This window comes from Puma concolor, chromosome D1 (assembly GCF_028749965.1).
Source record: "Puma concolor isolate L17-30 chromosome D1, mPumCon1.1.hap2, whole genome shotgun sequence".
Taxonomy (NCBI): domain Eukaryota; kingdom Metazoa; phylum Chordata; class Mammalia; order Carnivora; family Felidae; genus Puma; species Puma concolor.
Window position 1 is genome coordinate 12,681,695 of NC_141676.1, and position 284,130 is coordinate 12,965,824.

The window sequence follows — 284,130 nt, forward strand, 5'->3', positions numbered from 1 at the left end:
GAAATGCAAAAGGCGCACCCCCGGGGTGGGGGGAGGGGGGAGGTGATGCTTGGGAGGCTGCAGTCAATCCACTTGGGACTCAGCAACAGCCTCCAAGTCCTATGACAAAGAGATCCCAGTCCTACAGGGCATAGAGTCTGGAGGGAAAATAGTAGGAATCCTGTTATCAGAACCTGCTGCCGATGTACAGGGCAGGAATGGACGATGTCATCAAGGACGGTGATCCTGGGGCACAGGGTGTGGTGCTGAATCTGCTCCCACCTCTCCTGGAAAACATTTTGGATGATTTCTCTAGGGTACAACAACGACACCAAGCACCTCCAAGACGGCCCAGCCTCTGGAGGCTGGGAGCTGAGGGAGGAAACAGAGACCAAGGGTCGGAGATCCTAGATCTGTGCTTCTTTCCAGTCACAAACCATGTCGCTTTGCCGACCCGCTATTTCCCCCTCCACAAAAGGTAGACAATAACGTTTGCTAAGCAGGCCTCCAAGGGTTTGTATGAAGACAAAATAAGGTAGCGCACAGGCAAGCTATGGCTAAACCATACAAATGTCAGTTGCCATTATTATTATTATTATTATTATTATTATTTCTGTGTCGTCAGAAAAAATAATAATAACAGAGAAACTTACAGGGTCTCAGGTCTTATGAGAAAGAGGAAAAGAATCACTAACAACCTCTCTTCTGTTAATGAGGGGGGGTGGGAATTAATTGCCTCAAGCCCCTAAGAAGGTGACTTGTGTGAGTGGGTTTCTGTGAAAGTTTTCACACTCATTAAACTTGAGGAGAGGCCCTCAAGGGACAGACCTGAGGAGGGTCTGCCCTGCCCCCCCTCCCTGTGGGTCCCAAACCTCACACATCCACAGGGGTTGTGTCTCTGGGCACTGCTTCCTTGCCCCGCCTCGTCTCCCTGGCTTCCCTTCTTTCCCGTCCTCACATCCCCATTTAGAAATAGTAACAAGTCTTGAATTGTTCCTCTCTGCCATACGCGCTGAGAAGCGCTTCAAACTCATCTTCACAGCAGCCCCCAGGGTTGACACTATCATTTCCACTTTGCAGGAGGCAAAACCGAGTGAGGTTCAATAACTTGCCCAAGGTCACAAAAACAGTCACGGCTGGCCATGGGATTCAAATCCAGGGAAGGCCAATAGGATGTCCCATGCTTCCCACTGCCAGGCAGTGGTGCTGCCCCAAAACAAGCCACGAGCCCCAAACAAGCCAGGAGCCAGCAGTGGATGGAAGAAACCCCTTCTCAAAGGTGGTGAAACTTTCAACTCTCGATGGTGCAATTTGCAATGGTTGGGTCGGGGTGGGGAGAGAGAGGTATGGAATCTCTCTGTGGTCTAGGCCACTTGTGTTCGCCATTGTCCCTGGAGCTGGGTTCTCAAGGCCAGACATTCAAAGTCTGCACGTTCTCCTGGGCTCTGGGTCTCTGGACCAATAAGTTGTCTCCTGAGATCCCATCGGTGAGGCTGCCCCTGGGCATGGTGATGAAGTTCAATTTGTCCTTTCCATTCACTTACATAAAAACATCTTAAAAAAAAAAAAAAAAGCTACTTCAATATCCTATACAGAGGACAGTGAGTTTTCCTCCTGTGCCAGGGAGGGGCTCTCCCGTGGCCGGGGCGCTGTCTGACATCCCTTCATCCTGACAGAATGGCGAATGCCGACCTCTCAAGGGCTCTCTCCTTCAGCAAGTCCCCTGTCTCCAACAACACTCGCCCTTTCAGCCCTCCCAAGTCACCTGCAGACATTGGCACCAGATGTGAGGTCACTTCAGTATCAGCCTCGACGCAGAGGTCCCTGTGGGGGAGTTTCACAATTAGGGACCAGGAGCCTTCTCCCCTCTGCACCTCTCTACAGGCATCCACCTGGCACATGAGCTCAATCCCCTCCGGCTGCTGTTCAGCACGTCTCAAACCCAAAACCAGAATACAAGTCAACTGCTTGCTTAAAATGCAAATCCCACTCAGTAGCTGGTCTGGGGTGGAACCAGCTTCTGCATTTCTAGGGAGCACCCAGTGATGTTGAAGCTGCAGGTATGACCAGGTGCTAAAGACCGGTGACCAAAGCTGGTGAGCATGTATCTCATCTGACTGGGAGGGAAAAAGAAAAAGAAGCAGAAGAAAGCGAGGCAGGTTTCTTCTCCCCGCAAAAGAAAACAGTGAAAAGTCTAGCACGAAAGCCAAGTCACAGGTGCATGCGAATATCTTTTGTTGAGGGTCTCCAGGCTCTAAATTGCAAACTGCTTTCACTGGAAATTGCCTTAAGTTAGGCGCTGTTTTGTAGAAGAGTTTAATTTAAATGTCCCTCAGTGGGGAACTGCTTCAATGTTATGAAACGTAACATTGTGCAGCCTCTGGTCTGGAAAGGTGGGCAGTCCTTAATTTCTGTACTGGGAAGATCCCCAAAATAAGTTGTTAAATAAAAAAGAGAAACAAGGTACGGAACAATATGTATAGTTTGTTACCATTTGCATCTTTTAAAAAAGAGGAGAAAATATAGGTTCACATATTACTTACATAAGCGATGACTAACCGTGGAAAGATACACAAGACACTGAGCAGAGATCTGAGCGCGGGGGGAATCAGAAGGGGGCAGGCAGGACGAGGACTTATTTTCAGCGTAGTCCCTTCTGAATTTTGTACAACTGGAATACATTTCCCACTCGAAAAAAACAAAAGGTAAAATTGAAAGGTAACCCCGCTGTTCTTTCTATACCTCCATCCACCCAAAAATCCAACGAAATTGATTCACTCGACACTTTCAAGAACCCTCTTAGTGTGTCCCCCGTAGAATTGGTTCTTGGAACAGGGATCAGAGTAGCATTGCCTTGTGTTTCCAATGTGTCCATGTTCTAGGAGTGTAGAAACTACAAAAGGTGTATATTCAGAGTCTGGAGCCTCTGGGGGGGGGGGGGGGGGTCCCAGTTTCCCTTGGGGGATTCAAGAGACCCGGCCACCGAGGGCAAGAGTTCTCTGCAGATGGAAGAAATTCTGTACACCTAGGTCACCCTTGTACAACTGGATGGTTGAATCAGAATCTGTGGCCCAGAGCTGCAAATGGGAGAGCAATGACTTCCCCTAACAAGACTTCCCGTAAGGACCTCCTGCTGCGCTTGGAACATGTTCTGTTCTCCCGAGTTTTTTCTGGTTTAAACATCTGACTTGGGCTGGCTGAATTATTGGGTTTTACTATTCTTCTCTGGTTACCTTATTTGATCTATTAGTTTTCATTAAGTAATTTCTCTAGCGTATTTATTTCTCTAGTTATTTATTCTCTTTCCTCAGGCTATAATGCCTACCCAATGAATAGAGGATTCTGCCAAGCGTTGTCCACATGGTCATTCAAGTTCAAATACCCGTTCATCCTTGTGTGACCGCAAGCAGGTTACTCGGTTCTCAAATGAGGCCAGGGTGAGGGGAGTACCTGGCCTACGGAATAGCACAGAGCAGAGGTTCAACAAATATTTGTTTGTTTTATTTGAGAGAGAGAGAGAGAGAGAGAGAGAGAGAGAGCAAGCACACATGCACACACGTAAGCAGAGGAGGGACAGAGAGAGAAAGAGAATCTCAATTCTCAAGAGTCTGATGCAGAGCTCGATCCCACGACTCTGGGATCATGACCTGAACCAAAATCAAGAGTCAGATACTCAACTAATTGAGCCACCCAGGTGCCCCACAAGTGACTTTTTTTGATGTCCAAATATTTTGTACATGGAAAAGATTATCTAAAGCCATTTGTTAATTGATTATAATATTTTAAGTTGTAAATTTAGAACTTAATTTTTCTTAGGCCACTAAATGCAATTTTCAAATATAATCAATTGAATTTTGGATCTAGTAATGTTTGTTAAAATTTAAAACAATCACACTTAATCTTTGGTTAATGTTCCCTTAGCCTCAAAATTTAACAGATTAAATTCCTTCAATTAATTTAAGCACTATTTACAATCAAATTCTCTTAAACAATTCAAAGTCATATACACAAAAAAATCTATAGATGCAAATTCTCCTAAACATTTAAATACCATTTATAAATATGATTGGGGCGCCTGGGTGGCTCAGTGGGTTAAGTATCCAACTTCAGCCCAGATCATGATCTCATGGTTCGTGAGTTCAAGCCCCGTGTTGGGCTCTGGGCTGACAGCTCAGAGCCTGGAGCCTGCTTCAGGTTCTGTGTCTCCCTTTCTCTCTGCCCCTCCCCCTCTGTGTTCGCTCTCTCTCTCAAAAATAAACATTTTTTAGGGGCGCCTGGGTGGCACAGTCGGTTAAGCGTCCGGCTTCAGCCAGGTCACGATCTCGCGGTCTGTGAGTTCGAGCCCCGCGTCAGGCTCTGGGCTGATGGCTCAGAGCCTGGAGCCTGTTTCCGATTCTATGTCTCCCTCTCTCTCTACCCCTCCCCCATTCATGCTCTGTCTCTCTCTGTCCCAAAAATAAATAAACGTTGAAAAAAAAATTAAAAAAAAAATAAACTTTTTTTAAATGATAAAAAATAAGAAGAACAAATATAATTAATTAAATGCTCTTGAACTTTTTAAACCACAATCACAAATTTAATGTACCTCATTTCCCAAGCCCTTCAGAAGACTTCCTAAGTGTTTAAACAACTCCTCAAAATTACTAAATCAAAAACTATATATCTAATAAATCAAATGTTCCTCTGCATTTTAGCCAAATCAAAAATAAATTCAGCTAATTCAATTTAGCTAAGCATCCTCCTTATGTTACGTCAAATTAAGCAGCTACTCTTTTTTAAATTTTTTTATGTTTATTTATTTTTGATGGGGGGGGAGGGAGGGGCAGAGAGAGAGGGGGACAGAGGATCTGAAGTGGGCTCTGTGCTGATAGCAGAGAGCCTGACGTGGGGCTCAAACTCTCAAAACATGAGATCATGACCTGAGCCTAACTCAGACGCTTAACCGACTGAGCCACCCAGGCGCCCTGCAGATACTCTTAACCATCTCAACCACCTCAAATCGTATATTAATATGTATATATTCAAATGTGTATTCAAGTTCATATTAAATGATATACTTGTTACCAAAAATTTATCATCTTATAAAGACATCTTACCAAAATTATCAATATAGGCTGCAAAGCATATACCCATCTGAAAAGAATCACCCTAAGGCCTCCACAGCTGGAGTTAAAAATTTATGGTTGTCAGAGATTCAAGATGAGGGCTGTGAATTCAGACATTTGGGCCCAAACTCCAGGACGGGAAATCCACTCCCAAGGTCCAGCCCACCTTGCACATTAAGCGGCCGAACCACCTCCCGTAGTCAGGTTCTGCTGCCGTGACCCTAAGATACCACAGGCACCAGTTTTCAGCGGCTCTGGGTTTCACAGGACATCGTCGTCCGATTCCACCCCTACCCACTTCTTATCATAACCCTTCCCCAATTTTTACCACCTGATTTGGGCAACGGGAATTCTGAACCCACCCATCTGGGTAGTAACTGTCCTCTTGGCAGCCAGGTTTGCCTCCAAGAGACTCTGTATCTTCTTTACCGCTTCCTTACCCCCATTCGATAAGCGTTTACTGAGAGGTTACTACGTGCCAGTCGCTGGAGATACAGCAATGAACGAAAAATTGACAGAAATGCCTGGTTCTGCGGTTCTAGCATCCTAATATCAAGACAGAGATGGTAAGCAACAGCAAGAAGTCATGCGTATGTTGCATGTGTATGTTTCTCTATTAGAAGAGAAAAGGTCCGGGGCGTCTGGGTGGCTCAGTCCGTTAAGCGACCGACTTCAGCTCGGGTCATGGTCTCACGGTTTGAGAGTTTGAGCCCCGCATTAGGCTCTGTGCTGACAGCTCAGAGCCTGGAGCCTGCTTCAGATTCTGTCTGTCTGTCTGTCTCTCTCTCAAAAATAAACATTTAAAAAAAAAAAAAAAGATTCTTTAGAAGAGAAAAGGTCCTCTGAGGAGGAAAAGGAAACAGAGAAGAGGGATAGTGAGTGCTGATGTAGGGCAGGGTCTCATTGTCAATAAGATGCTTAGGGAGGGCTTTACAAGCAGGTGACATCTGAGCCTGAACTTAAAGGGAATGAGGGAAGGAGCTCTGTGGCTAACCGGAACAAGAGTGCTCCGAGGGGCAGGGACAGCGGTGCAGATGTCCTGAATCACACCTGTGTGTCCTAAGAGGGCCAAGGAGGCACGAGTCGCTGGAGCAGGCTAAGCAAGAGGGAAAAGAGTGGGCCAGAGGACAGAGAGGTGCAAGGAAGTGATGGAGTAGTGGCCAGGCTCCCAGAGCCATTGTGAGCAACCTGCATTTCTCTGGTGTGGTGACAGGCTTGCCCTGGCTTCTCCTCTTAATAGGAAAGCAGGACACCAGCTAAGAGCAGTTGCATTAATTCAAGCAAGCTTATGAGGGTGTCTTGCAAAGAAGGGGTGGGAAGCTGGTACTTATTTTGAAGGTAGAGCCGATGTGATTTGCTGAGGGGTTCAATGAGGGGTGAGAAAAAAAGTGGCCAAAAATGGTTTTGGCCAAAACAACTGAGAGGATCCTGCTGGCATTCCCTGAATGAGGAAGATTTTATCGAATTGAGAATTTCTATTTATTCATTGACACCAGCACTTGATAGATACCAGGGCACAAATTACTGAGATATGAAGTCACTCTCCAGCTGCTAGGGGTAAGAAAGTCCAACAGGAGGGGCGCCTGGGTGACTCAGTCGGTTAACCTGCCAACTTCGGCTTGGGTCATGATCTCACAGCTTGTGAGTTCGAGCCCCACGCCGGGCTCTGTGCTGACAGCTCGGAGCCTGGACCCTGTTTTGGATTCTATGTCTCCCTCTCTCTCTGCCCCTGCCCTGCTCGCACTCTGTCTCTCTCAAAAATAAGTAAACATTAAAAATTAAAAAATAAAGTAAAGTCCAACAGGAAAGACGGACGGGCGTTTTATTTTTAAAGTTAAAATACAGTGTCATGTCGGGGCGCCTGGGTGGCTTGGTCGGTTGGGCGCCCGACTTCGGCTCAGGTCACGATCTCACGGTCGGTGGGTTCGAGCCCCGCGTCGGGCTCTGTGCTGACAGCTCAGAGCCTGGAGCCTGTTTCAGATTCTGTGTCTCCCTCTCTCTGTGACCCTCCCCCATTCATGCTCTGTCTCTCTCTGTCTCAAAAATAAATAAACGTTAAAAAAAATTAAAAAAAAAAATACAGTGTCATGTCAAGTAAAGGAGCATCTGTGCAAGTCCAGGGAGAGAGGGAGGGGACGGACCTCTAAGCTGGGTCTGGACCAAAGGACATTCCAACAAGAATGTAGAATTTGAAAAAGCACAGACACTTGCAATCACGCGCTGTGTTTGTGGAAGTTGTCCAGAATTGCAAGTTGAGTGCACGGTAGCACAGAGGCGTTGCAGAGGACGTGTGGCAAGTTGAAGAATGTAGACATTATCCTGAGGGGTAGAGAGGACCTTCAGTACGTCGCATGAGGGTGACATGATGGGATTGATATGGAGTTTGGGGACCAGCCTGCCACTCAGAGATGCACGCAGTGGAAGATGTGAAAGGCTACCTCTTTGATGAGAATGTTAACATTCTTGTTTCTCTTCCCCTCATTCATTGTCCTGTGGGTAACACACCAGTGGGATGATATCGGGGCAGAATCACACCGCAGTGATAAGATTCATCCTGCTGGGCCTCACAGACCAGGCTGACCAAAAACAACTCCTCTTTGCCGTCTTCCTGATGATCTGCACCGTGACACTGGTGGGCAACCTAGGCATGATAGACCTGATCCGTGCCAGCTCCGCCCTCCACACCCCCATGTACTTTCTTCTGAGCGTGCTCTCCTTCCTGGACACCTGCAATTCCTCCATGTTCACCCCCGGGCTGCTGATCGGCATCCTCACCACGGACCGGTCCATCTCGTTTACAGGCTGTGTGGTCCAGATGGCCTCCATGATCCTCCACAGCACAGGGGAGCCTGCTCTTGGCCATAATGGCCTATGATCGATTTGTGGCCATCTGCCACCCTCTCCTCTACCACGCCATCATGTCTAAGTGCTTGTGCATCCAGCTGGTAATGGTCACCTATGCTGCGGGGGTGTTCGTTTCAGCTCCGCAGACAAGGAATGCCTTCATCTTGCCCTACTGTGGTCCCAACGTCATTGATCGTTTCTTCTGTGACATCCCCCCTGTGCTCCAACTGGCCTGCTCAGACACCACAGTGGCCAACGTCATCCTGCTTTGCCTCTCTGCCTTGGTCACTGTCCCCACGGTCTCAGCCGTCTTGATCTCTTATGCCTTCATCCTGGTCACAATCTGTAGGACGAGGTCCCTGGAGGCCCAGTGCAAAGCTTTCTCCACTTGTGCCTCCCACCTCACTGCCCTCTCCCTCTTCTACGGGACTGTGTTCTTTGTCTATGTCCAACCCAACCCTGGAAGTGCTGCAGCCTATAACAAGGGCCTCTCTGTGTTCTACACCATTGTGATCCCCATGCTGAACCCCCTGGTCTACAGCTTAAGGAATAAAGATGTCGAGGCTGCTGTACAAATTAGGGTCCTTAACTTCAGCAGAAAAGGAATTTGTTAGCAAGGTATCTGGTAGCTCATAAAACAGAAGAGAAGCCTGGGACAGGAACCAAGAGTGGCCAAGCACAGCTGAACACCTGCCACAGGAATGGTATGTGCAGGCTGCCACCATAGGGGACATCGTCCATTGCCACGGCTAGCGCTGCTGCCCCTGGGCATTCAGCACTGCTCAGCTGCCAGAAAAAGCCACCTACACTAGCCACTGTACCACCCTCTATAGTGTCCAGCCACATATCAGCTCTAACTGACCCTACACCCTTTCATCATTCCCTGAAGTTCAAGCCCTAGGCAGGAACATCTACCTGGTTGACAACATCACTATTATACTTCTGTCAATACACTACATTCAGCTCAGATCTGTTACATCCCCTGATATCCTACATCCACACTTGGTTTTTTTTTTAATCATTTTTAATGTTTATTTCTTTGTTTTGAGAGAAAGAGAGCAAGCAGAGGAGGGACAGGGAAAGAGGAAGAGAGAGAATCCCAAGCAGGCTCCAAGCTGTCATTGCGGAGCCTGATGCAGGGCTCGATTTCCTGGACCATGAGATATCAAGAGTTGGGTGCTTAACAAACTGAGCCACCCAGGTGCCCCCCTTGTACATCCACGCTTGTATCTTACAGCTCCTAGGATCTCCAATCAGTGGTCCCAGAAGTGAGAGTCAGATTCTTTTTTTTTTTTTTCATTTTTTTAAAATTTACATCCAAATTAGTTAGCATGTAGTGCCAACAGTGATTTCAGGAGTAGATTCCTTAGTGCCCCTTACCCATTTAGTCCATTCCCCCTCCCACAACCCCTCCAGTAACCCTCAGTGTGTCCTCCATCTTTATGAGTCTCTTCTGTTTTGTCCCCCCCCCTTGTTTTTATATTATTTTTGTTTCCCTTCCCTTATGTTCATCTGTTTTGTCTCTTAAAGTCTTCATATGAGTGAAGTCATATGATTTTTGTCTTTCTCTGACTGACTAATTTCACTTAGCATAATACCCTCCAGTTCCATCCATGTAGTTGCAAATGGCAAGATTTCATTCTGTTTGATTGACGAGTAATACTCCATGGTATGTATATACCACATCTTCTTTATCCATTCATCCATCGATGGACATTTGGGCTCTTTCCATACTTTGGCTATTGTGGATAGTGCTGCTATAAACACGGGGGTGCATGTGCCCCTTTGAAACAGCGCACCTGTATCCCTTGGATAAATGCCTAGTAGTGCAAATGCTGGGTCATAGGGTTCTATTTTTAGTTTTTTGAGGAACCTTCATATTGTTTTCCAGAGTGACTGCATCAGTTTGCATTCCCAGTGAGAGTCAGATTCTATCTTCCTCCTATCTTTGACAGTTCTCACATATAGAAAGAATCATTGAATGCCACAGCAACCTTCCCTAAAAGGTCATCTTAGGGGTTATTGCCCTTCTGAATCTGTGATATTGGAGAAATGGTCTGTGTGGGGTTGTGTATCAGAAGGAGATCATGATCATTTGACTTTGTGGGATAGAATGGAACCCCTGCTCCAGAAATCTCCACTATAATCAGCCAGGAATCAGAATGTAATCTACAGCAATAATGAGCCACTATTTCTATATAAATCAACAATTTAAACAAAATAAAAAGCTGACAGGCCATAGAACTTTCTTCAATCAAAGTCAAATTAACTTTATGTCATAGACAAAGCCTTCTTTATTGTAACAGAAATCAATCTTACTACTTTAAGAGGGGAAGAACAAGGTGAAATGTATTGTAACACCCAGATGTCAACTGAGGTTTAATATCTTTTTGGGAGTCAAATAAAATTAGCTTGAACCCCATCACATGTGTGATGAAATCCCTGTATTTCTGCCTATCCATCTGGCAAATCTGAGGTAGTGGGGGATGGGGAGTAAATGGTTTGTGTTTTTCCCAGTTACCTCTAGCTTGAAATTCCTAAATCCGCTGATGTACTCTGGCTTATGTGTCAGGAAGGGGGGAAAACCACGGAGCTAGAAACGTGGATGGTATAAATGGGGATGACAGGGAAACAGCACCTGACCATTGTAGGTGGGAGGGGGCAGGGGGAGACTTGAGCACACTGGGCTGAGCCAACACAAGGGGGTTGACATCCCAGAGGAAACCAAGAAGCAACCGCGTCTCTTCCAGACGAAACCTCCCTGTTCACGCGTAACTTCATCAATATCACAGTGAAACAACGTGTCCTTCGCAAAGTGAATAATGTATGGGTGAACCTACTGATCAATGCTCAATGATGGTTCTGGCTTTGTTTACACATTTGGGGTCATTTTTCTTAATATACTGTAGTAGGTCTCTCCAAAGAAATAGAACCAATAGGACATGATAAATAGATAGATAGATAGATAGATAGATAGATAGATAGATGATAGATACATAGATACATAGATACATAGGTACATACACACATACATAGGATACATACATACATACATACATACATACATAGAAGAGGAGATTTACTATAAGAATTGGCTCATGCGATGATGGAGGCTGAGAATCCCACCATCTGCCATCTGCAAGCAGAAAACCATGAAAGCTGGTAGTGTAATTCGGTCTAAATCAAAAGGTCTGAAAACTGGGGACTGATGGTGTCAGTCCTGGTGGGAGTCCAAAGGCCCCCAAAACCATTCCCACTGATGTCTGAGGACAGGAGAAGGTGGGTGTTTCAACTCAAGCAAAAAGGAAATTCACCCTTCTGCCTTTTTTGTTCCCTTCAAGCCCCTGATGGATTAGATGAGGCCCACCCCCGTTAGTGAGGGTGATCTTTAATCAGTCTACCGATTCAAATGTTAGTCTTATCTGGAGACCCCACTCAGACACACCCAGAAGTTGTGTTTTACCAGCTCTCTGTGTATCCCTTAGACCGGTCAAGGTGACACATAAATGAAGAATCACACGTACTAAGGAATACAGCAGGTGCCAGCCCGTCCCCACCACCAACACCCGACACTCTATCCCAGACTCAGGAGTTTAGGGACTGTGATCTTTTCATGTAAATAAGCCATTTGCCTGGCAGAAAACTTTCCTTTGAATAATAATTTCCCTTAGGGTCAAGGAGACACAGAAGATCCAGGAACAGAGACATGGGGATGTCAACCCCTTTTTCACTGCACAGTAAACTCACACTCTGCTCCTAATTTTATCGATTCCTGAGAACCCTCACTCTACGGTCCTGAGCCACCCAGTCACAGACCACAAAGTAAACAGGCTTGCCAGAAATTCCTACAAGGAAGGGGCCGGGGGGAAGATAAGGCAGAGAAGGGGGAGCACAGGAGCAGTGGGGGACACGGCAAAGTTTGCTCAGAGACCAGGCACCCAGCTCCCTCAGCCCCATGCACACCGCCCTGTTTGAACAGAGCTCACCCTCTCTTCCCCTCTTCCTTCACCTAAAACCATGTGGAACCCAATAGGAGTCATTGGAATGTTGTTCAGAAATGAAGTCAAGGTGTTACCTGTCTCAAGAACGTTTGAATTAAATTTTTATCAACACTGTGTCTTAGGACCACCCAGAGTCCACTCAGTACCTGTGATGTGGAACTTTTTATTGGGTGGTGGTGAAGCCAAAGGTCAGGTGGAGGGGCGGCTGCAGCCACAGGTGCGAAAGGAAGGCCGGTGTATGGTTCTGGCCAGGCAGCCAAGGCACTGGGCCGCAGCAGACCACTGCCGGCAAGTACTGGATGCTGAGTGAATGCGTACTGTTAGCAGGCACTGGCTCCATCACCCGAGGAAAGCGAGTTAGCCTTGCTGGTCCCCCGCCTGTCCCACAGGGAATGGAGACGTGATGGCCAAAGCCCGCCGTTTACAGATGGAAAAGGGGGTAAGTCACTGCGAATCTCTCCGATGTCCATCTTGTTCCCAAGCGTCTCAAACTCATTTAAACTAACCTTAGAGGCCCTTGGGGAAGGACACTGTAACCAGGTGGGGAAACAGTTCTGGTTTGGGGATATTTACTGGAACACTCATGCTCTCCATGGCTGACAGCTATCACTGGTCACGTGGAATGTCTCTCCAGGCATCACTTCCGGGGACGACTTGGTGCAGGATGGAAGAAGCCAGATACAAGTGAGAAAGGGGTGTTTCTTGGAAGAAAGAACCCAAGACGGTCCAAAGACGCTTCCAGCTGGGACTGGTCAGAGGTGACCAGTATCAAAGAAGGGACAGACATCCTCCGGGTGATTCATGGATCCTGCCACTGAGCAGTTGCCCTGACTTCTCCACAGGTCAGAATACGGAACACTGGCCACGCCCCCACTCCAGAGTGTCATAGACCGCGAGTTTCATGCCTACTCTCTCCAGGACCTCAGAGAAACTGGCCACCAGCCCCAAGAAGCTGAGCCAGATGGGAAGCAAGCCTGGCTCGTGGACAGTGTGCGGATAAGCTCCGTGAAGATAAATTTGCTCAAAGGAGGGGCTCCGGCTGGTCTCGGAATCCCACTCTTCTCGAAGATGCTCACAAAGCATGATGTCTGCCGTAATTCGAGAGACAGAGGTTCCAGGGCCGGTCCTCCAGATTTAAAACCACACAGAAAATTCCATGCCCACAAATCCATAAAGTGCTGCCCAATGAACCATGTGTCTGAGCATGACCTCAGGGTTTGAACACCGTGGCTTCCTGGGGGTATTATTACTATATCTGACAACACAGTTGTTGTTCTACTCACTGTTCTACTCTGTTCTACTCACTTGTGCATTTAAGTTCAAAGTTGCAATTTTTAATGTAAGTAACCTAATCACTCAGTTTACAAAGTACCAGTAAATAAGTGATGTGGGCGAGGCTGGCAGGCTCTCAAAAAGTGCCCCAGTGGGAAGAAGGACCAGAGAAAGGATCTCTGGGCAAGACGAGATCCTGCACAACTTCTTAGGGTTCCCATCCGACATTGTGCTCAGACCTTGTGCCCAAATGTGGGTGTCTGTCCTGGCACGAATGTCCCCACCGTGGACCTCCCCGGGGAAGCCGTCCCCCAGTGCCTTCTTCTGCCAGCCAGACTTTTCATGTGGTGTGGCCGTCACAGTTCATGGCTAAATCCAATTCACACGTTAGCTAAAGGGTCTCAATCTACCTGCGACCAGAGGCCCCAGCTCCTGATCACCCATCTGCCATGGGGCTGACAGCTGCTCACAGATGTGGAAAAGGCAAAAGGATCCATTTGAGGGACACAGTCGAGCTGTTTCCCCTTTTTTTCTCACTGCTCACGTTGTTTCCACACATTAAGGAGCCTGAAGACACCTTCATTCTAACGGGAAGCATGGTGGGAAGGATCTTGGCAGCATTTTTCCTACAAGCCACAATTTCTTAGCTTTTTTTCTTTTTAATTTTTTCTAAGGTTTATTCATTTTTCAGAGACAGAGAGACAAAGCATGAGTGGTGTAGGAGCAGAGAGAGAGAGGGAGACACAGAATCCGAAGCAGGTTCCAGGCTCTGAGCTGTCAGCACAGAGCCTGACGCGGGGCTCGAACCCACGAGCCGTGAGATCATGACCTGAGCTGAAGTCAGATGCTTAACCGACTGAGCCACCCAGGCGCCCCCACAATGTCTTAGCTTTAACTTCTTCAACCCGATATTTGCTTCATGGTAAACTCTGCGGCTTGTCCTTTATGTTTCTTCCTGGGGGCTCATCTTCTGTGCTCTATGAGCCTGAGATCGCAGAGTCCCAGGGTGACTAAAACCTTGGAAAGTAACTGTAGTGATATGGGGCGGGGGTTCCAGGACACATGTCACAAGCTTGTGTTGGCTTGTTCTCAGGGCAAGCCTGAGGAAAGTACCGAGGTGCAACTAAATGGCCACTCTGCCACTACGAAGACAGTATTAGAAATGGTAGTCACTTAGGGTGCCTGAGTGGCTCAGTTGGTTAAGCATCTGACTTCGGCTCAAGTCATGATCTCATGGTTTGTGAGTTCAAGCCCCGCATCAGGCTCTGTGCTGACAGCTCGGAGCCTGGAGCCTCCTTCAGATTCTGTGCCTCCCTCTCCCTCTCTCTGCCCCTCCCCAGCTCACATTCTGTCTCCTTCTCTCTCTCAGAAATAAATAAGACATTTTTTCAAAAAGTTTTGTTTTGTTTTGTTTTTAAAGAAATGGTGGTCACCTTAGGTGTGACCTTCTATGGGACTGCGAAGGGTGGAAGCAGGGGGGCTCTTTGCCCTTTGCTCTCTGACGAGGTAGGACTGGAACATTAGCCAGACTTTCACTTGAAATCCTACCTTAATGATAGGTAACATTTATCAAACACCTGCTGTGTGCCAGGAATTTTCTTTAATTTTTTTTTTTATATATTTACTTTTTGAGAGAGAGAGACAGAGAGAGAGAGAGAGAGAGCATGAGCCGGGGAAGGGCAGAGAGAGAGGGAGAGAGAGAATCCCAAGCAGGATCCCTGCTGTCAGCACAGAGCCCGATGTGGGGCTCAGACTCACGAACTGTGAGATCATGACCTGAGCCAAAATCAAGAGTCAGATGCTTAACCAACTGAGCCAACAGGAATTTTATTTTCATCTCATAAAATTCTCCCCATCTACCCCTGTGAGACGCAAATTACTATCGCTCCATTTTTAAGATAAAGAAACTGAGTCACAGAAGGGTGAAGTCCCTTGTCTGAAATTACATAAATCAAAACGGGCAGAACCAGGACTGAAACTTAGACTCTGGAGTGCCAGGAGGGCTTAACCACTATTCTGTACCGCCTCTACTTTTCAGAAAGTATTTCATGGACCCTATGATATTGAATTTCTAAGGATGGCCACCATTAATTCCTTATTTCCCTGAATGACATACTGCCCATCCCATCAAGGTTGGGATAAAAATACAGATGCCTAGTTAAAATCGAATTTCAGGGGCACCTGGATGGCTCAGTCAGTTAAGCATCTGACTTCGGCTCAGGTCATGATCTCACGGTTCATGGGTTCGAGCCCCACGTCAGGCTCTGTGCTGACAGCTCAGAGCCTGGAGCCTGCTTTGGATTCTGTGTCTCCCTCTCTCTCTCTGTCCCTTCCCTGCCTATGTTCTGTCTCTCTCTTTCTAAAACAAACATTAAAAAAAATTAATTATCTTTTAAATCAAACTTCAGACAGACAACTAATAATTTTTAGCATAAATACATCCCAATAGTGCATAAGACATATTTATACTAAAAAATACTCTATTTTGTTTATTTGAAATTCGGTAAGGTAGGTACCATGTATTTTCTCTGGCAACCTCATTTGTGACTTGCTCTGACCAATAACACACAGCAGAAGTGAAAATGTGCCGATTTTAGGGCCGACACTTAAAGATCTTAAAGCCTTAAAGTTGGGGGGTGCCTGGGTGGCTCAGTCGGTTGGGTGTCCGACTTCAGCGCAGGTCATGATCTCACGGTTCATGGGTTCGAGCCCCGCATTGGACTCTCTGCTGTCACTGTGGAGCCTGCTTCAGATCCTCCATCTCCCTCTCTTTCTGTCTCTTCCTGACTTGTGCTCTATCAAAAATGAATGAACATCAAAAAAAAAAAAAAAAAGAAGAAGAAGAAGAAGGCTGTTGGTGTCCACTTCTTCCATCTTGGAAGCCCACCCTAAGACCACCGTGCTGTGAGAAAGCCCAGCTAGCCATGTGGAAAGGCCCTATGGAAAAGCACAAAGCCCCAGGTGTTGAGAAAGGCCTTGACCTCCCAGGACGGCCCAACTGCACGCAACTGTGTGAGTGATGTCTGTCCACACCGTGTGGAGGACAACGATTTGCCCCAAGTCCTACTCTAACTCCTAACCCTAACTGTGAAAAATAACCAATGAATGTGGTTTTAAGATACTACATTTTAAGAAGTTTTCTTATATAGTAAAAATAACTGGAATGACCGCTAACGGATTGTCCTTGAATTGTTTGGAATTCGGTCCCCAAGCCTCGCGGGGTTCTCTGCAGCGGCTCCATCAGGCGTGGCCTCCATGCCGGTGCAGCCGTGTCCCAGCCCGCTTTCATTTCCCTGGGGGAGGCCGCACATCCTTGAGCTCCGAGCACGGCATTTGGAGACAGCCAGACCGGGCACCAGATTCCTGTTCTGCCACACAAAGCTGTATGACCTTGGTCTCTTTGTCTGAAAAATGTGTCTGTCAATAGTAATTACCTCATAACGTGGTTTGTGAGGATTAAAAGAGATTTAATGTCTATAAAGCACTTAGAACGATGTCAGGCCCTTAATTAGCGTTCAGCACGTCTTAGCCGCTGTCATTAGTCGTGCTTACACTGAATCATTTCTCCAACCTTGTTATTTTATTATTTTTATCTCCCTGATTATTTCTCTGCAGGGGAGGAAGTTTCGTGAAGCCACAAGTTCACATAACCATGAGGCTGGCGGGGTCCCCAGCAACAAACCAGCAACAAGCTCGTTCTATATGTCGTGAGCAGAGAAACGCAGCCAGGTGTCAGGCCTGCCCAAGCTCCCGGTCTGCCGTGCCCCTGCCTGACTCCCTTTCCTCCAGGCCCAGCAGTCACTGGGAAATCACAAGCCCCCCGATACAGCCCAGACCTATCAGGTAATGAAGCCGCCTCCTGGGCCCCCAAGTCACACTCCCAAATGTCCTTCTCTTTCCCCGTGAACCAGAAACGCTGTGCCAGAAAAAAAATGTAGATTCACAAGAACAGAAGTTAAGGGGTTCTAAAATCAGACAAGACCCATGTCTCAATCCGGTTTTACAACATACAATCTGGCATGATTTGTAAACAAGAAAGTTGGGTAAAGATTAAATACTCAAATGACAAAAAAAAAAAAAACTAGCACAAAGTGTGCTGTTGAGTAGATGCTTGTTTGAAACACTGTCCCCCTGGCCCCCAGCATTATCCATTCTGGGCATTGAACAAGGCACTGACTGCTGGTTATCAGTGATGTGGTCACGCAAAATGACAGCTTCATTTTGCTCTCCTGTGGCCCCAGCATCACTAGTCCCTACTTCCGTTCCTCTTCTCAACCACCAACCCACCTGTGCTGATGTTGCCAAGGCCAGGGCCATTTTCTTCCTTCTGCTTTCTCTTCCTCCCCATCGTGGGCATCCTAGTCACCTTCTGAAGGAGGCAGCCCCTGAAGCCCGAAGCAAACCTCTCTCCATCTGTACCTTTCCTCGTCCCATCTTCTTCCATGATGCTCACACATGCTCAGCCAGCCTCTCGTGATGGGCCGACCGTGCGGTCCTGTGGTGGGTCAGAGCCCAGGACAGGTTATCAGATCCTGAAGAGCAGAGTGGTGACTCCAAACCAAGGACGAGCCACGGGTCAAATGCCAGGAGAGGAAGATGAGATTTCCAAACCTGGCTCAAAACAAGGGAAGCAGCATCGTGAGTGAAATCAGGGTCAGGCATGAAGTTAGACCAACAGGTGGTGCCTTGGGAGCAAGACAAAGATTGGATTTCTTGCCCTTAAGCCCACTGGGAAGTCAAACCTAGCTCATGAGGAGCCAGACTCAGAGTAAAGGGGTGTTTCCAGATCCCTCCAGACTTCTGTTTATGCACAAAATGTGTTTGGAGGTAAGCTTCTTTTGAAGCTTTGAGAAGCTCCTCTCGGATCCTGGCCCCTGACATTGATCTGTCTTCCACATCTCTATTCCCAGATAAGAGACAATGGCCAAAGACAGCACTCCAGAGGCTCAGGGAACTATACTCTTTTCCAGCCCCTGTTTTCTTACCAGTTCCTGTTTTGGTCATGAGACTTCCACTTCCGGGAGCGGCATGCAAACACAAGTACATTCATCACTGGGACACTGTGGAATTATCGCTCACAGACTCTGCTCACCGCTGTTACCTGGCTGGCATCTCACCTCCCCAGAGGAACCGCAGGCTCACTAAAACGGGAGCCCAGCCTCATACTTGGTTTCATCCCCACAGAGCCTGGAACAGTGCTGGGTACTTAATCGGGGCATATTTATTCATATATATCTGATCTCTTCCTCTTTGGGTTTTAGGTCTTGGGGCAGGAGATGACAAAAAGAACACCAGCTGTCATTCCTCTCTAAGGCCCAGGCCTAACAAAATACTACTGCTACCTGAGGAAGGCATTTTCCCAACAATGATAATTAATAGCTAATATTTATTGAACATATATTATGTCCCAAGCATTCTGGGAAGCACATTGTACACACTATCTCATTTAACCCTCATAGGAATTCTGTGAGTAGGTTGTACCCACAGCATATATGAGGAAACTGAGAGCCCATGAACTCTAAGGTCAAATATAGTTCATAATTGGTAGACCCAAGCCCAGCTGATTCCAAAGCCTAGGCTCTACTCTAGCGCCTAAAACCCCTTGGATTTTTGCAGGAAATTATGCAGCAAGTTTATTTCCACTGCTTCCAAAAATTCCAAGGAGCTGCTCCCATATTTCCCACCAGAGCCCAGCTTTCTGCTAGTCCCATAGAGTCTTGACTCCTATCAGGAGTTCCCAGTTTCTACTGAGCACCTGAAAAGGAACCTGGAACAGGAAAAACAGAAGTGGGATAGAAAAGGCAGAAGGAATTAGAGCATGAAAGGACCTTTGGTACCCCTGCCTTGGCCCCAGCCCTCTTGCCACAAAAGAAAGCCCCAATGCCCTAAGCTGGTTACCTCTCTGTCAAGCCCTTCCCGGGCCCCATCTTAATGCTAGCGCAGAGTTTTCTCTGTGAGTCATAACAAAGAATAAAGGCACTGTTTCTTTCGTGGCCAGTCCAGACTGGTTTCAAGAGTGATTCATTGATCAAAAAATTGAAGCTTAGAGAAGGAGTGATTTTGCCTAAAGTTTAGCATCTCTCCTCCAAATCAGAGAAGGGTCTGTTGTCCCAGAACCTCAATTATTCCTGGGGCAAAAGGAGGTATTAAGAAAACGTGACCTATGTAAGGTGTCTTCCAGTCTTGACATTCACATGAAATTATCAGTGAACCTGTGTACCCATAAAAGATATACTGACAAGGTAACCTTCACAAGGCATTGTAACTCTACTTTTCTTCCTGATTATCAAGTAGTCAAAACAGGAAGCAAAAGGGCCAAAGAAAAGGAAGGGAAGGGAAGGGAAGGGAAGGGAAGGGAAGGGAAGGGAGAAGGGAGGGGAAGGGAGGGGAGAGGAGGGGAGGGGAGGGGAAGAGGGAAGAGGGAGGAGGAAAAGCAAGAAGCAAAATGTTCTCAAGTACAGTAACCCTGGGTAAAGAATAGATAGTCAACTGATAACTCTTCAAAAGACCACCAGAAAACCTTTGCTCAGCCGAAGCTTGTCTTTGCCCGGCCTACTATAGTAAGAGAACGCACAGAATCTTGATGTCTCAAAAGGAGGAAATCAATGGAAGATATTTACAGAGTTTGGGGGTCTGGACCCAAGTGGGTTAAGGTAGATTTAAAAAAAAAATTTTTGTTTTTAACGTTTATTCATTATTGAGAGATAGAGAGAAACTGAGCACGAGCAGGGGAGGGGCAGAGAGAGGGGGAGACACAGAATCCAAAGCAGGTTCCAGGTTCCGAGCCATCAGCACAGAGCCCGACACGGGGCTCGAACTCACAAACCATAAGATGATGACCTGAGCCCAAGTCAGACACCCAACTGACTGAGCCACCCAGGCGCCTCAAGGTAGATTTTTTTTTTAATATTTTTTGTTACTGTTTTTTTATTAAATTTTTTTTAATGTTTTATTTATTTTTGAGAGAGTGAGAGAGAGAGACAGAGAATAAACAGAGGAGGAGCAGAGAGGGGGACACAGAATCCGAAGCAGGCTCCAGGCTCTGAGTTGTCAGCACAGAGCCCAACACGGAGCTCGAAGACACAGACCATGAGATCATGACCTGAGCCAAAGTCAGACACTTAACCAACTGAGCCACCCAGGTGCCCCACTTATGTCATTGTTTTTAAACCAATCCCTACAACCCAACATGGGACTGGAACTCACAACCTCAAGATGCAGAGTTTGCATGCTCTTAACTGAGCCAGCCAGGCACCCCTAAAGTGGATCTTTCAAATCAGGGAGCACATCAGGACTGGATGAAGTTTGTGACATTATAGTTTAGGATCCGCAGGTACAGGGAAGGCAGGGCCTGAAAGCCAACCTTGAGAAGGAAGGTTTACCGAGGAGGACATTGTTTCCCCCGGGTGAGCAATCTACAGTCTGAATAGGACAGCTGTTTGCCCAGACGAGCAAACTATTTGTTTACATAAAATTGGCTTTTTCAGGGATTTCATGAAGCAAGCAGTGAAGTTACTTCTTCAGTTATGGTCCTATCTTCTGAGCTGAATTTCCTGGAACAATAGTTACGGCCTGTCGCCGTAGGAAGTCACTGCTCTCACTCCTGAGAGTTAAGCCATGTGCATACAGAGGATCTCCATTCTCAAATTCAACTTATTGTTGTATTTATTTATTTATTTATTTATTTATTTATAATGTTTATTTATTTTTGAGAGAGAGAAAAAGAGCATGCGCAGGGGAGGGGCAGCAAGAGAGGGGGAAAGAGAGAGAATCCTAAGCAGGCTCTACGCTCAGTGCATGGAGCACGAGGCACTGCTCAGTCTCACAACAGCAAGATCATGACCTGAGCCAAAATCAAGAGTCCGTCGTTTAACCAACTGAGCCACCCAGTTGCCTTTCAACTTCTTATTTTAAAACACCACATGGGGGGAGGGGGGCGGCGCCTGGGTGGTGCTCAGTCCGTTGGCTCAGGTCACAATCTCGCAGTTCGTGAGTTCAAGTCCCGCATAGGGCTCTGCACTGACAACTCAGAGACTAGAACCTGCTTCCGATTCTGTGTCCCCTTCTTTCTCTGCAGCCCCCCCCCCCACCAACTCATGCTCTGTCTCTCTCTCTGTCTCTCAAAAATAAATAAACATTAAAAAATGTTAAGAACAGTCACCACTGTGGGGCATGCTTCTATTCCCCTGGAGACAGAACATCACCTCACTTCCCCCACCAATGACATTATGACTGGATGACATAATTCTGAATGTTTCTCCCACCCCACCCCACCAAATGAGCAGGGACAGTCAATAGGGAGATCATTTCAGCTGGAAAAGAGCTCACTGCCATGTGCACATAGCCTATCTGTGCCCCAGATGGTTAATGAGTAATCAGCACTCATCCAAAAGGATCCAGTTCCCCCAGTGGGCCTGGGAACAGCAGTACATTATTAGGGCATTGTTAGGTAATTTTAGGATATATGCTTTGTTCAGAAAGACCAGGTCTCCAGCCCCAGAGTCACTGGCTGTGTATAACTTTTAGCAAGCATCTTCCCTCTGGGCCTCTTTTCCCACTCTCAGACACGTTGGGTGGGATGTTTCCCAGGAGTCCTTTCAACTCTGGCTTTCTGGTTCTTTGATCTGGCCCTGCTAATGTATTTCCACCCTTGATCAAAAAAGACGCAAAGATAGTAAAGGATATCCTTTATGGCTATGGCTGCTTCCATAGCCTTTATATAGTCTTCCCTGTGGGGACATTCCTCAAGAACATACCGTCTAAGCCCATGGACTTGCATTACTCAGAATAGAACTTATCAAGGGGCACGCCTAGGTGGCTCAGTCGGTTGAGCGTCCGACTTCGGCTCAGGTCATGATCTTGCAGTTTGTGAGTTTGAGCCCCGCGTGGGGCTCTGTGCTGAGAGCTCAGAGCCTGGAGCCTCCTTCGGATTCTGTGTCTCCTCCTTTCTGCCTTTCCCATGCTCATGCTCTGTCTCTCTCTGTCTCTCAATAATAAATAAACATTAGAAAAATTTTAATTAAAAAATAATTAAATTTAATTTAATTTAATTTAATTTAAAAAAGAGTAGAACTTAGCCCAGTGCCATGCAGAAGGAAGCACAAAGAGCTCACGGCACGCAATTGTCTTTCCCACTTACCGCCGAGTGGTAACAACGCACAGCCCTCTGGTTCTCCATCTTTCTACTTCCTGGAGGATCCTGCCAGCTGACGGAACTGGTGTAGGAACACCGATATTTCACTTCTGAGTGAGATTTTCGTGAAAACTTTGCTGGTCAGTGTACCTGAGGAGAGAGAAAGGGCCCTCCCAACCTACAGACAGGACTATCGGCTGTTTGTACTTGCTTACTAACGCGTGTTTGTTTGGCAGAACTTGTAAGTTTGGTAGAATTTAGCCCAGGACTTTCTTTCATTGCATCCTATCGCCTGTCAACCAGGTTTGCAAGAACAGAGTCACACAGAACTTGCCATTAATAGCTAGAACCTTCTCATATTATAAAAATAAAATAAATTGCTTATATTATATATATTATATAATATTATCTCACATTATAAAAATAAATTGCTTATATTATATATTATATGATATTATCCCGTATTATAAAAATAAATTGCTTATATATTATATTATATTATATTATATTATATTATATTATCTCATATTATAAAAATAAAATAAAATTACATCATGGGATGTAATGTACAGCATGGTGACTGTAGTTAATAATACTGTAGATTATTAAATGGTCTTAAAAGTTCTTATCACAAGAAAAAACATTGCAGCTATGAATGTGACGGTTGTCCACTTAGGCTCACCGGTGATCATTTCACAACAGAGACAAATGTCAAATCATTATGTTGGATATCTGAAATTATAAAATGTTATATAAATGTTATATATGTTATATATGTTATATATATGTATATATGTTATATATATGTTATATATGTTATATATATGTTATAATAAATGTTATATCTAAATTTTATTTTTTTTATTTATTTATTTATTTATTTACTTTGAGAGAGAGAGAGAGAAAGCACACATGAGCAGGGAAGGGGCAGAGATCGGGGGTGCACAGAGGATCTGAATCAGGCTCTGTGCCGACAGCAGGGAGCCAGATGCGGGGCTTGAATTCACAAACCCCACCCGAGTGCCCCTAACTTTTAAAAATTAATAAAAGTCGGGGCTTTTATTTACCCTGGGCGGCTCAGTCAGTTAAGCAGCTGGCTTCAGCCCAGGTCACGATCTTGAAGGTCATGGGATTGAGCTCCACACTGGGCTCTGTGCTGACAGCACAGAGCCAGCTTCAGATTCTGTCTGTCTGTCTGTCTCTCTCTCTCTCTCTCTCTCTCTCTCTGCCCCTCCCCTGCTCATACTCGCTCTCTATCGCTTGCTCCCTCAAAAAAATAAATATTTTTCAAAAATTAATAAAAGTCAACAATCGTTGCCTCTGGAGGAGGCAGCAAGGAACCCTACCTGACAGGCCCGGATGACCTGAGTTAGGGTAGATGAGATAGACCCGGGGCCATAGCCAAGAAAAGAAGTTTGCCCTTGAAGAAGACATCAGGCAGCGGAGGCCGCCATATTAACAATTAACACCCAAATCTCACAGGCTTAGAATAAGTTTATTTCTCACTCGTGTTCCCGTTTGTCATGAGTCCATGGTGAGTCTGCTCCTTCTCCCTCCCAGATTCGGGCTGAGGTAAGAGGAGCCTCTATGTCGTGCCCATGGCTGGTGTCCTCATAGAGGAAAGAGGGGGAAAGTGGGAGACTGCAGGGGGACTCCAGAGCCTTCCATGCTCAGAAGGGGGCACAACTCGCTTCCTCTCATGCTCCAGGGCCAAACCAAATCATGCAGCCGAGCTAAGTCTAAGGGACGGAGATAATGGAGCCCCAAGGAACAACCTTGACTCCTGGGCACCGTAACGACATCCACCACGGAGGTCCCGGCCGAGGCTGTGGCACATTCACAGGCAGAGGCCTGGCCCACCAAAGGGGGCACTTACCAGGGAGATGCGTCCCACGACCAGTGCAGGTTGGGTGCAGTGGGGAAGGCCAGGGGACAGAGCACTGTCTCACTTCCATGAGGAGACCCCTTCTTACCTCCAGGAAGTGTGGGCAATCCAGCCGCTCATCTGCTGAGACTGTCTGCCAGATCAGAGTCTAGGGACCAAATTTCTTCTACCCAAACAAATCATTTGCCTAACAAGGCCCTTTGCTCTGTGCGGTGATTTCCCCTGGGGCTGTGGAAACCCAGGGTGCCAGGCTCCCCAAGGTACCAGCAAGAGTCTTCCTTCCTGGCAGAGGAAAAGCAGGTTCTCTACACCCTGTGCTCACTGGACTTGGCCTCCGGACGCCATACCTGGGGGCGTCTGTCAGAGAGTCGCTTACAACAGGGAGAAGCTGGAGATACCTTACTGTCAACCAAGGGGACCAGTTAAGTAAACAGCGACACACATACACAACAAAACAAGACGCAGCCACCAAGTATGATGATGCAGGTCTTCCTTATTGCTCTATACGGGTATATATACACACACACCCCAGCAAGCGCATGTCCCAGGGCTATTCTGAAGGTCAAAGGAAGTAGCAGTCGGGGAAGCCACATCTAGACCTTCAAAGAGCACACATATGTTGGTTTCATTAGCACTTCTAGTCACTTCCTGTGAGCCTGTGCTCCGACCACCTGTGCAGACACTGCTGAGGGCAGTGATCAGGGCATCTTCTGCCCCGATTACCGTATTCTCTACGTCAGCGTTACCCTGGCCTCTTATGCCTACATCCCAGTCACCATCCGCAGGGTGTGTGGCTCCTCCTGAGTCAGGTGCTCTCCACCTGTGCCTCCCACCTCACCGTCACCTGCGTCGTCAATGGCGCGCAGCATCTCCGTACCGGATGCTCAGCTGAGCTGTTGTAGTTCCATGAAACAACAGGACAAGGTCGTGTCCGTCTTCTACTCTGTGGTCAACCCCGTGCTGGACCCTCTGATCTACAACCTGAGGACTAAGGAGGTGAAGGCCGCTTACAGAAGAGATGCTTTTGGCAAGCTGCCTTCCTAACTGACTGTGGAACATTCTAGCCCAGCCAAACCATGGTAGCCACCCCCTAAAGCACGGATAATATTAATACTTAGATAGAGTCAAATGTATGCCAGCACTATTTTTTTTATTTTATTAATTTTAAGTAATCTCTACACCCAACATGGAGCCCGAACCCGTGACCCCAAAATCAAGAGTTGCATGCTTTTCTGACTGAGCCAGCCAGGCGCCCCGAGTACTATTTTTAAAGCTTTACACTAACTACTCATTTCAGCTTCACAATAACCGTATGAAACGGATACTATTATTATCCCTGGAAATCCAAGACACAGAGAGTCTGAGTAACTGGCCCAAGGTCACACAGCTAATAAAAAGCAGAGCCAGAATTTGAATCCAGGTAGGCGATGGCTCCAGAGGCAATGTTCTCAGCCAATACGCTATATTGTCCCTTTCTGATGACTGCGTCTTCACAGACAGACAGTGGGCACGGTTTTTCCTGAATTCATACGTCACGGGGAAGGACCAGATTATAGAATTATACAGTGGTACAGAAGGGACTAGGGCCTTAGCACACCTGAGTTCATGCTACCTCAGAGTGACTCTGTCTCTTGACATCTCTGTGACGTCGAGTCAAGGTACATAACCCCCTGATCCTCAGTTTTCCCAAGCGAAAACAGGGTACAGCCACCCATCTCAAGTGGTCATTGTAAGGGTCCCGTGAGAGTACAGGAGGCTCACAAACAATTATTCAGACACCACTGTTTTCCTTTCTTGCTTGGAAAAACCTCTTCATAAGAACACATATTTTTTTTAATACAAAAAATTGTATTTACTTAGAAGCACTCAGAATATTAACAAAACAGCTGCAACTTTGTGGGGTTTTTTTGCAATTACAGAGTGGCATTCAGCTAACAGAACAATAATTATTTCATAGAAGCTGCATCAGAGACAACTGAAAAATGAACAAACTACCATCCCCATATGCAACTCATTTGTGCTGTGCACCAACAAGAACCTGCTTTAAATTTCCACGCCGGTTTACAACCCCCATAAGGTACCAGGCAAGGTTAGCGGCTATTGAAAATACCAGCAGGGGGCGCCTGGGTGGCTCAGTCTGTTAAGCCTCTGACTACTGATTTCAACTCAGGTCATGATCTCCCGGTTCCTGGGTTTGAGCCCTACTTTGGGCTCTGTGCTGACAGCGCAGAGCCTGCTTGGGATTCTCTCTCTCCCTCTCTGTCCCTCCCCTGCTTTCTCTGTCTCAAAATAAATAAATAAATATTAAAAAGAAAAGAGAAAAGAGAAGGAAAGAAAAGAAGAAAAGGGGAGGGGGGAAGGGGTAGGAGGAGGGAGGAGGGGGGAGGGGGGAGGGGGGAAGGGGGAGAGGGGAAGGGGGGAAGGGGGGAGAGGGGAAGGGGAGGGGGAAGGGGGAGAGGGGAAGGGGAGGGGGGAAGGGGGAGAGGGGGAAGGGGGAAGGGGGGAGAGGGGGAAGGGGGAAGGGGGGAGAGGGGAAGGGGAGTGGGGAGGGGGGAAGGGGGAGGGGGAGGGGGAAGAGGGGGGAGGGGGAAGGGGGAGGGAGAGGGGAGGGGGAAGAAGGGGAGGGGGAAGGGGGAGGAGAAGAGGGGGGAGGGGTAAGGGGAGAGGGGAAGAGGGAGAGAGTGGGGAGGGGGTAGGGGAGGAGGGGGAAGGGGAGGGGAGAGGGAGAGGAGGGGGGAAGGGGAGGGGGAAGGGGGAGGAGGGAGGAAGGGGAGGGGAGAGGGGGAGGAGGGGAGGGAGAGAGCGGGAGGAGGGGAGGGGAGGAGGGGAGGGTAGGGAGAGAGGAGGAGGGGAGGGGAGGGGAGGAGGGAAGGGGAGGGAGGGGAGGGGGAAGGGGGAGGGGAGGGGGGAAGGAGGGAGGGGGGAAGGGGGGAGGGGAGAAAAGGGCCAAGGGAGGCCTCTTGGGTGCATTGGGGTCCTTGAACTTCTTTTTTGTTTCCCTTTTAGGGGGGGATACTAGTTTTCATTTCTCTTTCATGATGGGCCTTGTCTACCTTTACCTTGTCTTCAAATGTTCCTTTTTCTTGGGCAGACATGGTCTTCCACTTCTCTGAGCACTTCTTTTTAAACTTTTTTTTTAAGTTTATCTACTTATTTATTTACTTGGAGAGAGACAGAGATCGTGTCAGTGGGGGAGAGGCAGAGAGAGAGAGAAAGAGAGAGAGAGAGAGAGAGAGAATCTCAAGCAGGCTCCATGCCACCAGCCCAGAGCCCAATGCGGAGCTCGAGCTCAAGAAGCTGCAAGGTTATGACCCGAGCCGAAAACAAGAGTCAGACTCTGAACAGAGTGAGCCCCCCAGGTGCCCCATCTCTAAGCACTTCTTAGAATACTCCGAGAGGGGTGCCTGGGGGGCTCAGTCGGTTAAACGTCCATCCGAATCTTGATCTCAGCTCAGGTCAGGGCCACACAGTTCATGAGTCTTTTTTTTTTTTTTTTTCAACGTTTATTTATTTTTGGGACAGAGAGAGACAGAGCATGAACGGGGGAGGGACAGAGAGAGAGGGAAACACAGAATCGGAAACAGGCTCCAGGCTCTGAGCCATCAGCCCAGAGCCTGATGCGGGGCTCGAACTCCCGGACCGTGAGATCATGACCTGGCTGAAGTCGGATGCTTAACCGACTGCGCCACCCAGGCGCCCCCATGAGTCTTGAGTCCTGCACTGGGCTCTGCTCTGAGTGTGGAGCCTGCTTGGGATTCTGTCTTTTCCCCCCTCTCTCTGCCCCTCCTCTGCTTGTGTGCTCTCTCTCTCTCTGTCTCTCTCAATAAATACATAAACTTGTTAAAAAAGGAATACACTGAGAAGCTGACGGAAGCATCTCATGCTTCCTCTTGGGAAGTTTGCACAAAGAATGCATATGATGACATTTTTGCCTCTTGACTTCTTAGTATCTCCTATGCCCATGTTTAATTATTTTCTTCAGCGAGGCACAGAGTAGCCCAGTGCTCGGCTGGCTCTCACTTGCCCCGGGGCCGTCTCTATGGAACTCAATGTACCGCCAAGACCAAATATTTTTATACGTTAGTATTTTTTTAAGAATGAGATGATATCATGTAGCTCTGATATTAAATAGCATTTAGTTGAATCACCAGAAAATTCTTTATTTTGTCCTTACCTCTTACGATTACATCAAGGTAGACGCCCCTGCTTGGTGTTAGTTTGACATAAAACCTTCCTTAATCCAGAGGCGCCTGGGTGGCTTAGTTGGTTAAATGACCAACTTCAGCTCAGGTCATGATCTCACGGTTCGTGAGTTCGAGCCCCATGCCGGGCTGTGTGCTGACAGCCCAGAGCCTGAAGCCTGCTTTGGATTCTGTGTCTCCCTCTCTCTCTGCCCTCCCCTGCTCTTGCTCTGTCTCTCTCTCTCTCTTTCTTTCAAAAATGAATACACATTAAAAAAGTTTCTTTTTAACCTTTCTTAATCTAGTCTCCCTTTTTAAAAGAGAGAGCAAGCCTTAGCACTTAAGAGTAACTAGCTAGCTGTTATGTTGGGGCGCCTGGGTGCCTCAGTCATTTAGGGTCCAACTCTTGATCTCGGCTCAAGTCACGATCTCACGGTTTGTGAGTTCAAGCCCCGCGTTGGGCTCTGCACTGACAGTGAGGAGCCTGCTTGGAATCCTCTCTCTGCCCCTCCCCCACTCACTCTCTCTGTCTCTCTCAAAAATGAATAAATAAAGTTTAAAAAAATTTTAAATAATGTTATGTTACTTTCATTTTTATTTACTATGCTAAATACTTATAAATATGTAAGTATCATAATACTTATGATAAAAAGTATATTTTGATAAAAAAATTGCTTAGAGAAGTCCCATCTTCAAAAATCATAATACAGGTGATACCCAAGGCAAAACATCACAAAGGATGCAAATGAATGACTTTAGAAGCACAGATCTGCATCATTTATATTTTTGGAAACATTTTCCCATTCATGCTTTTATTTGATCTTCATCGAATGCTGTTAGATAAGCCAGGTGTCATTACCCCCATTTGACACATAACCAAGATCATCATAATTAACCTGAGGGTTGAACTGGCCGGCGCTGAGTCCCCCTGGATGGCTGTAAAATAGCACAGAGCAGAGAACCCAGGCACCCTGAGGATTCATGATGGAATCCCCAGAACATACTTCTCAACTTCATTTCAGAAAACTTGGACGTTCTGGATCGTCATGGCCGCGGGCTGCCCTCTCCCTGCCTTCCCGGTTTAGTTTCTTCCGATAGGGTCTCCCTTGCCTCCAAGTGCCCCTCCTCTGCCTCACACCTCGGGAAAACACACACTGGGCTAAATCGCTCCTCTTCCAGGAAGCCCTTATGAATCTGCTGGGAACTGCCTTCCCCAGCTAGCAACAGAGAACGGACCTTAACGGCTTAAAGTCCTAAGGTTGCTTATGAGGAAGTCTGTCTGTAGGAGTCAGAGAAGTTTCCCAAAGAGCAGTTAGGCTGACGCTAGGGCTAGACTGATAACAAAGAGATTTTTCAGGCTGACAAAGGGATCGGGGAGAAGTCCATGCGTCCTGAATTGTAATGGAATCATATATTTTTTTAAAGGCTGCAAGTGATTCACACTGGTATGGAGGCTCCCTGGAGACAATGGAGATCCAGGCAAATTCCCTCTTTCTGTCCCAGCATCTTTTTTTTTTTTTTTAACGTTTATTTATTTTTGAGACAGAGAGAGACAGAGCATGAACGGGGGAGGGTCAGAGAGAGGGAGACACAGAATCTGAAACAGGCTCCAGGCTCCGAGCTGTCAGCACAGAGCCCGACGCAGGGCTTCAACTCACGGACCGCGAGATCGTGACCTGAGCAGAAGTCGAATGCTCAACCGACTGAGCCACCCAGGCGCCCCTGTCCCAGCATCTTTAGTACACAACTTCTGCTATGGATTAAATTGTGTCCCCCCCCCAAATTGACACGTTGAAGCCTTAACCCCTAACACCTCAGAACATGACTGTATTTAGAGACAGGGCCTTTAAAAGATGACTGAACTGGGGCGCCTGGGTGGCTCAGTCGGATAAGCATCCAACCCTTGATTTCAGCTCATGTCATGATCTTGCGGTTCAATGAGTTCAAGCCCCATGTTTCAGGCTCCGCGTTGTCAGTGCAGGGCCTGCTTGGGATTCTCTCTCTCCATCTCTCTCCCTGTCCCCCACCCTCACTCATGCTCTCTCTCAAAATAAATACAAACATTAAAAAATATATAAAGTGTTGCCTTCATATCACAGTTTTTCCTGCTAGGAAAGAAAACTGACTGTGTTCACCTTTCTGGTAAACACGAGAAGAGAAAACAGGGACCTACAAGTGACATGTTTCGAGTCAGAGAGCCAGTGCCTAGGACAATGCCTGGCTCGGTCAGTACTCTTTGAATGCATGAAGATAACGTTTATCTTTTGGATGTGAAAACTGTGCAGCCGGATGGAATATGAGCTCCCCGCCCCCACCAAAATCGTACATCCAGGCAGAAAGAATGAAACCTACCTTTTTCGTCCATGTAAGGTATTTGAGTAGCCCTTAAAGGCATTGGAGTATGCAACCCTTGGCCCGTGGGGGAAATTCTCAACTGCTTAGTGTTGCCTTACAAGCCTGTCCCAACCTAACTTTCGAGGGAACACTCACCCCACAGGTCCCACCAAACACCTGCCCAGCAGCCACAACTCATGACCTGGGCTGGCCAGAACCAGTCGTGCATGTTCACATTGCTCTTCCTTTGCTCATGGCTTCCCCCACGCCTGGAATATGCGATCTAACCTTCTATCAGCCTGCCTGACAAATCCCTCCGGCTGTCATTCTAGTCCCAGCCTAAACGTAATCTCTTCTGGGAAACTTCTCTGACTCCTACAGAGAGAATTTCTCATTCCTTCCTCTGCGCTGTGGTTTGCCTTTCTTAAAGAAAAAAACAGTGCTGAGTGGGAAAAAAAGAAACATTTACTTTCAAGCAGGAAGCCCCAGTCCAGCACAGTCTAGGAAAATGGGGAAGAAGAAAGAGTGGTTTTCTAAAGCCAGGAGACCATGGTAGAAAACACGTTTTCTCCCCCGTGAGACATGAGTGCCTGGAGTGCATTGTTTTTGGTTTGGTTTTTTTTTAATCTTATGTCCCCGTTGAACAGCCCCTGACCTGGTATTAGATATAGAGAGAATGTTAGATTCCTTTTTTTTTTAAAGTTTATTTCTTTATTTTGAGAGGGAGAGAGAGCAGGAGTGGGATAGGGGCAGAGAGAGAAGGAGAGAGAATTCTGAGCGGGCTCCGTGCTGTCAGTGCAGAGACAGTGTGGGGCTCGAACCCACAAACCGTGAGATCATGAACTGAGCAGAAATCAAGAGTCGGACGCTTAACCAACTGAACCACCAAGGAGCCCCTAGATTCTTTTTTTTTTTAAGTTTGTTTGTTTGTTTGTTTTCATAATCTCTATACGTATCATGGGATTCGAACTCACCATCCTAAGCCTTGCATGCTTTACCGACTGAGTCAGCCAGGTGCCCCTGCCTTTATTTATGAGAATGTTACATTTTTTGTTAATTGCCTGGCTTACACGGGTAATACAGCAAAGTGCCCAGCATGGCACCTGACACGTAATAGAAGCTCAGAGACTGAATAATGGGCAGGAACCTTTCTCCCTAGAACCAGAGGGGATGCGTCCAAAGTCACAGAGCTGCATTTTTCCCGTGAGGAGCTGATACCCCTCACTTCCAAAGCACCAAGCTGCACCTGTGGACCATGTTGCCACACAGACAGCCGTCTGGAAGCATCCAGGAGTCCTAGAAATGGGCCTTACCTACCACGCATGGGAGTGGGAGCAGAGGCAGTTCACGGTCTCATTTAACCGTAGATTTTTATTGTTGCCTTCCTGTTGTGGAGAAGGTCACAGGGTTGGAAAGCTGTCCTGAAAGTTGTCCTGAGAGCCTGGGGGCTCTGGAGCACAGGCTCCTTCCATAGCTCTGGATATGGGTAACCCTGTCATCACTCTGACCCCCAGCGCTGTTCCTTTGAAGCCTGTGCTCTCACTGAGCCCTCTTTAAAGCCATTTATAATCATTTTAAGTGTGCAGGCTTTGTGTCTCCAGCTAGACTGTGCACTCCCTAAGGGCAGGGAGTGGGGAGCTCGAGGAAATCTGGGTGGAAAGTTACAGAGTTAACCCCCAGCACGCTCCCCCTGCACACCTGGAGACCCAGTTTCCCTCAAGAAATCTGGGGGCAGCTCAGTTTGTATTCCCTCTGAGAAAACCCTATCAGCTTCCACCAGCTTCCTCCTCAGGGACGGCTGCCCAACAATTGTGGTAGAGTTGGTCTGACCAGGAACTTCTAACGAGCTCCAGGACGGCTACAGAGGGCCCTGGGGACGGGAAGAAGACAGGCAAGGCAGGGGACAAGTAGGCAAGTAACGCAGCCCCTGTGGATGGACCAGTCTGCTTTCTAGAGTTTTCTCCCAGAGGGCTTGTCTCCAGCTGGGAGCGATCTCCACCTGGGGCTCCGGGAGGGTGAGTCCCACCTCTGAAGGAGAACTCCTGTCTCCACCAGGATGAGTTCAGACAGGCTCAGGAGTTCAGTGAGGGAGGGGGGGAAGACCATGAGTCACTGATGAGCTAGAAAGAGCCAGGGAATGGAAGAGGGTGGAACAGGTTCCTCTGCTGTGTCAGCGTCCACACCCTCCTGCCTGACCCCTGTCCAAGGATGTTCAGAGTCCTTCCTAGGTGCAGGCCAGGATCTCTCAGCCTTGACGCTATTAACATTTGGGGCTGGATAATTCTTTGTGGGGGAGGGGGCGGCTTGTACCCGGTACCATAGAATGTTTGTCAGCATTCTTGACCTCCCCCTGAGATGCTAGAAGCACACCACCCCCTACGCCCCGGTGTGCCGACCAAATACATCTCCAGACACTGCCACGCATCCGCTGGGGGTCGAGGGGGTGGGGGGGGAGGGGTCAGCCCGGTGGAGACCCCGGCCTCATCAGGATTGCCAGCTCCCTTCCCTTCCTTACGAAGAATACGGGGACGGGGATCTCCACCTTCCTTCTGTCCTCTCCTGCACCTGCCTCTCCTAGCAGCTCGTGGAGATTATCCTTCAGGCCATAATCACATCAGGGCTTTACTGCTGCTTTTTTCAGAGCAGCGGGCAAGAAGCAGTAAGTACTGCTCACGGAGAAGGAATCAAGTTCCCGAAGTTAGTTCCTTTATAAAAAATGTAAAGTGTCAGAAGGAAAACCACATGCCCAAAATGGCGTCCCCTAGGCCAAGTCACCAAACCGGGGTTTACTACCTGACCTAACTGTAGTTTCAACCTCCCCCATAAATAGAAGTCTTAATGGGTCAGTCAGGAATTTTCTGGTCAGCACCAATGAGCTAATGGGTCACAAGGGCCCTCTCCATTCCCCAAGGGAAGATGAGGTCATCTGCATGATAAGAGCCCCTGCCTTTCCCTCTGAAGGAAGGTGACCTGGCCTGAAACAATCCTTTCTTTTCCTAATAACTTCCTTGTCCTACACTCCTTCCTATTAAAAAAACAAAAACAATTGGGGCGCCTGGGTGGCGCAGTCGGTTAAGCGTCCGACTTCAGCCAGGTCACGATCTCGCGGTCCGTGAGTTCGAGCCCCGCGTCAGGCTCTGGGCTGATGGCTCGGAGCCTGGAGCCTGTTTCCGATTCTGTGTCTCCCTCTCTCTCTGCCCCTCCCCCGTTCATGCTCTGTCTCTCTCTGTCCCAAAAATAAATAAAACGTTGAAAAAAAAAAAATTTAAAAAAAAAAAAAAAAAAAAAAAACAAAAACAAACTTCCATTTTGGGGCACCTGGGTGGTTCAGTCGGTTGAGTGTCTGACTCTTAATCTCCGGCTCAGGTCAGGATCTCAAGGTTTGTGGGTTTGAGCCCCGCACCGGGCTCTGTGTTAACAGTGTGGAGCCTGCTTGGGATTCTCTCTCTCTCCCTCCCTCTCTCTCTCTCTGCTCCTCCTCCACTTGTGCAAGCCTGCGAGTGCCCGAGCACACATTCTCTCTCTCTCTCAAAATAAATGAATAAACTTAAAAAAAATTTTTTTAACCCTTCTCATCTCCTCGGAGCTCCCCTCTGCTTCTGAGATGGGCTGCCCCCCCATTCACAAATCACTTAATAAAGCCAATTAGACATTCACATTTACTCAGTTGGAATTTTTTTTTAAGTTTATTATTTTTTTAAATGTAATCTCTGTACCCAATGTGGCACTCGAACTCACAACCCCTTGAGATCAAGATTCGCAAGTTCCTCCCACTGACCCACCCAGGCGCCCCCCCCGTCCCCCCCCCTCCCCCCCCAGTGAGGCCTGCTTTGAAATGAACAGGGGCGCCTAGGTGGGCTTAGTCAGTTAAGCGTCCAACTTCAGCTCAGGTCATGATCTCACCGTTCATGGGTTCTGGCCCCATGTTGGGCTCTGTGCTGATAGCTCAGAGCCTGGAACCTGCCTCGGATTCTGTGTCTCCCTCTGTCTCTGCCCCTCCCCTGCTCATGCCCTATCTTTCTGTGTCTCTCAAAAATAAATTAAAAATAAATACATACATACATACATACATACATAAACAAAATTAAAAAAAAAAAAAGAGTTGATCGCTCAACTGACTGAGCCACCCAAGAGCCCCGTTTTTTCTTCTAAACCCAAGTTATAGGGGCACCAGCATGGCTCGGTCGGTTAAGGGTCCAACTTGATTTCGGCTTAGGTCATGATCTCACGATTCATGGGATCAAGCCCCAGTCCAGCTCTTGGCTGATAGTGTGGAGCCTGCTTGGGATTCTCTCTGCCCCTCCCCGGCTTGCATTCTCTCTCTCTCAACAGAAGTAAATGAACGTTAAAGAATAAACAAACAAACACACACACACACACACACATACACACACACAGTCTATAGGTCCAGAAGCAAAGAGGATCCTAAGGAAATTCAGCCTTGTCTTGCCTGGCATCTGCCTCAGGGAGGGCTATTACTGTTTTCTCAGGCAATGCCGAATGGTTCCCCAGAGGCCAGAGATGGACACGCCCACTGTGAGGTGGGGAGATGCCCCTGCCACTGGGGGTAGGGAGACCTCTTCCACTGCCCATCAGGATTTAGGGTTCAATGTTCCCAGCTTCACCACCATCTTCCCACACGTCCCCAACACACTTGTTTAAATTCCGCTTTTTTCCCAGTCAGTGCCCTCACTTGAAGCCTTCACTCGCTTGGTAAACCAGCCAGTCACACGATGAGATCCTGCGTCTGATGTTTCAGCAGTTTTGGTCGTGCGGTTGCAACCGATAAGGGGCTGCCTCGGAGACCACATGGAAGCTTTTAGGTCATTTCTGTGGCTTGAGCTGGGAATTCAAACACTTGAGCTCATTCTTTCATTCTGCCACCTGGTCCGGAGGCCCTCGGAGCAGCCAACCAGTGTCACTCTATTTCTTGATTTTCCAAAATGCTCAAAAGTATCATATACAGAGTTACTTAGCTCCTTGCTTCTTACACATGGTTGATTGGGAGTAACCAACGCAGATCTTTTGTGCATCTCTGTAAACAGTTGCCACATGGACCACCAGGGCTCTGTTTCCTTCTAGTATCTTTAAGTCTGATCAGATTAGAGCCAATTCCAGAAACTCCGGAACCAATTCAGGAAATTCACCCTTAACGTTCTGTTCCTCTGGAACCACTATTCGTACCAAAATCGGTATTCTTCAAGGTTCTCCAGAGGAACAGAACCGATAAGATCCACACCCACCCTCTCTCTCAATCTGTGGTGTGTGTGTGTGTGTGTGTGTGTGTGTGTGTAGACACCACATCCTCCAAGAAGAAGATATCTGTAACTCAGGGAACAAAATAGCCCTGCTCCATCCAAAACAATGCCCCCTCCCTGGGCAGGTAAACAAAGCAGCTTCCAAGGTGTCTCTGGCCCTTTTCACAGGTTGGACCTCAGACATTGCACGCCACACCCTGCGTCAGGAAGAAAGTTATAAACCTTCAGGCTGTAAATTAGTCTAACCCCACCCTATGCGTAGATTTTCCCGAATCAGATGCTTCCACCCAGGCTTTATACACCGCGCTCTTTTCCCTGCAGCTCAATTTGCTCACCACTTGCCTCACTCAAGACTTCAGATCTGCAAGGCCCTGTGGCCCCCAACCTGTGGGCCATTATCTATTCACTAACCTTTCATCCGGATCTGCTTCCTGGAAGACAGATAAGGTGCTCAGTTACGTTGATCACCTCTCGCCGATCCATACATCCCCAAGCCTTGTGGAGAAATTCCTAGTCAAGGCACCAGGCCTAGAATTGCGACCCTGGATGGAGATTTATAGTCTCTCTTTATGGGTGGGGTCTTCCCCATTCTTTCTGCCCAGATGTGCATCTAGGAATCAACTCTTCTTGGCTCAAACAAAGACCCTGCAGCAGCTTGGATGGAAAAAGAGAAATGTTGAGACCACTGGGTGGCTCATCAGTTAAGCATCTGACTCTTGATATCGGCTCAGGTCATGATTTTGATGTTCATGAGATCGAGGCTTGGGTGGGCCCCAAGCATGGAGCCTACTTGGGATTCTCTCTCTCTCTCTCTCTCTCTGCCCCTCCCCAACTGTTCATGTGCTCTCTCTCTTTCTCTCTCTCAAAATCAATAAATAAACTTGGAAGGAAGGAAGGAAGGAAGGAAGGAAGGAAGGAAGGAAGGAAGGAAGGAAGGAAAGGGAAAAGGAAGAAATGCTGAGGCCAGGACCATCTAAGGGGAAGAAATTCCAAAATTTTCCAATTTTTTTTTCACTGGAAATGTTCCCAGATAATCATTCAGCAGCTTTAAAACAAAAAAGGAAACAAAAAGAAAACTTTATGTCCCTAGTGCATGAAACTTGGCATATAGTAAGATCTCTATACCTACATGTATGAATTTGTTATAGGTGGCAAACACAGCCCAGACCCTGGGTGGAAGGGGTGTCTGAGAGGTCTCCATGTTTGAAGTTCAGGAAGGGGTGACCCCTTATTTGCTGTTTTCCAATGTCCTAACCCTTTATCTATAAGAACCTGGGCAACAGCCAGATTCATGACTCCTAATGTCTGTTCCAACATTCTGCCTTGCCAAGCGTGTGGTCCAAACTCCCCTCCCAAGATGGCCGTTAAAGCCCCAGGCCTCAACTATGAAGATCCTTATCCAGTCCCCTTCCCCTTGGAACCATTGTTCAAGTTCCAGTCACTATTTTGGCTTTTAGAAGGCTCTTCAGTTCTGGCTCTTCGGGATTTCCTTTCCTTACATCTGAGCCCAGTCATAGCTTTTGAATGATTTTGTGATTCCCCCCCCTATATTTCTGTACATGAGATGGGAAGGCATCCCTGTTTCCACTACGAAAGTAACCACATGAGGTCCAAGATGGAGTTGCTCATGCCAAGCCCATGGCAGCAAACCAAAATTTGGTTAAGCTCTATGCTTGGCTCTGCCAGAAAAAGTAAACCAAGGTCATCCAATCAACACTTGTCTGCTCAACACAAATTACCTGACCCACCTCCCTGACTTCCTTTTTCTCCATTTACAGAAAGTAACCCTGCTTTGACCAGGTAGCAAGTGCTCAGTACAGCTTCCTTGTTCCTGCTCACTTTGGTCTATGAACATCCTCACCTTGTACAGCTCCTCGGTACTCCTTTCTATCTGCCAGAGGGGATGATGCCTGATTCATGCATCGCCAAATAAAAGCTTACTAGATCCCTAAATTATTTGTGAAACTTTTTCTTTGAACACCACTAAGTCACCCGCAGTGACTAAAAGTACTAGGCTGATGCACTCTGGTCTTCTGAATTCTCTGTTCCCTTCCCTGAGTCCCCGTGTCCTTCAGGGTTTAGTCTAAAGAGCACAGCCTGGCATGCAAGGCCCCTCATGATCTGGCCTTGGTTGATTCTGGCTTCTTGGCAAGCCCGTCCTCACACCCTTTACTCAACATCACTAAAACATTTGCTGTCAGCACGGTCTCCCACACGTCCCCCATTTACATATGTCACCTCCCTGCCCAGAACATTCTCCACCTCGCTCTCACTCACCCTTTGTAATTCACCCCAGATGTCATTCTCCACACAAGGCTTCCGGGAGGTCTACCCTACAAGCTTGAGTCAACCCCCACTTCTGCTCCCGTGCTCTCTCAGTCTGCCCAAACCTCTCCTCACTGCATATTGTATGTATTTACATTAAAGAATTTTTTTGGTTTGTTTTCTCAGGGAACACTCACCTCACCCACCAGGTTCAGGTTAGGTCTCCAGCTACCATTTTGTGCTACAAGACCCTGCCCTGGGGTGCCTGGGGGGCTCAGTCAGTTAAGCATCTGACTCTTGATTTGGGCTCAGCTCATGATCTCACGGTTCATGAGTTCCAGCATCGGGATCTGTGCTGACGGCCTGGAGCCCGCTAGGGATTCTCTGTCTCCCTCCCCTCCTGTCCCTCCCCGGCTCCAAAACAAATAAATAAACTTGAAAAAAGTTACAAGACCCTGCCCAGAAGCAAGTTCCTCGCTTGCCCAGACTCTTCCAAGGCTCTGGGAAGTTCATAGCTAGGTGTTCACGAGGTCAGATGCTTTTTGTAAAATTGTAAGAGGAAGTAATTTTAGCTACAATTGGTTAAAACTGGTGTATCTTTCCACCGCAGGTCCACCCCTCCCCTGCCCCATCACACATTCTCCCTTGCAGCTTTAGGGTTGCAGACAATAGGAGATCCAGCTAAGGGGTAGTTGAGGCGGGAATATACTTGGGCTTACTACATTTATCTATGACTTGTAAATAGTTTCATCTTACTTAAGTTCCGGTAGTCAGCCCAGTGGAAAATGACTTCCAGGAGTCACCATCACCCATCGTAACAACTCACCCAGCATCATGCACAAACGTACAGAGTCAGGATTCACATCAATGCATTCACGTAGCCTACAGCACCCAGATGCATGTGTGTTTGACAGGGACAGAGCCAGAAGATATCTATGGAACCCTCTCCCAGCCATCAGAGCTATTATGAATATCATGCGATTTTTTAAAAATTTCGTAATGTTTTGGTATCTGTCAGTTTTAGAACACATTTAATTCCTTGTGATTTATTTTCTCAGTCACTCCCAGTAATCATTTTTTTTGGATGTAAACTTATGTTCTTTTCCTTAATGAGCCTCCCCACAATGATATAATCTGCAAGCCCCACAAAACTTGGATTTGTCCCTAGACCTATCCTCTGCCACCACCGACACAGATTAGACTCTACATTCTCTCAGAAATTTGGAATTAGGATTTCTGTGTTACTGGAACTGTAATGTATAAACTCAGGAGTTACGGCATTACCAGGCTTCTCTCTATGGACGAAGTACTAGAGAAAGCCAGTAGGCAGGGTAGCCAGGGGCAGATCATTCTGTGTACTTTCTAGACTCTGGTTTCTGCCTTCTCCCTTCCTGTGGGGTCTGTTTCAGTTAATTATTGCTGAATAACAAATTACCCCAAAAGTTAGCAGCTTAAAACAACAAACGTTCGTTATCTCACTATTTCTGCAGGCCAGGAATTTGAGAGCAGCTGAGCCGAATGATTCTGCTCAGTGTCCTTCATGAGGTTGTAGAAAAGATGTCAGCCAGAACCCTGGTGCCCTGTTGGTGGGAATGTGAACTGGTTCAGCCACCGTGGAAAACAGTATAGAGGTGCCTCAAAAAAATCCAAATTAGAACGACCTTCTGAGCCAGCAATCCCACTTCTAGGCATTTGTCCAAAGGAAATGAAATCAGGATCTCAAAGAGGTATCTGTATTCCCGTGTTCACTGCAGCGTTATTCATAATAGCCAAAATGTGGAAACAATTTGAATATTGTAATCAGGTGAATGACTAAAGAAAATGTGATATAGATGATTGATAGATAGATGATAGACAGAGATAGGTATACACACACACACACACACACACACATACATAAAAATGGAATATTATTCAGCCTTTTCAAAAAAAGAAAATCCTGCCATTTGCCCCAACATGGATGAACCCGGAGGGCATTATGCTAAATAAATAAAATGAGGCAGACACAGAAAGACAAATACATGATTTCACTTACATGCGCAGTCTAAAAAAAAGCCAGACTCCTAGAAGCAGAGTAGAGTGGTGGTTACCAAGGGCTGGGCAGATGGGGAGATGGGAGATGTTGGTCAAGGAGCACCAACTTTCGGTTTTGCAAGATGACCAAGTTCTGGAGATCTAAGATACAGCGTGGTGACTGTAGTTAATACTGTCTTGTATCCTTGAAATTTGCTATGAGGGCAAATCCTAAGTGCTCTCACCATACCCACAAAAGAGATGATAACTATGTGAAGTGACAATTATGTTAATTAGCCTGATTGTGATGATGATCTCACAATGGATCTGTATGTCAAATCATCAAGGGGTACCCCTTAAATATACACAATCTTTACTTGTTGATTACACCTCAATCAAGGTGGGGAGAGTAGGGAGGGGAGGGGGTGGAAAGATGTCAGAGAGAGCCACAGTCATCTCAAGGTCGTCTGGGGCTGGCAGGTGTGCTTTCAAGGTGGTTCATTCACAGGGCTGTTAGCCAGAGGCCTGAGTTCCCGGCCATGTGAACCTTATCGTAGGTCTTCTGGAGTGTCCTCAAAACATGGCAGCTGGGTTCCCCCAGGGTGAGTGATCCAAGAGAGAGATAGCAAGGAGAAAGCCATGTGGTCTTTTATGATTGCTTTGGCTTGAATTGTGTCCTCCCCCAAATTTACATATTGAAGTCCTAACCCCCAGGACCTCAGAAAGTGCCCCTAACTGGAGGCAGGATCTTTATAGAGATAATCACATTAAAAATGAGGTCAAATTAATGGTATGGAGTCTTAATTTGTAAGTGAATGAATATTGAAATAATACATTCTGCTTGTTCTGTGGCAGGGCAGGAGGGGGAGACTCTGGGCACAGAGACAGATACGCATAAAGAAAATACTACATGACAATGAAGACAGACAGCCGTGAACCCAAAAGTTTACCAGCAAAGACACATGGAACAGCTTCTCCCTCCCAGCCCTCCGAAGGAAACAAGACCGCTGATACAGTAACAGACCTCTAACCTCCAGAACTGAGACAATACACTTCTGTCGCTTAAGCCCCCCAGCTTGTGGCAGTTTGTTACAGTAGCTCTGAGGAGTCACCCGTCATTTCTTGGCAGTCCATTTGTCAGGAGTGAGTCACCAGTCCAGCGCATGCTCCAGGGGAGGGGAATGAAGCCTCACCTCTTGAAAGGAATACTCTCAGAGAGTATGGAGATATTTTTAAATCACTGCCAAGGCCATGAGATACCTCTATAACCAACCGTATGGGAAATTTTTCTCTTTCGTCTAAATGGACTCAAGTTGGGTTCCTCCGTGCTGCATTCAAATGTCCTTGTTGAGAATTTATTGATGTGTCTCTCTGTTCTAATAAGGTCTGGAGGATAAATTGTGAAACTCTGCCTCCCAGAAACCTAGTCTAGGGCTGGAAATATGTGTTCTAAAAACTGATTAATCTGTTAATTATGTCAAAAATAACATCACTCTGGTGTAGCCCTTGGGACTTCAAATAGCATTTTCCCAATAGATGCTCACTCTCAGAAACCTGTGGTGCAGATCAAGTAAGAGGGTGACTGTGAAGTTTCCAAAAGCATCAAGTGTTATTATTTTTCATGTAGGTGATTCATTCAGTAGATAACTAACAGGTATTTGGCTTTTACACCCTTACATAAGTGTTAGAAATGGGGTGATGAAGAAGAAAGTCCTTACTCTCAAGGAATATACAGTCTTGCGTTAAAATCCTTGTCAGACTCAGGTCATGATCTCATGGTTCGTGGGTTCAAGCCCAGCGTCGGGTTCTGTTCTGACAGCTCAGAGTCTGGAGCCTGCTTCGGATTCTGTGTCTCCCTCTCTCTCTGCCCCTCCCCTGCTCTTCCTCTCTCTCTCTCTCTCTCTCTCTCTCTCTCTCTCCCAACCAAAAGTAAATAAACATTAAAAAAAATTTTTTTTAATCCTTGTCAGACTATGTATCCCAACCATCTCTGGATGGCTCTGTCTATAACCATCAGCCTCTCCAACTTGGGCCTTTCTTACTAAGCATCTCCCTTTTCCAGGCACTGGATGGTTAACTGAGACCAAGATGCCCTGTCTTTGGGAAGTGGCTGTTCTAGGAGGAAGCAGATGGTCAGAGAAACCCAGGTATCTGAAGTTTAATTTTAATGATCTGTGAATACGTTTTTCCCTTGCATGCTGCAGGGGATCTGGGCCAAAGACTGAGTGGGTGAAAAGGAATGGAGAAATGAAAAGCTAAAAATGACAAACAAGGGAAGCAATGATACATTCTCACTTGAGAAATAACTGAGAAGAGACTGCAGGGAGTTGGTGTGGGTGTATGCAAATATATGTAAATGTGACATCCACACCAGCTCAAATTCTTATAGTCCTTTTATTTTATATACTTGAGTGTTGGTCACTGGGACTATTCCCCTGGACCTCCTATGTGAAATGATTGACCGCTAATCTTGCTCACCTCACTATCTATTTGATCAGGGATGAAGCATTTTTCCACTCTGGCCCTTAGTAACTTCTTTTATGCAACAGAGTTGGATACATGGTCTTTACGGTTTCTTCCAGTTCTTACATATGTTGTTAGCACAGAGAACAATCGTTTCCTTTGCCCCTCAGTATTTCCAAGGAAGCTACCCCAAGATTTGAGCACTCCTAGAAAACCTAAATCGTGTTGAAGATATAAAAAGGGGTAGGGAGGGGAAAGGAGTTGGAAGAGGAAGAATTAACCATAGAGGAAAGGACAAGAGAATGTAGAAAAAAATAGAGATGTACCTGGCAAAAAAGTTGTAGACACCTCACAGCTGCATGGGACCCACAGAAATGCAGAGCCATAGGTCATCTGTTCCTTTCCAACAGGAGTACCTACCACAATGCTGGTATACATTAGATTCTCAAATTTTTAAAATCATTGAACTGAGCCAAACTGGAATTCTATTCCATTGAACACATTGTCTCTATAGCTAGAAAAGTCCCCAGTACCAGAGATGTCTGAGAAGAGGTATGATGTCCACCTGGTGAAGATATTGAAAAGGTGAATCATGCATCAGCCAGTGAATTTCAGAGTGACCCCTGAGTCTCTTCAAACTCAGTGACTCTACATTCCTGTATAGTTTGAGATTAGATTGAATTCCATGAAACTCTAGAATTTTTGGCTTAGGTACACCTGAGTCTGTGTCTGTAAATCCTGTTGTAGCCTACTCTGCCCCAACTCCATCCAGTTCCTCCCATGCCCAATCCCCAATTATCCTTCGGGGACTATTCAGGGGGGGAAATAACAACCTATCAGATTCTCTGGTCCTGCACCCTTCCTGAGATGCTATTAGTCAACTTTCAGTTCATTTTTTGTGCCTTTCATCCCCCCCCAAGTAATTTCCTTCTATTACTCAATCAATAAATATTTATTGAGCACCACTTTGTATCCTGCCATGGCGTCTGGAACTATATGGAACAGAGAACATGCAAACACCGTGGTCCCTGCCCTCTGATGCCTATCACTTGGCTGGAGAGACAAAACTGCCACATGTTTTGGCAATTTTCAAAATGAAGTTTATAACCAAGGATTAAGTGGCATACCCGAGGTGAAAATGCTGTAGGATTTCAAAAGAAAGGAATATTGCTTTCCGTTAGGTTGATCTGGAAGAAAGCAAGTTTACATTGGACATTCAAATATGGGAAAGATAAATCTTGACTGGGGAAGGAGGAAGGCTATCATGAGCTTAAAGAGCAAGAAGACAGGAGCCCGAGCAGGGTGTTACACACAACAGCCTGCCTGGATGGAGCACAGGGGCAGTCTATGCTGATGACGTGGGAGATAAAGCTGAGGGTTTAGCACAGAATACGAGGCAGCTATAACCATGTTTCTGAAAGCTGTCATCCTCCGTATCTCCAGTCTTTGAGGCTGAGATCCAGCCACATTAACACCGGGGGCTATTTATGACTGAAGGAGAAAGTGTTGAGTAGTCATCAGCCCTCAAAGACTCATTCCAGCTACTTCCCACACTCAGCACCATCCTAGGAATGAAGCATGTGCTGGCAGCAGTGAGCCTTATTTGCAGGAAGGTCAGCAGTTAGCCAGCTGGAAAAGAAGACAAGGTGGGATGTGGAGCCTTGAGTGAGAATGGTAGATGTAGGTGGAAGGTTGAGGTGACAGACTGCGAGAAAGGTGGAGAAGAGGAGGCGTACCTGAGATAGGACGGTTGAAAAGCAGAGACGCGTTCAGACACAGTTAATTGCAACTTGCTGGCTGCCTCAAGGAGTCATTTCAGCACCCTGGTGACTGGACAGCACTCCCCCCCCTCCCCCAGGCTCTTCCCATTGGCTACTCAGAAGTAGATGTGTTAACTTGTTTCAATTCTACCTCAGATTCACCTTTTTCTTTTTCATTCCAATCACCATTTACCAATCCTCTGAGAGCTGTTTAATGGATTTCTGAGACCTCCTTAGAGATGCCTGTATTTAGCGCACACACACACACACACACACACTCCTCCAAATCCATTCTACTAGGATGGAATCAAATAGTTTACTCCTTTTGTCTTTGTTTCCAGGAAGACAAAGTTATATTCAGCAATTAGTGAATCTAAATTGTCATCCATGGTCAATATAAACTACATTAAGTGGAAGTTACTATGTACCAGGGACTACATTAATCTATATCTTATATGTACTGTATCTCATTTGGTTCTCTCGGCATTCCTTGGGAGACAAGGATTTTCAACTCCACTTTTACAGAGGAGGAACCTGGGAATCACAGACACTTGGATGTAATTTATCCAAGACTACACCACTAATAAATATCAGAACCAGGATTTAAACCTGATTAAAGTGCTTCCCAAGCCCATGTTAGTGTGGACTATTGGATTTTAGGTAAAACACAAGTTAACAAATTTCTTAGTAGTTACATTTTTCTTCTAATATGCATTAAAAATACAATGGTCTCATTAAATCCATGGCTTTTAGGTATATTTTTTCTTAAGGTAGGGCTAGATTTTGTTCATTCTTAAGTGAGTTGTCTTTTTAAATATTAAGTAAATATTACAAGTAGCATGTAAAGTTAGTGAAAATCATGACGGACTTTTAGCAAATATGGTGCTAGGCTTGACTTTTTATGTTACTGAGTTACAGTTCTGAAAACTCACCCAATCCCTAATCTTAGAAATGTCACTGTAGCATACAATTTCTTCATAAAGTGCATAGTCAACAAAGGCACACCGAGTGCAAATGTTGGGACTCAGCTAAATTACTCACTAGGAAAGTGGATCCCTCCAAACACCAGCAGGACAGTGCAGGTGGTTTGAATTCATATCTCAGCAAAATTGCAAGTTTTATCTCTGATGAATCTTTAAGGCCCTGAAACTGCACATGTTAGTTTGCTAAGTTTCTAGAGTCCTCTGTATTTAGCTCCTATCACGTATCCATTTCTTTTTTTTTTTTAATTTTTTAACGTTTATTCATTTTTGAGAGAGACAGAGAGTGCGAGTGAGGAAGGGGCAGAGAGAGAAGGAGACACAGAATCCGAAGCAGCTTCAGGCTCTGAGCTGTCAGCACAGAGCCCAATGCGGGGCTCATACCCACAAACCGTGAGATTATGCCCTGAGCCAAAGTCAGATGCTTAGCCAACTGAGCCACCCAGGGGCCCCTCAGGTATCCATTTCTGCTTCCCTTAGGTATCTAAGACAAAGGAACCATCTATGGTTCCTGGCACATGTTGGTATTCAATTGATATTTATTAAATGAATTAATAAATAAGTGAATGCCTACATGCATGCATGAATGACTGAACAGTAGGCATTTGCATGTAAGTAGGTTTTGAACATGTAATAAAGACAGAAAGTGGAATAAGAGAAAGTTCCCATTTGTCGTTCTTAGAGAAAGCAGTTTAAATATAGATATCAAATCCATCCAGGTCACATTTTTTGGCTCGGCTAATAGCAGATTAAGGAGTCACTCCTGTCTCCCCTACCAATCTAAGCCCAGTGTTGCAGACCCAACATTCATACTTACTCCTTCTCCCCTCCCTTCTTCAAAACTATAGAGGCTTAATAAGCCAAATACTCTTTTTCTCAGTCACCTTTGTGATTAGAGGTAACCCTGTGATCCACTTCTGGCCAATGAGCTTCCAGGAGACATTAGCTAGCTGGCTTCTGGGCAAGATATTTATTTGTTCACTGATTTTTTAGAAATCAACCACCAAATTTATTATTAAGTAAGGAATAAATATCCTCATCACCTAAGGTATCTTGCTTGAGTCTTTTGTTATTTATAGCTGGACAAATTAATATATTCATCTAATAATGCTATTTAATTCAGCAGATTTTATTTTTAAGCCTCTATTAAAAACAAAGTCCTATTGTCTCCTCACCTTCTACTAAATTCACCATCCCCTCACATGTCCTTAGCCTTTCTGCTATCTTACACTGTTGGGAAATATCAGTCTTTCCTCTCCTGCACTTTACATTTTATGTGTCTATACAAAACCATCTGCTTGATTAATTCTATTCCAAAATATAAAAGGAAGGCAATTAGAGTTTATCCATGCTGTGCAAACATTGTCTCATGTGAATCTCTACAATCATGCTTTGATAAATTTTTTAATGTTTATTTTACTTTGAGAGAAAGAGGGAGCGAGAGAGTGTGCAGGCGTGAGTGGGAGAGGGGCAGAGAGAGTGAGAATCCCAAGCGGGATCCACACTGTCAGCACAGAGCTCAAACTCATGAGCTGTGAGATCATGACCTGAGCCAAAGTCAGAGTCAGATGCTTAACCAACCGAGCCACCAGGCACTGACAATCATGCTTTAGAATAAGCACTTTAGGGGCGCCTGGGTGGCTCGGTTGGTTAAGCATCTGACTTCGGCTCAGGTCATGATCTCTCGGTCCGTGAGTTCGGGCCCCACGTCGGGCTCTGAGCTGACAGCTCGGAGCCTGTAGCCTGTTTCAGATTCTGTGTCTGTTTCTCTGACCCTCCCCTGTTCATGCTCTGTCTCTCTCTGTTTCAAAAATAAATAAACATTAAAAAAAAAAAGAATAAGCATTTTAGGGGCACTTGGGTGGCTCAGTTGGTTAAGCATCTGGCTCTTGGTTTCCACTCAGGTCATGATCTCACAGTTTGTGGGTTCAAGCCCCTCATGGAGCTCTGCACTGACAGTGCAGAACCTGCTTGGGACTCTCTCCCTCTCCCTCTCTCTCTCTCTCCCCCACTTGCATTTTCTCCCTTTCTCAAAATAAATAAATAAACTAAAAAATATAGAGAGAATAAGCACTTGACTCCCATTTTGCAAAGGGAAAAGCTCAGGTTAGTTGACTTAACTAAGGCCATAACGATTGTTAAAGCCATATTGTCTTAATTTGTTTAATTGCAAAAGCTCTGCTCTTTCTACTTTGTTCTCTCCCACCTACTCACACCTCCATGTAAATTGGTTTCTATCAGCTTATGCTATTTGAACAATCTACTCAATCCACATAAGCACCTCGGTTTCTATATTTGTAGTTGTATCATTTATTTACAGCCAGCCCTTGGTTATCAGTATCCATGGGGAGAGAGCAGTTGCGCAGACATTCCAAACATAACTCATTTTTGTCTCAGAAACCTGCAAGATACTTTGTTTTCATAACAGGCTTTCCTTCTAGTTTTTGTTTATCTCAGGCTAACACTAAGATAAATTTGAACTTTCTAAATACTCACTTTCTAATACTCACCTGAGGGCAGGGTGAAAAAGCCCAGGCTGAGAAGGGTAACCACCTGGTGGGATTAGAAATGACACCTGGTTGGAAAGTAATGCCTAACTGGGTGATAGAAAGTCAGCCCTAAAACCATATCCTCTGGCTCTGTATTAGTCTATGAGGAATCCATCACAAAATGCCACAGACCGAGGGGTTTAAACAATTTATTTTTTCTTACAGTTGTGGAGCCTGGATGTCTAAGATCAAGGTGTCATTGGGGTTGGTTTCTGGCTTGACCTCTCTTCTTGGCTTGTAGACAGCCACCTTCTCGCTGTGTCCTTATATGGCTTCTTCCCTCTATGCACAAGAAGAGAGAGAGAGATCTCTGGTGTCTCTTTCTCTTTACAAGAACACCAGTCCTATCAGCCTTATGACTTCATTTAACCTTAATTACTTCTCCAAAGACACTGTCCTCCAACTACAGTCACATTGGGGGCAAGAGCTTCAATATATGATTTGGGGTGGGGGGGGCACACAATTCAGTCCATACAGATCCTGGACTTCGAAATTAACACAAGTCATGGGGGCCCGGGTGGTTCAGGTGGTTAAGCATCTGACTGTTGATTTTGGCTCAGTTCATGAGGTTGGGGCTCACGGACTCAAGTCCTGTGTTGGGCTCAGCGCTGACCGCTCAAAGCCTGCTTGGGATTCTTTCTCTCCTCTCTCTGTCCCTCCACCGTTCACTCCCTCTCTCTCTCTCTCTCTCTCAAAAAAAAAAAAAATTTAAAAAAACATTTAAAAAATCTTAAAAAAGAAGAAATTAGTGCAAGTCAGAAGAAAATGCAGATGATAGAAGCCATGAGGAAGAAGAAGAGGAAGAAACAAGTAACAGCTACGCATACTGAGCATCTTCTCTGTGGCCCAGGAGGTGTTTTCACAAAAAATATATTTTTAGCTCTCACAGCAAGCTTGGAAGTCAAGTGTTATTACCATTCCATCACCTTTTTTTATTATTATTGTGAAATACACATAACATAAAATTTACCATTTCAACCATTTTTAAGTGCCTCATTCAGTGGCATTGAGTGCATTCAAAATTTTGGGCAACCAGCACCACTGTCCGTTTCCAGAGCCGCTTCATCGTCCCCAATAGAAATTCCATATTCACGAAGAAGTAGCTCTCACTCCCTCCTCCCACAAGCCCATGGCAACCTCTGTTCTCTATATTTACCTCTCCTAGGTAACTCATAGAAGTGGGATCACACGGTCCTTGTCTTTTTGTTTTTGCCTGGCTTAGCACAAAGTTTTCGAGGTTCGTTCACGTCATATCGTGTATCGCAATTCCACTCATCATTCTGGCTGAATAATATTCCAGTGTGCGCATAGGCCACATTTTACTTATCCACTCATCTGTTGGTGGACGTCTGGGTCGTTTCCATCTTGTTGTTACTGTGAATAAGACTGCTAGGAATATTGGATACAAGCTTCTGTTTGAGTCCCTGCATTATGGGATGAATTATGTCCCCCCTCCAAACCCACATTACAATCCTAACCTCCAGTACTTCAGAGTGTGACTATATTTAGAGAAATGGTTGTTGAAGAGGTAATTAAGGGCACGTAGGTGGCTCAGTCATTTAAGTGTCCTCCTCTTAATTTTGGCTCAGGTCATGATCTCATAGTTCATGAGTTCAAGCCCTGCGTTGGGCTCTGTGCTGACAATGTAGAGCCTGCTTAGGATTCTCTCCCTCTCTCTCTGCCCCTTCCTCATTCATGTCCTCTCGAGAAGAAAAAGAAAGAAAGAAAGAAAGAAAGAAAGAAAGAAAGAAAGAAAGAAAGAAAGAAAGAAAGAGTCCTGATAAGAAGAGATTAAGAGACAGACACCCAGAACAAAGGCCATGAGAAGACACAGGGAGCAGCCAAGGAGAGAGGCTTTGGAAGAATCCAACCTGCCAACACTCCCAGCCTCCGGAACTGGGAGAAAACAAATTTCCGTTGGTTAAGCCACACAGTCTGTAGTCATTTGTGTGGCAGCCCAAGCAAACTCAGACACCTGCTTCCAAGTCATGACGGTGGACTTGGTATAACCAGGGCAATTCTATGTGTGACTGTTTGAGGAACCACCAGACTGTTTGTTACCTACAGTACTGTCACCTGTAACACTTGCCATTCCCACCAGCGATGCACCCAGGTTCCACGTTCCCACGTCCTCACCAACGCTTGTTATTTCCAGGGGTCTTTTTCTAGTAGTTGTCCTAATGCATGTGAAGGCGGTCCCTCTTCTTTCGGATGGATGGTCAGATAAGTTGTTTCTCCCTATTCAGACTCGGGCCCTTCAGATACAAATCCCTGCTGTCTCTGTCTTTGCGTCTCTGTTACTCTCTGTCTCTCTTTGAAAAAGGGGGAAGAGTCTCCTGCCTTCTGAGAGCTACATTTGGGCCCATCTTGGAGTTGGTTAGAAGCTATGGTAAGACCACGGAAGGACCCATCTTCTCCTGCAGAAATTTCATTTTGGGGTAAGTAACTTAGAAAGACCCTCACACACACACACAAAGAGACGTATCCAAAAATATTCAGGGCACGCTGTAATAATGAAACTCTGGAAATGACGTCTGTGCTCACCAATGCAGGGAACAGGTAAATTAACTGCTGTATAGTAATATGTTGAAACAGTAAACAGTAAACTTGCAGTCAAAATGAATGAACTATAACTATATACCATCCTGGAGAGTTCTCCAAAATATGATATGAAGGTAAAACAGCAAATTGCAGAAGAGTATATAGCATGACACCAGACAGCCTGGGACTGAATCAGAGTTCTGCCACTCGCTAGCTCTATGACCTTAGGGAATTTACTGCACTCTTGTGCCTCAGTTTCCTCATCTGTAAAATAAGAATAATGATAGCACCTAATATTGCTTTTGAGGGACAAAGGACTCAGTACATGTAAAACCCTTAAGACAGTGCTTGGCCCAAATTAATGCTTAACAAATAGCTACTATTATTATTTATAGATTCATATCTTTGGGAACATATAGGAATACATATTTGCTAAGGAAAATTATCCAAAACTTGAAAATAATGGGGGAAAGTGAATGGCACGTCCTTTCAATGTTCGAGTGGGGTGATGTTTAACAGGCCCACCCAAGGATTTATTCAGGAAAATGTACCTGCTTTGACCCATGCTTACTGCTGACTAAAAGTTCCAAACTTAGTGAAATGACATGTTAGCTTATAGATTGTTGTCCAGTAGAAATGCAAGCAATATCTGTTTTGCAGAAAAAAATAACCCCAAGGTCATAGTTTATTGCCCAATGAGACAAGAGTCACTGGAGAATCCAAGCTAGCAATCTTCTTTTAACTGCCTTTTCAACCAGTTTTCTTCTATTAATTGTGTTAAGCTTATTGACTATAAATTCCCACCCCCTCAAATGCTCTTTGTACTGACCTTAATATCTTACCGTTTTTCTCATTGATAAGTTGAAGAAAGTCTTTTTTTTTAATGTTTACTTATTTTCAAGAGAGATTGAGAGCATGAGCAGGGAAGCGCAGAGAGGGAGGGAGACAGAGGATCCGAAGCAGGCTCTGTGCTAACAGCACACAGCCCGATGTTGGGGTTCGAACTCACAAACCATGAGATCATGACCTGAGCCGAAGTTGGATGCTTAACCGACTGAGCCGTCCAGGCGTCCCAAGTTGAATAAAGTCTTTGATATGTGTGTCTATTTGTAAGAGTCACAGTTTTACTTTTTTTTTAATATATTTTATTTTTTATTTTGGGGGAGGGGCAGAGAAAGAAAGAGGGAGAGAGAATCTCAAGCAGGTTCCATGCTCAGAGCAGAGCCTGACGTTGGGCTCTATCCCATGACCCTGGGATCAAGACCTGAGCCCAAATCAAGAGTCAGATGTTCAGGGCGCCTGGGTGGCTCAGTCGGTTAAGCGTCTGACTTTGGCTCAGGTCATGATCTCGCGATTCATGAGTTCAACTAGCCAACAAAGTGTCCCAATTTTTTTTGAATTATGCTTTCATAGGCTATAAAGACCACAAGCCAAATTTATAATGGTTGTCTCTAGGGAGGGAGGGGCATGGGACTGGGGTAGAATACATGGGGATTTCAATGTCCTTTGATGTGTTATTTCTGAAATTTAAAAAAAAAAAAAAAAAGGGAAGGTGCCTGGGTGGCTTAGTCCATAAGCGTCTGACTTCAGCTCAGGTCATGATCTCATGGTTCATGAGTTCAAGCCCCACTTCGGGTGAGCATGAGCCCTCTTTCCTCTCTCTGTGTCTCCCTCTCTCTCTTTTTCTCCCTCTTTCTCTCTCTCTCTCTCTCTCTCTCTCTCTCTCCCTCTACCCGTTCTGGGATTCTCTCTCTCAATCTCTCTCTCTCTCTCTCTCTCTCTGCCCCTCGATTACTTGAGCCCTCTCTCTCAAAAAGCATACATAGGAAAAACATGTACATTTACTAAGTCAAAGTGGTGGACATATGGGTGTTTATTACACTGATCTCTGTTTCCAATTTGTTAAAAAAAAAAAAAATCCCAAAAAGTGAAGCAGTAAAGTACTGAAGTATAGTGTTGGGGAAAGATAGAAAGTTCTATGCACTCATTAATCCCAAATTATTGACCGGGCACAAATTAAGAGGACAAAGGTGTTGTGTTTTGTAGACTGGGACCCAGAAGACACCGGCTAAATTCTTGAGTCTAGAACTAATCAGCTGCATGACCCTGGGTTCCTTTCTTGGAATGTCATTTTTGTTTCCCTTAAGATAAATAAACACTGAAGGGGGGCCTGGCTGGCTCAATGCGTAGAGCGTGCAACTCTTGGTCTCTGGATTGTGAGTTCAAGCCCCATGCTGAGTGTAGACATCACTTAGAAATAAAATCTTAAAAAAAAAAAAAAGATAAACACTGAAAAATTGTGGGGTGTACCACTCCACATGTAAATTTTAAGGTGTAAATTCAGTATAAGGAATTGCAAGAAAATTTTGATTTTTCTGTGATGCTTCAATATCTTTGAAAATTATTATGAAGCAGTTCAAATAGATACAAAGAAAATAGTATGATAAATTAATGCTCATGTGCTGATGGCCCAGCTTCGACGATGATCAACCTACAGCCAATTCCTGCTTCATTTACCCCGAAAATGCTCCTCCCACCCAGACTTTTTTTTACCTTTTGTTTTTGACATGATTTCACATATTTTATGTTTATAATATATTTAATATGCTTCTAAAAGTTGCAAGAATAATACTGGAAGTCTATATATCCTTTACCCAGAGACGTCCCTTGTTCACATTTCTGTATATATATGTATATGTACACATAGAATATTCATATATATATGAAATTTTTTCCAAACCAATTATCCATAAACACTTCAGTGAGTACTTTCTAAGAATAAGTCGTTCTCAGGGTGTCTGGCTGGCTCAGTCGGGAGAGCATATAACTCTTAACCTTGGGGTCATGTGTTTGAGCCCCATGTTGGGTGTAGCGATTACTTAAAACCATAAAATAAATATAAATTAACTGATTAATTAAATAAAATCTAGGGTTCACCTGGGGGGCTCAGTACGTTGAGCATCAGACTCTTGATTTCGGCTCAGGTCACGATCTCATGGCCATGGGATCAAGCTCCAAGTTGGCTCCCTGTGCTGAGCGTGGAGCCGGCTTGGAATTCTTTCTATCCCCCTCTCTCTGCCCCTCCCCTGCTCACGCTCTCTCAGTATAAATAAATAAACATTAAAAAAATAAGTAAATAAGTAAAATCTTTAAAGAGAAAAAACTACGTCTTTCTCTCCCATCGTCAGTATGGTTATCGAAACTGGGACATTTTACAGTGATACGGTACGATTATCTAATACACAGTTCATATCAGATCTCACCAGTTGTCTCCAAAATGCCCTTATTTATATGTCCCCCCCCCCCCCCGTGCCCACCCAGGTTATGTTAAAGCAAATCCCAATTTCTTATCATTTCCCAGTGCTTTTTTTAAAATGTCCAAATGTGTCCTTTCTCTATTGTTGTGCTCTACTTTGCTGGTGCCCTGAGCACGCTCCCGGTCCTGACGCAGACCCTGCTGAGCCATCACACCTCAGCTGAGGGCCTCCGGGCTACATGCTCGGTAATTCCCTCCACCTAGAACAGTGGGGGATTCACACACCTGTAAGCACATCCCACCAGTAGCCTCAGCTGGGCCCAGCGGGAGGAAGTCTCTGGAGAGCCAGCCAGCTGACAGTGGGGAGGGAGGGAGCCGCCCCTCTCCACCCTCAAAGCCGTGGGGGTGGCAGGGCGGGGGCGGGAAGGGGAGGGAAGGAGGGACAAAGCGACAGCTGGGAGATGCTCACTGTGCTCTTGGTTCTTGGTTAACAATCCCCTGGGCTCCTCCTTATGCCCATCGGCATTTCCTATGCTGAGAAGTTAGCTTCCTTTCTGACAATAGAATTTTTTAAATCGCTCATATAAATAAATTACCTATTCTGTTAACAAGGCCCCCAGTGCCTCCGTAGATGATTCCCTGGCTGCCCAAACCAAGAGAGCATCGTAGACAGGGTCAAGCCTCAGACTTCCTGCCCTATATTTCCCCAACTCCCCTTCAGAACCCTGCTGCCGGGACACAGAAATAACAAGAAAAGGCACTTAGCCCCAGCCACAGACTCTATGGAGCTCAGTGCCACCAACTCATTTGACCAGGATTAGGGCCCAGCCAAGAAGAGCCTCTGGGTAAACTGGGTAAGCTGTCCCCCAGTGCTCTGCCCGCTCCCAAGGGGCAAGATGACTTTTTTTCATCCCGACTTCAGAATCCCGGGAGGAGGTAGGGAGTCTTTCTGCTGGTTAAGAATGAACCGTAAGTGCCAACTCCTCCAGGAGACCCTAGGCTCCCTCTGCCTCAAGACCGGAGCAAGTGACCACTGTCTCTAGGGGATCAGCTCTTCTTCCCCCAGGCCTGAACCTTGCAGGACCCCTGAAGAGGATATGGGGGTGGGTCTGTTTCCAGCACCTCCCCAGGGCTCTGAGCCTCAGCAGTCACCCGGGAGCAGGAGGGGTTGGATGCAGGAAACTGGTTTGTTAGGTTTATTAGGAACCAGTCCTAATAAACTGGGTGCCTCATCACCTGGTCTGGATGTGTGGCCGCCCCAGAAACAGCTCTAGGGAGGACAAGCTGAAAGACCCAGGCTGGAGCAAAAGTCAGTCCCACACCGTCCCCTCTGTGGCTGGGCTGAGACGATCTGGAGGTGTATCAGGTTGAGGAGCCTCGTCTGCTAAGGTTGGTATTTGTCTCTTAGAAACTCTACCTGGTTCCACCAGAGCTGATGCAGAAAGCTGAGGTTGCCTGTTAACTTCTCCTTGCTCTCCCTCCAAATCTGCACCCACCCCATCCCCACTCTGCCAGCCTCTGAGTATTCCTGAGATCCCGCTGCGCTCAGGGGCCCTAGCGATCTCTGCCAGCTCCCCATCCGTTGCGTGTTTATAACCTAACCTGCAGTGGAGCGGACCTTCATCTACACCAGGTGCCTGCCCTGTTGCCAGAAATGGGTCGAGTGGATCGGCTTACATGGTCTTCCCATCTCAGAAACGAAGGAAACCGAGCCTCAAAAAGGTTGAGTAACTCTACCAGGTTTCCTGACCCTGTCCAACGCATCTTTTGCCTGGTAAATATTTACCGATGAGTTTAATTCCCGCTTCCAGGCTCTTTTCTTGTGCTTCCCCGGCTCCTGCATGGAGCACCCCCTTCCTCACTCAAGGCCCAGCCCCGCACTCCTGTTTCTGAAGCCTTCCTGCACAACTCCAGTGGGTTTTACTGCAGAGCGGACACCACCCGACTTCACTCTTGTTTCATGGGAACGAGTTAGTCATTAGTCTCCCGCAGCAAGACTGTAGGATCGGCCATGGCCAAAGCCACGTCTGACACTATTTGAACGGGAGTTGTTCAAATGGCTTAATTGCGTAATTGCTTAAATCCGTTGGAACTGTAATTGTTCGAATACTTATGGATAACGGTGGTTGCTCAAATATTTGCTCTTCACCTGATAGAAAACTTAGAACAGCCTCTGCTTTCAGAAGTCATAATGTGATAGGAAAGCAAAACAGCCCAGAAGGAGGAAAGAAAGACAGCGACACTGATAAAGCCCTGTGAAATGATTCTAAATACATCTGTGTGCGTGAGAGCCGGCCGCCAATACCAACCGCACCCAACGAGAGAATTCAGTTGGGTAAGGGAAATCTGACAGGCAGGGCTGAGGGATGGCTTTGCAGGATTTACAGAGGACGCCTGGAGGTATGTTGCAAACTGGGAACCTCAGGGTACATCTGTGAGGCTGTTGGTGGAAGTCACCACAGTGGAGAATTGGCGGTGGGTGTGCCCCTGAAGGAATCGAATGGCCATCCAGAAGGCGGGATGGTGGGAAGGGAGGAGCAAAGGATTAGGGGGGAACGCAGCCTGGAGCAGGGGAATACTGTGGGAAGGGGGGACTTGGGGGAAAGGAGAGGAAAGCTTAATTACTGGAGAGCAGGATCCAGGAGCTCACCCTAAAAACAACACTGAGTGTCAGTGTGAGTGTGTGTGTGTGTGTGTGTGTGCGCGCGCATGCACGCACGGGCAGAGGATTGGCTGCCATCCTATCAGAGAACAATGAAAACATTAATATTCATGATAGATCAGAGACTTCCGGATATTTGGATTTGGACACAACTAAACCCCTAAGAAAGTGAGAAAAGGAGCATGAGACACACGGGGCACTCGGTGGAGAAAGTGGAGCACAGGGCAGGACGCTGACTCTGCCAGGTTAGACTCCAAGATGATAGGATTGTGCCCCACCCCTGGGACCCTGACTTCCAGGTGGCGTCTTCTCACCTTTATACTAAACAGGTTGGTCTCTAAAGGGCACAGAGTGTTCCAGTGAATTCTCCTACAGTCACATGATCACAAGACCAGCCCTGAGAGGAAGGAGAGGCGGCAGGGCAAGAGAGCAGCGTCCTGGAACTAACCAGTGTTTCTTTTTTTTTTTTTTTCTTTTTTTCCAATATTTATTTATTTTGGGGGGAGAGCACAAATGCGAGGGGGCAGACAGAGGGAGACAGAGGATCTGAAGCTGGCCCTGGGCTGACAGTCTGGCAGCAGTGAGCCCAATGTGGGGCTGGAACTCCCAAACCATGAGATCGTGACCTGAGCCAAAGCCGGTCACTCAACTGACTGAGCCACCCAGGCGGCCCTGGACCAGTGTTTCTAAGGGCACAGTCTTCAAACTAGGGTTGTGTACGCTTGAGGGTGAAGTAGAGACTATTCAGGGGGTTCGTGGGCAAAACAATTTTAATGGGAACTGATTTCCGGAACCTCAAGGTCCACATCTATTCTTTCATGAAATCAATGTCCTTGAAAATACATCTGCGAGGGAAGTGCTGTACTCCTCTCTGATCTCACCCTTCACAATTGCCCTTCTCTCATTTTTGAAAAGAAATGCGTGCTTCTAACTCATCCTGAATCTTAGTCTAAGGCACTCTGCCAGCATACAAAACCTCCAGGATCGCACACAAAGAGGTAATTTCATAAATAGGTGTTGAAAAATTAAATGACTTTAATGACTGCCTATAAAATCCTTTCTAAGTCAGATGGAAATCTTTCAACAAAATAGAGGGAGGATCTTTTCAAAATGACGGACAATGCAGCATGAAAAATAATTTTTGATGATACATCACTATGTGATTCTTGGCATTAACTAAGTTCAATGAATTGGATGGATTACCATAACAAAACTCATATTTTCCTACCTACTCATTTCTGTTGACAAAGTGTCTCATAACTTCCTACATCACGTACAAAATATTTGCCAGTGATTACCGCTGTGAGTGGCCAAGATATTCAAATAGATCCTCGTGACTTGGACAGACCCTCCCAGAATTGTCTGTTACAATCAGGTATAGAGTATCCTTTTTTTTCTGGAGAAATTCACATGGATTCTTTTAGTGTTGCCTGGGGCTACACTGGCATAAAGATCCACCCAGGCAGCAAGTTCAGGGAAGATGTGCTCTCTCACTGTCAGATTGTTGGGGCCAGGTGTGATCTTGACTCTGCCAACGAGGCATAGAGGTTCAGAGAGGAGAATTGCCCAAAGTAACAGAGCTGGAACTAGAAAGCGGGTCTCCTTCCCGTCAGCCCAGGGCTGTACTCTGTACCTGTTACAGCAGGTAAAAACAGAGGTGAGGCCGTTCCCTGTCTTCTTCAAGGAGACACCACGTTCCTTTCTTGTCGTGGGACCATTTGACATGAATGAAGGGGTTAGTGAGGTTTTCCTAGGACTAATTTTCAGAACGTATTCCAGATCCCCCAAAGAGGTGGTAGGCGAGGGGCGGAAAGAGAGGGAAGTATGGGGAAGAAGGAAAGGACTGTGAGCGTGTCCTGTTCTACGGATAAGCATCTTGAAGGACAGTCAAGCAAGCACTAAAAGACCATTTCCAAGCTGATGGTCTCCCAGGTGACGTTCAGTTCAATAGATTCTCAGAGGACACAGTGGTTACTACCCAGAGGGCATGCCCCGAAGGATGTTTCGATGCAAGACAGAATGAATACCCATACGTGCTACAACACGGATAAACCTTGAAAACATTCAGTGAAAGAAGCCAGACACGAAAGGCCACGTAGAGGAGGAATGCATTTATACGAAATGCCCAGAATAGGCAGATTTTTAGGGCCTGGGGGAAGGGTAGAACGGGGAGTGACTACTGGTGGCCATGGGGTTTTCTTTTTTGGGTGACGAAAGCGTTCTGCAATTAAATAGCGCGGATGGTTACGCAACCCTGTGCATATGCTCCTAACTGACCACTGATTTATACACTTTAAAATGGTGAGTTTTATAGTATGTAAATTTTATCTCGATTTTTTTAAACGCAAAATGAAACAGTTGTCAAATATAGCCATAAGCATATTTGTAGATACGGGCACTAGAAATTGCGGAAGAGGCCTCACAATTTATTGATCACCTCCTGTGTCCCAGACATTCAGATATTATACATTCATTTTTTCACTGAGGCCACAGGACAACCCTGAAAAGTACACATGTTTTCTTTGTTTCACAACGAGAAAACTAAAGCTCATCGATACAGCTTGTCCAAGGATACACAACTAGTTAGTGCCATCATCAGAATTAGGACTCGGGTCTGTCAGGCTTCACAGTACTTGTCCTTTCCACGAGGGCACGAGGCTTCCCATTAGTTTCTTGTGCAAGAAGCCTTACGCCTGCTCGGTGTTGTCCCTCATTGTCCTGTGCACAGTGGTGGACATGCTCAGGTGATACTGTTCGAGTGATTATCAACTGTCACCTCCACAGATGACACCTGGAGAACTAGCCCTTGCAAATGGCAACCGCACTCCAGTTACCGAGTTCATCTTGTTGGGATTCTCCAGTTATGCAGATCTCCAGGAGCTTCTGTTTGTAGCCTTCCTGCTCATTTATGCCATAACAGTGCTGGGCAACCTGGGAATGATGGCACTCATCTTCACAGACTCCCGTCTCCATAGCCCCATGTATTTCTTCCTCAGTGTCCTGTCGTTTCTAGATATTTGTTACTCATCTGTGGTCACACCCAAGCTCTTGGTCAACTTCCTGGCCTCCGATAAGACCATCTCTTTCGAGGGCTGTGTGGTCCAACTGACCTTCTTTGTGGTGCACGTGACAGCTGAGAGCTTCCTGCTGGCCTCCATGGCCTATGACCGCTTTGTGGCCATCTGCCAACCCCTCCATTATGGTTCTGTCATGACTAAGGAGACCTGCGTCCAGCTGGTAGCTGCTTCCTACGCATTTGGTGGTGCCAACTCTGCTATCCAGACTGGGAACGTCTTTGCTCTGCCTTTCTGTGGGCCCAACCAGGTAACACACTACTTCTGTGACATCCCACCCCTTCTCCGCCTGGCTTGTGGCAACACGGCCACAGCAGGGCTGGTCCTCTATATCTTCTCTGCTCTGGTTACCCTTCTGCCTGCTGCAGTCATCCTCACCTCCTACAGCTTGGTCCTGGTGGCCATTGGGAGGATGCGCTCAGCAGCTGGACGGGAGAAGGCCCTTTCCACCTGTGCCTCCCACTTCTTGGCCATTGCCATTTTCTATGGCACTGTGGTTTTCACCTACGTCCAGCCTCACGGATCCTCTAATGATACCAATGGCCAAATAGTGTCCGTGTTCTACACCATCATAATTCCGATGCTCAACCCCTTCATCTATAGCCTCCGCAACAAGGAGGTAAAGGACGCACTGGAGAGGAAACTCCAGGTCAGTATCTTTCCCTGCCGAGTCCTGCAAGGTTATTTGCCGGAATGAGGACGGAGCCAGATTCTCGCACAGAGAGTCGTGACACTGAGGCTTTTCTTTCCAGGAAACAACTTTATTTGTGCTCGCACAGGCTCAGAGGGTTTGTACCCAAAAAACTGAATGTCACGTGCTGTAGCCTTTGAAGCATTTTCTACTTCTTTGTCTCCCATATATGGGTAACGTATAGACATACAGTCTGATCAGGTAGTCTCATGTTACAGGGTCGTGAGAGGTGTCACGTGAGGACATACAGAGTTGGGAGGAAGGTCACATATGCACATCGCTAGGTTGCCTTATCTTGAGGTCCTTTCCTCCCCACATTCCTCAGGGAGGGAACTCTACCACAAGGAAGGTGGAGCATGTTCCGAATCACATTATGGATTGACCTAATGGAGAGCAGCCCTGGAAGAAGGAGGTGGAAGAAGGAGGGAAGAAATAGCAAATATCATTCTTTCTACAGAGAATCGCAGTTTTCGTTACTGTTTATTTATTTTTGACAGAAAGAGTGTGCATGAGCAGGGGAGGGTCAGAGAGAGAGACAGAGAAAATCCCAAGTAGGATCCATGCTGTCAGCACAGAGCCCAACGCAGGGCTTGAACTCACGAACCACAAGATCATGACCTGAGCCAAAACCAAGAGTCAGACACTTAACCGACTGAGCTACCCAGGCACCCCTCCAAAACGTTTTTAATGACCCTGTTTGCTTCTGATACTTTATGCTAAAAAAGAAATAATTAAATCCTTTCCGGGAAACTGAGTGTGAAAATCTCTCACTTCTGTCTTCTTTCATTAAGCCAATATTTACGAAATTCCTCCTATGCTCCACAGTCCATTAACATAACTAAGTTTTCAGTACATGCCTACAACAGAGGTCAGGGCTGGAACATCATGGCGAAGGGACCTGGTGAAAATGAGTCTAATTCATTCATCTGGAAAAATATTTATGAGGCAATTAGGTGTAACACACTGTGTAGGCCCGACCTGGATTAATAGAACAGTGAAAAATAAATCCCATCATGTCGGTGGGTTAATATCACAAAGGCTTTCCCCGGTGCTAAAGATGAGACAGATCAGGTGACTCTCCAGGGCCACTTTTATCCAGCCATCATATCTGAGCCCCTGTCATCTTACCACACTACCATCTCAACCTGTGCCCCCCAAGATCTTAACGGTAGAGGAAATAATCAAGAAAGTCTTGTGGAGTGTTTTTAATTACCTGGCCTGAAGCTGGCTCACGTCACTTCAGCCCACATGCCATTAGCCCGAAACCAGTCTTTGAGTTTAAAATAATTGCAAAGGAGACCAGGAAATGTAGTCTCTCTATTTACCCAGAGAGAGGAAAACTAAACGAGATTTAGTAAATACATAGTTTTGTCTCTGTCACTGGCCAATTGGGCAGTTGGGTAGAACCATCTTCTATAAGGGATTCTAAAGCATACTAGAATAAATCAGAAATAAGGTGCTGGTTAACTCATGTTTCTACGTAATTGAGGTGGACTGTTTCTTCGGATGAAAATTTTAGACTATCCCTTGCCTGATCTGAACTATCCCTGTTGAGTATTCTTTGAATCACACACCTGGGTTGCATGATGCTCCCACAAGCAGTAAAAGTGACTCTGAGATCAGCTAGTTGACCGTTGCCCGAAGCTGGAGGTCACAATTACCTTGACTTCTAAAACTAAATTATACAGAACATAGTGGTATTTCCTAAGAGTGATCTTATATAAGTTTAAAGGATGTAACGTATCACCCAAGAGTAGGTATGAAAGGGCGGGCCTACGCCAGCCGACTCCATCTTGTTCTGTGTCCTTCACCTTGACCACACCTCCTCCCCTTGAGTAACCCCCCCCTCACCTGCCTAACAGGACTCGACCCTTCCCCAGGACCCTTCCCCAGCCAATCGGCTGAGGCCATAGCCATTACCTCACCAACTGCCCCTAGGCCCCAATAAAACCTTTGTCCTTTTGAAACTCGCTCTCTCCCCCTGGTATCTCACTGCTGCGTCGGTGCAGGTAGGGGATTGAGCTCGAGCTAGCTCGAATAAAGGCTCTTTGCTTTTGCATCGGACTCGGCTCCCTAGTGGTCTTTGGGGATCACGAATTCTGGGCATAACAGGTACACGTATAAACATAAGAACTCCTGAAGAGAGAATAAGAAGCCAGAAAAAAGGAAAGCATTTTGAGACCATTAAAGTCAGGGACAGGGGCACCTGGGTGGCTCAGTCGGTTAGGCGTCCGACTTCGGCTCAGGTCACGATCTCTCGGTCCGTGAGTTCAAGCCCCGCATCAGGCTCTGGGCTGATGGCTCAGAGCCTGGAGCCTGCCTCCGATTCTGTGTCTCCCTCTTTCTCTGCCCCTGCCCCGTTCATGCTCTGTCTCTCTCTGTCTCAAAAATAAATAAACGTTAAAAAAGAAAATTAAAAAAAAAAAAAGTCAGGGACAAAATACAAAAGTTAAATGCGCCTGATGAGGGAGCCAAAGGTAAGTTGAAGGCAACAGGCCCCCAACCCCCAGGTGGGGTATGTGTGACATTCCTCAGGCACTGCTGGCTGCCCAAGAACAAAGGAAGGAGAAAAACAAAAGGTAACTGATAAAAATCACAGTCATGCAGGACAGGTCTCCATCAGTTTGTAACTTTTAATAATTTACAAGAAAAAAGGCAATCTCCAGAAACCTACAGACTCAGTTTCCTAGAGCCCTAACATCACCCTCCTCTCCATAATGATGTGGGGAACAGAGGCAAGAACGAAAGGTCAATAAAATTAATTTCTTTTATAACCTGCAGCCCATTGACCAATACTTGTGGCAAATACAGACTATAACATTCCTCCGGGAACTTCCTATTCATGTTAATGTTTTGCTAGAGGGAAAAACAACCTTAGCTTGACAATAGCTAAGCCTTCAGTGTCTTAAGAGTCCTCTTTAGCACATGAAAGTCCTCCTGAAGGCCTCCCTTTTGCCTTTACCTCCCCCAACTCCACAGTATATACCCAGTCACTCCTCCAAACCCCAGTGCAGCTCTTTCTGCCCAGGGCTCCTGTCCCCCATGCTTTAGTAAAATCACCTTTTTGCACCAAAGACGTCTCTAGAATTCCTTCTTGGCCATCAGCTCCGAACCCCCACTGCCACTCCAAAACCACATCACACCTCTGATATGGCTCTGCTGTACAATTTTTATTCACTATATAAACAAGTATAGAGAGGGGCGCCTGGGTGGCTCAGTTGGTTGAGCGACTGACTTCAGCTCAGGTCATGATCTCACGGTTTGTGAGTTTGAGCCCCGCGTCGGGCTCTGTGCTGACAGCTCAGAGCCTGGAGCCTGCTTCGGATTCTGTGTCTCCCTCTCTCTCTGCCCCTCCCCCACTAATGCCCTGTCTCTCTCTGTCTCAGAAATAAACATTAAAAAGATTTTTTTTAAATAAACAAGTATATAGACTTTAAACAAATATTTATAGACTTTCAATCTGAGAAGTGGCTAATTGTTTTCCTATTCCTCCCATTCACTGTTGTATCCTCAATGCCTGACACCTTGTAGGCACTCAATAGAGATCTGTTCAATAAATGAATGAATGGACATCTACAGGAAAGTTCTCCTTGGAGCAGTGGCACTGTCATCACCCGAGAGTTTTTGAGAAACGCAGAATCTGGCCCTGCCTCGGACCTACTGAGTCAGAATCTGCAGGTGCACAAGACCCCCACGTGCTTGGTGTGCACATTAAGGTTTGGGAAGCACTGATTCCCATACTTCGATCTAGCACTAAATTCTAAAGTGAACACAGTATGCAATTCTCCCAGAGCCCCACAGTTTAGTCTGGGAGAAGGTCCTTGGCAGAGGAAAGAGCGTGACAAAACCCAAAAAAGTGAGAAAACTACATCCCTGATCCTTTTTCAGCATTGTATGTGATCTACATTAAAATGAGCAGTAAGAAAAAAAATAATAAAATAAAATAAAATAAAATAAATAAAATAAAATAAGCAGTAAGAGGAGAATCAACATGAACAGGGGCATCATGTTGCCTGAGGGGGGTGGTACAATAAGAGGGCAACGCCACCTGAGTTTGTCTTAACGGTGTGGAGAGTTATTATGGGCTAACGCAGTATATGACTATGGCTTGCTTCCCTTCCATAATGCCTTGTTGAAGCTGGCAGGTGGCGACCCAACCCAGGATTACATTTCTGTGGACTCCTTGCATCTGGATGCAGTCCTGTGACTCGGTCGGTCTCACCAAAGAAATGTGATCAGAAGAGAGATTTCATTTCAAGGCATAGACTTTTAAGAAGTGGGTGGGTGTTAGGACCTCTTGGCTCTCTATTTTCTCTGCTGCCAACTGCAAGGGAGGGGGGCCGCATGACCCTAGGGAATAGTGGAGCCACAGGGAAGGAGCCTGGTCTCCTAAATTAGTGGAGAAAAGCTGCCCCCTAACTGGTTTAACACAGGAATAAGATATGTGCTCTATTTGGTTAAGCCACTGAAATTTACCTACAGCTATTGGAGTGACCTCCAACAGAACAATGAATGTTAGGTGTTTTTGTTTTGTTTCTTTTTTTAAACAAACTGATACAGCCCTCTCCTTGCCCCAGGCTGCTTCTCTGAACCCATCATCTCTGTATTGATTGCTGCATCTTTTGGAGATGCATCCCCCAGTGCCCTAGACCTAAAAGCAGTACTGGTCAAAATGCCATCTAAAAGGAAGCTAAGTAAATGCCATTTTACCATAGTAGGTCCTTCCCCCAAAGGGCAGCATCTTGGGTGGTGTATGTCATTCTCTTCTTTTTACTGCTGAAGAAAAGAAAAGAAGAAAAGCAACGCATCCAAGTTATCACAGCTAATAAGACATGCTGGATTTGGTTGGCCCATAAACATTTGAAAGCTTCACTGGCAATTAAGAAGATGAAAATTAAAATCCAAGATACACTTTTATAGCCTCCAAAACAGTAAAAATTAAAAATCAGACAATCTAAGTGTCAGTCATGGTTGTGTGTAAATTGTACCAACCACTTTGACAACAATTAGACATCAAATTTAAAAGTTGAACCCAGGGGCACCTGGGTGGCTCAGCCAGCCAAGCAAGCAACTTCAGCTCAGGTCATGATCTCATGGTATGTAAGTTCGAGCCCCACATGGGGGTCTCTGCTGTCAGCACAGAGCCCACTTCAAATCCTCTGAAATAAAATAAATAAAATTAATATAAAAAATAAATACACATTAAAAAAATATAACTAAATAAAAGTTGAACCCGTGGTTTTATGAGTAGGCATGTAATCTAGAGAAATACCTTCACTCTTGCATTATGAAATATGCTTATAGCAACATTGTTTGTCATACCAAAAAAGCAGAAGTAACACATATGTCTGTGACAGGAGAAAGGGCTGAATAAAATAGGGCACAATCGTTCGACAGAAATCAGTGAAGTACAGGTCCGTGCACCAACATGAATGTGTCTCTAAAACATAAGCTTGAGGGGAGCCTGGGTGGCTTAGTCGGTTGGGCGTCCGACTTCGGCTCAGGTCATGATCTCACGGTCTGTGAGTCCAAGCCCTGTGCTCAGACAGAGCGTCGGGCTCTGTGCTGACAGCTCAGAGCCTGGAGCCCCTCTCAGATTCTGTGTCTCCCTCTCTCTCTGCCCCTCCCCTGTTCATGCTCTGTCTCTCTCTGTCTCAAAAATAAATAAACGTCAAAAAAAAATTAAAAAAAAAAAAAACATAAGCTTGAGTGAAATCAAGACAGAAAGAAGTAACAGAAGGATGCACACAGTATTTTTCCATTTGTATAAAATTTTAAAACAGGCAAAACTAAACAATTATAATGTTTAGAAATGCATTCACAGATGGTAAAACTATTTAAAATAAAGCAAAGAGTGATTGACAGAAGATTTGAGACAGTGCTTCTCGTAGGGGGGTAAACAGGGGTGATATTAGGGAGAGACTCATGGGAGCCTTCCTGGATCACGCTACTCAGCGTGCGATCTGTGCACCCCCGATACCGGCCTTGTCTGGGAGCTGGTTACGAATGCAAACTCTCAGGCTCTTCCCCACATGTACAGAATCTGAATCTGCATTTCAACATGATCCCCAGATGATTCGTAAGCATCTTAAAGATACTTGTAACAGTCTATTTCTAAGGTAGATGGTACACACACGAGTGTTTATTTTAGCGATATTCTTCAAACGGTATAGGTTTTACAACACATTTGCATGCATGATGTATTTTACAATTTAGTAACATTTAAAAAATACACAGTTTGAATTCAATTTTAAATATTTTAAAATATATATAAGTACAAAGACGAATACATAAAATGACAAAGAGCTGAAACCAAAACCTGATATGTACACTCAAGATCCACCCCTATTTCCACTTTTCCATGCCTTTGGCTCAAGGTAGTAAATGAACTGACTCCAGTGAATTTTTCCATTTCTTTTTCTTTTTTTTTAATGTTTATTTATTTTTGAGAGAGACAGAGACAGAATGCGAGTGGGTTGGGACAGAGAGAGAGGGAGACACAGAATCCAAAGCAGGCTCCAGGCTCTGAGCTGTCAGCACAGAGCCCGACGCAGGGCTCGAACTCACAAGCTGTGAGATCATGACCTGAGCTGAAGTCGGACGCTCAACCGACTGAGCCACCCAGGCGCCCCAGCCATTTCTAATTCATATTGCAATTGGATGGGCCAAATCCACGATACAGATAGATAAACTATTGGAAGATTCATTCAGTCGCTTGACCTTTTTTTATTTAGATATGCTGGGTTGGGGAGTGAATAGGAAAGTTATTTCCCCATTCAGCCAATCTTTGCCTTTCCTGGAAAGGCTTTCCTGGAACGTGTTTTGGAAAGTGGAATGCCTGAAATTTGAACTTTATACTTAACATGTTTTATTTGTTTGGAAGGAAAGGAAGAGGGGAAGGGATACAACTCAGAGAGCAACAAAGAATTATAAAGTCTCAAGTATGATATAATTGCTTAATTTGATTTTATGTCTGAATGTTATGCACTGTATATATGAATATTTAAAGTATCGAAAATAGATTATATTTAAATGCTGACAATCAAATTCAATTTTCTGGTGTAACTCTGCAACTCAAAAGTCCTTGTTCAATCCAGTTGACCTAAAACGATATTCGGTAAGGAGAAAATTTAACTTTGATGTTGGATACAAAGATATGCTAGTAGTAATTATGCAAATGATAGAGCAGGACCTTGTGTAACTGTCGAATGTCTTTTCAATGCTCTTGAATAATTTGTAAAGAGAGGATTTAAACACTGCTGGTCTCCCCCTTGAAAAAGAAGCCTGTAACACACTAAATCGTTGCAAACAGCTGGCTGGGACTGTGAAGTTCCCTCTGTGAGGCTGGCTGGTGCCGATTCTCAGCCCGGTTATAATAGGTGCTTATGTAAGGCCCCGAACTCACCTGTACAAGAAGCGTGACTTTTTTATTTCCCCCCCCCCCCCCTTGGCAAGTTGTCTTTGGAGCTACTCATCTGCCCGATGGTGAACACATCCTGTCTGTCAAATCTGGGCAATGCTGATCAGTTTACGAGCACCCCTCTCCGCAACGTTCACCCATGTACACACTCCTTCCCTTTCTCAGGGGTTGGAGAGTGCCAGTGAGGACAGTTGGAATAGACTGGGATGTCTCCTGGTCCTCTGTCACGTCAGTCCGAGCTGGCATTTCCTAAGACATCCTATTCCCGTTTGGTGTCCAGCTGCCGGACCATGATGATCGTGGTCATGACTCCATGTCTGAAAAAGAAGGCCTCTCTGAACTCCGTTACTCCTTCCCTCTCAGGGGGCACCACCCACTCTGCCATGACTCTCTGCCTCTCAAGGAAAGTTGCCTCGGGCTCTCTCAGCCTGGTCCAGCCATAAGGCCGTTTCTTCTCAACGGCTCCTATACCTCGAAAGATACAGCTCTAGAGACTGGGCCACAGGATTCCTTCCTAGGCGCTCACCAGCTTGTAAACTCCCATCTGCTCTTTCTTCTCCTTACAAGCTCAGGGAACTTTTATCTACTCTTTGAGAAAAAGAAAAGCTCTGGAAAAACTGGCTCTGACTGATCATATATTCTTATATGCCTGTGGTTATGGCATCAGTTTATGCCCTGGGTTATTGATGGTTCTGGCTTTTGAAGTTCAAAAGCTTCTTATCACAAAAGTTTAATCTCTGCCTTGGGTTTCTAAAACATATTTTAAACCTCAAAGGCCAGGGATTGACTTCTTTTGGTATCTTCACTATGCTGTAACAACCCTTCCCTGAGGCATGGCTGCCAAGAAGTCTATTTGGAACAGGGGGAGGGACCACTGAGAAAAAAGAAAAAGTAAATTATCAGAAAAACAAAACAGTATATCAAAATAATATTCTAATATCTAATGAACATAATTGTAAAGGTCTCCACATTTTGCTGTTACCACTTCACCCTACCTGTTAGCCACGAACTTGGGCAATGGAGGTACAGCATTTTGTACACGTGTTTTAAATTGTGCTGTTTTCCTTAGTAAATTGAATACAGTTGACAGGCTTGCTTAAATTCAACAAGCGTCAAATTGACTGTTTTTGACCTACCAGATGGTATCTTCCTTTGTCTCAAATGCAAAATCACTAACATCAGCACTTGATTTTTCCATTTTCCATTCTCCTTTGATAAACAAGGGCAAATATGCAACGAGACGTTCAAGTGATTACACAAACATTGCCATATTTAGATGGCAACGCGGCTCAACTGAAACGGTTGGCTGGCAGACAGCAGTACCATGAGGTAACTTAAGGGTGGTTAGTTGCTGAAATAGACCAAGTAAAATTTGGTGGAGGAAGGGAGTCCAGGGGTGCGGGTCTATAATACATATGAAAGGGCCAGTTGGACACATTCATGATTGCCCTCCCTACTTTCATATCTCTAAGTAGGAGCAATTATAACAAGGTTATTTGTAACAGCTTTACTGAGATATAATTCACACACCCTGCAATTCACCGAAGTAGGAAAAAAAAACCAAAACCCACCACGCTTTCATTCCAGTGTGTTTCCCCTTCACCCTTACACCACTACCGAACTCACAATACTTCTGACACAAGATGTTTGGGGATCTTCCCACCAAGCAATTCTCAGTAACATCAGCTGGGGGTCCTACCATGGAGTTCATTTCTGACACTAACCAGGCCCCACAGGTAAAAACTCGGTCCCACAAGATTACCCCTGCCTCCCTTAAGCTTCAACAGGGGACTTTTTGCTGTTACTTTCTGCAGGGGACAAAAGATGCTACGCCTAGGAGAAACTTCCCTGAAGGTGCTGGTTTTACCTGACTTGGATTCTTCCTAGGCTTTGGACACAAGCCGCGTTTGCCCCTAGTTCAGGATTGCCTCACCTGCCAGGCCTCTGCTGCGTGCCGGGGTGGCCAGTAGGGCTCAGGAGAGGACAGGCGCCAGGGAGTCGCCAAAAAAGAAAAAAAGAGAGAATTTTACCGTGTATAGTTTTGTGTGTGGTTGGATACACCATAGGATGACGTGGGATATATTGTACAAATAGTCTACATACGTGTCTGAGATTATGCACGATTGGTGCTTTGGCTTTGTAAAGAATTTCCAGATCACCTGATAACAGTTGCAGGGGCAGGGGGATTGGTTCTCTCATCATTCCTGATGTTTGGGAATATTCTGTTTGCTTCTTAGATAGTTAAGAATGTATTCAGCTACCCTGTACTAACTTGAAACGTGTTTAAGGAAAACGATTTCGCCCTCTTGCCGTCCCCCCCACCCCAACTCAGTAATGTCAAGAAACTAAAATCCGATGCCACAGCTCCCGTAGGCTTTTTAGAGATCTTGGATTTTTATGTACAGTCTTAGTCATTTTTAATAAATGTGGTTCATTAAGGGAAAAAAAAAATTACCCCTGCCTCTAGTGTGAACAGGTGTATGGAGGAAGTAGTGAATAGGTTTGTTGATATAGAACAAGGTGTTCTCATATGAGCATTACAATGTCGAGATCACATATTAACCCGTGCCAGTGACGCCCTCAACACAGCTGGGTTTTCACCAGCAGTAAAAAAAAAAAAAAAAAAAAAAAAAAGAAGACTGCCTTCGCAGGTAGCAGCCTTACCTTTCAGCGATGCCTTGAGAGTTAAGGAAATGAAAAATCCTTTCTACCAAATTACAGGCTCGATGTCAAATTGAAGGCCTAGAAAATACTACATGTAGAATCCTGATATTGAGTCGGCCACAGGTACATACACCATGTCTTCACCGTCACCTGTTAGGTCAGTTACTCTTAATATAAAGTAGGTTGATATAAACACCAACACTGGGAAGGAGCCTTCCAGCACTGCGGAGCGGTAATCTTCCGGAGCGCCGTGCTGGCTTATGCTTTACTTAAAGCGGATGATGGCGAAACATTTAGCACTGACTACGCAGTAAGCTAAATGGCAAATACCAGGAAGGAAAACTGGAAAACTCTCCTCAGGATGCGCTGCAGCTCAGCTTTCAATGACACCTGGATCTGTACTTTGAGGAAATAACCGCAGCCAGTGGGCAGGCTGCCTTTCGGGAGTCCAGACTGGAATACCTTTGAAATGGATGAGGATACCAACTCCCGTCATTTGCAGAAGGGTCGCCAACAAGGAGACAAAGAATTGAAAACCTGTAGATCAGGGGCGCCTGGGTGGCGCAGTCGGTTAAGCGTCCGACTTCAGCCAGGTCACGATCTCGCGGTCCGTGAGTTCGAGCCCCGCATCAGGCTCTGGGCTGATGGCTCAGAGCCTGGAGCCTGTTTCCGATTCTGTGTCTCCCTCTCTCTCTGACCCTCCCCCGTTCATGCTCTGTCTCTCTCTGTCCCACAAATAAATAAAAACGTTGAAAAAATTTAAAAAAAAAAAAAAAAGAAAAAGAAAACCTGTAGATCAAAATCGAAAGCTTGCTCTGAAATTCACAGTCACCTCGTGCATGCCTAACTCCACGCTCGGTTTGCATCAGCCTTTTATCTGTGTGATACATTGAGATGGCAGCAGATATTCAAGAAGTGGGAGCTGGAATTCTTTATTGCTCTCAGTAACGTTTTGGAATACCAATAGTGGTTTTATTTGTTAAAACAAAGACAGGGTGGATGTACAGAATGAAATAAACATGCTGTCTATTCATAAAAAAAAAAAAAGAAAGAAAGAAAAGAAAGATTACCCCTGTCTCAGTTCAACATCAATCGCAAGTCGTAGGTCCCAGGTTACCCACAACCTCTGTTCTACTTGGCCACAAATGAGAGGTTCCCATGACCTGCCCACCCACTCTTGGATTCTATCATTTGCTAGAACAACCCATAGAACTCAGGGAAACACTTAAGTTTACCAGTTTATAATAAAATAAAGGATATGATGGGGTGCCTGGGTGGCTCTGTCGGTTAAGCGTCCAACTCTTGATATTGGCTCAGGTGGTAATCTTACGGTTGTGGGTTCGGAACATGCTTGGGATTCTCTCTCCCTCTCCCTCTGCCCCTACCACATTCACACACACACACGCACCCACACTCTCTCTCTCTCAAAATGAATAAATAAACTTTTAAAAAATGAAATAAAGGGGGCGCCTGGGTGGCGCAGTCGGTTAAGCGTCCGACTTCAGCCAGGTCACGATCTCGCGGTCCATGAGTTTGAGCCCCGCGTCGGGCTCTGGGCTGATGGCTCAGAGCCTGGAGCCTGTTTCCGATTCTGTGTCTCCCTCTCTCTGCCCCTCCCCCGTTCATGCTCTGTCTCTCTCTGTCCCAAAAATAAATAAACGTTGAAAAAAAAAATGAAATAAAGGATATGATAAAGGATACAGATGAACAGCCAAATTAAGAGCTATGTTGGGCGAGGTCCAGCAGTCCCCCAAGTTTGGGAGCTTCTGTCCCTGTAGAGTTGGGGTATGCCACCCTCCCCACATGTAGAGGCATGTACCAACCTAGAAGCTCTGGGAACTCCATACTATTAGGATATTTATGGACGCTTCATCATGATTTCATTTCTAGCCCTTCTTCCCATTCTGGAGAATGGGCAGTGGGGCTAAAAATTCCAAGCTTCTAATCATGGCTTGGTCTTTCAAGCCATGACCAGCCCCCCTGCCCCCCATCCAGGAACCCACCAAGTGTCACCTCATTAGAACAAAAGACATTGTTATCACCCAGGAAATTTTGTCAAGAATCAGGGTCAAAGAGAAAATCTTTTTTTTTTTTTTAATTAATTTATTTATTTGAGAGAGAGACAACATGAGTGGGGAAGGGACAGACAGACAGGGAGAATTCCAAGCAGGCTCCATACTGTCAACACAGAGCCCAACTCGGGGCTTGAACTCACACTGTGAGATCATGACCTGAGCCAAAAGCAAGAGCCAGACGCCCAACCGTCTGAGTCACCCAGGCATCCCTCAAAGACCAAATCTTGGAACAAAAGATGTTCCTAGTGCTCTGATAACTTAGAAAATTATAAGGGTATTAGGTTCCTGTGCCAGGGACCAGGGGCAGAGACTAATATACATATATAATTGTTTTTATTATTTCACATCACCGATTTAAAGCATACAGTTCAATGACTTTTAGTCTATTCATGGACTTGTGCAACCATCGCAATTAATTTGGGAACATCTTTATCACACCCAGAAGAAACCTTGGCCACCATCCTGCAATTCCTCTACTGTCTTTAGTCCTTGGAGATCACTAGTCTACTTTCTGTCTCAAGAGACTTGTCTGGACATTTCATGTAAATGGAATCCTAAAACTATGGTCTTATATGACTGGCTTCTTTCACTTAACATAATGTTTTCATGGTTCGTGAGTATTTCATTTTTTTTTATGGCTGAATAATATCCCATTGTATGGATACACCACATTTTATTTATCCATTTATTACTTGATAGATATTTGGATTGTTTCCACCTTTTAACTATTGTGAATAACGCTGCTAAGGACATGCATGAGAATGCAGCCATCTGCAGCCAGAAATAGACCCCTCACCAGAAACACGGACACTCTGATCTCAGACTTTCAGCCTCCAAAAGTGAGAAATTTCCATTGTTTAAACCACCCAGGCTATATTTTGTTATAGCAGCCTGAGCTAAGAAATTTATTTTTTCTTTTGTTGTTGATGCTTTTGGTGTCATATCTAAAACTCCATTTCCAAATCCAAGGTCATGAACATTTACCTCTATGTTTTCTTCAAAAGATTTTATGGTTTTATTTATTTATTTAATATTTATTTTTGAGAGAGAGATAGAGAACAGGATTCAGGGAGAGGCAGAGAGGGAGACACAGAATCTGAAGCAGGCTCAGGCTCTGAGCTGTCAGCACAGAGCCCGAAGCAGGGCTTGAACCGACAAACCGTAAGATCATGACCTGAGCCAAAGTCAGCCGCTTAACTGACTGCGCCATCCAGGCGCCCTAAGGATTTTATGGTTTTAGCTCTTATCCATTTTGAGTTCGTTCTTGTATATGGTGTGAGGAAAGTGTCCAACTTCATTCATTTGTGTGTGGATATCCAATTGTCTCAGCACCATTTGTTGTAGAAACTGTTTTCTATTAAATAATCTTAGCATCCTTGTCAAAAATCAATTGACCATAAACATATGGGTTTATTTTGAGACTCTCAGTTCTACTCCACTGATCTATATGCCTATTCTTATGCCGGTTCCCATGCTGTTTTGATTAGTGTAGCTTTGTAGGAAGTTTTGAAATTAAGAATCATGAGTCCTCTGGGGTGCCTGGGTGGCTTAGTTGATTGAGTGTCCAACTCTTAATTTTAGCTTGGGTCGTGATCTCAGTTTCTTGAGTTCAAGCCCCAAATGGGCTCTGCACGGACAGTGCAGAGCCTGCTTGAGATTCTCCCTCTTTCTCTACCTCTCTCTCTCTTACAAAATAAATAAATAAACTTAAAAAAAAAGAAAAGAATCATGAGTCCTCCAACTTTATTATTCTTTTTCAAGACTGTTTTAGCAATACTTTTTTTTTTTATTTTTTTTTTTAACGTTTATTTATTTTTGGGACAGAGAGAGACAGAGCATGAATGGGTGAGGAGCAGAGAGAGAGGGAGACACAGAATCGGAAACAGGCTCCAGGCTCTGAGCCATCAGCCCAGAGCCCGACGCGGGGCTCGAACTCACAGACCGTGAGATCGTGACCTGAGCTGAAGTCGGACGCTTAACCGACTGAGCCACCCAGGCGCCCCAGCAATACTTTTTTTAAGTTTATTCATTTATTTTGAGAGAGAGAGAGAGAGTGGGAGCATGAGAGGGGGAAGGGCAGAGAGAGAGGAAGGGAGAAAATCCCAAGCAGGCTCCAAGCTCCCTGTCACCATGAAGCCCAAGTCTTGGAGCTTGATCCCATGAACCCTGGGATCATGACCTGAACTGAAATCAAGAGTCAGACGCTTAACCAACTGAGCCACCCAGGCACCCCTGTTTTAGCTATTCTTGGTCGCTTAAATTTCCATATGAATATTAGGATCAGCTTCTCCACTTCCATCCAGAAGCTCGCTTGGACTTTGATAAAGACTGCATTGAATCTGTAGGTCAATTTGGAGAGTGTTATTAAAAAAAAAAAAAAAAAAGTTTTTTTAATGTTTATTTATTTTTGAGAGAAAAAGAGAGAGCATAAGTGGGGGAGGGGCAGAGAGAGAGGGAGGGAATCTCAAGCAGGTTATGCTCTGTCAGCACAAAGCCCAACATGGGGCTTGAACCCATAAACTATGAGGTTGTGACCTGAGCCAAAGTCAGATGCTCAACTGACTGAGCCAGCCAGGTGCCCACGTGTTGTCATTTTAAAAATATAAAGCTTCAGGAGCACCTGAGTGGCTCAGTTGGTTAGGGTCCAGCTTTGGCTCAGGTCATGATCTCACTGCTCGTGGGTTCGAGCCCGGCGTCAGGCTCTGTGCTGACAGCTCAGAGCCTGGAGCCTGCTTTGGATTCTGTGTCTCCCCCTCTCTTTTCCCCTCCCATGCTCGTGCTCTGTCTCTCTCTGTCTCTCAATAATGAATAAATGTTGAAAAAAAAATTTTTAATGTTTAAAAAAATATTAAACCTTCCTACTCATGAACATGGGATGTCTTCAGTTTATTTAGATCTTCTTTGATTTTTTCAATGATGTGTTATAGTTTTCCAATATTAATTTTGCACTCCTTTTGTTAAATCTATTCCTAAATACTTTGTTCTTTTTGATACTACCATGAATTGAAATGCTTTCTTAACTTAATTTTTGGAACGGTCATTGCAAGTGTATAGAAATACAAAAGATTTTTTAACAACTTTATTGAGACATAATTCACATACAATTCACTCATTTAAACTGTATAATAGTAGAAATACAATTGATTTCTGTATATTCTATATCTTGCAAACTTGCTGAACTCCTTTACTACATCTCACAGTTTTTAGTGGATTCATTAGGAATTCAGGGTCATATTGCCCTGAATAGAGAAGGGTTTACTTCCTTCTTTCCAATCTGGATTCCTTCCTTCCTGTCCCCTCCCCAGTTGCCCTGGATTGAAATTCCAGTAGAATAAAAGTTGTGAGAGTAGATATTCTTTTCTATTTTTCTTATTTTAGGACATTTAGTCTTTCACCATTGAAAGTATTATGCTAGCTGTGGGTTTTTCATAGCTCCTTTTATCAAGTTGAGGAAATTCCATTGTATTCCTATTTTGTTGAGTCTTTTTATCCTGAAAGGGTGTTGGATTTTCTCAAATGATTTTCTTCTGCATATATTTATGTCTATTAAATCAGTAACAATGTCTCCTCTCTCCTTTTTTTTTAATTTATTTATTTAGAGAGAAAGTATATATGCATGTGTGCAAGCGGAGGAAAGGCAGAGAGAGAGAGAGAATCCCAAGCAGGCTCCACTCTGTCAGTGCAGAGCCTGACGAAAGGCTTGATCTCACAAACCGGGAGATCATGACCTGAGCCAAATCAAGAGTCAGACGCTTAACCAACTCAACCACCCAGGTGGCCCTCCTCTCTCATTCTTGATTTTAGTAATTTGAAACATTTCTCTTTTTTTCTTGGACAGTCTAGCTAAAAAGTTTGGCAATTCTGTTGATCTTTTCAAGGAACCAACTTTTAGGTTATTGATTTTTCTCTATAGTTTTTCTATTTGCTGTTTCATTTCTACTCTAATCTTTATTATTTCATTTCTTTTGCTTGCTTTAGTTTTGGTGTGCTCCTCTTTTTTCTTCAATGTCTTAAGGTAGAAGTTTAAGTTATAATGATTTGAGAGCATTCTTCCTTTATAATATAGGTGTTTTAGCTATAAATTTCCCTCTCGGTACTGCTTTAACTGTATCCCATAAGTTTTATTATATTGTGTCTTCATTTTCATTCATCACAACATATTTTCCAGTTTCTCTCATTATTTCCTCTTTGGCCTGTTGGCTATTAAGGAATGTGTTGATTCCATATATGTGTGAACTTCCCAAATGTCTTTCAATTATTGATTTCTAATTTCATCTGACTGTAGTTGGAGATCGTTGAAATATTTTAGTCCTTTTAAATTTATTGAGGTTTGTTTTATGATCTAACACATTGCCTATCCTGGAGAACGCTCCATGTGCACTTGAGAAGAAGTTATATTCTGCTACTGTTGGGCAGGGTGTATCTATAGATATACATAGTTACTGTTAGATTAGTTGGTGCATAGAGTTCAAACCTTCTATTTCCTATTGATCTTCTACCTAGTCTAGCCACTATTGAAAGTGAAGTACTGAAGTCTGCAACAATAATTGTCAAGTTGTCTATCTCTCCCATTATTTATCAGTTTTGCTTTGTGTATTTCAGGGCTCTGTTGTTAGATAGATAGATAGATATAGATCTAGATATATAGATATAGATCTAGATATATAGATATAGATATAGATATAGATATAGATATAGATATAGATATAGATATAGATATAGATATAGATATAGATATAGATGTATGTATGTTTATTGCTATATCTTCCTGATAGGTTGGTCTTTTTATAATTACAAAATTTCCCTCTTTATCTCTAGTTACATTTTTTGTTTTAAAACCTATCTTGTCTCATATCATTATATTCACTCCAGACCTCTCTTAAGGCTCTGTTCATTTGTCTTCTCTTTTTCTTCTTTTCCTCTTCTTTGGATTTTATAACCTCTGTTGATCTGTCTTCAAGCTCACTAATTCTTTCTTCTACCGGTTCAAATCTACTGTCGAACGTCTCCAGTGGGTTTTTTTATTTCAGGTACTGTACTTTTTAACTCCAAAAATTCCATTAGATTCTTTTTATAATTACTATCTCTTTATTGATACTCTCTGCATAATAACAGATTGTAACCATCTCCTCTTATTTCTTTGAGCATGATTTCTTTTAGTTCTTTGAATATGGCTAATTTGAAATCTGTCAGTCAAGTGTGACATCTGTCCTCACAGGCAGTTTCCATTGCTTACTTTGTAGCCTATGTATGGGTCCCACTTTCCTGTTTCTCTGAATGTTACATAATTTTTGTTGAAATTAGATACTCCTGATAATATACTGTAGCAACCCTGGAGGCCAGCCCCTCCCTCTTCATCCAGAGTTTATTATTGTTTACCTGTTTGTTTATTTATGTGTTTACTTTTGAGCAGCAGGCCAAAGTTTATCAGAATATAAAATTAGGAAGGAAGAATAGTAGGAAAGCTCTCTTTACAGAGAGGCGACATTCGAAAGTGAATGCCCCTACCTGTTGGTTTATTGATGGGCTGAACGATTTTAGTGAAGTGTATTTCCTCCACAGTGTGAAGGCTCTGATGCTGCTCTTCAGAAGATGCTGTATTGGGCATGCACACAGTCACTGTACAATGACAGTGGGACTTAACAGGGCTCTCTTCCACTGTCTCTTTCCTTGTGGGCTCCACCATTGCCAATTTGTGCTATTGTTTGTGACAAATCCCTGGGACATAAATTGCTTCAGAGTCTAATCCAATTAAATTTGTACTCCCTTGCAGGGGAAGTTTTTGAGGTGAGTGTCTGAGGTTTGTTCTGTCCCCAGGGGGCTCTACCTAGATGTCCCTCTCCCTGGGTCTCTCTGGTAAACTAGCTGGTTCGTGCTTTCAGTTCTATCACTCATGAAGCTACCAGTCTTTCTTTTCTTTCTTTTTTTTTTTAATTTCTTTCTTTATTTAAGTAATCTCTACACCCAATGTGGGCTCGAACTCACAACCCTGAGGCCAAGGGTGACCAGCCAGGTATCCTGCTATCAGCCTTTTCTTAATTGCTGTCTCATAAAACCTCCATTGTTTTTTGAGAGCACCCTTAGACATGAACTTCTCCACATTCTGTTTCAAGCAGTCTGCCCTTAAAGGAGAACTTTAGAGTTCTCCATTTTACAGCCTGTCTCTTCCCCTGGGCAAAACCCCTGAGCTGTGTTTCTGAGCTTGGGGCAGGGATGATGATGTCTTTCTCCCTGAGCACACCCTTACCTTAAGAGGAAGGCACTAGGTGGGACAGTAGCCTCTAGTCTTCTCAGTTTTCCTCTCCCAGTATGTTATCTCTCTCCTCCAAACAATTTGGAATTGGCGCCCGTGTTCTTAGCACACAGTGTCTGAGCTACAGCCTCTATCTCAACCTCTCAGCTGCACTTGCCATAACTGAGCCTCTGCAAGAAACAGCTGGTGGTGAGAAATGCTGATGGTCTGGGTCTGCTCCTCTTGGAAATCTATCACTGTCCTGAACAGGGAGCTGGAGGAAGAGAGAGCACTCAGTTCTTTGCTGGAGTCCTGGGGCAGCATTTCCTTCAGGCTGAGCTGGGACAGGGAAGGGAAAGAGCAGGTCACGGTTCAAATGCCATAGACTTGCTGTTTTTGCCGAGTAGATTTTCTTAAATAATTGTTTCTTAATTTACCGTATGCCCTAAAAACCATCACAAGACCTTAAATGGCTTATGTTTTATGCTATTGACCAGTTATGCCTGTTTGCCTGGGAAGAAGATCCATGGAACTCCTGAGAAAAACTCTCTCCTTGACCAAATTTTAGACAGGCTCTTCTGAGCCCTCGCTTCAAAGGGGGCTTGTCCTTGGGCCCTGTCCTAGGCCTGCTGAATACAGCAAAGAATCCTTCTAATTCAATCCCCAGCCCTTGAGATCTGATCACTTTTTTTTTTTTTAATTTTTTTTTTCAACATTTATTTATTTTTTGGGACAGAGAGAGACAGAGCATGAACGGGTGAGGAGCAGAGAGAGAGGGAGACACAGAATCAGAAACAGGCTCCAGGCTCTGAGCCATCAGCCCAGAGCCCGACGCGGGGCTCGAACTCACGGACCGCGAGATCGTGACCTGGCTGAAGTCGGACACTTAACCGACTGCGCCACCCAGGCGCCCCAAGATCTGATCACTTTTGATATCTCATCAAAGTTCTTCATCTCCCATCTTGATACCTTCCCCTCGGCTTGTTAAGTATTTTCGTAAAGCCATTTACCAAGAACCCCCCAACTCCTGACTATTACCTAGGAATAGTCCATTGCTTGACCCTCTCACTCTGCTTCCTTGCTCTATAGCCCACTTTGTCCTTACTGTGTTTGGAATTAAACTCAGGCCCACACGGAAGTCTCTTTCCCCTATTGTAATAGTACTGGATAAAACTTCCCTTTACTGCTTTTAACTGACATCCATCCTTTTCTCTTTGACACTCCTCACACTGGCCTTCCACAAGTGAGTCCCCACATAACAGTTTTCTAACACACCGCGTCATATGTAGCATCTAAGTCCACAAGTCATGGAATAGAAAAGTTAAGCACTGTCAAAAGTGTTACTAAAGTATCACAGATATTACTAATATGTTACCTGAGTATCACATAAAGTATCACATTTAATTTCATTTCCTTCCAAATTCCATTCCTGATGCTCATCTCTCACAAAGGCCTGTGACTTTATTTTTGGCTTAGATCATTCCTTTTTTTTAAAGTTTTTGTTTTAATTCCAGTTAGTTAAGACACAGTTTTATATTAGTTCAGGTGTGCAATATAGTGATTTCACCCTTCCATACAACACCCGGTGCTCATCACAAATGTGCTTCTTAATCCTTATCACCTATTTCCCCCCTTCCCCTACCCAACTGCCCCCTCATGACCATTAGTTTGTTCTCTATAATTAAGAGTCTGTTTCTTGGTCTCTCTCTCTCTCTCTCTCTCTCTCTCTCTCTCTCCTATTTTCCTTTTGTTTGTTCATTTTGTTTCTTAAATTCCACCTATGAGTGAAATCAGATGGCATTTGTCTTCTTCTGACAGATTTATTTGGCTTAACATATTTTCTAGCTCCATCCATGTATTTGCAAAAGGCAAGACTTCATTCTTTTTTATGGCTGAATAATATTCTACTGTATATACCTGCTACATCTTCTTTATCCATTCATCAATCAATGGACACTTGGGCTACTTCCATATCTTGGCTATTGTAAATAATGTTGCTATAATCATAGGGTTGCCTGTGTCCCCTTGAATTAGTGTTCTTGTATTCTTTGGGTAAATACCCAGTAGTGCAATTGTTGGATCATCAAGTAGTTCTCTTTTTAACTTTCCAAGGAACCTCCATGTTGTTTTCCACAGTGGCTGCCCCAGTTTGATTCCCACCAACAGTGCACGAGTGTTTATTCTTTACATCCTCACCAACACTTATTCTTTCTTGTGTTGTTGATTTTAGCCATTCTGACAGGTGTAAGGTGATATCTCATTATAGTTTTGATTTTCATTTCCCTGATGATGAGTGATGATGAGCACTTTTCATGTGTCTGTTGGCCATCTGTATGTTTTCTTTGGAGAAATATCTGTTCATGTTTTTCACCCATTTTTGTTGGTTTGTTTGTTTATTTTGAGAGAGAAAGAGTGTGTGATCAGGGGAGAGGCAGAGAGAGAGGGAGAGAGAGGATCCCAAGAAGGCTCCATGCTGTCAGCACAGAGCCCGAAGTGGGGCTCGAACTCATGAACCATGAGGATCATGACTTGAGCCAAAATCAAAGAGTTGAACACTTAACTGACTTTACAAGTTCTTTATATATTCTGGATTCTAATCCTTTATCGGATATGTCATTTCCAAATATCCTTTCCCATTCCATAGGTTGTCTTTTAGTTTTGTTGATTGTTTCCTTCACTGTGCAGAAGCTTTTTATTTTGAAGTAGTGCCAGTAATCTATTTTTGCTTTTGTTTCCCTTGCCTCAGGACACCTATCTAGAAAAAGTGGCTACAGCTGATGTCAAAGAAGTTATTGCCTGTGTTCTCCTCTAGAATTCTTATGGTTTTAGTTCTCACATTTAGGTCTTTAATCCTTTCTGAATCTATTTTTGTGTCGAGTGTAAGAAAGTGGTCCAGTTTTCCCAGCATCATTTGTTGAAGAGACTTTTTCCCATTGGATAGTTTTTCCTGCTTTGTCAAAGATTAATCGATCATTTAATTGTGTGTTCCTTTATGAATTTTCTTTTCTGTTCTATTGATCTATGCATCCATTTGTGCTAGTTCCATACTATTTTGATTACTATAGCTTTGTAATATAACTTGAAGTCTGGAATTGTGATGCCTCCAGTTTTGCTTTTCCTTTTCAAGATTGCTTTGGCTATTCAGGGTCTTTTGTGGTTCCATACACATTTTAGGATTGTTTGTTCCAACTCTGTGAAAAATGCTGGTGGTATTTTGATAGGGATTGCATTAAACGTGTAGAGTGCTTTGGGTATCATAGACATTTTAACAATACTTCTTCCAATCCATGAGCATGGAATGTATTTCCATTTCTTGAATTTCTTTCATAAGTGTTTGCAGTTTTCAGAGTACAGGTTTTTCACCTCTTTGGTTAGGTGAATTCCTAGGTATCTTACTGTTTTGGGTGCAATTGTAAATAGGATTGTTTTCTTAATTTCTCTTTCTGCTGCTTTGTTATTGGTATGCAACAGATTTCTGTACATTGATTTTGTATACTGAGACTACAGAATTAATTTATCAGTTCTAGCAGTTTTTTGGTGGAGTCTTTAGAGTTTTCTTTTCTTTCTTTCTTTCTTTTTCTTTTCTTTTTTGTTTTTTAGTAGCACCCAAAAGTTTATTAGAGTATAAGATCAGAAAGGAAGAAGAGTAGGAAAGCTCTCTTTACAGAGAGGGAACATTCAAAAGGGAATGCTCTGACTATACACAAGGTCCTTGTTCTATAAAGTTCTCATTGCACCCTCCCCCCTTCCCCCTTGGTCCTTCTCAGGTTCTACCCTTATTGACCGGATACCTCTAGGTGCTGGGTTATCCATTACTGATTGACTTGTTTCCATTGTATAAGGGGTGGTCTATGGCCTAGGGTTTTCTATATATAGTATCATGTCATCTGCAAATAGTGAAAGTTTTATTTCTTGCTTACCAATTTGAATTCCTTTTATTTCTTTTTTTTTTAAGTTCATTTATTTTGAGAGAGAGAATGCACACATAATCAGGGGAGGGACAGAGAGAGAGGGAGAGAGAGAATCTCAAGCAAGCTCCATGCTGTCAGCACAGAGCTCGACATGGGGCTCGTTCCCACAAACCCCAAAATTATTACCTGAGCTGAAATCAAGAGTTGGACACTTAACTGAGCCATCCAGGAACCCCGCCCTTTTTATTTCTTTTTGTTGTCTGATTGCTGTGGCAAGGCCTGTGATTTTAAAGTTTACAAAATTTTGCATAACTATTGCTAGTATCTCTATAACTTCTGTACAGGTCTCTCACCACTGTTCTCAGCACATCATCAGCTACCAAAGGCATAGGCACACAGCTCAATTCATGTTAGTGGTTGGGTCAGTAGCACAGGAGTGTCAAGTGGATAAAAATATAGCAAGTGTCTGAGACTTACTAACACATGTGACAAATTCTACTTTAAGACCCCAGGCTATACATCCTATAGCTGATTCTAGTTCTGCATCTTCTGCTGCATGCTCATAATCCAAGGTAGTCAGAGGACACAAATGGAAGCATGACCCCATAGAACTCATCACGACTGCTTGCCATTCACAAGATGTAAGTAAGAAGCTTAAAAGAACAGCTGAGTGATATTCACTCTAAGAGGCTAAAGGAAATGGCCAAGTAGTAATACTTTCCTTTGCTCCCTAATTCATGAAAGGACTATTCCTTCTTCTCTGACTTTGGAATAGGACCAGGTTTGCCAGAATATGGTGGAATAAGGATGGAAGTTAAAGAGAAGAAGCCTAGTGCTGTTATTAGACTTTTTCTGGTAAGCATTGCAAATGCTTTGTATCACTGCCTTGGGAACCAAGAAGGATCAAAATCCAACATGATATGGAAGGGGATTTGCTTGATCAAACTATTCCAGTTTTGGAAATCTATACTACTGAGCTTCTTTCACATATATACGAAGACGGAGAAAATGATATTCAATGAAACACTATCTGAAAGAGCAAAAATTGGAAACAACCAAAATGTCCATCAATAGAAAAAAGAGTAAATAAGTTTAGTGGGGCCGTATGATAGACTGCTATGCATAAAGATTAATATGGGCAGATGTCCAAAGTATATTTTAAATTTTAGAATGGTACACACAGAACCATCACTATGGAAGGAAGGAAGGAAAGAAGGAAGGAAGGAAGGGACGAAAATGTCATTTTCATTTGCATTTGTTATCGGCAAGAGTCAAAGTTTTTGATATACTTATTAATCCTATAATCTTTTTGATTTACTCATTCAAGTCTTCTGACCATATATTGTATGAGTTTTTTATATGATAAACACATTACCCATGTGTCATATCTGCTGATTTTTGCCACTTGTCATGTCTCATATTATGCTAATTATCTGTGTACATAACTGTTAAATGTGCACTTTAACATATCTTTTCCCTTTTTATTAATCCTATCATTTAAAAGTTTGTAAGTTAAAAAAATTTAAGACAGGCCACAGATTGAAAAAAAAATATTTGTCAAACACTTAAGAAAGGATTGTTATCCAGAATATATGGACAACTCTTTTTTTTTAAGACCTTTTTTTTAAAAACATTTTTTTGCATTTTATTTTATTTTTTGAGAGACAGAGTGTGAGCAGGGGAGGGACAGAGGGAGACACAAAATCCGAAGCAGACACCAGGCTCTGAGCTGTCAGCACAGAGCCCAACGCAGGGCTCAAACCTATGAACCGTGAGATCATAACCTGAGCCAAAGTCACACGCTCAACCAACTGAGCCACCCAGGCGCCCCTTTAAGGTCTTATCTTTAAGTAATCTCTACACCCAACATGGGGTTTAAACTCATCACCCTGAGATCAAGAGTGCATGCTCTACCAACTGAGCCAGATAGACACCCCCAAAATATGTGGAGAACTCTTAAGACTCAATGATAAGAAAACAAATAACCCAATTTAAAAGTGGGCAAAAAATGTGAAAGACACCCCACTGAAGACAATACAGGTAGCAAATAAGCACAAGAAAAGATGCTCGGCATCATACATCATTAAGGAATTGCAACTTAAAAAAAAAAAAAAATCCCACTACACAGCTATTAGAACGACTCAAATCCAAAACACTAATGACACTGAACGCTGGTGAGGGTGTGCAGTAACAGGAACTCTCACACTTTGCTGATGGGAATGCAAAACGGTAGAGTCACTTTGGAAGGCAGTTTGGCCATTTTTTTACAAAACTAAACATACTCTCACCACATGATCCAATAAACACACCCCTTAGAATTTACCCAAAGGACTTGGAAGCTTCTGTCCACACAAAACATGCATGAATGTTTATAGCAGCTTTATCCAGAAGTGCTAAACCTTGGAAGCAACAAAGATGTCCTTCAGTAGGTGAATGGATAACCAAACTGTGGCATAGCCATACAACGAAGTATTATTTGGTAATAATTCAAACAAAAGAGCTATCAAGCCATGAAAAGCCATGAAGGAAACTTAAATGCATATTGACAAGTGAAAAATGTCGATTTCAAAAGGCTACCTCATGTATGATTCCCATTACATGACATTCTGGAAAAGGCAAAACTATGAAAACGGTAAAAAGGATCAGCTGTTGCCAGGGGTTTGGGAGAAGGAAAGGATAACTGGGAGAGCATAGGGAATTTTTAGAGGAAAGAAACCATTTTGTAGAACACCGTAGCTGTAGATACATATCATTTTTTAAAAATTTTTTTAACATTTATTTATTTTTGAGAGACAGAGAGACAGACCATAAGCACGGGAGGGGCAGAGAGAAGGAGACACAGAATCCGAAGCAGGCTCCAGGCTCTGAGCTGTCAGCACAGAGCCCAACGCAGGCCTGAACTCAGGTACTGTGAGATCATGACCTGAGCCGAAGTCAGACGCTTAACCAACCGAGCCACCCAGGTGCCTCAGTAGATACATATCATCATTACACATTAGTCAAAACACACAGAAAGAGGGGCACCTGGGTGACTCAGTCGGTTAAGCACCGACTCTGGCACAGGTCACGATCTCATGGTTCATGGGTTTGAGCCCCACATCAGGCTTGTGCTCTGTGTCTCTCTCTCTCTCTGAAAAACAGATAAAAACATTAAAAATAGATTTAAATAATTTTTTTTAAAAAGAGAAAGAAACTCACACAGAGAGTGATCCCTAAGGTAAACTACTGACTTCAGTTAAAAATAATGTATACATCAATACTGCCTCACTAACACAAAATGTTAATAATAGGGGAAACTGGGGCAGGGGTGGAGAGGGGATGACGTGAGGAGATAGAGGGGAACGCTCTATACTTTCCACACAATTTTTCTGTAACTGCTTCAGAAAATAAAGTCTTTTTTTTTTTTTTCAAAAAGTTTGCAAGCTCTTCCCCTTAAAAATTAATATTTATTTTTTCCTCCCTTTTTAAAAATATATGTTTTTAAATCTAAGTTAATGTAGAACGTGGTACAGGGGGAAAAAATCTAAAAAGATTTTTTTTTCTCCTAACTGTTAACTCCATCATCCCCACATCATCTTCTGACTTTTCTTCCCTCCCACATCATCTTCTGACTTTTCTTCCCTCATTGATTTGTGATGCTTTATCAAACTCTTAGGTACAATAGGACCTATTTCTGTGTTGATCCAGTTAACGTTTTGAACTACAATTGATCTACTCATCACCCAAGAAGTTCATCTTTATTCTTAGCCTTCTATGTCCCTGGCTTGTAAAGTGAGCCTTAAAAACAACTCTATTCCCTTTCAGATCGTACTGAATACTGAATACTTCAATTCCCAAATGACTCATCACATTATTGATGAGGAAATCGGGGCACACAGAGTACACAGACTAAATTGTGGTTATGCAACTGGTGAAAGGAAGAAATGGGACTAGTACCCAAGCGTTTTTCACCTATATCAGGACATAATCTAAATTCGATCTACCAAATTTCCAAACAGTTGGAGCTTAGGAAATTTTCGAGAGGTGTTCATTTATTAATTGGGGTGCCATGGGCAAAAAAGAGGACCTAATGTGCAAATGCCCCTCCGTCGTTCTAGGATAAGATAGGATTCTGGAGTTTTATTTGCATGAGACTCTTCCCAGCTCATTCTCTGGGGAACGCAGTGCAAGTTCCTGAATGGAAGGAACTGTAAGACACTGATAGGGTAAAGCCCGTTGGTCCAGACATGGATCCACAAGGACTTCTCCAACTTCAAGACAGGAACCTCAGGGCAACAAGACAGCAGTAGTCTTAGGAGAGGAGCCGGAGGGGAAGTAACAGCAGCCATAGCAGAAAGAACTAGAACAGAGGCAGGTCTCTGGAGAGTGGAGGAATACTAATGGGAAGCTAGGTTGGGGGTCATAGTCTGTCATGATGTTTACTCAAGCCTGAAGTCTGAGAGGAAGTTGTACAGGATTGAAAAGTTATGCTTCTAGTATTAACGAAGTAGACCCCTCTTCCTCGGGGGACAACGGGGTTGTTTCCAACTCTCTTGGCCTCTGAGCCCTACCTACCCACCCCGCAATGTAATATCTTGCTTGTGTGGAAGCCCTTGGAAGTATTTTTTGTTATGTAGTCCAACTTCCAAGTGTGGTAAGCCACTCCCATTGAGCTAACCGGTCTGGAAAATAGCTCGAAACAGTATACCCAGAGCCCTAAAAATGTTCTTGCCTTTTAACTCAGAAATTCCTCTTCGAAGGAAATAATCCAGATGACGACGGTTTAAGCGCAAAGGTATTTATTATGGCATATTTATAATATGACACATAAGTATTATACCTAAATATCCAACAACTGAGCAAAAGTTAAATAATGATATATCCATTTGATTAAATATCATGCAGCCATGAAAAAATATTATGGTCTTGAAGAATTAACTAGGAAATGTTACAGGACAACGTTAGACCAGAGAAGCAGCTGTTTATTTTTTTTAACGTTCATTTATTTTTGAGAGAGAGAGAGGGAGAGAGACAGAGTGTGAGCAGAGGAGGGGCAAAAAGAGAGGGAGACACAGAATCTGAAGCAGGCTCCAAGCTCTGAGCTGTTAGCACAGAGCTGGATGCAGGGCCCGAACCCATAAACCACGAGATCATGACCTGAGCCAAAGTCAGACGCTCAACTGACTGAGCCTCCCAGGCACCCCAATCTATTAAGTTTTGTGTTTTTTTTTTTAACAGAAAAACACTTGATGGGAGGGTGCCAAAATGTTAATAGTGCTTGCCTCGGGACAGCAGGGTTTAGGATTACAATGGACTTACCTTCTGCCTTTTTAAAAAAAATTTTCTGTACTTTCTGTTTTCAATCATTAAATTTTAAATTTCTTTTTACAGCCAGTAAAAGGAATCAGTTAAAAGGAAGTTACTCAGTGACTTGCCCTACACTTGTCATCAGTTTCGAACTGGTAGGATATACCTGGGCCAGTCAACACTAAGCTCACCTGTTTCCTGTACTCCACTCCCCAGGCCCTCTCACTCTGAACCACTGGCTATCCACGGGGATTATACGCCCCACATGTGGCAAACACGCAAAAGCACAGAACACCTTGCTTTGGGTGGGAATCTGCATCTCCAGAACAGGAAGCTTGCATTCTGGATTGGGAAAGACCAGTACAGAAAGAATTGATGAAAGATGGATAAAAGGAAATAGGGAAATGTGGCTCTCTAGGACACGATACCGTCTCTCTAAATTCAAAGCTATGCCTGAAAACGAAAGAGATCCAGTCCCAGTGTCAGATTCTAGAGCTTCTCCAAGAAGGGGCTTCATTCACTATGGCCTTGGAGAAAAAGTACAGTTGACCTTTGAACAACATGGGTTTGAACTATGCGGATCCACTTAGCTGAGAATTTTTTCAATAAATACAGTAGAGTACTATAAATGTATTTTCTCTTCCTTATGATTTTCTCAAGAACATTTTATTTTCTCCAGCTTACTTTATTGTAAGAATACAGGACATAATACGTAACGTACAAAATATGTGTTAATTGACTGTTTATGTTAGCAATATGGTTTTGAGTCCACAGTAGGCTATTAGCAGTTGAGTTTTGGGGAGTCAAAAGCTACATGTGGATTTTTGACTGCCCCAGGGTGGGGGAGGGGGATCGGCGCCCTTAACCCCAGCGCTGTTCAAGGGTCAAGTGCAGTTGTTTTCTTTGGATGAGGACCCAGACTGCAGAATTTGAATCCCTGTAGCCACAGTTCAGTGGTTGAGCAGAGAAGATGAAATAGACATTTCTCAATTTTAGCATACTTGGGGCGCCTGAGTGGCTCAGTCAGTTAAGCGTCCCACTTCGGCTCAGGTCATGATCTGACGGTTCGTAGGTTTGAGCCCTGCGTCGGGCTCTGTGCTGACAGCTCAGAGCCTGGATCCTGCTTCTGGTTCGGCGTCTCCCTCTATCTCTCTGCCCTTCCCCTCCTCATGCTCTCTCTCTCTCTCTCTCTCTCTGAAAAATAAATATTAAAAAATTTTAAAAAGAATTTTTAGCATACTTAAGAATCACTAGGGATATTGTTTGAATTGCTGGTTCCTAGGCTCTACCTCTGGAAATTCAGATTTAATATGTCTGGACTGGATCCAAGAACACTGTGTGTTTATCAAGCAGTCCTCACCACCACCACCAAAAGCTTCCGGTTGCACTGAGCACAGTTTTAAAAATCTAGAGACTCTGAAATTGTAGGCAAAATGCTGTGTGTACACACTCTTTTAGAAGAGATCCCTAACTATCATCAGATTCTCAAGGAGTTCCATAATCCAAGAAGGGTAAGAACCATCTTGATAAGCACAAAAACAAGTAAGGAGGCCTCATTCAAGCATCAAGTCAGAGGGGCAAAGACAAAGTTTAAAAACAAAAAACAGGGGTGCCTGGGTGGCTCAGTCAGTTTTCAGCTCAGGTCATGATTTCATGGTTTGTGTGTTCAAGCCCCACGTCTGGCTCTACGCTGGCAGTGCAGAGCCTGCCTGAAGTCTTCTGTCTGCTTCTCTACCCAACTCACGCTCTCTCTCTCTAAATAAACCGTAAAGAAAACACAAAAAACGAAAACAGCCCACAAAGCCAAACCCTCAGAAACCAGGCATAATTAGGATGGACTGGGGTGAAAGCCGAAGGCTGGAGAACGTTGAGGGATGTACCTAAGCCATGTTCACCTATAAGTCTGGAACATTAATAGCCTATTAGCCACCGGCAACTCAGCGCATGGGTGTGTAACTTAAAGGCACAGAGATCAGGGAGACATTAGCTCCAGAGGAGAATAATTAGCGGGAAATTTAGTGGATTTTCCTAGGAAGGCAGGCCCCAAGGTTGTGGAGATAAGGGAAGAAAAGTGAGTGCGTTGTTGGGTCTTCCAGTCTGGAGTTAAAACGGCGATACGAAGTTAGAGTAGTGGTCAAGCAGATGTGGTGGGGACACAGCTGAAGCAGTTGTAGTTGAGACAAAGGCCTCGATGACAGAAGTGGTCACCATGAGCCCAAACAGGTGGTGTCATTCCCTACCTGCCCACACTATCAGTCATGGCGTACAGGAGGACCAGGCCAGAACCTCTGAGAACAGGGTAGCACAGCGAGCTGGGTCCAGTAGGCGCTCAGAGAGACTTTGCTGTCAGAAGAGTCAGCGTATTTCCTGACTCTCTTTGTTGTCCTTCTGATGACTACAAAATACTCTCACAGAATGTTTTCACCTCCTGGACCAAATCTTCATTAGCTAAATTCCTCTCGAAACAAATTTCTCATTCACTTGTGATATCACAATAGTCCCGTAGCTAATTTCCCCACCTCTGATCTTCTGCACTACAGCTCAAGCAATAACCTTTCAAATATCCAATCGTTCCCCCAATGGTTAGAGAAAAAATTTAAAGCCTCAGAATCTTGTTTTTAAATGTTACCCAGAAGCCCAATTTTAACAAAGCAGCTAGAAGCAAAGCTGTTAAAATGTGTAGGTGAACTGGCGTATCTTCTGTTCAGCCCCACTCTCCCCATCCCTGTGGCTGCTCAGGAGGTACCGCCACAGAACCCTAGGTCCCCACGGTGGTTTCAAATCCATTTGCCTGCTTGTGACAGGAAAAGAACTTCATAACCCAACCACCACTGCGGCCATCACCACCCCCTTCCTAGTCCCATTACTTGCTCCTGTCTATGTGTCCCTGGGCCTAGGCTGCTCCGAACAATTAGCTCCCAAATTGGTTATCACCATTAAAAACAAAACAAAACAAAAAAACAGAAAACCAAAAAACTTTTTTATTATGGGGAGTTACAAATAAACATAAAAGTCAAATATTATAATAAGCCTCCATATGCCCATAACCCAGCTTCAGTGGCTATCAGCTCACAGCCCGTCTTATTTCATTTATACTTCCCCCTTCACGCTTGTCCCATACTACTTGTAACAAACTCCTCATAAGATTTCATCCACTAAAATTTCATCATATTGCTCAAATTGACAAGAAATTGACAATACCACTGTCACATCTGAAAAACAATAATCTTGGGGCACCTGGGTGGCTCAGTTGGCTAAGCATCCGACTTGGGCTTAGGTCATGATCTCACAGCTGGTGAGTTCAAGCCCCACATCAGGCTCTGTGCTGACAGCTCAGAGCCTGGAGCCTGCTTCAGATTCTGTGTCTCCCTTTCTTCTCTGCCCCTCCCCAGCTTGCATGCTCTCTCTCTCTCTCTCTCTCAGATATAAACATTAAAAATTTTTCTTAAATAAAATAAAATAAAAATAATTCCTTAGTAATATCAAGTATCCTGTGTTCAGATTTCTAAGTATCTCATAAAATATCATGTTTATATCAGGATCCAAATAAGATTTGTGTATTGAGATTAACTAATGCGTTTCTTTTCATCTGTAATATCCTTTCATCCTTTTTCTTCTTTATTAAAGAAACTGGGTCACCTACATTTCCTGCAATCCCCCCATTTTGCTAATTGCATCCCCATGGTATATTTTAACATTTCCTCCATCTTCTGTATTTCTTATAAAATAATAATTGGATCTAGAGATTTGATCACATTCAGTACTTTTTTGAGGGGGACAGAGAGAGAGAGAGAATGGGAGCAGGGAAGAGGGGCAAAAGGAGAAGAAGAGAAAATCTTAAGCAGGCTTCATGCCCAGCACGGAGCCCGATGCAGTGAGAACCCAGCATGGCTCTCACTACTGCGAGATCATGACCTGAGCTGGAATCAAGAGTGGGACACTTAACCAGCTGAGCCACCCAGGCACCCCAGGATTTTTTTTTTCCAAAACCACTTTGTAGATGGTGTCTGATTGGCTCTTTTCTTGATATTACCAGCTGTTGATGCCTAAGATCTAGTTATCAACGACTGCAAAGCGATGATATTTTACTTTGATCACTCTCATTTTTATTTTTTTTTTAATTTTTTTAACGTTTATTTATTTTTGAGACAGAGAGAGACAGAGCATGAATGGGGGAGGAGCAGAGAGAGAAGGAAACACAGAATCAGAAGCAGGCTCCAGGCTCTGGGCCATCAGCCCAGAGCCCGACGCGGGGCTCGAACCCACGGACCGTGAGATCGTGACCTGAGCTGAAGTCGGACACTCAACCGACTGAGCCACCCAGGCGCCCCGATCACTCTCATTTTTAAATGAAATGTTTCTATAAAGAGAAATTTCCCCTCACCTACTAGATACCCAGTGAACCATATTACTTTTATACCTCTGTACTTCTGCACATTATTCCATCTGACCTGCATGATTTTGCATCAATTGGTAGAATCCTAGTTATCCTTTGAAAACAACCTAAATTATCACCTCAGTGAAGCCTTGCCCACCCTCCCAGCAGTTTACCCCTCTTACAATGCTAGAAAGTCATCATTATAGTAATGCTTATCTCATTAATTCAAATTTAATGCCTCCATCCCTGGGACCAAAACTCTTCAAAGACAGAAATGGCCTTTGGTTATAAAGTGGTTATTGAACAAATATTTGCAGGATGAATGAAATAGGAATGGAGTCAAGATTTCAGTTTAGAAAAGTATTATTTAGGGGTGCCTGGGTGGCTCAGTCAGTTGAGCGTCTGACTTCGGCTCAGGTGATGATCTCACCGTCCGTGAGCTCGAGCCCCGCATCAGGCTCTGTGCTGACAGCTTGGAGCCTGGAGCCTCCTTCAGATTCTGTGTCTCCCTCTCTCTCTGCCCCTCCCCTGCTCATGCTCTGTCTCTCTCTGTCTCAAAAGTGAATAAAAACATTAAAAATTTTTTAAAAAGAAAAGTATTATTTAAGTGACATTATACAGAACTGCAAGTTGCAAAGCAACTAACTGGCAATGAGGTAACCATCACTGGAATGAGAGTTACCAGAATTTAAGACACTCTACAAGAAGATGAAGTCAGAGCTGAGTTACCAAATGTTCACAGTCAGACATTAACCAGACCAAGAGAGGAGAGCTTGAAGCCTGTCCTCCCAAAAGTACAGCGAAGACATACTAAGAATCAAGTTGGACCAAGGTCCTAGGAATTCTATCAGTAGCAAGTCAGAAGCAGGTTGCAGCCTTCAAGTGGCTGGCCAGGACTCAAAGTCAGCTGCATCCCACTTGTTTTTGCACTCAAATCATGCCTGGAGATGGCAGGCACAGCAACTCCTATTTTCAAATGAAACCTAAGTAAAAAAGCCACCCCTCCCTCCTGCCCCAGCTCCTTGTGTTCTGAGGGATGGAGAGGGTGTGATGCTTAGCATCTGTGCCCGGAGGCACAGAGCAGCAGGAAGCTTATTTCCAAATCCTCTGGGGAAGTGGGGTGAGGAGGTTGATAGGTTTAACCATCAACCATCTGTCAGAGAGAGGGATGACAGAAGGGAGGTCTGCTCAACCCAACCATAGGATCATGGGCACCTAGTCTCCTAAGGAATTGGGCTGTTGGGTTCCATGTTAGCACAGAAGCTGGAGTGTGCCAGGGTCTAAATAACAGAATGTCAGACTTACAGTAGTAAACTAGCCAATCATGAGGAAAACAAGAAGGACCTAGATGTAGTATAAAGATGTCCATGGCATATTTTTAGAGGAAAACACAAATTGCAGAGCAATATGTATAGCCTGCATAGAGTAATTCCATTAATCCCGGGAGTATATGTTGTATGAGTACACATAGAAAGACATTTGGAAGAATATGCAACAAAATGTCAGTAGTTATCCCTGCAGAGTGACAGAAAAGGGAGTGAAGAGTTTTAGTTAAACAACCTGCTGTTAGATTTTGAAAAAAAAAAAAAAAAAAAAAGCAATAAGCTTTTATCATTGAAACCAAGATTTTAAAAAAAATCAATGTATGTGGCAGGATGGGGTTAAGGTATATGCTGCTGAATGCACACACCCTTTTGCAGAGGGGGAGGTGCCTGGTGGTGATGGACTGTGCCAGCAGAGGGCACCCATTCATCATCTCTTCTATCACAGGTGGGTACTCACGTATTTGGCAACTATTTTTATGCTCTGTGCTTGGTGTTTTACTTGTGCTATCTCACAGGTGGAGAACTGCCCTAAAAGGACAAGTCTCCAGCCTGCACTGTTCCCACTTGACCCTTGAAAGTATGGGGTGATGTGGCAGGAAGTCTGTTGGAATCACAGTGAGTCACAGGTAAGGGAAAGAATAAAGGAGAGGCTTTGTGTTCCCAGGTCAGTCCTGCCAGTCCTCCAGGATCCCTATCCCAAGTGAGCTGGGTATCTCTGCTCTGCAGGGAAGATTTGCTACAAAGGCAACCTCCCTTGAAGTGGCTTCCTTCTAGGAGTCACAGGATGGAAGCCATCTTCCCTCTCTTCTCTACTGGCTATGCTCACTGCTCTTAAAGGGACAAAATTCTGAGGAGCAAGACATGGAAGCAGAGATTTGTGATTCTTGATAGGCTACCACAGGTAGTACAGGTCTTGAGTAGCAGCAACTAGACATGTAGTGGGAGAGAGATGAAGAGGAAAGCAAAGAAAGAGAGGGATCAAAGAGCAAGCAAGAGAGGAGCAGGGAGATGAGACACGATGGTCAGGCAAGGGTGAGAGTGGGAAGAATCTGAGTTATTGCCCATTTTCTCCAATCGATAAAGTGGTTCTTCAGGATACAGAACCTTAGTTTTACACCAGAGGGAAGAGTTAAAAGATTGAACCCATGGTTCTAAGACCCTAGACCTCAAACCTTCGACCAAGAGCTAAACAAACACTAGAGGAAGATCAGAAGAAAAGCAAACATATCATCCGAAGATGAAACAGATCAAAGCAAACCCAACTGTTTGCTACTAATTACTTCTCTTCACAATGGGGAGCCATGCAGGCTTCTTTTAAAAGAGAAAAGTGTTTCTAAGCCAAGCAGTTCTCTAGTTTCAAGACCCTAGTGATATCAAACATTCTAGGAAAGACTCTCCAGTCCTTCTTTTAGTGTTTTTCAGGATCTCCCTTCCCTTCTTAAACGTCATTGTGCCACTGGAGTTGGAATCTAAACCCTCTGCTCTTCTCACGTTAACGCTCCTTGGCCCATAGCTTAAATGCTCCCACAGCTTGAAATATGACCTACAGGTTAACCTATACGCTAATAGTTAATAATTTTGTATTGCATAGTTGAAAGTTGCTAAGAAGATAGATCTTAAAAGTCCTCATTACAAGGGTTAAAAATTGTTACCTATGCATGGTGATGGATATTAACTAGACTTATTGTGATGATCATTTCACAGTGTATACAAATATTGAATCATTATGTTGTACACCTGAAACTAATGTTATATGTCAACAATACCTCAATTTAAAAAAAATAGCCTGGAGCACCTGGGTGGTTCAGTTGGTTGAACGTCCAGTTTCAGCTCAGTTCATGATCTCGCAGTTCCTGACGCCCAGCCCCACATCGGGCTCTGTGCTGACAGCCCGGAGCCTGGAGCCTGCCGTCAGGTCAGACCCCACTTTGGATCCTCTGTCCCCTCTCTCTGCCCCTCCCTCACTCACGCTTTCCCTCTTAAAAATAAAAAAAACATTAAAAAATTTTTAAATAGACCAACAAACAAACAAACAAAAACCATGGGATTTAGATTCCAACAAATCTGGTCAAAGTCTGACTTATGCCACTGAGTGTAACTAAAGGCAATTACCTAACTGCTCTAAGATTTTATTCCTTCCTCTGTAAGCTGGGACAAACAAGAGCTGTAAGTATTAAACAAGAATAATGCATGTGGGGGCGCCTGGGTGACTCAGTTGGTTAAGTGTCTGACTCTTGATTTTGGCTCAGGTCATGATCTCGATGGTCATGAGATCAAGCTCCATGCCAGACATAGAGCCTCCTTAGGATTCTCTCTCTCTCTCTCTCTCTCTGTCCCTGTGTCCAGCTTGCTCTAAAATAAATTTAGAAATTAAAAAAAGAATAATGCGGGGTGCCTGGGTGGCTCGGTCAGTTAAGCGTCCAACTTCAGCTCAGGTCATGATCTCATGGTCTGTGAGTTTGAGCCCTGCCTCAGGCCCTGAGCTGTCAGCACACTGGAGCCTGCTTCGGATTCTGTGTCTCCCTCACTCTCTGCCCCTCCCCTGCTTGCACTCTGACTCTCAAAAATAAACATTAAAAAAAAAAAAAAGAATGCATAATAATATGATTATGTCATATTATATGAGTCACATATATTATGTCACTCTGCAGGGATAATAATATGATTAAAAAAAACCTTTCTTAGAACAAAGGTTGGTCCCCAAATATTTGCTATTACTATATATGCTCATGTCATTCCCCTCTGTATAGGGTTGATATGAAGATTACATGCCAATGTATTCAAAGTGCTTCATGTCCCAGAAACAGTAAGCACTAAACATTAACTATTATTACCATCATTACTCAACATACATGAAATTGATAAAATTTTGTCTCTGCACTATGGTCTAGTCTAAGCCTACCATCTCTTGCCTAGAATCTTGCAGCTCCTTCTAACAGGTCATCTGGTCTCTTCCCCTCCATTCTATCTCTACACCTAGTGACCTGGTCACTTCACTGCTTAAAACTCTTTGCCCTCAGGGTAGTTTACAAGTGCCTTGAGGACAAGGGTGTGTGGTCACTGCCACATCTCCATCAACGACCTAGGACCTAGTATACAGCAAATACATGTAGATTTTTTTTAAGTCTTTTATTCATTTTAATTTCATAAAATCTTTGCCTTGAAAAGTTAACAGTAAAAATATATCAAGACACCTAGATATAAGAGCACTCATTTCCATCTCGCTACTGCATTCATTCTTTTCTGCTGAATTCCTACACTGCTTGAATTTTAAGTTCTTATTTTAATTCCAGTTAGTTACCATAGTGTTATATTAGTTTCAGTTGTACAATATAGCGATTCAACACTTCCATATACATTCACCCTCTGCTCATCGCTGACAAGTGCCCTTCTTAATCCCTGTCACTTGTGTAAGCCATCATCCCATATGTGTAGCTTTTTTCTCATTCTTTCCACTGAATCCCTTCAAATATCTCACAGGTTCTGCATGAAGAGTATGTCTTTGATCTCTCAAGGCTACAGACATACAGAAAAACTGTGGTATCTCTGGTTCAGAGAAGTCTATGCGTCACAAGCACTACCAGCCTTAAGGGACACGTCCACCTGGGCCTGTGACGAAGTAGTATCTAAGCACTTAATGTTAATTCTGCAAGGCTCATTCCTAAAGGTCCTCACATCTAGAATGGGGCCTGGACCGAAGAGGCATGAGTACCCACCGAGTGACCATTCCTAGCTTTTCCTAAACCAGAGGCTGAACATGTGCACCGATTGCTTGTTATTTTGGATTTTGCCCTTGAAATCATCCCCGAAGTAGTTGGGTACAATAACTGAGCAGAGTACTCATATAACTGAACATAGATTATATATACACATATGTAAACGAGAGGTGCCTGGTGATTGATACAATAATACAGTAATATTCTATGTGCCCACACTGTTCTAAGTGCAATTACATTGTCTCATTTAACCTGCCTAATGACCCTACTGGTAGGTATTATTACTCCCATGTTACAGATGATGAAAGCCACCAAAAAGCTTAAGGAATTTGCCCAAGGTTGGGGCGCCTGGGTGGCTCAGTCGGTTGAGCGTCCGACTTTGGCTCAGGTCATGATCTCACAGTTCGTGGGTTCGAGCCCCACAACAGGCTGTGCTGACCGCTTGCTCAGAGCCTGGAGCCTGCTTCAGATTCTGTGTCTCCTTCTCTCTTGGCCCCTCCCCCGCTCATGCTTTGTCTCACTCTGTTTCTCAAAAATAAATAAATGTAAAAAAAAAAACCTTTTTTTTTTTTTTTTTTTTAAAGACATTTGCCCAAGGTCTCACAGCTAAGTAGCAGAATAAGGACTTGAACTCAGGCGGTCTGCTTCCAGAGCCCCAGTTTAGTGCTAAGTTCTTTTATGTGTATTATCATTCTGAATCATCTCAAAAACCTATGAGCTAGGTTTCAGAGGCATTAACACCAACAAAGAGAAAATAAATAACGGATTAAAGAAAGAGGCACTTGAGTAAGACATTAGCACATCTTGGTCTCATATAAAATCGATGCAACCCATTGCAGATGCACATGCTTTAAGTGGCTCGTAAAAGAGAAAGAAATGTATATTACAGGGCGCCTGGGTGGCTCAGTCAGTTAAGCACCTGACAGGCTCAGATCACCATCTCACAGTTCACAAGTTTGAGCCCCGCATTGAGTCCCTCTGCTGTCGGCATGGAGCCTGCTTTGGATCCTCTGTACCCTTCTATCTCTGCCCCTCCCCTGCTTGTGCTATTTCTCAAAAATAAAATGAACATTAAAAAAAAATGTATATTACAAATGTGTGTCACAGAGATGTATCAAAGATGTATCAACAATCAAAAATTTGAACCAACATCCCTGAGCCCTCAGCCCCTCTTAGAACCCAGGAAAGGACTGGAGACCCATAGATGAGCTGGAAGTGCCCAGTGCTCCCCCTTGATCTCTTCTATGCTACAATCAGTAGTGCTCCGCAAAAGGAACATCTCCCTCATGTCAAAGAGACAGCTCAGCCCCACTCTGAGTCAAGCCCTATTAGGATATGGTGAGGATTCAGGCAAATAAGACTTTGAACACAGGGGATCAGCGACTAAGTCAACAAAATATGAAAATAGTGTCTTGACCTTCTAAGTCAGCCCAACTCACGTACCAGCCAGCAATTTTCATTTAAATTTAACTTCCCTTTAATGGAAATTGGTTGAATCTGTTCTTTTCCCCTTCTTACATTTCACTCACTGCTCTTTCCCTGCACACATCTACTTTGTTGGCCACATAGTATGCCCCAGTGCTGTGAAATACAGGTAAGCTCTTCACCTCCTAGAAACGGTTTGGAACTTATAGGCGCTGTCTATTCTTTAGTTATTTAGCTAATATGCATAGCTTCACACAAGTCTTAAGTTAGTATCTTTCCTCTTGAATGTAAGAACATGAAACTAATGCTGTAATCACCCCCAACTGATGTGCTATTGTCATCTAGTATTTTGATTTGTCCATATCTTCCTCTCAGAAATTACATACTGCTCTAAGTTAATGTTTTCTTACTTTTACCAATATGTACAGATCTTTGTTCAGTGTTCTTTCTTGAATCTGACTTGCCATTTGAGATCATTTTCCTTCTGCCTCAAGAACATCCTGTAGATTTTTACCTCTCCTGAGTGGTAATCCCGGCCTTTGTCCAAAAACGGTCTTAGTTAGTCCTAATAAGGTGCACTAGAGGTGCCTGGGTGGCTCAGTTGGTTAAGCAGCTGACTTCAGCTCCGGTAATGATCTCATGGCTCATGGGCTGGAGCCCTGCATTGGGCTCCATGTTAACAGTGTGGATCCGGCTTGGGATTCTCTATCTCCTCTCTCAAAATTAATAAACTTAAAAAATTTTTAATGTGCACTAAGTGCCAATTTCCATATAACAGTTCTTTTCTTTTCACCAGGATGAATGGTAAGATTCCAGTGTTCTGGCTTTCACTGCTGATGCTGTGAAGTTAGCCATCCAGCTGTTTTGTGCATGTAGTTTGGGTTTTCTATCTAACTGTTCAAGATTTTCAGTTTCCTGCATTTCACTTTGTCTCTAGAAATGAGTTCCTTTTCAACTTGCTTGGAACTCATTGGGATTCCTAAATCCAAGGTCTGGTGACTTTCACCAAATCTGAAAATTTATCAGCCATCCTCTCTTTGGATAGTGTCTCTTGCTTCGTATTATTTCCTCCTGGAGCTTCAGATAACGTGCATCAAATCTCCTCTTGTCCGAATCTCACCATCTTCGCTATTTTCCATTCTTCCTTCTTCTCTTCTGTGGAATTCATTCTGAATAATTTGTTGAGAACTATATTCCATTTCAGTAGTACCCTTCAACTTTTCCAACCTATTTAATCTGACTTTTTATTGCAAATTTGTATTTTTCCTAATTGAAAATGTTTTTTTTCAAATCTGGATGTTTTATTGTCAAACTTATTTTAATGATCAAAACGTTATTTCATTACAATCTGTGGGCCAATGCCAACACCTTTAGTATTTAAGGATCCGCTTCCGTGTCTTTTTTGTCCCCCTCTTCACTCATGGTGCCTTATTTGTGTATCGTACTTTTTGAGCAGGACTGCTCATTTGCCTGAGGAGTTTCTCAATGGGGACTGAAGCATTTCAGGGACTTCATTTGCTTCTGGAAATCATCTGGAGGCATGAGCAACTAGATACCACTTTAATGGTACAATTTTGGGGGACCACACAGGTAGTGCAAAAATTTGGACTAAAAACCCACAGAGGGCCATCTTGTGGTTACAACTCCTCAGAGAAGATACTGGACTTATTTTTCCTTCCATCGAGCACCATGATGGGGACAAAGAAGCTCCTTGCTGCCCCTTCTATACAGTTTCTTGTTCACCTTGACACTGGGGGTACTCCAGCTTTACCTGGAGTCACCTGCAAAATTCCTTATTTCCTGTTTCCCATACCCTGTATAGTCACTAAAATAGATGCTTCAAGTCTGCTGAGTTTGGTAAAAACTCTGGGTAAAAGCTAGCTTTAGCATTTGCTTACTTCTTAGGATTCCAGTTTTCACTTCATTTTGAAGATCTGTAGATTCCTTACTTTTATGCTTGTTCATCAATGTGTTCATAAGTATTATTTATAAATACATTTACCCAGCATCTTATTTCTGCTGAAATGACATTTCAGATTATCTAATCCACCAGAATGCCAACAATAGAAGCCTTAACTAGTCCCAACTATACACACTATACTCCGCCCACTCTTGATTCTGACAAGAGCAGGTTGTAAAAAGACTCAGAGCCCAAAGTTTGCAAAAGACCAGTGCTAACCTTGCCTTAAACGCAGAGGAAAAAAGGCCTGAAGTGAAGACAAGAGCAGAGTAAGTGCCTAGCACAACTTCACCACATAACCCACATTTTCTTTTCCTCAGGCACAATCACCTTAGGCCATTCAGACTGTGCCCCCATTAGCACTAGAGATATCTGAGGAAACACAGCAAGATAGTATTCCCTTCTGCACCTACACTGGAAGTGGGAGAACCTGTCCTTTTCAACAATAGAAATGTATATGGAGAGAAATGTAGCACTTTTTCCTCAGCTAAAAATAAAACACCTTGCTTACAATAATGCTTATGGCTCTTACAATTATACAAACAAGCATAAGTCTCTTGATTCAATCCACTTGTGAAAGCTGGTCCTGGTTATTTCGTACCACCATAAAGAGGAGAAAAACAGTCAGGTTATGATAATGCAGACAGACCAAAATGATGATTTTCATGCTTTCCCTACCTCACTTCCTCCAGCTTTCTCTGCATCCATGTTTGCCCCTAAATTCTGGATCAGCTGAAGAAGTAATGCTTTAAGGGACACTGTCAGACAACCTGAAAGTCAGGAGGTCACAGGGTATGAGAAAAAGAAACTCCCTCCTACAATATCTTAACTTTTTTTGTGTTTTCTTGAGGTAGGCTGTCTCTCAGGAGTAATTTAAGCTTCTAAACACACCCACCTGGCTTTGGTCAATGGGGTCACTATCTCCCCAGTCAAGGTACCTTTGTAGCCAGAAGTGACACATTAAAGTCAGCAACTCCAGAAATTCTCTCTGCGTTACAGGGCCCCGTATCAAGGACTAGCTTCAGCCCTCAGCAGCCTGGACCTTACCTACAGGACTTGATTTGAAGAGAAGTTTCTTGGGTGCCTGGTTGGCTCAGTCTAAGTGTCCAACCTTGGCCTCAGGTCATGATCTCACGGTTTGTGAGTTCAAGACCTGCATCGGGCTCTGTGCTGACAGCTCAGAGCCTGAAGCCTGCTTCAGATTCTGTGTCTCCGTCTCTCTCTCTCAAAAATATTTAAAAAAAAATTTTTTTTTAAGTTTCTTCTGTCTATACACTGGCCTATCACTATTCTCTCAAATTCAACAGTAAGCAATTCATTCCTTCCTCTATGAATTCTCCCTTACTGTGATTATCATTACACCCACCACAAAACTAGTAATAGTGCCAATGGAGTTGAAGCCAGTCATCCGAGATTCAAGTTTGAGGCCAAAACCTTAAGCAAGTCACTAGATCACGGTCTCAAGTTACAATTAACTGACCAAAGGCATCAAAATATAACCTAGGTGACTTATCAAGATTTCAGATTCCTGAGTCACTTCTATCGAATCAGTTTTTGGAAATGGAACATAGGGATCTGCATTTTTAACAAGCTTCTCAGGTAATTCTGGTGCACTTTTTCAAGTCTATAAGGCCAGGTCTAGTTGGTCTATTAAGTCTATCCATGAAAATACCAGGATGAACCTTTATTATCCTATACTTCAGATAGAAACAGACAAAATTGAAACACTAGGATCTAGAAAGGCCAGTCGGTCCTCAGTTCTTCCTGGGGGAGAGGCTTCCAGTTTGTAACAAAGCACATTAGTTCAGCAAGGAAGAACAAGTGGCCAAGTGAAGTCATAGCTTTGAGCTGTCAGAAAGTATACTCCTTATGGCCATTTCACAAACACGTTCACAAAAACAGCCTCGCTAAGACAGAAGAGTGGGGGAGCATCCACTATTAGCACTTCCAGAAAACAACTCAGGCTCTAAAGGATCGAGGAGGACATGGGCAAATCTTGGCAAAATCCACAGGCTTCCTAAATTTGGTGTCAGAGACACCAAGAGGTTTCAAAAGCATTGCTTCATCAGTGCAGGGTGCTTAAGATACAGGGGCTTTACAGATCATTTTGTTGAACACCTTACTTTAGGTAGGGGCACAGGGGAGAAATGTTTTTAAAAGACCACAGATGAGGGCACCTAGCTGGCTCAGTTGGTAAGGCATGTGACTCTTGATCTCAGGGTCATGAGTTCAAGCCCCACAATTGGGGGTAGAGCTTACTCTAAAAAAACAAAACAAAACGACAGATCTTAGGACTCTCAAGGATTGTAAAGAGAAAGCGTCCATCTGTTTCATCCTTTAAACCTAACATCCACAACACCTAGCACATAGAAGATGTTCAGTAAATATTTACTTTATGAGACAAAACAAATGAACCAAGCCAGGGAGGGAAGTGTAAGATTTGTTTCTAGCTCAATGTCAGTGGATAATAAAGAATGTAATGGAAATAAAGGCTATTCACCAGTAGCCAGGTTTTTCTATAGAGACAGAAAAGCATCTCAAGTGAAACTACCAAACCACTTTGGAAAGCAAACTTAGATAGCTTTTTGGCTCCGTGATTCATCCTGCTGGTCTAAAACTACAACTGTCAGACACAAACTAAGCTTTAAAAGGGATCAGCTACAATGCTTAGATTTCCTGGTCTCACTGGCCCAACAAAGTTTTCATACCCAAGACCTAGTTCAACAAAATTGAGACATGACCATCATCAGAAGCTATAGATTTTTAATCTAAAGATTGGGCATACAGCAAAGCATTTTACATAAATTCTCACTTTTTTTTTTTTTTAAATTATGTAACAGGAAATAGGGGCCCCAGAAAAATAAGTCTCTTTCCATAGGTCTTAATCCTTGGCCTCTGCAGTAAAGACAATCCCTGTCAACCCAGCAAGTGTTTGTGATTCACCCACATATTACTTGGTAGGACACAAAAGCAGCTATAGGTCTGTCCCTTGTCTTCTTACTAAAGGATTACCGATAGCCTGAAAAGCAACATTCTGGCCCAGTATTCAGTACTTATACACATGAGCCTTTTAATTCTACATTTTCATATTTATGAAATGAGGGAATATTGGAGGAAGGCAATTGGAGTTGTTAGCTTCTAATCTTCTACCCATAAAGTTAAATGTTCAAGAGGGCCACGTATCGCAATGGGCTTTTGTTCAATGTTAGTTTTGCCAAATGTTGCAAAACAAATCCAGTGACTAAGAAAGTCATTAATTCCTATACTTCAGTTTCCTATCTCTAAGTTAGCAATAAGCTTCCCGCGCCCCACATTTAATTTTTAAGAATCTTGAGGGGAAAAATGTTTCATATGTAATTACCAACAATGTTGCTTGGTAAGACTTAGGACTGAGCTCAAAGTAATCCGCTCCTGGTAAAGCCCCTTCTGGCTGCTCTGGAGAGAAGAAGGACACTGATACACATAAGGAAATAACCGAGATGAAAAGGAAGGAAGAGATACAGCTTAAAGTGAAGAAATGACACAGACCCCCCACATACACACTTTAAAAACTTTATTTATATAAAAAACTCATTTGTTTTTAAAAGCATTAACAAGAGAGAAAGGAAAACAGAAAAGGTATGGAGCAGAAGACACGCCCCTTAGTACTGTTCGGTGGGGAGGTGGGATTTTTGGTTCTCTGGAATTGAATGTTTAGTGTTTTTATAAACAAAAAAGAAAAAAAATAGTTAAAGGTCCCCAAAAGCCCATGGCTGTTCTATTACCCACACCCCACCGAGAAAAAGAGCACCAGGAAAAGAGCAGAAGAGGACAAGAGAAACCAAGAGTGGGGCCAGGTCCAGATGGGGGCAATTTCCCCTGTGCAGTATGTTCTTAGGGTCACAGAGAGGAAAAGGCTCCTTTTTGCCAGAAAAGGAGTGGGAAGAAATGGGGGGGGGGGGGGGCGGTAAATAAGGGATTTTAATGCATAGGGGAAAGGAAAGGGGGGTGGTGGGTTGTGCACTTGTCTCCTACCCCATAGCCTCAATATATAAGGGAAGGGGGAGAGAGAAGGATAAAGATTTCCAGTTGCATTGAACAGAGCTTTTAGATTAAGGGGAGGAGTAAAAGGCAAATAAGGAAAAGGGTTAAAAAAAAAATCAACCAGCATAGCAGCTGATTCCTCTAGCCCAACCCACTAATAAACACTAAACAGAAAGGAGGAGATGCTGGGGGTGGGGTGGGGCAGGGAGGGCACAGATGCGACTTCCCTCAGGCCCCTTGGGAGATGACGATAAATTCTGGGCAACTAAGGAGTAAGAGTCGCACCACTCACTCCTCCCACATTTTGAGATTCATCAGAACAGGATGTTTGCAAAACCCCAACCATATACTATTGAGCAAAGCTGAATGGCTGAAATCAGAGGTTCTACCAATTCCCAATGGAGAATCTGAGGTTCTCTAGGTCATCCCTCCTTTCTGCTAGTTAGGGCCAATAGTGGGTAAGAAAGCAACAAAATATAATTTGCAAAATCATGAAAATGAGACTGCAGAGGCAAAGAAAGGCACATGGAAGGGAAGGAGGAGATGCACCCCAGGCCAAAGGCACAAAGAAGAGGCAAATCCAGGGGCGATCCCCCACCTTTTAAGGGTAAAGGGGGCAGGAGTATGTACATCAAGTCCTTTTGTCAGCCAACCAATCCAGGGAAAAGGCAGGGGAGGACAGAGCTAGAAGGGTAAGAAAAGGAGAAAGAAGGGCAGGGGGGAAGCCAGCTTCAAAGCTTCCTGCCAGTTTCAGACTAACTGATTCATGTACATTCCTACTAGCTCCTGCTAGAGGTTCTTCTCCTCCCCAGAAGACATCTTTTTGATCCTTCTCACCCAAAAAGTCTTCCTTGACACATTCTCCTCTTTCTACAGCCTCTTGCAAATGGCCAGGCCAAGTCAGCAGACATTTCACAGGATGGGAGAGGAAGATTAAGGACAGCCTTAGTAAAGGGCAGTGGCAGCAGCTGAGGGTTGGCATGAGGCTTGGAGAAGAGATGGAGTCTGTAGGTCCACAGTGGTCCCTGGCCTGGAGATGAGACCAAGGTTTCTTAATCTCAGTTCTAGGAGACCTTCACTTACTCAAGGGCCCTTGCCAGGTGGAATGTGCCAATGTTGCCAGCCTTCTTTGATTCAAAAATAGTCATCAGGAATACGGGAAGAGCTCACACTTCCGATTCTCCAAAAAAATAAAAGTCCCTTCCCCACCAAGAAAAAAAAAATCTTGATTAAGAATCATCAGTTTATCAGAGTGCTGGACACTGCATAGACAGCATGTAACTTCCAATTCTTCCCACGGCTTCCAGTGAGGATTCCCACTCTCTCCCTCCCTCCACACAAGGCCAAGAGTTCCAGGGAGAACTGGCAAAAAGAGCTAATTTGCAGCAGTTTCTCAAGATACGCATATAACTGAGTCAGGCTTCTTGGGAGCAACTGGAGGGGATCTGGAGGGGGGAGGAGGGACAATTAACCTTCACTGGAAGAAGGTAGGAGTTGGTAGAAAGAAGGTGGCCACTTAGGGCTATAAGGGCAGGAGGCAGCCTGGCAGTTGGCACAACAGTCCAGCGAAGAAAGGGAAAAATCGTCAGTCCATTTCACCACCAAAAAATAAAAGTACATATATTATAAGCCCAGATGTAGCGCAGACAGTGGTGCTAAATCTTCTGCTGTAGGGAAAAAAGAGAAAGAAACGTTAATAGGGTTGGGAATGAGGAGAACCAAAAGACAGTTGAGCAAATCCAGAGGGAGGAAAGCAGCACGGAATGGAGAATCAGATCACCGGAGGCACGTCCCAGCCTCTTAAGAGGCAATAATCACAGAAGCAGCACCCCCAAGCGCCAAGCGGCTGAGACTAGGGTCTCTGGCCCGATTGGATCAGCTTGATTGGCAAACTGCTGGCACATAGGGACCTCCTTCCTCAAGGACGATCTTGGGGGTGGCTGGAGGACATACCATGGAGGGGTTAGACACTTGGTCCCCCTCATCATCCAACTCTTCCTCCAGAGATTCCTGCCCCTCGTCCTGCTGTGAACACATGCAATTTGTTAGTATGAGAGTAAGGAAATAGAAACCTCGTGAGTATGTGCCAAACCTAAGGAAAATCCCGAAACTGGTCAACTCAAACAAAACAAGATAATAGTAAGAAAAGGGCAAGATATTCAAGAAAAGGCAGGGACAGGAAGAGAGTAATGTATGAGAATCTATTGGCATTAGTCACATCAGCAATACATTTATGGTCTTCCTTCTCCTAACCTGACCGTTGCAGAATTATGACCCAAGAAATCTCAACAGGAGTCAAAACTCCTACTTTTCCTGAAAATCCCTATCAGAAAAGGATACTGTCTTTCACTAGGTACTTTCTTCCTATTTCACAAAACATGAAGGTTTCAAAACAGAACTAGCCTTAGAAGGACAAGAGTATATAAAAGAGAATTTACCATCAGGGGTGTTCCCTTCAATGGCTCCATTTCACCTAGATCCCCGGATCGATCCAGTGTTCTGTTGTGGTCCCCTCTCTCATTCAGTGTGGAATAGTTGTTATCTAATGAAAAAAGTACAAGAAATATGATATTCCCTCTCGTGTACCATACATATTAAACAGATAAGTGTGAATTAGGCACCCCTGTTGGGAAGTAAACTTTGTCAAATGCTCCAGAAAGTCATTAAGTTCTAGTCCTTGACTTAAGGTCCCTGACTTAAAAATAATTTGAATCTAGTTGGGAAGACAATTAAATGAAACACACAGAGTATGACACATGATAATAAAGCAAAACAGAAGAGATCTGTCTATAAATGGTATTGGAATTAAGAAGAGAGCGTAGGGGTGCTGCAACAGTCAGGAAGCACCTAACAAAGGAGACAGGACTTGGTTAAGCCTCTGGGGATAAAGAAAATTTAGCAAAGCAAAGGGGAAGAAGGGCATTCCAGCAGGAAGTATGCTCTGAGAAAAATTTAAAAAGTAGAGTAAAGAGACAAAATAGCAAATTAGACCAGGTGGGCTGAAACAGAGTACATGGAAAGAAGATGGAAAGGGAGCCTGGGGTCAGCCTGTGAAATTCGGTAACAGTTTAAGGACCCAAACATAATTCTGTAGTACGTGGGGGTGGGCACAAGGGTGAATTAAGATTTGGGGGTTTTTTTTTTGAACCTTTGAATATGTGGGAATGTGGAAGAAAGTAGATATATCAAGTTTCACTAAATCTCCTCACATCCTTCCAAATAGAAATGTCCAGCCAATGAATGCTCTCCCAGGATGATGAAGGTGCTAGAAAAGAAACTGCAGAGCCAGACAGTTCTCATCCCAATGAAATATAACTCCGTGTCCTTAGGCAGGAATTAATCACCTACCTAATGATTTTGTGTTTGATCCCATACTGCTCATCTGAATTTCTTCCCGATCAGGTTTCTTATCTATACGGAGTCAGAAAGTTATCCAGGTCAAAAACCAACTCTTCAAAATCTATACTCATCATAAAAATTGCTCTCTGGTTGGTCCTCCCTCCCTCCCATCAAATTTTTACTGAGCACCCACTATGTGCCAGGCACTAGACAAAGCCCTCAGGGGACTTAAGAGATCCCTTTCCAATGGAACCCTAACGTTCACTCTTAACAACCATTCACTCTTAACAAGTACTTGTTAAATTATTTGGTCTCCAGACCCCTTTACACAGTCTTAAAAATTATGAAGATCCAAAAAGTATTCACTGGTGTCAGTTATATATATATTACTATTTTCCTGTATTGAGAAATTTTAAGTATTTCACTTTTAAAAGAAAAAATAGGGTGGCATCTGGGTGGCTCAGGTGGTTCAGCACCTGACTCTTGATTTCAGCTCAGGTCATGATCTCACTGTTCGAGCCCCATGTTGGGTTCTGCACTGACAGTGTAGAGCCTGCTTGGGGTTTTCTCTCTCCCTCTCTCTCTGACCCTACCCCACTTGGACTCAGTCTGCCTCTCTCAAAAATAAATAAATAAATAATTAAATAAATATATTTTTAAAAATTTTTTTTCAACGTTTATTTATTTTTGGGACAGAGAGAGACAGAGCATGAACAGGGGAGGGGCAGAGAGAGAGGGAGACACAGAATCGGAAACAGGCTCCAGGCTCTGAGCCATCAGCCCAGAGCCTGACACGGGGCTCAAACTCACGGACCGCGAAATCGTGACCTGGCTGAAGTCGGACGCTTAACCGACTGCACCACCCAGGCGCCCCAATAAATATTTTTTTAACAGTAAAAATAGGGGTGCCTGGGTGGCTCAGTCGGTTAACCTTCTAAGTCCTGATTTCAGCCCAGGTCATGATTCATGAGATCAAGCCCCACCTCAGGCTCTATGCTGAGAGTGCGGAGCCTGCTTGGGATTCTCCCTCTCCCTCTGCCCCTCCCCCGTGCTCTCTCTCTCTCAAAATAAACATTTAAGTTAAAAAAACTTATTCCATGTTAACATTTTAATGTTTTTTAAAAGCAGGTTTGTGGGTTTTTGTTTTTGGTTTTTTTTTTTTTCTACATTTTTGCATATGTCTTTAAAGTTTGGCTTAATAGAAGACAGCTGGATTTTCCTATCTACTTCTGTGTTCAATCTGTCATGATGTTATTTTAGTTGAAGTATATGAAGAAAATCCAGCCTCCCACAGACAAAAAGTTGGAAAAAGAATTTTCAACAATTTTTCAGATAATTATGTATATTCTTTGATAGTACACTAATACACAACAAGTAGAATTTCTCTAAAGAGCAAGTTGAGTTTCTCTAAAGTTAGCAGTAATGTAGAATCTGAATCCAAATGAATGACCTCTTCTTCACACTTTGTTAAATTAAAATGCATTGGTCTGTCTTGCACTTTGAATGGGTCAGTTACCCATTCATGATTCTGAAACACCACACACTAGTCATTTGGAAAATACTGGTTCATAGAGTAATGCAGATCTTCTACATGTTAACACATTTCATTATACAACATCAAAAAAAAAAAATCACATTCATTACTATCACCACTGGTTTGATTAAAATGTCTTTTGGGGTGCCCGTGTGACTCAGTTGATTAAGCATCCGACTCTTGATTTTTGCTCAGGTCATGATCTCAGTTTCATGAGTTCAAGCCCCATGTCGGGCTCTGTGTTGGCAGTGTAGAGCCTGATTGGGATTCTCTCTCTCCCTCTCTCTCTGCGTGTCCCCACCCCATAAATAAAATAAACCATAGATAGATAGATAGATAGATAGATAGATAGATAGATAGATAGATAGATAGTCTTTTAAGTATGGGTGTGTTATCAGGCTCATAATGGCAGGTACAAGTTTTTCACTTGAAAATTCAGGCAACAAGTACTGTTAGTACTATTTTTCCTGAAAGTGACAAGCTCATTGCATTCATTTTTAAGAAAATGTCTAGCAAATACTCAAGTCTAAAACCATAGCTTGCCATTTTTTCCCAAGTAAAAATGGCATTCCGTAAAAAGAGTGGCTGGTCCACTCAGAAACTCCAACTAGAGCACCTGTGCTTTCCCCCAGGTCCACTACCACACTCTGGATGCAGCACAGGGCTCGCCAAGTACTTCCTATTTCATCAGCAAGGGAGATTTCAAAAAGACATGTGCTCAAGGTCACAAACTATAAAATTAGTAATTCTTACAGCTCCATCAAGTACATTAACAAGTGAAACTGGCTCTTTTACATTGTGAGCGCATGGCCACGAAGCCTAGGACGGCTAGTGGTGTGGGGTTGGTGCCATAGCTGCTGCTGCAAACACTCCCACTGCTTCTGCATAGTCAGCACAGATGTCAACAGACATGGGGATCCTCACACCACATCTCAAGAACCCTGATGTTGGAACACCTGGGTGGCTCAGTCGGTTAAGCGTCCGACTTTGGCTCAGGTCATGATCTCAGAGTTTGTGAGTTCGAGCCCCGTGTCGGGCTCTGTGCTGACAGCTCAGAGCCTGGAGCCTGCTTCAGATTCTGTCTCCCTCTCTCTCTGCCCCTCTCCTGCTCACACTCTGTCTCTCTCAATCTCTCTCTCTCTCAAAATAAAAACCTTAAAAAAAGAGAGAGAGAGAGAGAGAACCCTAATGGAGGCAAAAGCCAAGTGTCAGCAAGATAATAAGGGTTACAGCACACTTTCATGAAAAAGAAAATGTTTCATAAAATACGCTAATTCATCTTTGGGGCGCAAAATTTATTTGCTCACACGGCAAAAGTGTTTAAAAGATAAAACCACAAATAGCAGCAGTGATCTCTGGGTAACAGAAAGAAGTGATTTTTGTTGTTATTTTTCTGGTTACCTGAATTTTCTAATTTTTCAACAGTCCACATATTACATGGTATTATGTGGAAATTTAAAAACCAAAAAATAATCATTATGCGATATATACATACATCAAAGCACTATGTTGTACACCTTAAATTTACACAATGATATATGTCAATTATCTCTCAAACAGAGAAAACAGTTGTAAGTCCGCAAGCAAAGACAGGATCGCTTCCAGGCTACTGCCTGTTTTCTCTTCTAATGCTCAGGCCTACCAGCCTCTTGGTACAACCCTGAGGTCAAGTATTATTACCGTCTACCAAAAGACTAGCTCATGCAGTAACAAATACGTATTCTATTCCACGGGAAGTAAGCCCACTGAAGAATAGCCGTGGTGGAGTAAAAGCAGAGGGGTACGCCCCCCAGACACTGTACCTGATTTTGGGTTCCGGTCAATGAGAGGGAGAGTGCTGTCATCATATGAATGACTGCTCTGGCTTCGAGAAGCATTGTTTAGATTTACCTGGAAGCAAACATAAAATGCAACAATGTCACAAAATACTGAACTCACCCATATTTTATTTCCCAACGGGCACAGATCTTTAAGTTCCTATTCCCAAATATAGCTCTTCCCAAAAGGTACCTCATATGGGTTAAATATCTACATAGTGAAACAAATGAGGGTTTTGTGGCTTCTATTTATGTTCCTGAACAGGAGATTACAGAGGTACCAAACACTCGCACTATCAGAAGGTGACCTAGTTTCCAGTAAATTCCTTCAAGGGGCTATGGCACATCTGGGGAAAAGTCAAACAGGCCATCTTCCCTCGTCCCCACCAATGTGGACAGCATGCTGTGGCACCGAGGAGAATCACAGCTATTCTGGCACCAAATGAAGCACAGCATCGTTCTTTTCCAGGAAGGAGTAAACTGAATGATCTCCTTACTCAGAAAGACTTGGGATAAAGCAGGACTTAAGGCAATAGTGAGGAGGAAGGAACCAAAGACAAAAGTGTTACATGAAACCAAGGGAAAAAAGGGTCAAGTCTCAGGCCCAAGAGTTACTCTACCTGAAAGTCTGATTTCTTCCATCCTTCTTTTTCCAGTGGCTTCCGCAGCTCCTTATATCCCCAGATTGTCTGTAATACAAGTGCTGCTGCTCGGACTTCTTTTTCTGAACGGTTCCTTTTGAGGAAAGTAATACGATATGGAATTTGGGTGTTAAGACCAAGGAGGAAGCTGAGAGCCTGTACTCTCCAATATAATGTAACATAAGAAGAAATGTCGAAATGGCCAAGATCAAGTATTCACCAAGTTCTGTACTGTGTCCCAAACAGTGACACAAAAAAATGTTTGATGCAACAGGTCTGTTGTCAATTTATAGCTCAACATTAAGACAAAACATTAAGACAGCATTATCTCTTCACACTTTATATGTAAATAAGAAAGCAAACATGGAACGCTCCTTCCTAGTAACTCCCCTCTCACACACAAACTCTTCCAGTTGTCATTTTCAGTGTTAAACTCACCCTGATTTGTTGATCAACACCAGCTTCTCAATACCCTGTGTCTCTCGAAGCTTTTTGGCAGCCTCCAAGTTCTCAGCAATAACCTCATTGATGGTGTTCAAAAGAGAGACCACAGTGTCCTCAGAGAAATTCTGGGAAGAGCTCTGCTGCCCTCCTGGCAGGTTCTTTACCAAGTTCGGAATAGCATGTTTACCTACAGCGTTAAGACAGAAGGACTGTGTGCAGGGAGAACAAAGCAAGTCCAGTATATGGAGCCTAACACTGTACTTACTTGCATCAATCATATTAAGTGCAATTCACTATCCACATGAATCAACTTCATTTTGCTATGGGGTTATCGTATCAGAAGAGCCATGAACATATGGTCCTTCTTACTCCTGTATTTATTCTCCCCGTTAGTCACATTGAAACTATGTGAATACTTTAGGGGCGCCTGGGTGGCGCAGTCGGTTAAGCGTCCGACTTCAGCCAGGTCACGATCTCGCGGTCCGTGAGTTCGAGCCCCGCGTCCGGCTCTGGGCTGATGGCTCAGAGCCTGGAGCCTGTTTCCGATTCTGTGTCTCCCTCTCTCTCTGCCCCTCCCCCATTCATGCTATGTCTCTCTCTGTCCCAAAAATAAATAAACATTGGAAAAAAAAAAAAAAAAAAACTATGTGAATACTTTATATCAAATATGTTACAACGCCCACTAACAAAGCAAGTGCTTAATGAAGAATAGCTGTTTTTATTCTAGTTTTGAAGAGTTACCAGTTCTTGTCTTTCTAGGAACCATTAAACTAGAACCCTCAGAACCACAAACTATGGAGGACTAGCCAGGATCCCTCCTCTCAGTCACTGCAATAATAACTCTTTAGCATCTGCCAGACTAAAGGCTTGGTACTGATACTGAGATTAACGGTGTGCATCCAACTCCTTACCAATCAGTTCTTTGTTGCGAGCATCTACCGCCAGATTTCTCAGTGCTCCGGACGCAGCTTTCACTACACGCTCGTGTTCACTGGTCAGGAGGTCAGCAATGGCAGAAAGAGCCTTCTCTTGACGCAGAGCAGAGCGGATGTATCGACCATACTGGAAGTAACACACAAGAAGAGGTGGAACAGATTACACACAGTGGCAAACTAGTTAGATAAGTTCTCCCATCTCTAAGTCTATTTTCTGAAAGGTACTCACCGTCCAGCGCCCAGCACACAAGTTCTGGATAGCTCCAGCTGAGGCTTCTAGGATGGCAGGAGTCTTGCTCTCCTTGAGGAGTGAGATGTATATCCGAACCACCTCTGGCTGAAATAAAAGCTCATAGCCTGCACAAGAAAGGGCAGGAAAGCAGGGGATGCTAGTCATTACCTAAACACCAGGCTCTGGCTGGTTGAAGTTCAGCCTCAGTACTCTGGATCGATGGATTTATGCTCCTATACCATTAGACCCCCTATACTCTCCCACTCACCCAAGAGCAAACTCAGAGGCTTGATTCCATGCCTTCTTAAGAATAATTCATCCATGGGAAGAGCAGAACCGACCTCAACTCATATGCAACTCCTTTCTCTGTTTTCTCTTTGTCTCCTCTCTTCCACAGTCTACTTTGGCCTTGGCACTCAGGGCATTCAGGTGCCCACTGACACCGCTCAGGGTTAAAGATTCCTCATCTCAAGTGAATTATTTCTAACTTAACTGAATCATTCTGTCTACCTTTACTATGACTAAGTACAAAGCCTATCCTAGATTTAACAACATCTAAAATTTTTACATCCATGAAGAACTGTGAATTTTAAACTCACTGTACTGGTAAACATAAACACCCAAACTGTGAGAAAGAGGCTTCTTAAAACAATTACAGTCCTAAGGACAGTAGTGGTTACTTAGAGCACCTCCGTTTCTGGCCTAGATGGGTTCAGGACCCTACCCATCCTCCAATAATCTGAAAAGTTGCCACAACAAGCCATCTTTCCTAAGTTACTGCTACAATACCAGTTTCCCAGTGCTCCACCATCATTCCATGCCCAGAGTAGTAGGAGGACAGAGAACAGTGATCATACTGCAGAGTCTACTGTTAGGCTACCAAACGCTTGTCTGTGAACTATATATATATATGAGACCGAGATCCCTGGAGACTAAAAAGAAAAAGATAACTTACCCCGGGCAGGACTAGTTCTTTTAGGGAAATCCACTGTATCGTTCGCTGGATCCTCTGTGGGTTTTTTCCCTTTGGAAATTAAAAAAAGGAGGGGAGGGGAAAAAGTTTAAGAAAGGAAAGAGTCCACATAGTGTACTTTTTATTCTTCAGTCAAAATCTTTGGATCAGAGATACATCAAGAGGGGGGAAAAAAACAAAAAACAAGGTCCCCCCCCACAAGCTGTCCCAGCAGGGGGCTGTGCAGAAACAAGGACAGAAAACAGGCAGCAGACAGGTAAGGTAAGGATAAGCACCGTTGTTGCTGTTGTCCTGAGTTCTGATACCTGGGTCTGCTATCCAGAAATAGCATGCCATGAGCCATTAGCTCCAAAGAGCTGAACTTGTTTCAATGGTCCTCCTCAACTGAATTTTCCTACATGCATCCACAGGGAAGGGTTAGGAAATACTAGGGAAGCTAAAACCAAAGCATGCAAATTAGAAGTCCATAAGCGCCTTAAAAGATTCCACTCACCTCTGGAGAACCACTCATCTTCCAGTGCGTCACCCAAGGTGGAAAGCAGAGAGAAATGAAGGAAGAAAAATGCAGGAGAGAGATGTCAACAGGATCGTGGGCAAATAAGCAGGGAAGCAAGGAGGAAAAGAAAAAACAGGAAACACAAAGGAGGAATGGGGGAGAAGGCCCCAGATTAGTTGAGTTCTCGTCCTTCACTGCCCCCAAACTGATACCAATGACCACCACCACCACCATGATCACCGCCATGAATGGAGAACACGACACTGGGGAAGCGGCTGCAGAGCGAGGAGATATCCTTGACTAGGCAGACTCGTGTACCGCTCAGCAAGTATTTTGTGCCTAAAGCTAAAAGAGTTCCTTCCCTTTCCCATTCTACATTAAAGAGCAAGGAACAAAGAACCAAAACTCACCTTTGCCCTTCTTGGCCCCAAAGCAACTGGCAGCATGTGGCCCAGTATTATTGGCAACGTTGGGAGGTGCCTCTTGGTAACGCTCTGCCTGTGGGATCTCCCGGTGAACTTGGTATGACAAATTCCGAAGAAGGCAAACGCAGTTCTCCACAAGCTTGGGGACACAAGATAAAGGGCTCGGTGAGCGAGGAGAATGCCTATAGTGATTTCCCAGCAAGTACAGGTTTCCATGATCCAAGTATTAAAATACTGATCCCCAAAAGCATAGCCCAATCCATCATCTCTCACAAAGCCTCTTAAGAGCACCAAGCCTCTCAAAATCCTTGCAGCCTCAGGCTACTGGAAGGTTTCTGCCACCATTTGGTGTGTGACACAAAACCGAGGGTCACCCTTTTTCCTACTTAGGAAAATATAGAACCTTGGAAATATAGCTAAACAGCTTTAAAACAGATTATACAGGTGAAGGAATTTCTAAAGAAAACCATGGTGAACATCTGCTTTAGGGAACAGGAGCTGGTACAGATACCTCAGGTCATCTGAAAGCCTGAGATGGTAGGTCTGCACTACTGGTGCCTCATGGTTGCTGTGAATGGAATTCACTCAGCTGTCAACTTACCTTGCTATCTGAATCCTTCTGCCCAATCTCAGCCTGCACAATGAAAATGAGGGCATCCACTAAACCATCACATTCCCGAAGTTTCCGGCGAGCCTCACTCCTCTCTGAGCTGACATTCCTGAGGGGAAAGGGAGAGGCTTCAAGATGACTCAAATCTAGAAATCCTCCCTTGATATCTTCAACATTTACAAGCCTCCTCTGTATCTTTTCTTTTCACTATAACGAATAGTGAGTACTTGTTATAAGCAAGGCACTGCGGTTAGAGAAAGTTAAGACAATCCCTACTTTCAGGACATTTATACTGTTAACAGTGCTTTAAGATAGAATAGATACTTCTTTCATGGAAGGACGAATAAAGAATGGGGCAGAGAACACAGGGGTATACTCCAAAGAGAGAAAGAAGATATCAAGAAAATTTTCATGAAATAAAGGCATTTCTGAGTTTAGCCTCAAAAGATAAATAAGGAGGGGCGCCTGGCTGGCTCAGCCGGTAGAGCGTGCGACTCTTGATCCTGGGGTTTTAAGTTCAAGCCCCACGACGGGTGTGGAGATTACTTAAAAAAAAAAAAAAAAAAAAAAAAATCTGTAGGAAAAAAAAGATAAAAGAGACAGGGGTGATGTGGACTGAAGGAAGAACAGTTCCTCCCCCTACCCTTCTCGTACATTTTGTACTCCTTTTGTTCACTCATTGCAGCCTTACTTGAAATACATATCATTGAGGACAGGGACACAGACACACACAAAAGCTCCAAGCTCAGGACTTGACAACTGCTTTACATGTGGTAGATATTGAACAAGCATTTACAAATTAAATGAACAAAGTCAAAGAGGCACAGAAGTGAGGATGTGCAGGGAACAACAAGTAAACCAGCGTAGCGAACGTATGTGGCATACAAAGGAGTAGTGACAAAGGTAGAAGACAGGCTGGAGTCAGAGTCACTCCTCCAGTCACAGGAATGGAGGCTGAGTGACAGGCTGAAGAATTTAAAAAGAAAAAAAAAAAAAATGTTAGTCCTCAAAACTTCAATCTTCATACTCTTGAAGCCCTTACGTTACCTAAGACAGCCAGCTGTGTTGGTAAGCACCGACTCCCACTCGATATGGCGCGGTTTGCAATCTTCATTTGGTTCCCGCTCCCAACCAGAGTGTGGGATGATCACCTCATCTGTCAAGGCATGCAGTGCATGGTCCACAATCTCCATTTTGATTGAGTCATGGGATGAGAGATTCCACAGGGTTCCTGGCAGAGACAACTCATCAGATAACCTCTCCAACACCCAACACAGGATGTTTGAAGAAAGCCAAAGAGAATCCCCTACTCCATCATTTCTCAGTCTTCCCCAATACTTTATAATCTGGTATAACTAGATACATTATACTGATATTTAAGCTTTTGTTTGTGACTCACGGTAAGAAATATACATTATGGCTCAACATACACATACATACATACATGTCATGAAATAAAATTTCATAAAGTAATACTTATAAGCAATGCTCTCTGGGCTATCTCTACCAGAGTTTCTCAACTTCAGCACCACTGACCTTTTAGGCCAGATAATTCTTTGTTGTGGGAAGCTGACCTGTCCACTGTTAGATGTTTAGCATCTCTGGCTTTTACTCATTAGATGCCAGTAGCACTCCCCACAAGCCAAGTTGTCTGTCTCCAGACACTGCAAATATCCCCTGATGGGCAAGATCAGTCCTGAGAACTAATAATCTACCCTATTTTTTGTTCTTTCTTTCTCTTGAAATACTGATTGGGATTCACAAAACTGTATTTAATATGCACTAATGGATCACGACCCACAACATGAAAAACAACTCTTCTAAAACAAGGGCCACAAGCTCGATTGTCCACACACGCCAGGCAGGTATGTCAGAAGCAGATACTTAAAAGAAATTACAAGAGAGTAGAAAAACGGCAGACACCCAGCTTCAGTGTTTGGGAGACAACTTCCTACGTGGCAGTAGTTGGCTAAAGGCAATAGAATACGTTCAGGATTATTGCAAACCGGAGCGCACACGTACCAATCAGCTCAGACCAACTGTCAGGGAGCAAAATAAACCTACTGTTACCAATCCATGCACGTTTTTACCAGAAGCCAAGAATCTGGAATTTTAAGTGAAATCTTCTGAATTTTAAACATCAGCAACCAATTCTTTAAACTTTTGAAAACCTTGTGTGATCCAAACAAATCTGTGAGATGGATTTGACCCAAAGACCACAAGTTCACGACCTTGACTCAAAAATAAAAGGACTGGAAATCCTTCTAGCTCTCAACATCTCCAGGGGTAAGAGTAACCCCAACCGAGCAGTCCTCTTGTGCCTGTAACTCACCAGTAATGACTTCAGTGAGGTCCATATCACGAGCCTTTCGGAGCAATCGCACAAGGGCAGGAACACCATCACAGTTTTTTATGGCGATCTTGTTATCCTGGTCACGCCCAAAAGAGATATTCTTGAGAGCTCCACAGGCTCCAAGATGCACTTCCTTTTTGGGGTGGTCTAACAGCCCCACCAGTACTGGGATTCCCTTGAGCTTCCGAACGTCAGTCTTCACCTTGTCATTGCGATAGCACAAGTGTTGCAGGTACGCAGCTGCATTAGACTTGACAGCATCCAGGCGGAACCCTAACATGGCTATCACCTCTGGCAGCTCTGGCTGTCTCCAGTTGGGAGGTGGTGGCCCTCCCTTGCGCAGGCTATCCAAGCTTGCTAAACTTCCCCGTTCATGCTGGGCCAGAGGAGCCCAATAGTACTGGTCCGATGGCACCTCCTCACCAATCATGTCTTCATAGCTCCTGCAGTGTTGGAAAAACCAAGAGGAAAGACGAATACATCAAGTTGTTGAGTCTGGTTTCCCGGTGAGCTCCCATTACCCCTCACCTCCAAGGCAAGAGTAACTTCAGCTCCAGTACGCTAGATCTTACCTCTCCTTTGCATACATGATGCGTTGATCAATTTTTCTTAAGGAGAGAAGGTAACAATTTTAAAGGCATCTGCATTTAGATTAAAACTACCTTTTTTTCCTATCAAGTTTACTAGCTTGGAAGAGAGTAACAAATATTCAGAGACGTTAATCACAAAAAAAGAACCAAATCCTGACTGCTTAGCACTTAAATGATACCTGACAGCTAACCTCTCTGGATAGAGACTGAAATAAACCCTCAGATGACAGGGTTAAACCAAAGAAGTCAGCAAACAATGTCTGAGAACAGTTCTTACAAGCCTTTAGCTAAACAGGAAATGAGGCATTTACACACAGGAAACAGCTGCTGGGATTAGACCCTTAAACACACTTCTTATTTAAGCCTCTCCTTATCTTATTTTGAAAATTATAAGAGAGGAGGTGATAAGAGTAAAAACAGTACATGCCTTCTTGGTACATCACATGAGGACTTCGCTTTGGTATGAGCCTGAACATTAATTTTCACAGTCCACCCCAACGTCATCTCTGCTATTCAACAAATATGTTTGAGATAGGATTTCTAGCCTCTAATTTCTAAATACCTCAGATTCTGTTAAAACAGAGGCTACAGAACACCACAGCATTTGGGATACCCAGTCACCAAGAAAAGTACAAAAACAAAGCAACTGAAGGTTTAGAGAAGTCTAACCAGAATTCTTCCTATTTCAGTACTACCAGCAACCACTAGAGGGTGAATCTGTCACACTATTATTTATTCATAACCACCAGGAAGGAAGAGACCCATTATCTGTGAGCTCATCTCACTCTTTGGCTCCCATAGGAAAGAGGAGAATCTATTGTGTGGAACTCTCCAAATGAGTCTGTTGTTTGTTCCACAAAACCCCTCCCACTGTCAGCCCAACCCTCAAGGTTAGCCAGGAGCCAAGGGCCTGCCTCAAAGCTGTCAACATCAACCACTCAACAGCAACTCAGATGGACGAAGCATTTAGTAAAAATCACTATTTTTTAATATCATTGAAACAAAATGAACAGGTTATAGAGCTGAGTTTTAAAAATAAGCTACTGAACAGTATTTTAAGTAAGATTCCAGTTTAGCCAAGAAAAAGAAAGTCAGGGTATGTTTACCTGCATAGGAAAAAAGAACTCGCACCAAAGGAAAGGAAACACCAAATGTTAACCATAGGTCTTTATCAATGGATGGTGTGCCTTTCTGGGTTTTCTAGTTTTTAGTGAGCATATTTTACTTTGATTATTATTTTAATATAACCAATCACAAAAACAATTGCTATAACCAAGATGTTGGTCACTCAGTTGTATTTCCTTCTTTTACAAGCAGTGGATCATGACATTCTTTCCCTTGTTTTACAAATAACAAAGCTGTACCCAGAAAGATTAAATGACTTGCTTGAGGCTATGTAGCTAGTGGCAAAGGCACAACTAGAAGTCTTCTGGTTCAGTGCTTTTTCCACTAATCATTCTGCCTTACTGTTTCCGTTTGACCTTGTATTACTCTCCTAGGCCTAGAGCAGGAAGCAGCAAATGTTCTTGCTAGTCAAGCAGGTTTCCAAGTCCAGTGCCACCCTGGAAGAGACCCAAGAACCAGGCCCCAGACGCTCTCTATGTCAATTGCCACAGCAAGGGACAGCAGAGAATGAGCTGGCCACCCACACCTGCCTAGGTCCAATCACTCTACTAATGAGGAAGTCAGAAAGGCAGATTTGTTAACAAGCAGAAGGGCCAACACCCTGGGCAGACTCTTTGGTGATAGCTGTTATCTACCAGTGCTCCAAGTTGCACCAGCTGAGGTCTGATGCCCACCCCACTGCCCCCTCCCCCCAATGAAAGGTGAGTCACATGGGAGTTGGACTAGCTGTCCATATGATACAATACCTAAAAGGTGAGTGACTCAGGCTTAGATAATGGGGCCTCTACCCCTGGGCCCAGCCCAGTTCATTATTAACCAAAGCTACCTAATATGAGGAAAATGAGCACAAAGGCATTTGCTTTAGAAGGTTATGATCCCATAGAGAAATTCAGCAACAGCTGCTAGGATAGCCTTACCATCAAGACATCTATACATCTTCCCCTTTACTTCTTATTTTTCCTTGCCTAGTAAACACTATGTCTCTGATTTAATCTAAAGCAGAGTTGGCAGCCTATGGGCCAAACTTGTTTTTGCACAGCCCGAGCTAAAAATGGGCTTCTATATTTTTAAAAGTTTGTAAAAAGAACTACAACACACAACAAAAATTATACATGGCCCGCAAAGCCTAAAATGGTTCTATCTAGTCCTTCACAGAAAAGGTTTGCCAAACCCCATTCCAAAGCATTCTCTCAAGGCAAACCATCTACCAGCCCAAACATCAATCATGCCCTTTTTCAGATCACCAAAGAATCCTCCGGGATGAGTAGTAAAGTCAGAAGAGGCAGCTGCTTAGTGACCTTTCAGAATGTCACTAATGTACCACCCTCAAAGGATGCCACCCCCATTTCATTTTATAATCAAATGTAAGAACCAAAACACAGTGTCAATTTGGGCTTTTGTGAGATCAAGGTTTGTTTTTAACTTGAGATTAAAATCACCATGGGGAGGGTTCTCCCTTCACTGTCTATTCTGGCCTAGAAAGCCTAAAACCCTCAACTCTGAATACCAAATCAGATGCTGAAGAAATTCACAAGAGCAAGGGAGTGTCCCACAGCCCCAGGCACCAAGCTCCTTTGTGATGCTGCCTATCTCTAACTGGGGGTTAGGCAGAAACAGCAGAAACTCTTGGCATAGAAGCAAAGGCCATTCTTCAGGATATAGACCAATAACCATCACAAGTCATTTTCTATAATTAGATATATGACTTCTATAATGAAAAAGAGACAAAAAAGCAAGTCAATATTTAGTAAAATCACAGAAGGGAAGACACAAGTGTCTCTTATTGAAAAACACTTGGGAGAAAGAAGAGGGGAGCCTGGGTGGCTCATCCATCTGACTCTTGATTTCAGTTCAGGTCATGAACCCAGGATCGTGGGATCAAGTCTGGCGATGGACTCTGCTGAGCGTGGAGCCTGCTTGAGATTCTCTCTCTCCCACTACCCCCTCCCCCACTTGCTCTCTAAAACAAATAAAATGAACAAAATACATTTAAAAAAAAAAAAAAAAGAGCTGTCCCTTTTCACTATTTTGAAAAGACCCTTACCTTCCCCTTTTCTTCCCTACCTGAGTCGTCGGCGAGGGTCAGAGGGCGTCCCCGTCCGACGGGCAGTGCCATAATCAGACATCATGCCATAATCCAGGTCATCATAGCCCATGCTACGTTGGTCGTCCTCTAGCCCATAAGGCTCTGGATGAAAACGATGCAGATCCACACTGCTCCCACCTACCCGAACCTGGGGCTGGGGCCCATAGACATCCTGTCTACTAGGTGCCCGATAACCTTCCATGCTGGGCCGATACCGCTCCTCAATGCGGGTCACCCGTGACAGACTGCCATAGTTGTCACTGCTACTTGGATAACCATCTTCATAGTGGCGGCTATATCCATCAGGAGGGTAGTGGAAGTTCCTGGGAAGAGTAGCAGTGCCTGCTTGCCCCACGTAGGGACCAGGTCCCCCATTGCCATTCTTGCGGAAGTCACGACCCAGAGTCTGGATATAGTTGTTAGAAACTGACGAGGCATCCACAGGCAGCCCATCTGGTCCCATAGGGACTGGCTGTACTGTCCGTGTTGTCACAGTCTTCACCACTTTCTTAACCTTCAAGTAAGGAAAGAGAAAAGAGTGAACAATAGAAGCTTAAATTCTAGACTGCTCTAAGAAATGAAATAAACCCCTACTGCCAGATCACTTTATCTAGAAATGCCTTACGCTTTACCATCTACCCTCCTCTCCATCTTAGAGGAAGTCCCCAGGCAGGACAGCTGCACTGACAGTAACTGTGCCTATAAAGGAAGCTACTATAGACCTTATAAGGTCTTTCTTTCTTCCCCATTCCATTAGATTTTCCCAGATCTCTTCTATATTCCCTGTCTGGCCAGAGACCACTTTCTTTATGCCTCCACTACATACATTCAACACCTTTCATCCACCTTAATTAAGTTTTTTTTTTTAATTTTTAAATTGTTAAATTTTTTTATATGTTTATTTTTTTTTTTAGAGAGAAAGAGAGCACAAGGAGGGGAGGTTCAGAGATAGAGGGAGACAGAATCGAAAGCAGGCTCCAGGCTCCGAGCTGTCAGCACAGAGCCCGACATCGGGCTTGAACTCATGAACTGTGAGATCATGACCTGAGCTAAAGTCAGGTGCCTAACTAACTGAGCCACCCCAGTGCCCCCACCCTAATTAAGTTCTTAATCCCTCCCAGTAAAGCCCACAAGAAGACCTCCTCCATCATCCCCGACCTCGTATAAGTCTTAGCTTACTGTGGTCTCTGTGCGCCGAGTAGTTCCATCATCAGAGGTCTCCACGGAGACAACAGACATGGCTCCCTCCGGGTCCTCCTCCGTGTAGGTCTCCACAATCTGCCCTGGCTCCTGCATCCTGGGAATGGTACTATACACAAGGTGACTGTGATCCTGTATGGAAAAGAGGAAAAGCAAGAAACAGCCATAAAGATCAACAGTCCAACCCAATGACAAGCAGTCTCCCTAGAGACAAAGACTTCTCATGCATCTTCCATGGGCCCCAGGATTTTCAGAGGGGTAGCCTTCCCCACGTTTTGAACTTCTACAAAAGAGCAGAAGCTATAATTTCCCAGTTCTAGTCATCTAACAAATATGAACTGAGGGGTATCTGGGTGGCTCAGTCGGTTGAGTGTCCGACTTTGGCTCAGGTCATGATCCTGTGGCTTGTGGTTCAAGCCCCGTGTCAGGCTCTGTGCTGACAGCTCAGGGTCTGGAGTCTGCTTCAGATTCTATGTCTCCCTCTCTCTCTGCCCCTCCCCTGCTGATGCTGTCTCTCCTCTCAAAAATAAACATTCAAATATTACACACACACACACACACACACACACACACACACATATATATATATATATATATAAACTGAGTTAACTATAGCCACATCAACACCCAAGTGACAGAGACAGCAGACAGCAGATTTAACTTCCCAGTTCTGGTTGTCAAAGTGAATATGATCTGTGTTGACCGCGGCTACATCTACATATGAGGGATCCTTCAAAAAAGAAGTTCAACCAATAAAGAACTTTTAAGATGAACCAGAAAAATCCCCAAAAGAGCCATCTTCTGACTGGCTCTGTACCCTTCAGAAACTGCCTAAGGCTCAAGACCAACCAGATTTCAGGTAGAAATAGAAGCACGCCCATTCCAGAAAAGGGATGCAGTAATTGAGGGATCAAATACCGGATCAACAGCCATTAAGATTCATTCCAAAATACAATCATCTATACATTGAAGCTCCACTGTTTTATTTTCTTAATTAATGGGGGGGGGGGGGTACTTACAATGTACTTTACAAGACACCCATAAGCTTTTATAGGCTGGGGAAGGAAGAAGATACAAATGAAACAGCTGAGACTGTGAACCAAAGAAGTTACCTGGGGTCCGTTGAGTTTCAGATCTGAAAATTTCTGTCGCTCAAGGTCAGCATCGCCCACAAACCGGCCGTTCTGAAACACAGCCCACAAGGAGATAATTCATTTTGTGGCCTTCCTTTGCTCTATCAAATACAAATTATTTTTTCCAAACAGGAAAAGGGCTTTCAAAATGATATTTGTGGCCTGGAGTCCTTCTGTCAAGTACTTATAAAAGAACAACATCACCCCTTAGTTTTAGCACTTTCCTCAAAACTGGAATTGGGCCTGGTACTAGCAGACTGGGTCTTTGGAGGATAAGAAGGTAAGCTCTATGAGGGCAGATGTTTGTTGTATTTTTATTTTTCATTTTTTGGTCAGTTTTGTTCAGTGATGTATTTCCAGTGCCCTGACCAATGCTTGGCACATAACAGGCACTCAAAAACTATTGGCTGAGTAAATAGCAGAGACTCAGGTAAGTCCTTAAAAATATAAGGCTAGGTTGGGGAGTTTCCAAAGGCCTTCTTTTTTTTAATTTTTTTTTTTTTAACGTTTATTTATTTTTGAGACAGAGCATGAATGGGGGAGAGTCAGAGAGAGAGGGAGACACAGAATCCGAAACAGGCTCCAGGCTCTGAGGGGTCAGCACAGAGCCCGACGCGGGGCTTGAACCCACGGACCGCGAGATCATGACCTGAGCTGAAGTCGGACGCTCAACCAACTGAGCCACCCAGGCGCCCCTCCAAAGGCCTTCTTTATTGCTCCGTCCATATTCATGCTCTACTACCACTGGAAACTTCCAGATCAGAGAGACGCAAGAGATAGGAGTCTCTCTTTCCAATAGGAAGAAAATGAGTACCCCAATTCCCCTCAAGCAGACAGTTGTCTCAACATCATCTTCACCAATGTTTAGAGCCACACAACACAAGTTGCTCTGTCTTAAGCAGCAGGAAATAATCTGACAACGTTATACTATGTAAAAATACATTTGACTGCTCCTCTTCCAATAGAAAACTGTGAGATCCAGCCACCTTGGGAGACTTCCCCCACCCTTCTCCCATTACCTAGGGAGTGTAATGCTGCAGGGAGAGGAAGTTAAACATTATTTTCAGGAAGAAGGAAGGGTGTGGCTTCACTGCTGAACAGAAGTTAAAAATAAAAAAGAGAAAGAGAAATCTTGTACTAAATCCTGGAATTCCCCACCACCTCCAAGCCTGAGCAGTCCTGCTCTCCCCATTCCATATATACCTCTCATTCCTGACCCTCAATTCTGGTTCCTATAAAAATCCTAGGAATCGGGGCGCCTGGGTGGCGCAGTCGGTTAAGCGTCCGACTTCAGCCAGGTCACGATCTCGCGGTCCGTGAGTTCGAGCCCCGCGTCAGGCTCTGGGCTGATGGCTCAGAGCCTGGAGCCTGTTTCCGATTCTGTGTCTCCCTCTCTCTCTGCCCCTCCCCCTCATGCTCTGTCTCTCTCTATCCCAAAAATAAATAAACGTTGAAAAAAAAAATTTAATAAAAATCCTAGGAATCTTGCAAACACACTGCCTCCAAGTTCCTGATCATCCCCTAAATGGACTTCTGTCCTCTCACTCAATATGCTCCTCAGCACGAGGGACCTTCTCTGTCTTAAAAAATAAATAATCAATGAAAAAGGCAACTGGAGCATAAGCTGGAGCATAAGCACTGTTGTTAGTTCCCACAGGAGATCTCTTAAGATGGAGTCTACTGGGCAATGCCTACTCTACACACACACACACACACACACACACACACACACACACACACGAACGCACGCATAACCTCAGACAGATTATATCACAGCAAAGTCAGACCAGAGAAACCATAGGAAACACAAGATACTTCTCATTTCTAACACCAACTCCCCCAAGTCACATCACAAAGTCAGCCAACCCAGAGACCACTGGCTCCTGTGGTTATCTGGGTTAAATAGCAGCACGATGCTCCTTCTCCAGCTCTAACCAACGATCCCTTCCCTCCAAGACATGATTTGCAAAGCCAACAAAACAAGCACGCAAGGACAATATGGAGCGGGAATACACAATTTATGGACACTGCCACACCTTCTGAGCAGACTGTTCCCTGAGGGAGACTGAACTGGAGCCGAGAATACAAGATGCCCAACTGCACCAACCACTAAGCAGACATTTACTTTCTTGAATTTTTGATACCAAGTTGGGGAAAAAAAATCAGAGAAAACAGAAGTAACTTGATTACAGCTCAAAACTATATGATCTAGAATCCCAACCCAGAAACCCCACTCCAGCAAAACAGAAGTCAGACGGATGCTTCTCGAGATAAGTCCACTCAACTCAGCAGAACAGCAATATCCCCTGTGTCTTATATCAGTATTTAACACCCCTGGATAGGTTCACCATGAAGCATGGGCACTGGACAGCCCAGCACCATGAGGAAAAGTAGTTTCCCAGGTAGGATCATAGCCTCTCTATGACCATGCCAAAGTCCTACCTGCAGGTCTGATGGAGAGTCCTACCTGCAGGTCTGATGGGTTACCTGATGCCGGCGGGTGAGGGTGCCGTTGGCCATGAGTGGGTTGGCATCTTGTGGTGAGACCCGGACGCGTTCCAGTTGCGCCGAGACGTGGCGCCGCTCCTCCTCCAGCGCCCGGGTCAGCTTCTCAAACTGGGCCTCTTGCTCCTTCACAGAGGCCAAGATGCTGGCGGTCGACTCCACCTCTGAGTCGTCCATGAAGGTAAAGGGCGGAGCCGCCGCAGAACAGGGTAAAAAGGAAGGTGTGGATCACAGAGGGAGGAGCAAGGAGGGAGAAGGCCCCCCTCACTTCACACTACCGGGAGAAGGTAAGAGAGAGGAGAGAAAAGGTCACAGGTCAGAGAAGACAGATGAATCATTAATCCCAGAGCCAAAGATGCCCTCTTGTGGTTTTACTGCGATGCAGAAAGCCAGCCACCATCAAGCCTGGGAGCCCATCACCAGTGTCCGCTCAAGCAGGATCCTTTGCCCGTTACCCTTTGGTAAACACCTCACCAGAAATAATTACTGAATGGAAAGGTGCAACTAGATCCAAGTCTATACTGTTGGTACAAGAGGGAGAATACGGCTAAGGGCTGCAGTCATGACAGGAGATTAAAACTAGATTATTTTTCCCTGGGAAAATTTGCTGGCATCAACTCAATGAAAATTGTAACTCCACATTACAGACCAGCACTCGCTGTCCTGCAAGAGCAAGCCACTGTTAGAGGTAAGGGAGCAGTACAGGTCCACAGATCTTCCTCAACCTCCCCAAATCTGAACACTGAAATTGCTGCAGTGGTGGCAAAATACACTAAATGACGATGCTAAATTAGAAGGCCAATTAAAAATGGAAATATTAGGGGCGCCTGGGTGGCGCAGTCGGTTAAGCGTCCGACTTCAGCCAGGTCACGATCTCGCGGTCCGTGAGTTCGAGCCCCGCGTCGGGCTCTGGGCTGATGGCTCAGAGCCTGGAGCCTGTTTCCGATTCTGTGTCTCCCTCTCTCTCTGCCCCTCCCCCGTTCATGCTCTGTCTCTCTCTGTCCCAAAAATAAATAAACGTTGAAAAAAAAATTAAAAAAAAATAAATAAATAATAAAAAAAAATAAAAATGGAAATATTAAAAACTTGCTATCAAATGCAGGAAACAAAATGAAGGCCCCCATATTTAATACATTCATGAAGGGGCCTTTCTATGTTTCAAAACTGTACTACGATACTGGAAGGCAAACCGTGTGCCTTGGCTAAAGGAGACAAGGGAGCAAAAAAACCCACAAAAATTCCATATGTAAAAATGCACCCGTGCAGCGACACTTGCCTCCCTTGGGGAGTTGGAAAATGAGCATGAGGCTCAAACTCTGAAACTGTCCCTTGAAGTAGTTCATATTCTAATTTCCAGACAGTCAATTGCTGGAACTTCCTACATCCCTGTTATTCTACAGAAAGCTCTAATAAACCAACTATATTTTTCATCTTTACTTACTCCAACTCAGGGTAACATCCAAGTATCTAGAGGGCTGGTGTGCTAGTTATACAATAAATGATAGTTATACAAAATGAAGAGTTCCCCCTATCCTGTTACATTAACTGCAAGTTGGCCAGTAAATGGAGGGGCACTGTAGTCATACTGTTGGACTGAACAAGGTTTCTCACTTACAAATTGGCTATAGATTTTATGGCCAGCTCACAATATATCATGTCAAGAGGCAGGTTTTAAAATAAACTCTCTTCCCCTCCTTCACCACCCTCTCATCAACCCCCTAAAGAAAAAAGACACTTAAAAATTTTATTCTTAAGAAACATAATTTCATACACACCTGTTAAGAGAAGGTCGTAACTGATTGGCTTAATACAGAGAACAGCCCAGTCTAGATTCAAAAAATCATGGGAGAAGCATCCCAGCCACCACAGCAAGGAGGAAGCAGGAAGGAGACAGCTGCAGAAATATTTGAAGGAAAAATGGGAATGAGAGGAAAATAATATATACACAAAATATTAAAAAATAAGAGGAACAGGGGCAGGTATTGGGAGAAGGACAATCTGGGAATAGAAGGGAGTGAGTGATGTATAAAATACGACTTGGAATTGCTTAATGTGACAAATGCCCTTTGGACTTTGCTCTGTCTTCAGGTATTTGGACGTTGGATGTAGTTTTCACTAAAACCTGGATTCTACTGTCATAGACTACTTCTGTACAAAACCAGGGGTAGATTATAATATGGATAAAGATTCATTTACCCCCTATTCCCAGCAACCAAATTGGGGGGAGGGGGGAATGTCATTGGAATGCCCTTCCCCTTCCTTCCCACCTCTAAGGCAGAAACCTCAAAGCCCAGTCCCAGCATGCCCACAAAGACATTGAGAAACCAATGCAACAGTCGTAGTGGGGAAGACATGTGGGGACTAGCCTAGGCTGAGCCTTTTGCTTCAGTTCTCTTTCCCACGCTCCCCAGAGCCCCACCAAACACAAATGCTTGGGCCCTTGGGCCCGTGTGCTTTAAAGTATACGCAGCATTCTGTAAGCAAGAGCACCCAGAGGAGTAGATAGACAGGTGCCCAATAAACTCCCTAATTAGTCCGCCACCACTAAGCTCCTTCCAGCAGATCCAGTACCTAAATCCAAGAATGTGGCAACCCTGTCTAAATTCCTTCTACCCTGGCTCTGTGCTCCCACAGTCACACTTATCAACTCCTGTTCTTCCTTCCGGTCCACTGCCAAGTTCTTCTATTCCCACCCTATATCCCAACAGGCCACTCAAGGGTCTTTAATGAAAAGTAACCTCATTTAAAAAAAAAAAAAAAAAAAAAAAGCTGCTCCCTTTTCCTCTCTATTGCTTCATTTTAACCATTGCCCTTATCCATCATGTACGATGACCTATGAACCTTCCATACCCAGAGGACTCTAAGTCCAAGAGAGATTCTTCCAGTTCTAGGCTTCAACAGGGCTCAGACTGCAGTTACCACTCTGGCAGCCTCTGCCCTGTAATCTCCTTTACTAATAAAAGCCCAAACCACCACTATTATGGGGCATACAGTGAAAACACTCCCTGCTGCAGAGAAACTGTTTGTCACCCACTTTTTTTTTTTTTAATTTAATTAATTTTTTTTTTTAATTTTTTTCCAACGTTTTTATTTATTTTTGGGACAGAGAGAGACAGAGCATGAACGGGCGAGGGGCAGAGAGAGAGGGAGATACAGAATCGGAAACAGGCTCCAGGCTCTGAGCCATCAGCCCAGAGCCCGACGCGGGGCTCGAACTCACCGACCGCGAGATCGTGACCTGGCTGAAGTCGGACGCTTAACCGACTGCGCCACCCAGGCGCCCCTGTCACCCACTTTTATGTCACCCATAAACGGCCACTTTTTACCCCTACAGCTTTAGTTTAAAAGATGGGGTTAAGGAAGGTTGTAGGAAAACTACCCAGGGCTCTAGGCCAGGAAGCACGATCCTTCCCCACGTTCATGGCTTTAAAGGCCAACCACCTGGCTCTAATTTGGAGAAGAGGACAGCACAGTTAAGCAGAAAGACAGGGTCAGATTCCTGGGCCTAATAGCATGGGGAGATTTTCTGCCTGAAAGAGAGCAGAAGCAGAGGCTGTGTGGGATAGGACTCAGAAGACTGGTCCCAGTCCTGGCTCTGCCACTAGCCAACAATGGCAGAAAGTCACTGCCGTGTTCTCATCTGTAAGATGCCAACATCACCAGCCCAGTTTAACTGAGGGTTGCTAAGAGAAACAGATGAGATAATGTACATCATACAAATGTGAGGTATTAAGTTGTTTCAGGAGTTAGTTTCTATCTCCCAATTATATTACTTAATGGTAATGCCTCAGCCCAAAACTATTCTGTGAACTAGTAGATGAGACTCACTGGATCAAGAGCATAACTGGGTTCTAAGGAGTGGATGAGCTGGTTCCCCTGCTCCAACTCTATTTACTAGGGAGGTCCCACCTAGACCAGTGTTTCTGGGACATAGGGCATAGAGTATTACAGATCTGCTATAATAAGTTCTTGACCCCTTATTTGACGCCTTGGTAGTTTATTACCAAGGAGAAAGGGAAGGTGAAAAGAACTAACAATTACTGAATGTTTTACATTTATTATCTTGGCAATACTTATAACCCTAAGGAAGTAAGTTCTACTGCAAATGAGAAAACAGGCTCTAGGTGAAGAAATTACCCAAGGTCTAGGTTATAGCAAGTTCCGAATATCAACTCAGATCTATTCCATTCTAAAGCCTGTGTTCTCTTTCTACTACATGCTGTCAAGCCCAAAAAATACAAGCCCAGTAGAAGATGGACAGTCCAGTCCTTCTTCCCCACAGTCCTTGAGCTTTCTGCCCAAACATCACAGGAAAAGGGGGAAGGGGAAGCTTCCATTTTTCCTTAAAGGCTATTTATATGTCTGCATATAAGATATAAGTGGAAGAACAGAACCAAATGGGAGGAAAAAGCAAGCAGAAGTAGGGGGAGAGAATGAAGCTGCTGGCAAGCTATAGAACACTGCTTCACAACTCAGACTTAAGCAAAGTCTTCTCCATGCCATACACACACAAAAATTATGGTTTAGACCAGAATCTGCAAACCATTAACCGACTTTGGCAATTAGAGTCAAGAAAGTCACGGGAGTCCAGGCCAACACCTTTCTTAATATTTTCAAGTGAGTTAACACTGGATCTCACTACAAAAAGAATCAAGGAATTCTCAAAGTGAGAAGGAGCAGGAGAAGGCCACACATAAAGTGAGCCCTGCTATTTCCTTAAGACTGTACTTTCCCTTAAGACTACAATTGGGGTTTTTTTGTTTGTTTGTTTTTTAATTTTTTTAACGTTTTATTTATTTTTGAGACAGAGAGAGACAGAGCATGAACGGGGGAGGGGCAGAGAGAGAGGGAGTCATAGCATCCGAAGCAGGCTCCAGGCTCCGAGACATCAGCCCAGAGCCTGACGCGGGGCTCGAACCCACGGACCGCGAGATTATGACCTGAGCTGAAATCAGATGCCCAACCGACTGAGCCACCCAGGCGCCCCATGACTACAATTGGTTTTACTTCTAACAAGCCACAGGTCCTACAGACTTGTGAGTCTACAGCAAAGCCTCAACAATGGTACAAATTCAGTCTCTTCTGTAAGAACCCAAAACCAGAAGTTAAATTGGATCAAATACCCAGCAGGACCAAACAGACAAGGCCAACCAGGTAGCTGGGCAAAAAATATCAGCAATAGCATGTTCCCCTGAAATGATCCATTCTACTGTAACCCAGCCAAAGAAATGTAATTTGGAATTATGATTTTTAGAAGTTAAAAATACAGACTTTAGAATCAGACTAGGTTCAAATCCCAACTCCACTGTTTCTTAGCTATAGGACTTTGGGCAAAGTACCACTTAATCTCTAACCCTCAGGTTCCTTTTCTGTAAAATGGGGAAATAAAATACACGTAAGGGTAGTTGTAAGAAGTACATAAGACAATCCACATAAAATGCTTAGAAAAATGACTTGACACACAGAAACCTATTAATATGGTTACTAATACAAACACTGCTACAAATAGCTACCACAAAGGACTAGAGTTTGGTGGTGTTAATAGGTCTTTTGAATAAACCACACGTTTCCACATGCTCCCCTCTCTGCTTTACAGCAGACCAGTAAACTAGAGGAACTCTTCACACTCTCAAAGGGAAAAACAAAATAAAACTCCAGATTAGGGTCAAAAGACCTGGGGTTCAAGTCCTATGTCTGCCAAAAACTAGCTGTGAGAACTAGCTCACAGGGGAAGTTATAACCCAAGCAATCTGCATTTTTATTACTTGTCAAGGCTTAACTTTAATGGGCTCATATATGTAAACCTATAGGCTGGGTGACTCTGACATCCATGCTATCCTGATAAACATATCCAATAAAGATATGACTAGAATTAGGCAAGCTAGCCCTTATGGAAAGAGGAAAAAGTATTTGTCCTAAGCCCCACAAAATAGTCTTTGGGGTTCTTAGGAAAGAAATTTTCTGTAGCCAATCCCAAAGCCAGTTCTCCTCCTTCCTTCCTTTTTATTCATCATGAAATTAAAACCAATGTCACAAAGTTATGCCTTCCTTCCAAAAGCAAGAATAAGCAAAACTCCTCTTCTAGGTCATCCTAGGAATTTCAAATGGCGGTTCTAAAAAGCACACTGAGGGGCGCCTGGGTGGCTCAGACGGTTGAATGTCTGACTTCAGCTGGGGTCATGATCTCATGGTTCATGGGTTCAAGCCCCATGTAGGGCTATGTGCTGACAGCTCAGAGCCTGAAGCCTGCTTTGGATTCTGTGTCTCCCTCTATCTCTGCCCCTCCCCCACTCATGCTCTATCTTTCTCTCTCTCACAAATAAATAAAAACATTAAAAAAAAATTTTTTTTAAGCACACTGAGCCTCATACTGAAGAATACCAATCAACAGAACATAGCACCTGTAACGCCACAGAGCTGTACTACATAACACTCAAGCCAACAAAAGTAGGTCTTCTAGACCCCTAAAAGGCATTTGTTTGCCTTAAATAGCACTTGCTCCAAAATTCAAAGCAATTACTCCTGTTCAAACATACACACAGAAGGTTGCCATTTTATTTTTAAAGTAAAGGAATATATTTTGTCGGTAGTTTTTCTCTGGCTTCTTCTCACAAAGAGCGCTTGTACCAGAGTCCAAGATCTAAGTACCCCACCCACCACCTGATGTTCCACCATCCCAAACTCAGTGAGAACAATTCCAGTATACCTCCTTTTGTTGGGAAGACTCACTCTCACCCTAAGCCAAGTCCCTGGACATGATTTGCATTAAGACTTAAAGAAGACCCCGCTCACTTCACGATCTCAACTGACCACTTCTCAGAGTTACAAATCCAATATTCTGGAAATGGCCTTGTCTCAGGTGTTAGCGGTTTCTGAGCCTCCCCGTGGATCTGCCTGATGTGGGGCCCAGCTTCTCCACTTAAGAGCACCCAAAAGGCAGACTGGGGACTTTCACTTTCCCAGGGAAAGCCTGGGTCTCACTGTGTCCACCATGAATCTCTCTGATATAAGGGAGTCTCTGACAAATCACTGTCCTCTTAGAAACGAGTGATACTTCTGATTGGAGTTCAGAAAAGAAGGAAAATAAATACACAATAATTCGAAGTTGTTTTTTCTTTAAATACTCTTTGTTAAAAGGAGGTTGAGCTGGCAATCTCTACAGGTCAACAGGACACGTTAAACTCACTTCAGTCTTATAATCCTGACCCAAAGTTACTCATCAGGTTTTAGCTTTTACTGTGACTTTAAAAGAAAAAAAAAAAAAAAATCACCTCCATCATCTTGACCCTCAATTCGGAAACCAGATGGAATATTCTCCTTGTTCTTTTCCCCTACCAAGTATTCTGGGAACCCCCCAAACCATAACATACTAAATGGATGAATGCTAGACTGGCTTTGAAAAAAAGGAAGGGTGTGGCTCTCAGTTAGTGAGGGGCCCAGGACTGAAAGGCTATGGAAAGAGACAAAACCTGCTTCTCTCTGGGGCACGTATGACACACACACAGGACTGGTCTAACAAGTCCTTCTGATCTCTCAGGCCAGGCCGCCTCCTTCTCCTCCCCCATTACCCACGTGCCTCTCCAAGGCCCTCCACTGGGCCAGCCAACGCTGAATTTTCTCTCAATCCTGAAGGTCTGAGACACGGGAGTTACTTACCTGGATCCCTGATGCAACCCTGCCAAAGGAGCCTCACCTAGCCTTATAAGGAGAAAGCAGAGCTTTAGGGAGAGGCCGATAAGGAAACAAAGATAAGAGGGAGGGGCAAAAAACCAGAAGGAGGTGTCAGACTGAAGGGGAGAGGCCAAATGCCTTTCTCCTTCCTACAGGAGAAGGGAGAAAAAAAGAGGGAGGTCAAGTACACACAATGGGAAACGAGAAAAAGTCTAATCAAAATGGAAAGGTATTGTGTAACTCCTGTGTCATAAAACAGAAATCCTAAAATTAACAAGGACACCTTATACCCTTCCCTAGCCTAGGCTAGGGGAGGAAAAAAAAAAAAAAAAAAAACATGGGGAAAAAGCTTAACCTTAGGGTTTTCTAGAGGTCACCCAACTGTCTGAGCTCACATTCCTTTTTTAAGGAGGCACCTTCTCACCAAACCCCCTCACTTTCTATCTATGGTATTCTCAGCATTTCTTTGCCTGTCCTCTGATGGGGCTTGGACAAGCTGAAAGCATGCAATTGAGTCACGTTTGCAGTCCCGCTTCCTCAAAGCACTGAAAAGAACTAAGACACCCCTTCCCCCAGGTTTAGAATATATCTCCCTTTTGAGACAAGCAACAGAGTCTATGAGGAAATGAGAGGAAGTGTGAAGGTCCTGTTTCATCTATAGGACAGACAGCTGAAGGAAAGGTTTTTCCCTACTTTAAAGAAAAAAATCTGACCTTACAGGGGAAGAAAAGTTATGAATTAATTACTGATGTCCCCCATAAGTTATCACAATAATCTTCTCAATGACCTCTGGGGTGACACTGGACCCTTTTTATAAATGAGTAAACTCTACATCAGAAGAACTCAGTATCTTGCCCAAGGTCATAGAGCCAGTGAGTGGTGGAAACTCATCTGTTCTGCTCCAAGTTCGTGTTCCTTCTTCCCAATGGAGTAAAAGAAGTCTGAACTTCCAATGGGTCTTGCGGTTAAAAGTCATTCTAATTCCAACAGAGAAGCTGACCAAAAGTAATGGCATGGGGAGGATGGCATGGAAGCAGATAGACTTTTGGGTCTTACTTTCACTTTAATGAGTAAGACTTACTTGATTCTGAGGAAGAATAGCTTACAGTCTACTTCAGATTTATATCCCATTTTATAAAGGAACGAGAACTCAGAAGGGAAAATGCTAGGGGCAAAAAGAAATACAACTTTTTACATAATCACCTACTTTTCCTCTGCAGAGCCTGCTCCAGAAATCTGGCTACATGCCACATTCTCAAATCATCCAGATCTCAAGAAAGAAAACCTAATCACAAATATCCCTACTCTCATTTTTAATGTGGCATCTCACGAAACCAAAAGCAGAGAACAGAGTGGGGTGGGAAACAGAAGGAACCAGAATCGGGGAAGATTGTGCTGGCCAGCATCAGAACAGAGGGGAAGGATTGTTCTAGCGGTATGTTAGCAATCTGCCTCTGGGGCAGCTGTCCTCCTGAGCAATCAAAGGCCGATTTGTATGTGTGCTCAGGGACTAGCCAGCTTGGCAAGAAGTTGAGGACTCAGCCACCCAATCCACAAAGTGAGAAGAGATGCCTGTTTCACAGCTGGAATGGAGGGCAGGGAAAACACAAAACAAGGGGGAAAGGAGGGAGGAGGAGAACAGAGAGTGCTACAGGTGCTATTTCAGTCTAGACAGAGGGGGGAACATATCCTAGGAAACTACCAACCATTCCTTAGTTATGTGCCAACAGTGAATTGCCAGTACCTCTCAATAGTGAAATCAAAGAATGGGTGGGTTTCTCTGGCTCTGTATGTAGTAGGGTGCCAACTGGAGAGATGAAACCTAAAGTGTTGGGCCCCAGCAACACCCACTTCTCTCTGTCCCTTTCAGACCAAAGTACCTGCAACATACAGAGTGAATAAACATCATATAAACAAACATCTCTTTCTAGAATTCCTTTCTTAATTAAATCCTAGAAATCTATAAATAACAGTAACACACATAAAACTCAGTGAGATTCCCCAATGCTAGGACGTGGAGGCCTTTTACAGAATTCGAGTGCTGAGAAGGCCACGGTCCGAATTCACACTCCCTCATCCCTCAGAGTAGCTTAGATGCCCTGAGACCCATTAGACACACAAAGGCTGCTCTCTTCTCAGTAGAGCCCTGGAGCAGAGCTGCTCTCCAGGGACAAAGAGATTTCACAGGAGAACCACAAAGGCATCGCCCCTCTCCGCTCCCCACTCCCAGCTTTCTCACTTCCTGTCACAGTAGCACCAGACCACAGTCTCCCAGAAACAAACAAATACAAAGTGCTGGATTCTGGGCTGCAGGCCAACCGCATTCCAGGGCATCCTGTCTACCAATCACCAGTCAGAGCTCCCACTTTGCCCTGCTCAGTTCCTTATCATGTTCGGGAAAACAACCCTCCTCCCTGCCTCAAGCCAACACTACATAGGACAAAGCTCAGGCCTTTGAGAATCCGCAGAAAGATACTGTGCATGGATCTAAGGGTTTGGAAGGGGTGAGGGGATTCTTAAGATTCCTACTTGGCAAGGCTTCTTCACTTTGGAGGCACTGCATTGGGGATGTTAGAGCTACTGCTGCTGTTATATTCAGTTCAGCTACATGTGATACATCCCAAAGAGAACTTCACTATGGCAATCGGATTGCTGCTCTGGATTCAGTCAATAGAACATTCCCACCTGGAGAACTACATTAAAACACATCTTCTGTCACCTTCTCTATCACCCATTTCCAGTTTTCAAAGTCTTTCGAGCCCTTTTCCCCACAAGCATAAAGTTGATTCCTAGAGGCCCCAAAGAGAACAAACAAAGGCAGCAGACTCCACCCTACAAAGGGGCAGGATAAGCACCAGCAGGTGCTGGGAGCAAAGTTCTCCACTTCCCCAGGGAATGAGATGTAGCCAAGTATTGCACAGTAGTTCTAGTGGCAAAGCGGTCAAGACTGCAACCTTTTCCTGTTCACTGCTCCCCCGGAGTGGGTCAGGGCCTGTAGATTTGGAACCTCTTCAGAAAAAGAAAAAAAAAAAAGCCTCCCTTTCTAATAAGGGTCCTCAGCTAATTCCAAGAATGGGATAAATGATACATTCTTCTATTATCTTGTACAAACCCCATGGAGGTTAGCCCAAAACCCCAGAAGCAAAGATGCAGATAGAAGTCAAGCTAATCTATTAGCCAGAGAGTCTTGAAATCCAAAGAAGTAACACCCTTTGCCCACAGGGCTCAATTCCCTTTGAATAAAGCAAAGCACAGGCTCAGCCCAGAGTCCTTCAACCAGGTGACATTCCAGTCAATGAACTAGTAATATGTTATCATTTCTCAGCTTTTCTCCTCCTTTGCTTTCTCCTACAAACTCCTTTATCCTTCTTCTTGGATCTGCTAGAAGTACTCTGGGCTGAACCCTGATTTCGATTAGTATATGATACAAAAGGAGCCTAAGTCTGAAACAACACAACTTAGAAGGAATTAGCCAATATCTGAATCTGACATAACCAGGTGGGGAGGAACATACACAAGAGTCAGCCATTCTAGAGCTGGGTAGCAAAGTGGGCACTTAACACTGTGTTTTACAACATTTATTTATTTTTGGGACAGAGAGAGACAGCATGAACAGGGGAGGGGCAGAGAGAGAGGGAGACACAGAATCGGAAACAGGCTCCAGGCTCTGAGCCATCAGCCCAGAGCCCGACGCGGGGCTCGAACTCACGGACCTCGAGATCGTGACCTGGCTGAAGTTGGACGCTTAACCGGCTGCGCCACCCAGGCGCCCCTTAACACTGTGTTTTAGAACAGAACTTCAACAGTAGAGCCTAGCCACTGCAAACTCTATTCTATCACTGAAGCATACACAAAAAAAGTTTAAGATCTCTCACCTAGCACTGAATCAGACGAACTCCCTTTTTCTCTCAAGAATAACTGAAAAAGTAGTAACAACTGTTAATGTATTCTTGTCCCATTCTCCCTCATCACAGCCCAGGCCAAATACATCACTCAGTTAAGCAATATCGTGTGAGGTAGCTATACAAAAAAAGAGATAAAAAATAATCTAGTGGGGGAGTTTTCTGGGATACCTATAAAAAAAACAAAAAAACAAAAAAAAAAAACAGAGTTGTCAAAGACTCATCCCAGACAGAGAACTGGATACACCCATTATCAGTACTCCTGCTAATGCTCCAAAAGGATGCTTGGCAGGTTGTCTGCCTCAAATTGAGCAGGTGAGACAGAAAAGCCGTGCTGACTCAGAAATACAGTCACCCCAGGGTGTGAGGGAGGGAAGGAGACCAATATAGCCAACCGATTACAATTCATCATGACTTCACCAAAGGTCCTGGTTCTAATTGTATCTCTGGCTGTTTGCAGACATATTTCAAAAACCCAACCAAAGGAATAATGAATGGGTAAGAAGAAAGTCAATGGAGGGGCCCAAGACTTAGCTGAATACTCAATGGTTGGAAAAGCATGAATCTGTTTTGCTATCTAACTTCCCACATACCCCTTTCCAAATCAGGCCCAAAGCTGAAAGAATTAGAGGGAGGGGAGGCAGAGAAAAGAATGTGACTGAGAAAGGTTTAGTTACATTCCAACTAGCCAACATCCCACATGGTATTAAGAGTGCCTGACAATCCAATCCCACTACATGGGAGTTGCTGGGGCTCTGCTAACATACATCCAATTCCTCCACCCCTCCCACCCCCAAACACTCTGAAAAGAAGCGTAATTGAGATAGCTTGATGAAGGCACCAGCTGTTTCCACCACTCTCCCTCCCCCCAACCCCAGAGACCACAGTTCAAACTCACATCAAACACTTAATACAATTGACTAGCCAGTAGGAAGGAGAAGCCTGGACTAAAATAGCAGGAAGAGTGCCAACTGGCCCCACTTAGAAGGAATGTTTTCTTGGCTCAATTTAAAAATAAGAAACCTTTGTCACCCACTCCCTTCTGCCCAATTATGTTCTCCTTTCTGCAACCTACTCCTCAGTGTCAAATGGATTTCAGTTTCTTCCCTACAACTCCTTGATCTATTTTCAAATGTCAGGGAATACAGGGGAGGTAGAAGGTTGAATACAAAGTAATGCCTGGGAGATTGGGAGGCTTCCTGGACTGCAACAGCCAAACCCAGCCCAGGGCTCTCACACAAGGGCAAGGAGACAAGAGCCCACACTGCACCCGTCTCCACATTTCAAATTCGGAAAGAAGGGAAGGAACATTAGGTTTCCACAGCTGAACAATGATTTCCCGAGGCATGGGTAGCTGGTCACGACTATTAACGTGATCAGCCCCTCCCCCACCCATATTTGAAGTTGGCCTGAGTTAGCCAAGGAGGAAGGGAAGGAAGCCAGCACTTCCTTTTCAGACAGGAAGTAACAATGGCCCTTCCTGTGGAGATTTAAACAAATTGTCCAGCTGAGTTTCAACGAGAACATCCTCTCCTGAATTTGTTCCACAATTTCAAAATGGAGAGGGGAAAATGGAGATATGGCCTAAAAGTTTCCCTTCCCTCACAACAGGCAAGTCCTCCATACCATGCTGAGTGCTGGCATAACCCCCAAATCAGGCGGTGACATCTGTAATTACAAAACAATACAGGATAGATACAGAGGTAGAAAACTTCAAATTAGCCACCTTCTCACCAAGTCCACTACCACAAACTATTCTTCTCTACTTCTCATTCTAATTAAATAACCACCCATCTGAGAAATCACATAGATATGTAGCTTAACTCAAAACGTTCAGGTTTTATGGTCCTCAAACCTGAGTGATCAGAATCACCTGGGAAGTTTTTTTAAAAAAAATACAATCTCGGCCGGGGGGGGGGGGGGGGGGGGGCGGTTGCTGGAGGTTAGTACCTGTGTGGCTTGGTCAGTTAAGTGTTGGGACTTCAGCTCAGGTCTCACAGTTCATGAGTTCAGGCCCCACGTAGGGCTCCCTGCTGTCAGCACGGAGCACACTTTGAATCCTCTGTTCCCCTCTCTCTGCCCCTCCCCTGCTCATACTATCTCTCTCGAAAAGAAATAAACATTTAAAAAAGTTATTTTAAATATAATTTCTGGGGCACGTAGCTGGCTCAGTGAGAGAAGCGTGCGACTTGAACTCAGGGTTAGGAGTTCGAGCCCCATGTTGGGTGTAGAGATTACTTAAATGAATAAACTTAAAAAAAAATTGGAGTGCTTGGGTGACTTAGTCGGTTAAGGGTCTGACTTCGATGCATCGGGCTCTGTGCTGACAGCTGGGAGCCTGTAGCTGCTTTGGATTCTGTGTCTCCCTCTCTGTCCCTCCCCTGCTCGTGCTCTGTCTCTCTCTCTCTCTCTCTAAAATAAACATTTTTAAAAATTAAAAGTTTTTAAATTCAAAATACAAAAAAAAAAATATTATCGCCCAAATCTATCTCCTCATCCCTTATACTTCAATTTCTAGAGAGAATGCCTAGGAATTTATGCTTTTAAAAAGCTCTCAAAGTGATTGATAGCTGCTGGGACCACTGTACTAGCCTATCACTGACAACCCTCTGGCCACCACACTTCTCCAGCAGAAAGGGCACTGGTTATTAAATATAGGATTTGGGCCTGCTCTGCTGTTCACCAGACAGCTCAGATCATTATTCCAAGCCACATTAGTGACTCTTTGAAAGCCTGGCTTTAAATATAAGAATGACTAGAATGACACCGTCCTAAATCCTATATTCTAGACTCAGAACCTAGAAAGAATTATCTCATTTTTTAGAATCCTGAGCTCCTACATTGGAGGATATCCCTGTTTACATTGCAGACTGGACAACCCTGATTATTTTTTTTTTTAATTTTTTTTTTTTCCAAACGTTTTTTATTTATTTTGGGGACAGAGAGAGACAGAGCATGAAGGGGGGAGGGGCAGAGAGAGAGGGAGACACAGAATCGGAAACAGGCTCCAGGCTCTGAGCCATCAGCCCAGAGCCCGACGCGGGGCTCGAACTCACGGACCGCGAGATCGTGACCTGGCTGAAGTCGGACGCTTAACCGACTGCGCCACCCAGGCGCCCCAACCCTGATTATTTTTAAAACAACTTAGTTTAGAGGCGCCTGGGTGGCTCAGTCAGTTGCGCTTCTGACTCTTGACTTCAGCTCAGGTCAGGATCTCACTGTTAGTGAGATGGAGTACACATTGGGCTCAGCACTGACAGCATGGAGCCTGCTTGGGATTCTCTCTCCGCCCCCTTCTCTCTCATTCAAAATAAGTAAATGAACTTTTAAAAACTGATTTGGTTTAATTTTCCTCCAAGAAACAAAGAACTGTGCCAACATTTTCAAAGATTGGTTCCATATATCCCAAAAGAAGTCTAAAGTCGCATATCTAGCATTCATGACCCCAGATAATTCTAGCCCAGTTGACAATATAACAGAAATAATCAGAAACTCTAGATTCAAATGTTATCTATGACATTTATTCAAGCAAGTGACTTTAACTTCTGGTTTGAGTAAGAGCAAATGAGTAGCAAAATGTTTTTAGAAGAACCATAAAGAGAAATATTTCCACAGGAAGCATGTGTCACTAAAGATTTAGGAAAAAAGAATGCCACTAAAAAGCATACTTTCAAGACAACTACAAACATCTTTGAATACTGAAGTAATACATATCAAGCAGTTATTTATTTTTTTTTTAATTTTTTTTTAACGTTTATTTATTTTTGAGACAGAGAGAGACAGAGCATGAACGGGGGAGGGGCAGAGAGAGAGGGAGACACAGAATCAGAAGCAGGCTCCAGGCTCCGAGCCATCAGCCCAGAGCTGGACGCGGGGCTCGAACTCACGGACCGTGAGATCGTGACCTGAGCCGAAGTCGGACGCTTAACCGACTGAGCCACCCAGGCGCCCCCAAGCAGTTATTTAAAGCGACTTCAAAATTTGGGGGATCTGTGATTGCCTAGAGTATTTCCTATGCAAGAGGATACAGTTACTTGACCAGAGAAGGGGATGGAAGGGAAATAAATGTTTCCTGATTGAGGTCATCTCCCAAGGATGATATTAAGTAACAGGATGACAACTAGGTATAATTAAAAAGAAGGACAGAGGGTAACCAGGTCAAGTTGCAGAGCTAAACTCCAAACTGAGAGAGAGGGAGACAGAGATTCTTTCACTGAAGGACAGACTAGCTAAACAAGATTATCGTGAGAGGGAAAGTAAGAATGGTGATTCAAGACACAAGTACTCTTGGTAATCAAATATCCTTCTACTTTCCCATGTGTGGTTGCCACAGAACATCGATCACTAAATAGTTGGTGCTTATTCCTCAATCCCACCAAAGTCAACCAGGCCAACCAGCTCAGTATATGCTTTAATAACCCTTAATGCTTAAACATACATATGGAAAAAGGGAAAACAGTTATCAGGGATGAATATCTCCTCCCATGAGCAAAACAGAAATATGAAAATGGTGACCTACAACATGGTCCCTGAAGCCATTAAATCCCAATGATTAGGGTTTTGGGGAAGCAGGGGCTTTTTGATCAAATGAACAAACAGAAAAGCAACAGATAAGTGGGGCAGGCATATTTGGTCATAAACCAAAGCACAAATGTACTCAAAAAGAAACTGTACCAGATGTAGGCTGTCACTTCTCCTGTTCATAGAAAATCGACTATGTAGATAAGAAGGTGGAGAAATACATCTCTAGGGAGGAAATTTTTATCTCACTTCCCAAACGCATACAAGCTTATTCTAAGTAGCTGCCCTACTATTATATTCTCCAAGACAAGGGTCATCAATCTATGCAAAATCTGCTACTCTGCAAATTATGTGCTGACTATACTCACATGGAACTTCTGCAATGGGACAAAGATAGAAGTTGGGTCAGGTATTGCCTCAACTCTTTACAAAGAACACACAAAAAATTGTTACCATTTGTTGTCCCTGTGGTCTGAAGAAGACTTTTTTTGTATTGTACAGTGCACGACAAGGTCCTAAATTAAATTGTCCCCTCTTCCCCACAACACATACCCATTGAACCTCTCTGAACAGATCTACTATTCCTCTCATCTTTCTTGCTCACTGGTAACAACCAACCTCAGGACCTTTACACATTCTACTCATATCTACATGACTTCACCCTAATATGTTTTAGGTCTCTCTCAAACATACCTTATTAAGTGAAGACTTCCTTGACCACTCTCAGTATACATTTAAAAACCTCACTTGGGGCGCCTGGGTGGCGCAGTCGGTTAAGCGTCCGACTTCAGCCAGGTCACGATCTCACGGTCCGTGAGTTCGAGCCCCGCGTCGGGCTCTGGGCTGATGGCTCAGAGCCTGGAGCCTGTTTCCGATTCTGTGTCTCCCTCTCTCTCTGCCCCTCCCCCGTTCATGCTCTGTCTCTCTCTGTCCCAAAAATAAATAAAAACCTCACTTTACCCTTGTACTTCTTATTCACCACTCTGTATTCTGCTTTATTTTTTCCTCAATAGTATCAACACACTCTAGCATACTATACATTTACTTGCTTATTTATTTTTTTTTTAATTTTTTTTTCAACGTTTATTTATTTTTGGGACAGAGAGAGACAGAGCATGAACGGGGGAGGGGCAGAGAGAGAGGGAGACACAGAATCGGAAACAGGCTCCAGGCTCTGAGCCATCAGCCCAGAGCCTGACGCAGGGCTCGAACTCACGGACCGCGAGATCGTGACCTGGCTGAAGTCGGAGGCTTAACGGACTGCGCCACCCAGGCGCCCCTACTTGCTTATTTATTATCCGACTCTTCCAACTAGAAAGTAAACTCTGTGAGGTCTGATGTACTGTTATATGCCAGTGCATGGCATACAGCAGGATCTCAAATTTCTTTTATTTAAAAAAAAATTTTTTTAATGTTTATTTTTGAGAGCACATGAGCAGAGGAGGGACAGAGAGACAGGGAGACAGAGAATCTGAAGCAGGCTCCATGCTGACAACAGAGCCCAATGTGGAGCTTGAACTCACAAACTGTGACATCATGACCTGAGTTGAAGTTGGATACTTAACCGACTGAGCCACCCAGGCTCCCCTCAAATTTCTTTTAAATGAATGAAGATGTTTCACTCTTCCAATGAAAACAAAAAGTTAAATTTTAGAAAAATAAACCAACTTTGTTCATTTTTCTTTCCATATTTTTTAAGAGTGTATAGGCACACAGAGGTTTATTCATATCTTGTTAGGAGATTTAAAAAGATACTCTTGTATTGTTACAACTAAATATTTGGAGTAAAGAAATCCTGCCCTTCCGCTGCCAAAAAAGTTATTAGCAATAAAGTTCTATACCAAGAGAGTGACATATACATGTGCAAAGCAATTCACTCATTTTTTTAAAAAATATTTTTTTTTTAGATTTTTTAAGGTAATCTTCACACCCAACATAAGGCTCAAACCTACAACCCTGAGATCGAGTCACGCAGCCCACCAACTGAGCCAGCCAGGCACCCCAACATTTTACTCTTTCAATTAATATGTTGGGCTATCTATTGTCTTCTGAGTCTTATGAATGGGTGCAAAATAGATATTTTTACATGCTCATGCAAGAGCTCATGTAAGGTAGTAAGATAGGATGGGACAAAGAAAGAATGCTGTCATGTTTTCTTAAAATGGAATTGCCTAAGAAGGCAATTTTTAAAAAAAATAGGAAAGAGTAAAAAGATTCATGCTTACTGTTGGGAGCTCTCTTTTTTTTTTTTTTTTTTTAGACTATTTTTTTTTCAACTTTTTTTTTTTTTTTTTTTTTTTTATTATTTATTTTTGGGACAGAGAGAAACAGAGCATGAACGGGGGAGGGGCAGAGAGAGAGGGAGACACAGCATCGGAAACAGGCTCCAGGCTCCGAGCCATCAGCCCAGAGCCTGACGCGGGGCTCGAACTCACGGACCGCGAGATCGTGACCTGGCTGAAGTCGGACGCTTAACCGACTGCGCCACCCAGGCGCCCCGGGAGCTCTCTTTTTCAAAGACCTGTGATGCTGCTTAATTCAGGAAACACACTTAATGACATCTTTGATTTCCATTTAATGTAACTATGTCCTAATTGTGATCTTAGGCCCATCAACTGGGGTCTCCTGTAGCCTAACCTGCAGATTTGGCTGACCTTCAGCAGGATAGACATTCAAATGGCCAACTCTGCCCTGGTATACAACGTAGTCAATGGAGAGCAGAACAGAGAGGTTACAGAACCTCCCTTACTCCAGCAAAGAAACCGTGGAAACAAATCAGATTGGCACCAATTTTTCCTTTAAAACAGACTACTCTATTTTAAAAGTGTGCTGAATATACACAAGCTACTTTGTTTCAATGAGATTCACTTCACTTGCAAAGAAATGGAAACTGTAGGTGCTTTGATAAAAGTATTGAAAAGTTGACCTAGTTTCTATAACAAGGTCTTATGTCCTCAACCATCAGAATATATTTTGGTTTCTTAAAACATAAGCTCCCTAAAACAAAAATCTTTTCACTCCGCAAAGCAATCTCTCAATGTGCTACTGCATTCCAATGCAGAACAACATGGGAAGCTACACACAAAACTATTAATTTACTCTTAGAAAAGTATGTATTTTTTTCGCTCTACTGCCAATAGAATGAAAGAGAGTAATCAATTGGTAAATGTGGATGGAATCTGAAAATCAAAAAGATAAAAACTAACCTGTTTAAGGGTTATTTATTTTTGAGAGAGACAGAGAGAGATAGAGCTCGAGCAGGGGAGGGGCAGAGAGAGAGGGAGACAGAATCTGAGGCAGGCTCCAGGCTGTGAGCTGTCAGCACAGAGCCCGACGTGGGGCTTGAACCTGTGCCCGTGAACTGCGAGACCATGACCTGAGCCAATGTCAGATGCTTAACTGACTGAGCCACCCAGGCGCCCCAAAACTAATCTGCATTATTATAAGAGATCTTCTTGAATCACAATTTACCCTAATCTAGATCTAACTGAAAGAAACCAGAAGCAGTATCCTAATACTTGTACCTTTAGCATGAGTGTAGTTTATTCTATGATAAGAATCAGAAACCTCTTCCATATTAAGTGTTAGTGAGGCAAAGCAATGACCAAGAAGACTACCAACCTCAGGAGAAAAGATAGGGAACACCAGAGGTCAGGAAAGCAAATAAAAAGGAGAAAGTGTAGAGCAATCAGTGGAGGGAAATGTGGGTTTAAAAAAATGCAAAGAGTTGGGTGGGGAGCTATGATGGGAAGCTATGAAGTGCCAACAGAAATTAGTTAAAATACTATTCAGAACATTAGTTTCATGGGTTAGTTACTATGAGGGGAAGGAAAACCTTCAGCCAGAAGAAACCTAGAAGTTTCCAGGCAAGCCTGCCTCTGACAAATATACATTTCCCACAGGCCACAGTTTGGCTTTTCCGCATACAAAAGCAGACCTCTTTCTTAAGCACACTTCTCACAGGATGCATTAATGAACTCACAATTTCTACACACCCCAGTTTTACAAATGTCCATAAACAGGGGTTGAAAATAGAGAATGAATTTTCCTGAACATAAAAGAGGGGAATTTATTTGAAGAAAAAAGATAGTAAAAGCCTGCCTTTATTTCTATGGAGTTTCCTATACAACCATTCATAGCTGAATATTGTCCTACAAAATCCTGGTTGGACAAAACTTCAAGGTAAACAATCTGGTCCAAAGTCAAAAATAATAAACCAACCAAAGCTTTTCCAGTCCAGTCTCTGCAAAATTAAAGAAAGTTTACCCTTGAATGCTAGAATTCTATCTCTTGTAGATAGAAAAGATGGGAGAAACCTTCTTTTCCCCTAATGTTTCCAAGTCTCTGAAGAAATTACCGTAAGATATTCAAGCTTTGCCACCTGTTTCTCTCCCCCCACTAATGCCTCACTTTACTTTATTAAAAGTTATCCATCCCTAAATTTTGGACAACCTTGCCCATATAACTCCCCAAACTTGTCTATTATTAAACACCATTTTTCCCGTTAAAAAAAGTTAGCTTGGGGTGCCTGGGTGGCTCAGTCAGTAGAGCATGCAAGATATCAGGGTTGTAAGTTCAAGCGCTACCTTGGGGGTAGAGATTACTTAAAATATCTTTTAAAAAAAGAGTTAGCTTACTCATCCAGGAAGCCCATTTATTCCATAATACAAACATCCATACCATAGAGTACCTTAAAGGGTATCTAGTCCCAACAGACAAATGATGTTTGAATTCATTTAAAGCATCCATTCTAATAGCAAAAACTTACAAGGCATTACCATGAGCTGAGCACCATTCGATGAATTTTAGATATATTAAATCACTTAGGCATCACAACAATTCTATGAGATGGATTATGTTATTGTTTTCATTTTAGTGACAGAGCCAAAGGCATAGAGTGACCAAACAATCTACCCACTATTGCAAGAGTTGAAATGGCAGAGCAGGAGTGAACTCGGGTAGTCCAGCTCAGGGATCCATGCTCTTAGCCACGATGCTACACTGCCTTGACTCTCCGTATCTGTGGAACTCTCAGACTGGAAATTCCCTGTTCAGTCAGCATATCGATCAAAAAATACAGAAAAATAAAACATTCGTGGCAAAAGGTTAACTGTGGGTGTCTAGGTGACTAAAGGGTATACTGGAGTTCTTGTGCCATTCTTGCAACTTTCCTCTAAGTTCAAAATTTTTTCAAAATTAAAAGTTGAGGGGTGCCTGGGTGGCTCAGTCGATTAAACTTCCGGCTCTTGGTTTCAGCTTGGGTCATAATCTCATGGTTCGTGAGTTCGAGCCCGGCATCAGGCTCTGTGCTGACAGTGCAGATGCTGCTTAGGATTCTCTCTCTTCCTCTCTCTGCCCCTCCCCCAATTGTTCTGTCTCTCTCTCAAAAATAAATAAACTTAAAAAAAATTAAAAGTTCAAGGTTGCTCTTATCATGTAATGGGACATAGTTTGCCAAAGTGATGACCAAATTACCTGCTGGCCAGCAAAGAAGGCTTTAAGAAAAAACTCTGGATCCTTATAATGTCCCCACTAAATGTCTGATCTAAATTGCCCACGCCACTCCAGTCAGACTGAAGGACTCACTGCAGAGGAAGTGGCCCTAAAAATGGAGAACACTGTCCCTGAACCATAACAGTAACTGTGGGCTCCATTCTCAGTGCTTAATATTTAATAACCAATGACACTCAATTCCAAATAGAATGGAGTGCGGACATTTACTCCCCAAAATATATTATATAATATAACCAAATACAAATCAATCCATTCCCTTATTTCCCCCTCGTTAGTTCTAACCAGAATTATCAGTTCTCTCCTTACTATGTCCCTGCCAGGCCGTATCGATGCTCTCTATTGGAAACCTTGCAGTCAGCTGCATTTTAGGCAGAGCAATTCCTATTTTAGCTTTTCATGGCATTTTAATCCTTGTGCAATGGAAGAGAACATGAAATCACATACTGATAACCTAGGAATCATTCCTTTAGGCAGTTTCCTGTTACTATTGTTCTACATTACCCATGAAAATTAATTTGGGTTCTCTTAAATTCATACTTCCCAATACACTTGAACAAAATCTGAAGTTTCATAGCAGAAGCACTGACAAAAAAATACAATGATATCCAAACATACTTCTTTGGAACACTGATGTTCAAAACTATCATCCCAAGCTTTTTAGGTTTTCATTAACTAGTATAAAAAACACTCAATTCTAACATGTCGGAAAGCAATACTTCCCTGCTGCTGCCCTAGTAAGTTCCAGGTAAGAAGTTCCTCTCCCCTAGATAGTGGCTATATTTAAGGTTTCAGTGGTTGAAGTTAATAGCCACCTAGATTATGAAATGTTATGATCCTTACTTTTTACACTACCCTTTACACTACTTTTTACACTACACTGTCTGGAACCTGACAGCTCATCCAGAAAAGAGGTGTTTTATTTTTTTGATTAAAATGTTAAATCTTTGATTATTTCCAGAAACTTCACTTAAAAATGGGAGGTAGGAAATGTGTAAAAGGTTGAAACTACTGACTACAGCAGAAGCTTCTAAATCACACTGTGATTTTGTTAATCGAAGTTGTTCTGCTCCCCACCTTGACTTCCTTTCAGTCTTCCCCACAAAATCCCTCAGTGATTCCCATCAAATGCCTTATTTAACCAAAGCTTCCTGACACTGCGATATATACTTGACACTAAGGCAGGTGCTAAGAGGACATAGAAGACAGTCTCACAGTCTAGAAGGAAAGACAAAAAGAAGTAGACAACTTTAACACAGTGTGATAAACATTATTTGAGCTACTGTTACAAGCCTCTCCCTGCAAGTTGCCAATATCATTCCAAACCACATGCCTGCAAATTCTCTAGAAGAAGAAATCTCACTGATAATCAAAGTTGGAGGCATTTCCGGTAAGTTTAAGAAGTCAGGATAGCAATAATAGGCATATGGGAAGATCCCAGTTTTAAAGACTGAGGTAATATCCATTCTAGCATATTCAGGTCCCTGTGGGGCTTATGGAAAATGGATTTTTTACATATATTATTCCAACATGCAGGGGGTTGGAATTCTAAGTGGGGGACTGGCACTCTGCAAAATTAAACACTCCTGCCTCTAGCAAGGGCTCATTTTAGTTCTGGCTCTTGTTTCTATTCTCTCTGGAGAATGGTAGTATATTAGTGGCTAAGTCCATGGACTTTGTAGTTAGAGGAGGGTTTAATCCTGGCCTTGGCCACTTACAGGCAGTGAGATTTTTCAGCAAACCTCACAGGCAGTGAGATTTTCAGCAAACCTCAGCTTCTCTGAGGCTCACAGTCCTTAAAAAACAACAACAAAAACAGTGGTGGGAAATTAAGTAAATAGTTTATGCAAAATGCTTAGCATGCAGTAAAAAAACAACAAGGGGGTGGGGAGAAAGGGCTGGAAGTAACAGGGGACCACTGGGTACTAAAATAGAAAGCAATAAATTATACAGAGCTAATCATTTTGTTATTCCAATTGAATAGTGATCTATGCTTAATTTATTTGCATCCGTCCTGTCTCACCCATCCCTAGAGAGCAACTACCTCATAAACCTAAGGCTGAATTGCAATTACTCCGGCTTTTTTTTTTTTTTTAAATCTACAATAGTCCCAATTTTTATACTGAGAGAACATATCCTAGCCCCTGCGACTCTCCATAATTTGGAACCCTAAGAAAGGCAGTAGAACTCTAACCACCCAAAAGAGACACCCACCTGGAACATACAGACCATACCTTAGTCATATAACAAAGAAACCAACAGTATAGAGGAGTCAAACAAAAAAAGAAAAATCTGCACAACTCATACTTACTCGTCATTTTTTATCCCAAAACCACAATGAGGAGCAAAACAAAAAATTAAAGATTTACTTATTTGCACCCCTTATATTTCCTGAAAGAACTAGTAGGGGTGAGGTAAGAGACAAATCTTCCATCTTATCAACCAAAAGGCTCTATAGTACACACCAGTCAAAACAAAGCCTCAGTCGTGGAAATAAATATTCCTGGACGCTAGTTACTAGGATGCTCACTGCAGCTACACAAAGCCCAGTATTTAAAGCTGGACCCAAATCACCACCACTCAGTCATCCAGAACCTATTTTCAAACTGCCTTTGTACTCCTTCTTCAGATTCCCTCATCCCTCCCCCTAAAGGTTGAGTGGGAAACCGACACTCTGGCAGCAACATGACCAACCCTCCAAAGATCCACCAAGAAACCTCCCCTAGGCTGGAGTCAAGGCAGAGAAAACGTTTAATATTTTCCAAATTTTCTTTCAAGCAAGAAGTATAGTCGAACAGACTGTACACATTATCTTTTTTCTTTGTTACTGCACTTGCTATAATTATGAGATCCAGACATCAAAATTTGACTGTAGCCCTCGCATAGATTAGATTAAAAGAAGAAACAAAGTTGTTTCTTCGGAAGCCACAACCTCACCAGGATGAAATCATCCTTCAAGAAATACTCTCATTCTGGAAAAGAAATTCAAGGAAGTGTTGTAGTCTAAAAAGAATGGGAGGGGGGCACGAAATCAGGGGACTATTAAAGATACATACCAATTTAAAGCTAAAGGGCAGCTTATCTATTAAGGCCTATCTTGTTACAATCAGGGCAGTATCTATTCCAGCTCTAATTTTCAGACCGATGCGCATTTTCAAAGAGAGAAAGAAGAGAATACTCAGTTTTCAGCTCCTGATGAGTTGGCTATATAATTATCTAGAAACGGTATTTTTGGAAGAATGTATTTGCAAAAAGAAAAGACGAATCTTACGATTAAGTATATGAAAGCAGTCACGGGCCTTCGGCTCTTACATATTTTTTATTTCATGGCAAATTAACCGAACCAAAAACTGACCTCCAAAAAACGACTTTCAGTTGGGTTAAAAAATAATTATTCCTGTTGTACTTTCTCAAATGCATTCTCAACACTAAAGTCTGCGTTAAACGTTTTCTCTTAACCTCACCTTATTTGATCCAAGGCCCTTTCAGAAGGCACAAATATTTCCAGGTGTGTTGCCACTTTATTCAGGTGAAGTTAAAAAGCATGATTAGAATTTCCTTATCCCTTTAAGCACATACACCAAACGTTATGGTACTTGCAAACTGAACATGTAACACCTCTACAAATCTTTGTCATCAAATGTAGTCTTAGGGAGAAAGAAATGGCAATTTGGTTAACATGGACCCATTTGTTTTCTTTTATAAAGCAAAGTAAGGAGGCTACGTCTCGCAGGAGAATGAGGCTCCCACCCACCGCACCTGGAAAAGTGAAAGAGGGATCCACCCAGGAACAGCAGGGCTGGAACTGAGCTGGGCCGTTCAAACTCTCTGGGGGAAAAAACACCACCATTTAAGCTGCAAAGCTCCCTACAGCTTTCCACTTCCACAAATCTAATGATAAAGGGGAGGAAAAGTTTTGAAACACATGAAGAACCATCTGTATAACTAGCTTCCAACCCGGACAAATTCCTTTCCCAACCCACACGCAACATGCCAAAAAACCGAACTTTTGGTTTGGGCTCTGAAAATAGAAGTTTGTTAGCTGAACACCAGAAGAAAACATAAAATTAAACAACATACAAAAATGTAAATTTACATGTAAATGTAAATTTGCTCTCACCCCTCTGGATCTAATCGTCTCCCTATGTTAGAGAGAGCTTACAAGTTTGTTTCTGGGTCTTGAATATTTTACTTTTTAATCTAATAAAATACCAAAATTCCCCCAAAGTAAGTAGAAAGAAAAAATAACAATTGCTTAAAAGTCACCCGTCAGCACAGCAGAAGCTCTCGTTTTTAACTTCCCTCTGGTTACCGTAAGACAAAAATTCGACTTGGCTTATCCTCCTTCACCCGTCTGTACACACATTTTTTAAAAAGGCACACACCTCAAATGTGGACTTCTAAAAACCAGTCCTTTAAGAAAGAAAACCAAGGCTTCGTCAATGTGCTGAGAAAGACAAATCCAGCAGGGTACTTGATTTTTCGCCACTTCTTCCTCCTTTCAGGATCAGGATCTTTCCTGCTCTTCTTTCTCCCTCTCTCTCTCTCTCTCCCTCTCTCTCTCTCTCTCTCTCTCTCTCCTTTTTTTTTTCTCTCAGATCCAACACCTAAAATGGAAGTTGCACCCAGCCAAAGGCTAGGGAGCCTGGGTGGTGACAAACTGATCTGGCAGCCCTACCCCCTCGCTTTCCTAAGTGATGTCAGCCCCTGAGAACTTCCAATAGGAGCCAGGCATAAATCAGGGAGCTGATTTTATCCAATAGGAAACTTTATTATAGGAAATTAAAAAAATAAAAAAGGAGAGAGAGAGGAGGAGAGAAAGAGACAGGGGGAAGTTTTATATATATATTTATATTTAAAGTGGAGACTACACAATCTCTGAGGAATTACTGCAGAGCTCCAGGGGGGGCCGAAGGAACAAGGGCTCCTTAGGATGGCACGCCTAAGCTCCAGTTCTCTTTGATGGTGGGGTTCTTGCTTCCTCTCCCTTCCTTTCCGGGTAGGGAAATAAGAGAAGAGCTGATTTGATTTGCCTGCTGCTATTTGGTTTGTTGCTTTCAACCCCAAAGCATTTTCCCAAAAGAAGACAGGAAGGGAAGGAGAGAAAAATCCTAGAAACAGGACCGCTATGTATTGATTGGATGGTAGGGAATATCTGAGGTAAACTCTCAATTTCGGTGTTTTGGTTTAACTGCATTATAGCTAAGGAGAAAAAAAATAGATGTTGGACTTGTTAACAGTTTTTCGTGTCTATACTTTCAACTGGTAGGAGGCTATATCCCACTGGGCTGTTAAAGAAAATCACTGTCTTCCCATTTGTCCCCAAATCAAAATAATGTGGGTTTGAGGGGGAGAATAAATGGAATTCAGTAAGAAATATATTTAGAGGAGATAACAGCATGTGTAAGAAAAAGTCTCACTTTAAGAAAATTCAGTTTCTTTGTGCACTTCAAGCTTACGATGATCTAGTTCATACATTCTCTTTTTACATTTAACCCACATAAAGGATTATACAGGTATTCTTTTTCTGAGCTGCAAATGATCCTTAATATGCTCTTACACTGTTAGGCCATGAAGGACAGACATTGGACTTTTTTTTTTTTACATGTTTGACAAAGACTAGCATTTTATGGTCATTCAGTGGTTACTAAAGAAAAATGATAATGATGAATTGAAAATTTCCTTTTTTACTCTTACTGAAAAATCTGCCTGTAGACTGCTGCCAAATGAATCTTCATAAAGTTTTCATAATCTAGAGTAATAGTTAAGAGCATAGGTGCTGCAGTCAGACTGCCTGGCTTCAGACCTTCCTTCCCTGCAAGCATACTTAAGTAAATGTATTCCTACGTGACCTTGAACAAATTATATAATCTCTCAGAGCCTCTGTTTCCTTAACTATAAAGAGGAGATAATAACTATATCTCTCACAGTACTGTTGTGAGAATCAAAACACATATAAAGTTCTTAAAACAACATACAGTATATAATATAAACTCACTAAGAATGAGTTATTATTACCAGTATCTACCCTCTCCCAAAACCTTCAGTGGCTCACCATTGCCCGATAATAGCAAACAATGACAGAGCATCTATCATGTGAAAGGCACTTTGCACTCATTATCTCTAACTTCTAAAACACCACCATGGAGATAGTATTACCACCATTTCACAAATGAGGAAATCAAGGTTCAGCAAGCTGAAGAAACTTGCCGGAGTTCGTCTGGCTACGAAGTGGTCCCCTCATTGATCTGACTCCAAAGCCCATGCTCTTTCCATCACCCTACACCGTGGTCAGGATAAAAGCCAAGTTCCTCATCTGCTTTCAAGGTGCCACGTTTACTCACTCAATACATTAAAGTCACCCTTAGTAACCATAATCTGACCTTTCCTTATCTATTTAAACTGGAATTCTACTCCTCAGCACGAATGTGCCCTTCTAATCAGGCAATCTAGTCATTATCCACCCCCTCATATCTGGTCTAAAGTGGCCAAAAAAGGATTTCTCTCAGAATGGCTAGAAGACCAAACAGGCATCACAGCACTTGTTTGATGGGCTTTCAACAAACTAACTAGATTGGGAAATTAATACATTAAACAGAGACATGCACGAACTTTAACCCTCATTATCTAGGAACCTTCTCTTACTATCTTATCACATCTTCTACTTCTCTTTCCATCTAGTATTCCTGGTCCTCCATAGCAAGTTCAAAAGCCAAAGATGACTGCCAAAGGAAAACAACCAGCACAAGAAATGTTCGTTGATTAATTCCTAGATCAGAGCCACATTTTAGAATATTCTATGTTTTTCTAGAGATGGATTGGTCTTGTTTCCTTCACATCATCACTAAAAACTTGCAAGTATTTTGCCTTCCTTTAGTGTGTGTGTTTTCCTGTCTCCTTCACCAGAAGATGAGCTCCATGAAGACATGAATGGCATCTTTCTAGCTCATGGTGTACCCCAGAGCTCAGCCTAATGTCTCGTATTTAGCAACAGATGAGTGAGTGAATGAAGTCTCTTGGCTTACTAGTTATGTAATCCTGGGCAAGTCATTTTATAGTAACGAATTTGTAGATAACATTTGAAATAGAGTTATATACAAACCAAAAAAGATAACTCAGGGGATGCCTGAGTCAGTAAAGCATGAGACAGGCTCAGTCAGTAAAGCATGGGACTCTTGATCTCAGGATCATGAGTTCAAGCCCACGTTGGGCAGAGAGCCCACCTAAAAAAAAAAAAAAAAAGATAATTTAGTGATGAAAAAGTTAAAATTTAAATTTATCTGAAATAGTTGTCTCCAAATAAAGCATCACAAGGATCAATACTCACTGAGGGATAAACTCTTTACAGTCAGGTGACCGAAAGCAAAAAGATGAGTTCCACTTGGATTATTCTTAGTCCCTACTGTGAGCCAGGTACCTTCTAGATGTCAAACATAATGAGTAGACCAGTTCCCTGCTCTCAGAAAGCTTACATGCTAGTGGAGGGAGAGAGAAGATTAATAAATGTCGGATGTAACACTACGCAGAGATTTAAAACAGACTGATAGGGGCACCTGGGTGACTCAGTTGGTTAAGTGTCTGACTTTAGCTCAGATCATGATCTTGCAGTCCAGGAGTTCAAGACCTGCATCGGGCTCTGTGATGACACCTCAGAGCCTGGAGCCTGCTTCAGATTCTGTGTCTCCCTCTGTCTCTGCCTCTCCCCTGCTCATGTTCTGTCTCTCTCTCTCTCAAAAACGAATAAACATTAAAATTAAAAAAAAAAAAAAAGACTGATAATAATGACTCGTGGCTTATTCTACCCTGGATGTCAGGGACAAACTCTTCAGAGAGTTTGACATTTAAGTTGAAATCTTTAAGTTGAAATCTGAAGAAGCAGCTAATCATAAGAACATAGGAGCATTGGTAACTACTAATGCCAAAGTCCTCAAGTGTGAGGCTGAAACATGCTGAATCCAGCAGTGTGTCGAAATGAGGAGGGAGTGATAAGAATATGAAAGATTCTACAGGTTAGAGAAAGGAGTTTGATTTCATTCTTTGTTTAAAATGTTTATTTATTTATTTTGAGAAAGAGAGAAAGTGCTCATGCACACAAGTCGGGGAGGGGCAGAGAAGGAAGGAGGGAGAGAATCCCTAGCAGGCCCCACACTGTCAGTGCAGAGCCCAATGCGGGACTCCACCCCATGATCCAGGAGATCAGGACCTGTGCCAAAATCAAGATTCAGAGGTCTAACTGACTGAGCCACCCAGGTGCCCCTTGATTTTATTCCTAGGTAGAGGAAAGCCTGTGAGGGTTTTCAACAGCAGAATGACATAATCTAACTCAGATTTTGAAAAGATCTGGCTGTTTATGTGTCAAATGGATTAGAGAGGGGGTACAGGTGAAAGCAAGGAAATTAGTTTCAAGGTCAAGTTGCAGTAATACAAAGCTGACTACGGTAGTAACAGTGAAAATGGGGAGAAGTTAATGGATTGAGCATATGTTTAGAGATACAAGGTTGTTTTTTATTGCGGAGCTTTTTCTTTCTTTTTTTTTTTCTTTCTTTCATTTGTTTTTACCGCATGGAATATTACATTCAGTGTGCTCGGTTTCACAGCTCTCAAAGTTTAACTCCCCCCACCCAAGCCACCAGCACTTACACACAAAGAAAAACAAGATACCATAAAACGTTGAAAGATTAGGGAAGAGCTAGGAAATAATACCGTGTTTAAAAAAGAAATATTAAAAACAAATAAGAAATATTAAAGTCATTATATAGGGCTGAGTTCTGTGCTGTGTTGACTCTACTTCTAAAATAGACTGAAACTATAAATGCCAAGGAGAAGAAATGAAAAAAAATTCAACTCCAAAAAAAACCAAAAAAAAAAAACCCCTGGCTATCCATACAAAAGAAGACAAAATATTTTTACTCCTTTCTACCCTCTGGTGGCTACATATTACCATCAAAAGTTTGTCATTTTTGAAGCCCTGAGTAGGATGGCCATTTATCATTCCTTTTAGAAATTCTACTATCACTAGATTTAACTACAATAGTGTTGGATTAAAAAAGCAGAAACCAAGAAGGGTGTCCTCTCCAGTTCTTGAAAATTAATCTAATCCTAGTAACAATAAATTCATGAGGAGGTATAATATTTATATTTTTCTTACAAGCCCACAGGATCACCTCTACTGGTACTCCAGCCACCTACTCAAGTCTTGATTCCACAGTAACAGATATCATAAACAAGCATTGTTCTGCCTTCTCTTTTTTCTTCGTTTTGCTTGCTTGTGTGTCCTCCTTCTGCTAAGTTTTATGTCCTTTCACGAACTGCTTCCTCTTCAAAATATAACTGCAACCTAAAATGTCTTCTGTTCCTTGATCTTTTTTCCGTCTTGAGAGCAGAGGTCTCAAACTAGGAAAATATTACCTGACTTGGAAATCCACCCCATCCCCCCATATTTGTCAACCTTCTCAAATCCTATACAAAAAAAAAAAAAAAAAAACCAACAAAATCCTTAAAAAAATTTTTTTTAACGTTTATTTATTTTTCAGAGACGAAGAAAGACAGAGTGAGCAGGGGAGGGGCAGAGGGAGAGAGGGAGATATAGAATCCCAAGCAGGCTCCAGGCTCCGAGCTGTCCGCACAGAGCCCCACGCAGGGCTCGAACTCACAGCCGTATTTGAGCGCACCGTACTTTACTCACCTCTCTACACTGATCCTTTGCAGGTTCCCCGTGTCTTAGGCATCTTCGTGTCCTGTCTCCAGGTGGCCTCCGTGAAGGCTGCTCCGTTTTAATTCGCCGCACTCTGTCACCAATGGCTTTGGATTCAGCTGTCTTCACCTAGAGCTGGACATCGCGGGGCGTGGAAGTGAAGCCAGGCCCCAGGTCCTAACACACACACATGGGGAGGAACCGCTGTCCAGATTTATAACGTGGGCTGGCAATTCTCTCTAAATGTTTAATCTTGAAATCATTTGTTACATCACCCCTGAAAACAGCTGCTGCCAGTCAAGAGGTGCGCTAACTAAATCATCTCTGGAAGGCCACTGCAGGCCCCTCACACCCGAAGTTCCGTAACCCCCTTGGTCCCACCAGTTTATAGTGGAGCGGGATCTGTGAAAACCGGATTCCAGACACTAGCCCAACAGCCTTGTTCCCGAACATCCCTGGCCTAAGGAGCTATCAAGGTTAGAAAGATCTGATCAAGGTGCGAGGAGAGCCATCCAGAGGCTTTTTCCTCCGAGACGCCTTCCTCAGCGGGGCCTGGGCCCCTTCAGCGTCTTCAAAGGGAAGACGGAGGTGTCCTTCAACCGCCTTGGAGGCTGCCCTACTGGGGAATCCTGACCCTGTCCTCCCTGTGATTTCGTCGAGTGCCGTGGGACAAGACGGCCTCCACAAGAAACCCTCCCGGGCGGGCCTTCCCACCTACCTCTTGCAGCCCGACCATCTTGGCTCAGCCCTCAAGTCCCTCGAGACGTAGCCTCCCGCCCAAAGCGCTCCTCCCCCTGTGATTGGCCGCCTGAGGAGCCTTCGGCCAATGGGGATGACGTATTCAGGCAGACGTCAGCCCGCGGGCTGGGGGAGGAGGAAGGACGTCGGGCCCCGCGACGCGCCGTGCGCGAGGGCCACAGCGCGAGGTGTGTGGCGCTGGCCGCGTGGCCTCAGGCCCTGGCTGTCACCACCTGCCGGTGCATGAGGGTGCCGGGCCCGCAGCGGTACGAGGGCACCAGGGAGTGGCTGCAAAGCTCGTGTGGCCGGAGGTGGTGGTGAGGGCGAGCCCTGAATTCTGGCCTCCGGGAGCCTCACGCTCCATTCCCAGAAACCTTTGCGCCTAGAGTTCTGTCTTCAAAGGAGTTGGGCCGGGGCGCCCAGAGCGTGAGGGGCGCCCAGCCTTGCAGGGCCTGCTGTGAAGCCCTGCTTTTCCCGCCAACCCCGATTCCTTGCTTCTGGACGCGGAGCGTAACCCTCAGGCCGTGGGCCCACCTGTGCCGCTCTGCTAACCCTCCCCCGCGCAAGGCTCGACTTTGGGAGGAAGCAAGGCAGGCTGGACAGAGGACCCGAGCACCAAGAGGACGCCAAGAGCAACTTCTGCAGAGCTATTCCAGGTCGGGTCTGGGGGCCAGGCGGGGGGCTTGGTGGATCGGGAAGCTTCCCCAGAGCCTATGTTTGGGACCTTGCAAGAGCTGCCATCCTCCGCCCCTTTCAGCTCTCCGGCTGAAATTGGCATGGAGCCTACCCTTTCTGAATTCACCTTTCCGTCCCCTTCTTTCCTGATAGTTTGACGGGAACCGTTCAGAGCCGTCGGTGCCACCTGACAGAAAACTGCATGCCAGGAAAGGAACGCCAGCTGTGCAGTGAGTGTGGGGGTTTCAGTGCAAAAAGCTGGAAATGGAGTGAGCCTGAAGTCAGAATAGCCAGCTTGTTTCGGGAAGGGAAGGATGCTTAATTACCCTTGCTCCGTTGTTAGCCAGGTGATTAACCAGACTGACAAACCGAACGTCCAAATCCTTTGCCAGTTTCCAGGCCGCGTGAGGCTCGCTTTGGTCAAGAACATCTGAAGCAAGGGTGGCAACGTCCTTATTTCTTTCTGTGAGAGACCTTCCCACGGAGTCCAGCACCTGCTTTTCTTTACTGTGCACCCTCTGCTGGTTAGTGTGATAGAGTGAGCTCAAAGAAAAGAAGGTTGTGTACAACCTCCTAGAGAATTTTATGTTCTATATTGTTTCTTTAAAAGTGTTAAATTGGGGCGCCTGGGTGGCGCAGTCGGTTAAGCGTCCGACTTCAACCAGGTCACGATCTCACCGTCCGTGAGTTCGAGCCCCGCGTCGGGCTCTGGGCTGATGGCTCAGAGCCTGGAGCCTGTTTCCGATTCTGTGTCTCCCTCTCTCTCTGCCCCTCGCCCGTTCATGCTCTGTCTCTCTCTGTCCCAAAAAGTAAATAAACGTTGAAAAAAAAAAATTAAAAAAAAAAAGTGTTAAATTGGGGATTATACCCATGGAACTCAGAAGTGTGGTGCTCGGGAAGAATAGGAGTTGTCAGCATTATTGGTGTTGAGTCTCAGTGGTAACATGAATGAAGAAGGTTTAAGCATAATGGTAATAGCTACCTTTTTTTTTTTTTTTTTTTAAGTTTATCTGTTTATTTTGAAAAAGAGAGAGAACAGGGGCAGGGCAGAGAGAATCCCGAGCAGGCTCTGCACTGTCAGCACAGAGCCCGACACGAAGCTCAGACTCACAAACCATGAGATCATGACCTGAGCCGAAATCAAGAGTCAGATGCTTAACCAACTGAGCCACCCAGGTGCCCCAACCACAGCTACCGTTTTGGAAGTGATAGTTATTATGTGCCAGGCACTCACAGTACTAAGCAATTTTACCTGCATTGACTCATTTAACCCGTAAAACAGCCCTACCAGGTAAGTACTGTTATCATTACCATTTCATAGATGAGAAAAGTGAGGTCAGAAAAGTTAGGTCAATTGCCTGAGATTATACAGCTAGGCTAATACATAACAGAACTAAGATTCAAATGTGCACATGCTTCTGAGCTCCTACATGTAACCACTATGAAATTCTTTGTTGAGATACCCTTGGCACAATTTCTGGGCTTATGGTAACTCGACTCACGGCTATTCTCTCTCACTTTCAAAATTTCCTTGTCATTTCAAAGACAAAAAGCAAATTAGGTGCAGCCATTCCTCTGAAATGTACTATCTCGTCCACAGGAATCCGATCTTTGAAAACGTAGGTTAAGAGACCAACATGTGCTCTCCTGCCAGTTCCAAAATCCTATATAGGAATCCCCGGTTTCTGCGGTTGGCTTTTGTGCAGCTTCATCACCAGCAACAGAGTGGTGTGTTCTGCGATGTCCTTCTGCAGGCAGAAGGTAAGAGACTGGTGGGGACCCACTTGAAAAGCCACTCAATATAGGATACTCACGATGGAATAAGATAAAATGAGTTCAGGGCCAGGGAGTAGAGCACAAAACCAAGAAAAGGTATTATCATCACCTTTGAGTATTGTACATTATTTGGTAAAGAACTGTTTGTTTCGAGGACAGTTGGCTGTTTTCAAGAATGAATAGGAGACTGTGCTCTTTTTCTTTTAAATCGTGAAACTAATTGTAAAGTTTAGTAAGCCTAGAAATTCTGTAAAAGATGGATAATATTGTAAGAGGATGATTGTGAAGATGGAGTTAACATACAGCGCTCAGAACGGTGTTCTTCATGAATTGAGCACAATGTAAGTGTTAAATAATACTATTACTTATTTTCCCATTTTCTCGTCAAGCTGCTGCTTTACTTTTCTCATCTTAAAATTGGTGGGTTTTGTTGTTTGTTGTTAGACCTAAAAATAGTTAATTTCCACTCCTTCCCTTTACACTTAAAATGGTCGCGCAGCATGAAGTAGAGCCTGGAATCATGTAAAAGGCCCAACACTAGGAATCAGAGTTTTAGTTTTTTTTTTTTTAAGTCTTAGTTTTGTTACTCAGTAACAAAGTGGCAAATGGGCAAGTAAGTCCCACTCCTCTCTCGCGAGCTCAGTTTCTTCATTTATAAAAAAGGATTATGAGGGATGCCTGGGTGGCTCAGTCGGTTGGGCGTCCAACTTCTGCTCAGGTCATGATCTCACGGTCTGTGAGTTCCAGCCCCGCATCGGGCTCTGTGCTGACAGCTCAGAGCCTGAAGCCTGCTTCAGATTCTGTGTCTCCCTCTCTCTCTGACCCTCCCCCGTTCATGCTCTGTCTCTCTCTGTCTCAAAAATAAACGTTAAAAAAAAAAAATTATGACAACCAACATTGTGTAGCACTCTACAGTTTGCAGAGTACATCCAGTATAGTGTCTCATTTGATTCTTAAGACAGCCTTATGAGGTAAAATATTATGTGGTTCCAATCTTAAAGATGAGCGAATCAAGGCCTAGAGAGTTAAGCGACTTGCCTGTTGGTTCTCTTAGTAAGCACAGAATTGGGATTCATTCCTTAATTCATACTAAAAAACACAATTGCCTGTTGTATACTAGAACAGTGTACTAGCATGGGCATATAGTATATATGAAGATAAAGTCCCTCTTTGTACAAAAATCATGTAAAGGGGAGACCTTCGGATAACCAGTGCATCCAAGTAACTGTGCAGTATAGGAGTAAGTAAAGGATGATGGAGGAGCACATGAGAGGGGTACCTTCCCAGACTTGAGGTTCGGGGACAGTGGTTAGGGAGATTTTCTTGGAGAAAATAACCCCTCAGCTGAGATCTGGAGGACAAACAAGTAGAAGGAAGTGAGGAAAGATTTCCCCAGGCATGGAGAACAGCATGTACATAGATGTGACCAGGGATTTGCAAGTGGTTCACTATGGCTAGAGTGCAGACTGCAAGCGTATTGATCAGAGATATGGCTAGAGAATTAGCAACGTAAGGTCTGAAGTGTTATGCAAAGGAAGCAAGTCTTGTCCTCAGAACATTGGAAAATGTATTCATCGGTTTTCAGAAGAAGGTCATGATCATGTAAAAGGCCCAAGCTTTAGAAATAACACTTGGGCTGCATGAGAAGAATTACTGGATTGTTGTTGAGCCCAGATAGAGGGCTATTTTGGAATCCAAGAGAAGGAATGGTGGCCTAAACTAAGGCATTGAGAATAGAAATGTATGGTTTATAATCAGAAAGAATTTACAAAACTTGCTGCAGTTAAGGGCATAGGCTCTGTAGACAAATTCCCTGGATTCAAATCCTCTCCCTGTGACTTGCTAACCATGTAATTGTGGTGGGCATATTACTTAGCTATGCCACAGTTTACTCATCTGTAAGAACAGCTGCTTCACAGGATTTCAGTGAAGATCGAATAAATGAATACTGGTAAAACCCTTACTTAGTACATTATATGGCATGCAAGAAGGACTCAAGAAATAGTTGCTTTTTAAACAAAATTAATGTTTGGGGGCGCCCGGCTGGCTCAGTCAGTAGGGCATGTGACTCTTGATCTCAGGGTTGTAAATTCAAGCCCCATGTTGGGAGATTACTAAAATATATGTATTTATCTATAGATCTATGTATATCTCTATACAGAGATATATTTAAAATAAATAAAAATAAATTTAATATGTTTGATTAGATACAATGAGTAAAGGAGAACAACGACTTCTAGTTTTCAGGCTTGGGAGCAAAGTGCATACTTATTTTGAAGTAAGAAATGGGAGGTTTGGGGGTTGAGGAATGGAGTTCACCTTCTAGAAAGGTTGATGCAGGTTATGGCATGTTCAGTGTCTTGGGAAAGGTATCTAGGCAGAGGTAGGACCTGGGAGTCAGCATCAAGCCTTTGGAAACTGAAGTCATGAGAGATACCAACTAAGATTGACAGGGAAGTGCCCATAAAGAAGGTGGCTCACGATAGACAACTGCCTGGTAGGCAGTGCCTAAGAGGTCGGGAGAGAAATGAACCCTGGTTATATGCATCCAAAGCTCATATTCTGTTAGACCACAAGCAGCTTCTGTAAAAAAATTTTAATTCTTGTGAGTCAAAAATTTGATGCCCTCCTTTGTGTGAAGCGGTGGGTATATCTTAGCGAACAAGATAGATATGGTCTCTGTCCTCAGAGTTTCACTTTAGTGAAGGAGATGGATGGTTCTAACACTGATACCTAAGTGCTCTGATAGCTAGAGTACCTCTCTGTGCCCGGGAGCAGCTAACCTAGACTGGAAGTGGGGTGGGGAAAGGCTTTCTGGAAGAAGTGATGTCTAAACTAGATTTTGAAGGATAAAAAGTGAGTTAACTAGGTAATGTCAGAAGGTTCCAGACAAACAGAAGGAACAGACTTGTCCTATTTGAACTTCCACGGAAGGAAGTTGAAAGGAGCAGCACGTTTGGGTAGTAAAGACTCTGCTTAGCCTGTGAACATGCCAGTTTGCAGGAAATAACAAAAGTGTTTGGATTTCCTTCCAGGTGAGGCAGTTCCAGCCCATTGCTGCATCCTGTCAGCCTGCAGCCCCTTCTTCACAGAGCGCCTGCAGCGGGAGAGGCCAGCTCAGGGTCGGAAGGTGGTCCTGGAGTTGGGGGGCTTGAAGATCAGGACACTCAGGAAGCTGGTGGACTTCTTGTATACCTCAGAGATGGAAGTATCTCGAGAAGAAGCCCAGGATGTGCTTTCTGCTGCCCGTCAGCTCCGTGTCTCTGAGCTAGAATCCCTTCAGCTAGAGGGTGGGAAGTTGGTGAAGGCCCCCCCGGGCCGAAGACTGAACCGGGAGTGCTTACAACCTCCAAGTCCTGCACCAATCTCTGCCAGGGTGGTGGCATCCACCCGCCGCCCTCGGACTCCACTGCCTGTGACCCAGACTCCTTGTCCTCTTGGACTAGTGAGACTGAAGTCCTTGGGAAAGGAGGAGGGGCCCCTGGAGAAAAGCAACCAACAGAACACAGAGAACTCATCTGGCAATCTTCTGCTCAAGAGGAAGGCCAGAGCTTGCCCAACTCCACAAGAAAAAAGCTCTTCACCATCAAGCCACAGTCAGGGACCTAAAGAGAACAAGAGCGACTCTGCCCTTGCTCCTACAGCAGTTTCCCCGCCTGGTATGTACCCCTCTGTGGATGAGCGACTATTGCCCAGAAAGATCAGACTGAGTCGCTCAAAACCATCTCCTGATGTCTGTACACCCAAGCCTTCCAGCACTGTGAGTGGACCCAGCTCAGTACCGACAGCCCCTGGCCGGCGTCTTTGGCGGCAGAAGAGTATAAATAAAGGACCAGAAGACAAGGAGAAGCCAGGGAGAGCTAGTCCTCTCCAAAGCATCCCAAGCCCATCTGGTCTTGGAAACACAGGTGGGAACAAGAAGCGGAGCCCTGAAGTCAGGGCACAAAACTCAGACTCTGCAGAGGAGGGGCAGGTTGGAAGGGTGAAACTTCGGAAGATTGTCAACGGGACGTGCTGGGAAGTGGTACAAGAGCCTCCCCTCAAAAACTCTCAAGAGAGCCCTCAGATCCCAGAACCTGAATGCTCGGAAGAGCCTGCAGGGACGCAGCCATCCTCCGTGAAGCAGCAGGAAATGTTATCTGCCAGAGTAGATCTGTGTCAGGACTCCCCCGTGTGCTCCAGGCTACAAGATCTCCTGCTCTCTGCTAGCCACTCCCCAGACCACCCAGTGGCAAAGTCTGAGTTTGGGTCCAGTCCAGAGCCGGTAGGGAAGGAGCCCGGGTTGGATATGGACTGCAGAGAGCACTACGCGTTTGACGCAGCCCTGCTGGGGCAGCCGTGCGAGGCTGAGGAGTACCGCATCACCAGTGCCGCTGCCACCAGTGAGCTGGAGGAGATCCTGGACTTCATGCTGTGTGGCTCAGACATTGAGCCCCGCACAGGGTCTCTGGAGAGTCCTGGAGCCGAGGGCTGCAGGACCCCTAATTATCACCTGGCAGATACAGGAAAGAACTGGATCGAAGGGGAGGAATGGTGTCTGCCAGACATGGAACTCTGGCCCAGGGAGCTCACAGGATTGGAAAAGGAACCTGTTGGGGAGAACAAAGAGCCAACAGAGCCCTTTAGCCCCCTTGTTGTGCCCTCTGAGAACAAAGAGCCAGATGAGTCCCTCAGCCCCCTTGTCATGCCCTCTGAGGTGAGTGAAGAGAGGGTACTTTCAGTAGGAAGCCCTTGGACTCCGGATCTGGAAATTACCAGTTCCCAGCCACTGGATGGTCAGAGAGAGAAGCTTCTCCACATTGACTCTCTCGACGTTCCTCAAAGGTCCTATGAGGATCTCTCACCCCCCTGTTCAAACTGGATGGAAGCTAGGCCGGAAGTGTCCCTAAGTATGGATGAGCTATTATACCCTGCTCCAGAGGCAGGCAAGGAGGAACTTGGCAACTCCGGATTGTTGGACCCACTTCCTGCCAGCTCGGAAGAGGAAGAGATTGATGTTGTGGACTGGACGTCAGAGGGGAGGCTGGTGCCCACGGGTATTCCTTCTGTGTGGCCCGACCCTTCCTCAGAGTCAGACACAGAGGTAGACATACTAACGTAGAACAGGTAGTGCAGGTTAGCGGCAGGGGGAGGGTGGGAAATGTTGACTAGCGAAAGGTGTATTGGTAGAGGCTAGCACGTGCCCTGTCCCCTTAGCAGGAGAGGTGGGTGTACTCCCAGCTCTTGGTCGGTCCCTTCCTCTCCTCCCCAGGCTTTGGGAGCCAAGCAGAAGTAGTACCATGGGTACAGAATTATGAATCTGAACCATCTTATTTCTTTGTAATCTATTTTCCAGTTAGTGATAAACAAGTCAAACTATAAACTGTGTGGTCCCCAAATCTACTAGGTCATAAATAACCAACGCCAGGTATCCTAAGTCATAAGACCTCTAGTCACTGCTAATTTAATAATAAATGAGAAAAAACACCCTCTGAAACAAAGCGTTTCAGAAGGTTCGAAACAGTGCTGGGGTGGGACAACTGGGTAAGTAAGAGTGACAGGACATTTTCCAGTACCTACTGTGGGTCTTATTCAATCCATTATTGAAGTTCCAGTCAAACCTCTGCAGGGGCCAAAAAGATAGAACTCCCATCATCACTTCGAAGAAGTGAGTTAAAAAGAAATACATGCTTTTAAAAAAAATAAATTTACTTTTTTCCCATAGTTTTTGCAAGTATTTCACATGCTGTGCCAGACAGCCTAGGAGCTCCAGGATAATTGGTGACCTTAGAATATGAAAAATAGAAAGGGAGCCAATCCCACAAAAGGCTGAGCTCTGTCCATCTAATACCATAACATCAAGTTATTACTCAAATACTTTGTTTCAATTTTTATTAGGCAAACCAAATCCAAGAACTTTTCAGTGCCTTACTAGAGGGCTGCCTCACAACTGAACCATCATTTCTGGAGGGGAAGAAACCAGGGCTTCAGGCACATGACTGAAATTTGGCCATGTCCCGTCATAAATGCTCCAAACGTCACCAGGGACCGAAGGCTGTGAACATGAGAAGGGAAAAAAAGGGTTAGAGAAGGGGCCCAGGCAATCCTAAAGCCTGAGAAAGATGTGTCCCCCACCCTGGAGCCCACAAACCCAGGAGAGTTCAAGGATTGCATCCTACCGCCACATTTCACTCAGCTCATCAGTCAGCTGTCAGTGCCTGACAACATGCAGGAGCATTAGGGATAAAAAACCAGTCAGATCCTTGGGCCAGAAGTGACAGTACAGTGGTTCTCCCACGGGATCAGGAGAAGGACAACCGCATCGTCCAAGGGCACAAATTGCATTTCTATAGGGTCATTTACATTACCATCAGCATCCTACGACTTAGCTCAAGGACAGTGAAACGTGCAGTTTAGCCAAAAGCACACTGATAAGAAACAATTTTATTGCCGACTTCTAGCTTTCCTACCACTAATAAGGGGACATCCTGAGAGCAAGAAGAGTTATGAGTGGTAGATCCCGTGTGATATGGGGTAGAGAGAGGGCTGCTTCGCAAATAGCCACAATCCACCCCTCCCGCCCCCTTCAAACCTCAGCGTGAGGACTTCTGCTCAAAACACCCTACGAGAGGTACTTCTTCAGCTCCTTCACCACCTCTTGAGGCTCAGGGAACTTGAGTTTGCGTGGGGGCCCCTTCTTAATCCCAGTCCAGAGCTCCACACCTGGGAAAAGACCGAGAGCGAAGTCACTTCGTCGTGCACCAGCCTCTCCCCCACATCCCGAGGGCCGGCGGTCTGAGACCGGCGCTTCCCGCCTGCCCCCGGTCCCGGGCGCCCACTCACTGCTGCCGTCCGGGCGCAGCAGTGTCACCTCGAAGCTGCCCCTCCGAGGCCTGGCAGGATTCACTTCCACCGGAAGCTCCGGGGTGTCCAGGCGCAGCGCCTGGCTCAGGGCCGCGGCGTTGCGCCCGTAGACGCGTCAGCTCGTGCTAGGGAGAGACGGGGAAGCTCAGAGGCCGGGGCCTTGGTGTGCCCTGGCCCGCCTCCCCTTGCCTCTCCAGGCCCCTCACCAATGCTCGATCACGACGGTCGCCTCCTCCACTCTCTTCCGGTCGCCCGCCGGCTTCTCCCGCTTCTCCGCCGCCGCGACCACCTCCGCTTCGGCCTTCCGCTTCCTGCCGCGGGAAGCCATGGAGCCGGGAGCCGGGCCGACCTGGGGGGAATAGGGTGGAGACTCGGGCACCAAGAGGGCGAGGACTCCGGCCGGAGCCGCTCTAGCCCCAAACCACAGTCCAGAAAACCCGCCGCAAGGACCAAGCCCCTCCCTCGCTGCGGAAAGCGTGGCCGGGGCGCACACGTGGCCTGGAGGCGGGTTCTCTGGGCGCAACCACTCAGCCCGCGGCCTGGGGGTGGGGGGGGTGGGGCCCTGGGCGCAACCACCCAGCTGGAGCCCGGAGGGGGGGGGCTCCCTGGGCACAACCATTCTGCTCACGGTCGGGGGTGGGGAAGGGGAAAAAGTTCCCTGGGCACAACCACTGCCCGCGGAGGGGGGTAAGGTACAGGCAGCCCCCGACGGAGCCACCGCACTTCGGGAGGATCGCCGACTAGGTAGCTCTGAAAACAAGCCGGGCTTCGCACAGGCCTTTCTGTAACCATCCGTCCGGCTAAAGAGCGTGCCCCACGCCCCACCACCCCCCACGCCCCACGCCCCACCTCCTCCTTGGGAACCCGCGCACCAATCCCAAACAAAACCCACAAACTAACTTGGCGAGGTCAGGACTCTAAGGTTACGGAAACTAGTCTTCCCCAACTCTCCCGGATCCTGGGAACCAATGCCAGGCAGGTGAGGTACACACTTCCTCTGCAGTTGCCAGGCCTTTCTAATAGGCTAGGAACACACAAAGGCGCAATCAAAAGGAAATCCCAGTCTTTATTATTGAAAACCATCAACTGGGTGTTGGGAGTAGGTAGGAGACTAAGTGAAACCTCATACCTGCCCAAGGGCGGCTTTCTCCTGAGCCCCACCATACAAAGGAACGTCTCAAACCTATTCCCTTTCCTCCCCAACTCCAAAAATTAGGGGGATTATTCAAAACTATCTCCAATGAGTAAGCTCAGTGGTTAAAGGTTTCTCCTGGGGACCAATGACAAAGTTAGCCTTATTAATGAAGGCCACAGACCAAGCCAGAAATGCCTAAAGAAGTAAGGGTCCTTGAGGGAAAAATCCTAGTGCAGACTCCATACCTAGGCATTTTCTGTTAGGCTTAATATAATCTAGGCAGACTGTGCAGGTCCACTAAGAGGAAGGATGAAAACACCGCACGGTGGAGACATGTGAGTGGTGGACAGCAGCTGATACTCGGACCCAAGCTTGGAAGGCAAGCATTTCCTCCTCCATCATCAGAGATCTCTCCCTCCTTCCAGTGAAAGTTGGCCACAGCAGTGGAGGCCTTCCCGGAGGGTGCCTGTCAATTCCCTGAAAGCCTCTTTAAAATCAGAAGCAGCACCCTGCCTGACTGAGGCAGAGCCAAAGGGGAAACATAAATAAGAGGCCCAGGCCTCAGGCAGGGCCTGTGGTTACAGAAGGGGCAGGGCCTCAAAGGTGGCAGGGCCTCAAAGGTGAGGAAGCACTGAGAAGGCAGGGATTCTATTTGTCCTTCTTGCTTTCCCCCTCTGGCACTTCCGTGGTGGTTGGGGCCACAGGCTGCTCCTCAGGGATATGATCTCCAGCCTTTGATAGCTTCTTGGCCCTTTGATACAGCTCATTCAGGTTGAATTCTCGGATCACATTCTCCTGCGCAAAAGAGGTGCACACATTAGGGTTCCAGTTGGAAAGGAGAGTTCTTACTAGGAAGTCAGAAATATTTAAACACAGTGTAGGAGAGAAGGAAGGAGAGGACAGAACCAACTCTAACCTAACTCTCCCTTTCTGGGTACTGGAAAAGTCAACCCTGTACAGTTAGTTAAGTACCTGTTATGTGGCCATCACTGTACCAAGAATTACAGCTACACTTGTACTCTACGAAACAACCCTGTGATCCACAGGCCTACAGACTGGGTACGAGGGCCTTTGAGACTGAATCGTAACTAATAACCGTTCCCCAGTACTAGCAATTCTGGCACATGGGAGAAGCACAACAAATTTGCTGAATAAATTCATGAATTAAATCTGGTAACGAGGGGCGCCTGGGTGGCGCAGTCGGTTAAGCGTCCGACTTCAACCAGGTCATGATCTCACGGTCCGTGAGTTCGAGCCCCGCGTCGGGCTCTGGGCTGATGGCTCAGAGCCTGGAGCCTGTTTCTGATTCTGTGTCTCCCTCTCTCTCTGCCCCTCGCCCGTTCATGCTCTGTCTCTCTCTGTCCCAAAAATAAATAAACGTTGAAAAAAAAAAATTTAAATTAAAAAATAAATAAATAAATAAATCTGGTAACGAGTGCCCTCTCTCAAAACTAGGGGGCATGTGGCAGAGCCAGGAATCAGAGTGGAGCTCCAAAGCCTACCACTGTTCCACACCCTTCTCCAAACCGTTCGCTCACTCTTTCAGATACCTCAGAGAAGGTCCAAGAGACAGCTCGTCCTTTTTTGTCAATCTGGGGCCGCCGCATGACCTCCTTGCCACCTTGGAATAGGATCAGAGTAGGGAGTTGCTTGGTAAGGGGCGACGTGCTCACTTTGTACCTACAGGGCCCAGAAAGTACTCTGTAAATGCATCTGTCTATGTCACTTAAAGTGATTTATTGCTCAGACCCTCTGTCCAGGCCTTTACATACCGTGTACTAACATCAGTGTAGCGTCCAACGTCCACCTTCCCAAAATTTAGCCCTGTACAGTTGTACCTGAGAAAAATACATTATTTAACATAGTGAAAGAAGGGAATGGATCAAGGGAAGAAGTCCACATATTTGGGGAGGGGGGAGAAACGCCATTAGCTGGGGCACCTGGGTGGCTCGCTCAGTGGGTTGAGTAACTGACTCTTGGTCTCTGCTCAGGTCATGATCTCTCAGTTCGTGAGTTCGAGCCCCGCATCGGGCTTTGTGCCACCGTGCGGAGCCTGCATGGGATTCCCTCTCTCTCCCCCCCATCTCTTGCTTGTCCCCTACTTGTGTGTGTGCATGCTTTCTCTCTCAAAATAAATGAGTTAACTTAAAAAAAAAAAAAAAAAAAAAAAAAAAAAAGGCTTTGGTTGCAATGTGCAAAAATCAAGGCCAAAAACAATGAGAGGGAGAGTGCGGCACCTCAGTTCCCTTCCTCCCCCACCCTCTGCAGTACTCACTTGAGGGAGAGGTCAGCATAGATAGGAGCAAACGACTGGCAGTCATTAGACCAATTGGCAAAGAACTCCACGATCCAGGTGACCCTCCTGTCCCGCTCCAGCTCTTCCTGCCACACACAGGGAAGAAACAGTGAGCTGGACCACACGGGCTCCCGGGTCTGATTCCTCCCCCTGGCTTTCCCTCTCCCCCCACCGCTCCCTAGCTCTGGTAATGAACCGCAGGGCCCTTCACTTCCATTCTGAAGCACCGTTACTCCTCCTAGCGAGGAAAAAGCACAGATACAAGGTCACCCACGAGGGACCCAAGAAACAGGAAAGAGCACTCACATCAATGGTTTTGTCATTGAAGTACTTGATGTACTCAGGGCCCATATACAGGGGGGGCTTGCACGTCATCAGGAACACTAACCAGAAAAAAGATGTCAGAGGAAACATATAAGACCTTCAGCAGGGGATTTACTTGCAAACCGACTCGAAGATTTCAGGCACCAAAGAATACACTTTGTGGACACACACAGACCACGGACACGTTTCTCTCTTCCTAAAGTTTCTGTAGATTCTTCTCACCTGAGCCACACACGTAGTTCATGAGGTACAACATACAGAAGAAGGGTATGGAGAAGCCTGTTTGGGGTCGGAACTCGGGTCCCACAACCAATCTCCTTACCTATGCAAAGTGTGATGTAAAGCAGGCCCATGCGAATATCCAGACGGAAGAAAAGAATTGCATTGGCCACTTTACTGAACATGAAGATGTTGCCTATATGTTGCTCCACAGTGACTGAAACACAAAGATGTCACAGGTCAGGCTGGGCTGCATACTCCTATATCCCGTTTGTCTCTCTTCCTGTGGTACTTTGGATCGGGAGAGGGGGGAGAGGATAAAAGTTCAAGATCAAATTCAGCCTTGGCGCGGAATGTGGGACTCCTTCACCAAATCATGCCCCTCGCATAATAAGAATGAAAGCACGGCCAGAGGGCATTAGTCCCAACCTCGAGAAGCTGAGGTGCAGGCTACACTTACTAGATCTGCGGTTTTTCATCATCACAATGGCACTGAGGAACATCAGGATCTCTACTTCTCTCTGGAAGAGAACCAAAGTGACAGGAAATGCCATAAACAGAGATGATGTGGGTGGGGAAGGGAGCCAAAAAGGGAAGAAAACCCAGCAGAGCTCCACTCTGGGAATGGTGTCAGCAAAGACAGAAAAGAACCGGAGGGGCGCCTGGGAGGCTCAGTTGGCTGAGCATCAGTTGGTTCAGATTCTTGATTTCAGCTCAGGTCACGATGTCACGGTTCGTGGGTTCAAGCCCCGCCTTAGGCGTCTCTGCTCCAAGCAGTGGTCCTGCTTGGGATTCTCTCTCTCAGCCTCTCCCCACCGCTCAAAATAAATAAATAAACATTAAGGAAAAGGGGAAAAAAAGGAAATAATTGCAGTCAGCTAAGATGTAGTGGGAAAACCACCAGTCAGGGTCCACCCCTGCCGCAAACTGGCTGGTGTCTTTCAGCAGATCACTTAACCTCTGAGCTTTGGTTTCCTTGATGGAACTGTATCTATTTGCTCCAATATCTAGTAATATCTATTACTGTGAGGATTAAATGAGATAATGGGTATGAAAGAGTTGCATAAAGCCCGGTACCATATAAAACTGTAAGACAGGGGCGCCTGGGTGGCTCAGTCAGTTAGGTATCCAACTTTGGCTCAGGTCATGATCTTACCATTCGTGAGTTTGAGCCCCACACTGGGCTCTGTGCTGACAACTCAGAGCCTGTTTGGGATTCTTTGTCTCTCTCTCTCCCTCTCTTTCAAAAATAAGTCAATAATAATAAAAAAAAAACAAAACTGGGGGTGCCTGGTGGCTCAGTCGGCTAAGCGTCTTCGCTTACCTCGGCTCACAGGTCATGATCTCGCGGTTCATGAGTCTGACCCCTGCATCGAGCTCTGGTCTGACAGCTCAGAGCCTGGAGCCTGCTTTGGATTCTGTGTCCCCCTCTCTCTCTTCCCCTTCCCTGTTTGTGCTGTCTCTCTCCATCTCAAAAATAAACATTAAAAACAATTTTTTTAATAAAAAAATTAAATAAAAATATAAAAACTGTTAAGAAAATATAACCAACTCAGCGTGACCCTGGCAGAATAAAACTTTTCCAGGGAAACCTTCTCTGTAATATTTCATTAATACAGTATTTGGCTATTTCATTTGGGCGGGGGGGGGAGGGTGGGGGGGTGGGGTGGGATTGCTTATGTTAAATCATTCCTCCCCATTCAACAATCATAGTGATAATCCAAGCACCTTTGACCGAATTTGAAAGCTGGCAGAGACCTCAGAGCTTCAGAAACCCTTTTTCAGGATCCTGGGCTCCCAGTTCTTTCTCACTTTCTCAACTGGAAGGTCTGTGAGACAGACAATCATCACAACAAAGAAACAAACAAGGTAATTTCAAAGAGTAAAGACCACAGTGAAGAATAACAAGGACCATGTGAGAGAAAGCATGGGAGGAGGGGCAACTAGAGGTTAGATGGTCTGAGAGGGCTTCCAGACCTTTCTGTTTACAACACAGGTGCCCAAATCACTATTTCAGACAGAGCTAATCAACTGTGATTTACAGCTGGGATTCAGGGACCTCTTAGGTCCTGGATTTTTAGCATCAATCTCCAACAAAAAGTAATTGACTTTAGAAAGAGACCTGTAAAGTGGGGGTCAGGGAATACAACAGACCCTACTAAATCATCCTCAGCAGAAAGGAGCAAGAGTTTTCACAAATGGAATTGGGTTAGAATTGGGACTTAGCAAATATGGAAAAATGAACTTAAAAAAAAAAGGACTGTGGTCTAGCAGGAGAACAAAGATAGGACTGTAAGGAATATTCTCTGAAAACAGAGTGGGTCAATGGCAAAGACTGGCCATGTATACTCCAAACCAGTTTCTCTTTCCTCCTGGGCGTACTTGGCAGTGAGATGCTCTTTGTCCACCTGCACCTAAGTAGAACTGTGCACCAGCACTCCTGAGTGGCGCGTGAGTAGAAGCGATGTGCCATGTCTGTGCCAGGCAGTAAGAAAGCATGTGGCCTTGCATTCAGCCTTCTGTCTTGTCTGCTGGCTGGATGATGCAAGGATGACCATAAGGCAACAGAGTGGACTGGGGTTCCAGACCAACAATGCAAAGCGGCTGCCCCTTTAGTTGTTCTGCCTGCTTGTTCCTAGTTTTAAACCTTTTATTATGGAAAGTTGCAAATACACACAAAAGTAGAGAGGACACTAAAAGGTAGCGGAATTTGCCACCCCAAAATATGCTACTTTTGATTATTCTGCATAATAATTTTGGACTTAAAAGCAATTAAGAATAGATGTAAGAAAAGCTCCTTGGGACGCCTGGGTGGCCTCAGTAGGTTAAGTGTCCGACTTCAGCTCAGGTCATCATCTCACAGTTCATGAGTTCGAGCCCCGCCATCAGGCTCTGTGCTGACAGCTTAGAGCCTGGAGCCTACTTCAGATTCTGGATCTCCCTCTCTCTCTCTGCCCCTCCCCCACTCGCACTCTGTCTCTCCCTCTCTCTCAAAATTAAACACTAAAAACATTTTTTAAAAAATGGGGGGCCTGGGTGGCTCAGTTGGTTAAGCATCCAACTTCAGCTCAGGTCATGATCTCATGGTTCATGAGTTCGAGCCCGCATCAGGCTCTGCGCTGACAGCTCAGAGCCTGGAGCCTGTTTCAGAGTCTGTGTCTCTCTCTCTCTCTGCTCACACTGTCTCTCTCAAAAATAAATAAACATTAAAAAAAGTTTTTAATTAAAAAAAAAAGAGATAGGAAAAAATTAAAAGAAAAGCTCCTTGCCCTCCCTCTCTGTGTCTAAAAGCAGGACATAAATTTTTAAAGGTGTTCCTCCAACCCTCTCTACCAGGAAGGCCAAAAGTTAATCAAGGGAGACAATTTTAGACCCTATCAGCCTGGAGACAGCACCAGAGGGACCTAACATAACTAATGGGACTTTATCTGCCATTAGTTTACCTTCCCACAGTTTGCTGCCCTTTGAAGCCTAAAAGTTCTTTCCTTTGTCCGGTCATTTCTCCAAAAATGTATTGCTCTTTGTTGAGCCAGAGTTTTTTTTTTTTGAAAAATTTTTAATGTTTTTATTTATTTTTGAAAGAGAGAGAGAGAGAGAGAGAGAGAGAGAGAAAGAGACAGAGCATGAGCGGGGAAGGAGCAGAGAGAGAGGGAGACACAGAATTCAAAACAGGCTCCAGGCTCTGAGCCAGCAGCACAGAGCCCAATGCGGGGCTTGAACCCACAAACTGTGAGATCATGACCTGAGCTGAAGCTAGACACTCAACCGAGCCACCCAGGCGCCCCTATAAGCCAGAGTTCCAATCCACTTCTGAGTTAATTCATTTTCCCTGGGTATCTTCATGTACACATGAGGTATACATATGAATAAACTTTATCTTTTAACTGCTTTTATTTTTTTTTAAGTAGGCTGCATGCCCAACACAGAACCCAAAATGAGGCTTGAACTCATGACCCTGAGATCAAGACCTGAGCTGAGATCAAGAGTCAGATGCTTGAGCCATCCAGGGGCCCCCCTCTTGTTTTCAATCTGTCTTTTATTACAGGGGTCTCAGCTAAGACCTCAAAAAGGTAAAGAAAACTAATTTTCCACCCCTACAATACTTTAATAAATCCCTACTACTCAGATTTAACAGTAATGTTTTGCCAAAACGGTTCCATTTCACCTATGCTACCCACTTGTTTTGGAGAAACTTAAAGCAAATTCTAACTATTATCATTTCATCTGTAAATACTTCAGTGTGTATCTCTTACAGATAAAGACTTCTGTTTTGTTTTTTTTAAGGAACCCTTCTTTTTTAAGTGGTTTTTTTTTTTTTTGTTTTGTTTTTTTTTAAAGTAATCTCTACACCCAACATGGGGCTTAAACTCACAACCCCAAAAGCAAGAGTTGCATGCTCTTCCAACTGAGCCTGCCAGGCTCCCCAGGACTTCTCCTGCTTTTCTTTTTTTTTTTTTTTAAACAAACCAAAATAGCATTGTCATATCTAACACAATTAATAATTCCTTACTGTCATTTACTACTTGGTCCTTATTCAAATGATCTCAGTTATCTCAAACTGTCTTGGTACAGTTGCTTGTTCAAATAAGGAACAAGCAAGGAAGGTCCACACAGTACATTTAGCTGATGTGTTTCTCTGGCCTTCCTTTATCTCTAAAGGCTATCTATTCTTTCTTTTTACCCTAGGCTATGTATCTGTTGAAAACACGCATCCAGGCGCCTGCGTGGCTCAGCCAATTGGCTGAGCATCCCACTTCGGCTCAGGTCATGATCTTGAGGTTTGCGAGTTTGAGCTGCTCACTGGGCTTGCCGCCATCACTGCAGACAAGCAAAAGCCTGCTTCGGATCCTCTGCCCCGCTCCCCCCACCCCTCCCCTGCGCACCTCCTCCACTCTTGAGAGCTCTCTCTAAAATAAACAAACATTAAAAAAAAAAAAAAAAAAAAGACAGTCATATGAACTGTCAACTTTCCCGCTTTCTGGATTTGGCTGTTTGCAAACTGATGCTATGTGTTCTTCTGATGATGATTTTCTATCCACTGTATTTTTTATAAAGTGGCAATGAAACCTAGAGGCTTGCATACAATGAAATCCACATCTTTTGCAAGAAATACGTCATTGGTGGAGTATCTAGCACCACCTTCTGCATCCCTTTAGAGATGGTTTTAGCATCCACAGATGATCGTTGCCTAGGTTTATTATCCCATTAGGGGTTGCTACCTGTTTTTTGGTTGGTTGACTGGTTTTTTTTAGTAAGCTCTATGCCCAACATACAGCTTGAACTCACAACCCTGAGATCAGGTGTCGTATGCTCCACAGACTGAGCCAGCCAGGCATCCTTGCTAAATGATTTTTAAATTCTATCAGTCCTTCTGTATTTATTAGCTCAAATTTGTCTATTAAGAAGTCAACATTCCCCTAGCAATTATTTGGGTACTCTGGAAGACAATATATACAGACAATGCAAAATGATTGATTCTTTCCTTTTATTTAATAAAACAGAAATAAACTTTTGTTAAGTCACTGAAAATCTGAGGTTTACTTTTTTAGGAAATATTTGATTTATTTTTGGGAGAACAAGGTGGGGAGGATCTGACGCCGGCTCTGCACTGACAGGCTGACAACAGCGAGCCGGATGTGGGGCTCAAACTCACAACCCATGAGATCACTACCTGAGCTGGAGTCCACACTCAACTGATGAGCCACTCAGGTGCCTCTTGTTATTTATTTTTATTTAGCTGTTATTGCTAACATTATTTACCTTAATACCCTAACTTCTCAGTCACCAAGATAAATCAGTAAAACATGGGTTTTCCAGGAAAACAAACACTGGCTATAAACTCTAAGTTAAAAAAAAAAAAAAAAATCTATTAGAGAAATAGTAAAATACAAAAACTCCAGTATTTTACATATTATTAAAGGAGAGTATACAAAGAAATTAGTTCTATAAAAGGTCCCTACACTTATTAAAATCTTTACTACTACCCACTTATGTCTTGTATCTTTGAGTCCCATTTTGGTTAAATCAGTATAGAATACAGTGGTCCTCCCTTATCTGTGGTTTTAGTTACCTGCAGTCAACCTCGGTCAGGAAACACATCATCCTCTTTCTGACTTATCAACAGAAGGTCAATAGTAGCCTAATGCTATGTTACAGTGACTATGACATTCACCTCACTTCATTTCACCTCCCTTTATCATCCGATATCATCATCAGAAGGATGAGTATAGTATGGTAAGATACTTTAGGGGAGGGAAAGAGAGAGAGAGACCACATTGACATAACTTTTATTACATTATATTGTTATACATGTCCTAGTTTATCATTATTGTGGTTAATCTCTTACTGTACCTAAATTGTAAATTAAACTTTACCAAAGGTATGTATGTATACGACAATCCATCATATATATAGGGCTCCATGCTATCCAGAATTTCAGGGAACCACTGGGGGTCTTGCAATGAATATTTACTCCCCACTCGCCTCAGATATACAGGGGAGGGGGACAGATGGACTACTGTATTAGATAAAAATAGGATCTTCTAAAGTAGCATGGGTACACTTGAGCTAATTAGGAACACTAAGGACAGAGGAAACATGAATGAGTAAACAAGGAATGGAGGACAAAAATAAGGAGTGGGTTCTGGTAAAGGTCAAGACTCCTTTGGGGGTCTGAGAAAAAGACAAAACCCGAGGTTGACCCTCCTCCCTCAGAACACAGGTGCTGTTGTACAGCAGAGAGAGCACAGAGCTTCAAGTCATTTTTCCGAGCGGTCTCTCCTCTCCTACTCAGGAAGTACAGCAAGAGGCTTGAGATAGATTTCTTTACAATTTTTTTTTTTTTTTTTTTTTTTTTTTTTTACAATCCCTTTTTAACAGACCTTAACAACTGTGTTCATTTTTACGTCCGGAGGACGCAGGGCAGTGCCTAGCAGATAGTGCCCACTCTGGAAATATTAATTGGACTAAGAAACGGCTGATAAGAGTGTGCAGGTGCTATGGCCAAAACAGTGGTTTCAAGTCGCAATCACTCACTAGCTGACTCACTAGTGATTAGTTTGGCAACTCGCCTAACCACGCCGAGATCAATTTCTTCATCAATAAAACGTGAATACTACTACCCGCCTTGTTTATTTCACTGGCTCGTCAAGAGACTTTACATAATGGGCAGCCCTGTAAAACACTGTAAATGTGTAGAGTTTGGGTACGGCTCTTGGCCAGCAGGAATGCTGAGACAGAACCAGGACTCAAGAACACTAAGAGCTAGCCTGCTGTGCAGGATATCCTGTTTTCCCGTCTTAATTAAACATGAAGTGGTTTAGGCTCGATGATGGTCCAGGCCCTACATTCTAACAATCCGTATGTCCGCTACAGGCTGGGAACCTCAGGTATCCTCAAAAAGGTGAACCTCGAGGCTCCCGCATGCAACCGCTGGGGACAGGGACAGTCAAGGTCGCGGGGTCCGCTCACCCAGTCAAAGTCACACGGGTTGCCGTCTTCGCGTTGCGTGGGGAGACTGCTGCAGAGAGGAGGTAGCTTCCTCACGAGTAGGAATGCAGCAGAAAGCAGGGCTGACAGGAGATAGTAAGGTCGGGCCAGCCATCGTGAAAGTCGTGGCACCGAATACACCAGAGCAATTAAAGGTGCGAGGACCGCCATCTTCCCAGCCCTTGCGGCGCCCGCCGCTCTTCGACGTCTGTAGGCCTGGCCCCGCCTCCCTCACCATTGAGACTGCCATTGGGCCTAGTCTCGGATGCACCGCCTCTGTGCCCGGAAGTAGATCTCTCATTGGACGTTGCTGTAGGTAAGCAATTAAAAGGGATTTAACACCTTATTGGTCGATCTAGCTGTCGCTTTTTCCACTTAAGTCATTTTATTGGATATGCGACTGTCCCGAACGGAGAACTACAGAGAAGAATTTAATTAGGTTAGATAGCACTTCCTGAACGTTCTCATAAAGCGACGGAAGTAGTTGCCGGAATAAGGTAGGCGGAACACCCAATGAAAAGCGGCTCCTGAGGAAGGGGGCGGGACACCGTGAAAGGATTGTCCAATGAAAACTACCGACGCCAGACACCGGGACAGGGCCGGGGTGGAGGAGACGATGGAGAATTTCTCGGCGCTGTTCGGAGCTCAGGCTGACCCACCACCGCCCCCAACCGCACTCGGCTTCGGACCAGGGAAGCCACCACCTCCGCCTCCCCCTCCTCCGGGCGGGGGCCCCGGCACGGCCCCGCAGCCCACCTCGGCCACGGCCCCGCCCGGAGCCGACAAGTCAGCGGCTGGTTGTGGTCCCTTCTACCTAATGCGGGAGCTGCCAGGTGAGTACTAGGCCCGGCCGAAAGCAGCCAATCAGATCATAGTGAGGAGATGATGGGCGTGGCTCTCAGCCGGCTGGCGGAGGTGTTAGGTAACCTAGGCAACGCGTGCCAGGACCTTGGAGCTCAAAGTGAGTCGGAAGGGGTCTGAGGAGTCCCACCCCTTTGGATGAGTGACGTGAGTTTTTGGCAGGGATTGGGAGGTGGCAGAGAATAAATTTCCGTGACCTTCTTTCACACCATATCTGGCTCTGTCCCTGATACTGGTTCATGGTTGCCTAAAGATTATCCAGAATTTGAGTTTGGAACTCGACAGTCCTCATTTAACATCCCTGCAGACCTAAGGTTTTCCAAATCTGCCACAAACTTGCTGTTGGTGTGAGGCATGTTGCTCTCCTACTCAGGGCCTCCACATTTCCTTATCTGTCCGAAGGAGCGATTAGAATTGAACCAAAAATTTGCTTTGCTGGAGCACCTATTATGTACCAAGCACTGTTCTAAATGCGTTAAGGTTCAGCTGTGAATAGGGTTGACAAGATCTTTGCCTTTTCTGGAGTTTACATTTCAGAGGAGGAGGCACAGAGTACCCTAGATAACATCAGATAATGGTTAGTGCTAACAGGAAAAAAACTGGTAAAGAATTGAGGAGGCCGAACTACTTTAGCTGGAGTGATCAAAGAAGCCCTCTCTGAGTAGATAATTTCTGAGCTTAAATGTAAAGAGTCAGCCATGTGTGAGGGGGAGAGCTAAATCAAGATTCAAGAAAGGAGGTCAGAAGCCCTGCTGTGAGGGAAAAGCTTGGAATATCTGAGAGTCAGAAGACCAGCTGGAGTCCAGTGAAGGTTCAAGGGAAAGAGTTACAGGAGATGAAGGTGAGAAGGGCAGGCAGAGGACTTTGATCTGAAGTTCAGGGGGAGCCATTTTATTTGTTTGTTTTTTAGTACTCTCTATACCCAACATGGGGCTCAAACTCATGACCTGAGATAAAGAGTCGCATGCTCTACTGACTGAACCAGCCAGGCGCCCCTCAGGGGGAGCCATTTTCACACAGGAAAGTGACATGATCTAATTGTTTTAATCACTCAAGCTGCTACATTAAGAATGGAAAGTGGAGGTGGGGGAAAGTGGGGAAGTCAGTCAGAAGTTACTGCTTAGTAGTCCAGGAAAGAGACGACGGTTTGGACTAGGCAGTAGCAGTGGAGGAGAGAAGTGAACAGATAGATACAGGATAAATGTTAGGGGTGGAGCTTATAGGAACGAAGGATCGAATATAAAAATAGAGAGGAGGGGCACCTGGGTGGCTCAGTAGGTTAAGCTTCTGTCTTTTGGTTTCGGCTCGGGTCCTGATGTCACGGTTTGTGGGTTCGAGCCCCTTCAGGCGCCACGCTGACAGTGCAGAGCCTGCTTGGGATTCTGTCTCCCTCTCTTTCTGCCCCTACTCTGCTCGTTCTTTCTCTCTCAACTAAAAACTAAAACTAATGATAATAATAAGAAAATGTAAAAAAAAAAAAATAAGTCTTTAATAAAAGTAGAGAAGAATTGAGAATACTTGTAAATCTCTGGCTTGAATAATTGGGTGGATGGTAGTGCTGAGACCAAGAAGGAACAAGTTTGAGAAGGTGGAAATCAAGAGTCATTTTGGACGTGTTCAATCTCCCAAGTGTCTTTTTTTTTTTTAATGTTTATTTTTTTTTCTTATTTTTTTTTTCAACGTTTATTTATTTGTGGGACAGAGAGAAACAGAGCATGAACGGGGGAGGGGCAGAGAGAGAGGGAGACACAGAATCGGAAACAGGCTCCAGGCTCCGAGCCATCAGCCCAGAGCCCGACGCGGGGCTCGAACTCACGGACCGCGAGATCGTGACCTGGCTGAAGTCGGACGCTTAACCGACTGCGCCACCCAGGCGCCCCTTTAATGTTTATTTTTGAGAGAGAGTATGTATGTGCATGAGTGGGGGAGGAACAGAGAGAGAGGGGGTCAGAGGATCCGAAGCGGGCTTGAAGTTGACAGCAGCCAGCGAATGTGGGGCCTGAATTCACTGTGAGATCATGACCTGAGCCAAAGCCGGATGCTCAACTGACTGAGGCACCCAGGTGCCCCTCCCAAGTTGCCTTTCAATTCCTCCCAAGTCCTACTGCTACATCAAGAGTTGAGAGAAATAATAATGCATATTGGTACAGTGCTTTGAAGTTCACAATGCAGTTAAATACGTATGTAATAGAGTTTAATACTTAGAATAGCCCTTTCAGGGCCCCCTGGGTGCCTCAGTCGGTTGAGCATCCAGCTCTTGGTTTTGGCTCAGGTCATGATCTCACAGTTCATGAGTTCTAGCCCTGCATCAGGCTGTCTGCTGTCAGCACAGAGCCTGCTTCGGATCCTCTGTCCCCTTCTCTGCACCTCCCCCGCTCGTGCTGTCAAAAATAAACATTTAAAAAAAAAAAAAAAAGCTCTTTGAGGTAGGCATTTTATAGCTGGAAAAAAAAAATTGAAGCATAGAGAGATTGACTTTCCTTTGGTTAGTGGTTGATGTCTACCAGAAGTTTCTCCAACTTTATCTATTCTGATGGTACCTGTTTGTATCAGTTGATAGAGATATTGAATAGGTTTTGGGCAAATGCTGGGTATGTAGGAAGTGGGGTATGTGGTGAGAAGGGGAGAGAACTAATATGTCTAGTCCTTGCTTTTTTTAAAAAATGTTTTTGATGTTTATTTATTTTTGAGAGAGAGAGAGAGAGAGAGAGAGAGAAAATGAATGGGGGAAGGGCAGAAAGAGAGGGAGACACAGAATCTGAAGCAGGGTCCAGGCTCTGAGCTGTCAGCACAGAGCCCGACATGGGGCTCAAACCCACAAAACATGAGATCATGACCTGAGCTGAAGTCTGGCGCTTAACTGACTGAGCCACCCAGGCACCCCTAGTCCTTGCTTTTAGAGAGCTTATTTTACTTAGGGATATAAAATATGTGGTTTAAAGATAGTGTCTATATTACTTGTCAAGGCTAATCTCATTACTTTGTGGTCCTGCCTCACATACAACTAACAACTACACAATGGGGGGCCCTGGTTGGCTCAGTAGGTAGAACATGCAACCCCTGATTTTGGGGTTGTGAGTTCAAACCCCACGTTGGGGGTAGAGTTTGCTTTAAAAAAAAAAAAAAACAAAAAACAGAAACTACATGATGGTTTTAAAAATGTTTACTATCCAAAATGACAGAAAGAGTTGTCACTTGAGCCAGACCTGGAAAATTCATATTGGTGAAGAAAACTAGAAAAGATGGTCTTATAATTACATCAGTATAAAAACAAATTTCCTAAAAGGAAACAAAATGAGCGTGTTTTTCAGGAGATGATGAGAGACTCATTTGGATGGATCAGAATTTGGCACAGGGGAGTAGTGGTTGATCACACCCCAAAGCTTACAGTAAGATATGTTTTATCGTGAGTGCCAAAGGAATTTGAGCTTTTTCCTTAGGGTAATAGTACATCATTGAGATTTTTGAGCTACATAGTACTGCTTCTAAAAATACCTGGAGAATATGGGTGCCATGTATTGAAACAGAGAAACCATGAGTGAGGTGGGGAGTATTGAGAGTTTAAAAAGATGAATCTGGGGGCGCCTTGCTGGCTCAGTCAGAAGAGCATCCAGGGGTGCCTGGGTGGCTCAGTTGGTTAAGCGTCAGACTTTGACCTAGGTCATGATGTCGCCATTCCCAAGTTCAAGCCCCACGTCAGGCTCTGTGCCGACGGCCCAGAGCCTGGATCCTCCTTCAAATTCTGTGTCTCCCTCTCTCTCTGCCCCTCCCCCACTCAACGCTCTGTCTCTCTCTCAAAAATAAATAAATGTTAAAAAAAAAAATTAAAAAAGAAGAGCATCCAATTCTTGATGTTGGGGTTGTGAGTTCGAGGCCCACGTGGGGCATAGAGATTACTTAAAATTTTTCAAATCTTAAAAAAAAAATTTTTAATTCAAAATTAAAAAATGAATCTGCATGAAATTGACTAAGAGGAAGTTGGAAATGCAAGATTAGTTTTTAGGAGGGGAGTCAGGGCTGGAGGGAGAGATTTATAAATCACCTTCGTGGAACTGACAGTCAAAACGGGAAGTTGGGTGGACGCGTAAAGTGTTACAGAAAAGCAGGAGTGCCTTCTCACCTCAACCTTGAGCATGACCACCTGGAGGAGGAGAGCCGACCGGGGCGGGTGGGGAAAGCAGGGCACTCTTATGGCAGGAGGCAGTGCCTAGTTTTGAGGAGCAGTACTGTGGCACTGAGTCCCCTGCTGTCACAGTAGACCACTGCTGAAATGTTTGGCATGGAAAAGAAAAAAGGGAAGAAGGTAGGGCCTAGGGGTATGGAGGGGAAAATACCTTGCTCACTTAATAGTTACTGAGCACTGAAGGTGTGTACTGTGTTGGGCACCAGCGACACAGGTATGAACAGGAAAGACCTGGTCTCGGCCCTCAAGGGACTCCCGGTTCAGAGCCGGAGTTTTTCCAAGTGAATGATTATGAACAAGCCACTCTTGTCATTTGTATTCTTCGTGTTCGTCATAACTGTAGATGAAACTGTAGGCAGGCTAGACAGCTCCACCCTTGCCTCTAGATCCTTACTACATTACGAATAAGTTTCTATTCTTTGAAAAAGGTCGGCCGTGCAATATTTGTACTGATAGTGCCTTGCATCTATAGAATATACTTTTCAATGTTTTCATTTAAACCTTGAAAAAAATTAAGTGTGCTTAAGAGAGCTGTTACCCCACTCCAGAGATAAGAGGAAACTGAGGCATAGAGTATGACTAGGATGAGAATCCTGTTTGCTTAGCTGCTAATCAAACGTTTCTTTTTTCTAGGCAAAGCATTATACTTTAATTAGGAAGAATAGAGACGGTGGTAACAAGTTAGGCAGCAGTAGCTTAAAAAAAAACCCGTTTAGGGGCGCCTGGGTGGCGCAATCGGTTAAGCGTCCGACTTCAGCCAGGTCACGATCTCACGGTCCGTGAGTTCGAGCCCCGCGTCGGGCTCTGGGCTGATGGCTCGGAGCCTGGAGCCTGTTTCCGATTCTGTGTCTCCCTCTCTCTCTGCCCCTCCCCCGTTCATGCTCTGTCTCTCTCTGTCCCAAAAATAAATAAAAAACGTTGAAAAAAAAATTAAAAAAAAAAAAAACCCCGTTTATTCCCTATGTAATTAGTGGTTCTTGCTATTAAAAAAAAAGAAAGAAAAAAAAAGGGGTCCTTGACCAGAGACATTCAAGCCATTGGGTCATATTTGGCCCTTACCTTGCTTCTAGTTAAGCTCTGAGGTAACATCCTGCTGGTGTCAGAGAGTATAATTTCTCGCTGTGAAAAGCACTCGGAACTGTGTTTAGCCTGGAGTAAGGATCATGTAAGTTACTACTGCGGTGAGTCCAAGGAGGGGAGTGTGTCTCCTTCATTGGGGAAGAGCAGTTTCCATGTGCCCTGTTTGGATTTTTGCCGACTTTTCTCCTTCCCATTCCAACCTACCCTACCATTCTACAGTAGTATATTTTTTAGTGTTTATTGTATGTTACTTCATTTTGCTGTTTTTTACTTTAAAAATAAATTTAAATCTTTGTAATGCTCACCTAAAAGATTCTTTACAGTCCTTCACTTTCCCTGTGGGGTTCTTAAAAAAAAATTCTTCAGGGCGCCTGGGTGGCCCAGTCGGTTAAGCGACCGACTCTTGATTTCGGCTCAGGTCATGATCTCACGGTTTCGTTTCGTGAGTTCGAGCCCCACATCGGGCTCTGCACGCTGACCGTGCACAGAACTTGCTTGAGATTCTCTCTCCCCCTCCCTCTCTGCCCCTCCCCTGCTCGCGTGCTCTCTCTCAAATAAATTAAAAAAAATTTCTCTTGGGACTGATTTTTTTGTTGTTCTTCTTCTCCCTGTGTCCTCTAGGTAGCACTGAGCTGACAGGCAGCACCAATCTGATCACACACTACAACCTGGAACATTCCTATAATAAATTCTGTGGGAAGAAGGTGAAGGAGAAGCTAAGTAACTTCCTGCCTGACCTGCCAGGGATGATTGATCTGCCCGGTTCCCATGATAACAGCAGCCTCCGCTCCCTCATTGAGAAGCCCCCTATTCTTGGTGGCTCTTTTAATCCTATCACAGGGACCATGCTGGCTGGCTTTCGCCTCCACACTGGCCCGGTGAGTCCCCTCCTGGGGAGGAAGAAGGCACACGGGGAGGCCTGAAAGGCATGGAGGTGGTTTTTCTGTCCAAGTCTGTTCCTTCATAACTTACTGAGCAGAACAGATGATGGGAGCAGGGGATCTCCTCCCTCCTCTCACCTGGACCTTCCTTTGGTTCCTTCAGTTGCCAGAGCAGTGTCGTCTGATGCATATTCAGCCTCCCAAGAAGAAGAATAAACACAAGCACAAACAGAGCCGTACCCAGGATCCTGTCCCCCCAGGTAAGAAGCAGTTCTGTTCAAAGCCAGAAAACCTGGATCTGGTTGGACCTTCCTCAGTTAAAAGGCCAGAGAGGTTCCTTACACAGCCCTGGATTCCCAAATTTTCCTGAAACTGATCTAAAGGTAGTGTTCCTTGCAAGTAGGTCTCCTGGGCAAGTAAAAACCTGGAACCGTGCTTTAGCAGTGCCTCCCTATGCTTTCTCGCCGCTACAAGAACAGCAGTTGCCCTTGACTAGGTTTTCCTGTGGTCTTTTGAGTTCCTAGCAGTAAGGAATTTTGAGCTCTGCAGGTGATAAGCACATACTGTCCTACAGAAACGCCATCTGATTCTGATCACAAGAAGAAGAAAAAGAAAAAAGAGGAGGATCCTGAACGGAAGAGGAAGAAGAAAGAGAAGAAGAAAAAGAAGGTAGGGTAGGGGCCTGTTGCTGCAGCCCCCCGGAATCTCCCCACTTCACCCCGCCCCCAGTAGTCCTTTGCCTCAGCTTGGACCCAGGATTGAAAACCCAGGGCACATCGGTTTTTTCCTGTACAGCCCTGATCAAGGCCAAGGCTACTTCCTAGTTGTTCTTACCCTTCCTTCCTTGTCTTCCCCAGAACCGACACAGTCCAGACCACCCAGGCGTGGGCAGCTCTCAGGCCAGCAGCAGCAGCAGCCTCCGCTAACAGGGCTCTACCAGAATGGCTTTTCCTGCCTGACAAAAGCTGCCTTCCAGGCTCGGACACTGCCTTGGGAGCATCCCCTGCAACCGGGACAGAAGCCAGCTCCTGCTGTGCTTGACTGAGATTAATGCATTATATGACAGAAGGGCCATGCTTTTGTTAAGGCTCAGCCCGGTTGGCTTTCTCACGGACCTCTCTTCCTCTCCCAGGAAGCTTTCTTTTCATCTCTTTTGTGCAATTGGTCTGATTTAGGACATTGTCTCATTTGTTAGGGTTTTTCTTTTTTTTGAAAAAAAATTTACATTTATCAAACTGGGTGAACTGTGGCTGCCTATTAAGAGGTAAGTGCCTTTCTGTGTGAGTCAGGGTTTAAGCCAAGGCATTCAAAGATCAGAGCGAATTTGGGTCTTATCATTATGTTATCTCATTAGCAGGCAGGGAAACCACCAGAGTAAGATCTGGGAGCATGGTCACAAGTGAGGCAGAGCTTGCTAATACCTGTCTACAGCAGACACATAACACTCTGCCCATAGTGTTGAGAACCAAGCACCTGGATGAGGCTCCATCTGAAGAGTCAATCCAGTTAAGTCTCAACTGTCTTCTGAGTCAATCTTGCATTGAAACAGAATTGCCAACTGAAAAAGCACCCACAGTCACCAGTGTAGTTCAACAAGGTTAATTCCTGGTCAAGCCTGTGATTTTTTTTTTTTTTTTTTTAAATAAACCTCTGGCAAGCAAAGGTAAATGTTTTTCTCGTCTTCATAGGAGTCTTTGAACTGCCTCATTCCTTAATTAAGACAATTAAATTATTTGGCTGATTCGAAAACATTTCTAAGCTAAGACAGCAACAAAAAGGCAGCCTAAACCAGCAAAATGCAATAGAAAACCCAAGCTAATGTAATCTGACTTTAAATAAACTTGACACAGAAGAGTTAAAATCTGTTGCCATGAGCCAAGGTTGTTACTTAGATCAGTAGGTGGAAAACCACTCGTTCAGCGAGTTTTAATCTAGGATATCAGAGCAAGAGCGTATATACTTAAGTCATGGACAGCGAAAATAATGGGTTCTGGTCAATTGCTGGAGATTTAGTATCTGAGGAGGCCTATTTAAAACTAGGGCACAGCCTTTTTGCTTCTGACAAACAGAAGAGACAAAGTGAGATACCAAATTAAAGTGCCAGCCATATCCATCCAGTCAGTCCGCCTCTAACAGGCTTTTTCATCCCTCGATCATCCACTGTCTCACCTTTGGCTACATCCAAAAAGGGCTTTACTTTCCAGAGACAAAATTCTGTATTAAAGAACTGTGGCAGTCAAGATTCTCTAAGCTTTGAAATGACCAGGAGTTTTGACGGTCACAAAAGACTTTTCAGGAATTTTTAAATTAAATCACCAAAATAAAAACAGGACCTGTCCTGTAACGTTTCAAGTAGTTATTTTCACTGTAATCCTGCCTAAAGGTGAGCCAGGACAAGAGAAGCTTACGAAGTTTTCTTTGTAACTTCCCACCAGAGACCATTCACCCTGCCTTAACCAGACAAAATAACACAAGTCAGGGGGAGCTGGTTAGATCAGGATTTCTTTTTATTCCTTGTTGGTTTAAAATGGCTAATCAGAATAAAAAATAAAAGGGCCTCTGTCTAGAGGCTGGGGTCTCCCCTATTTAGAGGTTAGAACCCAGGTACCCCCACTACCCAGCACCATACTGAGGTGGGCGGAGGGGTAACCCCCAAGGGACAATCGGAGGGGCCTAGGCCTGCCGCTCCTTCTCTCTATCCCATTTTTGGCATGTGATGAAAAATATTGCTTTTTGGATTCATCTCTCCCGGCCTTGGATTTAAAAATAATGTTAACTGTGTGAGTTGGGGGAAGGCTCTGAGGGGACTAAAGGAGCCCACCCTAATCCCTCTCCCCCAAGAAGCGGGGGGGATTATCCAATATTGTTTCTGGAGTTCAGCCAAGCTTGTTTCCTGATCTCCCCACCACCACCAAAGTCATGGGGCTGTGACCCCTTTCCTGGGGAAACTAAGTGCCAGTGAGCCTAGAAAACTAACTCTCCTCTCCAAGTCCTTCCCTCCTCTGACCAAGACCCCAGACTCGCCTCTCCCCCAGGTGGCTTTCCTGATCACTATGCACCAACAACAGGGGGTGCTGTTTCCTTAGTGGGTAACTGGGACAAGAGAGGGAACCACTGGAAAAGGAAGACTTCGATGGATGTCCCCACTTCTTTCCTGCTGGTCTGAGGAATGGGAAGAGTACGATACCCCTCCTACATATCCCTCCCTCATTTTCCCATCCCAGGATAGATATAGAATTTCTTTGATATTTATAATATATATATATGTATATATATATATATGTACACACACACCTGGTAACGCAGAGAGGAAAAAAATAGAATCCGTAACAATAATAAAAAAAATTATTTCTGGTTTAAAAATGATCTGGTTCCCTCCAGGGCGAGCAATTGCACAAATGTCCACTGAGTCTGGTCCAGGGGTTAAGGAAGGGAAGGTCTTAAAAGGTGAAGGGGATTGCTACCCCAGTCTCAGGGCCCCAACTCTCCAACTCCCCAACCCCACTGCATTTTATAAAACGCTCCTCATCCTCTTGGAATCGGTGGTTTAAAAAAATGTCCATGCAGGGGAGGGGAGCCCCTTGAGGAAAGGAAGGTGGCCACCTGGGGCCCTTTGGTGTAGGCGCAGAGGCGTGGGGCGGAAGGGAGGTGCTGAAGGCTCACACGGAAATCTCATAGGTGGTACCACCCACCCCTGACACCTTCTTGACTCCACCCCTTGTGGGGCTGCTGAGCGGAGGCTGGCCTGGGCCAGGGGAGGCAGAGCCTATACTCTTGGGCTGCCCATTGGATTTGCTGTAGGCGGTCTTGAGCTGTACTTCATCTCTAGGAAGGAAAAAAGATAGGTGTCATCAGAACTGGGACACGAAACACAGAAAAGGGAGACTTTTAAAAAATTACTAGAACAGGGGAGCCTGGGTTAAGGGCCCGACTCTTGATTTTTTTTAAGTTTATTTATTTATTTATTTTGATGGGGGCAGGGAGAGAGGGAGAGAGAGACTCCCAAGCAGGCTCCACACTGTCAGCACAGAGCCCGATGTGGGGCTCGAACCCAAGAACCGTGAGATCATGACCTGAGCTGTAACCAAGAGTTGGATGCTTAACCCACTGAGCCACCTAGGCACCCCCTGACTCTTAATTTTGGCTCAGGTCATGATCTCACGGTTCACAGGCTCTAGGTCCGTGCTTAGGATTTTCTCTCCCTCTTCTTCCCCACTCGAGCTCTCTCTCTCTCTCTCTCTCTCTCAAAATGAATAAGCTTAAAAAAAAAGTTATGAGAACTGATGTGCTTTTCTACATGCATACTTTCTTACCCAAACGTTCCCACCTATTTTATTGCCCTGCTTAACACAAACCTGATGCCCTATCTCCCCTATTTATTCCTTCTCTCCAACAGCAGCTACCTGAAATACTTGCTCTCAGGCAAATAAATACATTTGGGGAAGACAGGATGAAGATAAAAGTATTGCTCTTTAGGCTTTTAACAGGAATAGCCCATGCAGGCAGCTGGAGAGAGTGAGCAAAATGAGCGATCTACAAGCAGGCGCCTCTGAGTCCACCTGCACACAAGTGAAGTCATGACACCTTATGTAGGCCCCGAGGCGAACTTTAAAATCCACTGAGGGTCAGGAAGGACTCATACTTACTTGGGGGTCAGTAATGGCTGCAAGGCTACTTCCTCTGCCTCGGAGACACCAGGTGGGGCTTTTTGGCTGCTGTAAGACATAGATCGGCCCAGGTACGGGGCAGTTGGGCCTGGTTCAGGGGACCCTAGTCCCCGGCCCCTTAGCCCATCTGGCTTGCCAAAACGGGGGGCAGCTGGGCGTCCCAGTGGAGTCTTAACCAAGGGTGATCTCTTTGAATCATCTGAGGAGGAACTAGTACGAGGGGCATGGCCTGAGCCCGGCGTTGACTGAATGCCTGAGTCCCCCAAGCCTGGTTCTTCCTCACGGCCCGGGAGTGGGGGTGACTGGCGTAGCAGCTTCTCTCGTTCCTGGAGGGAGGCCACAATATGGCGCGACAGATTGTCGTACCGGACTGGCGAGGGCTCTCGGTGCGTTGGACCAGTTGGCACCAGACGTGGGTGCCTCTCGGCTTCCCGCTGCTGGGCCAGCCGGGCTGACAGGAAGGGAGAGGTGTAGCCTAAAGGTGGGTCTGGCTCAGGCCCTGCCTGCACGGACTCGAAATCAGGGCTGTCAGAAGGAGTGAGCAGGCTGTCATAGGACAGGCTTCCATTGCGTGTCTGGTTGGCCAGGCTCTTATAGGAGGTGGAGGTTGTGCCCTCTGAACGAATGGACTGCAACTGGCCCAGCTCAAAGCCAGTGCCCTGGGCCGACTTGAGGCTGGAGGAGCGTGAGCCACTGGACAGTGGATCGAAGTGAAAGCTTTTGCCGAAGGTGGGAGAACGGAAGCTCTCTGGCTCCAAGCTGGGCTCCGAGCGGTAGCTGGGATGGCGGCTGCTCTCCGCAATCGAGGTTGGCTCCTTCAAGCTGTCCCCACGGCTCAACTGAGGGAGAAAATAAAGCGTGCTCTTAGTGCTCCTCCTCTTGTGACAGATCCTAGGCCCAAGAGCCTAGGCCCAAGAGTCAGTCAGAAACAGTATTTGTCATGTGCCGCCAGTATGCTCAGAACTTTTACACGCATCATCTTGTTCAACGCCTAAAGCACACCTATGAGTTGGAACAAGTATCTCATTTTAAGATGCAAAAAAATGAGGGACACCTGGGTGGCTCAGGTGGTTAAACCTCCGACTCAATTTTGGCTCAGGTTGTGAGCCCAGGGTCATGGGATCGAGCCCGGGGTCGGGCTCGGCGCTGAGGGTGGAGCGTGCCTAAAATTCCCTCTCCCTGGCTCACGTGCACTCTCTAAAATAAATAATTTTATTTCATTTATAAGTTATCTAAAATAAAACAACAAATATATGAAATAAGATACAGAAAACGAGGCTCAGAGAGGTCAGGTAACTTGCCCACGATGGGTGCTGAACTCAGATGCGGTGCTATCATCAGTGCTTTTATCTAGTCTGCTACGTTGCCCCCTCTTTGAAGGACACGCTGTCAAGGAGACTCAAGCCCATTAATGCCACCAATTGGTAAAATGTCTTCGGTTTCGTCCTTCCCTTCTCCGATATTCTTTTTCCCAGAACAGCTGACCTACATCAGAGCCTTACTTTTCACAGAGTACTGAGTACCTTGGCGCTGGAGGAATGAGGCATGGCGGCTGACGTACTGCTGCTACTGTAGCCCGGCCGGTACTTGTACATGGTGGGTGTGGGAGGGCTGTCCTTGCCCAAGAGGCTGCTATCTGCGGGAAAAAAGGCCCGGGGACACCGCTTTACAAGCCGTTCTCTTAACGTGGCCAGTGCTCCTTGAAGGACGGAGGGAGAACAAGGTACGAACAGATACACGCGGCAACAGAAAAGTCCCAGGAACGTGACTTTGCTGCAGCCGAGACTAAAGACTCATACCGGCCCAGAACCCAGAGAGACAGAATGCACCAAAGAGGTCTAGGAGGTTCTTTGGTCTATCTGAAGACCGACAGTACCCCCGCCTCCCCCGCCCCCACCCAACGACAAAAGTTCAGTTCACTGCAAACAGCTAAGTGGCATCCCCTTTCTCCTGTCCTGGCTGTCCAAAGAAGCGGCCCGAGGCCCACCTGTTGGGTGTTCTCAGCCACCCAACCTTGGCTCCCCGCCCTTGGCTGCCCGTCTTCTCCACAGCATACAGTAACCTTCTCACGTCTGCCACTGCTCTTACCCTCATTAGTAGCCAGGCTGAGGTGTGTTCGTAGCCCCGTGTAACGGCTCAGGTCCGGCTTAGGAGGAGGTGGGGGTTCGGCATCTGCAGACTGGCTCTCCGTTATCTCCAAGCTTCCCTTAGACTGGATAAACGAGGGAAAATCAGATTTGGAGAACTGGGTGTAAGGGCAGCTCCAAGGATTAATTAAACCGGTACAAGAGGGGCGCCGGGGCGCCAATTATGTATTTCTAAACTGGGACTAGAAGACAAGGGACAAGAGCCATTTGGGGGATGACAACGGATAAAGAAAAGTCTTCAACAAGGTTTAATTCTGTCACTTATTTGTTCATTTCCACCAACTATTTGTTGAGCTCCCACCATCTGGAAGCTGCTACATTAAGTCCTATGAAGACATGGAAATGAATGGACTCAAATTCTACCGTCAGTGAACCCACAATCTAATGGAAAAAAGAAGATATGTACTTAACCAGTTCTTTAAAAGATTTTCTTTCATTTATTTATTTTAAGTAAACTCTGTACTCTCAGTGTGGGGCTCGAACTCATCACCCCAAGGTCAAGAGTTGCATGCTCTACCAGCTGAGCCAGCCTGGCACCCCTGTACTTAAGTAATTTTTAGCACAAGTCAGAGAGTGATAAATACCGTTAAGAGTAATGTCAACCAAAATCAAGTTTCCATCTCTTTGCCATGCAAGTCCCCAAGTTACCTACTTTACTTCCCTAAATTCCTCACCTTGCTTCTCCTCAGCTCTCCCTGGATACCATTGTCCATGATCTTCACAGTTATCTGCCCATCTGACACTTCTGGTCGAAGGAAAGGAGGTCTGATAACAATCGTCTTCTCTTTCTTTGGTCTTCCCAAGTACCTGAGTGTCAAGAGCGAGACGGCTTTCATTCACTCATTCTCAAATATCTATTGGTTGCCTACCTTGTATTAAGCATTTTTACAAACACAAGCACGGTCTCACCAAGGCAGCAAAAAGCTTAGCACTGAACTGATTTCTTAGATGCCATGAAGAACTGCACCACGACTAGGCCTCTGGGCAGATACCTAGATCAAGCCTCTCTGCAATAAATCTCACCGTGAACTCTCAAAGGAGAGTAACCATAATATCTGAGGAATGTCAACTGAATTCAGAAGGTCCACTAAAGGATGCCATTTCTCTCCCTTGTAGGCACTTCCCATTCTAAGAGAACCCTCCCTAACTGGCAGTCTCCCACCCAACCCCCCCCCCCCCCAGACTAGAACAAGCCCAAAGACAAAAGCTTTGACCAAGAATGAACACTAGACCAGAGGGGTGGGTGTACCTGGGTGCTGGGGAACTGCAGAGCACACGGCTGACGTTGTTACAGCAGCCATTGGTGAAGGGATTCACACCTCCTCGGAATTTACCCGTAACCTAGAAGGAGCAAAAAAGGGCCCTATCAGTCAGACGATGGGGCCTTGATCCCCAAAGGCCAAAACAAATCAATTATTGTGCACCCACCATTTGGGAGATAAAAAATGAGTAAAACACAGTCCTGCCGTCAAGAAGCTTCTACTTGTCATGGCTAAGAATGGGGACTCCAGAATCAGGGTCTTCAGTTCAAATCCTACATCTACTTCGTGGTAGCTACTTGACCGTAGGCCCAGTGTTCTCATGTGAAATGGGGATACGCAGATAATATACACGTAAGCAAGTAAGGTCACTGCTATTACGTGCACGGAAATAAGTGTTTTCCTTTAAGCAGCTCTAGAAGCTTTCTGAGCACTGGCCTAGGTCTATTACTGTTTCCATCAGCTCAGAATTCAAACTGTCCAGTATATGAGTGAGCATTCTGCAAATGGTTGTTAACTGAGAATGGCTCTGTGCTCATGCCTGCATAAGGAGCGTGGACACTGCATCACAGAAAGTACCCATCAAGCAGCCATCTACGGAAGCACTCCACTCCGCTCCTACTGGAGGGCTAAGACTCCCGCGTCCAGCTCTACAGAGGTTTCCCAGCCCTTCTACCCGTACCTGCTCATTGGTTGTGCGTCCCCTGGCCACCAGCACCACATGAAATCCCGTGAGGCCAGCTACAGGGATGAAGAATAAGCCAGCCACACACATCACTGCCATTCTAAAGCCAAAGAATCAAGGAGAACAGAGCGGCTCGATCCCACCATCCCCGGCCCCTGCAACAGCCATGTGACCTTTGACCCGCGCCACCACAGCACTCAGCTTTCCTCCTCCTCCCCCGTCCCCAGCCTGAAACCCATAGGCCTTGAAGGATACGTGACAGCCGTGCGGACCCCTGAGAGTTCCTCCATGTGGTAGAGGACGTAAAGGAGGCCAAAGCCAAACACACCCATAATGTGTGCTGTCAGGGAAAGGAGGAAGAGGAAGAAATAACGGTAGTTCCGGCGACCAATACAGTTGTTCACCCAGGGGCAGTGATGATCAAATTCCTAGGGGCAAAAAGAGAAAGACTGAGAAGCGTCCTTGGACCATAGCCCTAAATCGCTTCTGTCAACAGCAGGAACAAATGTCAGAACTGAAGTTTTACTTTCAGTAATACGTGATCAAGTTCACCGTTCAGCTGCAAAATTAACAACAGGCTCATGCAGTTTATCTTGCTCTATCAAGCTGTAAGGAAGACCTCCCAGAAGCTGATCAAAGTTTATCCAATGTGACCAAAGAACTCCAAAAGGGATGAATATCAGAGGCTTTGCAAAAACATCAAGATTCACGAGAAGAGAGGCCTGGAAGGAAAATCTGGCAGACCACTGCTTCCAGCTAAGTAAAAACTGATTGGAAAAAAAGGGTTTAAAAATAAAAGACGAGGGCTGCAGCAGTTCAAGCAGGAAGAGAAATATAGCTGTAAAGTCTGAATTCAACGGACTGCATGATGTAGTAGATGCAAGAAGTAACACAAAGCCAGGACCAATAACCAAAAAGATGAGTCAAGGGACAGAAGGCTAGGGCTATGAATCCTGGTGTCGGGAAAGCCCATTCCCATTTGGGGTCCCTCCTATAACAGACAAATAGTTATGCTTTCTACCTCTCGGGCGGACAGCGTTTTTTTTGTTTTGTTTTGTTTTGTTTTTAATGTTAATTCATCTTTTGAGAGAAAGAGAGAGAAAAACAGAACACAAGTTGGGGAGGGGCAGAGTGTGAGGGAGACACAGAACCCGAAGCAGGCTCTGGGCTCTGAGCTGTCGGCACAGAGCCTGACACAGGGCTGGAACTCACCAACCACAAGATCATGACCTGAGCTACAGTCGGACCCTTAACCGACTGAGCCACCCAGGCGCCCCTCGCGTGTACATCACTGGTAACACTTTTTGACAGAGCTTCCATACGGCCCAGACCGTTAGCCAGGGCTGTATTTCATCCATGGCCCAGAATCCAGAGGATTCAATTCTTCTTCCAAGGGCGGGAAGAAGAGAACTCAGAGTAGGCACCAGGCCGACCCCACTCAGGGTGCTTACCTCCACACAATTGTCACAGACACTGCAGTGGGAACAGCGGGGAGGACGGTAGAAACGGCAAGTGGCGCACCATTTCATGCGCACTTGGATGCCCTTAATCTCCACCGTTTTGTAAAGGGGAGCTCGGAAGTCATCTTCCTTGTCTTCATCCTCCTCAGCTGCAAGAGAGGAATAATCAATTAAAAAACAACGGTGCCAGGACTGGACTCGGCACGAGGGATGCAGTGATATGTAAGTATGGCCTCTGCCTTCAAGGAATTCGGTCTAATGGGTAAGAGAGAACAGGAACTAGTAACTAAAACCGTGAGATCAGCTCTGTACCCAACGCAACGGGAACACGGTGGGAAATGAGGTTCGGGAGAATATGACTCAGAGGTAGCTCTGACATGGGTATGCTGACACTTGGTTTACATACTACGAATTACATTTTTGAGGAAATAATTTACATATCAAAGCACATACACAAAGAGTCGGCATAATAGTTCAACATCTATACGTGAAAACTACAGCAATCCAAGAGAGGAACTAACAGCAAGCTTTCCACGCACAAACCCCTTCCCCAAAAGAGCTTCCCCTATTCTATTAATCTCCTGTATATTTCAGTATTGTTTGCTGGCTCAAGACACTCTCCTTACCTGAATGCCCTTTCAATTTTCAACTATCAGAAACTCATGATCCTACTTCAAAACTGAAAGTACATTATTTGCCTTCTCATCTGCTGTGTACAATTTTTATTTTTTATTATTAATCTAGAAAAAATACATGTGGGAAGGAAACATTAAATAAACGAAGGAGCAGGGATTAAAAATTAAGTTTCCAACTTTTACTGATCTGGGGAAGTGTTTACAATACAGATAGGTAAAAAAATGCAAGGTAAAGAACTGTACAAACAAAAAGATCGTTTTGAAAACAGACACAAAAACACATACACGTTTGCTACAGATAAGTGGTACATATAAATGTTATATACATAAATCCTCAAAACACTGAAGGGAAATATAAATAGTAGTTATCTTTGGGCTGTGTAATTACAGGTCATATATTTCTTTTTTATGCTTTCTGCATAATAAATACTCACTACTTATTAAGGTCTTTTAGAAAAAGTTTCCTCTTGGGGTGCCCGGGTGGCTCAGTCGGTTAAGTATCCGACTTTGGCTCAGGTCATGATCTCACAGTTCGTGAGTTCGAGCCCTGCATCAGGCTCTGTGCTGACAGCTCAGAGGTTGGAGCCTGCTTCGGAGCCAGTGTCTCCCTCTCTCTGCCCCTCCCCTGCTTGCTGCCCCCCTCTCTCTAAAAAATAAACAAACATTAAAAAAACAGATAAAAAATAAAACAAGCTTCCTTTTAAAGGAAAAAAATTAAAATGCTACTTATTTTGAAATTTCTGATCTTTCCATACCCATCATCTATCAGAAACAAGTGCTTTCTCTTCTTAAAACACCACACAGTTCTTTAGTTACTCTTAGACCTTAGCACACAGTACATTTATTCATATAAACGTCATCCCTATTTGTCCTTCCACACTGAGCTATTTGAAAGCAAGAACCTTTAAAAAAAAAAAAAGTCATCCCAAATGACCACGATAATGCCTTCCATATTAGATCAATAAATATTTAATATATGAACATTAAAGGCTCATTAAAACAGTCCTCTTTGGCTTTAGGGACTCCAAGTTCCTTCGGTTCAACTAATCTTTGAGACAGGAGTCACAAAGCACAGCGACACAGGCTTTGTGAGTGCAATGATCTCAGGAAAACCTCATCTCTCACTCTTAAAAGCTAACTTCACGTTTGACAGAAAAACTGGTTATCAGCAACAACCCTTATCGACTTCTAACTCTAATGACGGTTCCTGACTCTCACCTCCTCTCCCAGAACAGCCTGCTTCTTCTGTAAGCACAACCCTTCCAACGTGCGGAGGAAAGCACACCCTCACTCTGGAAGGCCTCTCTTCCACCATCTCCCTCGCCTCTCTGGTTCCACCTCCTCACGTGACCAGAGTGCTTCCATCTTCTCTAGCACACAAGAAAGAAAAAGGCCAAAAGCCTCTCCCTCTTTCGTAAGACATCCATCTTCTGCCTTCTCTAACTTCTTGAAAGAGTAATCCTAACATTCATGGACTCTGCTTCCTCACTGCCCATTCACTGCCTTCCAAACCATGGCAGTTTGGTTTATTATTTACCTGTATTTTTCCCACACACATACATACCTAAACACACTATGACAACTATTCTCGTCAAGATCACAAATTCCAACGGGCAGTTCTGAGTTTTTCATACTGAATCGAATTTCTGATACTGTGAACCATCATGAACTTCGTGAACCTTTCTTATTAGTTCCCACTCTGTGCAGTTTCTTCTCCCACTAACCTTCTTACTCAGTCCCTCTTCAGTGGCTCCTCCTCCTCCTCTGCTCATTAAAATGTCAATGCTGGTCAGATCTGACCTTGGTTCTTTCCTTACCTTGTACTTTCTCTAGACAACCTTACTCCCGTTGCTTCAAACACCACATGGCTGAAGCCTATGAGACCCAGGTCTCTGACCAAACTGCCAGCTGGCTGACTGTACCTGAATGACCCATAACTATCTCAAGTTCAACATGTCTAATGGGCTGTCTTCCTTCCAAACCTGTTCAACATTCCTGTAACTCATATCTTGTTTTATAAAAATCAGCATCCAACTATCTCCCAAGTTAGGAACCTTGGGACGACCCTAGACAATTCCTTCACTCTCCTACTCTCCCCCAATAAGCAAACGGTCATGAAGAACTCTGTTGAGTCTGCTGAAAAAAAGTCTATAAATCCAGCCTCAAATTCAAGTTCTCATCTAGTTTACATTATTGCAATTGCCTTCCAAAAGGTATCTGTACATTTTTATAAGATTTATTTTTGTAAAACAAAATCTGATCCCATGATTCCTCCAGTTAAAGACCTCTTGCTGTCCAAAGGAAGAAACAGCATCCATTAATTTAGCACACCAAAGTCTTTCACCATTTGGCTCTTGGTTTACCTCCTACACCGTCTGGCCCCACTGTGCACTCTGTCTGCTACCCCACTAAGCATGGCATTCGTGGCTCCTGCTGCTTCCTCAGCCGAGAACACACTTCCCTGCCATCCTCCGCTTGAAGTCTTTCCTGCCTCCTCCTCGCAGCATTTCCCCAATTTATTTGGGCAGCTCTAAATGCTCCCTTTTCTGTGCTCTCCCAGAACCCTGCCTATGCCCCCACCAGTTTACCCCATACTGTGATAACCGTCTGATCCACTGTAGATTATCATTGTGCCTACGGATAATGCCCAGCCCACGTGCTTGAAATGAATTTCTGATGAATGAGTAACTGAAAATCAAAGAGTTGACCCAAAGTGAATCACATGACTAGAAGTTAGGACATCTATTCCAGAAGACCCCAACCCGCTTTTCGCCTTAGACTACAGAAGTATCCCAAACCCCTAGGAGTCCTAAGGCCCGGGACCAAACGTGTATGTCAAAAATCACTAATTTTCAAAGGTAGTGAGGAGGTTCCAAGAGGAGAGAGAGATCTTACCTCGAGGGAAAATCCCTGGGTCCATGAAGGTGGCCATGCTGAAGTTGGCCAGCACAAAGAGAAAAACAATGGCATTGTAGATGGGCACTGCAGGTGACACGTAGAGGCTGAGTCCTGGACAGCTGTACGGATAATAAAGAAAATGAGGGGATGCTCCACCACTCTGGACACCAATCATGCAGCCCCACAGCTAGAAATCTTGCGTGTGCCACCTCTACGGTCTCAAATTATCTTTATCCTTCTCAACAAGTACGTCTAGTTTCCCACAGAAACACTCATTGTAGATCAAGGTACAAGACTCAGAATCTCTCCTACTGTAATCCCTTGTACTGAGGCCTGTGTTCTTCAGATTAATTCCTCCCCGGTGAATCTTTCCATGTTTCAGAACCTGTCCTCACCTCCTTTTAGCCAGGCACAAGAGCTGGGACCAAGTATGTAACTGACACCAGCCACATTCCCTTCTCGAGCAGCCTCAGGCTGCTGGATCTCAGCCATGCCCCACTGACCTGCACATTGGCACAAAGCATGGGATACCACCTGCCTCTCTGGCTCCCCTTCCCTCTTCCCAGCTGGCTTTGAACCACTCTCAACTGCCTAAAGTTTCTTCCCTGCATCAGATATTCCTGAGAGTTTTATTCAACTAAAAGCTAGTTCTCAAGGGAGGCAGGGGGACCACACACAGAAAAGACTAGCTACCAAGACACAGAACTAGACCTCTTGAGGCCTATAAATGAAGTAGAAGAGTGGCAGGGCCGGGGGGTGGGGGAGAGCAGGTATCAGACCAAATCAGCCCTGAATTCTATAGGAAAAAGAAACTAGCCAAACATATCCAATATTCCAAGGGTCCAAACCAAAAGATATGCTTTAGGTTAACTTTTCTTTGACAGAAGACAAGAAGAAAAGGGTGCCCTAGTCCAGGGTTACGCGCCGTTTCTGTGAGGACAGGAGTCTGAGTAGGAACGCCATAAGACCTCTTCCTTTCTCTGGGAGCTGGAAGTTTCAGAACATCTGATGCGCTGGTTGTTTTGTCAGTACTATCAAGTGCCCTCTCTCCTATCTCAGCTCAGGAAGAACTTCCCCTTACAAGACAGTGGCTAAGTACCCTAATCTGCTTTGTGGCTGAGAACTTAATCTCCAGAATGAGGACAGCATCTGTCCTTGTCCCCTTTATCTAGACCAGCCAGAAGGAAAAGGGAGAGTTCACTGAAAGAAAGGAAGAAGGGGCCAGGAGAACAAGACAGCAAATGAGTCGGGAGAATTAATCCACAGCAGCCCTGGATTCTGCTGACAGAGGAGCTCTATCTCCATCAAATCAAAATGCACAGCCCTGAACAAATCAGGACAATTTTCAGGAATTGAGCTCTCCAATCAGATATAAACTAATAAGAGCCAAAACTGATGGTCACAAAGCATCTCACAAGTCTTGACCACCTCCAACTATTTATTCAAATTCCATTTAGCCATTCATTAAAACCAAAAAATGTAAGTCAATGTTTATTGCGTGCTAGGCTTTTTACATAGTAAATATTAATTAACTCTTTGCTTCTCTTGGCGGGTCAGCACATAACTGGGAAACAAAATAACGAAGCAAGGCGCAGGCCCTGATTTCAAGGGAAAACAGACCCTCCGTCACAGCTCTCGTCTTACTCCAGCCACGTCTCCCACGGAAGCCTCGTCCTGTAGCAGTTCTCTGGCTCAGAAAAGATGTCCCCGTACTCTGGCAGGGTTTGGGGTGAATACAAGCAAGAAGAGGCCTTACACAGCCCCACCCAAAGCCTGACCTCCTAGGCTCCTTAGGAGGGAGGGAGAGAAACTGAAAACCAGTCATCCAGGTCAGAGCCCCTCCCTAGCACTTAGCTGTCGCTTCGATTTCCGCCAGGGGAAGAGGAGAAGGGGTGACTCACTGGACTCCTACAGCCTGGGAAGATAATTAGAAGGGGAAAAAGAAATGGAATCCTTAGAACACAGAGATGCCCATGATTTAAAAGTCTCATTCCTAGAATGGACAACTGTAGCCACTGTGGCCTCTTGAGCTTCCGACAAACTACAGGTTCCTCAATCCCTGAGGGAAACTAAGATGAAGGAGGAGGAGATGTCAGCCCCTCCAAGGCCCAGATGGCCGTCTTTCTGACCCCATTCCTTCTTCAGTTTCTCCATTTCCAAGTGAAGAAAATCACCCAGTTTTTCTTGGGTGTGCTGCCAACCACCACCCCTGGATAGTTGACGTCACCCCTGCGACCTTCTTTTTCCCCTCCAAAGACTTTAAGAGTAACCTCTACACCCAACGTGGGGCTCAAATGCACACCCCCAAGATCGAGAGTCGCCTGCTGTACCGACTGAGCACGCCAGGCGCCCCACTCCTGCAACTTCGTATCAACTCTTCCCGGCTGAAGTGTGTAACCCCAGAATCCAGTTCTGGTATCTGTTGCGAAAATAAAGCCCACCCCCACAAGAGCAGCATCTAGAAATGATGCAAGTAAGTCAACTTCACAGGCAACACCTGCCCCTAGATCGAAATCCAACCCACTGCTTCCAACCTTCACACTCTAGCTGAGGGAACACCCCACCAAGGAGAGGCGTGAAGGAACAGAGTCCGTTCCTGCCACATCCCATACTCTGCTTGGCTCGTGGAGAGGTTTGCAGTTGCTATAGTACTTTGCCAGATTCCTAGGTGACCACTCCAAATGGCCTGTCTGAATCTGTTGCCTTCGATGGAAGGAAGGGAGGAATGAGCTGAGGAGGAGCTGTTGGGGCTGGTCCTCAGCCTATGGCAATAATCACAGGGCTCCAAAGCCTAGGGAGTGGCCGTAGCCCAGAAGGCTGGCTGACTCACTGATGAGACTCCCAGACCTATACCAACCCAGGAAGAACAGGTTCTTCTGCCCACCCATTCAGTACTCCTGTTTTCAGGGAGAGTGGGTTTCATTACCTACACTCCCCGGGGCACCTGGCTGGCTCAGATGGAAAAGCATGCGACTCTTGATCTCAGGGTCGAGAGTTCGAGTCCCGCACTGAGCATGGAGATTACTTTAAAAAGTAAATAAAATTAAAAACAAAAAACCCCACACTTCTGAAAATCTGTTTCCAAGCCCTCTCTAACACTTCCCTGTTATAAAAAATGGTTAAGCTGCTGGTAAGAAAAAAGTAGGAGTCAAGGAGCTTTGGCTCCTAATCCCATCTCAATCAATGCTTTGCTATGTAGCCTTAGGTAATCTTCGAACTCCAATCGTGTTACTTCAGCTACATAATAGATATGAGAATGAAGGAGACATATCTGAAAAGATCCTGGAATTCTTTCTAAACCAGCTGTCTTAATATTGAGCATTCACTGGATAGAAGGCATCCCCCCACACCAAAAAAAAACCCCACATGATTAACAAACACCCTCATCATCAATTATCATTCCAGCCCCACCTTCATCCTTAATTCCACTTCCCCTCTGTGAGGTACTAGAAATTCAAGAACACTTAAAACAGAGGCGCTAAGCTCCTGAAGCATAGGTCTATGCATTCCACCGATGCCTGGCACATAGTCTATGGCTACTGCTCCTTGTTGATGAGGCAAGGCTGGAACGAATATTCCACTTCCCGCCTCTGGGGATCCTCAAGATTCCAGGAGAAAACAACTTCTCCCCTTCTAGGTAGGTAAGTTTCTCTTAAAACACTTGATTTGCGGTGTCTTTACACACACTTTCAAGCAGCCGAGAGCAAGATGTAGGACTTGGGCACTTATTCCTGGATGTGAAAACAACGTGGGAAGTAAAAGGAACATCCACTGCTCAATTAATGCCCTAAATCACGAGGCTACTCCCACTCAAATCAGGTGCTAGCACCTCTGCAGTCAAGAAAAAAAGGACCAGAGGGAGAGGCACTGAGGTTACCCAACGCCGTGGGTAAAAGAGTTGGGAGGGGCTAGAGGCAGGAGCTGAACAGCAGAAAGCACTCTCATGGATGGGACACACCGGAAAGACCATCATGGATTTCCGGACAACCCTGACTTTTTTTCCTTCCCGCAGAGGACCCCCTGCAGCAGAGATCTTACCCCTACGCCCTCCCTCCAACTTGAGAAGTAGACACACAAAGAGACACTAGCTGACTTAACTCACAGCTCAAGGAGATTTTAGGAGAGGCAATTCAGTGGTTTATTTCAAACCTTATTGCCAGGAGTCCTAAGAAAGACTCAGGGATCCCCGAAAGAGGCAAAGAGGAGACACCAAGCGGCTGGGCCTCTCCACACCAGCCTCACTTGAAGCAGAGCAGCCCCCCTCTCGTGTCTTATGCACTGGGCTTCCACGGAAGATCTCACTGGATAAAGGGTCATGGTGCTTAAATAAACTCCTCAAGGTCAACTTCTTCATTACACAAAGAATAGCTCCACAACAGTGAACAGACTTTACCAAAATTAGTCTCCTGACCCCCAAAACAGTGCTGATTTCTCTTACCTGGCACTGCCCCCCACCCTTGCCAATCACGAAAGGGGACTTAAACTAAGATAGATGAGGATCCAGACCCATTACCTTAAACACAGCATCTAGGACCTAACTGGGAGGAAGAGGGTTCCTTCATCAGACACTCTCCTTCCCAGACAGCGAAAGAGGAAAAGAATGAAAACAGAAAATAACTCTCCCGCTCAGTTTTGGTACAGGGCACACTGAGCGAATGGGAAGGAAGGGTTAGGGTTCTGAAGGGAAGGCCTCAACTGTTCTACTCAAGCTTTTCCAGGGCACAAGGTCACCCTTTGATGACCAAGCCCAGCCAATAATTTCTGCTCACAGCTTTCCCTACCTGACAGAGAAAGACGGAGGGTAAATTGTTCCTAATGAGTTCCTAAGGCTACATGCCTGCACTAATTATGTCGGCTGACTGAGAGGGACTCTCCCTCCCACTTCAGGTTCTCTAGGCCCCAAAGTCATCCCCTCTTGGGACTCAGACTGATGTAAGAACAGACAGTTACAGGCTAGTGAAGAGAACAGGAGGAGGACAGAGCAGTTACAGAATTAGGGTCCCAAATAGGAGCTGGTTCAAAGAGAGCCTTTCCCTGGGACGCCTGGTTGGCTCAGTTGGAGGAGCGCTTGACTCCTGATCTCGCGGTTGTGAGCTCAAGCCCCACGTTAGGTGTAGAGACTACTTAAAAATAAAAATTTTAAAAACAAAAACGAGACTTCCTCTGGTCTATCTGAAACCAGAAATTCTTTTTTAGGTTGTAAATAGTTTCAAACAGGGAGGTTCTCCAAAGAATTGAACCTTAAAAGAGATAGAATCCACGGGGGAACAATTTTTGAGAACAGCAGCAGCTCAGCCCAGACCTACACCTACAGAGGAACCGCTACGGTCAGATGGAAAGGAAAAGATGATAATTTCACAGGAACCAAGAGGTAGGTGACAAAGAGAAATAGGGTGTTTGTCTCCATGGGGAAGAAACGAGCCCAGAAACTGGTCCTGAGGAAACTGCCAAGGGAGACTCCAGCTAGGACAAGGATCTTCTTCGAACTCTGGATTGGAGGCAGTCATTCCAAAGTCCATACTGTCCAAAATTCTTTATCCTGGGGCTGAGACACCATGGAATTAGGAGGGCCCCTACTTCCAGGCACCAAGGAATGAGAAAGTAGGTTAAATAGCTTCAACTATCAGTTGAGAAAATGCCTACGTCAGGACAACTCTTTGTGGCAAAACTGGTAGAACCAGCCAAGCACTTTAATGGCTCCAGATTAACAAAATAAGAATGGGGCTTCTGCCTGCCCTATCTCAGGAATAGGTGGGTTAGAGGAAAGAAACTGCTCCGCGAGTCCCTTCAATTTCTTAGCTGCCCCAAGGCTGTGCCTTTTGAAGGAAAACAGACCCTCCCGAATTAAGCAGGCCTAAAAGTGTCAACCTGGTCTTATACTCTATCCCTCCTGACACAGCACCGCAACTGCCACAAGGATATACACATCCCTTGGTTAAAATGCTGATTCAAGGGGAGCCCGGCTGGCTCAGTCAGCAGAGCAGGAGACTCTTGATCTTAAGGTTCTGAGTTCCAGCCCCATGTTGGATGTAGAGATTATGTCAAAATTTTAAAATCTCAAAAAAAAAATGCTGATTCTACTTGCTGGCCGTAATAGCAGAAACCAAAACAAGTCATACTGAAGACTCACACCTCCTTCTCGATAATCAATGCACGAAGGACAGAACACTGGGGGTGCCTGGGTGGCTCAGTCGGTTCAGCATCTGACTCCTGGTCAGGAGATGCTGCTCAGGAGATCAAGCCCCGCTTCGGGCTCTGTGCTGACAGCATGGAGCCTGCTTGGGAATTTTTCTCCCTCTCTTTCTGCCCCTCCCTGGCTCACACACATTCTCTCTCTCAAAAGGAATAAACTTAAAAAAAAAAAAAAAAAGGACAGAATACTGAACATGTTGAATTTAAGCAAGAGAGACAAACTATGAGAGGTAAAGTCAGAGTAGAGTAGGGCTGCTTTAGATCCTTGAGGGACTCAACAGGCATGCTCAGGCTGGAGAGCTGAGGGCCAAAGAATCCTCCAGCCTCCAGAGGAACAGGTGAAAGTTGGAAGATGCTCATACCTCAGATAAGAGATTCATTTTTTTTCCCCGTTTAAGACTCAACAGAAAAACACCATTGCTTTACTGACTCTACTAGCCAAGCAACACAAATCTTTTAGAATTCCTTTTGGCATCTGAAGCTCAACTTGGGGCAGGAGGGGGGGGGGGTGGTCTTCCTCCCCTCCTCGAATTTAATAACAGTTCTAGGTTTCTCCGCATAATAGTAACTGCTCCCCTCTCCCCCCACCGCCAGCAATTCCTGCTTCATTTTTCCTTTAATGAGTCGAAACTGCTTTTATTCCCTATCCCGTCGAACCATCTCCTTCCTCTTGCCAGCAACCTCACACTGCTCTCAACAACACCTCACAATTAGGTCTGAGCCTCAATCTCGGCAAAGTGAACTCCCCAGAAAATCTAGCATGCTCTGATTGTTCCAAGAGCTACAGCTAGAACACTAACTCAGTGACTCAACAGTTTAAGGCTCGGAAGCCGGGTAGACATTAATTTATAAACAGGTAACAGCAAAGAGGCTGGCCAGGTGGGTAACAGCTAAAATACAGGATGAGGGAAGATCAATCAGTCTCCTCCAGTGACCGGCAGATGAACAAAGTCTGAATACCCTAAGCAGGAAACCTTTCGATGCCAACGGCTCTTCCTAATAGGACCAGGGAATGCAAGAATTACTGCCATCCCCTCAGCAGGGAGGGATGTGAAGGCAGCCCGCCAGGGCTCTTCCTAAATAAAGCCTGCCCTTTCCCAGTGGCCTTCGCTTCTCCAGGCGTCGGCTCTTAAGAGTACAGAGAAAACCATCTGAGTAACACAAAAAGCCCAGCTGTCTCATTGGTATATCTTCTAAATCAATCCTGCAATTCTCCAGTATGCTCAGCTCCAGAGAGCCCGGGGAAAAGCCATTACTCTGTGAAAAACCTCTCATCTAGTCTGGTTCTTTCTCTCACAGAACTGATTGCTTGAGCTGCTTCAAGCCTCTCTGGTGGTTTCCTCCTACTTCCTTCCTAGTTCACGATCATCTCGTGATGGAGCTGGATAGGAAAACACAAAGACATCTGTGATTCCAAAGGAAGGGAAGCAATGAAAGGTAGGGGATTCAGAAGAGTACAATTCATACATAGCAAGGCTGACAGGACAGGCTTTTTCGCACTCGTCTCCCCAGGCCTCTGAGGTTTGTTTTCACCTCTATTGCACACCAAGCCGCCCAGGCCTGGCAAGTAACTGGCAAAACTCCAGAGAAACCGCACCCCCCCCCCCACCTCCCACGGAATGCCCCCCCAGATACCACCACTGGGGGAGAACTCACGTAAAGGCAAAGAAGAGGGTCGTAGCTCCCACTAAGAAGATGGCGGCTGCGGAGACTGGAACATACTTGCTGGGCTTGAATCTCTTTCCAGACTCTGCGGGCATGTTGGAGCTCTGATGGGAGGTCTGCCCTGCCGCATAGCCCAGGCCCACACAGCGGCAGAACAGACAAGAAAATGGGATGAGGGAAGCAGCGGACAACGAGAGCACAGAAGGAAACCAGGGGAAACAGAAATTGTGAAAGTATCACCCTTCCCCCTCCCAAATAAAACCAAAGGTCAAAAGATCTCAAATGAAGGAAAGCACATGGGAGGGGGAAAGGTGATTCGAAATGATGAATAACCACCTCCCCAGAACAAGGCAGAAGGAGAGATTAAGAAACACAACTCGTACAGTCTACAAAGAGGGGACAAACAGCAGGCTGTACACATGCAAATGGTTGCAGGTGGAGAACATGGGCCACCAGACAGATCGAGGAACAGCTCATGGATGGAGGTAAGTCTTCCAAGGGCAAGAAGGGGAGACTGTCAGGAGGGCAGAACACCTGGGGCAAGGCAAAAGTCTTCTGAGGAGACACTATAGCATCTCCAGGACTACCACACTCCACAAGATGTGAGGTGCCCCTCAGAGAGATGCGCCCTGTGTTTCTATTTTAATCCAAAAGGGAACCTGAGGCCCCTTCCAGTTCTGAGGAGAAGCGGTTTTCACTACGGTCCTTGTCCCTTTTAGGCAGTTTCCTCAATGCCACCACTCCCACACCTTGACTTCAGGGTCTGTAGTCCAGCAATGGTGGTTTAATTTTATTTATTTTCTCTTGATGGCTAAAGCTGGGCAGCAGCTGTTACAAGGTTGAGTCGCAAATCCTTTTCTTCAAAGGGGGAGGGAAAACAGAGAGAGAGAGAGAGAGAGAGCGCGCATGCAAGCGAGCTTGTCGGTCTTCAATCTCTTCTTGTCATTCCCAAGCCCCCTAAGGGCTCCGTTTCCTATCAAGTTCATGCAAAACTAAGGAGAAACGTAAAATCCCTGAAGCCATGTTCTTCCCAACAAGCAAAATAAGATGAAGAAATCAATTCCACTCAACGATAGTTTTAAAAGGGTACTGTGGATGATGAAACCAAAGTTCCAAAGAAGTCCCTGTTTCCAGGTTAGTCAATGTCTCTGATCTTTCTTCTTCAGTCTTGGGCTTTCTAGATGCAGAATTCAACTGGGTTACAGTGATTCACCTGGGGGGAAAAAAAATACCTTTATCAGATAAATTCTTTCAGGGAATTTCTTGAAAACATCATGACTAAACCCCACAGGCTACTCTGTTTAAAAAGTGCCTTTTATGGCATACATTTCACTTATGTGCAGGTGGGAAAGGACTCTGAATTGAGAGAACAACGGATTCACAATCTTTACTTCTTCTCAGTGCTGTTCATATTGGAAAGAAGAACATGGCTTCACTGGCCTAAGGTCATCAAAGAACTAGCTCTTATAAGGGGTGCGTCTCACCTGACACCAACGGGCAGTAACAAATATCAAGAATATCAAAATCTAAAAACATACAAGGGCACCGCGGTGAAGGGCAGTCCTAGAAAAGAGACTTCTCTTTGGAAAAAGAGAGTATTTATTGCAACAATGAAAAAAGAAGAAAGTAACCTCAAAATTAGGACAGTATGTCTCATTTCCTTTCTGTGTAGGTCTCTGTCTCTTATCTCTCTATGCTTTTTAGTTATAACCCTGAAGAGGCAGATGCTGAGTTTTTGGTCTGCTGGAATAACCCATGAAAGGACCTGGGTGAGAAATGTCCTTGAACTGAGAGGTGAGCCACTCTCTAGGAGACTCCGAGTCAACCATAGGGGCTGGTCCTGTTCTTGCCAATTCAACACCTTATTCCTACACTGGCCTATCAGAAGTTCAACTGCGCCCCACATTCCCCATATGATTAAGAGTAACAATTATTTCTGTTGACGGTAGTACCCAAATAACACCAGCACTTTGGATTTTATAGGATGCTTTTCATCTAGTGATCTCAAAGCACTTAACTCACATTATCTGGTGACACAGTCCCTTACTCCACTCCATAAAATTGAAGGCTAGAGAATGCCTGAGGCCATTCCACTTAATCGCGTGAACAGTCAGGTTAAGAACCAGAGTTCACATGCCCCTTTGCCAAACCAAAGCCTTTCTACCACTTTCTCATCCACTACACTACTTGCCCAGTGATTACATTTTGGAATCTGAAGACCAAAAATTTTACTTAAGTTAGAATTTAAAAATAAAAGTTCAGGAGTGCCTGGATGGCTTAGTTGGTTAGGCATCTGACTTGTGATCTTAGCCCAGGTCTTTATCTCAAGGTAGTGAGTTCAAGCCCTGTGTGGAGCCTACTTTAAAATAACTAACTAACTAACTAAATAAATAGGTAAAAAATAAAAGTTTATTTGACCGAAGCAGTCTGCTATTTCCCTTAATACCAAAGGCAGAGATTCAAATGTCAGAAGATTCAGACAGCAAAATACAAATGTGCCCTGGAATTTACCGCTTCCTCTCTTACCTGTGGTATGGAAGGCAAAGGCACCTTCCTTCAAGATTCACTGTCTCTTTCCTTAAAAAAACAGAGTTTTACAGGGCCAAACAGCAATATTAGAATACAGTGAACACTTAGAGACTATAAGAAATTGTTTAAGGCCTAAAAAAGATAAATCCCCTCTAGCTCTTGATTTTATGATTATTTAACACTGAGTTTCTATAGGACTGAAAGCCCAACCGTCTCAATTTAGGCCTGAGTAACTTTGTAAACACTGAGAAGCAAATTCTTGGTTTGTGGGCAATACTATTAAACTTACCCCTCAAAAGCCCAAAGATGTACAGAAGGCAGAAAGCTGCATTGCTTAAATTTTACCCGAAGTAATAGCATTTAGACACCTTACGTTATTTCAGATTGTATTTTCTGACAAGAAAAAAGTCACATGGGCTCATATTGCCACAGCAATACAGGGTCACAGGGTCATAAAAGGCCATGCAATTTGGGGAGTACTGTGACGGGAAACAAAAGAGATCAGCATCTGAAATCTTTAGGGCACATATGTGAGAAGGGAGAAGACAAAAACTGAACAATTTACTCGGCATAATAAACACACACCAAGTCTTAACAGAAGAATGTGCTACGGGCAGTAGGGATGAGACTGCAAGGTGAGTGTGGTTCATCACAGCCAGCAGTCTGGATCCACACCAGCATGAGAAAGGTGTACAAGAATGTGTATGACACATGCAGACACAGAGTAATCTACCGAATGGAAATATGTATATGTAAAACAAACTATAGACGGCTCGCTATAAAGGCTTAACACAAGTGGGTACCTCCTTAAAGGGGGCGAATGGGTATGGGCAGTATTACCATAACACAAGTATTATTTGTCGAAATAAAGTAATGTTAACAGAGCAATATAATAAATCTGAACACAAAGCAACCAAGGTATCATGGAATAATCCACATGTCAAGATGTTGGCTGGAGTCAAGCATTAAGTTTAATACTGGTGTTACTACATAGGAGGTATGTGTGTATGGCAATACAATTCCTGTAAGCATCAGGCGGATTTTTAAAAATGTGTGATTATGAGCATTCTGAAGAGATTTGATGGAGTACAGAGGGATACTGGGACAAAAGGACAGGGATGCTAATATAAGATCAACCTAGACAAAATGGTACTAACCAGGAAGTGAAAAATCCAACGCAAATAAAAGGACCAGAATGTAACACATATCCGATCCTACACCTCCTTCCATAACTTTTAAATCACTTTCTTACTTCTCGTTAAAGTGTTTTCATTTGGCCAAGTGGGTAAAACACTTTCCACCCCTTTGTCCCACAAAGAGAGACCTATAGGTAAAATATTGGCCAACACATTCGAGCTCCACTAGCAAAAAGTACAAAGTACTAAAAGCACGGAGCACCCAGCTGGTGGGGGTAGGGGGAGAAAGCGGACGGATGCGAGAGAACAGGTAACAGGATGAGGCTTGAGCCAAAATAAGTATCAGCAGAGGAGGGCAAGAGACCTGAAATGCAGGGAGGCAAAAGGGGAACAGCACCCAGTCGCCACCCTGGAGCTGGAGACGGAGAATCACCATACGGGGCAGAGCTGGCTGAGACCGAGAAGACGGAATCCGCGGCCGCAGGGCCCACCGAGGCTGCGGGAGACGGCAGAGCCCGGGGGCGCAGGACCGGGGGCGGAAGGGGCGGCGGCCGGGCGCCAGGCGCGCAGGGACCAGGGTCCCGGGCCAGGACCGGGCGGCCGGGCACTAACCCGTCCAGAGCCCCGGCGGCCGCGTATCCCCGGCCTCTACTCGTCGTCCGTTTCCGGGGCCCACGGGTCCCGCCGCAGTTGGATGACCCGGCCCGGAGCAGGAATGGGGCCTCAAACCACCTCCCCCCTTTCTCGGTCCCCCTTCCCTAGAGGTCACTCTCCCCTCCCACCTCCCTGGCCCGGCACTTCCGGTTCCGCAGGGGCCGGTGTCCCCGGTACTCACCCCCGGCGCGGTTCCCGTCACCGCCGCCGTCGTTGTCGCCGCCGCCTCCCGGCAGTGCCGTCCGGCCTCTGAGAGGCCGCGCGCGGCCCCCGCACGCTCCACGCCCGCCCTGCTACGCGCGCTCCCGCTCGGCGACGCTCGTCTTCGAGCCGGCGCGCGGCCGTTGCCCTCAGTGCCGGGTCTCGAGCCCTCCCAGCGTTCCCATTGGCTCCCCGTCCCGGGTGCGCGCGACGTCTCGCGCGGGGCACGTTTCTCTCATTCATGCGGCTCGCGCCGCCGCGCCCGCCCCCGCTCACTCTCCCATTCACCCATAGCCCCCACCCCCACTCCGCTCCAGGGCGTGCGCGCGAACCCGGCGACCGCGGCGACCTCGCGGCCTGATTGGCTGCAGGAGCACGGCGCCGTACACACGCGAGAGAACGAGCGCGCGCGCGCAGGGCCGACGGGTTCCGCAGACGACTGGGAGAGGAGGATTGGCGTACTGCGGAGTCGGAAATGGGGAAATGTCCGGGAAAGTCTTTTTCCTGCTTCCCATAGGCTAGCCCCACAGTATCCAGGAAGAAATCCTTGGAAGTAAAAATAATTATATGTGTGTGCTGGAAATACTCAAAAGCAAGGACCTAGCCTCTCTCATTCTCTAGAACCCCTCCAAGGAAGTGTGGTACGACCCAGACAGGCTTCCTGTGTAACCAATCGCCAGTCGGTCCCGCGGTCCTCGCCTTTCAGCCCCTTCGTGCATTGGCTAACCCCTTGGAGACGAAATAGCTCCAACCCAGCCAACCACCTCCATTTTTTTTTTTTTTTTTTTTGGATGGCGAAAACTTTATTTAAAGCAATCTTAACGGAGGAGTCCTCGGTCGAGCGAGCTCCCTAGTGCCAGCAGAATCCCGGGATAATGGAATGGTCTGGATGGGGCTCGCGCACGGTGGGGGCTCCTGGACTAGAAGAGTCGTGTGGGGCGAAGCTCCTGCCCGAGGCCCCGGTGGAAGAGGAAGGAGAGGGGCGCCAGTCTTGCAGCGTCCGTGGTGCCGACGGTGGCAGGAGGCGCAGGGAGCGAGCGCCTTGTGAGGCGGTGGCAGCCCCCCTGAGTGCCAGAGGGCTCTGGGCTTCATTTCCTTAGTTTCTCACTGCGGCACAGGGGATGGGCGCCCGCTTCCCTAACTTTGCCCAGTCCGGGAATGCAGGCTGGAGGACGGATGTCAGCCCTGGCGAGCTGCTGGCCGGCCGCGAAGATCACAGTGCCACACTTTGCCCTAATTAGCCCTACACAGCTGTGAACCCAAGAGGAAAGCCAGGTGTTGTTCTCTCCTCATTTAGCTCAAGGCCATTTCTCTTTTGAAAGCAGCTCTGGCTATTACATAACCAAAGTGTTCCAGCAGCCACTTCTCTGAAATCAAGGTTCTTCACCTGTAAAGTGTGATTCTAAATCCTGCGGTGTGTCCTCGGGTTTGGTGTCAAATGTTTCTGGTTTAACTGTGGTCTGATACTTTAGTACTAGGCAGCAAGATAAAGGACAAAGGTTTTCTGGGATCTAGTCTAGCTCCTCTGACATGGCGTATATAATCAGGTTCTAGTTCATTCTTTAAAAAAAAAAAATTAACGTTCATTTATTTTTGAAGGGGAGAGAGACAGAGTACGAGCGGGGAAGGGGCAGAGAGAGAGGGAGACACAAAATCTGAAGCAGGCTCCAGGCTCTGAGCTGTCAGAACAGAGCCCCATGCAGGGCTGGAACTCATGAGCCCGGACATCATGACCTGAGCAGAGGTCAGATGCTTAGCGGACTGAGCCACCCAAGCGCCCCAATTCATCCCAATTCAGGATTTCAGTCCATTTACTGCAACACACCATAGAATTCTTTTACTGGCAGTGTGTACTAGAAAATGAAAGCCCCCCCCTTATTTGATAAAAAATGAAATCTTGATAACATTTTAGACCATATAAAAGGCAAAGCTAAGGTATTATTGGAGACACAGTATTTCTTTTATTTATAGAGGCTTTTCTATCTGTAAATCAGGTTAATTTGTTTCTTTAGGAAATCATATTTCACTTTTCTACTGCATATTTTTGATTTTAAGACTTCATTTCCCCAAATTCACAAATCGGGCGTCTTTCTTTTCCTACTTTCAACAGTCTAATAACCTGTCACTTGTCTTGTCTTTTAGCTAGAGACACTACCAAATGAAAATAAAAATTTCATCTTCCACCAACCAACCACACAGCTAAAACTCCCCTAGGACACTTGACTACTAGATGCCAGCCTCTTAGCCGGAGGAGCAATAATGGTGGCATAATCATTATCCCAAGATTTAGATGAGATTCCATTTTCTTGTCCCGTTTGTTTTAGGATCATGCAAGATATTTCCTGGAAAGGATGTTTAATAGAGCATAAGGTTTAAAGTACCAGCCACTTCTGAAAACTACTGCACAGTAAAATCTAGGCTAAAACAATGAGGTATCCACACCACCCAAACTTCAAATAAATTAATTTGCTATGTAGATCACATAACACCTTATAGTTTTTGTCTAATGTATAGTTTTCCAGTCCTTTACATCTTCTCATGCTGATAGACGGCAAACTACAAGGTCAATTTTACTTCAACTTATTGGTAAACAGGCAGGGGCGCTTGGGTGGCTCAGTTAGTTAAGTCTCAGACTCTTGGTTTGGGCTCAGGTTGTGATCTCACTTGGTTAGTGAGATGGAGCCCTACATCGGGCTCTTCGCTGAAAGTGCGGCGCCTGCTTGGGATTCTTTCTCTCCCTCTCTCTCTCTGCTCCTCCCACACTCTCTCTCAAAACAAATAAACTTAAAAAAAAAAAAAAAACAGACAAAAACAAACTTCTACCCTTGGATTTAGGTACAGAGACGAATGCCCTTTCAGTACCAAAACCACCAACGATCTTTTATTTTTGTAGTAATCTCTATACCCAACCTTAGGCTTGAACGCACGACCCTGAGATCAAGAATCACATGTTCTTCCGACTGAGCCAGCCAAGCACCCCACCCTCTTTATGTTCAAATCCTGCTGCCTTCCCACCTGTCCTTGTGAGAGGTGTCTGCTTATGTTAAAGCACTTTCTCCCCTTGTGCTCTGGATCTCACCCCCTTCACTCCTACATTTTCTTCTGAATTTCTCCTTTGACCTTGTATTTGAAACACAGAAAAAAACAGAATGGTGTCAAGAAGATTCCCATACCAATCATTAAATTCTCTCCCTCTAGTCTGTTGATATGCTGTGTCACCCTATCTTAAAAAAAAACTAACAAACCCTCCCTTAATCCTACATCCAGCCCCCTCTTAGCAAAGCTTCGTGAAAGAGTTGTCTATAGATGTTATCTTTACTTCTTCAGTTCATATTATTTTTTTCAATAATATATATATTTCAATAGGACTTTTATCTCCACCATTCCAAAACTACACTCATAAGGTCAATACTGACCTCCATGCTTTCAGATCCATAGCCAAGTCTCCTTTGCTAGCTCCCGTTATACTTTGCCTCTTATGTTTGGGTGCCCTGAAAGTCCATCTCTATCTTCTGATTTCCATTTATACAGTTCCTAAAGAATTTTATCCAATACTACTGCCTTAAAAGACTTCTACAAGCCAACAGCTCCCATAAACCTTCAGCCCTAACTTTCCCACACCTTCCAGATTCTTTCTTTTTTCTACCTGTCCACACAGCATCTCCATATGGATGACTAGTAGACAGCTGACACTTAATATTGCTAAAGTAGGACTCTTGATATTCTCTCCTCCTTCCATGAATTTCCCCAATCTCCTATCCAATCTAGCTACTCTAGTAAGAAATACAGAAATCAGCTTTGATTCCACCTTCTTTTCTCCACCACTTCCATCAGCCAAGTCGTACCTTACCTCCAAAATATCCCAAGGCAAGCTACTCACCAATTCCACCTCTGCTAGTCTAATCCCCTATCAATTCTCACACTGAAACTACCCAAGTCTAACTTGTATCCTTGATCCTAACTCTTTCCATTATCCACAGAGCAACGATCTTTTCAAAATCAGACCATTCCTCTGTGTAACCACCTGCTTTAGTCTAAGTGTTTATGTCCCCCCAGAATTCATATGTTGAAATAATAAGCCCCCAAAATGATGGTATTAGGAGATAGGGCCTTTGAGAAATGCTTAGATCATGCTTCGTGAATGGGATTAGTGCCTTTGTAAAAGAGGCTCCACAGCGTATCCCTGGCCCTCTACAATGTGAGGACATAGCTAGAATTAGGCAGTCTGCAACCCCAAAGTGAGCCATCATCACAATAGGACCTTGCTGGTGCCCTGACCTTGGACTTTCCTGCCTCCAGAACTGTGAGAAATCTCTGATGTTTATAGGCTATCTAGTCTGTGGCATGTTGTTACAGCAGCCTGAAGGAACTAAGACACCACCCCTCTCCCATCATTTGCCACTGCTCTTGGATTACAAAAGCCTTACGTTATCTGGTCTCTGCTGCCCCCTCCAGCCTCAATTTTTACCAAGCTTCCCTTGATACACCAGCCTCTCCCTTCATCAAACACATCAAATTTTTTCCTTTCTTAGCGTTTTGCAGGGTTTCCTCCCACAGGAAGATTTTGTCCCAGTCTCACCCAGCCATTTAGGTCTTAACGCCAAACGTGCTCAGGGGAGGCCTGTCCTGACCACCCAGTCTAAAGCACTGTCCTAGTCACTCTGTCTCAGATCACCCAATTTTCAGTCTCTGCATAGCACTTACTGTTTTTGTTTTTCATTCTATGTAAGCTCTGTAAGACTTTGTCTATGTTGTTCCCCATCTACAATAGCAAATAACAGATACTCAATAAAGATCTTGTGGAAAGAAGGAAAGAAGGGCATCACATATTTACTCAATCCAATCTAAACTAGGAACACAAATAATCCGCAAGAAATCAAAAGAGAATGGGCTTTCCCAGCTTCTTACCACCTGAAAAAGCTGAATTTACAGTTGGACTTAGGACCCAGTTCCCAACCAGACAGACAACTGCAGCCGAGACAGCAAATGAGCTACGTCTGGAAAACGATCAAGCTAGAAATCTCAATCCAACTTTATCACCAGCCGCTTCAGCTCGTCATAGTAAACCAGCATGGACAACAGATTTAGCATCTATTTACCTATGAGGGAAGGGAAGGGAAGGGAAGGAGAACCATTATAAAAATTCACTTGCTTGGTTCACAAGTGGGCTCTTGGCTTTCCTCTCCTCTAAGAGTTTAGCAGTAACTCGTTTCAGTGATGTTTCCATAGTGCTTAGGGGAAAAAAACAAAATTTTTAAAAATTATACCAACTTCCGTGATATGGCAAAAATATTTATTAAAATTTTCCAAGTTTAAACTTGAAAGAGGCCTCCTGATTCAATCTTTCATCCTGGATAAATGAGATAACAAGTACTATATACAGAATATAAAGCAGTAATAGTAAAAAAATTTCTCCTAAAAATTAGTCCACCAAGTGGACAGTGGCAGAAATGGGACTCTCCAGGGCCTCAGAGAATTCAAAGCGGCACCTTAGGTGATCCAAGAAACCAATTATATTCTCCTAGTTTTCCACTTGGTTCAAGATTGGAAGAGTTAGGTTACCACCGGCTGTTTCAAGAGGTAGAAATATGCTTTCTACTAGTTCACTATTTACTGGCCCGCATGGCCTCAACAGATTCTCATACCTCAGCCCGTCTGCCTTTGGTGATGACCAGAAGACCTCTACGTCCCAGGCAGCAAGGCTTCCTGCTAGTCTCTACTTAAGATCCATGAACCTGATATCCATGATGAGAAGAAAGTTCTTAGGCAGTGGGCGGGGGGCCGGAGAGAGAACAGTAAACACCTGATGCTCCAGGTCCACGCTGGTCACCACGATGAAGCCAGCGACACTTGTCTCAGAAAGGTTCTCCTCTGTGCCCTCAGCAGTGCTAACACTCAGGAGGTGGTGCACCATATCGCGGCCAGGCGTGACAGGTACTAGCTTGAGCTGATTGTCCTCCTGAGACATGCCCAAAGGCAAACAGGAGTCTGGAATGGTGGGTGCCCCAACTTTGTAGATTTTCACATCTGAAAATTTGACATTGAAGGCATGGGGATAGAAACAGCCCCGGAATCCATAGAAATACTCACGGATACGCTCATCCCTACATTCCCGCCGGAAGTCTTTGGAGCGTTCAACCACACCCCCGGATTTAGGGAGCAGCACAGTGCGTACAAAGTGAGGCAGGTCCCGTTTTAGTTCGTTGTACAGTCGTTCTTGATCCAGAACCACAACCACATCTACCTCAAAGGCTGAGGCAGCGTGCACCAGGGCCTGGTAACCAGAGCCCTTGACCCAGCCACAGGTATTAATGACACAGCCACTCACAGAGGCCCTTCGGTTCACTTCACATCTTTGATTGAACACATCCGCTAAACGAGAAGTAATCTGCAGAAGAAAGCACGAAGGTGAGGAAAAGAGACACAAAACTAGCAAACTCATAGCTATGTAGAATAAGTGGTTATTAGGTACAAGAGAAGATGACATTCTTAATGGCTGTGGTTTTAACCTCATTAACATGGATTTCGTTTTTATGTTGTTTCTTCTGTTTATTGTTTCATGTCCTAAGTAGAGATTGAGTTAATTACTTAACAACGGGTCCACAGACTTGTTTAACAATCTGAGGTTGACTTATATCTGAAACGGTCTTTCCCAAAATCATCTGGAAGTAATACCAGCTGAGAGGGAGCAAAGAAATGACCACAGACGGTTTTAATTAGCACACTTTTGCACAGCTTCCTATCCTGATAGCAGCCCTTCCCTCCATCCCCCCTTGGCGCCGGCTCTGACCTTATTATAAAGCTTGATGTTGGTGCCAGGAGTGGTGGAGCCAAAATGATACACCAGAGGGGCCTGGATAGAGAATCCCTCTTCAACATCTGCCGGCCGCTCAATGTAGAGGGCCCCCATGGTACCAGGGATGGAAACAGAGCCCTGACCCACATCCAGCTCCACGTAAGTAGGACGGCGGCCCAAACGCACTGCGTAGTTGAGCAGTAGACGGCACACTGTGGACTTGCCCACATCAGTGGGGCCCACTACCATCACCCGGGGGCCTCGCTCTTCTTCCTTCTCCGCCTGCCTCCTCATCTGCTCCAAGGCTGTGTGAGTGTTGAGATAAAGTAACATAGGAGTGTCCTTGGAGACATAAGCCACCTCGGTGCGGCCACTCAGCTGTAAAGAACAGCCATGCCAAGTGAAAACAGCCACCTTGGCACCAGCATCAAAAGTGAATTTCTTGTTTCGGGTCAGCTCTGTGCCGAAGATTTCTGCCATCCCAGCCAGCAGCTCCAACTGAACTGACTGAGATGCCTCCACCTCAAAGCGAAGTTCTGTTTCTCGCTCTAGTTCAAATTTAGTTGTTGGCTTCTTGTCATCATTGGCCTCCTCTCCCATCTTTTCTGTGTAGCTGCTGAGCCTAGAACACAAATTAATTATCAGATCTAAACAGAAGTTAGGACACTGTTCAAAATCCTCCAATGGATACTTCTCCTTACCTGCTTTATTTTTCTCCTTATCTGTGATCACCACCTGTCTCACTATACATTTATTGTCTGTCTACCCCCACTGGAACGTAAGGGTTGGGCAGTCTGGTTTGCTGCTGTATCTCTAGTATCTAGAATAGGACTGGACAACCGGTAGGCACCTCATAAGTACACCGAGTAAATAAATGACTCAGACATAAGAAAACTGTATCTACAGATTGACCTAAGACTTGATTATATCACCTCCATTGCTCCTTTCGTCACTCTCGGGATACTCGACTTAAGAGGGCAACTGATTCCCTCTTATTCAACAAGAAAGGGCGTCTGCAATCTGGATGCAAAGCAGAGAATATGGAGTTTGCACTTGGAAACAGCATTAAGGTCCCGCTCAGCAACTACTAGGTAGTGTCTTTAGACAAATCACCTAACCTTCTCCTCAGCTGTCACCTGGAGTCACTTACACTTCCTCTCACAAAGTGTTGTGCTGGGGACTGTTGGAGGGAAAAAATTACTCCGTAAACTAGAAAACGCCGAGAAGTAATGAAAAATGATTTCCGATCCCGAGCCGCAGCTCTAAGTCCAGCATCTGTCCCGGCACTCCCAGACGCCGAAGTCTGTCCAGGCTCTAAGGGGCGACGGTTGCATTCCTGAGCTTATCATCTCACCTGCACAAGCCACGAAACCAAACCGGTAAAACGACGAGCTCCCGGCCGGACCTAAACCCAACTACACGCCACGCTCGCCCAGTTCCACGCCGGAAACAAAAGCGGTTCCGCACTTGCGCAATGGAGGAGCCGCGGTCGCGCGATGTCCCTTGGGATATGTAGTTGTGCGGGAAAGGCCTCGAACTGTTGAGCTCGCGCAGCCGCTCGGCCTTCTGGGAGTTGTAGTTAAAGGATTGTTTTTAATCGGACGCCGAAGGTGGGAGGGGCGGTGGCCCATATTGTTTGCGAAGCCGGCGCGCCGGGGGGTAGGAGGCGTGGCGGTTACGCCCCGCGCGGGGCGGGGACCCGCCGAGGAGCCAATGGTTGCCGAGGCGCGGCTGCTGCGGATTGTCGCCCGAGTGTGCCCGCTCACCTGCAGCCAGGAAAGGAGAAGGGCGGCGGGAAGCGGGGGTAGGCTCACCATCTGGGTCCCACGACCGTCTGCTTGCCGGGACCACAAGCCAGGATGTGAGAAAATGCGCAAAACCCCACGTGGAACACGAGGAAATCTGAGAGTAAGGAAAGCGAAGAACAGCTTGTCCGAGGCCAGCCTGGGCTGTCATCCCCTACCTGACACAGTGCGTGGCACCTAGAGGGCATTAATATTTTTTGTTTGTTTGTTTTAATAAAAGAATAACAACCCAAGAATTTCTTCCAGTTACTCTTTAGGTCAGTCATTACCCAACAACGTCTCTCCTATCGAGTGGGGAGTTCTGTTGGGGACTCCTTTCCCTCCCTGAATCCCCGTCAGTTATACCAGGCCAACCATTTACCCCGCAGGCAACAGGTTGGGCCACGGTCTGTAATTCTCACGAGCTTGGGCTTTGGAATCTTGTGCTCTGCTATGCCACTTTCTCACTGCGTGACTTTGGGCAGATCAGGCTCAAACTCTGAGACCCAGTTTCCTGTCTAAAATAGGGATAATAACTGTACTCAACCTCTTAAAGTTGTTTTTAAAGATTGAATGGGATGATACATGTAAAGTACTAAGCACACTGTAACACAGCATTTGATTATAGCTTTTTAAGTTTTTATTATAGGTTGAGGAGGGGGAGCACGAATAATGCCACCCATTTGTACAGTAGTTTAAATATTTTTCAAAGCCCTTTTCACTATCTTCTTTCACAGCCACCCTGTAAAGTCAGTTTTATTATCTCCACTTTCAGACGAGAGAGGAGACTAAGGTAGGTGAAGGGACTTGCTCAAGCTAGGACTCAAACCCAGGATTTGGGAGTTTGCTATTATAATAGCCAACACATAGTGTTAGATGCTAGGTACTATTCAAGGGGCTTGACAGGCGTAAATTCATTTAATCCTCACAAGAATCCTGTGAATATACTGAAATTGTCATCCCCACTTTACAGATGAGTACTTTCTTCAGTCCGGTTACCACGGTTAATCCGGGTCCAGAAACCTGGGATGATTTTCTGGGTTGCCTTTTTCACAGTGGCCCTACCCTAGCAATCATTTGCGTGGGAGTGCCATCCTCACTGCTCACAGCTTTTTCTTTAATGGTTTGCTTTCATTCACTCATTCACCACGGCATGCATTCTCTGGTGACCTGTTAAATATCCCATGATCTTTCACCGTCCTTCAAAAATTCAGTTCCAGGATTCTATTTGCCAATTTTTTTCCCAGAATGAGCACAGCCTCTCCTGTTTCCCTGCAGTCTACCTCCCAGATCTGTTTCTTTGCCTCCACACTCTCTCCCTTGAGGCAATTTCTCCCAAATATCTGAAGGACATCTTTATTTGGATACTGTATAGCCATCTCAAGTTGAATTTCACGCAAAGAAACCCCTCTCCTCCTTTGGACTGTTTCACTTCTTAAACAAAGTGACGGCACAACATATAGAGCATCCATGCTTGCCTAAGCTCTCCTCGCTTTTTTTTTTTTTTTTAATTTTTTTTCAACGTTTTTTTATTTATTTTTGGGACAGAGAGAGACAGAGCATGAACGGGGGAGGGGCAGAGAGAGAGGGAGACACAGAATCGGAAACAGGCTCCAGGCTCTGAGCCATCAGCCCAGAGCCCGACGCGGGGCTCGAACCCACGGACCGCGAGATCGTGACCCGGCTGAAGTCGGACGCTTAACCGACTGCGCCACCCAGGCGCCCCTCTCCTCGCTTTTTAACTTCCACCAAGAGCCCTTGTCATCTGCACCCCCAACAATACGGTCCTCATGTGTCTTTTTTATTTTCCTCTCCAGCTGAATCTTTGATCATTTTCTTCCTGAGTTAAATTCATCGGTATCCCTTTTTGCTTCCAAGCTCTCCATCCTTGCCCTAAGAGCTACTCACCTACCCTTTCCCCACTTCCTTGCAAGAATGGTTCCTCAAATGCCTCCCTCCACTTACCTTTCCTTTCTCATCTGCTGCCCAGACAGAAACACTTCTTCCTTTACCCAGTTCTCTCTCTCACTTCCAAACCTCGGTGATATCACTCACGACACCTGCACTGTGTTTTCACAATTTACCTCAAACTCCAGAATCTTCCCTGATTAAATATTCAGAATTCCTTGTATTTTTTCATACCCAGCTAGCGAGGCCTCCCATTACCCACATCTCCCTACTCTTCCCTTCCTTGCATGTGAAAAGACAAACCACCCACAAGCTGTCCTTTCTACGTCCCTATCTTTGTCACACTTCATTTTCTTTCTCTTTCTTTGTTTCTTTCTTTCTTTCTTTCTTTTTTTGTCACACTTCATTTTCTAGATGGTAGCCTCTGTTGGAAGTTGGGGTTTTTCATCTTAGAGAATGTGTTCCGTGCCCACATACTTTAAAGATATGCACAGGACAGCACTACATGAAAAATAGAATCTGAGTCAAATGAAAAATACTTGGAAGCTGATAGAAAAAATAGCACTGAGAGATATAAGTTCTTCCTAAGATATCAAGGTGGTATGCGTCTCTTGAGATCTCAGAATTTAAGAGTAAATCCTCTCTGGGTTTAAGGATATTAAGTTGAGCACACTATTTTTGAAATAATAGTAGCTGCTGTTATTTATATTTATATTTATATTTATATTTATATTTATAGCCTGCCAGGCACTTTTTAGGTGTTTACAGGTTACTTCACCTTATTTCACCTCTCCATGGGGTAAATGTCACAAGCTTCATTTAGCAGAAGAGGAAAACTGAAGGACAAACAGGATCAGCAACTCGCCCAGTGGTTCCTCGTGAGCATATTGGCAGAGCTGGATTCAAACTCAGATCTCTCTGAGACCCAAGCCAGACACTCGGACCACGTCTGAAGATGCAACTCAGCCGCTGTTTTCTGATCGTCTTCTGGATGCGGGGCTCTGCGCTAGGCACTGCAGTCCTGGGATGCAGAGAGGAGTTTCCCAGAGGACGCTTCTCAGAAAGTTTACAGCCCGTTAGAGCACCTTCTGTAATGTGGGTGTTTCTGTCCAGAAAGCACAAGCAGCTTGGAGGTAGCTGAGCAGAGGTTCCTGCTTGTGAGATGTCCAATTTCATCTGTGACCCTTTCGGGGACATTAAGCTGAGGCTTGGAAGTGTCCGGTACAAGCTTGGGGGCACAGTTTGCCCTATGTGACAATGAATATGTCTCTCTTTTCCCTGCGTCAGGGCGGGCATCAGAGCTGAGATGGGAAATATATCATCTTGGATGTGTGTGCACACGCCTCTCTGCATCCGTCTCTCACTGTCACCGCCTGGCCACCTCCTTTCCTCCGGCCCTGCCACCCATACTCCATCCTGGCCAGCCCTGTCCTTCCTCCAGGTTCCTTCTGTCTGCTTGGCCACACCGCCTTCCTCCTCGGCAACCAGCCTTTCCTCCTGCGCCCCCCTGGCCACCCCGGCCCTCTGCTCCCTCCCCTAGCCCCATCCCTCGCCGCCTGCCCCCTCCCTTCCTCCCGACCCGCCTCCTGTGTCTCCCAGCCCTGCTCTGACGTGGGAGGTGAGGGGGTGGGGGGACGGATGACTCACAGTGTTATGATGCAGTTCCACAACACACAGCTACATTCACCCACAGACCGAGGTACAGACGAGAGACAACCTCTGGCCCCCCAGCAGCTGGCCAGCTTGGCAGCCCCAGTCTCGAGCCCCTAACTACTCTCCCCCGCCCCCATCCCCTTCCCAATTGAAGGAGCTGAAAGAGAAGAGAGAAGAGTGAGCAGAGAGATTGAGAGATTGAGAGAGAGAGAGATAGACGGAGATCTCTGGAGCAGACCTCAAGGTGAGGGGGCAGCCCTTCTCCAAATGAATTTTTTTCCCCTTTGCAAATTTCCTCCTCCTGCTGCGTGTTGCTTTCTCCCCATCGCAAAAGCATTATTCATCCACCCTTTGTCCTCCCTTCCCCCTCCCCGCTGCCTCTGCTCCTCTCTCCCTCTCCGAGCTCTGACGGTTCCGCACTTAGATTTCCCGGCAACTTCGGCTGCTGCATCAGGCCTCACTGTTTATTGTTTTGCTGCTGATGCAGACCCCCGAAGCCCGACCGGGGAGCTGGCTGCGCTGCTGATTATTTGGACCATACCATACCGAGAACGCCAGCCCGGGGGGGTGGGGGGGGGTGGGGGATGAAACCTCGGAGGAGATGAGAAAATCCATTGTGAGCAGGTGTTGCGTCCGCCCCCCCCCCCCCTTACTCCCCCAGGCACAGGATTCGCACCTGGTTCCCCGAGCCTCTGCCTGGGCGCCTCTGCTGTCAGCACTGGTTGCTCAGCACACCGCCCGCCCGCCCCTCCACCAGCCCTCCCTCTCCCCTACCTCCCACGGTCCAGCCCAGGCTCACTTGGGGGAATATCCTCTCCCTAACACTCAGCTTGCCTTTGTTTTTCCATCATTTGCCCAACTTGCTTCTCCCTGTGATCTGAGCCGGGAAAGAAATGAACCCATCTCCCCCTCCCAGCCCCCTTCCCCGCCCCCCCCCCCCCCCCCCCCCGCGAGTGATTCTCTGGCCTTCTGTGCAGCCTCTCTTTGGCCTGATGGGGAAGCAGGGGAGAGAGAGGGAGGGAGGCGTGACATAGGCTGGAGCAGGAGCTAGAGAGCAGGGACCCAGCCAGCCCCTTCACAGGTGCACTTAGGTGGAGAGCAGCAGAGGGGAACTCAGGCAAAGTTTGAAGGCAGACCTGGGAAGTGGACGCTGGTGAGGAGGGCCCAGACTCCTGCGGCCAGAGCCCAATGTCACCCTGAACTCAGCTCAAGGTGTCTTTCTGGGGCCCAGCCACAGGGAAAGGACCTCAAACTGAAGATGGGCTCTGTTGGGGGTTCTGTGGAGAGACTGCTGCCTGGCGGCCCCAGGAAACACTAAAATGGCTGGGGCACCAGTGGCCACCACAGAGGACATGATGAGAGCCTCTTTGCCCTGACTACTCGCAGCCACACTGTCCCTGCTCTGCTTAGTGGCCTTGCCTTGCCAGAGCACCGAGCTGGCACCTCTGAACTGGACTTGAGCTAAATCACCCACAACAGGCCTGAAAGCCCCATGAAGGAGACGCCTTATCAGAGGCAACAGAGGACACCTCCCTTCTTATCCTCTGCCTCTTGTACCCTCAGTCACTTTGGGACTGGAGTCTGGACAGATACCAATATCTTTCTCACCATTCCTAACCAGAAACCAGCAATTATTTTATCTGCTGTCACCCACAAGAGTCACTGCTGTTCGTCCCTGGCCCTGGGAAAAGGTGGAAACGTTCTCTGCCTTATACCCCAGAGCATAGGTTTTGAAAATAAGAATCTCCCACTTCTGCTCCCACTGCACATCACCTAGCCCAGGAGTGCCACCCTCCCCGAAGTGATCCCCACTTCCCATGGCTTCCGGCTGTCAGGTCTGTCTCTCCACGGGCTGAATGTCCACGTCTTTAACTGAGGCTAAGGCAACAGTTAGAGCAGTACAGACGGACCAAGGGGCTCAGAAGCTGAGAAAAGCTGGAATGAGAGGACCAAAGCGCGGGACCGGGCGAAGAGCCACATCTGAGGTTGTCAGTACCAACGGAGACAGCCATGAAGTTCTAGTTCCGGGAGTGCAGGACCCCAGGCCCAGGAAAGGGCCGAGCAGGGCGTGTGTACTTGCCCGCCTGCTGGCCTCTCTCCCACGCGACACCTACGAAGGACCAATTGCGTTGCAAATGGAGGCCACAGAAAAGAAAAACCGCCAGGCTTCCCCAACTTGCAAGAGGCTCTGAACCTGAGCCTTCCGGCACACGTAGGACGCAGACCCTCACCAAAGAGCCAAAACCCAGGCGAGAGCAACTCGCAGATGACGTTGCTCCCATGGCAGCATTTGCACCAGCAGGCTGCTCTCAGTGGAAAATGGTGGAGGCTGCTCCCGCCCCAGGAGGGAAAGACACCACCTCCCCGGCTGTGGCACCGGAGGCCTGGAACAGCTGCCAGAGCAGGCGGGAATCCAGGGACCGGGGAGAGAGTGCGACTGGATGCTGCAGGGGGGGGGGGGGGAGGGGGGGCGCGGGGGAACGATCGTGATGGGGGAAGTAGGGGCAGGGGAGGGCTGAGCCCATCTTCCCCGTTCCCTCGTTCCCTCGGGAGGGGCTCTCCTGATGCACTCTCCCCTCTTCCCAGGTGACTTCCATTTCTATCTGGTTCACGTCTGGGGGGGCCCTGGCCGGGCAGCCCCCCCACATTTCTCCTGCCCCGAAACACGGCTCTAGCCAACCTGCTTCGCTGCTTCACCTGCGACCGACTGTGTGGGGGCTGCACGGCGCCAGCCCCTCCAGCCCGCCAGGGCATCGTCCTCCAGCCCGTCATGCCCAGCTGCGACCCGGGCCCGGGCCCTGCCTGCCTCCCCGCCAAGACGTTCCGCAGCTACCTGCCTCGTTGCCACCGCACCTACAGCTGCGTCCACTGCCGTGCGCACCTGGCCAAACACGATGAGCTTATTTCCAAGGTACGCCAAGCAGGGGGGGCCCGCCGCTCGGCCCTGCCGGCTCCCACCAGGATTGTCCAAACTCACCTGGCGGAGAGGCAACAATGCCCACCCGCCCTCTTCCTTGCCCCTGGGGGACCCAGGCAGTGGGGCCCAGGGCATCCCGGCAGTCACCGTCTGTCCTATGTCTCCACAGTCTTTCCAAGGGAGCCATGGCCGAGCCTACCTGTTTAACTCCGTGTGAGTCTACCTCTCTCTTTGCGTGTATGTGTGTGTGCGCGTGTCTGAATGACTTTCCAGTGTGGGAAAGGGAGGTGAGCCATCCGCAGGTGGCCTGGCGCCTCCTGCTTTGGCAAAGGGGGCCAGAGACCCAGTGTGCAGTTCTCCCGTGGAGCATGTGGGCAGAACTGGAGAGGGAAGGCCCGGGCACTAGTCATGAACGGGTGGATTGCTGCCGGCAGGCCTTCCAGTTGGGCAGGGCTCAGCCCTCTCCAGATGGCAGTTCCTTTGGGCTGTTTGGGGGCTGAACTGATGGAACAACTCCACTGGTGCCGGGTCCTTCCTCTTTCCTGAGACAGGGTCAACGTGGGCTGTGGACCAGCCGAACAGCGCCTCCTGCTCACGGGGCTCCACTCGGTAGCTGATATTTTCTGCGAGAGCTGCAAAACCACACTGGGCTGGAAATACGTAAGTCCCAGGAGAGAGGGCCACCCTCTCAAGCGGACAACCAAGCCCCCCCCCCCCCCCCCCCCCCCGCCCCATGCCCACATGGCCAGGTTTTTGCATGACACCCAGAGGCAAGAGGGAGTTAGTTGCTGGGTTGGGGGGGGGGGGGCTCTTGGGAGGCAGGGGTAGTACAGCAGTAGTAGGTCCTGGAGGGGGTCTGCTTTGTCCTGCTTTCACTGCTTCCCCTCCACCAGGAGCAGGCTTTTGAGACGAGCCAGAAGTACAAGGAGGGGAAGTACATCATTGAAATGTCACACATGGTGAAGGACAACGGCTGGGACTGAGGGGCTCAGGCAGGCTGTGCCCTTCCTCCGCATGCCCACCCTCCCCGCACCCGTCCCCGGGCCCTGCAAAGCAGTCCATACCAGCATGAGTACTGCCCCACCCCTGGGGGGAACCCAGCTCCCGGCACCCCTCCCCCGCATCACCCCCAGGCCCCTTTGGAACAGGGGTCTGGGGTACCCCAGGGGTGTTCAAGGCTCAGGAGTGGGCAGCAGTCAGGGAGAGCCAGAACTGGGGAAAGGGGATGGTTGCGGGTTCTCCTAGCCCTAAGATCCTGAAAATGGAGGTGAGGGCAGGGCGGAGATCAGGCAGAGGACCAAGGGAGGACCCGTTTCTGCCCCAAACTCTTTTTGAGTGAACGGAGGACAAGTTTTGAGGCATGGGGCTGGTAGATCCCAGCCCACAGAATAGCAGGTGAGAAGGGGCTCGAGTTGGGAGTGAAATCTTGGCTTCAGACACTGCGACACACCGGAGTCTGAGGGTGAAGTTTCCCACCCCTGTTTGTAGGAGAAAGCATTCGGGGGTGGAAGGAAAGAAATCCCAGATCCCAGGCCCTGGGAAATGAAAGAATCACAGGGGTTTCCATTTTACTCCACTTGTTAGTTTATCTTGGCACTAAAGAGGCACTTTCGAGTACGTGACTTTCGCCAGGGGGTGGGGTGGGAGAAGCTGCTGCTGGAACAGCCCCCACCCCCCACTGGCTGTTTCCAGAGCGAGCAGTCCGTACGGGCATTCTGAGGCCCAGCCACTGCTCCCTGGGACCCAGTCCCTTGGAGGGGAGGTGGGACATCAGTGCCACGGGGCCAGGCTTCCTCGTGGCTGCCACCAGCGAACGAAACTTTTGTATGATACATAAAGTGTTTGGGTCTATTTTTAATAAAAAGGGGAAAAGCAACCGTGAGGCACTCTCTCCTCTTGACTTTGCTTCCCATGCACAGACCTTAACTTATACTATTCTGTCACACTCTCCCCAGTACCTGTCCCTTTAGGCCACTAGAGGGCAGCAATTGCTTTGTCTGTGTCAAGACCCCACTTGAGCCCTCGCCAGGGGGATGGGTCTTCAGGTGAGGTTTGCTTAGTGAAGCGAGGGCTTTTGTGAGCAGTGTTTCCAAAGGGGGCAACCAAAACAGCGCCTCTTCCAGAGCCCTTGACAATGAATCAGGTATTGCCTGGATCCAGGATTGGGCACCTGGAAGAGGCTCACCCCTGAACAAGGGTGTTCTTGGGTCCTATTGCCTTTCAACCTGGACTTGGAATGTTTGGGTCAGCTCATGGCCACACTCGAGGCTGAAAGGAAAATCGATCAAGCAAGGCAGCTTGATCCAAAGTGGAACTGAACAGCTCAAGATGGCAGCCATCAGTGCAACCATGTGACCCACGTGCATTTTCGGGGCAGTGATGTGAAATTCCCATTGTTGTTGGGTCACTGACAACCGCAGGGAGGACTGTACACATCATAAAAATCACCTTTTGTAAGCTAGCTTGTTATCCAGATTCGTTCATTGATATTGCAGATCTTTGCAAAGCACCTGTTACCTGCCAGGCATTGTGTCATGCACTGGAGATGCAGTGGACAGCAGGGCAGCTGTGGCCTGACGTGGGGGGGGGGGGGGGGGGCGGGCGGTGCTCTCGATCTAATGGGAGGACAAACAGTAACCAGATGATTCCAGAACAAGGGCTCTGAGCAGGGATAGGGAGTAGGCTCAGGGGCTCCTAGCAGAGGCTCAGCCTAGATATGAGGAGTCAAGGGAAGACTTCACAGAAGTGATGACTGAAGGCACGCGGAAGAGACATCGAGTGGACACAGGGGAAATGGGGAGGGGCATATTTCAGACACAGAGAACCGTGTGCCAAGGCTTGAGCTTAGTTAATTGGAGGAGGGAATAGAAGTTTCCCCAGAAAAACAGACCATTTGGGGAGCTAGATTTCATCCCAAGGGCATTGGGAAAACACTGAAAAATTCTTAAGAGTGGAGTGACATCATCAAACAGCTGTTTTGTGCCCAGAGAAGAGGCTCAAACAGAAACGTTAAGATGCTGAAGAAAGTTAGGGGACAGAAGCTAACTGTACTACCAAATACCATACGGTCAGTGTCAGAATGGAGAGGCTGTTTGGGCAGAAAGGGAGAACTGGCAGATACAGAAGTGCGTGAAGAAGACAGATACAAGCCCTGAAGGAATGACGGCCAGCACCTCCGAGGCCTCGGAGGCGTCTGTCCCGCCATTCACTTTCTGCGTGCCTGGTGATGCCTAGAGATCCAGAAACCCAGAAACCCTCAGTCCTACTTCTGGTGCCAAAGTTCAGGAAGGGTTCTCTTCTCAAGCCCCAAGCACTAACCCTGAAAATCAGGCACAAATGAGCTACCTTCTTAAAGCTCCCCCAAACTGCCCCCCCTTTGCTTACTTTCACAACTTCTTATTTCCTAGGCACTGTGGGAAACAGAGAAGTAAATGGTGTAGCCATTGTTCTCAAGTTCTTTGTCATCTCCCCAGAAGGAATCGTTCTGTGGCTTGGCTCCAGGGATCCTATTTAATCTCTAAGGTCAGGCCATGGGCAGTGCTACCCAAACCTTGGATGCCCAGACAGGCGTACCCTGGATAAGCATCATGACCAAACACTCTATTTCCCAGCAGGGTTGTGCGAGGAACTACAGGTGGAGATGAGGGATCCTTTTTATTCCCCAAGAGCCAGGGGAGGAGCTGCAGGTGCAGAATGCAAGGTGCACACAGGTTCTTGTCCCTGGCGAGCAGCCCTTCCAGGTCAGCCCTATCTCCTTTCCTGTGCATCCAGTTTTTCTCATGGAGGTCCACTTCGGTCCTATCGGTGACTCTCCCAACCTTCTCCACGCACCCTCCGACCCCAGGCTGAGTCTGGGAACTCTTCCTTCTGAAAGGTTTGAGGCTTTGGAAGATACCCCCCTACAACCAGCAGGTGGCATCAAAACCTTCCAACCCTCAGCTCAGGCAACCTCCCCGCGGACAGAACCTACTCCAATCTCTCCAGATAGGTCTACAAAAAAGACAGGTGAGCTGTCAGACTTAGGACAGGGTTATAGCTAGGCGCTGCAATGTAAGAGCTGTATAACCATGGCCCACACTGCTTAAACCTGCCTGGCCCTCAGTTTTTTCATCTGTAAAATGGGGATGTTACTTGCCAGGAAGTTATTAGTATGACGTGCCTAGCGCGTGGAAGTGCTTCCAGACGTGGGAGCGGTTAGTGCCGCCAACAGGCTTCCCAAATCTCACCAGGAGGATAGCTGATTGGTGCCCAGATGGGAGAGGGTCTTGATACAGGAGACAGCCGGCGCTGGGTAGCACTACACGGCCAATGCCCTTTTAACATTGCACTGCTAGTGGTAGGTGCAGACAGTAGCACAATGTGAAAAGAGCTCCGGCCCGCAGTAGAGGCATGCCGGCCCTGCCTCCTCGCCCCTTCTCCCAGGCCCCGGCCCACTCAGCTCTCTTGGCCTCCCTCTGCCCCTTCGCATCTTCAAGACAGCTTCCCTCCCTTCTCAATACTAACCCTTTATTTTCTTTCCCTTCCTCCTCTGGCCTCCTTCCTCATACCCTTCCCAGAAGAGACTGCCTTTTATCTTAGTGTTTTGGGGCGCAGGAGGGGAGGCGGGGTCCATGGAAGCAGCTAAAGGGACACCTTGAGCTTGGCACTCAATTGGAAGTGACCGGCAGCAACCCCAAGTGTTTGGGGGTACACTCACATGAAACTGTTTCCCTGGATTTGATCTCTGCCAGCTTCTCTTCCGAGGGAGCTTGCTGACCAGGACCGCACCACACTCTAGTCCTCCCTGCTCAAAAGCTCTCTCCTCTTCGTTCAGATAAAGGGGAGTTCTAGGCCTCCAGGGGTCCACCTCAGATGCACCTCCAGGACCAGAGGGAGGAGGAGTATAGTCACAGCTCCCAGGCAGCACAGTGAAGCTTCCAGGTCTAGAGGAGGAAGCCCCAGCCCTGCATCTCCCCTCTGCGGTCTTCAAATCCACCTTACGGAGTTCACATTGAACAACATCGTGAGGATGATCCCCTCTCTTGTACTGAGCGTCAAGGATGGGCTTTCAATGGCAATGAGAGCAGAATCGGAGTTGTTCCCAGACTCCCCTTAGAGTCCAAGCTCACTCACAACTTGCCCATCCTGGCCCAGGGAAGGGGGCTTAAACACTGGATAAACAATCCTGAGACTGATCAAAAGCCAAAGCCAGAAGACTGCCTCCAAGGGGCACCTGGAGAGCCCCGCAGGACCCGCTCCTGGCTAAAGCAGTGGTCCCAGAAGCCGAACTCCAGTTCTGACCCGGTAAGCGTTGTGTGGCCCAAAGGGGCAGAGGCTGGAGGGTGATTCCTCAGGCACACTGATCAGTGAAGGCCTTCGCGGGATGGAGCTGCCTCTGGGCGATACCCTCGTCCCCACTCCACCGCGGGCAGGAGGCACGGAGGCAGGGTTCCGGTTAGGAGCCCTTCCTCCGGGCTTCCCCTTCCAGCTTCCTCCCACCCCTCCAGGATCCGCAGACAAGGGGCCCTGTCCTGCAGTTTGCACAGTTGCAATGACGGAAACCAAGAGCCCGCTAGGGTCAGTCATCAGGCCTCTGTGTGGGGCAAACCAGTCCGGGCTGGGAAGTGGATCATGCCAACAGGGAGCAAAGGAGTGAAGGTGGGACTGCCCAGCCAGTCTCGGGGGGTGGGGGTGGGGGGCAGTGAAAGATTCTATTCACCGACGAGCGCCCAGATCTCTCCTTGGGGAGGGCAGGGAAGGGAGGCTAGGGCCAAGATCCCCTCAGCTCTCACACCCAACTCCTTCCAGAGCGGGCCTTGCGATTCACCAGCCAGCAGGGCCCCTCCCCCACCTTGGGCCCAGGAGCCATCCCCCAGCTCCTTCCAGAGGCGGGTGTAGAGACCGAGGAGGAAATGGGGGAGGGGAGGCCCCGGCTCAAGTTCTCTCCACTCCCCCTCCTCATTGGCCACCATCTTCCGGCCCCTGCCCCCCAGAGCAGCAGGGGATGGGGCCCAGCCTGTGGAAGGGAGAGAAAGGGCAGGTGGAGGGTTAGCCGGAGCAGCAGGGGCAGGGGCAGGCCCCAACTGTCTCCTCCCACCCCCTCCCCGCAGCCATGGCGACAGGCGGAGGAGACCAAGAGGGTCCTGAAAGCCGTGTTCTGTGAATGGGATGAGAAGGGCAGGGCAGGGGGTGGGGAGGTGGGGGGAAGAAGGGGGTGCGGGGCTCTCTGCCTCAACACCCAACTGTGCTGTACCACCCCCCGCCCCCCCACCACCACACACACCTCCAGGACCACACACGCGCGCACACAAACTCCCAGCCATACTTGCCACACAGCTCAGCCCTTACTCCACACTTACCCAAACAGCAAGCGCTGGATTGTGAGCACACAGCTCCCCCACATCCCCGCACCCCTGAACACCGCACACTCGCAGCTCAGGAGCGGGCCTCCCACCCACCCCCAGCCCCCTGGCTCACCCCACAACTTCTCGGGATGCAGAACTCCCTGCCCGGCTCCAGCCCCTTCAGCCACGGCGTCTCCCCCCGCCCCGCCCCCCCCCCCCCCCCCCCGCCAGGCCCCCTGTGCCCTGCACCGCCTCCCCCCCCCAACACACACCCTCCCACACACGCCCGGGCACGGACAGATGGCCCAGCCCCAGCCCTGCCCAGCCGAGCCCCCCGCCCCTTCGCCACCACACCCCCCGCTGGAAAATGACAGGGAAGCCACCCCGGCGAGACGTGCCCAGTGCTTCCCAGTTGCAGTTGTTTCGAAAGGAGAGACCGAAGAGATGCCCACGAGTGGGGGAGCACGAAGAGGGGAGCGGGAAGACGAGAGAAAGAGCCCAGACCACCCCCTCCCCGCCCGAGAGAGAATAAAACCGAGAATCGGTGGCGTTACCCTTCTGGGAGCTCCCGATACCTACACATTTCTCTTCGTTACGTTCCTCTGCCTGCCACCTCCTTCTTCCCGGGCTCTTTCTCTGCCCTGCCCTCCCTCTCGGCTTCCCTCCCTGGCCTCGCTCCCTCTCTCGCACGCCCTCCCGCGCCCCGCCGGCCCCTCTCCCGGCCGGGGCCCCCAGCCCCTCGGCCCCCCGCGCCCGCCGCGCCGCCCGGACCGAGTCCCGAGGCCGGCCGGCCGCGGCGCCCGCGTCTCTGCCCGGCTCGCTCTTCCCCCCTCGCCCCCTTTCTCCTTCCACACTCCCTGCCGTCCATCTTGAATACTTGGGATTCTTGAATGGAGTGAGCAGGATCCGCTCCCCCAGGCTCCCATTGGCTGTGGGTTAACCCTTTTGAAACGAGATCCTCCCTCCCATTGGCTGCCGGGCTCCCCTCTTCTCCCCCAACCCCCATCCCCTCCGCCTCCCGGCAGCCGGCGAGGTCAGGGCGCTCCCGGGCGCCCCCTCCCCTGGCCTCTCGCCCCCTGCCCCCACCCCGGGACGCCCCTCTTCCTGCCCTTTCCCTCACACCGCCCCCCGCGCCCCCCCCCCCCCCCGGCGCAGGGCGGCAGGTGAAGGCAGGTCCCGTTCCCGCCAAATGGGGCCCCAAGGTTGGGCCGGCAGAAACCTTGTTCCCAGATGCCCCTTGTGCTGGACTTGGAGACCTTGTTAGACGCCGGGGTGCAATTTCCTGCCCCCTGCAGCCCCTCCTGGAGCAGAAGTACCTCTCCAACGGGGAATCCGCGCAGCTTTTCGGCCTCACCCCGGAGATCGGGGAGCTCGGGAGCGCTCCTGAACCAGGCAGCCCCCTGGGCTGGGCAGGAAGAGGGCAGCTCCGGAAAGAAGATCTGAGGCTCTTCAGAGAAGCTAATTCCCTGAGTGCCGCGGGGCAGGTCTGACCCTACCAGGAATGTGCAGCATCTGGAGCTCTGCTCAGTCACAAACATCGCCTGGGACCAGCTCGGCCTGGCCCACGTGCTGGGCCCACTGGGGGCTCTGAGTTGGGGGAGCCCAGAGAGGCATGGGGGAAGGAGACAGCAGGGAGTAAGGGATGAGTCAGGCCTGGCCTAACATGCGTGGGGAACCTTTGTTCTAGGCCCAGATCCGCCCATAACATGCTTGGCGAGGTCATGCCTGCTTGGCTGGGCCTCAGTTTCCCCATTTGCAATAGATCGGTCTCGCAGAACACTGTCCTATAGAAGTTTCAGCGGGAACATGGAAATGGTCTGTATCTGTGTCATCTGATGGGGTGTCCACTAGCCACATGTGGCTACTGAGCACTTGAAATGTGGCCAGTGTGACTGAGAAACTGGCTTTTTAACTTGATTTAATTGTAATTTTTTTCCTTTTTTTAAGGTTTTGTTTTGTTTTGTTTTTGTTTTTGTTTTTTGAGAGAGAGAACACGCTTGCGTGAGCGAGCAGAGGGGCAGGGAGAAAGAGAGAATCCTAAGCAGGCTCCCCACTGTCAGCGGGGAGCCTGAAGAAGGGCTTGAGCTCACTGTGAGATAATGAAGCCAAAATGAGCCAAAATGAAGAGTCAGACGCTTAACTGACTGAGGCACCCAGGTGCCCCAAATTGTAATTTTTAAAAAGATTTTTAAAAAATTTTTGAGTCATCTCCACACCCAATGTGGAGCTCGAACTTGCAACCCTGAAACCAAGAACAGCATGCTCTATCGACAAAGTGAGCTGGGCGCCCCTGTAATTACTGTTAAATAGTCACATGTCGCCAGTTGGCTATCATTTTGGACAGTGCAGGTCTAGAATCCTTGTGGTCCTGCTGGTGAATAACATCCTATGATTCTTGTTGGGGGAGGCGGGAGTGGGGAAGTCCTTTCACTTCATCTTCAGGTACAAAATGCTCTAGATCCAAATCACAAATCGCCAAGGGCATCAATACCCGGGAAGTGAGGCTCAAATCCCCGCCACCTCTATCAGGAATCGTTTTCTTATGCTCATCTCTGTTCTGAGAAGGGATCTGAGGTACACAAACCCGCAATCCCGTGGCGGATTTGGGCTAGCAGGGAATTTGCGGGTTTGCCCAACCTTCTTGGTTTTTCAAGGATGGAAACCACGATGTTGATGAGGGTGAGGGTGGTGGATGTCACTTGCCCAAGGGGGAGCAGCAGGTTACTTTGCTTATAAGTTAACACACACCCATACGTTTAGCACATGTCTTTGGGCCTCTGCACCCCCCCCACCCCCCACCACCACATATGACTCATGAAGTCCATTCGATAACTGTACTTCTCTGACCCAGGACAAATGTATGGCTGATGTCAAGGGATAGCCATCTCCATGGGAGGGCCAGATAGGCTCCTGGGTATGCCACCTGTTCCCTGAATTCGTGTGCTTGAGAGACTCCGTTGTGGCATCTTCGACCACGAGGAGAGAAAGCTGTGGGGCAGAAGAGTGACTCTGGGCTGACCGGGAAGCAGAATTGGCGAGGGACCGAGTCTTCTGGAGGAGGAGGGGTGCAGGGTGTCAGGATTCTGGTAGCTACAGGCTGGGATGGGTGCATGCAAGGCCCTAACACCAGCAGGGACAGAGCTCTACAGGAAGCTGGCAGAGTGGAGACTTCTGTGCCAGCCTGAGCTGGTTCAGTATTTATCCACTTCCCACTTCCAGAGGGCCTCTGCCTGGCTAATGTGCCACCAGGGCAGGGGGGGGGGGGGGGGAGAGGAAGACACAGCACCTCCTGGGGAATGGCTTTTGTCTTCAATACTCCCTTACTTTGAGGTGGAAATTGCTAAATGCCTTCTCTGGGTAACAGACAGATAAGGAGTTCAGCGGAAGAAGGGCCACTTCCGATAGAGAATGAAATCTAAGAAGGCATCCTGGAGGAAGTGGCATCTAAGACTCCAAGGCTAAAAAAGATTTAGAGATGAGGAGATGGGAGAAAGGAGGACAAGGGAACGTGAAGGAGAGGAAACAACACACACTGAATGGTGGGATGTGTTCGGGGTGGGTGGGAAATTCAGTGAGAACCTAGGATGTACGAAGGGGAATAATAACAAGGATGAAAAGCTGGGCTGGGACAGATCATGGAGGTCTTGAACACGTCCATCTTTCCTCTTGTTTTTCTTGAAGTTGCTCTTCTCCTTTTCCCACCAAGAGACACGTCCCACCTACTCCTCCCTCTACCTCAGTGCCTCCACCCCCAGCTCTCTGCTGCTTTCACTTTAGCCCGCAGGCCCCCTGTCCACAAGTGTCCTTCCTGGGGCACAGTGGACACCAGGTCCCCAACAGGGGACTCTCCGGGGTCCCTCTCAGCTCAGTCTCCAGTCTCTGGATTCCCCACGCCCAGGAATGAACTGCATGGAGAAAGCTTCCTGTTTCGCTTGTCACCGTCTAAATCCCTGCTTGGCCCATTCGTCCTCAGGAAAGAGTTGGAAGGAGGCCAGGAACAGCCAGACGAGGTCCAACCTGTTGTAAGAGTGTAAACCCCACCCCACCTCCGCGTCCTTCCCTTCTCCTCTGGAAGTTCCAGAATGCACCTGGGCTTTGTCATAGTCTTGCTTTCCCATTGTCCTCCTAGCAAATCCAGGACCATTTTGGAGGTGCCCCCTCCGCCTTCCTCCCCAATCCCCAGAGTCCTACCCAGCTGTCTATTTGGGTGCACCCCGTGGAATTCTGTAATTGTGAGGCGGGGATACCATCTGCCCCAATCCTCCCCCTCTCAGAAGTACTGAATCTGGAATGTTTGGGAAGAGTTGCCTCCCTTCAACATCAGGGGGTCTAACTTGGTTGCTGATCAGTGGCTCCCATGTCACTGAGATGATACAGGCCTTTACATGTGAGCCTCTGCAATTTCCTCTCCTTCCAGGATAAAGCGCCTCTGCCTTTTTACCGCCCTGCTTCTCTCCACCATTTCTGTGTCTCAGCGCTTCCTGTGTGGAAGGCTGGGAAACATCCCTGGCCCCGAGGTGCTCACAGTTGAGGAGTACAAGGCAGACACACAAAGAGGGAGTCAGACTGCAAAGGTACCCAAATAAATGTAAGAACCTTCTTTCTGGGGCGCCTGGGTGGCTCAGTCGGTGAAGCGTCCGACTCCAGCTCAGGTCGTGATCCCACAGTGTGAGTTTGAGCCCCACCTCTCTGCTGTCAGCATAGAGCCCACTTCAGATCCTCTGTCTCCCTCTCTCTCTCTGCCCCTCCCCTGCTCGTGCTCTCCCCCCACCAAAATAAACATTTTTTTTAAAGTCTAAAAAAAAAAAAAGAACCTTCTTTCTGAAGCAAACCCATTTCTCTGAGGTCTTAGTACTATTCTTGCTTTATCATCTGCCCCATGTATTAAGCCCCCCAATCCCTTTCCATGAGCCTAGAGCAAGGTCAGCGAACTACAGCCCACAGGCCAAATCCTATCCTCTGCCTGTTTGTGAATAAAGCTCTTTGGGACACAGCGGTGCCCATTCCCTTAAGGATGGTCTCCAGTTGCTCTCACACGACAGCGGCAGAGTACTTGTGACAGAGACCACACAGCTGGCAAAGCCTAGCACAACTGGCTCCTTATAACAGGAGTTGGCTGACACCTAGTTGGTAGGTAGTTTGGGACCCTGTTGGCTCTGCAAGATGTAAGGGAACTCAAGAAAGATGACCGAGTTGGGAGTGGAGGGGCCTAGCCCAGACTTTCCTCCTCAGCCTACACATATGCTCAAGACTTCCAGAACCTACGGGGAAACCTCTCACTGTGCCAGTCGGGTTTCTACCTCTCTGCTTCATGTCCCACCCATTCCTAAGCCCACACAGCCGGGTCTTGCCCCTATCTTCAACTGAAATGTTCCCACTAGGACCACCAATGACCTCCTCATTACCGATTCCATTTTTTTCCTCAGTCCTCCTCATACACAACGTCTCTTAAGCATTTGCCTCTATTGACTATGTCAGAAATTCCCATGGCTCCTGGGAAGACTGGTCTCTCTTGGATCGCCTCCTATTTGTACAGCTACTTTCTCTGGTCCCTTCTCATGTGTCCTCTTCCGGCCCCCTGCTACCTACAGACACGCGGTCTGCAAGGATTTGTCTGGTCCTCCTCTCCCTCCATACTCTGTCACCGGGACAAAATCATACACGTGCCTGATTTCACCTGTCACTTTTGTATTGATGGCTTCCCAATATACAACCTCTGAACTAAAGGCCCAGATTTTTTTTTTTTTTTTTTTTTTTTTTTTTTTTTTTTTTTTAAAGTAGGCTTCATGCCCAGCGTGGAGCCCAACTCGGGGCTTGAATTCACGACCCTGATGAGACCGAGATTTCTAACAGAAGTCAACCTCTGTGGCTCCTCAGATACGTGTCTTACTGGCCAAACTGAGTTTGTCCAGCATCAAACGCTGTCTTCCTCTACCTCTCTCCTCGCCTAATCGCCTTTGCTCTTCTTCCAGCTGCCCCTTATTTGCTGCTGTTCCCAATAGATCCGCCCTCGACCCTTCTCTTTTGGGAGCAGTTGTATCCATTCTTACAGTTCTGACAGTTGCCGATCCCCGAATCACTGCCCAAGCTATGTCTCCAGATGTGTTTCCAGCTGCCTCCTTACATTCCCAAATATTTGTATGAGGTAGACATCTGATGCTTTTGCCTGCCCAGATTTCATCCCCCTTCTGGTAACTACACCTTCGCTTTCCTTCGTGGAGACACCTATTCTCCACACTGAGTCCCCATGATTCACCCGAGGCGGACCTCACCTACCCCTCCAGGGGCAATCACACAACCCAGTTGTATCAGCTGTCTGTTGCCGTGTAACCATTTAGCCCACAGCTTAATAGCTGAGGACAACACACATTTATTTTCTTGCGGTTTCTGTGGGGCGGGAATCTGGGCAGGGCTTAGTTGGGTCCTCTGATCATGATGTCTCAGGTAGCTGCCCTAAGAGTGTCTGTCACTCAGGGCAGGGGTTCAACTGAAGGCTCAGTGGGCAAAAGGAATTGCCTGCAAGCTCACTTTCTTGGTGGTTGGCAGGATTTCGTTCCTTGAGGCCCTCATTTCTTTGGTGGCTGTTGGCTGGTCCTTGGTTCCTTGCAATGTGGCTGTGTCCAGCATGGCGGCTTGCTTGTGTCATCAAAGCCAGCAAGCGAGAGAGTCTTTTGGCAAGTGGCAAAGCGCAATCTTTTGTCACCTAATCACAGAAATGACAACTCCTCAGGGCGCCTGGCTGGCTCAGTCAGAAGAACGTGCAACTCTTGATCTTAGGGTGGTGAGTTCGAACTCCACGCTGGGTGTAGAGATTACTTAAAATAAATAAATAAAATGAACTTTAACATTCTTTTAATGTTTATTTTTGAGAGAGAGAGAGAGACAGAGAGAGACAGAGCGTGGGAGGGGGAAGGGCAGAGAGAGAGGGAGACACAGAATCCGAAGCAGGCTCCAGGCTCTGAGCCGTCAGCACAGAGCCCGACACGGGGCTCGAACTCATGAACCGTGAGATCGTGACCTGAGCTGAAGTCGGAAGCTTAACTAACTGAGCCACCCGGGCACCCCAAATAAATAAAATAAACTTAAAAAAAAAGTGACAACTCCAACGTTGCCATATACTATTAGTTAGAAGTAAGCTACCCAAAAGAAGGGGATTACAAATACTAGGAAGTACCGTCACTAAAGGGCCAACTTGCAGACTGTCAACCACAGAGGATTTAGCCAATTAAATCACCGTAATTGATTCAAGGATGGGTATCCACTCAGAGTCCATCAGCATTAAGACCCGAGAGGTTGGCTGGAACCTTGGGGACAGTGGCATTGCTGGGGTTGTTATGCTGGCGAAAGGCAAGCTTGAAATTGCTGATGGCCGCCTTCTATTCACATAGGGTTTAGGACCCTGTGACCCACAAGCCAAAGGTTCCCAATTGATCAGAAGTCTCAGGGATGCCTTGGATTCAGTTTGCCCAAACCCACGTTGATTACCATACCTTCGTCTTTCCCACAGACCCACTTCTCTCCCTAGGTTCTTCTTCACCATTAAAACTATAACACAGTCGCTCAGGCTGAAAACCTTGGAGTCACCTCCAGCCTTCCTTATCTGCTGTGGAGATTGGAATGACCCGTGCAACATGGCTTAATTCTATAGAACTGTAAGAGAGACCTGCTGTATTTGCAGAGATGGGGGAGGCTCTGAGGTGACCCCCTGACACACCATTTTTGTATAGGCAAACAAGTCACTCTGGGTTTTTCGCCAAGCCACTGGAACCTTACAGAATTTCTGGATGTGAAGTGCATGGTGTAGAGAATGAGAATAGGGCGTCTGACTCTCCTAGCAAAATGCACCATAGGCTATGGGGAAATTCTGGCAAACTGCCTGGTAGCTTGTGGTTTGGAAGGCACCCTGGGCTGGATTGGTGAGAATATTCCTTCTGTCTCTAAGGCAGATTAAAAGAAATTGTGCCAATGGGATGTCAACTATACTCCCAAAATTAAAAAAAAAAAAAAAAAAGAGGAGCGTCTGGGTGGGTCTGTCGGTTGAGCATCCGACTCAGCATTTCGGCTCAGGTCATGATCTCACAGTTGTGAGTTCGAGCCCCACATCAGGCTTTGTGCTGACAGCTCGGAGCCTGTTTGGGATTCTCTCTTTCTGCCCCTCCCCTGCTCTCTCTCTCTCTCAAAATAAATAAGTTAATTAAAAATATATTGAAAAAATAAAAATAAACAAATACAAAATTAAAAAAAATTTTTTAGTGTTTATTCATTTTTGAGAGACAGAGAGAGACAGAACATGAGTGGGGAAGGAGCAGAGAGAGAGGGAGACACAGAATCCAAAGCAGGATCCAGGCTCTGAGCTGTCAACACTGAGCCCCATGCGGGGCTCAAACTCACGAACCTTGAAATCATGACCTGAGCCGAAGTTGGCGCTTAACCAACTGAGCCACTCAGGCGCTCCAACAAATACAAAATTAAAAAAAAAGAAATTGTGTGATTTGAAAATCAGTCTCAATGTCCTTTATATCTTCTTCCTGAGGGTTCCAGTCATAAAGCTAATCCGTACCTCTCTTTCCCTATGCTGCTTTCATCCAATTGACCTAAATCCTGGGCTCAGAAGTTCCTATTTTCACCATTCCCCTGCCAGCTGAATATCAGCCTCTGAAAACTTTCCTCTTTTTTTTTTTTTTTTTGTTTAATGTTTATTTATTTATTTATTTTGAGAGAGACAGATAACAAGCAGGGGAGAGGCAGAGAGAGAGGGAGACAGAGAATCTCATGCAGGCTGTGCATTGCCAGTGCGGAGCCCCACGCGGGGCTCGAACTCACGAACCTAGAGATCATGACCTGAGCTGAAATCGAGTCAGATTCTCAACCTACTGAGCCACCCAGGTGCCCCTGAAAACTTTCCTCTTAACCTCTGCTCCATCAGAGTGCAAGTCCACAACACAAACCTCCTATCGTTCACCTGCCCCAAATTGTGATGGCTCCCTAATTGCTTCCTGACCTTTAATAGGTCATGGACTCTTTTTCTGAGAAGGTGATGGAAACTGTGGGTAACTCATTCTAGAAAAATCTGTATTTTGTGTTTGGGTGTACATCACAAGGCAAAATGAACCCTCTGGATTCCATTTGCATACTGCCTCCCTGACAACATACCCTCCCATCTTCCTCCAAGTTAGACCTTCGTAAAAAGGATGTAGTCCAGATTTTTTTTTAAGCAAGGTATACTTTGTTTTTCTTTTCTTTTTATTTTTGAGAGAGAGAGAGAGAGAGAGTATAAAGGGGGAGGAACAGAGAGAGAGACACACAGAATCTGAAGCAGGCTCCAGATTCTCAGCTATCAGCACAGAACCCGACCTGGGGCTTGAACTCATGAACTGTGAGATCAAGACCTGAGCCAAAGTCGGACACGCAACCAACTGAGCTACCCAGGGGACCCCTCTAGCCCAAACGTTTTAGCACAGTATTCAGGACCTTCCAAATTCATCTCCACCTGCCTTTTTAGCTGCACCTCTGCCTTGTGTGATTATTGTTATTTTATGTCTGGTTCCCCATCAGACCAAAATCCTCCCTGACAGCAAAGACTGTGTGCCCTCTCATTTTTCCTTGTTACATCTCCCCAGATGGAATGAAAGTTTCTCTGGAGCACTAATCAGAACACCTAGCTTAGTCTAGATAAAGTGTTGGCTCACTGTTAGACTTTTAAAAAAATTTATTTCATTGTGTTGAGAGCACTTAACATGAGATCTATCCTCTTAACAAATTTATAAGTGGACAATACAGTATTGTTGACAATAGACGCAACGTCTTCAGCAGATCTCTCAAACTTACTCAGCTTGTTTAACTGACATCTTACGCCATTTGATCAGTAATTCCTCACACCCTCCCCCCACCTTCGGCTCCTGGCAACCACCATTCCACTCTTGGATTCTAAGAGCTTGACTATTTTGGATACCTCATAGAAGTGGAATCATGCAGTACTTGTCTTTCTGTGTCTGGTTTATTTCACTCAGCATAATGTCCTCAAGGTCCATCCATGTCGTTGCATCTTGAAGAATTCCCTCCTTGGGGCGCCTGGGTGGCGCAGTCGTTAAGCGTCCGACTTCAACCAGGTCACGATCTCGCGGTCCGGGAGTTCGAGCCCCGCGTCGGGCTCTGGGCTGATGGCTCGGAGCCTGGAGCCTGTTTCCGATTCTGTGTCTCCCTCTCTCTCTGCCCCTCCCCCATTCATGCTCTGTCTCTCTCTGTCCCAAAAATAAATAAACGTTGAAAAAAAAAAATTAAAAAAAAATAAAAGAAGAATTCCCTCCTTTTCTTAAGGTTGAATAGTATTCCAGTGTGTGTGTGTGTGTGTCCGTCTGTGTATGTATATATATATATATATATATATGTATATATATACTTTTTTAAAAGTTTATTTATTTGGAGACAGAGGGAGCATGAGCAGGGGCGGGGGGGGGGGGGCAGAGAAATAGAATCCCAAGCAGGGTCTGCACTGTCAGTACAGAGTCCAGTGCGGGGTTCGATCTCATGAACCGCAAAATCATGACCTGAGCCGAAACCAAGAATCTGATGCTTAACTGACTGAGCCACACAGGTGCCCCACATTTTCTTTATCTATTCATCTGTCGAACATGTGGTTTGTTCTTTCACCTTGGCTATCATGAATAGTGCTACAACAGACTGCTGGGTTTCTAGTAATTTCTAACAGCAAAGGGGTTTTAGGGTGATGGGCCTAGATGATATGATACAATGTCATAGTTCCCAATCTATATTCTAGTAGAGTTCTGAGTTCAAAACTTTTCAGTTTTAGCGGACCCCATGGAAATGGGTATTTCTTAGACCTTGTGACATGATTTTGGTTTGGGAAAATATAGGTCCCCACAGGTGAACTTAGCACATTTACCATTACTGTTGCCAGGAATCCTTTTTTGGTAGCTGGGGCCCTTTGGGGTCCCACAGAAACTTAAAGAACTGGCCCAGTTGGTGGACTCTTAGATGAGTTTATTGATTCATATTGTAGACCTGACCCAATTCCAACCCCCAACACAGGCCAGGGCAGGAATGTCCCCTAGGTCCCTGCAAAATAGGCCTTGTGGAGAAATCTGGGACAAAAGAAAATTGCCCCTCCTTGGTCACATTTCAAGATCCCTCCCACATTTTGTCCTTACCCCCACACCTCTCACATACACTGGGATATTTCATACCACGTGGTAGAACATGGGAGGAAGACAGTATCAGTCCATAAAAGTGCGTGTTCTGAGGGGACAGAGACTCTGTTTGTCTTGTCTGACGTCGTATTTCCAGTGTCCAAACAGTGCCTAGCATGTAGTAGGCACTCAGTTAATACTTACTGAATGAATGAAGGGGACGTTGAAAGTCAGTGGATCTTTAGCTTCCAATCTGTAAATACCTTGTAATTTCATCCAACCATAAACACTGAAGGATCTGGGTCACACTAAGCATGGCAGCACCAATAGGATGACTTCAGATTTCTCCTACATGCAACATATGGAACACTGATAAACCAGGTGCACTCACTGTGTGCAAGGGTTTCATGTGACAACATCAACATGCTGTGGTTTGGATTACAGGCTCAGATTTGATTCTGCCTCAAGCTCTGGCCATCGTGTTTTATCCCAGCCAGCAGAAGGGGGGAAGAGGGACTGAAGAAGGGTGTGTCCCTGTTTTAAGGACCTCTCCCAAAAGTTATCCTTGACACCTTTGCTTACATCCCATTGGCCAGAACTTAGTCACATGTCCACAACTACCTTCAGGGGAGGTCTTCATTTCAGTTGGCCAAGTTGCCAGCTGAAAATCAGGGGTGCTGTTACAAAGGAAGAAGTGGGGAACATATACGGGGAGACACTGTTGATATGGTTGGGGAGGTGGTTTGACATGGGAAGTCTGGCCTTGCAAAACCAGAGAAGCCTGTCTGAACTCAAGCTCCCAACTCACTGTTCTTACCTACAGAGTGATGGTCACCAGGCCAATGCCATCTGGGGTGCAAGAGTGTGCTCTGTGGGTAAAAAACATGGCTGCTGAAGTCAGGTGGCCATGAGATCAAATACATCGCTGGATCTCTTCCTTTCTTTCATGTATGAAGCAAGGACAACAATACCCATCGATAGGTTATGATGAGTATTTTACTACTGGGAAATCCCTGGGACAAGGTTGTCACCCAAGAATGGTGCTTTTTCTTATTATTCTTGTGGTAAAACACATATAACATAAAATTTACCCTTTTAACCCATGTTTAGTATACAGGAGTGTTAATATATGCACACTCTTGGGGTGTCTGCCTGGCTCAGTGGATAGAGCATGGGACTCCTGATGTCGGGGTCGTGAGTTCAAGCCCTACCTTGGGCATGGAGCCTACTTTAAAAAAAAAAAGAAGAAAACAATACAGTAAAACCTTGGTTTGCAAGCATAATTCGTTCTGGAAACATGCTTATAATTCAAAGCACTCGTATATCAAAGCGAATTTCAAGAACCATTGGCGCACATTGGGATCATGTGACATTGGCGACCCGCACTACTCGGATTGGAAGACAACGCTTGTTTATCAAGTTAAAATTTATTGGAAATGCTTGCTCGTCTTGCAGAACACTTGTAGAATGAGTTACTGGCAATCCAAGGTTTTACTGTGTGTGTATATATATATATATATACACACACACACATATATATATGCCCACTCTCGAGCAACAGATCTCTAAAATCTTTTTGTCTTGCAAAACTGAAACTCTACACCCACTGAGCAAGAACTCCCTTCCCCGTCCTCCTACCACTCCCTGGTTGCCACCTTTCTACTTCCTAAGAGCATGACTACTTTACATAACTCGGACGGAGACTCATGCAGTATTTGTCTTTTCGTGACCTGTTTCTTTCAGCTGGCCTGCTGGCCTGAAGTTCACAGTCATGCTGTGGCATACGGCAGGATTTCCTGCCTTTTTGAGGCTGAATAATGTTCTGTTGTATGTATACACCACATGTTCTTTACCCACACATTCTTCGTCTAACGGACATTGAGGTTGCTTCCATCTCTTGGCTGCTGTAAAGCTATAAGCATGGCAGTTCCTATCAGAAACTGGTTTGGTTAGTATCAGAAACCAGTTCGTATTGGAAAGTAGTTCTCTCCTTTTTTAAAAAAATGTTTTTAATGTTTATTTATTAAAAAAAAATTTTTTTTAACGTTTATTTATTTTTGAGACAGAGAGAGACAGAGCATGAGCAGGGGAGGGTCAGAGAGAGAGGGAGACACAGAATCTGAAACGGGCTCCAGGCTCTGAGCTGTCAGCACAGAGCCCGACGCGGGGCTTGAACTCACGGACCGTGAGATCATGACCTGAGCTGAAGTCGGCCGCTTAACCGACTGAGACACCCAGGCGCCCCAAATGTTTATTTATTTTTGAGAATGGGGGGGGTGTGGGAAGGGGGAGAGAGAGAGGGAGACACAGAACGTGAAGCAGGCTCCAGGCTCCGCGCTGTCAGCACAGAGCCCGGTGTGGAGCTCGAACTCAAGAACGGCGAGATCATGACCTCAGCCAAAGTCAGAAGTCAGATGCTTAAGCGACGGAGCCACCCAGGCGCCCCTATTGTCTCCTTTCTTTTAATACCCTTGCCTGGGAACTTCATGGTTTGCTTTTTCTGCATATAACTAATTGTTAGGTTAAACACTTCAGGTGCTTGGACATGGGAACTCTTTAGATACTACATATCAATTAGGGGGAAAAGGGAAAACACCCCCTCTCCCTCAGGATGATAACAGAGTATAGATTCTCTTTAGGTGGCCCATTTGAATAGAAAAAGAAAGACAATCTATCTGCGGGGTTGTCACACTGTTTAATCCTACAGCTACAGTTCCAGACTCCAGATGTTGCCTTCCACGAAGGGTGCAGAACCATCCCCCAGTTCCGACTGAAGCTGTCCATCCGTGGAGTCCTAAATTCTGACCCCAGGAATCGGAGATGGGGGGCAGCAGTGAGGAAGAAAGACCACCCACACAAATGTGTAATTCCTTGGTAGAGAGAACACTTGTAAGGCAAGCCCCTGGCCGATAATAACCGCAAGAAGCTGTGCTTTGGTATTCCTTCCTCTAGTGGTTTCCTGAGGAGACACATTAAGTAAGAATAACATGAATGTCATCATTATAAAGTAAAATCTTTACCCAAATATGGACATTGCACGCTCTGTGGGGTTTTTTTTTTTTTTAAACCATTTTTTAATTAAGCTCTACGCCCACCCGATACAGGGTTTGAACTCAGGACCCCCGAGATCGAAAATCTCTTGCTCTACCAACCGAGCCAGCCAGGCACCTCTGGACATTGTACACTTTGAATCAAAAGCTTTTGCTGCACATTTATAGGCATAGGTGGTGCCACAGAAGCACAGTGCGAATCAGGTTCCCAAAGGAGCTTCCTAGTAGTTGGAGTGAAAAGGCAAATACTCATGAACATGTTACAAGTTATGTAAGGCAATATATGCTCAGCCTGGTGCTTGGAGGAGGGCGTGGTGCTATTGGCTGGGAAAACCAGAGAACACAGCTGGCTGGGGGATGGGGATTTGCACCGGACTCAGAATGGCAGCATTTAAATAAGTAGATAGGATTTAGAAAGTATTTTGTTGTTATTCTCGTGTTTTAGCTGGTATATACCGAGGGTCGGCTCTATAGATGCCAGGCCCCATACTTGAAGCTGAAGATAATGACAAAAAACCACGGTCCCGGCCTTCAAGGAGATTTTCAGAATTATTTCAGCATGGGAGCAGATTTTTCCAGTGAGGCCCACACTGCCCTGGCCCCAGACATACCTCCAGGACACTCAGTCCCCACGAAGCGGAGCTAGATGACCAGGGATTGGGGATCCAGGGCTGACAGTCTGGCTCTGATGCTGTGTCCCGAAGCCAGCCACGTCCGGCACACTGGGACCACACCGGTGGGCCCCACGGTGGAGTCATTGCAGTCTGGCTGGCTCAGCGCCATGCATTTTCTGCTCAGCCCCCGACCCTTGGCCCTTGAGGCTGTTATTTGGTCTCCCTCTGTGGGACTCCTTCAGACTTTGACTCTTTAGTTGATTTAGGAGAGAAGACGAGGAAGAAGTGCTAGTGTGGCTCCCAAGAGAAAATGCTCAGCAATGAGCTGGCAATGTGGGGAGTCACCTGCATGGAGGTGGCGGGGGGTGGGCGGTGGGAGAAGCACGGGGATTCTGGGATATGCAAGTAGCCGACTCTGGTTTGAATACCTTCTCTAGCCCTCCCCACTGGGTGACCCTGAGCAGGGGTCTGTCTTTTCTTTCTTTGCTTCTTTCTTTCTTTGTTTCTTTCTTTCTTCTTCCTTCCTTCCTTAAGTTTATTTATTTATTTAGAGAGAGAACGTGAGCAGGAGATTGGCAGAGAGAGAGAGAGAGGGAGAGAGAGAATCCCCAGCAGGCTCTCCGCTGTCAGTGCAGAGCCAGACGCAGGGCTGGAACCCACAAACTGTGAGATCATGACCTGAGCCAAAATCGAGTCGCATGCTTAACCGATTGAGCCCCCCAGGCGCCCCTGAGCAAATTACGTCTTACAGGCTCCTCTTCTTCGTCTGCAAACCTGGCAAAACAATCCCAAGGTGCAGGATTATTGCAAAGTTGCAGTGAAATACTGAAGTCCGGTGTGGAGTGCACGGTACAAGCCGTTGGCCAAGGGGTAATAGATGCAAGGGGGGTGGAGGAGTGTTCTGTGAGCTCTCCTCGGTGCAGAGAGGAGTCAAAAGCTAGCAGCTGAGCCAGGGCATGCCCATAGTTACAATTTTGGACAGCACTGCATTCTCGGCTACAGCGCTTTTTGCTTGCGGGAGCCATTCTGCGGTCACTCAAGGAGAAATGGAGTGCAGTGGGGGAGGGGCCCAGGAGAGGGCTGCACGGCCAGCCTGTCGCTCCCAGATGATGGATGAGCCTGTTCCAGGCCTTGTAATTAGTGCTGACTGGCTCTGAGACTCCTATCGTGGGGGAATGTTCCCTGCTTCCCCCATGTCCGGGAGGCCCTCCTCAGGGTCTGGGGCTGGACTGGGTGTAAAGTTTGCCCCAACACTCCAGCACACCCTTCCCGAGACCGGTGTGCATGTGTTTCTGTACACGTGTGTGAATGTGAGTGTGCCTATCTGTGACTCTGGTGACTGCGATTGTGTGTACATGTGTGTACGCACATGTATGAGTGTACTTACACGTCTATGAGTGTGCGTGTGCACTAAGTTGTTAGTCGAGCCCAAGATTAAATACGCGATGAACTTTTGGCTTTCGGCCGGGAGGAGGTGAAGGTGCAACTGTCTTTGGTCGCCGTTCATCCAACACCAGCCACCTCCACCAGGCCACCTAAGTTCGACTCCAATAAGATCAAAGTCATATACTTGAGGTGCACGGGTGGGGAAGTCAGTGCCGCCTCTCTGTAGCCCTGGAGATCAGCCCCCCGGGTCTGTCTCCAAAGCAGGTTGGTGATGATATCGCCAAGGCAACCGGTGATGGGAAGGATCTGAGGATTTCGGTGAAACTGACCATTCAGAGAAGATAGGCTCGGACTGAAGTGTTTCCCTCAAGGAACGGCCACCAGACGGAAGCAGAAAAACATTAAGCACCGTGGAAATATCACTTTTGATGAGATTGTCAACATTGCCCCACAGATGCAGCACTGATCTTTAGCCTGAGAACTCTCTGGACCCATTAAAAAGATCTTGGGGACTGCCCAATCTGTGGGCTGCGATGTTGACGGCCACCACCCTCGTGACATCATACGTGACATCAATAGTGATGCAGTGGAATGCCCAGCTAGTTAAGAACTACAAAGGAAAATATTTCAATAAAGGATCATTTGAAAACCAAAAAAAAAAAAAAAAAAAAAGCAATGAGAGGAATAAATGCGTCTTTAGTCTCGGTCACTTGAAGCAGACTTCCTATTTCAAGAAGTCACTTGACTGGCCCCTTTTAGTTATCCAAACGTCTGGCAACCCCAGTCCTGAGGGAGGAAATAACAGAAACATCCATCGCTCTGTGCAGGCTTCCCCTCCCTGAGTAGCCACATCAGGCCAGGCAGGAGGAAGTGTTCCACTTGTATAAGGGTTTTTCTGGAATAAGGGGAATTCATATTTCCCCAACACTTCTTCCTAAGAGTCAAAATTGAGAAACGCTTTTGGGATGGATGAGTGTAATTTCAACCAAGGCTTAGGACAAGGAATATCAGTAAGTTCTGAAAAATGAAATTACCTTGGGGGCACCTAGCTGGCTCATCAGTAGGGTATGAGGCTCTGCATCTCAGAGTCGAGAGTTCATTCCCCACGCCGGGAACGCCTACTTGAAAAAATAAAATAAAATAAAATAAAGTCTTCAATAAAAGATAAATAAGTAGGGCACCTGGGTGGCTCAGCCGGTTGAGTGTCTGACTCTTGATTTCGGCTTGGGATCTCAGGGTTGTGGTATTGAGCCCCATGTCAGGCTCTGTGCTGAGCGTGGAGCCTGCTTGGGATTCTCTCTCTCTCCCTCTGTCCCTCTCCCCCACTCACACTCTCTCTCTCAAAAAATGTGAACAAACAAGCAAACAAAATTAAATTATCTTGAGAGAAAGGGAATCTGCGTTCCTAAGCACTGGGGTCTACTCTCCACCCTGTCATTCATCAACTACGACACCTTAAAGGAATAGATTAACTGCTTTTGTTTTTTTAAGTTTATTACTTTACTTTTATGTAATCTGTACACCCAACGTGTGGCTCGAACTCACCACCCTGAGATCAAGAGTCACATGCTCCACCGACTGAGCCAGCCAGTGACACCTGATGAATTGCTTTCGAAGGCTTCATTTTTCATCTACATCATTTACATTTATATATTATGTAAATTTGAGTTATGCACATTTGAAAAACTGCAAATCCCCCTAAATTAAAAAAAAAAAAAATCGCTGGGGCGCCTGGGTGGCTCAGTTGGTTAAAGCGGCCGACCTCGGCTCAGGTCATGATCCTGCGGTCCGTGAGTTCGAGCCCCACGTCGGACTCTGTGCTGACGGCTCAGAACCTGGAGCCTGTTTCAGATTCTGTGTCTCCCTCTCTCTGACCCTCCCCCGTTCATGCTCTGTCTCTCTCTGTCTCAAAAATAAATAAATGTTAAAAAAAAAATTTTTTTTTGAAAGAAAAAAAAATCGCCAAGTTTACATGATTTCAAAATCGGTGAGTTGAGCGGGCCTGTGGACTGCGTTTACAACCACTGTCACGTGACCGCATCCATTGAGCTGCAAAAGTAAATAACTGCTATTCATGTTCATATCGTGTGAATTGAGCCATTGTTTATGCGCATCATACCTTCTGAGAGTGGACGCTAATGACTGATGGGCTGTTACTTTAATATTCAGCCTTAACATTTAAAATATTTTCTGTATCCTAGGGCGATATTTTCTGAGTTCATTAAGTGGTGGCATGAATGCCAAAAAACACGGTCCAGAATCAATAACTTTTGTAATGGAAGTTAGATATGATAAAACACTCTGAAAAAGCCCAAGGAACTGCCGTGACACGCCAAGTAGTTAATTTAGGAGCGCCTATTCCCTGAAACGTTAGAGATTCTAGTGTTTAGCAAAAAAAAAAAAAAAAAAAATAGCACGAAGGCAAAGATGTTCTGCAGTGGTTGAGGCTTCCTCCCCACCCCCCCACCCTGCCCTTTTACAGTGATTCTTCTGGAAAATACAGTGTCAAAATACTTAAGTGTTGAATGATCCAACATCTTTGGTAGCATCCCCTTTTCATAAGGTGTGATGTCTCCTTAAACGAAATTTTATACTCCATGAAAATTTCTTAGTGTGGCGCCTGACGGCTTGGTAAGTGCTGGGAGCACGTTAGGTTGTTGCTGCTGTTGGGGTTATCAGCCTGGTCCTAAGGGTTAGCCTGGTCAGAACCAGGCTGGTTCTGACACAGCATGTGCCTCAGGAGGTCTTCTGGAATCATCAAGGTATTGATTTGGGGGTGATAATGGCTGAACGAGGGTAAACCATGACTTTATTTTTTATTTTTTATTTTTTATTATTAAAAATTTGTTAATGTATATTTATTTTTGAGGCAGAGAGAGAGAGACAGAGCCAGCATGAACAGGGGAGGGGCAGAGAGAGAGGGAGACACAGAATCCGAAGCAGGCTCCAGGCTCTGAGCTGTCAGCACAGAGCCCGACGCAGGGCTTGAACTCAGAGACAGCGAGATCATGACCTGAGCTGAAGCCAGACGCTTAACCGCTTAACCGACAGAGCCACCCAGGCGTTCCAACTGGAAACTTTAGAATGGAAGTTGAAATCCCCACCTTGGCTATTAAAGTATCTGGAACCTCATGGGAAAATCACGAATGTCCAAAAGGCTATGCAAGACAAAGTTTCAACAGTGACACCGCGTGGCAGCAAGGACCAACTGCAACGGAGTCCTAATCCCACTTCTAATCACAAGGGGTCCTTTCTCAGAATTCCTTCAAATCAAATCCTCCAGGTGTGGAGGACTGTGTACTTGGGGAAGGAAGCGGGTCATTGGAACTTGGTGGGCTGACCCACAGGACTTTGTCCTAGAATACGACCACAGTGCGTGGCGGGAGGGTGGGGGTCCTAGATGTGTGTATGTCTGTGTGTGACCCTCTGTCTTTCTCAAGTGACACGTATGAGGAGTGAGAGCTTGTTAGATATGACACAGAGATAGCAGCAGCAGCAAGAGAAAAACTATACGTAAGCAACTTGAAACTTCACATAATAAATCATGTCTGATACTATGATATAGACCAAAAGTCCTTGATTCTTTAAGGAAAATCTCAGAGCAGCCAGTTGCTTGGGAAAGTTGCTAATAGTTTTTCTACAGATATGTAAGATCACTATAGTGGCCACAACTATTCGTGCTTCCTTACACCCCGGCTCTTTGCAGAGTGAATTTGAGGGTCACTTTTAAGACCATGGAGACCTGGGGCACCTGGGTGGCTCCGTGTCGGTTAAGCCTCTGACTCTTGGTTTTGGCTTAGGTCATAATCTCACAGTTTGTGGGTTCGAGCCTCGCATCGGGCTCTGTGCTGACAGTGCAGAGCCTGCTTGGGATTCTCTCTCTCTCTCTCTCTCTCTCTCTGCCCCTCCCCCACTTACTCTGTCTTTGTCCCTCTCAAAATAAACAAATAAACTAATTTTTTAAATATTTATTTATTTTTGGGAGAGAGAGGCAGAGTGTGAGTGGGCAAGGGGCAGAGAGAGAGGGAGACACAGGATCCGAAGCAGGCTCCAGGCTCTGAGCTGTCAGCACAGAGCCCGACGCAGGGCTTGAACTCACAGACAGCGAGATCATGACCAAAGCTAAAGTCGGACGTTTAACTGACTGAGCCACCCAGGCGCCCCTAAATAAATAAACTTGGAAAAAAAAAAAGAAGTGGAGACTTGTTCCCTACACTTTCATTCTGAGGTGGTCTAGAACGAGCATTCAGTGCCTGTTGTATTACTTCCCAGTTTCAGACTCAAGAGACCTTGCACACCTCTGCTTCCACTCTTAGGCTCCTTCGACCTCCACGAGGGAGCCCAGACTAACCTCCTAGCAGATGAGAGACGATGTGGAGCAGAGCAGGTCAGCTGACCCATCTCAGCCAAGATCCAAGATGTGCAAAACAGACCCTATGAGCTCAGCAAAGCCAAGCTTCATCAGACCTTCGAGCGAACCCCTCAGCTGACTGCAGTCAACATACAACCAGGGCCAGCCAGAAACTGTCAGGCCCACATTGACTCAACGACGCATAAATGTTTATTGTTTTAAACAAACAAACCTAAAAAAGTGACACATGTTCTCTTAGAAGAAAATCCCTAGATCAGAAAATATTTCAGTTCTCTCCAATTCCAGATTTTCTATTCTTTCCTGCTACCAGGATGTGGTGATTCATTCAATCATTCATTCAATAGTTTATAGTGTGTGTGTGTGTGTGTGTGTGTGTGTGTGTGTCTTTTAGTGTAAGGCACTTTAATAGGTTTGGTGGGGGTATATGGTTGCGGAGCATAAGAAAACACAGATATAAGGTCGCCTGGCTGGCTCTGCTGGTGGAACTTGTACTCTTGATCTCGGGGCTGTGGGTTCAAGCCCCACATTGGGTACAGAGATTACGTAAAAAGAAAAAAAAATCTTTAAGTTTTTATTTATTTTAGAGAGAGAGAGAGAGCATGCACATGCACACGAGCTGGGGAGGAGCAGAGGGAGAGAGAATGAGAGAGAGGAGAAAGAGAGAGACAATCCTAAGCAGGCTCCATGCTCAGCACTGAGCCCAACATGGGGCTTGATCCCACAACCCTGGGATCATGACCTGAGCCAAAATCAGGAGTCAGATGCTCAACCGACTCAGCCACCCAGCCTCCTCTAAAAAAAAAAATCTTTAAAAAAAGGAAAAGAGGGGCACCTGGGTGGCTCAGTCGGTTAAACGTCTGACTTCGGCTCAGGTCATGAGCTCACGGTTTGTGAGTCCGAGCCCTGCATCGGGCTCTGTGCTGACAGCTCAGAGCCTGGAGCCTGCTTGGGATTCTGTGTTTCCCTCTCTTTCTACCACTCCCCTGCTCGTGCTCTGTCTCTCTCCTCTCTCTCAAAAATAAACATTAAAAAAATTAAATAAAAGAAGTACAAAAAGAAAAGAAAAGAAAAAGAAAAAGGTCTGATTTATAGTTTAGTTTGGAAGGAAAGGGAGCCTGGTCTGATAAACTACCTACTAAATTTGAATTCCAACACCAGTGGGATCAATTTACAGCTGTGTGACCTTTGGATAGTTACTTAACCTTTCTGAGTTTCAGCTTCCTTATCTCACAAACAGGAGTAAAACCTGGCTTTCAGCACGGTGGACAGGGTCCAAAAAATTTACAAAGTGCTGTGCCCATGGGTCAGAATCATTTTCCACCTCCTGACTTTGCTTGTTCGTATCTCAGGTGGGTACTGAGCACGTACCCCAAGGAGAGACCTTCAGGTCAGGGTCTCCCCAAGGAGCGATGAACCTTCCAGAATGAGCAGGTAGGGGCCTTTGCTTTCAACAACCGCTCCCATAGGAATCAGCCCAGACAGGAAACGTGGCATCTTCCCAGCGGCCTGCAATTGACTTTTGCCCCCTGTGAAAGGGAACGATGTGCAAAGATCACCCTGCAAATCAGGCCTGTTGGGAAGTGGTGAGCTCTCCGTGTCCACAGAGCTACAGGTCATCTGGGTGGCCCTTGTCTGGTTCTCAGCCTCGGCTGGGAGACTGAGCTGCAAGGAAGGCCTTTGACCTGGGACCTGCCCTCCTGAGACTTCGCCCCAGGAACAGTCCACGGTACACGGGGGAGCAAGTGTGAGAGCAGAAAACAAGGTGATAGGTGAATACAGGGGAGGGGACAAGCCAGGAGTACCTCTCATGTCTTCTTCCCGCCTCTCTGAGAATTCCGACGTCCGCCAGAACGTGCGTGGACGAGAGGACGCTGACCAGTTGAGGCATTAGGGAGCCGACGTGCTTGGTGATCAGAATCCATCCGGTGCCAGTCCGGCCAACGTTTACCGAAGCTGCATCACCGCACGCCGGAGAGAGAGGAGCCGGACTGAAGGCTGAGGGCGGGGAGCCTGGCTGCAGTACCCAGCTTGGCCAGTGATTGCACGGCCCCCCTCCCCACGCCTCAGTTTCTCCTCATGACCAGGGTGTTCACTGAGAGGGGGGATGGGGAAGCCAGATGCTACAGGCAGCAGAAGTCCCTGGAGCAGGAGGCAGCGGTGATGTGGTGGCTTTGATGGCCTTAGGAAATCACTCACTCTACAGAAGCAGCTCAGGCAGGACTAGCTTGACTGAGGTTAAGACCCTGTCAGAAAATCAGGGCACCTGGGTGGCTAGGTCTGTTGAGCGTCTGACTCTTGATTTCAGCTCAGGTCATGATCCAGTGTCGTGGGATTGAGCCCAGCGTCGGGCTCCGCACTGAGTGTAGAGCCCGCTTAACATTCCCTCTGTCTCCCTCTCTACCCCTCTTCCCTGCTCGTGCTCTAAGGAAAAACAAAAAAGACCGTTGGGGCGCCTGGGTGGCTCAGTCGGTTAAGCGTCCGATTTCAGCCCAGGTCATGATCTCACCGTTTGTGGGTTCCAGCCCTGCGTCGGTCTCTGTGCTGACAGCTCAGAGCCTGGAGCCTGTTTGGGATTCTGTGTTTCCCTCTCTCACTACCCCTCCCCCACTCATGATCTCTCTCTCTCTCTCTCTCTCTCTCTCAAAAATAAATAAACATTAAGAAAATTAAAAAAAAAAAAAAAAGACCCTATCAGAAAATCAAATCTTCCTGTAGGGCACATGCCTGATGAAGCTCTTGTGGAACAGGGATACATCCAGAAACCAGTCCTCCTGTTTGGGTTGACAACACTGTAACTAGGAGGGGGGAAGAAAGGGGTACAGACACATTTGGCAGGTAAATAGGGACAGGGGACTGAAATAAAAACGGGATGAGAAGGGGAGAGAGGGAAAAAGGGAGCTAGAAGGGCTAAAAATTGGAAGGAAGGGGTGCCTGGCTGGCTCAGTCGGTTAAGCGTACAACTTTCGGCTCAAGTCATGATCTCATGGTCCGTGAGTTCGAGCCCCACATCGGGCTCCGTGCTGACAGCTCAGAGCCTGGAGCCTGCTTCAGATTCTGTGTCTCCCTCTCTCTCTGCCCCTCCCCCACCCACATTTTGTCTCTGTCTCTCAAAAACAAATAAACATTAAAAAAAAAAAGGAAAAAAATTTTAAAAAAATAAATAAAATTTAGAGGGAACATTAGCGAGTCAAAGAGCAGAAGGCAGACATGAGAAAAACACATTGAGACATCTTCAGGGATGCAAAGAACATTCAGTATTAAAATCTATCTTTTTAAAAAAATGTTTATTTATTTTTGAGAGGGAGAGAGAGAGCGCACGCATGAGCAGGGAGGGGCAGAGAGAGAGGGAGACACAGAATCTGAAGCAGGCTCCAGGCTCTGAGCTGTCAGCACAGAGTCTGACGTGGGGCTTGAACTCATGGACAGTGAGATCAGGATCTGCGCCAAAGTTGGAGGCTTAACCCACTGAGCCACCCAGTTGCCCCTAAAATCTATCTTCTTACAGGCATCTGGCTGGCTCTGTCAGGAGAGCATGAAATTCTTGATTTGGGGGTTGTGAGTTTGAGTCCCTTGCTGGGTATAGAGATTACTAAAATAAACAAAACTTTAAAAAACTACTAAATACGAAATTGTATCTTCCTATTTGTCTGTCTCGTCAAGCTGTAGGTTTTGAAGGCAGGCACTAAATTTAAGTTATCTGTACACTTTCGGTGCTTAGCATAGTGCCCGACACGTCCTAGGTATTCAATGAACAGATAATTAGATATTTAAGAAAAGTCAGGATTTTAAGACAGAAGGGCACAGAGCTATAAGAGAGTAGCTCTGAATTTTCAGAGTTAGAAACGTGCTTTCAAATCCATTTCCTAACTGTGTGACTTCAAGCGAGACTTCATCTTTCTGAAGTTTTCCATATGAAGTTGTGGCAAGCGTTAAAGGTCTGCAAAGCTCAGAGCAGATTGCCCGTGTAAGCTCCCAACATTAGTGACTGTTAGTGTCGCAGTTGTTTGCAGACAAGGGACACGGGAACTGTGGTAAATGCAGGTCACCAAGAGCCCCCGACTCATGGCCTTGTCTGGAACTTTGTAGTGCCTTTCCATTCTCACGCTAGATGCAGGCAAGTGACTTGCTCTGGCTGATGGTAAACTTGATGCAAAGGTGTGGAAAAGACTGCTCATTTCTGACTCTTTCTTGGAACCCTGCCTGCAGGAAGGATGTGGGAGACCTGCAGAGGAGAGCCAAGGTATCCCAGTGGAATCCATTATAGATCGGTCATCCCCCAACTATTAGAGATGCATGAACAAGTCCCGGGAAGATCAGCCAGGTCGGTAAGACCACTCCTCCACTCCCAAGACTTAGGTGAAATAATAAGTGGTTGCTATTTTAAGCCACTAAGTTTGGGATGATTTGTTACCCAGCAATACTAGCTGATACAGGGGCCATGGGAGCCCTTGTCCTCAAAAATTGAAAGGCAAATAAGAGAGGAAGTCATGGTCTGCCAGGTTTTATTTGTAGAGTCTGGTGAACTTGAGCCAGAGAAAGCTGCAAACAAGTGTTTTGGGGAGCCATAGGGAAGGGACATTAGATGTAGGTCCCTCAGCAGACCCCGAGGGCACCCTTCACATGGAGGCAGGGAACACACGAGGCGGGAAGTGGCTGGAGGTCAGTCCAGGCAGGCAACAGCAAGGCTGCCACCAGAAGGGCGAGGCTTGAGGGGGAGGGCTTGCCTTAGCCTGGTGGCCTGCGGGTCTCAGATCCTGGGGTCATACACCCGCCCCATGAAGACAGGGAATTTGTGTTGCTGGTCCCAGATCAGGAAGAGGAAGGGCTGCTGCACTTCAAAGACTAGCAAATTGCGGGCCACGGAAACAGCCGAGGCCGCAGCCGCCTCCACCCCGGACTCCGTCAGCTCCAGCACGGCCTGGTGCTGCATCGCAGAAACCTGAAGATCCGTGTCGTCTGTCAGCCCGCACAGGTTGAGGTCGTAAATAAAGTCAAAGAATTCTAGAGCAGACCAGAGAAAAACAAGGAGTCAAAGACCAGCAGGAGGGACGCCTGGCTGGCTCAGTCGGTAGAGCGTGCAATTCTGGATCTTGGGCTTGTGAGTTCGAGCCTCACATTGGGTGTAGAGATTATTGAAAGAAAGAAAGAAAGAAAGAAAGAAAGAAAGAAAGAAAGAAAGAAAGAAAGAAAGAAAGAAAGAAAGAAAGAAAGAAAGAAAGAAAGGAAGGAAGGAAGGAAGGAAGGAAGGAAGGAAGGAAGGAAGGAAGAAGGAAGGAAGGAAGGAAGGAAGGAAGGAAGGAAGGAAGGAAGGAAGGAAGAAAAGAGAAAGAAAGAAGGAAAGAGGAAAGAATAAGGAAAGAAGGAAAGAAATGGAACAAGCAAGAGAAAGAGAGGAAGGAAGGAAGGAAGGAAGGAAGGAAGGAAGGAAGGAAGGAAGACCAGAATGAAAGCCTCAGCTGCTGAAGACATTTGTCCTATATTGTCTGGGTTAGAACCAAGCCCCAATACTCTCTTCGTCCACTTCCCTTGCTTGTCAAATTATATATTGTGCCTTCTGGTCCACTTTCTTACATCCTGTATCAGTGGGCTGATCTTCACTCCAACCACCACCCTCTCCGAAGAGGTGAGAGGCCTTGCCACACCCCCCCACCAAAGAACATTGAGAAATGATATTCTTGCTTCCTTGGACCTTAGAAGTGAGGTCATACACCAGAAAGAGGTCATATGTTACCAAATGAGGTCATATACTAGGAAACAAGTTCACCTATTAGAGGGTTCTATAACAGAAAATGAAATGATATATCTGGACATGAGGTCAAAGATCCGGAAGTGAGGCCAAAAGTCAGGTAAGAGATCTCTGTTGCCTCCCCTAAACTCAGAAGCCTCCAGACTCTATTATGCAGATAGCTTCTTGCATAGTCCATGGGGTGGCTGCGTGTTATGAAAGGTCCCTGGGGAAGGAGCATCCATAACCCATCCTGGGCACCTGTCCCGGTGTCTATGACACGATGAACCAGAGTAGGAATAGTCGAGATGGAGACCTGGGTTGATGTTCTTGTTCATTTCTAATGAGCTCAAGGGACCTTGGGTGAGTCATGTAAACACCGAGTCTCAATTTCCTCAATGATCCAATGGGATGATAGCATCTTCCCCTCTAACTCACAGGACTGAGGAATAACCTGAGATGACGGAGGTATAAAATATCCTAGAGAGTGCTAAACCACATCCTAAGGATACCCTCCTCTCCACCCCAATGGCCTCGGAGTAATCCTGAGCTGCCAGAGCTTACTTAGGTTCTCCACGACCGTCAGTAGGTCTTGCTTGCTCGTCACTTTGATGCGGGGTAGCGTCAGGAGAGTGGGCTGGAATTTGGTCATCTCCAGCTTCTTCATGACAGCCTTGAAGACAGTGGGGCTGAGAGCTCGTTCCAGGTCTTCAAGATGGTGTTTCGTGTTCTGGGGCACCAGGATCACCAAGCTGAGGTTGTGGGAGAGCTGCAGCTGCCCCACCTGGAGGGTAAGAGATGCGCCTTCTCAGCCTTCCGACCCTGGCTCTCCTGGCTCCCACCCCCTGCGTCCCGAGGCTTATCGTTGGTCTGCCGCCATAGTCTGTGCTACCGCAGCAAGCCGCAGCTGGACCGAGGCTCCCAAGCTTGGCGACAAAACGGGGAGGCTGGCTGGGTGAACGGTGCCGGTCTAGCTCTGTGAGTTGCATCTCTGGCGAGATGCAGAGAGAATGAGTATGGCTTTCTGATCACACAGGCGGAGGACTATACCCCGACTCTGCTGCTGACTAGCTACACAATATAGGCAAGTAAGTTGATCTGAGCCCTGTTCCCTTCCCCTCCACTGTGCTGTGCATAAAGTATATAACAGAGTCATCACATCAGTCCTTTTATTTATGTGTTTAATTTTTTTTTAATTTTTTTGAGAGAGAGAGAGAGAGAGAGAGAGAGAGAGCGAGTGCATGAGCTGGGGAGGGGCAGAGTGAGCGAGGAATCCAAAGTAGCTGTCAGCTACTTCTGAATGATCAGCAAGGAGCCTGAGATGGGGCTCAAACCCACAAACCATGAGATCATGACCTGAGCCGAAGTCAGATGCTTACCCAGGTGCCCCAAATGCTTATTTATTTTTGAGAGAGAGAGAAAGTGGGGGAGGGGCAGAGAGAGAGGGGAACAGAGGATCCGAAGCAGGCTCCGTGCTGACAGCAGAGTCCAACGTGGGGCTCGAACTCACGATCTGTGAGATCATGACCTGAGGCAAAGTCAGAGGCTTAACCAACTGTGCCACCCAGGTGCTCCAGATCAGTCCTTTGAAGGACGTTTTTAAAATTTTTAAGATATCTTTACACCCACCACGGGGCTTGAACCCACAACTGTAAGATCAAGAGTCACATGCTCCAAAGACTGAGCCAGTCAGGCACCCCAGTCCTTTTAAAGACTTTTGGTGGCTCTTTATTGTCTATGAGATTAAGCATAAATCTCTTCGTGCGGCATTTGAGATTGTGTACAAGCTGATCCTAGCCTACCTGTCAAGCTTGCCATTAAAAGGACTTCCAACTGGTGGTCAGACAGAAGTGTGACACAAGTACAGGACCCATAGGTCCAATATAGAGGGGCTCTCAACCCGGGGTGAATTTGCTCCCAGTGGACACTTGACAATGTCTAGACACATTTTGGTTGTGACAATTGGAAGGGAGGGGACCCACAGTGCTGCTGGCATTTAGCGGTAGAAGACAGGGATGATGCTAAAATCTACACAGTGCCCAGGATAGCCCCTCATAACAAAGCATTATCTAATCCAAAATGTCAATAGTGCCAAGGTTGAGAAACCATAGTCTAATAGGATGTAAGAGACTATAATTACAAGGGCACCATGGTTGAGGTTGGGATAGGAATGAGAAGAATCTAGAATGCATAATTCAACTGGGCAATAAAGAAATTAATGGAAACCCATCGATTGATGGAATGCAAAATAATGGCCCGGAAGAAACTGGCGATAAGCTGATATCAACTGAAGAACACGGACAAGGGCTCCCTGTTGGCATAGGCACTGAATAGGGCAGACTCATCTGGAAATGTATACCCTTCAGGTCCTGGGTACAGACCTTGAATCTCTTACCATAAGATTACCATGCTGTGGTCTTAAATTTTCAAGCCAGTAACCCTTCTATTCCTGAATTGGTAAATCTAACCTCCTTAGTTGGGTAAATGTTCTTGAGCCCAGTAAGCCTTAGAATTAAGTACGAGTTTAACAAAGTAAACCAACTCCATAGTATTAACATCAGAGTATATTCAGGGTGGTTGGTGTGTTCATTATTCAAAATGGTGTTTATAATTTTTAAGAAAACAGACATCGGGGCGCCTGGGTGGCTCAGTCAGTTGAGCATCCAACTTCAACTCAGGTCAAGATCTCACGGTTCGTGGGTTCGAGCCCCACACTGGGCTCTATGCCAACAGTGTGAAGCCTGCTTCAGATTCTTTCTCCCTCCCACCCTCTCTCTGCCCCTCCCCTGCTCATGCTCTTCCCCATTCTCTCTCTCAAAAATAAATAAATGTTAAAAATATAATAAATAAATAAACTCATAAGAGAATCAGACATCTTAGTTTTATGCTTTTAAGCAAAAAAAAAAAAAAAAGGTGTAGGATAATTAAATTTGAGAATGATATTGAGATGTTGGTGGAAAGTTGATTTACTCTTCAAATTCAATTTTTACTTTACAGTAAGATTTAGGTGCTTGGAAAGATCCAGCCCACATGGGGGTTGTAATTCAGCCCTGATGGGTATCTGGCAGGCTTAAAAAGAAAATCAAGTATATTAAACTTATAAAGTATTTTTATAAAGCAAAATATATGGACAAGCTCAAATTGCTTGTGGAAATATGAACCATATTTGTAAATGGAATAAATGGTTTAAAGGAGTTTAATCTGGCGGCTCCTGGGTGACTCAGTCAAGTGTCTGACTTGGTTTAGGCTCAGGTCATGGTCTTGTGGTTCATGAGTTTGAGCCCCACGTTGGGCTCCACGCTGACAGTGCAGAACCTGCTTGGGATTCTCTCTATCTCTCTGCCCCTCCCCTGTGCATGCTTGCTCTCTCTCTCTCTCTCTCTCTCTCTCTCAAAAACAAAAACAAAAACACAAAACCAGAAACTTCTGGGATCCATATTCAATCTTCCCACCCTTCCCATCCGTTGATGTTTTACCATTCAATTTCTGCTAAGGAACATATGCCATTTAACACATGCACACACGTGCACTTACCACGCACATGCACACACAGCTATACCTACCCATACCCATGTACATCTACATACGCATGCTATACACACGACTTAACTAAGCCACCAGGGTCTCCTGGTGGGTTGACGAGAAAAAGAAACAGATGAACAGACTCACTTTTTGACCTTCGATGCAGGGGAGATGAAGAAACTTTTAGAATCCTGCTTTCCAGCCTAAAATAAACCATGCCTGCCTCGGCCAAGCTAGAGAGGGGAAAAGCAGAAAAGATAGGGTGGAAATACAGATGGAAGGAGGAGAAATGAGGACTTCATAAGGGTATGCCCCACACTGATGGGGGCCGTGGCATAAAAGACACCAGGACCTGCCAGAGGCTCTGAAACGAGAGTGGGAAGGGCCCAGAACATACCTTGGCTTTCAAAGTTGGGTCAGTGAAATGGGCCACCGGGTATTTCTTGCTGTTCATCATGGATGCTTTTATCACAGAGGATTTGAGGTAAAAGGGCTCCATCCTGGTTCTTTTTGGATCAAAGGTTGTCTTCCACTTGGCTAGAGGGAAGGGGAAGGAGAATTACTCTAAGCAGGTGGGCAAGGGATGACGAGGAGCTCAAAGCCCTGTTGGCAAGGGGTGGGCCGGGCACAAGGGGGTCCAGCTGTGGAACTTGGGGTTGCGTGGGCTTTCAAGGCAGGAAGAGGGAAAGGACTCAGGGCAGAAAGACCGCGTGGCTCAAGGCTCCCTTACCACTCAGGTAGACGGCGTTGAGGAAGACCAGGCAGGTGTCAGAGGGCAGGCTGTCCAGCAGCTGCGTGATCTTGTGGTTGGTCTTCTCCGCCACCCAGGTGTTGATGAGCTCCGTATTGACATCACTGTCGTTTCCCAGGACTGTGGGTCTGCTGCCATAGAGGTTCTGAGAGGCATTCACAAAGGTGTCTCTTACGGCCAGGTCTGGGGGGCGGGAGGCAGGTGGAGAGAGGGAGGCATGAGTCCCCTGAACATCCTCTGCCTTCTAGGAGAAGGCTGTGAGAGGGAACGCGTTTCCTATCGCTCTCAGCTCGCCGCAGCGAACGCGGCAGGCTGGAGCAGGGGGCCAGCCCGCTCCTCTTACAGACACGACAGTGGAGGCCCCGAGAAAGCCAGCCCTGAACTGAAGGCAGGACCCATCCGAGGCCCTTGCTGTCTCTCCTTGCCGTGTGGTTGTAGCTCGGCAAAATAACTCTTCTGAGATACTAACTTCCATTTGCCAGTGTTTTCCCTATTCTCTCCCCTGAATTCAGCAGGGAATGGACTCTGCTTCTCGGTGTCAGTGGAAATCCGGTGAGATTTCCTGGCTTTTCTTCTCTAAAGTTCAAGTCCACTAAAGAAAATAGTGTTTGGGGGAGCCTGGGTGGCTCAGGCGGTTGAATGTCCGACTCTCGATTTCGGCTCAGGTCATGATCTCACGATTCGTGAGTTTGAGCCCTGCCTCGGGCTCTGCGGTGACACTGCAGAGTCTGCTTGGGATCCTCTCTCTCTGTTCCTCCCCTGCTTGTGCTCTCTCTTTCTCTCTCAAAATAAATAAATAAATAAATAAATAAATAAATAAATAAATAAATAAATAAATAAATACTTTAAAAAAAAGGGGGGGAAATAGTGTTTGAAGAGTAATTTTTCTTGGACTAAATAGATAACATCAAATGCAGTTGTGTTTTCTACCAATCTAGCAAGACAGAGGATTGAGTGGATTTGTAGCAAATAAGTGAATGCAGTGTTTCTTGAACACCTCTGAGACGATTTTGCCCATCTCTAAAAAGAGGGTATTTTTTTTTTTTTTAAGATAATGGGCTGATGGCTGAGTTTCCTTTGTTTCTTCTTCTTCTTCTTCTTTTGTTTTGCTTCCCTGTGTTTTCTGTTTTTTACAATGAGTAAGTATTGCTTTTTAAGTTTAAAAAAGTGGCGCCTGGGTGGCTCAGTTGGTTGAGTGTTCGACTTCAGCTCAGGTCATGATCTCACAGTTCGCGGGTTCGAGCCCCAAGTCAGGCTCTGTGCTGAGAGTTTGGAACCTGGAGCCTGCTTTGGATTCTGTGTCTCCCTTTCTCTCTGCCCCGCCCCCACTTGTGCTCTGTCTCTCTCTGTCTCTCTCTGAAACAAATGAACATTAAACATTTTTAAAACAAGTTTAAGAAAAACAGGAAAAAGTTTTCCCTTTAAAGAAGGGGGTCAGACTAGATCTGTAGTTTTCGAACCTCTTTAAGGAGCAGAACTGTGGTTTCAAGTAGTCATGTCTGAAGCCCACAGTTAAAAGGGTTCTGGTGGAAGCTGGGGGAGGGCTCAGAGCCTGGCTGGCCCCATCTGCCCCCTGCCCCCACAGCTGGTACCCCACCTACCACTCAGCCTCCCTGATCACCCCCCTAACTTCCACCATGACCCCTGAAGCAGCTCAGCAGAACCCCAGGGCTCTGGGGAAGAAAATTTGAAAATAACTGTATTAGATCATTTTGGAAGCTTATTAACCTTATTACATACTCAATAACGCAATATACGTAAATGACCACAAATTCACAGAACACAAAAGTGCAAACAACTACAAGTCTCAAGGCTCCCCTGACCCAGATTAATAAAAAATTTTCAACTTGAGGGGCACCTGGGCGGCTCAGTCGGTTAAGTGTCTGACTCGTGGTTTTGGCTCAGGTCATGATCTCACGGGGTTCGTGAGTTCAAGCCCCACCTCAGGCTCTCCCAACTCTGGATTCTCTCTCTCTCTCTCTCTCTCTCTCTCTCTCTCTCTCTCTCTCTCAAAATAAATGAATAAGCTTAAAAGAATTTTTTTTTTTTTTTTAACTTGAGCTCTCCGGTCCTATCTATGAATAAATGCAGAAGGCCATTCTTAATCTAATCAGGGTTGATGTATGGAAATGACTTACCAAGGCCTTACCAGGAGAACCATCCAGCACCTAGAGCCAAATGGCATTCCTGCTGAGGCCCTCACCCGCTCTGCAGTCCATCGCTGATGTTCTAGCTCTAATGTTCCCTCCAGCCTCTTTCCCCAGGTCCCCCTCAGAATCCTCTCCAATCCCTGCTTAGCAGCTGTTGTCTTCTCCCAGGAAACTCACCCGGGCTGTGGAAGATCTGAGAGAATGAAGTGAAGCCTTTGGATGTGAAGGCCTTCATGGCCTGGTGGACACAGGCAAAGTCCTCGGGGTAGGAAAGGAGGCTCTCCAGGTTTCTCTTGGTGCTGTCCCCAGCGCCTACGACCAAGGGCAGAAATGAGGGAGAACTGCAGGAACGGGGGACCCACCATTCAGGACTAGGATTGAGAGACCAGGCTGGAATTATGGGGGGGGGGGGGGGCGTGTTGTTTCTTGCTTTGAAGGGAATTGCAAATCATCTGAGTGGGCTCGACTGTTTCAAAAGATAATTCCTATGTCAAAGACAGGGGTGGGGGAATTGGGAATAATCATGGATAAGCTTTTCCAAAGCTTTGAATACTCTCCATTTTTCTACCTAATTTTAATCCCACACATCACGGAAGGCCTAGTCCAATCACTGCCTGTTTCACACGTACTATTACTTAGTTGGTTTGGGTTTACAAAGGTTTACCCTATAGGCAGGGACACTGGCTCACTCATAAGAGGAGACACCAGAGAATCACAAAACAGCATAGATGTTTGGGGGCACCTGGGTGGCTCACTCGGTTAAGCATCTGACTCTTGATTTCAGCTCAGGTCATGATCTCATGGTCCGTGACTTCAAGCCCCAAGTCCGGTTCTGCGCTGACAGTGTGGAGCCTGCTTGGGATTCTCTCTCTCTGTCCCTCTCCTGCTCCCTCCCTCCCTCTCAAAATAAACAAATAAACTTAAAAATTAAAAAAAAAAAAGAGCATAGACGTTCAATACCCTTTCAGTTATTCATTATTAGATGTTCATTGTGCCCCTCTTCTGTGCAGTAACAGATAAAATTTATGGAACACTCTAGGGGGTGTAGATAGAGGTTAATCCCACGGGACTTAATAGCATCTCTCAGGAAGGCAGAGGATGAACATTTTTTTGACCTCCCTCTGAGCCAGGCACTAAGCTATCTGCTTTCTTTTTTGGAGTAGGTACAACCATCTCCATTTCACACCTGAGGACTCAGGCTCAGAGAAGTTAAGGAGCCTGCCAAGGTCACACAGCCAGAAAGCACCGTCAGCATGATTCTATTCTACGTCTATCAGTCATGGCTTCACCTTCCTTACCGCCTTACCCTGAACCAAGGCTGGTGACTGGAACTTTGCTTTCTATGTTCCTGTGTCGAAAATCATATGACTTCACTCATATGAGGACTTTAAGAGATAAAACAGATGGACATAAGGGAAGGGAAACAAAATATAAAAATAGGGAGAAGAGACTCATAAATATGGAGAACTGAGGGTTACTGGAGGGGTTGTGGGAGGGGGATGGGCTAAATGGGTACGGGGCATTAAGGAATCTACTCCTGAAATCATTGTTGCACTATATGCTAACTTGGATGTCAATTTAAAAAAAATAAAATAAAAAATGTATGTTCCTGTATTGTCCGTGCGGTTTTATAGGCCACGGTGCCTATCAAATCACTGTTAGCTGAAGGCATACATGAATGCTCAAGAATGAAGTTACCCTCCCCCCAAACGTAGCCCATTTTTTATAGCTTCCTCCCTGAGGCATCGGGGGTTTGCAGGCATCTGGGTGGGGGACCCTCCTGGGAGGGGCCAACGTACAACTTGGAGAGAACTTTGTCAGGTTCTTACCAAGCAGGACCTGAGTTAGGAGACTGGCAATGCTGAATGGAGAAAAGGCCATGTTGGTCTCCACCTTCTTAATTGCTGAGAAGGCATGGTAGAGCTTCACCGAGAAGTCCATCAAAGCCTCTCCCAACTTGGACTCTGCTGACTGACTCTCCACGTCAGAGCAGGAAGTATCAGGCCCCGGACAGAAGGGTGCCGTAGTGGGCTCGGTAGTGGGCTCGGTAGTGGGCTCAGTAGTGGGCTCAGTAGTGAGCTCAGCAGTGGGCTCGGTAGTGGGCTTAGTCGTGGGCTCGGTCGTGGGCTCGGTCGTGGGTTGAGTAGTGGACTGGATGAAGGGCCGACGGGTGGATTCAAAAGCAGTATTAGTTGTTTCGACAGTCGAGCTGGTTTTCAACAAGGTGGAAGAGTCCTTGGTGTGCTGAATGGATACATCCTTGGGGATCTCTCCCTCCAAGATGTGTTCTTCGCTTTCTCCTTGCCGGCTCTCTGTCGTGGAGCTCTGGCTAGGAACACTCAGATCTGAGAAGGCTCTAACCTGCGGTTCGAGAAACGGAGTTTCATTTTTCCCGCCACGAAGCACAGTCCCCCTTAAACACTCAAAGAGGGAAGGGAAGGGGGGACTGTGGAAAACATCCCGTACTGGAGAATAACTGCTGGAAAAACCTGGTGGGTAAGGGGCCTGCCTGAAGCTGCCAACCACTAGTTTTTCCAGAGAAGGGGCAATGCAGTAGCCGGTGGGGGCAGGGGTGGAGGCGGGGATAATCTCCGCAAAGGTAAGGAGCAGACAGGGATTCTGTTAACTCTGGGCAATCACTGCCTTACGGCAACTGCCGTAAGTTGGCAAATGCCAACTGCCATTTATCTATGTTCTTGCAATTTCTTCTTCTTCTTTTTTTTTAATGTTTACTTATTTTTGAGAGAGAGACAGAGCGGAAGCAGAGGAGGAGCAGAGAGAGAGAGAGACACAGAGGGAGCTCCAGGCTCTGAGCTGTCAGCATGGAGCCCAACGTGGGGCTCGAACCCGCGGACCGTGAGATCTCATGATCTGAGCCAAAGTCGATGCTTAACCGACTGAGCCACCCAGGCGCCCCTCTTGCAATTTCTTTTAGGTATCGGCCAGTCTCGGCTCACCTGCCAGGCCAATATAGATATTTGAGCTCGTGATCTTTGCGGGAGAACTGTGGTTTTTCAAACTGTGGGTTGCAAGCCGTTACAGTAGTGCCTACTGAAAACCCCCAGTGTTCCAAAAGAAAGGAAGGGAGGAGGAAGAAATAGTATAGACCAGTGGCTCTAAGTCCGAGACCATTTTAATCCCTGGGAACTTTTGGCAATGTCTGGAGGCAGTTTTGGTTATCTTACGGGAGGGAAGGGGATTGGGGGGTAGGGTGGAGTTGCTAATGGCCATCTAGTGAGTAGAAACCGGGGATACTGCAAAGCGTCCTCCAGTGCACAGGATAGCCCCTCCTACTGAATTATCCAGCCCCAAATGTCATGGCTATTATCCCATCTCACTGATAAAAGAAACTGATGCTGAGATATTCAGTAACTAACCCAGGGTCTCACAGAAGCTGATGATTCAACTCTGATTCCAGATCCCTCGCTCATCAAAGGGCAGCACCTGCTGATTCTCTAATGGCACTTCCCAGGCCAACTTCCACACTCGACCATCCCTGCACAGACGCGCAAAGCAAGCGCCCACCTTCCTCCTGACTCCCACACCGCTGGGACCTCTCGCTGCGATCGGCCCCCACCCAGACCCCCGGAGTGTTTTCACAGGCGCAGCCCCGAGAGAACCAGGGTCTCAGCAGCCGGGGCCCCACCCCACCCCGCAGCTCAGTTTGCCACCATAACCCCCGGCTTCTCGATCACAGAATGCTGTCCATCTCTTGGCCCTCTCTGACCCTCCCGCTCTATTCTCCACTTTATAAACCATCACAGGTAAGCTCGGGGAAGGGACTTGCTCAAGGCCACCCCAACTGGTGGGCAGCGGGCCGGGATTAGAACCTGGCTCCTGCCTCGCTCTCTCCGAACCCCGGGCCAAGGACCACACTTGCTGATGCCAAGAGGAGCTCTCTTCGTTCTCCGGGCCTGGAACGGTTAAACCTCAACCCCCTTCCCCTTCCCCCCCCCCCCCCACGTCCCTCCGAAGGGACCACTCACCCCAGCCAGCAGCAGCAGCAGCAGGAGGGTCAGCGAGGTCAGCCTGGAGGCCATCTGGGCGGCGGCGTCAGCCGGGACCTGCGGAGCCAGCCGGCGTCGCAGTCAGCGCCCAGCCCTGGGGCCCTGGGGGCTTCCACCCCACAGCACCTTCCACCCACCCTGGGCCCGCCCCCATTCGGTTCCCGGCCTAAGCCCCTCAGCGCGAATCCCCTCCTCCTTCTCCTCCTCCTCTCCCAGGCTCCTCCCCCTGTTTTGTTTTCCCCAAACCGCTTCCCTTTCCCGGCACCGGCTGGCCCTTCCTTCCCCCTCCCAAGGCCGGGTCTCCATCCATCTGTTCCATCCAGAGTCCGGCTTTAAAGCCTAACAATGACGCTAGAGGCAGGGGGAAGCATGGGAGGTCCAGAGGGGGCTGGGCACCACAGCTCAGGCGGGAGCGGGAGGGGGGTACGGTGGGGTGTTACGGTGGGGGGGGGGGTAGAGAGGGGCACTGAGGGGAGGGGGTAACGGGAGGAGGGGAACGGAAGTCTTCAGTGGAAGCAAGTCTATAGAAACTTCAGAGATAAAAGGGGGGCAAGAAACCAGGGAAGGGAAAGGAGACGAAGACACCCCACTCCCCACCCCACCCCCCCGCACCCCTGCGCCCCCCTCCCCCATCACCAAACCTGCTCCAAACTCCTGGACCCTGGGCAGCTTCAGTGCCGACTGAGTGGATAGTCCCGCAGGGTCAGGGAGGTGGGGTGCGTGGTGGGGTCGGTCTTGGCTATTGGCTGGCTCAGGACACTGCCCAGTTACAAATTAAGGATGATTGATCGCCGCTGTGAGTTCCCGTAAATGGGAGCCCGGGGTGGAGAAGCTTGGGTGCAAGTTCTCAGCCCTACACACCCAAAGTTCCTCTTCCGTCTTCATGGGTCCTGATGAAACTGCATAGACCCAGAATATACTCCATAGTTTACAAGCAACCAGCTTTTGGGGAATTGCTCAGCTCTGCTAATCCTCAAAGTAACCCTTTGGAAATCGGTCTCATTGTGCCCGTTTGGTCGTTTAAAAACCTGAGCCTTGGAGCAGTTAAATGTCTGGCCTGTGATCACCCGCACTTGGAAAATAGCCTGGACTCCGACCTAAACCCCCTCAAGTCCTGAGCTCGGCCCTGTTGTCCCGTGTGCTGTGCGGGTGTCGTGCTTCGCCGCTGGAGACCTGGAATGAGTGGTTCTTCGCTTGTAGAACAGGCGAGGGATCCGCGAGGCCGCCAGCCCAGCAAGCATTCATTCCCCTTATGCCTGGGCAGATGGTTGGGTGTGAGGCCAGTGGCCTGGGAACCAGCAGACCTGGCGGTGAGGCCTGGCTTGCTGTGTGACCCCCAAGTTGTTTCCCCCTCGCACCAAGCCCTCCTCTCTGGGTTGCCAGATAAAATACAGGAAGCCCTGTTACATTTGAATTTCAGATAAACAACCAAAAAAAAAAAAAAAAAAAATTCTTAGGAAGTATGTTCCAGGCAATATTGGGAAATACTTAAATATTTTTTTTCCTCCTGGGGCGCCTGCATGGCTCATTTAAGCGTCCGACTGCGGCACAGGGCATGATCTCACAGTTCGTGAGTTCGAGCCCCACATCGGGCTCTCTCCTGTCGATGCAGAGCCTGCTTTCCATCCTCTGTCTCCCTCTCTCTGTGCCCCTCCCCTGCTCACTCTCTCTCTCTCTCAAAAAAATAAATAAATAAATAAATAAATAAATAAATAAATAAATAAACATTAAAAAGTAATAATAATATTTTTTGGTCCCTTATCTGAAATTCAAAATTAACTGGGCATTCTGTATTTTATTTGCTAATTCTGGCAACCCTTCCCTCTTTGCCCAACAAGGTCTCTGATATGGCTGTAAAGTTCTATGATCATCTCACTGCTGGGCCAGTCCTGTTTAGAACAGTCAGGAAAGTTAGCTGCTAGCTTCAGAACTGCTATCCTAAGGGACTGCCCAAGGACAGGACGAGAGAATATGTGTGCGTCTCCTTGGGGGTCATTGGAAAAGACCCATAAAGACTGTGCTTTGCTGGTGGTCCACTTCCTATGGCCACTTGGGAACCCCCTCAGCCATGGGGGAGTTCCTTCACCACAAGGGCACAGAGGATGCCACTTCCCCATCCCCAGGCCCAAGCTGGGGGCCTGGGACACACACTGAGCTTGTGGATTCTGGGAAATTGGGTCAGCCAAACAAAAAGAAGGTGGTGGAAAGCAACCTCATTCATCCTTGTTAATTTTCATGACACCTATGAAGTGGGTGCTCATATTAATCTCATCTTAAATTTAAAAAAAGAGAGGGGCGAGGAGCCTGGGTGGCTCAGTCAGTTAAGCCTGCAACTCTTGATTTTGGCTTAGCTCATGATCTCACCAACGGTGAGATCTTAAGACCCGCCTCTCTGTGTTAATAGCACTCAGCCTGCATGGAATTCTCTCTCCTTCTCTTTCTTCCCCTCCCTCGAAATAAATAAACATTAAAAAAAAAAAAAAAAAAAAAAAAGAGGACATGTCCTGGAGTGCCTGGGTGGCTCGGTCGGTTAAACGGTTAAGCGTCTGACTTTGGCTCAGGTCATGATCTTGCTGTTCAGGAGTTCAAGCCCTGCCTTGGGCTCTGTGCTGACAGGTCAGAGTCTGGAGCCTGCTTCACATTCTGTGTCTCCCTCTCCCTCTGCCCTTCCCCTGCTCATGCTCTGCCTCTCTCTCTCTCTTTCTCAAAAATGAATAAACATTAAAAAAATAAATAAATAAAATAAAAAAGAGAGAGAGAGTGGTGCTTGGAGGGCTCAGTCAGTTGAGCATCTGACTTTTGATTCTGGCTCAGGTCGTAACCCCAGGGTCTTGGGATAGAGTCCGCATCAGGCTCCGTGCTGAGTGTGGAGCCTGCTTAAGATTCTCTCTCCTTCTGCCCGTCTCCCCTGCTCATGCTCTCTCTTCTAAAATTAAAACAAAAAAAAATTTTTTTTTTTTAAGAAGAGAGAGACTCATAGAAATTAATTGATCCATTCAACATCACATAGCAAGTAAGTGACGAGCGAGGATACGGAACAAGTCTGTCTGAACCACAAATCCTGATGAATCCTTGTAAAGAAGAGGTAGACACCAGGGGTTAACCTGAAGCAGGCACCAGAGTGAACATCTCCCGTCTGGCAGCCAGAGGGTGGTGGTCTGTGGACCAGTCTCTGGGTGGAGAAGGCCCGGTGGAGACGTTTGCCCAGTCTGTGGGTCTACCTCCTCAGCCATCTCAGCTCTCTGGCCACTCTGGACATTCAGAGGGTGTCTTTGCTTTGTGGAGATTCTCCTGTCCGATGAGGTTGATATTAAAGCTGAAGATCTTCCCTGGCTGAGGACATTAGCATTTTTCCCCAAGACAAATGGCCTGCGGTTGACTTAATTAGGATATTTGCAGAATTTCTCACTAGTACGGGTGTTCAGATAGCCAATCAGCTCAGGGCTGTGAAATCAGACCAACCCTGGGGGGGCAGGTCTAGGGTTTCTCTGCCTTGAGAACCTTCCCTTCTGGTGGGGACCTCTTCCCCCATATTGATATGCACATGGCTTCTCCCCACTTGGGTATCCTGGGTGAGGTTCAAGTTCTCATTAAAGCTCTTTCTCTAGAGGGAATTTTATCACGTTGGGCATTTTATCAGGTTTTGAATATTTTTCTTCCAGTTGGTCCTCAGATAGTAAAAGTACAAGTTACGTGGATGAACTCTTGCTCAAAATCTATGCACCTATAGTTTCTCCTCTGAAGAAAAATGAACCAAAATTTGGACCCGGGGCAGAGGAATCAGGGTCATCTTATTCTCAGAACACAGAGACTTGTTCAAGTGACTATTTTCTCCCATGGACAGTACACAACTGATACCACCTTAGATGCAGAGAGAAGTGTGTTGATTACATATGAAGAAGGCCTTGGGGGGCTCCTGGGTGGCTCAGTTGGTCGAGTGTCCGACTTCGGCTCAGGTCATGATCTCACCGCTCCCGAGTTCAAGCCCCACGTCCGGCTCTGCGCTGACAGCTCAGAGCCTGGAGCCTGTTTCAAATTCCGTGTCTCCCTCTCTGTCTCTGCCCTTCCCCCTCTGTTTCTGCCCCTCCCCCACTCGTACACTGTCTCTCTGAAAAATAAATAAACATTAAAATAACTAAGGGAAAAAAAAAAAAGGAATGCCTTGGGCATTAGGGCGCCAACCTCTCTTCAGAACCTGGCTGAGGAATACCATTCTAGGGGAAGAAAAATTTGCTTTGACTTCTTATTTACTATGGATCAGGGTCCAGAATCTTTCATGTGGGATATTGACCTGCCAAAATGGGTAAGATGCAAATGCTTTTCTCTGGTATTTTTTTTCAATTAAAAAAAAATGTTTATTTATTTTTGAGACAGAGAGCAAGTGGGGGAGGGGCAGAGAGAGAGGGCGACACAGAATCTGAAACAGGCTCTGAGCTGTCAGCACAGAGCCCGATGTGGGGCTCGAACCCACGAACCGTGAGATCATGACCTGAGCCCAAGTCGGACGCTCAACCGACTGAGCCACCCAGGCGCCCCTCTTTTCTCTGGTATCGAAGAAGGTAAAATAGAAACATTTGGAAGAGACAGTAATGGTAACCCCAAAGATTGTGGTCTTCTTGCATGGTAAGGCAGTAGCCACTTCCATCGTCGACTTAGACAGGTTCTTCGTCCAGAATTCTCTTTTTCATTGAGAGTGTGCATGTGAGCTCGTGCATGTGCACACATGCACGGACTCGCAGTTTTTTGCATCCTTCTTTGAACCAGCTTTGTCATCCTGATGTTTGTCTCCTTAATATTCTCACTGTGAATCTGTGTGAGAACGATGGTGATGTTGCTACCATCTTGAAACGTGGGTGGTGGCTTCCCCTTTTGTGAAGCTATTGTTGCTCTGTAATTGAAGGTGGACCACTGATGGGCCCTTGTCTCGTATTTCCTGCAAACACAGTCCTCTCTGGGGGAAGGCACAGGTGTGGCAGCCATGAGTGAGGAGAGGTTCCTGCTGCCGGTGCTCCCCTGACATCTTCCCTCATTCCCTTTCTCAGTCAGCCCCACGCGGGCTCTTTCCTGCTCACCCTTCCAGGGACTGAGCCACCCTGGGAACCCCTCATTCACAGGACCTTTCTCCAAAAGACCCTCTTCTCAGATATTAGCACTCCTGTGATCACGGCAGCACTATTCGCAATAGCTAAGATGTGGGAACAACCTAAAACGTCCATCAACAGATGGCTGGATAAAGAAAATGGGATATGTACGTGCAACCGATTACTATTCAGCCTTAAAAAAGAAGGGAATCTTGGGGCGCCTGGGTGGCTCAGTCAGTTAAGCGTCCGACTTGGGCTCAGGTCACGATCTCAAGGTTTGTGACTTTGAGCCCCGCATCGGGCTCTGTGCTGAGAGCTCGGAGCCTGGAGCCTGCTTCGGATTCTGTGTCTCCCTCTCTCTCTGCCCCTCCGCCGCTCACGCCCTGTCTCTCTCCGTCTCTCAAAAATAAATGTTTTTTGTTTTTGTTTTTAAAAGAAGGGAATTCTGCTGTTTGCCACAACATGGATGGGCCTTGGGGACATTATGCTGAGTGATAGAAGTCAAACAGAGATGGACAAGTACCACATGATTCCACTTCTTTTTTTATTTTTTTTAAAATTTTATTTAAATTCGTTAGTTAGCATACAGTGTAGTATTGGTTTCAGGAGTAGAATTTAGTGAATCATCATTTACATACAACACCCAGTGCTCTTAGTCACAAGTGCCCTCCTTAATGCCCATTACCCATTTAGCCCACCCCCCCCTCCCCTCCAGCAACCCTGTTTGTTCTCTGTATTTGAGAGTCTCTTATGGTTTGCTTCCCCCTCTGTCTTTTATTATTTTTTTTATGTTTATTTATTTTTGAGAGAGAGAGAGATCGCGCAGGGGAGGGGCAGAGAGAGAGGGAGACACAGAATTCAAAGCAGGTTCTAGGTTCTGAGCTGTCAGCACAGAGCCCGACGCGGGGCTCAAACCCACGAACCGCGAGATCGTGAACTATGTGAAAGTCAGACACCCAACTGACTGAGCCACGCAGGTGTCCCTATTTTTATCTTATTTTAGTTTTCCTTCCCCTCCCCTATGTTCATGTGCTGTGTTTCTTAGTTTCCACATGTGAGTGAAATCATACGATATTTGTCTTTCTCTGATATATATATATATATATATATATATATATATATACACACACACACACATATGTGTGTGTGTGTGTGTGTGTGTGTGTGTGTGTGTGTGTGTGTGTGTATATATATATATATATATATATATATATATATATATATCTCCCACATCTTCTTTATCCATTCATCAGTTGATTGACATTTGGGCTCTTCCTAAAATTTGGCTATTGTTGTTTGGCTGCTATAAACATTGGGGTGCATGTGCCCCTTTGAATGAACATTTTTGCATCCTTTGGATAAATACCTAATAGTACTTGGGGCACCTAGGTACTTTGGCTCAGGCCATGGGTTTCAGCCCCGCATCAGGCTCTGTGCTGACAGCTGGGAGACTGAAGCCTGCCTCGGAATCTGTGACTCCTCTCTCTCTGCCCCTCCTTTGCTCATGCTCTGTCTCTCTCTGTCTCTCAAAAAATGAATAAACATTAAAATACATACATACATACATACATAGTACAATTGCTGTGTTATAGGGTAGTACTGTTTTTAATTTTTTGACGAACCTCCATACTGTTTTCCAGAGTGATCTTTCTTGAAAAGAATGGAATTTATTTATTAAGTGTTTATTTATTTTTGAGAGAGAGAGAGAGAGAGAGCACGCGAGTGCACCCAAGTGGGGGAGGGGCAGAGAGAGAGGGGGACCAAGGATCCCAAGGCAGCTCGGTGCTGACAGCAGGAAGCCTGATGCAGGGCTCAAACCCATGAACCCTGAGATCATGACCTGAGCTAAAGTCCAGTGGTCAACCACTGAACCCTGCAGGTGCCCCTAAGATTTTATTTTGAACGGGTCAGCCTCGGTGGCTCAGTAGGTTGAGAGTCTGGCTCTTGATTTAGACTCCGGTCATGATCTTGCAGTTCATGGGGTCAAGCCCCACATCAGGCTCTGTGCTGACACTGCGGAGCCTGCTTGGGATTCTGTCTTTCCCTCTGTCTCTGCCTCTCCCCTACTTGTGCTATAAACAAACAAACTAACAAACATTTTTTTTTAATTAAAAAGAAAGACTTTATTTTTAAGTAATCTCTACACCCAGTGTGGGGCTTGAACATACAATCCAGAGATCAAGAGTCACATGCTCTACCCACTGAGAGAGCCAGGCTCCCCTGGATGATTCCACTTTATGAGATATCTAAAAAAGATGAATTCAAAAATCAGAATTTAAAATGGTAGTTACCAGGGTTTGGGGGATGGGGAATTGTTAGGAGGCATACAGGTTCAGTTAAGTAAGATAAGTTAGCTCTAGAGACCTACTGTACAATATTGTACTTATAGTCCAAAATAATGTGCACTTAACATTTATTAAGAGGATAGGTCTCATGTTAAGTGTTCTTACCACACAAAAAAAATAATAATAAGTGAATAAAATAAACAGCCTCTTTTCTTCACCTTCCCTTCAGACTTCTATAGGAGGCAGGTGGAAATGAGAAACAAAGACAGGAATTAGATCCAAACTGTTCAGACACAAATACCCCCAACCCCAGACCCCAGACCCACAACCTATTTGAAGCTCCTGGAAGGCCAAGGAATACAAAGCTTTTCCAGGTGGAATGGAAACATTTGAGGACTCCATGTGGGTGTTCTATATGGGCTAATTTCTTTCTTTCCAAGGACCTTTTATATTATTCTTTCAGTTATTACTGAATGTCATATATGTGCTTTGTAAAAATTTTCAAACAATCCAGACATGTATAAATGAAAAGTTGTTCCAGAAACCACTGCTGGTAATAGTTCCAAATGTGTAATTCCAGACTCTCCTCTCTAAAAAATACTATATATATTGGGGTGCCTGGGTGGCTCAGTCAGTTAAGTGTCTGACTTCACCTCAGGTCATAATCTCACAATTCACGAGTTTGAGCCCTGCACCAGGTTCTGTGTAGACGGCTCAGAGCCTGGAGGCTGCTTTGGATTCTGTGTCTCCCTCTCTCTCTGTCCCTCCTCTGCTTGTGCTGTCTCTGTCTCTCTCTCTCTCAAAAAGAAATAAAACATAAAAAAATTTTTAAAAATACTATATCTAGTGTATATATGTATATATAATTTTATATAGTATGTAGTATATATCTGACGCACATAATGATTACTTCTCCATGATTTCTTACTCAGTTAAATGTCATGGGCTTTGTTCCATACTTTATAGGCACCTCTAACGGCTGCATGGTATTTCATTGTATGGATGTATCACACGCTGTTTTTTGGATCGCACACTGAGACACAAATGGGTTGATTCCCATGTTGGTTCCAGAAAGCTCTCTCTCGCCTGCCCACATTTACACTTATTACTCAGCAGCTTAACTAGTCTCTCTGCCAAATTTCTGTCTCTAACCTTTGACTCTAGCTCAAGGTTTGGACGATCTGCTCAGCTGTGATTCTGGTCCCCTTCCAACTGGGATTTCTCGTTTTGACCTGCTGCTTCTACTTTCACGCACCGCTCCCAAGTGCGCCCCTGGTCCCAGGGAAGCCAACCAGCCGTACCCAGCCCTCATGTGTTTATGTGTGGCAGAGGCTAGGAGCCGACACTCTAGCCCTGTCTAAGTTGAACACGGAGCCCATCGCTTACCTAGGTAAAAACTGTTCTGAGGGGCGCCTGGGTGGCTCAGTCGGTTAAGCATCTGACTCTTGATTTCGGCCCAGGTCATGATCTCTCAATCTGTGAGATTGAGCCCCGTGTTGGGCTCAGCACAGAGTGCAGAGCCTGCTTGGGATTCTCTCTCTCTGCCTCTGACCCACTCACATTCTCTCTCTTTTTCAAAATAAATAAACATTAAAAAAAAAAAAACTGTTCTGGATGGGGTGCCTGGGTGGCTCAGTCAGTTGAGCATCTGACCCTTGATTTCCACTCAGGTCATGATCCCAGGGCCATGGGATCGAGCCTTGCATCAGGCTCCACACTGAGCATGGATCCTGTTTAAGATTCTCTCTCTCTCTCTCTCTCTCTCTCTCTCTCTCCCCCTCCCTCCCTCCCTCCTTCTGCACCTCCCTGTTTATGCTCTCTCTCTCTTAAAATAATAAAATAAAATAAAATAAAATAAAATAAAATAAAATAAAATAAAACAAAAAAATGTTCTGGGGCGTCTGGCTGACTCAGTAGAGCATGCCAATCTTGATCTCAGGGTTGTGAGTGCAAGCCCCACATTGGGTGTAAAGCTTACTTAAAAATAAACATACAAAGAAACAAACAAATAAAAACTGTCCTTTGCTTCAGCCTCTACAATGCAATTACCACTGCCCTACCAGCCACGTAAATATCTCATCGTCCAAATTTCTATCTGCCACGAATGGTAACTTTTTTCAGATAGAAGAGTGTCATGTGTGACGAGATGCAGTGCAGAGAGGGGGAAGGGCCATGTGCTACTGAGTCACAAAGACTTGGATTTAAGTCCTGCTGCTCTAGTCACTAACTATCCAAGGGAACTTAATAGTTCCAAACCTTACATGGGAGTGGTACTATCTCTTCCACAGGGTCTTTTTTTTTTTAATGTTTATTCATTTTTGAGAGAGAGACCGTGGGAGAGAGGCAGAGAGAGAGGGGGACAGAGGATTTGAGGCAGGTTCCTCACTGACAGCAGAGAGCCTGATGCCGGGCCTGAACTCATGAATTTCGGAGCTGAAGTCGGATGCTTAACTGACTGAGCCACCCAGGTGCCCCCAGAGGGTCATTTGAGGATGAAGTAAGACAGGTTTGAAAAGCATCTCAAAGGTGTTTGAAATAGCCGTTGTGATTAGATCCTTACTAACAGCTTTTGAGTGGGGATGATTGATTTTCCATAATTCTCCAGAAAAAGCACTGTTTTTCTTTCCCATTAGAACGGTCATAAACTGGTTGGTCATGGATGGAATTTTACATGAAGGGTGGGTTTGTTTCTTGAACAGATGATGCCTGTGGATATCAAATTGTGAGTTTATAAGTTTTGTTATTTGGTAGACCACATCCCTCGACTTTTCTCTTTTTCAAAAATGTCTTTGTTCTTGATTCATGCCTTTTTTTAAAGAGTGTGTAAGTGGAGGAGAGAGGCAGGGAGAGAGAGAGTCCCAAGCAGGCTCCAGGCTCAGTGTGGAGCTCAACTCAGGGCTTGATCTCATGACCCTGGGATCATGACCTGAGCCAAAATCAAGAGTTGAACACTCAAACGTCAAGTTGTATTACACAGCTGTAATCATCAAGACAGTATGGTACTGGCACAAGAACAGACACTCAGATCAATGGAACAGAATAGAGAACCCAGAAATGGACCTACAAACATATGGCCAACTAATCTTTGATAAAGCAGGAAGCCCATGATACTTAACTGAGTAAGAAATCATGGAGAAGTAATCATCATGTGTGTGGGATATATACTATATAATACATAAAATAATACATATATTATTATCCCTCTGGTTTTGTATATACATATATATGTATATATAATATGTATATATATAATATGTATAAAATGTGTGTGTGTATGTGTATATATATATATATATATATATATATATATATATATATCCTTGAGGAGAAAGCACATCTTACTTACTAAACACGTCTCTGGAGGCAAGGGAAACAAAAGCAAAAATGAACTACTGGGACATTAAAATAAAAACTTTCTGCACAGCGAAGGAAACAATCAGCAAAACTAAAAGGCAACCGACAGAATGGGAGAAGATATTTGCAAATGACATATCAGATAAAGGGTTAGTATCCAAAATCTATAAAGAACATATCAAACTCAACACCCAAAAAACAAAGAATCCAGTGAAGAAATGGCCAAAAGACATGAATAGACACTTCTCCAAGGAAGACATCCAGGTGGCCAACTGACACATGAAAAAGTGCTCAACTTCACTCATCATCAGGGAAATACAAATCAAAACCACCATGAGATACCACCTTACACCTGTCAGAATGGCTAACATGAACAACTCAGGCAACAACAGATGTTGGTGAGGATTCAGAGAAAGAGGATCTCTTTTGCATTGTTGGAGGGAATGCAAGCTGGTGCAGCTACTCTGGACAACAGGATGGAGGTTCCTCAAAAAACTAAAAATAGAACTACCCTACAACCCAGCAATGGCACTACTAGGTATTTATCCACGGGATACAGGGGTGCTGTTTCGAAGGGACACATGCACCCCATGTTTATAGCAGCACTATCAACAATAGCCAAAGTATGGAAAGAGCCCAAATAGAAATTGATGGAAAGAGTCCATCGATGGATGAATGGATAAAGAAGATGTGGTACACACACACACACACACACACACACAATGGATTATTACTCGGCAATCAAAAAGAATGAAATCTTGCCATTTGCAACTACGTGGATGCAACTAGAGGATGTTATGCTAAGCAAAATCAGTCAGAGAAAGACAAATATATGACTTCACTCATATGAGGACCTTAAGACACGGAACAGATGAACACAAGGGAGGGGAAGCAAAAATAATACAAAAACAGGGAGGGGGACAAAACATAAGAGACTCCTGAATATGGAGAACAAACAGAGGGTTACTGGAGGGGTTGTGGGAGGGGGGATGGGCTAAATGGGTAAAGGGGCATTAAGGAATCTACTCCTGAAATCACTGTTGCACTATATGCTAACTTGGATGTAAAGTAAAAAAATAAAAAAAAAAAAAAAAAGAGTCGGACAGTCAACTGACTGAGCCACCCAGGTGCCCCTGATTCCTGCATTTCAATATATATTTTGGAATCAACTTGTCCGTTTCCACAAAATAAAACAAACAAAAAAACCTGTAGGGATTTTGACCAGTCATTACTTCTGTAGATTATTTGTGGGGCAGAATTGACAACTTTTCCAATTACTCAATATATTTCCAGTCATTTATGTCTTTGTTTACATCTCTCAGTACAGTTTATGGTTTTCTCTGTAGATGTATCCCACCTGTCTTTGCTCGTTTTCTTCCTAACTACAGGATAAAAAATTTTTTTTAATGTTTTTATTTATTTCTGAGACAGAGAGAGACAGAGCATGAGCAGGGGAGGGGCCGAGAGGGGGGAGACACAGAATCCGAAGCGGGCTCCAGGCTCTGAGCTGTTAGCACAGAGCCCGCCACAGGGCTCAAACTCACGGACGCGAGATCATGACCTGAGCTTAACCGACTGAGCCACCCAGGCGCCCCAACTACTGGATACATTTTATGCTGTTAAAACACAGTTTATATTTTAGTTCAATCTGTTCCATTAAAAATAATTTTTGTGCCAGGGTGCCTGGTAGCTCAGTTGGTTAAGCACCTGACTTTGGCTCAGGTCATGATCTCACGAGTTGAGTTTGAGCCCCACGTGAGGCATAGAGTTTAATTAAAAATAAAATTTAAAAAAAAAAGGCTTTCTTCCCACACTTTCAATAAAATCTAAACTCTTTAGTCTGCCTGAGTTATGAGACTGGTCCAAGCAGACCCTGCCTTCTTTAACATTTTTTTAAAAAAAATTTTTTTTTTTTTTTCAACGTTTTTATTTATTTTTGGGACAGAGAGAGACAGAGCATGAACAGGGGAGGGGCAGAGAGAGAGGGAGACACAGAATCGGAAACAGGCTCCAGGCTCTGAGCCATCAGCCCAGAGCCTGACGCGGGGCTCGAACTCACGGACCGCGAGATCGTGACCTGGCTGAAGTCGGACGCTTAACCGACTGCGCCACCCAGGCGCCCCTAACATTTTTTTAATGTTTATGTATTTTTAAGAGAGAGAGAGAGAGAGAGGCAGAGAGAGAGGGAGACACAGAACCATAAGCAGGCCCCAGGCTCTGAGCTGTCAGCACAGAGCCCGATGTGGGGCTCAAACCCACAGACCGCGAGTTCATGACCTG

General features: G+C 45.8%; 10 protein-coding genes, 2 long non-coding RNA genes and 2 pseudogenes across 32 annotated transcripts; 6 read left to right on the forward strand and 8 right to left on the reverse strand.

Moving 5' to 3' along the window:
* Nucleotides 1-7,596: 7,596 nt before the first annotated feature.
* Nucleotides 7,597-8,557, forward strand: LOC112865094 (olfactory receptor 5J3-like; annotated as a pseudogene).
* Nucleotides 8,558-15,645: 7,088 nt separating this feature from the next.
* LOC147576460 (uncharacterized) lies at nt 15,646-17,797 on the reverse strand. The gene is made up of 2 exons (XR_015241413.1): nt 17,489-17,797; nt 15,646-15,996 (listed from the first exon to the last, which is right to left on the reverse strand). It is a non-coding gene; the product is annotated as an uncharacterized LOC147576460 (long non-coding RNA).
* A 41,468-nt stretch (nt 17,798-59,265) lies between these two features.
* LOC112866162 (olfactory receptor 5J3-like) lies at nt 59,266-60,252 on the forward strand. Its single transcript, XM_025929207.1, has one exon. The coding sequence runs from the start codon at nt 59,266-59,268 to the stop codon at nt 60,250-60,252; it is 987 nt and encodes a 328-aa protein (XP_025784992.1).
* Nucleotides 60,253-67,090: 6,838 nt separating this feature from the next.
* Nucleotides 67,091-70,871, reverse strand: LOC147576461 (uncharacterized). Its single transcript, XR_015240812.1, has 2 exons — nt 69,600-70,871; nt 67,091-67,983 (listed from the first exon to the last, which is right to left on the reverse strand). It is a non-coding gene; the product is annotated as an uncharacterized LOC147576461 (long non-coding RNA).
* Nucleotides 70,872-104,174: 33,303 nt separating this feature from the next.
* On the reverse strand, nt 104,175-153,369 carry CTNND1 (catenin delta 1). 13 transcript variants are annotated; one of them, XM_086677340.1, is made up of 22 exons: nt 153,090-153,368; nt 152,464-152,532; nt 128,875-128,993; nt 127,082-127,373; nt 124,574-124,645; nt 123,441-123,593; nt 122,240-122,775; nt 118,440-118,903; nt 117,155-117,338; nt 116,099-116,216; nt 115,483-115,636; nt 115,070-115,087; nt 114,559-114,627; nt 113,601-113,728; nt 113,348-113,498; nt 112,431-112,623; nt 111,972-112,086; nt 111,337-111,424; nt 108,010-108,072; nt 107,100-107,203; nt 106,615-106,686; nt 104,175-106,328 (listed from the first exon to the last, which is right to left on the reverse strand). In XM_086677340.1, exons 4-22 carry the CDS (start codon nt 127,274-127,276, stop codon nt 106,317-106,319), a joined length of 2,889 nt encoding a protein of 962 aa, XP_086533466.1. In that variant the 5' UTR covers nt 127,277-127,373; nt 128,875-128,993; nt 152,464-152,532; nt 153,090-153,368; the 3' UTR covers nt 104,175-106,316. The 13 variants fall into 13 exon arrangements, with proteins under 13 accessions (XP_086533466.1, XP_086533469.1, XP_086533465.1 ...); XM_086677343.1 differs by lacking the exon at nt 152,464-152,532 and having other exon boundaries at nt 104,175-106,325; nt 153,090-153,369; XM_086677339.1 differs by lacking the exon at nt 152,464-152,532.
* Nucleotides 153,370-159,423: 6,054 nt separating this feature from the next.
* BTBD18 (BTB domain containing 18) lies at nt 159,424-167,560 on the forward strand. 3 transcript variants are annotated; one of them, XM_086677352.1, is made up of 4 exons: nt 159,424-159,792; nt 159,965-160,041; nt 161,412-161,572; nt 164,623-167,560. In XM_086677352.1, exons 3-4 carry the CDS (start codon nt 161,449-161,451, stop codon nt 166,686-166,688), a joined length of 2,190 nt encoding a protein of 729 aa, XP_086533478.1. In that variant the 5' UTR covers nt 159,424-159,792; nt 159,965-160,041; nt 161,412-161,448; the 3' UTR covers nt 166,689-167,560. The 3 variants fall into 3 exon arrangements, with proteins under 3 accessions (XP_086533478.1, XP_086533479.1, XP_025783926.2); XM_086677353.1 differs by lacking the exon at nt 159,424-159,792 and having other exon boundaries at nt 159,930-160,041; XM_025928141.2 differs by lacking the exons at nt 159,424-159,792; nt 159,965-160,041 and having other exon boundaries at nt 161,114-161,572.
* On the reverse strand, nt 167,442-168,924 carry SELENOH (selenoprotein H). Its single transcript, XM_025928617.2, has 4 exons — nt 168,637-168,924; nt 168,410-168,555; nt 168,159-168,289; nt 167,442-167,621 (listed from the first exon to the last, which is right to left on the reverse strand). The coding sequence occupies exons 1-3, from the start codon at nt 168,756-168,758 to the stop codon at nt 168,189-168,191; spliced, it is 369 nt and encodes a 122-aa protein (XP_025784402.1). The 5' UTR covers nt 168,759-168,924; the 3' UTR covers nt 167,442-167,621; nt 168,159-168,188.
* Nucleotides 168,925-169,476: 552 nt separating this feature from the next.
* Nucleotides 169,477-180,108, reverse strand: TMX2 (thioredoxin related transmembrane protein 2). Of its 2 annotated transcripts, XM_086677358.1 has the most exons (8): nt 179,875-180,105; nt 172,865-172,925; nt 172,508-172,621; nt 172,168-172,244; nt 171,841-171,947; nt 171,338-171,403; nt 171,116-171,245; nt 169,477-170,360 (listed from the first exon to the last, which is right to left on the reverse strand). In XM_086677358.1, exons 1-8 carry the CDS (start codon nt 180,061-180,063, stop codon nt 170,214-170,216), a joined length of 891 nt encoding a protein of 296 aa, XP_086533484.1. In that variant the 5' UTR covers nt 180,064-180,105; the 3' UTR covers nt 169,477-170,213. The 2 variants fall into 2 exon arrangements, with proteins under 2 accessions (XP_086533484.1, XP_086533485.1); XM_086677359.1 differs by lacking the exon at nt 169,477-170,360 and having other exon boundaries at nt 171,121-171,245; nt 171,349-171,403; nt 179,875-180,108.
* A 329-nt stretch (nt 180,109-180,437) lies between these two features.
* On the forward strand, nt 180,438-189,245 carry MED19 (mediator complex subunit 19). 2 transcript variants are annotated; one of them, XM_086677360.1, is made up of 5 exons: nt 180,438-180,725; nt 186,638-186,720; nt 187,061-187,157; nt 187,472-187,566; nt 187,755-189,245. In XM_086677360.1, exons 1-5 carry the CDS (start codon nt 180,458-180,460, stop codon nt 187,821-187,823), a joined length of 612 nt encoding a protein of 203 aa, XP_086533486.1. In that variant the 5' UTR covers nt 180,438-180,457; the 3' UTR covers nt 187,824-189,245. The 2 variants fall into 2 exon arrangements, with proteins under 2 accessions (XP_086533486.1, XP_025784264.1); XM_025928479.2 differs by having other exon boundaries at nt 180,443-180,725; nt 186,638-186,894.
* Nucleotides 189,246-189,381: 136 nt separating this feature from the next.
* Nucleotides 189,382-213,141, reverse strand: ZDHHC5 (zDHHC palmitoyltransferase 5). Its single transcript, XM_025928345.2, has 12 exons — nt 213,006-213,141; nt 208,497-209,718; nt 200,646-200,767; nt 197,107-197,264; nt 195,911-196,083; nt 195,653-195,755; nt 194,961-195,052; nt 194,386-194,518; nt 193,653-193,776; nt 193,088-193,200; nt 191,544-192,403; nt 189,382-190,722 (listed from the first exon to the last, which is right to left on the reverse strand). Exons 2-12 carry the CDS (start codon nt 208,598-208,600, stop codon nt 190,557-190,559), a joined length of 2,148 nt encoding a protein of 715 aa, XP_025784130.1. The 5' UTR covers nt 208,601-209,718; nt 213,006-213,141; the 3' UTR covers nt 189,382-190,556.
* LOC147576462 (uncharacterized) lies at nt 208,985-213,779 on the forward strand (annotated as a pseudogene).
* Nucleotides 213,780-218,304: 4,525 nt separating this feature from the next.
* Nucleotides 218,305-221,325, reverse strand: CLP1 (cleavage factor polyribonucleotide kinase subunit 1). Of its 4 annotated transcripts, XM_086677356.1 has the most exons (4): nt 221,176-221,320; nt 220,523-220,652; nt 219,816-220,443; nt 218,305-219,413 (listed from the first exon to the last, which is right to left on the reverse strand). In XM_086677356.1, the coding sequence occupies exons 3-4, from the start codon at nt 220,419-220,421 to the stop codon at nt 218,742-218,744; spliced, it is 1,278 nt and encodes a 425-aa protein (XP_086533482.1). In that variant the 5' UTR covers nt 220,422-220,443; nt 220,523-220,652; nt 221,176-221,320; the 3' UTR covers nt 218,305-218,741. The 4 variants fall into 4 exon arrangements, with proteins under 4 accessions (XP_086533482.1, XP_086533483.1, XP_086533481.1 ...); XM_086677357.1 differs by lacking the exon at nt 220,523-220,652 and having other exon boundaries at nt 220,972-221,325; XM_086677355.1 differs by having other exon boundaries at nt 220,523-221,320.
* A 3,727-nt stretch (nt 221,326-225,052) lies between these two features.
* YPEL4 (yippee like 4) lies at nt 225,053-230,544 on the forward strand. 2 transcript variants are annotated; one of them, XM_025928988.2, is made up of 5 exons: nt 225,053-225,410; nt 227,753-228,077; nt 228,253-228,296; nt 228,635-228,743; nt 228,977-230,544. In XM_025928988.2, exons 2-5 carry the CDS (start codon nt 227,937-227,939, stop codon nt 229,064-229,066), a joined length of 384 nt encoding a protein of 127 aa, XP_025784773.1. In that variant the 5' UTR covers nt 225,053-225,410; nt 227,753-227,936; the 3' UTR covers nt 229,067-230,544. The 2 variants fall into 2 exon arrangements, with proteins under 2 accessions (XP_025784773.1, XP_086533488.1); XM_086677362.1 differs by lacking the exon at nt 225,053-225,410 and adding an exon at nt 226,204-227,597.
* Nucleotides 230,545-259,460: 28,916 nt separating this feature from the next.
* On the reverse strand, nt 259,461-271,917 carry SERPING1 (serpin family G member 1). Its single transcript, XM_086677363.1, has 8 exons — nt 271,772-271,917; nt 271,110-271,187; nt 268,953-269,484; nt 267,301-267,435; nt 264,953-265,156; nt 264,620-264,759; nt 261,265-261,484; nt 259,461-259,976 (listed from the first exon to the last, which is right to left on the reverse strand). The coding sequence occupies exons 2-8, from the start codon at nt 271,161-271,163 to the stop codon at nt 259,723-259,725; spliced, it is 1,539 nt and encodes a 512-aa protein (XP_086533489.1). The 5' UTR covers nt 271,164-271,187; nt 271,772-271,917; the 3' UTR covers nt 259,461-259,722.
* Between the last annotated feature and the right edge of the window lie 12,213 nt (nt 271,918-284,130).

Bases quoted from the DNA above. Each gene is read 5' to 3' on its own strand.
- MED19 (XM_025928479.2), top strand. From the start codon at position 180,458: ATGAAAACTACCGACGCCAGACACCGGGACAGGGCCGGGGTGGAGGAG. The intron at 180,726-186,637 runs GTGAGTACTAGG...TGTGTCCTCTAG, and splicing joins CCTAATGCGGGAGCTGCCAG to GTAGCACTGAGCTGACAGGC. The intron at 187,158-187,471 runs GTAAGAAGCAGT...ACTGTCCTACAG, and splicing joins CCAGGATCCTGTCCCCCCAG to AAACGCCATCTGATTCTGAT.
- TMX2 (XM_086677358.1), bottom strand. From the start codon at position 180,063: ATGGCGGTCCTCGCACCTTTAATTGCTCTGGTGTATTCGGTGCCACGA. The intron at 172,245-172,507 runs GTAAGGAGATTG...TTTTCTGGTTAG, and splicing joins TTACATCACACTTTGCATAG to TGTTCCTGATGACGTGCAAG. The intron at 171,246-171,337 runs GTATGTAAAGGC...TGGGCCCTGTAG, and splicing joins TACACTGATGTTAGTACACG to GTACAAAGTGAGCACGTCGC.
- CLP1 (XM_086677357.1), bottom strand. From the start codon at position 220,421: ATGGGAGAGGAGGCCAATGATGACAAGAAGCCAACAACTAAATTTGAA. The intron at 219,414-219,815 runs GTCAGAGCCGGC...TTTCTTCTGCAG, and splicing joins ACATCAAGCTTTATAATAAG to ATTACTTCTCGTTTAGCGGA.
- ZDHHC5 (XM_025928345.2), bottom strand. From the start codon at position 208,600: ATGCCCGCAGAGTCTGGAAAGAGATTCAAGCCCAGCAAGTATGTTCCA. The intron at 195,756-195,910 runs GTATCCTTCAAG...CTTTGGCTTTAG, and splicing joins GGGGTCCGCACGGCTGTCAC to AATGGCAGTGATGTGTGTGG. The intron at 194,519-194,960 runs GTACACCCACCC...CTTGACACTCAG, and splicing joins TGCAGTTCCCCAGCACCCAG to GTACTTGGGAAGACCAAAGA.
- SERPING1 (XM_086677363.1), bottom strand. From the start codon at position 271,163: ATGGCCTCCAGGCTGACCTCGCTGACCCTCCTGCTGCTGCTGCTGCTG. The intron at 267,436-268,952 runs GTAAGAACCTGA...CCTTGGTCGTAG, and splicing joins CCTAACTCAGGTCCTGCTTG to GCGCTGGGGACAGCACCAAG. The intron at 265,157-267,300 runs GTGAGTTTCCTG...CCCGCCCCCCAG, and splicing joins TCAGATCTTCCACAGCCCGG to ACCTGGCCGTAAGAGACACC.
- BTBD18 (XM_086677352.1), top strand. From the start codon at position 161,449: ATGTGCTCTCCTGCCAGTTCCAAAATCCTATATAGGAATCCCCGGTTT. The intron at 161,573-164,622 runs GTAAGAGACTGG...ATTTCCTTCCAG, and splicing joins TGTCCTTCTGCAGGCAGAAG to GTGAGGCAGTTCCAGCCCAT.
- YPEL4 (XM_025928988.2), top strand. From the start codon at position 227,937: ATGCCCAGCTGCGACCCGGGCCCGGGCCCTGCCTGCCTCCCCGCCAAG. The intron at 228,078-228,252 runs GTACGCCAAGCA...ATGTCTCCACAG, and splicing joins ACGATGAGCTTATTTCCAAG to TCTTTCCAAGGGAGCCATGG. The intron at 228,744-228,976 runs GTAAGTCCCAGG...CCCCTCCACCAG, and splicing joins CCACACTGGGCTGGAAATAC to GAGCAGGCTTTTGAGACGAG.
- CTNND1 (XM_086677342.1), bottom strand. From the start codon at position 127,276: ATGGACGACTCAGAGGTGGAGTCGACCGCCAGCATCTTGGCCTCTGTG. The intron at 113,499-113,600 runs GTGAGTACCTTT...TGTTACTTCCAG, and splicing joins TGTGTGCTGGGCGCTGGACG to TATGGTCGATACATCCGCTC. The intron at 108,073-111,336 runs GTACAGTGTCTG...GACTCCGTATAG, and splicing joins TGACCGGAACCCAAAATCAG to ATAAGAAACCTGATCGGGAA.
- LOC112866162 (XM_025929207.1), top strand. From the start codon at position 59,266: ATGACACCTGGAGAACTAGCCCTTGCAAATGGCAACCGCACTCCAGTT.